Here is a 288,358-nt window from a genome sequence, read left to right as displayed (position 1 = left end):
TCTTCATTCTGAACTGCTTGAATGAGCACAGCCTTCAGCCTCAGCCCAAATACAGAGAAACATGCCATGGATTTAAATGTAAGCTGGAACATGCTACAAACCAACATATTATTGTGTTGAGCAGAATGCATCCCACAGCTCCTTCCTTTAATGCTCAGTGCCTACAGAATTCCAGGCAAAGCTGTAGAGCATCACCACAGTCAGCATCCCAGTCCAGAGAAATTTCTATTTTGCTGCTTACTGGAATGAGGATTTCAAAGTGAGAAATGGGGTCTACCCCAACACCAGGTATGAGCAGAGTTGGCCAAAATTATGGGATTTGCACTTCCTGAAAAAAAAAACCAGAACACCCCCACCCCTTCCAACTTCAAATGAAAGGCTTGGTGAATTCATGTCTCCTCATGTAATATTTTTTGTTTGTTTTTTAAGTTAAACTTCAACTTTTCAATTATTTATTGGTATTTTTGTTATGGACAGACATGGAAAATGAAGGCAACAACATGCAGAGAAAAAATGATGAGCCTGACAAATAGCTCAAATAGCTCCATATATTTGCCAGCCAAAACAAGGAACTCTTTTTTGATGACCCAGAACCCTTTCCCATCTATCAGCCAGAGATCAGACAAAGAAGAAAACTCAGGAAATTGCAGTGAGCAAATACCATATAGTTTTTCTTGCTGCATTCTATCAGAGGAAGGGATGGCAGGAGCAGTGATTCCTGCAGACTGAGCTGATCTACCACAAAAGCAATCTCTTTGTTTTGAAAACATTAAAGGAATGCATTCAAATGGCATCTGGAAATGACATCTGTTTGTATTTGCATATCCTTGCCATTTTTGCAGTGTAAATCATGCAGGATGTGACATAATTAAAACATTCTTGAATTATTCCATTTGTGCAATACTTTGCAGAGTTGCTTTAAACGGAAGTAAAGGCTTTACTCAAATTTGAGATGAAAACATGTTATAATAAAAGGATTGGCATTCTGGCACAAAGTAGCAAATAAAACAACCAGGGTGCTGATTCCTGTCCTCCTGAATTGCTGGGATCCCCTTCCTCCAGCAGAAGCCAAGGATAGCCATTCAATCCCATTCCTCCTGGGAGCAGGGATGCTGTCCAGGCTTAAAGCAGTGACAGCACAGTGATCCCATAAAGAAGGCCTTAAAGCAAATGGAGGGTGTTTTAAAGGAAACTATTAGGTAAATCCTTGGACCTCACCTCTCTTCAAGCACACAGTGATGAACCACCTTCCCTGGCAGCTCTAAGTTAACTCCAGGTCCAGGGTCACTGTTGGACACCGGTTCAGAGGTGGGTCCTTTGAACACTCAATGTCACGCACAACCAGCTTTGGGGAGGCCTCAGTTCTGTCCTCAGATCCCAGGCAGCAGCATCTGCCAGCTGCTCACCTTTGCCCCCTTCCACACTGGATGTGCCCAGGTTTATTTTTTGTGCATCTCCACATTTGGTCACAGTCAAGAGGCGCATTTGGAAATACAGCCTAGCTAAAAGTAGCTAGGCTAAGCCTTAAGCCAAGCAGGATGAAGTAAGTGCTCAGAAAGGGTTAGGAGAAGTCAGGCCCTGCCAGAGGAGGAAACAAGCCAGACATGGATGGTGTGAGATCTAAACATAGTGTCTTCAGACCCTGGGGGCTTCCTCAGCACCCACACTACAGCCACCTCCAGCCCGTCGCTTCCAGGGACCATCACCGCCAAGGAGAGCGAATTTTGGTCCCTTTTATCCATGCCTGCATCCTCTCAAGAGGAGTCAAATTCTATAGCTCATCCAAAAAAGGTTTCAGACCACTGAACCAAGTTGTCTCAGCAATGTCAGTCACCCACAGCCCATGGCAAACCTCACAGCAGAATGTGTTTATCCACATCTGCCGTGGAGGACCAGTGGAAGGTGTCCCTGCCCATGCCAGGGGGCCAAGATAACCTTCAACATTCCTTCCAACCCAAGCCATTCTATGATTCCATTACTTAATTAATTTTAGAAAGTGTCTGTTTATTTAAAGCAGAGTAACAATTATTTTAGGACTTTAAAATTTGATTATATCCTTCTGTTCAGTATGAATACTGATGCATCACCCAAGACTCTCCTACAATGTTTAAAGTAAAGGGATTAATATAGATTTGCTGCCATATAGCCTAATCTGGTGCTGTTAAATAGTTAAATGAATTGTGATTTGATTTTTTTTTAAGATACCTTGTTGGAACACATCAATAAATGAGGCTCTCACAAACTGATTCATAGTTGAGCTGTTCCATTGGGACAGCTAATGTTGCAACAGTCATTTAGCAAGTAAATCCAAATCTCTGACATCAGGGCAATCTGAAGAAACATGGTTTTTCTCTGATGTATGATACTCTCTGGGCTTGTATCTGAGCCTGATGCTCCCAAAGGGACAGGGAATTCTCTCATTTGCATTCACTTCTTATTCTTTAGCCCCAGAGAATCCATAATTAGAGCCCCATTTAGTGCTGAAGCCACAGCAAAAAAGCTTTTAGGTGTCAAAATCGTTAGAAAATGAATGATAGGAAAAAAAAAAAAAAAAAAAACAGATTTCATTACTTCTAATGCTCAGGGAATTCCTCTCCTTTCCCAAGCACAGCACACTGCTAGGGCTGCACCTCCATCCACTTCCCACATCTGCTACAGCCTTCACAGTGGAGTCAGGCTTGGGCTTAACCAAACATCACACCCTGCTCCAGGAACAAACGTGCAGAGAGGAGAAAACCCACCATGAGAACATCTCCAGTGTCTCTTGTCCTGACTCCTGCTGATCCCATGGCCACCTGCTGCCAACAGAAGGGGTCAGGACCTGGCTTATCTTACCACGTCAGCCCCAGGGGCAGCAGAGCTGGGGCTGCTCTGGGCTGCTGCAGAGGGTAACTAAAGCAGGAACACCATGCTCAGGCACCTCCGCTGAGCATATTTCCCATTCACCCTCAAAGTTGTCACAGGAACCCAAGGAACTGGGGCACTTTTCCCTCTCCTAGAGCTGCAGTTTCAGTGATAGTGTCATTCCTTGGGTTGGCAGGAGCCAACCAGCAGCTGGGCAATCAGAATGCTGCCCCTGGGCTCAGCTCCAAATCCCCTCCCTGGGAGGGGTAAATTGGCATTGGGATGCTGCTGTGCACACATGAAGTGGATGAAATGAATCAGAGGGGTTTACAACAAGGTCTTTTCCAACCAGATCATTCTGTTTCCTTTATTTTCCCATTTCCTTCTTTTCCTCTGCAACAAGCTCCTAATCTCTCCTCCTGCTTGTTACAACATGCTTTGCTGCTGATGCTCTTGCACTCAGAAGCCTCAAAGAATAATGTCAGATGGCTTTTCAGGAGGTGACACAACTATAGCCTGAGCACAGAGAAGGCTAAAATATTTATAATTAATTTTTGCTTAGAGTCATGGCAGTCCCTGTGAAGAAGTCTCAGAACCAACCAAGTGTGCACAGAGTTTCTACATTTGTGCTCCAGTTTTTACATAAATAAAAGCAAGTCCCTGGGAAAGGATTTGCTCTGCTGTTTATCTGAGCTGTGTCTTGGAGCAGGAGAGGGAACATGTGTGTTTTAAGCCATCAGCCCGCGCTTCAAACCATGACATTTATTTACATGCTCAGAGAAATGCATGTACATGTCTCAGCTGCTGCATAACTGCAACCCCAGCTTGCCTCTCTTGGGTTTAAAAAGGAATCATATTAATTCTAATTTTGTATAGTTTTACAAGCCACATGTAAAGATATTTACAAATTAGCTGATGAAAGCTCACCAATTATAATCACAAGTCAATCCCAGGATGCAAGGGAAAACATGAAACCTCTGGAATGACGTGAATGGTATGAAAGCTCTCTGCAGGAAAGGGATAAACTTTTCTGTGAGAGTGACTGAGCACTGAAACAGGCTGCCCAGAGAGGCTGTGCAGTCTCCTTCTCTGGAGATATTCAAACCCACCTGGGTAAGATCCATCTGCCCTAACAGAGGGCTGGACTGGATGATCTCCAGGTCCCTTCTAACCCCAGCCAGGACATGATTCTGGGATATAGGGGAGTTACAGACCTGATGTAAATACTCCAGACCTTTCAGTGGTCACACAATCCTGTCTGCTTTGGCTTCCATCTTCTGATTAATAAAGGTAATAAGAGGAATACATTCCTATTATCACTGACTTCATGCAATCATAGTTGCCACAGGGATGTCAGGATCATTGAGTGGGCACAATGTTAGTTCTGGTATTGGAAGCAAATGAGCAGCTGGTTGGAGCAGGACCTGGGCAACCATCATTTAATCAATTACATGGTAACTCCATTTTGTGGCAAATGGTCAAGTTTAAAAAAAAAAAAAAAAACCAAAACCACATCCAGCTGACCACAGCTTTACAGTTCAATAGAGGATTTTTTTTTTTTTTTTTCTTTTGGCTATACTGAACCCAACACCAGACTGGCAGCATCCTCCTGACAGCAACTCCACTACCTTTGACAAATACAGATAGACCACTTTTACCTCTGGATCTTCCCATCAAAGAGAAATGAGGAAATTATTCTGTCAGATATTCCAAGATGTGGACATGCACTCAGGATGCTTTAGCAGAAGAATAAAAAAGGGAATGGAGGAAGAGGAAGCAGCTGGCAGTCACAAGCCAGCACTACTGCTCAGCTCTGCCAGTCCTATAGGAAGAGTTCCAAGGAAGCAGGCTGGAAAACACAAGAAATTCTTGAGAGCACAAGCTGAATCACAGAATTTAGGTTGGGAAAGATCTCCGAGATCATTAAATCCAACCTTTTACCCAGCACTGCCAAGGCCAAAACATATCCCCAAGTGCCGTATCCAGGGGCAGCCACTATTGAATCCCTGCAGGGATGGGGTCTCCACTGCTTGACCACCCAAGGTCACCTGTCCTTTCCCTGCCATAGCAAGGTGACTCCTCTGCTGTGACTCACCTTACACCCAAATCAGCACCACAAGATGTGTAAATCTCATTCAACTGCCACAAGGTCAATAAATGTCCCTGGTCAAGGGTGTTCGCCCAGTGCCCAAAGCAGGAGAGGGTTCACTCTTCTCCCTTCACACAGGGACTGTCTCTGGAAGGAGGAGGCCCAGCTGCAGAGAGAGGCACTAATTCAGTGAGAGAGGGTCAGAATTACAAGATAATCTAAATTTTTAATGACGGGAAAGCAGCAAGATCCTCACACATCTCAGAGGATGGATGTTAATGCTCAGAAAAAGCCAGGAATAAACACATCAATATGAAAACTCTTGTGAAGAACTTCATTTTTTTAAAATTGCTTAGCTCTCAAGTTTGAGATAATGACTGTTTAGACCCTGCTTTAGAGGAAACCTGTTGGCTAAGCCAAGCCTGCTTTTTCCAAATGATGGTAACAAAGTGTAGCTATGGAAAAAGTAAAAGCAAGTATTCCTACTGATTTATATATGCAAATACACATTTAAAAAGAACATCAACCAGCTAAGGAGAAAAGAAAAAAAAAGGCTAGGAAAAAACCCCACCAGAAATAAATATTATCATTCCAAAAATATATTCTTAACTGTTTATTGTGGGCAATTTTTTGCATTTCTAGAGCCTTAGGAGGCATTCTTAGTCAAACCCATCCCAAAAGAGACAGTGGATGCTCTTCCAACTTCACAACTGTAGACCCCTCGCAGGCTTCTTCCAGTTTTTGGTGGAAAGGAGCAGTAAGAGTTGGTCAAAATCCTCAGAGTGCCCTTCTAGACCTTTAATTAATCTCACAACAAACTCAAGTTTCTTTCCCTTTTCCATAAAACACCAGCCATCAACCTCTCCAAGTGCCTGTCTCCAGTCACTGCACAGTTACAGCTCTGACACAAGAGATTTTTGAGAAATTTCAGGGATTATACACATTGCAAACATCTGTTCAGCTTGGGGAAAAAATATGCACAATCTCTCCCCTGGGCTTCTGCCATCCATCATGACTTTGCTAAACACAGCAACAAACGCCAACCAAGGCTCTCAAGGATGCGCCAACTTTAGCAAATGTGAATGTGGAGTTCAGAAAGAAACACACACTTAAATATCAACTGAAAGCTCTGCCCAGACTCCCAGAGCACTGTGGTGAACTGTCCAATCCATCTGACAAATCTGGCCAGGCATTGAGGTTAAACATGGATTGAGGTTCATGCCCTTAAATAATCTGCATTTGAAAACGTTGGCTGTTCCCTCTTGCTTCAAATAGGCATTTTCTCAGTATCCAGCCACCCTCCTCTTCCCCCCTGCTTGATACAGACAAGTTTGTTTAAAAAGAAGATAAATCAATAATAGGTTTCCTGGCAGAATAATTTTTCAAATAGGATTAATTCATCACAACAGTAACAATGATGAAGCTGCTCCAACAAATGTAACATGCCCCAAAATTTGAATCCCAAGTTTCAAAAGATATTCACCACTTCATATACAAAATTCAGCTTTTCCAAATAAAAATTTTTGGTTAGTGCTAAATGAAATTGGACATGGCAACTACTGGCAATACTAATACTATTGCCACAATAATGACAACTATAATTTTCCCTCAAAAAATAAAACAAGTCCTCTTTTAAGATATCTGCATTCTACCTTTCCAAAGAAAACTGTGGTGCTCTGGTAGAAGTGAATCATAGAACCACAAAACCACAGAATGCCTTGGTTTGGAAGGGACCTCAAAGCCCATCCAGTGCCACCCCCTGCCATGGGCAGGGACACCTTCCACTACCCCAGGCTGCTCCAAGCCTTGTCCAACCTTGCCTTGGACAATCCCAGGGATCCAGGGACAGCCACAGCTGCCCTGGGCACCCTGTGCCAGGGCTTCACCACCCTCACAGGGAAGAATTTCTCCCCAATATCCAATCTAAAGCTACTCTCTGGCCATTTGAAGCTATTCCCTCTTGTCCTGTCACTGATTGCTGTGAAGACATTGAGCTAATTTCCTGTTTTGGAGTGATATCCAGAAATAACTGTGCAATCCAGAAAAGATGAATAATTTCTGGTGCATAATTTCAAAAGACTAATACAAATAGCAAGAGAAAGGGATATTTATTTAATCCTATGATCTTGCAGCCCAACACAACATTGAAGACGGGGTAGTCACATAAAGCATTTCCTAATTGGCAGAGCCTTAAGGATAAATGAAACATTGGACTCATCTATTTAAAATGTTTCGACCTCACAAATAAAGAGCAGAACAACTCTGCTAAAGCGGATAGAGGCAATAATCCAATCCCATAACCCTCTCATCAGTCCCAGTGACGTGCTCCCTGCATCAGCCCAGCCTGCTTTATGTTTTATTCCCATCACGTGACCTCTTCCCTAGCAAATCAAGTCCTGGCCAGGTGTTTTGAAATTATGGTTTTTCCCAGCCACGGTGACCTGATCACTCCATGATGCATCATATTTTTTCCTTGAGGTGAGCCCAGGATGTTTCCATTTTGCCACACCATCAGCCTGTCTTTGCACCTTGGGATGACACAATTAGTCAAAGGAGGTTGGCTCTTAAGCCTGTCTTTAGCCCCTTTCCTGTAAGGGATCTGACTGCCCGTGATGCAAGGGGAGCTGCAGGTGCTCCACGCCTGCTGCTCCCTGGTGCAGATCATGGAAGGTGCTGCAGGGCCTTGGGCAAAGGGCTGGAACCCCAGCCTCAGCACTGATCTTGATTACATAATGCTGCTAATGCCTCCTGCAAACCTCAGTGTGTCCATGACCAAGGATTCTTGGAAACCTGTCCCTGCTGCAGGCACAGGGGGATGCTGGCCCTCCCAAGGGTAGATGAAGAGTGCAGGACTCGCTCCATTTCACTGCCTAGGCAGGGGGAATGATGCCTTCTCTAATTCCATGTTATTTTACCCAATTCCCCCAAATTTCAGGAGCCTGAACATTTAAATCCATGGCTGCTCCTTCTCTTGTCTTGCTTGCTTCAGAAGCTGCCCACGTGGCAGGTACGCCTGTGACTACTACTTGCCATTTGAGAGAGAGGACAGGAGCAGTCAGGGAGGGAAATTTGCAACTGGGAACCAGGAAAAAGGGGCAGAGAAGCACGATTCAAATTACCCTTGGGAGAGGGAAGGGCTGCTCGAGGTCAAACACTCCTGCCAAGAGCCAAGGGAACACTCAGAGCACATCCCAGCTGAGTGCCCATGCACAGGGAGCTCGGCACAGACCACGTGTGCAACCACACCTCACTGCCAAACACCCCTCAGTTCTCACTGTGCCCCTCAAGAGCCCCCAAAATGTCATGCTTCCCAGCAATATCCCACTGACCACTGGGGACCTGCAGCCTGCTGCTGATCTGCTTACCTAAACCCTGACACAAACAGCATTTTTAGCAGGATTTGCACAGATGGAAAGCAGCAAAGTTGTGCCTAGAACATGTATATATTTTAAGAAAAATATTACTCATGTTTACTTACTTGACTAGCAGCAAAGACTCTTATATTGGAAAGCAAGTTTTATTTATTGGCTTTGTCATTTGTAGACTGCATCTTGCCTTTTACAGTTTGTTTAGGGATATTTTTCTTTTAATTTCCTTCTCTTCTGTAACCATAACTCACAATTACAAGACACTATTTTTTGTATTTACAGCTGCAATCCTTTTACAAGGATTAAATAAGGCTTCATTACAAGGGCACAGCTACAGTGCTTTCTTCCTGAGCTACCTCAGAAGATAAGACCAGGAGAAAATAGTAAAATCGTAATTTTGGGTAAACAGGGATATCTCTGTGAAGGCCAAAGGCATAAAATTATGCCCCATCCTTGGAAGTGTTCAAGGCCAGGTTGGAATGAGGCTTGGAGGAACCTGGGATAGGGGAAGGTATCCCTGCCAGTGGCAGGGTGTGGCTGGATGGGCTTTCAGGTCCTGTCCATCCCAAATCATTCCACGATTCTGGGCTTTGTTACTAAGCAGTACTAAGCAGTTACTTCTTCCATATTGGATGAAAAGGAACCACTTCATTAAATGGTTATTTCTACCCTGCAGTGAGGCTGGCCCATCCAGTTTAATGAGACCAGAGGAAATGAGCAGCAGTAACAGGGATTCTGCTTCTGCATCTACAACACATCCAGAGCTCATAGAGGTTAAATGGCAGCATCAGGCCTGTACTTTGCAATTGGGTTTTTTCTTCCCAAAGAATTTTTGTGGACACAAAAACCTTCTCCATTTCTTCACTCAGAAAATCTGTCAGAAAGAGAGGAAAGTAAAGAACTTACAGAATGATCAGTCTCTTAAAATGCATATGAAAAGCCACCATACATGTGACAAAATAGGGCCTAGTGCATCAATGACCTACAGACCTGATAAGAAGTTGTAACACCCATTTGAACTTTGAGCCACTTTCAGTCATCAAAACCAATGAGAAAAGCTAATGAAAATACAGAATACTTTCTAAATCAGCAATTTCTCCCTTCACAGAGACTGCTGTTCATCTGGAATGTCAGAATGGTACAAAGGGAATGCTTGGGATCAGTACCAATGGCAGCTGATGGGCTGTGGATGTCAGTGGATGCTTCCTTAGAATTAGGAGACAATTAACTCCGGTGATGACATTAATCATCACGTCACCATCTTCCTGCTGGGTGAAGCAACACCCTCTCAGGGGACTCTGTGCTCCTACCCTGAGCCAGTTATGTATTGGGATTGAGAGACTGCACAGTTACGTGATTTTAAAAAAAAGAAAATAATCAGCTGTAAAGCAGTAAGAAATCTGTAAGAGGAGGTTGGGATGGCCAGGGATGGTCATTCTCCAGGACACAAGGCCTGCTGAATCAATTCATCCCCATGAAGTGAATTCCTGCCTCTGAGCCCTGGGCCTAAAAATGCTCTCAGGTGGATGACGTTATTCAGGTGACCTTAAAGGAACTGCCAAAAGACATCACTATCAGTCAACAAATGATGACCCACTTGCACCCACACAAGCCTCTCCGTGGGGCTGCTGCTCTTACAAGAGCTGCCATGTGATGCAGAGGAGGGTTCCAGCCATCCCCATGCCAGGCACACCAGGTCCCAGCACACCTGTAGAGGCAAGCAGGTGGCACCTTTTCATCTGAGACACTTGTGATGGGCCATCCTGACCTACTCTGTGACACTCTCTGCTGTGCTGACTCAGCCTTACACACAGATGTTTCCTCACAGAGGCACTTGCATAACAACAACCTCCACAGCTGGCAGCACCCACACTTCCCCATTTATTGGGAAGCTCATTTTTAACATCGGAAAATGCTGCTTGCCTGGCACATAAAAGAACACCTTTTCACCCCCCAGAAAAAACCCCCAGCCAGCCACAACAGCTTCACCGCAAGCCTTGATGAGGATGTGGGAGAGCTCCCTGCCCATTTTTGCCTGACTGATTGCCTGACTTTGACCACACATGACATGCAAGAGCTTCCGCTGCATTTTCCTCGAGGAGAGCCAGCTCAGCCTGGAGCACCCTCCCATGGACCACCCTGCCCCTGTGCCTTGTCCTCAGCTGCCTGCTTGGGAAACACCTGGCTCAGCCAGCCCCGACTCCCGGGGCTGAGATAAGAATGACAAGGATTTACAGCCCCACCAAGCTGAAAGGGAAGGGTTTGCACACCTGGCTCCCAGTCCCACTCAGTCACAGGGGCAGGACTGAGCTTTGGGAGTTCCCACTCCCAGCCCAGGGTCAGGCTCCCAGCCCATGCACCGTCAGGGTTGTTGCCTCGTGCCACACTGCAGAGGAATGGTGAAACACAGCCTTTATGCTGTTATGATTCATGTAATCTTCACAGATTTATGGGGCACAATAGATCAGTAACATAAATTTTACAGAGACCTTTCATTTGTTAAGCAATCTCTTCCCACCTCTGGGAAGAGAAATGTTTCACCAAAAGCACAGACAAGTTTTCTGGTTTGAGCATGCAAATGAGTTCCTTGAATTTCATATCCTGTGCTTTTCAGCTCAAAGCTCTGATACAGCAAAGCGCACAGAGAATCAAAACCTCTTGTTCCCCCCAGAACAAAGAAAATCCACCGCAGCAGCCAGAAGAGCTGATTGTAGATGTCTGTGTAAGCCAAGGGAATTACTTAAGGGTTTGACCCAGCATTTATATCTGTTCATCCCTGATATGGCAAAGGTTCTTAGTTTTGCCTAGTGAGAAGGGGTTAGTTCAGATTTCTATTTCAGAACTGAGGGAACAGCAAGTGATCTGGTAATCTGGATCTGTGCAGTGACAACAGCCTATCTATAGAGCAGCCTAGAGAATCTATACTAATGAACCTTAATTAGTTACCTGCTTTTCTTCCAAACTTACTTGCAATGTTTTCCACAAGCTTTGATTAATTGTCATGAGTACATACATGGAATAACTTATTTACACCTTTGCTAATCAGCTTTAATCCCAATACATACAAGAATCAGATACCTTGTGTCCTGCTCAGCTGTTATTCCACATTATCCCTTGATGGTGCTATGGAAAAATGAAGGCACACACACACCACTATTTGGCATTCCAGTCTAACACTCCAGCAGCTTTTAAATAAGGCAGTCGTGGCATGAGACCCTCTTTGCTACTGTGAAGGCAAACAAAGCTTAACTTAGCACCTGAACAGCTGAAACTAATCTAGACTTAATGGGAGCACTCAAATCACCTGTCTTTAGGCTTCTTGCTGCTTTGTAGTGCTCTGGCACCACTGGTCTGGGATCATGTCCTAGGTGGGAACACCCAAAATAAATGTGGTTCTCCATCAAAAACTCCACTCTAAGAGACAAAAAGGGTGCTGGTGAATCACAGTGCCCTGAGAGTGTCATCTGGCTCTTTGGGTTGCCTGGTTTATGGAAAGGGTGGAACAAGAAAGTGATTCTAACTTATAACCACCATCAGTTTGCTGTTTTGCAACAAATATGGCCCAACCAGCTCCAGGATGCTCAGAGGTCTCTTGCCCAACAGGTTCAAATATTTGGCTCCATTTTCTGTATGTGAAATGAACAATTTGGGCAACCCTTAAAAATAAATGCTTACAGCACTCAGAAAATTAATAGGGTCCAATTCCAAGAGGGATTAAAAAAAATAAAGAAAATACTCAGTACACATTTCCAAATGGGAAGTTTTACACCCACTATTTCCCATGACCATGTCCCTGATGTTCTCCAGTGACTGGGAAGGAACAGCACAATGAAGGAATCCTCACCTGAGAATCTGGCCAGGCACAGTTTTAAGGAGACTGACATATATCCCAATTGCTTTCTGTGGGTCAATGACAAGCTCCATAATTGCCATGTGTATTTTGATCTTCACTGATACTCACCAGCTACAGGAAATTACACACTGTACTGTACCTGCTGCAAGCTTATCTCTTTGCTATCCTGTTATTAACTGTTCTTCCTTTGGGACTTGCAGCATCTCCTACTCCAGACACTGAAATGGAAGAAAATGCAAACACCAGCTTGGAAGAAGACTTTGAAGGACAGGCAACACACACAGGCAAGGAAATTAATTGGGGTTTTTTCCCAAAAATAGGTTAAACTGTCAGTGTTCACTGGGGAAGCCCAGAATTCCAGTGGCCAAACCTCTTGTACAAAAACCCAGGTTCTAAAGGCAATGAGAAGGTGTTCTGGGACAGGTGACAGCCCCCATGGAGGGCAGGTAACACCACATTACAAAAATTGTAATTTACAAAATTGTGCTGCCCCTCCTCAAACCTGAAGCAAAGGGCAAACGCAGGGGACACTTGGCAAAGCCACCAAGAGCCATGGCCTGACATGGCTCCTGTTGGTTTATTGCCTCACTCCTGTGGTTTATTGCTTCACTCTGCTCTCCAGGGGAGGAGAGAAGACAACAAAAGAGCAACAAAACCCACATTAGAACTAGGTGATAACATTTCACTAGAAACTCAAAATTATATTTTCCTTCTTACAGAAGGAACACTCGGTGCTAAAAATGCCCCTTGTGGCAAACACAACACAGCATTTAGAAGCTTTAAAAAGAGACCTCACTCAAAACCATCATTCTTTTTAATCCAGTGCTCAATCACCAGGATTTTTACAAGTGCTGACATTGTGTTCAGCTCTACAGCTCCTCCACCCTGCTGCCAGGTATCAGGATGCCAATCATTGCCTCCCTCTGCTCCAAGGGCTTCTTTTCCTTGGAGCTATAATGAATGCAGCTCTTGTAATAACTCCAGGGTTCCTCCCCAACCAGCCTTGCTGCTGTTGGCCAAGATTATTATATATGCACAGGCTGGATGGGGCTCTGAGCAACAGAGATAGTGGAAAGTGTCCCTGCCCATGGCAGGAGGTGGAATGAGATGAGCTTTAAGGTCCCTTCTAATCCAAACCATTCTATGCAAAAAAAACCCCTACATATATATATACACACACACCACATCTCACTTTCATCACATCTTCCTTGAGAAAATGAGAGCTGCTTACCCAGCCTTTTCTAAATTTTCCATAGGAAACTTCACCTCTGAAAACACTGAAATATTCTTTGTTTTTGCTTTATAATCTAAGATTCAGATTAAATGTTTTCATTTTGAAAAACAGCACTGGAATTTTTAAATTTTTTTTTCACAATTTCAAAACTTAAGCAGTTTAATCAAGTAGCTCCAAAGATCAAGATCTGCATTACAATCAGAATTAGCATTTGCTTATGGGTTACTCTTCCAGGGCAACAAGTATTGTTTGGGGTCTTTAAAATAATATCAAATGTCCTGCATTCTTAGTTTTACTCCAAGTCCTCATACACATGTAATATTTAAATTTTATTAAATATTTAAATTAATATTAAAATAACCTGTTTATCAAGAAATCAAATATTTGTCTACAAAATGCCACCTTTGGCCAGCATGGCAGTTTTATCATGTTTCAACATCCTCATCCATGTTAACTGCTCATGTAGCTCACCAAAATCCTTCCAAAGTATCCTGATGGGAACCAGATGTCCTTCCTTCCTTCCTTCCTTCCTCCCTCCCTCCCTCCCTCCCTCCCTCCCTCCCTTCCTTCCTTCCTTCCTTCCTTCCTTCCTTCCTTCCTTCCTTCCTTCCTTCCTTCCTTCCTTCCTTCCTTCCTTCCTTCCTTCCTTCCTTCCTTCCTTCCTTCCTTCCTTCCTTCCTTCCTTCCTTCCTTCCTTCCTTCCTTCCTTCCTTCCTCCCTTCCTCCCTCCCTCCCTCCCTCCCTCCCTTCCTCCCTCCCTCCCTTCCTCCCTTCCTTTCCTTCCTTCCTTCCTTTCCTTCCTTCCCTTCCTTCCTTCCCTTCCTTTCCTTCCTTCCTTCCTTCCTTCTTCCCTTCCTTCCCTTCCTCTTTCTCTGTTTCTCTCCTTTCATTGATCCAAAAGCTCTGGTTCTCAGCACTCCTGGAGAGTGCTTCAGAAGGAGTAGGGACAGATAAACTGAGGCACAGAAGGACAAACCAGCACAGAGCACAAATTTCTCAGGAAACCTCTCGTTGCAGCCACTTTCTCACCCAACTCCATCTCTCTTAGGGCCCAAAGGTGTGATCAATGACTGGAGGAAGTTCAAATTAGAGAGTGAAGATGGAGACTCCTTACCCTTGAGTAAGAAAGAAATGCTTAGGCAAATGTCTTCACCACACAGATCTTTCAGCAGAGATGACAAAGACACCAGAGAGAGATTCTGCCGTAAGGTATGATAAGCAGAAGGAATTCACTTTGGCTCTATATGAAATATGCCTGTTACAAGGTAGAAAATCTTGAATTTTCCACTCAATGTAACTTAGCAGAGCTCTCACAATGCAGACAGAACACGTGCAAAACAATGGAGCTGGGGAGGGGGCTGGAGCACCAGGAGCAGCTGAGGGAGCTGGAAAGGGGCTCAGCCTGGAGAAGAGGAGGCTCAGGGGGCACCTTCTGGCTCTGCACAACTCCTGACAGGAGGGGACAGCCAGGGAACAGGGACAGGATGAGAGGAAATGGTCACAAGTTGTTCTGGAGAGGCTTAGATTGGATATCAGGAAAATTTCTTCCCCATGAGGGTGGTCAAACATTGGAAGGGGCTGCCCAGGCATTGATGGCATCACCATTCCTGAAAGAATCCAAAAGAATATAAATGTGTTGCTCAGAGACACGGGTTAGAGGTGGATTTGGCAGTGCTGGGTTAATGGTTGGACTTGATCTTTTCCAACTTTAATTAGTGGCTCTGTGATTCTCTTTATCCAGTCCTCTCTCAAGCAAAGGGTAACTTCAGTAAAACAAGCAATGTATTTCACATCTACCACAGCACAGCTTGACCTTTGCTCCTCCCTTCCCTGCCACAATACTCTATCCTTGGTTAATGCAATGGAAAACTTTTAGCAGGTTTAAAAACCTGTAAGTCAGGATAGAGCTCTGAGCCTGAACATCACTCATGACCATTTACTAATTCTGAAACAGAGGGGAACCAAACCCCCAATAACACAGGAATTAAGCCTGCCTCACTACTGGCAAAATTTCCACCAACTCTTGGTGGAAATTTTAATCAATTTTGATTTTAATCAAAAATTTAACCCATAAAATTTTGCCAGATGTGGCCCCTGCCTTCAGTACCATCATGCTGACAGGCAAGCACTGAGGCAGGATCTTCACCTGTCTCTCAACAAGACCCTCCAAGAGCCACTGCAGGGAGTGATGGCTCTTCCAGCTCAGCTCTTGGTGCTCTCCAGACAGCAGGGGGGGTCTGTCCCTGTCCCCATTCCATCTCCAAGGGGCCCCCAGTCCCTCACATCCCTCTCTGGATGCCCACAGATGAGCATGCAGGAGTATGAGCTGATCCACGCGGCGCAGGAGGACGAGAGCTGCCTCCAGCAGTACCGCAAGCGCTGCATGCAGGACATGCACCAGCGCCTCAGCTTCGGGCCCAAGTTCGGCTTCCTGTGCGAGCTGCAGAGCGGGGAACAGTTCCTGGAGGCCGTGGAGAAGGAGCACAAAACCACCACGGTCATCGTGCACATTTATGAGGACGGCGTCAAGGGCTGCGAGCACCTCAACAGCAGCCTGGCCTGCCTGGCGGCCGAGTACCCCACCGTCAAGTTCTGCAAGATCAAGGCCTCCAGCACGGGCGCTGGGGATCGCTTCTCCAGCGAGGTGCTCCCCTCCCTGCTGGTCTACAAAGCCGGGGAGCTCCTGAGCAATTTCATTAGTGTTTCTGAACAGTTCAGTGAGGAGTTTTTTGCTGTGGATGTGGAGGCTTTCCTAAATGAGTATGGGCTGCTACCTGAGAGGGAGCTCCCGGCGCTGGGAAATGGCACGGATGAGCCGGATGTTGAATAATTAGAGCCAGAGTCCTCACTGCCTCCCTTTCCTCTTCAGTCAGCTGTAAATCAATGTCAGTAACACCCACCCCACTTAGAGAAGGCTGTCTTTGCTGACTTACTTGTAACAAACAAAGATATAAAAACTGTTTAACTGTTAGCATGCGAGTTCTGCTTACAACACGTACAGCTGGCAGTCCTGCACATACTTCTACGCCAGCCACTTGTAATAGGAAGAACAGCAGTGATATTTAAGAAATATAGGAAAAACAAACTAAAAATTGAGGGCCCGTGCCTGTCTCCACAAAGCACAAGTCCTTCATCTCAATGGGGACAGGAGTGGTCCATCCCTCCGTGCACACAAAAAGCCATCTCCATCTTCTGGAGTTACAGCAAGTCCTGGCTCCTGATTCACTTCTACCAACTTTGGCAGGAACAAGCAATTTCAAGGGCAGACAAATAGGCCAAAATCCTTGAATTCCCAAATGGCTCAAGTATCTAGGTCATTATTTCATTCCACATTTAATACTTAATACTGATGCAAAGGGAGGAGTTAGCTCAATGCTCCTGTAAGTTTTTCACCCAAACAGCTGAAACAGACATAGCATCAGCTGATCTCAGTTCATCAGTGCCCCCTGTGCTGAGCAGCAGCATTTAAAATGCCTGTGATTTTTTTGAAAAGTATGTTATGCTTATGTAATAACTCTGAATAAAGCTTATCAGCTCTCAAAACCTGCCATTGGAAGTGTGGAATATATTGGTAGTACATAACCTTACCCTTAAAAATGTGAAATATTAGTAAGTATCACCAGATATTTACTAAGCTCAAAGTTTTAAGTTTTGTTAAAAGGAAGCTGCTGAGAACTACAATTTAATAATCTGATTGAGAGGAAGATATAGGAAAAACTCACTATAGACATTCTCTGATACAAAACAACAAAACATTAGAAACATTTCAGAGACTTCAGACACTGGCAAAGCTAAAGGCTGGATTTGACTGGGGATGGAAATACTTTTATCTTACTAAAGATCTTAACAGCACAGATTAGTTTATAATATTTGAGATTATCAAAATGTTAAAGACTAATTCTCTTTTGTTTGTTTGTTTTTCTTTTGTTCTATCAAAATGCTACTGAATTGCTACTTTTAACATTGTTTTCCCATGGACGACTATATTAACAGAGCTCCAGAAACCCCATGTCATGTACACTAATCAGTGCAAATGAAGTTCCTTACCATCTCTCATACAATCTTCTCTAACCTGTAAAACAATTCATGACTTTATTACACCAAGAATTCAAACAGCTTGTTCCCAAAATGTCATGATTTCCATGCTGTAAATTGCTGAGTGAGAGACTGTCCCAAGTCTTTCTGATGGAACTCCAGGGGGAATAAAGCTTTTCCCTCGGAGCAGTCCTCTCTCCCTTTAAGGAAGCATGAAGTTGACCCCTCAGGCAAAGCCACTTTCATCCTAACATTTCATTTGTCTCTTCAGAATATTTGCAGATCTACCATTTGCAGATACACCCAACAGCATGAAAGTCCAATGATTTTACAGGAGTTTAGGTAGAAAATACTGAATTAGCTTTGTCCATCACAAAAGTAACCAGTTACCTGAGCAGCAGAACAATATTTCTCCTGCATTTAATGACATGTTTTGAAGAAGAGACAAGAAACATTTCTATCCTTTGCACACCAAAAAAATCTCCACGTAAGCTGTGGGAACTCAGCTTCCGTGAGAACTTTCCCTCTTTATCCAACTCATTTTAAAAAGCTATGAGGGTGTACATCAGCAGCCTCATCACATAAGCTTCATTTTTTTGATAACAAGGCTGAAAGCACAAAACTCCAACAAAAACACCACAGAAGCTTCACCTGCAGCTACTGTATAAGTTGACTCTCCAATTTAAGAGACAGATTAAACGTGCTTAAGCAGGATTTTCTTCTACCTGTAATATAAAAAAACTCAAAGAGCAAACACAAATGTGGCACCAAGCCTCAACAGAAGCTCATGACTAATGAAGTTGGAAATAATACTCTGATCACAGCAGTTGTCAGTTTCTGCAGGAAAAAAACCCAACCTTAAAAACAAAAAGAAAGGTTCAATTCAAACATTTATTACTGTATGAAGGTTTTTGAGTAGCAAAGAGTAAAGGCTTCAATAGGCACATGGGAACAGCCTTCCTGCTACCCTGGGCTGTGGTCACTCTTCCTTTTGATTCAAGGTCATAGAGACCCCAAGTCCCCAGATCTTCTGCTGGAGCAGAGGGGAGAAGAAATTATCACTGTTGTCACTGCTGCTCAGGCTGAGAGCAAAGCCTCTGGTCAATGCCAGTGTCCTGCTGTCAGCTGGGACAGTTATTTTTCCTCACAGCAGCCTGGACAGGGCTGTGTTTTGGATTCAGCACAGAATCATTTGGATATCACACTGATGCTTCAGCTGCTGCTGAGCAGAGCTCCCCCCAAGTCAAGGACCTGCAGGGTCCCAGCTGTGCCAGTGAGGAGCTGCAGCAGGAGCTGGGATGGAACACGGCCAGGAGAGCTGATCCCCCTGGGCAGGGGATGTTCCACACCAGGGGATGCCAGGGTGGGAACTGGGGCATTCACCAGGAGGGGCTGAAGGCTGCTGAGGGAGGGGCTGGGCATCAGTGGGTGGGTGGTGAGGGATCACTCACTGCACTGGCATCACTCATCTGTCTGGACTGTACTCCCTTCTCTCTTCTTGTTATCTCCATTTTCATTATTATTATTATTATTATTGTTATTATTATTATTACTACTATTATTATATTGTACTTTATTTCAATTATTAAACTGTTCTTATTGCAACCCAAGAGTTTTATCTTTGTTCCAACCTTCCTGCCCCTTGCCCCAGGGAAGTGAACAAGCCCTGTGTGGTCCTCAGGTGCCAGCTGGGGTCAAACCATCACAACCTGTCACAACTTCCTACACCAAATGCTGCCCTCAGATGTGAGGAATTATAAACCTCCAAGACCAAGTGACCAAGACCACTGAGGCTTTTAGAACCCCATGGCACAGAAAAGAATGATTCTGTAAAACTATTTTGTACTATAAATTTTAGAACTATACGTAGAACAACCTGATTTTCAGATGTGGAAGTCCAAACCATTCCTCTGAACTCTTACATATAAAAATAAATATATATCTGCAATCATGGACATGAGTTAACAAAGCTCAGTATCAGTCACAGTGGAGTTTTCTCAGACTGAAAACTTTGGAGTAATATACAGGTAGGAAAAGGATAAACCTACAATGAAACCTGAGCTACAGTTATGCAGTAGTCAGGAAACAGATTTTTAAAAGGTTGTTTTCCTTTCCTCTCACACACACATTTTAATTTATACTAAACCCTCATTATCCTACACTGTCAACAGTACAAAATGGTACAAGAAAGGATGGGACAATAAAATCCCCTCTTGGTTAGTCCTGTAATTCTTAGACAAGTGAGAACCTGCTTTCTTCTACATCCACAATTTCCTCATGGCAGGATGACTGGAAGGCTCAGTCTGTAGGTACAAGTCAAATTACTCATTTCTTCTTTGACAGGGTTGATTAATTTATTATTGCACAGATGGTACTTTAACTGTCTCTTATATTATACCTGGAATCTCCACCAGAGCAACTTCTCTCTTTGCCTTCCTCCAAGCCCAAAATGGAAAATTAGATCCCTGATACCAAGTTGGTTCTAAATTGAAGGATTAATTTGACTATGACCACAAATAAAAGAATCATTTACCAAGCACTGAAAAAGCCTGCAGAGAGGAAGAAAAAAGAGGAAGAGTTCTCTGCAAGGGGATCCCTGGATTAATACATCCCAACAAGCTCTGGTTTTGACACCACAAGTACTGAACAAGCACAACTATAGAAAGAGTGTTTCAGGACAATTTTCTTCTCTGGTGTCAGAGATGCTGCACTTCACTTCTGTGGCTGCATTTTGTGTTATAGGCAACTAAAGAATAATTATTTTGTATTTTGCCTCCAAAAGCACACCTTGTTCTCCTTAAAAAAAAAAAAAAAGAGAAAAGAAAAAAAAGAGAGACTAAGACAGTGCCTTTCTTCTTATTACAGCCCTGTTCCTCCTTCTAACAGAGACTGCAGCAGAGCAATTTTTAAACCAACCATATTCTGAACAACATTACAAAATTACTCCCATTTTCTGGATAACCCTCAGCCTCCCCTGCATGTCACCCCACCTCCTGATTCCTGCCTATTGATTCCACTGACTGGCACAGAATAAAAAGCAATTCTAAAACCCACAGCAGCTGAACCCTGTGCCTCCATTACAACACTCACCACCTTCCTCCAGGAGGCCCCCCTTGAGCAATGCTGAGCACAGAAGATCAGCACTGTCTTTCAGAAAAGCAGCTCTTTTTTGCAAACACGTAAAAACAGAATACACAAGTGAGGCAACAGTAGTCTCAGAATTGCCTTTATTAAAGGTTTCCCAGTACATACTTGATTATGCTTTAAAATCAAAGGGTTTATTTTTTTTTCTTTGTGTTCCACTGCCTTCAAACAAAAAAAGAGATTTGCATTGGTATGAAAATGCTGTTAATTCTTTTCTGTTGTAGCTCAGGTCCAAGTAAACATCACATTTCATATACAAATTATATTCATTAGCCTTACTAGAGTTCATTCCCTCTGTGCATCTTCCTCATGTCAAGTAAACATGTAACTGGCCAACATCCCCAGGAGAATCTCTCATCATGGAAAGCTCTCTGTTTATAATCTAAAAATCCTAATTAGCAATAATTTTGATAATTTGTCTGCATCTACAAGATAACCCACAAGGCCTGCCTAGGTATAATTGTGGCTGAAATAGTTAAAATTCCAAGATAGCAATGATTGTATTGGAGCTGGACAGAGAAATCCTCATCAGGAGGCACCAAGTCAAAGCCAGCAGCATACACACAGCTCAGCAGTGCCATGCATTTCATTGATTTCTGAGTTCTCCAGTCTTGTACCAAGCTATTTAAAGGCTGCCTTGGTCTAGTCTTGAAACTTTTAGAAACTATTTGTATGCATTTTATGCTAGCTAGCCAGTATTACTTAAAACAATGCCGATGGTGAAATGCTGGATTTACTAAAACTAATTTTCCCCCAAATAACTGTAATAAAATAAGATTTCCCTTAGCAAAGGAACCCTTAAAGTAGGAATTGTCATACATCATGCACGTATTACCAATGCCCTGGGAAACACCAGGAGTAGCCTTTTACATTAAAGGAGCCAGGAGGAAGACAATAAAGGTTCTGTATTTGTCTAAGGGACCTCTCCAGAAAATAACATTATCATTCATTTATACAGAGAGTTAGTTAGGGTTAGTTTCTTGTAAACCTGATTCACCCTCTACTTGATTCTGTAAGTGCATAATTCTGTTTAATTTAGGAGGTGTATGATGGAACAAGGCAACTGAATTACACTTTACAGTATAACAGTTTACATTGCACATTTACCTGGTGAGATTTAGACAACAATTCTTAATTACTAATATATTAACCCCAGCTATTTCCATCTTCTGAATGGCCAACATTTCCCAGGAGCTGTGGTGGCTGGAGTTTAATCACTGCAGATCAATCACTGAAATAGTTGAAGGAGAAAATCGACGCCAGGACTGCGACAGCAGCTGCCACAACCAACCCTAAATCCAGAGAGAACACAGGCAGTGAGGGAAGGACAGAACAACCAGCCCTACATCCAGAGAGAACACAGGCAGTGAGGGAAGGGCAGAACAACCAGCCCTACAACCAGAGAGAACACAGGCAGTGAGGGAATGACAGAACAACCAACCCTAAATCCAGAGAACACAGGCAGTGAGGGAAGGACAGAACAACCAGCCCTACATCCAGAGAGAACACAGGCAGTGAGGGAAGGACAGAACAACCAGCCCTACATCCAGAGAGAACACAGGCAGTGAGGGAAGGACAGAACAACCAGCCCTAAATCCAGAGAACACAGGCAGTGAGGGAAGGGCAGAACAACCAGCCCTACATCCAGAGAGAACACAGGCAGTGAGGGAAGGGCAGAACAACCAGCCCTACATCCAGAGAACACAGGCAGTGAGGGAAGGACAGAACACCCAGCCCTACATCCAGAGAGAACACAGGCAGTGAGGGAAGGACAGAACACCCAGCCCTACATCCAGAGAGAAAACAGGCAGTGAGGGAAGGGCAGAACAACCAGCCCTACATCCAGAGAGAAAACAGGCAGTGAGGGAAGGACAGAACAACCAGCCCTAAATCCAGAGAACACAGGCAGTGAGGGAAGGACAGAACAACCAGCCCTACATCCAGAGAGAAAACAGGCAGTGAGGGAAGGACAGAACAACCAGCCCTAAATCCAGAGAACACAGGCAGTGAGGGAAGGACAGAACAACCAGCCCTAAATCCAGAGAACACAGGCAGTGAGGGAAGGACAGAACAACCAGCCCTAAATCCAGAGAACATAGGCAGTGAGGGAAGGACAGAACAACCAGCCCTAAATCCAGAGAACACAGGCAGTGAGGGAAGGGCAGCACAGGCAGCAGCAGGCAAGGAGGGGAGGGTGGATCAGGGGGAATGAGCACAAGGAGAAACAAAAACAGCTACCCCAAAAAGGGCTACCCCAAAACCTACTTTTATTAGCATGCTCATTACTGATTCAGCTGAGGAGACAGACAGAAAACCCCAAAACACCTCAGTGATGATGAAAGGGAAAACATTTTTATGTTCAAAGCAAACACATATTTACTGCTCCTATTTAATCTTCCAGGTACTGTATTCTATTTCTAATAATTAATAGAATCCAGAAGAAACTGCTTTGTTGACTAAAGTGTAACTATTTCAATACAAGCAGCCCCACAGCAAAGAGAGCTGCACTCTCAAGTGCAGACAGATATCTCAGAGCTGGACGAGGCAGCACCAGGGAGAAGCTGCAATGGAAAAGAGGGCTCTGTGGCTGGTGTTCCCTGAACTCCTGAGCTGACAATTAGGATGCTGTGGGAGCTACCAGCCTGAAAGGGACCACTGCAGCTTCTGGAGTGCCATAGCAAAAATCTGGGAAGGAACATACCCATATTTTGTTGGAGCTTCAACAGCAACGTTGCTTTAGTCAGCTGTGCCTGCTGTGTGTCACTCGGGCTGTCAGTCACCGGGCAAATATCAACTGCATGGAAATCAAGGGAAGAAGGGGAAAATTAACAGTTGTCTTTTACAGTGAATTAATACAAAAGGCCAAGAACTTCACATCAACTTTATAAAGTGTATTTATGGTAGAAAAAACCCAGTTTATTGCAGTAGAAGTGGTACAACAGCAATAGCATAGTGCTAAACTCTGCTGTATGGCTGGAAGGGTAAAACTAAAGAGATAAAATACATTTCAGGAGGAGCTCCTCTTCCAAAACTCATTTTCCACACCCTGCTTCCAGAGTAACTTCCCAACCCTCTTTGCATAGCCTGGGGACAATTTGACTCCTGAGAGGGAAACACCAAAATGTACCATTAAGCACCTTCCAAGATCAAAGGTCCCCTCCAGAGCCATCTGTCCCCAGTTCAGGGTACATGCAAATCCCACCCCAGAGAGGATGAGCCCGGCAGCACTTCCCTACCCAACAGCCAGAGATGCATTTTTTCCAGCCACAGAAATTTCTTTTTGAAGATCCCCTAAAAATACCCTTTCACAGCAGGCATTGAGGACTCATTCCTCCTTGGAAGAATTACTAAATCCTTAGTCTGCCCAGCCAGGATGTGAGAGAGCTTGAGTCTATTTCCAGGCAGATGGGACTCAAACCTGGATCTATTTCCTTGGCAAAGATCTCCCTAATCCCTTGGCTATATCCAGCTTGTTAGAGGGGCAGGAGAGAAAGAAGGGGATTAATCTCCACTCCTTCAGCCCAGCTTGCTTGAGCCAGCATGGAATACACCATACAGCCCCCAGTGAGAAGGCTGCTTGGTGGTCGTGGGCCAAAGGCCTTCAATTTGCAGCATTCCCGTTTTCAGGAATTGCTAAGACTTGCCAAAAATTTGAATTACAATTCAGAATATACAACCACAGGCACCTTCTGCACAAGCAAAGGGTAAGACAAAGTGTTTGTCACAGCAGTGGGAGCTGGATGTGTGGGAAGAACAAGACAAGCAGGCTCAGATAAGAGAAGGAGCCTAACAGACTGTTCTGGAGACAAGGGAACCCCCAGCAGAACCAGATATCAGGGTTTAGAAGGCCATGGGACACTGATCTGAATAAAAACAGATCTCCATTTCCACAGAAGGGTTGACCATCAGCAATAAATCACAAATTACATGCTTGAGTAATAAGGCACATCCTCTGTCTGATTCATATGCAAATGAAGTACTTTCTCTGTCATTAGCTACAGTGGAAATGGATAATCTAGATGATCAGAAAGGTTGTTTCTGTTGAGTCATGTGGATAATTGTCTTAAAAATATCGTTAAAGCAAGCTTGCACAAGACTTGTTAAACAAAAACACCTAAACTAGCTTTTAAAACTTGTCTTTAGGGTTTTTGTCCCTAAACCCACTGCATTGGTACAGGATGTACAGTAGCAGGGAAATCACTGCCTGATATGAAACTCAACAGGACAGTGAGACACACAGATATACAGACACTGCTTGGAGATCTCTCTGCAAGCAGCACATCCATGTAAAATCAAGATAATTTTTCAGTGCAAAGTGTGTTTTTTGAAGAGAAATTATCAAATATTCTTGAATCTCACTAGTCCTCAATGAGGCCATGGCTAGATCATTATTTTCTTTGTGCCAAGAAAAACACTCCCTCAGCTGCCTAAAATGAGCAGAAATCTTCAGCTAGAGAAGAGGAGATATTAATTGTTGAAATATAGGTTTTCAGTAAGAAACTTTAACTAGCACAGTAAGAGAACTTCTGCCCAGAGTTTTAAATTCTGTGAAACATCCCACTTTGGAACAATCTGAGTGCATTTTTTGGGCCACCTCTGGAGTCTAGTTCCAGCAGTTCCTTTCTGCTGTATATTTGATGAGCAGGTAGGATGGTCTGTGCCCTATAACTTGAGGTTTCTTTGTGCCTGCCTGTGCTGAGGGGACCTTTGGAAGCTGCACATCAAGGCAGCTGCACATTCCTTGCCTGTTCAGAGGGGAAAAAATAAGAAGACACAGGGAAAAAAAAAAAAGAACCACCCTTGAGCTATTTAGTTACCACAGACCTTTATGCCATCACATTCTGGAAGGTTTGCATGTAGAGCAGCAAAATCACACAAAACTGTTTTCATAGCAGATGTCTTCTAGTACCATGTAGATGAATCCTTAATTCTTTAGTTTCCTAACTAAGATGGGGAAGTGATTACCACTGCTGAAGTCTTGTTTCTGTCTATCCACTCAGGGTATTTACCAGCCCACCCCCTGCACCAAGGAGGAGCAGGGATTTAGTAAAGCCAATCAGAAATGCAGAGCTTTCAGTTGCCTGTATTAGAGCACTGAATACCTTGAAATTACAGTGTTAGAGCTATTTAAGGCTTTCACTTATAAATAGCTTGGGGTTTACTTTCTATTTTCCACACAGCAATTTTAAAGCATGACCCAGTGGTGTCCCCACTGGAGATCTGTACATGGAGTCAAGACACAAACTGCAGGAGACAGCAAGAGAGCCCCAAGTTCAGTAAACACATAAAACTGACCTCTAAACTTATGTTTTGACTAAAAGTTGCTTAAAAAATAAATCTTTTGCCTATACATATTAGATCCTTTTCTTCTAAAGTGCATATTTTAAAGAGGAACAAAACCCCAAATTATTTCAGAAGCTTGCTTGTGTTCTTGAGTTTTAGAGAATTCTTTTTATCAGCAAACTTTCCCCAGAACCTGAGTATGAGCAGCATATGAACAGTTAATTCGAGGTAGGTGCCTCAGACCACAGGAACTGTGACACAAACAGAAAGGCTGATGACAAAATTCCCTACAAACCAATTACTGAAGAGTGACTATTATTAACAAAGTTAGAGCTAAGCTTAGAGAAGCAACACATGCTTCCCAAGCCAAAATGATGCACTGGAAAAGCCTTTGCACAAGAGAAACCACAAACTCTCATTATAACACAAAACCATGTTCACAGCAATACTTAGACATTTCATACCAAAGCAACAATAAAAATCAAATCCCATAATTAATGTTTTTTTTTTTTTAAAGAATGCAGAACACTTTGTATGCATTTAACAGGACTCTTTCTAAAATGACCTTCCTGGTATGATAAAAGTGTATAACTAACTTGTGATTTTAATAAACCACAAGTGACTGATACCTCAACTTTAATTATCAGAATGAGCAGTGCTGTGCTGTCAGCATCATTGATACCACTGCAATTAACAGAGCCCATTCCATGGCCAAACTTTATGGTAGTCACCAGGACGAGGCCAAGCCTTCCCAAAATCCCCTTGTACGTTTTTTCCTCTCCTTTTCTATGCACTTATTTCAATTTGTGGCTTTGGGGTTTTTTTCTTAAAGAAAATACACACCTACTTTAATTTGCTTTTCTTTCAAAGAAAAGGAATACAAATCCCCCGCAGTTAACTCTACAAGCAGCAGACTACAAGAACACCCAAGCTCTTTTTTGGCCATCACTTCACAGCTATTGTTGGCATTAATCTTTGGGATGCCCTGGTGTGAGTGGAAAGGTGTTTCCTTCCTACCTGCAGGTCACACAGCCTTACATAAGCAACAAAGCTGAACTGAATCATCACCTCCCTCCTCCCACACCTCTCCACTGCCACAACAATACTCATTTGCTTCTCTAAGCTACACTGATTCCTTAAAGCTCAGTAGTAATTAGTTTTAGGAGTATTAAAGTTACTCTAATAATGCCAGAGAGATTTTTATTGGCTTTCCTGTTTTCCTTGAGGTTCCTGTGCACCTCTTACTCTTCAAAAGGATGAGTCAGTTCACAGCTAACAGGTCTAGTTAAAGCCTGGGGGGAGCTGACTCATTTAGGAAGACAAGAATTTATGGTTAACTCTGAAATGAGGAAACTCAAAACCTCCTCCAAGTTAACATGCAAGTCAAGGTGAATATCTAAACTCACAGTTCATCTTGCACAGCAAGTCATGCTTACATTGGCCAGTTTTTGTCCCTAAATACCAACATCAAAAAGTGTTCATAAAAAGTGTTCATAGTTTTAATGTGAGAATGAAAGTTGGATTTTTAATTTATTTAAATTATAAAACTGGGATCTGCAGCTCCCATGTTGATGGGAGGAAAAAATGCATGTTGGGGGGGGGGAAAGGGGAGCAAAATGTGTTCCATTAGACCACAGGAAATGTTCTTAGGTGCATTTCAATGTCATATTTGAATTCTGCATTGAAATCAACATTGCAAGGAAAAAAAACAGCCAACAGGGAATGATATAGACCAGAAATATTCAGAAAGATGAATCCAGTAACTAGATTATGTGAAAATATCTGTATTAAAGGGAATATAGCAGTCTCATAATCAGATCACAAACTTGTAAGACATTCAGTAAAAAATGAAAAGTGCTCTCAATTTTGTTTTCATTCTGGGTGAACCACAAATCTTCAGGTTTGGGCAGTGCATTTGGTACATAAATTAAAACACTCTGAATAAAGAAAGGTATTTTGCTTTTTTTAAAATATCAGGTTTAGCAGGAAAACTTCCTGAAACTGTAGTAGATTTGACTAAATCACTTAACTTATTCTAACTTGTCTCAAAACTACTTAGCACTAAAAAGATGAACTACTGAAAGTGTAAATATATATATTCATGTAAAAAATAAAGCTTTGCAGGGTGCTTTTTAAGAGTTTATTTATCAATAAAGGATCCCCTCTAATTCATGAGCACAGTGGCACATATAAACCTTGGTTAAGCATCTCTTCATGTTTCTACAGCAGCTCACGGGCTGCAGCCATGGCTGCACTGAAAAACCAAAATATTTGAGAGGAGAAAGAGAAGTCTGTTCCAAGAAACACAAACTGTAAGAAACTGGACCATTTTCCACAATATATTGAAGCTGCAATGAATTGTTATAAATCCTTAGAGTTGCACATGAAGTAAGTTGACTTTATCCATATCTGGATAAAACTGGCCTATGCCATTAATCAGCATTTTCCTAGCCCCTGAGCCAGCCTGCCCTGGCTCTCAGAGATTTACCTGTGCTAATGTCCTCAGCTATGTGCATATCTTCAGCTTGCACAGGCTGATCCAACATCTCCACAAAACGTTCCTGGATTTCTCCAGCAGCCTCATCACCAAACTTATAATCACTGAGCATCACACTGGATCCAGCAACTGGGACAAACAGTCTCTGAGGCAAGACATGATATTCCCTCCCAACATCTAAAAGGAAAGAGGGAGAAATACCATCCCAATAAAAGCCTTGACAGTTATGATAAGATCCATCCATAATCGCTGAGCATAAGATAAAGTCATTGCAAAAGAAGAGCTCAAGGTCTCTGTGTAGAAACCCTGCTTTCAGACATGCCTGGCTTAGTGGGCTGCTGTTCATATGGATTTATGTCCTTACATTATGAGTCTCCCCAGAAATCCCCACGGCAGCTCCAAAACAGACCATGAAACGCCAAACAGAGCTTTTCTCCTGTTCAGAATGACTTGCAGGAGGGCTCTGGGAGAGCCTGCAGGTAAGAGCTTCCCGAGGAGCAGGATTTCAGCGGCGCACAGGACTGCAGAAGCGTCACACTCAGAGCCACAAAGCTCGGCTGCCACCTAGAGAGGGGACTCAGAACTACGTGCAATGGAAAAGGCTCTCTCTGCCCAAGGCATTCCCATTGATTTGTCAATTAACTCCTTATTTGTTTAAGACAACGACACCACTGCACTGACTTAAAGAAATTTAAAAGAGTCCCAGCATGAGCTCAAAGATCTGGTCTCTATCAAGTTTTAACACACATCAATATTAATAGGAACATCATACATGGATTTAAAAAATAAAAATATATATAAAAATTGCAAGTGTGCAAGGTACAGTTGGAACTTCAGAGACAAAAGTTTCAACTACAGAAGTCTGACAAATCACAAAATTTCTGATTAGTGAGGAAGAAGGTGGGATTGCATTTTGTGGTCACAGGAACTGTGATGCCAAAGGACACTAACTTGACAAAAAATTTCCAGATTTAAGAAAAAGTTAAGGCTGACAAGCAGCAATTATACCTTTTCCTTTTTATTCTGCTCTAACCATAGTGGAACTTCACCATAACAGAATTTACAACCACTAAAATGCACTGCAAATATAAGCTGGTGGCTTTATTTTTTTTTTTAAATTATTTAATTTCTTACTTTTTTTCTGAGGTCCTTCATTTAAAATCAGATCTTCAAACAGTATTTCACACCGATCACTCAATGTGTTTATTATGTCTCTTTTCAAAGCCTGCAAGGACACAGTGAAATCATCAGGAATATCAAAACCATTTGCAAAATCAAAACTATTTGCAAAGCTTTTAACCAGGAAGAAGTGACCAAAGAAGCCCCATACGTTAAACCCATGATGAAAGAACAGTTTTTTCCCAGAAAATAAAAACTAGTGTGAATTTTCAAACTAATAAATAAGAATTTATTAATAAAGAAAAGCTAACATTAAAATAATTGGTAGCAAGAAGGAAAACCACACAAAAAAAAAAAAGAAAAGCTGAGGAAAGTTTTAGGATTGCTAGGATAAGAACTGACAACTTCTAGATATTTATCAGTAAAACCAAACAAAAAAAAATCACGAGGCAATGTCTCAGTGAGGAGAAAAAAATAAATAAATCAGCAAATAAATCTGAATTTTACCTTTACAAATATAAAACTATAGTCTGCAACCTTTCCTAAAGAGAATTCTTCAAAGCCTAATCCCTTTGACAATTTCTGCAAAGACTCCCCAGAGCCCAGTCTTACCCACAGCACACATCCTCTAGAAGAAAAAAACTAACTAACCTCACATGGACGATTTCTAAAATAACTTTGACCCCAGTTCTGGCAAAGAACAACCAGTATGCCAAGTCCCACGTGTTGCTGGAGAATGTTTCTGATGGACCAAGACCCTGCTCAGTACCTGAATGGCCTCTTTAACTTTGGGCTTGTTGCTGTGGATGTAGGCTCTGCATTTCACAGCTCCCCGCAGGTTGATGGAGCCACTGCACACCTGCACCGTCGCCGTGGACCTGGGGCTGGCACCCTGGCACTGAGGGACAAACACATCCACTTTTACCCCGGCAGCACAGTCACTAAAGCCAGAACCAGCAAACCAACAGCAGGTGCTCACACACAAGCTGTTTCCCTTACCACGTAGAACTAATTTCATTTTTATTGTATTTTTAGTTATTCATTTGGTTCTTCTTCTCTTTTCTATTATGGCAAATGTGTTTATCTCTCCAGGTGTTTCAAACACTTGTGTCTGTGAGATTTTAAAATTTTCCAGGCTTGAGGCAAATAACAGCATTGCAACTGTTAAGTCTTTTACAGACTTTTTTTAAACAATGACGTTTTCATGTTTGGTATAATCAGTGTAACCCAGGGTGTGCTGGGAGTCATCCCATCAGTCAGTACCAAATTATACACATGGTCACACTGAGAGCTGCATGGAACTGTTGCCTAGAAATGCTCTCCCTAATTACCACAACAATGAGTGTGAGCATGAAGCACTCCAGGACAACACCTGGAAACACTGGGATGCACAACTTCCTCACCAATTGTACAAACCACTTCTGCTAGAAAAAAGTTTTCCTCTCCCTGCAGCAATTAACCTCAATACAATAGACAGTAACAACAAAAGAAGCTGAGATACTCATGGAGACTTTAAAATGGCATTGGAAACACTTCTAGTTTTGCTGAACATAACCTTGAGAATCCAGGAACCACCTGAAAAAACACAGAGGGCTATGAAACAAGGCCTGGACACATTTGGACTTCAGGACCTAGACTGGGGCACTAAATTCATGGTTCTTCACAACTCAGGTAGGGAGGAAGCTCCTGACATAGATCCAGCAGTTCCAGATGATGATTCAGCTCACAGGATCTACGCCTTAATCCAGTGCTGGCAGCTGAGCTTCTGACAAAAGTATCCAAGTGAACATCCAAGCTAGCCAGGGCAAGCTGTGCATTGAAGTGTGGGGGTGACTGAACTTCAGATGAAAAGTCACTTGAAATCAACATACACAGGTACCTACAGGTATCCTACTACCAAAGGCATTAGTCACAGGACTTCTTTTCCATAACCTGTTTTCCAGTCTTTCAGCTATCCTATGCAAATCATGGACAACATGGTTATCTCACCACAAGAATTTCTAAAGGCACAAAATATGCAGATCTGTTGACAATTGGTTTCATATTCAATATCCGGGGGCAGGAGGGGAGAGAATCTTAGGAATAAGTGAGCAAGATTTCTAGATAATAATTCAGAACCTTGTTATTTTATTTTTTTCTCTATTTTATAATTGAAAGGCAAGCTTATATTTTGCAAACCACTAAAAACTCACCAGCTGTGTCAGAACCTTGACATCAGAAAACTGAGTGCTGGGCTGAGTATTTCCTCTGAACTTTTTCTGAGGGGAAAAAAAATTCTTTGTGTCATGAAACAGGAAAAAAAAGTGCCTGAAGCAGTCTCCTTACAATGGCATAGAGTGTTCCCTAGTTTATAGCCTTTGAGTGGGAAAAATAGCTCTTAGAAACCAACCAAAAGAATAGAACTACAAAACTAAAAGGAGAAATGAATGCATCAGCCAACGAGTTGACGAAGTAGGTCTTTGAAATGTCATCACCCACATTCACACCTCACTCTGTAATAGAAACATTTCAGTCATTTCACACTAATTACTGCATTCACACTGCCCAGGAGGGAGAGGCAATCTGCAGGGATGGCAGCTCTGTGTGTTGGTTGCCTGGCACAGCCAATCAGACGAACAAACACTGCACAGGACATGTCTCATTCAATGCTTGGTCACATAGAGGTTCCAACCATACATCTGTTAGAGCTCAATTCCTCCTTGTTTGGTACTCACCTGCCCTTCCAGCAGTTCTGTATCCTCATCTTTAACCTGGCCATTGATCAGAAAAACACTGTCTTCTATCTGCTTGGACCATCGGTTTAACCCATTCTTTAAAATAAGTGAAAACAAAAAAAAAAAAAAAAAAGAGGAAAGAATTCCACTGAAGGGTTGGACAGTTCCATGCTGAAACTTATAGACGTATGTGTTTTAATAGTTATTTTGACAGAGTTTTAAAGTCTGTGAAAAACCTATGTTTTCCCAAAGGTAAACCTTAAATGGACCACTTTCAGAACAAATGAAGAAACAAGCATTGCAAAATAGTGAAGTGCCACCCCAGGGATTGGGGGTTGCAGAGAGGGTTACAGCCCATTGAAAGCCAACTCATGGCAAAAGCACCCCATAGTCCTGCACAAATTGGGTGTAACTTTTCACCAGGTGAGGCACCAGAGAGGTTACCTGAGACATTCATGACAATTATTACATAATTGTGAACAAAGGAAACTTCTCATTGAGCACAGCAGAAGAGCTACATTTAAAAGAGGAATAATTGCTAAACATTCTCCACTGATTAGTCCTACTCCTCTCCTGCACTGTTCAACACTTTCTTATTTAATTTTCAGCAGAGAAATGAGTGTGGTCACTGGTGTTCAGGAATTGGTGCAGGCAGTGAGTTACCTTGGTGTTCTTCTCCAGGTCATGGTTGGGGGAAGTAGCAAGAAGTGGAATGTGGATGTTCACATTTACTGTGCAGCCCAAAGCCACCCAGGAGGCAGTCAGAGCACTCTGGTACTTCCAGTCTGCTGGTTTAGCTGAACTCTGAGAGCAGAGAAGAAAAGCCATAAAGCATCTACCCAAAGCACAGTATTGATGATTTTTTGGGGTTTAGCATTACAAGCTGGATGAGCCTACCTTTGGGTCCTGCACATCGTAGGTTCGGCAAACTACTCTGTGCTACTTAAAGAAAAAGACCCAGTGAAAAGCAAGGGAACAACTCAGAACAATCCACAATTAACTTAGTCCTCTACTAAACTTCTTTGTCGAGCTAATTTATGCTCTGGAGCAAGTTCTCACCTTTCATCAGTGTAAAAAGGTGGGAAAACACTTGCCTGTAATCTCCAACTACCACAGTGATGCCATCTCTTACAAACAAATGAAGATCAATATGTATTGAAAGGAAAAGCACCAAGGCATCAATTTTTAATTTGTCCTCATCTCTCTCTCTCTCCCCTCAGAGAAAAATCCCTGCTTTCTCTCCTTGTATTATGTCACTACTAACAGCTCCTGCATTCTGCTGCAGCTCTAATATTGATCCCACAGGCCTGCTGCTGCCCCAGTTCCATACAAGCACCACCGGCAACAGCAAAAGAAGCCAAACAGTAATTCAGATTTTTTTTTCACTTTATGCAAGTCAAGACTGATTGGGAAAGGTGTCAATTGATGTTGTCAAACAGACACACCTCTAAGAAATGATGGAAATTTTGCAAGGACAAGAAGGTCAATAATCTTAACCATGGCTAACCAGAAAACTTAATTATTTCAACTTATACATGTCTAGCTGAACTTAAACAGCCTCCTCCTCCCTAATTCTTATTTATTCAGCAGTAACTAGATAAAAGAGGTTGGGACAGCAGCCTCAATCAATAAACTTTCCTCATAAAGGATACTTTTTTGTAGCAGAACAGATTTGAAGTGCTGCTCTGTCTGAGACCTCCTCCTCAGCAGGTTTCCAGAGCCTTCTTTTACTTAAGGACTTTTCCACTGAGAAGATTAGCTAAAGACCAAAAATATATTGCAAAAATATGCAGTAAAATTCCTGGAAAAAAATATGCAGTATATTCCTGGAGTAGTCTTGTACTATAATGTTAGGTCCAAACAATATCGAAATTACATATAAGCAGGAAACACAGCTTACATGTCACCAAAATGTTACATTAAAAGAAAATTCAACAGGTTTTCAGAGGCACTTTTCCCCAAAGTGAAAGAGGCTTGTTAAATTTTAATTTAGCTCCCTTATAAACCAAAGCAAGCAGCACACATTCACATGTCCAACCTGTATGCTTTTGTCCTTACAGACATATTACAGTTTTGTGCCTATCAGCTGGGTCAGAAAAGCTGTGCAAAATAGCTACAAATTATAAAGCCCAATTTTTAATTCAGCAATCACTGGTCACCTGGACACAGCTCACCTCTTTTAGCCAGCTACCAGTTTCATTAAGCACAACTTAGATGCAATTACACTGAACTGCCAAAATTGACTCTTGGGTCTCAGGCTGCCAGACCTGCTCATGCTTAAATCACTCATGATTATGTTAGAAAAATGAAAAAATGAACATACATTTTCAGAACAGAAACCAATTATGGCAGTAGATGCCCCAATACTGTAACAAAAATGCATTTTAAGTCGATCAGAGAGTTCTGAGTATATTTTAAATTTAACCCCACACCCTTAAGTCAAGAGCACACATTCTAGACAAGCTGTTTCTCTTAAAGGAATCAGGATTATAGTTCTTTCACTACTGTAAACACCTCTAAATCGAGTGATTTCATTCAGACAAAGAAAGCTAATATGTTAACATCACTAGCACCTTTACGTGGCTTTATATTATGCAACAAAGATTCAGTTTAATAAAAACCTTGAGGACGTTTTCCCTAAGCCAGAATTTCCACATCCAGTAAATACAGACAAACCCAGTAAACAGAAACTCAGATTTGCTATTGCAGTAACAGGAGGTTAACAAATAATGTCCCACAGGACAGGGATATCTGAGGTTCCTATCTCAAACCCACACATCAAAGCACAACATTTGTAACATAAAGCAACAGGACTACTGTATTTTAGTCAAGCAATGAGAGGAAATTCCTCTCACACAGAGCCAAGGATGCTGCTGCCCTCCCAGCAGGAACTCTGCTTACCTTGCGCAGAGCATTTTGACCATCTTTAGCCAGCTCTGGAGTTGCAATCATAAACACACCAAGAACCAGCAACCCTCCAGGGAGCATTCTGGACACCTTGAAAATGAACATTTATGAAGAGAATTGGCAATCTAGAAACCCCATAACTTGAGATATCAAAAACTGCTAGTAAGACAAGTCTGCACCAAGAGCAGAAGTGAACTAAGGGAGACTGGTTTTCACTTACAGGACCCTCTCCATGCAGGAACACATCCTGCAAGTGTTTTTCCTTCAGTAATATCAAGTGTCCTTTCATCAAAAAAACTGAAAACATTAAGGGTATTTCTGGTTTGAAACACCTGTGCCCAGCATGGTTAGGAAGGCTCTGTCACTTTGAGGCGACATAAGTGCTGAGATCCTTTGTGTCCATCTTGTTTCCCTCTCGTTCCTCCCACCCTTTGCCACCTCCCAGGGTGAGTTCTCACCTGACTGGCGTGTGTGGTGATCCACTCCTCATCCAGGGATGCCAGCTTGGGAGGGCCCAGGCTCTCCTCCTGCTGCTGCTCCTTGGGAGGGGTTCGCACAGCCCGGATGACATAGTCCCGTTGAGGGGAGCACTTGCCAGAACATCAACAGAAGCAAACACACCTTGAGACTGCTGAACAGGGGTTTCCCTAGTTAACAGGAATGAATGGAAGGGCAATCCCACACTTACCTGCCCTATCAACAGGCCAGTGACATATGGCTTCACCTTCGTGCTGAGCTCTGTCAGGTACTGCCCAATACCTTCCTCGACAAGGTAAGTTCTACCCATGGCTCCAAGTTTAAGTGAGGTGCTGTAGTTCCAACCTACAAAACACACAATGCACTAAGTGAAAGAAGGTGCATACACTGCAATGGGTACAGGAGAACAAGTCCCACACAAAGATCCTTTACAACTGTTTGATTGAAAACTCCCTGCAAGGTCATCGAGTCCAACCATTCCCCAAGGTCACCACTGACCCGTGTCCCCAAATGCTACATCCACAAGCTTTAAAATCCTTCCAGGGATGGGGACTCTACCCCTGCCCTAGGCAGCTCTGCCAGGGCTGGACAGCCCCTTCAGTACAGAAACTTTCCTAAAGTCCAACCGAGCCTCCCATGGCCCAGCCTGAGGCCGTTCCCTCTCCTCCTGTCCTGGTTCCTGGGAGCAGAGCCTGACGCCCCCAGCTGTCCCCTCCTGTCAGGGAGTTGTGCAGAGCCACAGAGTCCCCCCTGAGCCTCTTTTTCTGCAGGCTGAGCCCCTTTCCCAGCTCCCTCAGCCACTCCTGGTGCTCCAGCTCCTTCCCATCTCCATTCCCTTCCCCAGACATGCTCCAGCCCCTCCGAATCTTTCTTGTCATGAGGGGCCCAAAACTGAACCCAGGATTTGAATTTTGAAATGCCTTCAAGAAAAAGTTTCTTGCTGCATGATACTTCTAAAGCATGCAGTGTTCCATTCACACAGTGACTTGCTGAATTCCATCCATGTCCTTCAACATGCCCTACACCACTTCCATTCCAATTCCCAAGCACTCAGAGCACACCATCTGTGCACATTCCAATGAACAGCCTCTGCAGAAGGCTGCAAGAACCCAGGACACAGGGGGTTCTGCATCCCCCCCAGAACCCAGGACACAGGGGCTGCCACAGACTCCCCTCCCTTCCCTGTAGGGCTGGTCTGAAAACCCTTCATGCCTGGAGAGCCCTCCCAAAGAACTAAGCATTAAAAAGCTGAAGCCCAAGAGCACAGGGTGAGGAAGCAAAGAGCATCCTGAACCTCCACAGGGTGGAGGTGCTCACACACCTCAACTCATGTTCCCACAGCCGGGCTCAGCACCTGCACATCCCCTGATCAGCACCTGCACAGCCCCATGGATCAGCACCTGCACAGCCCCATGGATCAGCACCTGCACAGCCCCAGGGCTCAGCACCTGCACAGCCCCAGGGCTCAGCACCTGCACAGCCCCAGGGCTCAGCACCTGCACAGCCCCAGGGCTCAGCACCTGCACAGCCCCATGGATCAGCACCTGCACATCCCAATGGATCAGCACCTGCACAGCCCCATGGATCAGCACCTGCACAGCCCCATGGATCAGCACCTGCACAGCCCCATGGATCAGCACCTGCACAGCCCCAGGGCTCAGCACCTGCACAGCCCCAGGGCTCAGCACCTGCACAGCCCCAGGGCTCAGCACCTGCACAGCCCCAGGGCTCAGCACCTGCACAGCCCCATGGATCAGCACCTGCACATCCCAATGGATCAGCACCTGCACAGCCCCATGGATCAGCACCTGCACAGCCCCATGGATCAGCACCTGCACAGCCCCATGGATCAGCACCTGCACAGCCCCATGGATCAGCACCTGCACAGCCCCAGGGCTCAGCACCTGCACAGCCCCAGGGCTCAGCACCTGCACAGCCCCAAGGCTCAGCACCTGCACAGCCCCAGGGCTCAGCACCTGCACATTCCCCGGATCAGCACCCCCACAAACCCGATGTCTGCACCCGCACATCCCCATGGATCAGCACCTGCACATCCCCTGGCTCAGCACCTCCACAAACTCAGTTTCTGCAGCCGCCCCTGTCTCAGCCGAGCACTGATGTGGCTGATTGTATCATAGCTGAGCGCCGCGGCGCAGGGAGATGACGCACACCAATGCCGAGCGGAGCGCGGGAAAAGGGAGCGCGAGGGGGCGCACAGCCCCCGCCCCGCCATGCTGGGAGTGGCGGAAGCGGCCGCCCTTCCCCGGTACCTCTCGGGCACACGGGGCGCCTCAGGAGCACAGATAGCTCCTGTCATGTAGCAGGAATGAAGCTCCTGTATCCGCCATGGCGCTGAGGCCGTGCGGTCTCCTGTCCCGGCCGTGGCGCTGCCGCGGCCCTGCCGCCACTCCCATGATGGCGCGGCCGTGGCGGAAGCGGAAGCGCGTTCAGCGGCGGGCGGCACTGTGCCGGAGCCATGGCGGCTGTGCTGCAGCAGCTCCTGGAGCGGGCCGAGCTCGCCAAGCTGCCCCGCGCCGTGCAGGGCAAGCTAGAGCGCTTCCTGGGCGACCAGCAGGGCGAGATCGACGGGCTGCGGGCCCGCCATGAGCGTTTCAAGGTGGACAGCGGTGAGCGCAGGCGGCGGGCCCGAGAGCGGCCGCGGTCCCTGTGCTGGGGGAGGCGGCGCGGGCAGAGCGCGGGACGCGGTGCTGTCTTCCAGAGGCTCTCTGGGGATACCCTGAGGGCTGTGAGGCCGGGAGGGGGCTGGGAACGGGCCTGCAGTGGGACCTGAGCAATGTTTGTCTTGCTTTGTCTCCTGGAGTATGTATATTTTTTTTTTTCCTCTTGCTGGTGATTGTTCTTTTTCCTCTCTCTAAGGGACGTTCAGGGTTGAAACTGCGTTTGAAATGGTCTTAAAGAACTGCTTTTCGTCAGGTTTTTAACGACCGTTGATACGCAGAGGTCTAATGAGGAGCAGCTGAGGGAGCTGGGAAAGGGGCTCAGCCTGCAGAAAAGGAGGCTCAGGGGAGACCTTTTGGCTCTGCACATCTCCTGACAGGAGGGGACAGCCGGGGGGATCGGGCTGTGCTCCCAGGGACAGGGACAGGAGGAGAGGGAACGGCCTCCAGTTGCATCAGGGAAGGTTCAGGTTTGATATTGGGAAAAAATCCTTCACTGAAGGGGCTGCCTAGCCGTGGCAGAGCTGCTCAGGGCGGGGGTGGAATCCCCACCCCTGGAGGGGTTTTAAAGCCGTGTGGATGCAGCATTTGGGGACACGGGTCAGCGGTGGCCTTGGCAGTGCTGGACCATGGTTGGACTCTGATCTTAGATGTCTCTTCCAACCCAAACAGGTCTATGCTTCAGTCTGCTTTGGTTCTCACTGTGGAGGAGAAATACAGCTTTGTTCACCCAGCTCTCAAACAGCCTTAGGTTTATACTTTGCTGTTCAATTCCATTCTGTAAAGTGGCCCTGATGGAATCAAAATTTTAATATTGATTTGGAGATGAGTTGATCACAGAGCAGTAACACCAGCAGAGAGCAGGAGACAAGAGTGTGATGTTGTGAATATGAGTTAACTTGTAGAGGATGTGACATACTTCTGTTGTAGACTTTATTTCTGCCTTTCAGTTTTTCAGTCTCTCTCATGGTAGAAATCTTGGTAAATGTTTTACTAAAGTGTGGGCTAAATTAAGGTAACCCACAGATTTTAGCAAGTTGCTCTCTTCCAGATCCATTCCTCTTGTGTGTGGCAGGAGGAGCAGCATTATTTGAAATTGTAATGTATGAGAGGAGGAAGATAAACAGTCATCCCTCAGTGCTTCCTTAGAAGCCCTTCCTGCCCAAGAGTGAGATTACTTCTGCTTTTACTGAGCATTTTACTCTGAAGCTCCATGACGCAGTTACTGTTTTAGATCACAAAAATTCACATCTATTTTTTTTTTTCTGCTGCTAAGGGAATAGAGCCCAGGAATTAATTTTAAGAAGTCTTCATTAAAAGTTTCCCCAGATCAAATCCCTTGATACCTGGGTAAATGTGAGTTTTATTGTGTATGTATAGAAATACCCCAGAAATAAAAGATGTTTTAAGTTGATGAGCCCACGCTGCATAACTGGGCTGATACAACATCTCTGGTTACATAAAAAATGTTAAAGAACTATTCAGATTAATCAGGCTCTTATTTGATGGACAATTTCACAGAATCATGGAATGATTTGGGTTGGAAGGGACCTTAAAGCTCATTTCATTCCAACCCCTGCCATCATCAGGGACATTTTCCACTGGAGCAGGCTGAAACATATCACAGTTTCTGGAAACATAGCACTTGTCATGCTAGCAAAGTGTTTTAAACAGCGTTCATTCAAGGTGGAAATTCAGGTTTTTACCTTCAAAAATGTTGTTTGGTTTGGGGGTATGGGGTTTTTTTCCTTCCTTCAAATTCTGTTACATTCTTAGTATTTTTATATATTCTTTTTAGAATTTTCCTTGGTAAAGGTGAGAAAGAAAAAAATGTTTATGATATGAAACTGAGGTGACTGTTATTTTGCAGAGCAACAGTACTTTGAAGTGGAAAAGCGACTGGCTCAGAGCCAGGAAAGACTTGTAAATGAGACCCAGGAATGTCAAACTCTGCGGGAGGAGCTTAAAAAGCTTCGTAAGTGTTACTGTGTAAGATCCTTGGGCATCCAGTAAGTGTTGGGCAGGACATTCACCCTCCAGCCTGTGTTGTGGGCACTGCTTCAGGGTTTACCCAGGAGATGAAAATCTCCCATCTGCTGCATTTGTAGAGATGTGATTTGGTAGTGTGTTCAAGTCAGCCTTTTTTAATGGAATATTTTGTTCTCATGGCAGAACAGCCCCTTGCTGGGTAGTAGCAGTGCAGTGGGCTGTGTATGGATCCTCACCAAAGCTGCTTCTGCTCTAAGCATTGCCTTAGTCTGCCTCAGTACGCCTGGTCCATCCAGGGCAGGGTCTGGCATTCTTCTCGTTTGCTAAAAATGTTTGTCAGGGAAATTGTGACTCTGTTGTGTTTGGAGGGTGAGTTCTGTCACATCCTAGTGGAGATCCCTCACTGCTGTTCCTTCCCCCCAGATGAGCAGCTGAAGGTGCTCAATGAGAAGAACAAGGAGCTCGAGGCTGCCCAGGACCGGAACGTGGCCGTGCAGGTACTGCTGGGCCTTGGCCAGGAGCTGACATCCTGGGGCTCCCCGGCCCTTTGCAGCGCAGAATGCACTCAGTTCCCACTGGAGAGGGTCAGGATCAGTGCCAGTATGAGCTCAGGGAGGTGTTTACGTGTTCACGGGGGCCTGTGTGCAGGAAAATTGCAGGAACTTTTAAAGTGAAAGGTGGTGATTTAGCAAACTGAATGACAGGTGAGCAGGTGCTTTTTTTTCAGTTTGGATGGATTGTTCCATTCCAGCTGAAACCTGTTGGGAAGTGACTTTAACCCAAACCCCCAAAATTCAGTCAAAGGTATAAACAAGAGTTCTGTTTTTCCCCATCCTTTCCCACATTCTGGCACAGTTTTTCTTGTGTTATGCCCAAAAGTCACTGGGTTGCAGGATGAGTCACTTGAGCTAACTGATCCAGCAGAGCAGTAATTTTGGAGCAGGAAGCTAAAACAAGTTTATTAGATTGATTTTTCCACAATGAGAGATGGATCTGACTGTTTCCCCAGAGGAGCTTTCCTGGGCCTGACTGAGGTGCTTTGTAATGATACCTTGAGGGTAGAGACAGTGTAGCCTGTAAATGATCCAGGATTGTTGGCTTTGTTTTGATTTTTATATTGGTGCATGTAAATTGCATTGTTTGGTTGTTTTTATGGGTGCATTGTTTATATTGGTGCATGTAAATTGCATTGTCATTCCTTGTTTACTCTCTTACCCCTTTTATTTAACCAAACAAAGCTGTTTCAGTAAATTCTTGACTATTACTGCTGTCTCTCCAAGATTATTAAATTGAAATGTAGTTTTGAACAGTTCCATTGTGATTTCCATGCCCACTCTAAGCCTCTTACCCCAGTGTTTAGTTGGCTGGGGTAACTCACTGAGGTTTAGCTCACTGCTGTGTGGTTCTAACTGTAATCAGAGGCTATAAACAGTTTCAGAGAGCTGATCCCATTTCTTTATTGCCCGTCTGCAATCTTTTTCAGAGCCAGTTAATTCGAGAGAAGGAAGAACTGGAAGCTGAGAAGAGAGACTTGGTCCGAACTACTGAAAGGCGATCTCAGGAAGTTGAACATTTAAATGGTACAGCCAGGAGCACAGTCCATAAATACCAGGAAATAACACAGTCATTGCACAAAGACACCACTTTGGTGCTTGTTTTTCTCCATTTAAAAATGTGCCTTATACAATATCTTAGTGCCAACATACAATTACATACAAAGCATCTTGCCTGTTGTCGTTCTTTACGATTTAGTAATTACAGCTGTTACACAACAGATTTTTCTAACACTGATTTCCCTCCTCCAGAGGATGTTAAACGTTTAAATGAAAAGCTCACAGAGGCCAACACAGAAAAGGCAAAACTTCAGCTGAAGTTGGATGAGCTTCAAACATCAGATGTTTCCATGAAGGTGAGTAGGGCTTTATAAGCACAGTGTTTGTTCTGCATTGTTTATGTGTGATCTAATCACTGTTTTGTTATGATTCCTGGAAAAGTAGGTCAAGTGAGTGCCTGTTATTTATAGTAAATTCTTTTATTATAAAATTGGTGGCTGTGACTACAAGTAAGATCTGTATTCCTGGAAGACAGGGGGTATCAGGCTGGGCAAGCATGTTCAGGCCTTCTTGGCAGTGGAAGGAAGGACTGCTTGGAAGGACTTCAGCTCCATGAAGGGAGGTAGAAAGGAGAAAAATAATGAGCTGTGAACCCATTACTCTGTGGACAGAATAACCTCCATAAAGAGAAGAGGAAAGGACAAAAGCCTCAATATCATAAAAATTTTCTCTAAAAGGCTACTAATCTTGTTCTTGTTCCCAACTAATTTAAACTTGGAGGAAACTAACTCAAATGGCAGGAATTTCTCATTGCTTGATAGTTGTACCTTACTACAAGTGTAATAAGGAGCACTGCCTGTATTTACCAAATTACAGTACATTTTTGCTGCTCCTTGTCTAATCAGAATAGTTTAGTTGGCGGCTTTATTTTCTGTGGAACCATTACAGTCACACTGCAATTCTCTTTTCAGTACCGGGAGAAGAGGCTGGAGCAAGAGAAGGAGCTGCTGCAGAACCAGAACACATGGCTGAATGCTGAGCTGAAAGCCAAAACAGATGAACTGCTCCATACTGCCAGGGAGAAAGGCAATGAAATCCTGGAGCTTAAATGCAGTCTGGAGAACAAAAAGGAGGAGGTAATGTAATTACTGTGTTGTCATTTCTTAGAAATTATACCACCTGATTAACTGTGTTAAACAAAGCCAATACTTTAATGACTGTATTTGAGTGGCCCTGAATGCTCTTTCAGCAACTTTTGTGTTTGTTTTTATTTTTAATTTAAAAACAACGAGACGAGTATTTTCCAAAATAATCTGGACTAGGAGCTAAAAATCTTATGTAGTGTCCTTATTTCTTCTCTGAATAGGTTTCCAGAATGGAGGAGCAGGTGAACACCTTGAAACAGTCCAATGAAAACCTCCAGAAGCATGTTGAAGAACTTTTGAATAAACTGAAGGAGGTGAGACAGCTTGAAATATGTTAAATGGCATTGTAGTTGCTCCTACAAATCAAACAATAAAATGAGTGAAATAGAAATAGTGGAATGCTCCCCTACCCTGTCTCCTCTTCTAATTGCCAGGCAAAAGAGCAGCAGACAAGCATGGAAGAGAGATTCCACAATGAACTGAATGCCCACATGAAATTATCCAACTTGTATAAGGTGAGTTTGTTAATTCCATTATAATTCTAGTAGGGTCTGAATCTTACATAATGCAGGCCAATTTGGAGGTTTTTTCCCCACAAAATTTGGATGTGGAATGGCTAACTTCCATTGCAGGACTTTGTGAAACATGCAAAACATTGTTTTCCTTGCTGCTGTCTTAGCATTTAGACTCTTTCATTGTTTGGAATATCTCGGAGAATATGCAACTGGGGTTGAAATAGTAATTTTATGCCAAGTATTTTGAGGCTTCATTTTGTAAAAATGTGGTTATCTCTTAGGATCTCTTGGAAGGTAAAAGTTTATGTGGAAGGTATGACTGTGGGAAAGATTTTTCTGAGTTAGAAGTTCATTTCTGAACACTGCAAGTATTGGTGACTTGGTTAGGACCCAGCTGAATGTCCTGTACTGTGTCAAAAGCACATCATCTGAACAAATAATATTTGTTCTGTTTGCTCAAAGAGTGAAAAATACCACATAACCTTCTAACTAAGCCAGCTGAAATGTACAACTGCCTGCTCTTTGGTTTTCACGTTTTAGTGCACAGGTTACTGAGCTCTGCTTTGTGAGCTGTCTTGCACAAACACCAAATAAACATTGTACAGCTTTGCACTTGGGGAGATCTCAAGCTGGAAGCAAAGAAACATAAACTGTTATATAATATGAGTCCCCAAAAATACTATTTTTTCAGACTGTTTGAAATAGAGTACTGAAAATTCCCAGTTTTCTTTAGTCAGAAGAAGGAAAAACCAGCAGCTGTAAACAGCTAAAGGCTATACATACATTGTATTGGGATTTGATGTGGGAATTGCCACATCAAATCAGTGTCTGATACTTCTTACTCTCAAGCAGTTTGCATCAAACTGAGACAATCCACATGGAAAGGACTGACCAGCTTGGGTGACTCTTTCAGAATTTTTTGCGGAAAACTGTTCATGATTTGTGGTCAGTTTAAGCTTTCTTGTAAACATGGAGCTGCTGTTGCTGTGTACTAAAGGTGAGCTAAAATGCTTTCTTCAGAGTGCTGCTGATGACTCAGAGGCAAAGAGCAATGAGCTGACAGGAGCAGTGGAAGAGCTGCACAAGCTCCTGAAGGAAGCAGGGGAAGGTAAGCTGGCAAAGGGAGGAGAGCAGCTGGGCTCCTTGGAGTACCTTGATGCTCTGAAAAATGAGGGGTTTGTGTTCTTGAAAGGAATTTCATTGGGGTTTTGGGGTGATGGAAGTGTCAGTCCCTTTGTAACAAAATCTGTACCTGACTAGTTGAATTTACTGATGGTTAGGGAACTGTTTTCAAATACACCTGGAATTTTACTATGGATTTTGATAATTTTGCAAGATATGTCTTCACTTTAGCTTTTTAGTTTAGGCTCCTTTTCACTGCTAAGGACATTTGATATTTTTGCTCTTTTCTAAGCAAAGGTGATAGACAGTGGTTCATGCTTTTCTCACACTGCTGAATTTTCTTATCAGCATATTTATATGCTGATAAGAAGTTCATATTTATATATGAGCAGAAGTTCATATTTAGCATATGAACTTCTGCAGACCATATAAAGTAAAATTTAAGGTACACAGCTCAATTCGTATACTTTTAAAATAAAAATCAATCACAACACATAACCTGCTTGTCTGATTGAATTGTAGCTAATAAAGCAGCCCAGGAGCATTTGGCTGAGGTGGAGGAGTCAAAAGCCACCATGGAGAAGGAGCTGAGAGAGAAGATCAGTAAGCTGGAGAAGGAGCTGGAGAACGCCAATGATTTACTGTCAGCTACGAAGCGCAAAGGTGGGATAAGCTGGCACCTGAAATACAGAAACTCTTGGGCTTTTATGATCTTTCAAGGATATTGTGCTGAATTTCTCTAAGAATCAGCTGCATTAATCTAATGTCATCTTTGGTAATTTCTAAGAATTCATTTTAGAAGCTTTTTCATATATATATACATATGCTTATATATATATAAATATGCTTCCCTCAGCAGAAAGTGCATTTCTGTCATAGATTTTTGAAGTTCTTTTGTTAATCTGTTACCTTTTCAAAGAAAACGGAGGGGAAACTTTTCTTAAAGGCTGAATAAGACTGCTTTTAGTGATTTTTCTGGAGAGGGAATTAGAGATAGTAAACTAGTCTTATTTTCCTCTTTAAAAAAAAGGCAACAGTGAACAAACCTCTTGTCTTTATATTTCTGTCTAACATTAAATTTTGCTCAGTATTCACTGTTTTAGCTCTGTCTTTTTTGTTGTTTGCTACATATGCATAGTTTCTAAAGGATAGAGAGCAGGAAGGAACAGAGGTATGGAGTACATTTGCTCTATCCCTGTGTTAACTTAATGAAAATATACCAGTGATCTGCTACTCCAAACTTCTGACAGTGTGATAAAAACCCCGAGGTTAAGCCTTGCTCCAGCTATTTCAACTGCTCATGTTCTGAAATTATTTACATGTTAGGAGTCCTAATAGTAACAGCTTTTCAGCAATTCAGATAAAGCCAGTCAGATATGATATTTAAGAGTATTCCTGGTGGAGATTATTGCAGCTTTTGGATGGTAATTGTTGGGTTGTGTCTCCAGGAGCCATCCTGTCTGAGGAGGAGCTGGCAGCCATGTCTCCCACTGCTGCAGCAGTGGCCAAAGTGGTCAAGCCTGGAATGAAGTTAACTGAGGTGAGTGAGCACAACCTCTCCAGCAGCAAAGCCCTTGGATGCCATCAGTGACACTGAGAACAGAAAGGTTCAGCCTTGGGGCAGTCTTTGGGTTTGGGGTCATGCCTGATGAAGGCAAGGAAGTCTTACTTGAGGCAGACTTCTCTTGCTGAGTTAATGAGATCTTTTTCAACATGCCTTACATGTTGAATCAAATGTAGATCAAATCAGATCATGTAGATCAAATTCAGAAATAGGTGGGTTTTGTTAATATAAACTTACTTTCTATATGCATTTTTTGGCAGGAGCAGCCTTTTTTTGCTTACTTACATAATCTTTTAGTCTGTACTCCTGTGCTTTTGGTCTATACTTGCAAACAATTAACATAACAATAGATCATGCAGGTTCTAGGGGGTTTTAACACTTCTGCTTATGCAATTTGTGTTGTTATTATTTGTTACTGACTGTTTTGTCCAGCCATTGAATTCCTTTATACTGTGTTACTGGTTTTGATATTTCTGTTGTCTTAAATTTGCTTTAAACTTTCATCTTTTATGTAGACTTCTTTTATTGCAGACAGTTGCACTACACAGTTTGCCATTTTAAAATTAGTATGTGTAACTTCTATGATATGAGTCCTGTAACCATTTTTTAAAGTCCACCTTGTTTTCCTGAATTAACTAGTTCAGTTGTATAAGATTGCAGTGCCTTAAGGTATGAACTGTATCATTACCAGTGGTTCTTTTTAAAGAGATCTGTACAAGCATATCAAAACCAAACCAAAACCTTTTTTGTTGCAGCTGTACAATGCCTATGTAGAAACTCAGGATCAGTTGCATATGGAGAAGCTGGAGAATAGGAGAATCAATAAATATTTGGATGAAATAGTGCAGGAAGTAGAAGCCAAAGCCCCAATCTTAAAACGTCAGCGTGAAGAATTTGAGCGTTCCCAAAAAGCTGTTGCAAGTCTGTCTGCAAAACTTGAACAAGCTATGAAGGTTGGTATAAAGTAAAAGAGCATGTATAATTTTGGAAAACAAAATAATTTAAAAATCTTTAAACCTAATTGCTGTTGTAAGTTATGAAGTGGATCTTTCAGTCAACTTTTATTATGGGAAAGGACGTGTTGGACTTTCTGGCTTGCGATTTCTGGAACTGTGCAAAGAATTTTACAGAACCAACGTATTTTGTAGTTTTTTATGGGGGTGATTTACAGTCTGATTTTTTGAGAGAGTAGATTCACTGTAAAAAAAGTTTAGTGTTTATTTGACATAAAATTGAGCTTCAGTGCTCCCTTCCCACTGGTTTTAAAGCATGCACCAGTACATTACAAAAGAACATGGCTTATGATTCTGGAACACCTGGAGTTTAAATTTAAGGAGAAGTTTGGTTCCCCAGGCATGTTTGCACTTGCTGTTATCTCTCTGGAAGGATATGTGTCCAATTGAGGTGTGATGTTTACTCCTGTTGGTGTGCTTGCAGGAGATCCATCGCCTGCAGGACAGCGCTGACCAGGCCCACAAACACGCCTCCTTCTTTGAGAGGGAGAGCCAGAGACTGGAGGTGCGAGTGAAGGATCTCTCCCAGCAGGTACAGGAAACGTTGCTGTGGTTAAATGTACTCTTTGAAGTTGAGTATTCATGTGCTGCTGCATTTCAGATGTTTACATGGAAGTTGCATTCAGCCACAGTCATGGAGACTTTGGTTGTCCTGAGTACCTTAGTGACATTAAAGCTTCTCCTCAGGACAGCTTTCAAAACTGGAATAAGTTTAGCTGGATAGAAGTGGTGCTGCATTAGGATAATATTGTTAAGCATCTGACATGGAAAATTCATCTATATAAATTTTTTTTTAGATTGGACTGTCCTGTGATCTGTTCACAGAACTGAACAGTTCATGTATTTTCGATTTGTTGCCTTTTGTCAAGCTATTTTTTCTGTCATATAATTATCTTACAAGGATTATTGATTATAATTGTTTGCACATTGTAGGGAAAACCCCTTAATTTCCAAGTCCTTTATTCCTAACATGTTGTTTTTCACAGCAAACTTTAGAGTCTGCAGGCCTTACATGAAGACTATTCTCTTTCAGATCTGTGTGCTGTTAATGGAACTGGAAGAAGCCAGAGGCAACCACGTGATCCGTGATGAAGCAGTGAGCTCTGCTGACATCAGCAGCTCTTCTGAAGTGATCACTCAACACCTGGTCTCCTACAGAAATATCCAAGAGCTTCAGCAGCAGAATCAGCGTCTCCTGGTGGCTCTTCGGGAGCTGGGGGAGGCAAGAGAAAAAGAGGAGCAAGAAACAACATCGTCCAAGTAGGTCACCCCTTCCTTTTCATTAACTTTGTACTAATTAGTAACAGGGATTTATTCAAGCATTTTTAATTTTTTTACTTCTGATTGTTATTGTGTGCAGCAGCTAAATAACTCATAAAAGCAAGTTCTTATTAAGCTATAGGACCTTCAGGTTTCTATTAAAATGGCTTGACAGCTTTATATCTTATAATAGGTCCTGTCATCAAAACCTGAAGTAAAAATAATTGTCAATCTTCTAGTGACTGATTTCACACAACAGAGCAGTTTTTCAAAAAGATATGTTTTTATTCCTGTTAGCTGAACAAAAAACTGCATGTATGCAAAATCTAAATCACTACTGTAAAGGCCACAGGTGTGAATTCTGCGTGAAAGGTTCTTAGCCTGACTCTCTGCTCATGCTACTGACAATTTTTTAAGTTATTCACATGAATAGAATTCTGCTGTTCAGGAAATAGACCTGCTTTCTTTTTCATCTGCAAATGGCAGCCCAAAGGCCTGTCTTCTGGAACTTTGCAGGATTCTGTCATAGGTTCACAGAATCATTAAGTTTGGGAAAGATGTCCAGGATCGAGTCCAAGCTATGCCTCAGATGTCACCAGCCCAGAGCACTGAGTGCCACATCCAGGCCTTCCTTGGACACCTCCAGGGACAGGGACTCTACCACCTCCCTGGGCAACCCCTTCCAATGCTTAACAACCCCTTCTGTGAAAGAATTCTTCTTGATGTCTAACTGGAGCCTCCCCTGGCGCAGCTTGAGGCTGTTCCCTCTTGTCCTATCCCTGTTCCCTGGGTGCAGAGCCCCATCCCCCAGATATTCCCTTCTATCAGGGAGTTGTGCAGAGCCAGAAGGTCCCCCCGAGCCTCCTTTTCTCCAGGCTGAGCCCCTTTCCCAGCTCCCTTAGCTGCTCCAGAGCCTTCTCCATCTCCATTCCCTTCCCTGGACACTCCAGCCCCTCACTGTCCTTGTAGAAGGAAGGGACCCAGAACACCTGGGGACGTGCCTGTGTGTCATGTTGAAGGCTGTTGTTGTTGTTTCAGGATCTCTGAGCTGCAGAGCCAGCTGGATGAGGCTCTCAGTGAGCTGCAGCAGCTGCGGGAGTCGCGGCAGCACCAGCTGCAGCTCGTGGAGTCCATCATACGCCAGCGGGACATGTTCCGCATCCTGCTCACCCAGACCACGGGGGCCATCATTCCTCTGCAAGGTACCTGGGCTGCAGGGGCTGTATGATCTGCTGTGGCAGGCAGAAGTGTTGCTTTAAAACTCTCTTTACCTTCCTGTAGCTTCAGGTATGTTACCAGAGGAGATCTGTCTTACATCTACTCCAAAGCGCCCAAATTTACCTCAGTCCATGGCAACTCCTGCTCCAGTGTCCATGAGTGAGTCTGTGGAGACTGTGGAGGCCAAGGCTGCTCTTAAGCAGGTACATTTTTCAGGAGACACTGCACAAAACTGTCCCTGTTTCTTTTTACTTGCTTTTGGTAAGCACTTTTGTCTGTTCTTTTCTGCAGTTGCAGGAAGTTTTTGAGAACTATAAAAAAGAAAAGGCAGAGAATGACAAGCTCCTGAATGAACAGAATGAAAAGCTTCAGGAGCAGGTCACAGACTTGAGGTCACAAAATGCCAAGATATCCACACAGCTGGAATTTGCCTCCAAACGGTAATTCAGCTACATAATGTCATTGCCTTACATGTTCTGTGGCTGCTTGATTTTTGCAGCCTAAACAGTTTGCTCACCTAAACATTGATCCTGTCTATTCTGTGTAAGAACATAAAGGAAATAGTGCAGGTGGGCTCAAAAGCAGAAGCTGTAGTTGAGTGAGGCACATTTGTGCAAACTGAAGCATAAAACCATGAAACACACAGCAGTGTGCATTCCCCTGTTGAGCTGGACAGTGCACTATGGCAGACTTGCTTTGCTGTGTTCCCTGGAAGGTATGAGATGCTGCAGGATAACGTGGAAGGCTATCGCCGAGAAATCACCTCCCTGCACGAGAGAACCCAGAAGCTCACAGCGACCACTCAGAAGCAGGAGCAGATCATTAACACCATGACTCAGGACCTGAGGGGAGCTAATGAAAAACTGGCAGTGGCAGAGGTCAGTAACAGTGTGTGGCACTGCAGGGTATTTCAAGGTAGCACGAGAGTTTTCCTTATGTCTCAAGTGGAGTGGAGATGTAAGAACGTTCCAAGGTGTTTCAGTTCGCAGGGAAAACAGAATGTTCAGTTGTTCTGTTCTTACTATTCTTGGCTTAATTCACACAGATTTTTAAATAATACTAAATTCAATGGATGGATTTGGGATTGACAACAAAGTTTTTATAATTTGTTGTCTTAAAGGTGAGAGCAGAAAACTTGAAAAAAGAGAAGGATATCCTGAAGATGTCAGATGTGCGCCTGACTCAGCAGCGTGACTCTCTGCTGGTTGAACAAAGAGGACAGAACTTGCTGCTCACTAATTTGAGAACAATTCAGGTATGTGGTGCTATTCTTATGCCCAGGTTGGGTCTGTCAGGCTTTTCAATAAATACCCATGAAAATCAAAGAAAAGACTCAAAGGATTGGGTCTTGATGTGGACTTTTTTGTGGTTACACAATATAAAATACTTCAGCAACTTGTTTCAGCAAGTTTGAGATTCCTATCCTACTTTATGATACTCTGTTATTTACCTGGGCAAAGTCCTGAAAATTCTGAGTTGATGTGAAGGATTTTCACAATCAAATGGAAAAAAAACATTTGAAACAAAGTTAAAGGATAAAATTTGTAATGGCAATACAAAGAATGTATTTAAGGGTGCACATTTTATCATGTGACTGAATTCTTTTTCTCTGGTAGATCTTTTGGAGGTGTTTTAGTCCATGGCATTAGACTGCATGGACAGTAGATAATTCTTCTAATAATATTTATTGTATTAACGTCATTAATGAAACCTTTCAAAGCTAAGTCAAACATTGTAAGCGCTACTTTTCAATATATTCTGTATCTACCTATTATTTAATTATTCTTGGGGTGGGAGAAGTGTTGTGACAACTTTGTATGAAGTGCTGCAGTAATTCAGAAGAAAATTATTGAGGTACGTTGTAAACAAAATGCATTGGTCTCTTTTTCCAGGGAATACTCGAAAGATCTGAGACAGAAACAAAGCAGAGACTCAATAATCAGATAGAAAAGCTTGAACGTGAGATATCTCAGCTGAAGAAGAAACTGGAAAGTGAGGTGGAACAAAGACATTCCCTTACCAAGAATCAGGAGGTGAGTGTAAATGTGCTGCTCTTGTTTGGAAGAAAATAAAGCCCCAGGTGCTTCTGCCAGAGCGCAGCGTGTTCCTCTCCATACCTGACATGTAGAGCCACACTTGGCCTCTGCCATTTGGGAATAATTGCAAACTGAAGAACCCTGTGCTTGCAGGTTCATATCCTGGACCTGAAGAGGCAGCTGGAGACGGAGACCAACCGTCACATCAACACAAAGGAGCTCCTGAAGAACGCCCAGAAGGAAAACTCCATGCTGAAACAGCAGCTGAACAACACTGAGGCCCAGCTCACATCCCAGTCCTCACAACGGCCTCCAGGGAAAGGTAAAATCCTCCTCTTCAGTTAATTTCTCTTTATGCTAAGCATTGCCATCTTCAGAATGGTAAAATCACAGTCCATAATAATTAGAATTGGGCCAACAGTACACTAAATAATAAATCACTGTGTTACTGCAATTCAGACAGATGATAACCAGCAAGATTTGTTAATGTAAAATTCACATCCAAGCAATCTTTGACAAAGGGGAAAAATAATGCAAAACTTCTTGTGGGATTCAGTTTATTATTTGAAGGAGCTTAAATGTATTAGGCTACATAGTTTTAAATAGTCAACAATGTTTATTATAAGCCTTTATTTTGGTGAGGGCTTACAGTTTTATTTAGGTGAAAGTAATTGTTTATTTAGGTGAAAGTAATTGTTTTTATTGTCTTATTATCCAAAAGTTACTTCAGTTTTCAAGAGAACAGTGATTTTAAGACTAAGGTAAACGTCAGTTAATGAATGTATTCTAACATGGCAGGTCAGCCTAGTGCAAATGAAGATGTGGATGATCTTGTAAGTCGTCTGAGACAAGCTGAGGAGCAAGTCAATGACTTGAGAGAGAGGCTCAAGACTAGTTCTAGTAATGTGGAGCAGTACAGGGCCATGGTTCTTAGCCTGGAGGAATCCCTCAATAAGGAAAAACAAGTAAGTGTTAATTACTTATTTTTATTTACTATAATTGCTTTTTAGAGCAAGGATTCATTGCTGTTTGTGATTTTCCACATTTTCAGTGTTGTTCTAAATTAGATACTGAGAATACCTATTCTGGCTTTAAATTGTTAGCAAAATTACAGTTTTGTATCAGAATAATGTATTTAACTGGATAAAAAATTGATCTCCTGATGGATTTTAATGAAGGTGACAGAGGAAGTTCGTACAACAGTTGAAGCTCGTCTGAAGGAGTCTTCAGAATATCAGGCACAGCTGGAAAAGAAGTTGATGGAGTCAGAAAAAGAAAAACAAGAACTGCAGGAGGAGAAGCGCAAAGCTGTGGAGAACATGGAGCAGCAGGTATGCACTGACCCTCCCTGAGAGTCCCCAGCAATGGGCTTTCACAAAGCTTCCTCAGCTTCTCATTTCAAAAGGAAACAAAATGACTGTAACTAGAATTACTGCAGGCCCAACTCTGAAAGTAAAGAATTATATTTTTGCTGGCAAAGAACTTTGTATATTAATAAGTCAAAATATAGAAAGTATTTGTCTATTTTAGTACTAATTTCATCTATAAGTAATAAAATAATCACCATTATGAATGACTGTGTTCAGTACTCTGCAAATACTTTGCCATTTAGTCCTGGGTTTGTTCTTACTTTGTGTCTGTTGTTCCCCTGTCACTGCAGCTTTCAGAACTGAAGAAGAGTCTGTCAGCTGTGCAGTCAGAAGTTCAGGAAGCTCTTCAGAGAGCCAGCACAGCTCTGAATAATGAACAACAGGCCAGGAGGGACTGCCAGGAACAAGTATGTTTGTGGTGTTTGCCTATTTTAGCCAGGGTCAGCAGAATTCCTGTTAGCTTTCAGTTGAGCTCAAAACTAAACTTATAACTCAGGGACTGCTGGAGGCAGGAAAAGTGCTGGGAGAGCACATTCTCTATTTTGGGAGCAGCTGCTTATTGAATGCAATAGATTTCTGTTTCTATGGTCTGTTTCATTATGTAAAAAGATTGGCTTGGGAATGTAATTAACTGATTTTAATGAATTGCTGCCTTCATACCCTGAGGAGGGGGCTGAAAATGCTCCCGACAAGACAATGGGGAAAGTATTTTTCTAACCCAAAAGATAATTGTCATCTTGTCCGACTGTGGGGCAGTGTGATATTTACCAGCAGCTGATAAGATTGTCTTGTTATCAACTAGTTTTTAAAGGGAATTTACTTTTCTGCAAATGAGAATTCCAGCAGCACTAATTGGTTTCAGGGATATCAAAAAACTTTTGGCTGTTTAATCCAACCCCAAATTTAGTAGATGGGCATTTCCATGTTTCCGGTGCTTGAGAATAGCAAAGATTTTGGGCAGTGGTTTTCTTCTTGCTTTGTGGTCACTTGATTTTGTCTCTTTGTACACATCAAACACACAAAATAAGGGTAGCAGAGTTCATTGATTCTGGTTTTGTGCAGGCAATGATGGCTTCTGAAGCTCAGAACAAATATGAGCGGGAGTTGATGCTTCATGCTGCTGATGTGGAGGCACTACAGGCTATCAAAGAGCAAGTCGCCAAGAACGCAGCTGTGAGGCAGCAGCTGGAGGAGGCTGCTCAGAAAGCAGAGTCTGAGCTCCTGGAATCCAAAGCCTCCTGGGAAGAGAGAGAGAGAATGATTAAGGTGTGATGGGCTTTGTTATGTCAGTGGGGTTTTTTTCAGTTAACAGAAATTCAGCCACAGAAATCATACTCAGTCAATGATTTTGTTGTAGGATGAAGCTTCAAAACTTGCATCCCGCTGTGAGGATCTGGAGAAACAAAATCGATTATTACATGAGCAGCTGGAGAGCATGAGCAATAAGATGGTGACTTCCATGAAAGAAGCCATCCCAACTGCAGCAAATGTTTCTCTCAGTGAGGAAGGCAAATCCCAGGAACAAATCTTAGAAATTCTTAGGTAACCTTAACTCTGGGTTCCTTCTGGGGGTTATAAATTAGATTTGAACTTAAATAATTCTGTATTACTTTATACTTGAAGGATAATGTTAAAAATCCAAGTGCTTTTTTGCTGATGGGAGGTAGTTGTACTAGCTGAGAACATTTCCCTGGTGTGATGTGGTGTTGAACACCTCCCTGCAGGTTTATCCGTCGGGAGAAGGAGATTTCAGAGACGAGGTTTGAGGTGGCGCAGGTGGAGAGTCTGCGATACCGCCAGAGAGTGGAGCACCTGGAGAGGGAGCTCCAGGAGCTGCAGGACAGCCTCAACGCTGAGAGGGAGAAGGTGCAGGTATGGCTGGGGTTTAATGCTTGTGACTTCAATGAGTAAAGGGCTGTTCTGGGGCTGCCTGTGCCCCAAAATGAATTTTTGAAAGCATTTAAACTTTTTTTTTTTTTTAACTGGGATTGCTTATAACTGAATGAAGTATCTTGTTTTGAGTCTTGTGAGAGAGTGTGACAATTCCAAAATCTCATAAATTATCTTTGTTTTACCCTAATTATCTTTTTTTTTTCCTCCTATCTCCTACTTCCCAATGTCTTGAATGTACATGTGAAATAATGAATGCCATGATAGCTTTCCAAGATGGTGGTGTTATACCAGATCCGAGTGGAGTATATGTGCATGTGCAGGCAACAAATGATTGACTCTTTCCACAGGTAACAGCAAAAACCATTGCACAACATGAAGAATTAATGAAGAAAACTGAGACCATGAACATACTCATAGAAACCAACAAGATGTTAAGGGAAGAGAAGGAAAGGCTGGAGCAAGAGCTACAGCAGATACAAGCAAAGGTTAGAACTGAGCTTCACATGCACCTTTCAGATGCTCAGTGTATGGGTTAAATGTCAGGATATACCATTGCTAATTACAGTAAACATGTGATTTACATTATAATTGTTCCTTGAAGTCATACACTAATGAGGAAATTTTCCATTTTCAATTTTAAAAGACATTGGTCCATCTATGGTATTGGAAAGCTTGAAGTTCAGTTCCATTTAGATGAGCCTGAAAGTCAGTGTTTATCCTTGGCTAGAGGTAGACCAGGAGCAAGGCTATTATCAGCAATCACATTAAAAATGGCACAAGAATACATATAAAACAGACCTCAGCTTTATTAAGAGTTTAGAAGTGAGATACCACCGCTTGTTTTAATGGTAACCAATGCATTGGATTTTAACATTAAAAATCTCTCCTGTACCAAAGTACAGAGTGAGCATCTAAGATTGGGATGCTGCACCAATATTTTTTTCTCTGTAGGATCATCCTCTGCTGTTGTCTTTGTCCTTTTCCTCCAGCTGGCCACTGGAAGGCAGAGAGTTAGGAAAGAAACTCTGTCATGACTTTTTCCTGAGGGATTCCTTCAGTCTCCTGAGGTGCAGAATGTAACCCCTCACTGTGCTTTCTCAGGTACGCAAGCTCGAGGCAGACATCCTGCCCCTGCAAGAGTCCAATGCTGAGCTCAGTGAGAAGAGTGGGATGCTGCAGGCTGAGAAGAAGCTCTTGGAAGAGGATGTTAAACGCTGGAAAGCCCGGACTCAGGTGGGGAATTGCCTCCTTTTGAAGAACATAATGTGGAAAAAAGGCCCACCAGTCAAACAACTAAAAAAAGTGCTACATTTTCTTCAGAAGAATAAAAACCTAAGAAATATGTTTGAATTATGAAGCATTGTTCACACAGCTTCAAAGTTGGCTATTCCATATCAAAATGCAAAAGCAGTGGCTCTAATCCAAAGAGATTTCTGGCTATAACTGTGTAATTATTTTACAAAAATGCCCATGTTTTCTTCCCCTTCCAGCACTTACTGAGTCAGCAGAAGGACACTGATCTCGAAGAGTATCGAAAGCTGCTCTCTGAGAAGGAGGCAAATGCCAAGCGTGTCCAACAGATGAGTGAAGAAACAGGCAGGCTTAAAGCAGAAGTTGCCAGGTGTGGTATTGGTCAATTTGTAAAAGGTTTGGTGCAAAGCAAAATATTCTAATTATAGCTGTATCTGGAAGTGTAATTTCCTAAGTGTCTCTGTGTAACTATGAAACTTTTGGTACTCTTTCTGTGGCTTGATAACAAGCAGGTAAGGTGAAGTGAGAGTTGTTTTGCAAGCTGTGTATTAGCTGAAATTATTCCAAAGTAATGTATTTTAGAATAATTTCTATTCTGTATTGCAAAATCCTAGGAAATATAATCCACTACAGATAATGCCTCTGATGTTACATAAATAAGGGATATTGAAATGTGTATATGTTTTCAAGCATCTTATTTGCATCTCCCTCTGATCTCTTGTCATTTAGAACTAATGCATCTTTGACTACAAGCCAGAATCTTGTTCAGAGCCTGAAGGATGAAGTAACTAAAATAAGAACAGAAAAGGACACTTTGCAGAAAGAACTGGATGCTAAAGTGGCTGACATACAGGAAAAAGTGAAAACTATAACACAGGTCAAGAAAATCGGTCGCAGGTACAAAACTCAGTATGAGGAACTGAAAGCACAGCATGATAAGGTAGGTAGAACTGAATGGAGCATTCCTTAGTGTTCCTGGGGTTTGTCCAGGACTTTTAAACCAATCACTTGGCACACAAAAGCATCTTGTGAAAGTAGTGACATTGTGATCAGATAGTCCCCTTCAGCCTTGTACCCCTTGATGCCTTTCAGATGGTTGCTGAATCATCAACTCTGCCTTTGGCAGAACCACAAGAAGACCAAGTTTCTCCCCAGGAAGTACAAGAACTAAAAGACACTCTCAGTCAGGCTGAAGTGAAGACAAAGAATTTGGAGACTCAGGTTGAAAGTTTACAAAAGGTAAGAACAGTGAGTAATTTCAGAGTACTGTTCTCCACTGTAATCCTAAGTGTGTAATAGTGAAGAGTGGGAGGGTGTTTTAATGTGTGTCACAGAAATATGGGAAGTGACCAATTGTGGCCTCTGCTTTCCTGGGAAGGAGAGATCTCAAGCCTGGTATAAATCCTGTGTCTAATGTGTCTTGCATTATTTCCTGGAATAAGTGGGAAAGAGAATGCTCTTCTCCAGCTTTTGCATTCAGAGAGGACTGAACTGTTGTTGATAAGAAGTCTTTTAACCTTAATCCAGTAGCCAGCTAATACCAGCTCCTTGGAACTTGGGCCCTATATTTGCCAAAGTAGTTGGTTGTGGCCAACAATTGCAATCTTTCTCCCTCCCTAGACAATAACAGAAAAGGAAACTGAAGTTAGAAATCTCCAGGAGCAGATAATGCAGCTACAGGCAGAACTGGCCCGTTTCCATCAAGATCTACAAGAGAAGACTACACAGGAAGAACAGCTCAGGCAACAGATCACAGAAAAGGAGGAGAAAACAAGGAAGACCTTGCTTGCAGCCAAGCAGAAAATTGCACAGTTAGCTGGTATTGTATTTCTTTTTTTTCTGTCCTTAGAGATTTTTGATTATTTCTATGGAGAAACCTTTCGACAGGATGCTTGAGAAATATGGCCTGCTTCATATTTTACTGAAAAGTGTTTTCTAGATGAAATGCTACAGGGATTGTTCTAAAGTTTAAAATTTAATTCCTCCAGGGGATGATAAAAGTACATAAGTAGCTGCATACTGGACATAGGAAAAGTTTTGCTTACTTTTGGCCAGCCAACATGATTACATTTTTGATCCTTCTGTTGATTAGAGCAGATTGGCCCTACTAACAGGTCAGGTAATTCTCCCCTTCTCTAAATACAGAGTTTCAAAACACATTGTCTCCTCTGTTTTTAAATGTCACTGAGAGGAGTGATGGTGTAAGAGCCTGCTGAAAACATCTTGTTCTTTTGGGACTACTTCTTTAAGTTTTTATTTATCTATATTTATTACATATTTTTCTATCTTTGGTTTATTTTTATTTAATTGCAATTGAAAAGAAAAGTGTCTATATTGCCTCCCAGATCTCCTTTTATAGCTTAACATTTTTAGGATTTCAGAATACTTCAGTGACCTGGTAAAACACCCAGGTGTTCAGTGTGCAGATTCAGCAAGGCTGGACCCTTTCCTGTTCCACCAGGTACAAAAGAGCAGCTCACAAAGGAGAATGAGGAGTGGAAGCAGAAGAGCAGCTCCCTGGAGGAGCAGAAGACGGAGCTGGAGGTGCGGATGAGCGCCCTGAAGTCCCAGTACGAGGGGCGGATCTGCCGCCTGGAGAGGGAGCTCCGGGAGCAGCAGGAGCGGCACCACGAGCAGCGCGATGAGCCCCCAGAGTCCACAAACAAGGTACAGCATGTACACACTGCCAGGCAGCCCTGGGACAGCAGCCAGGCCCCCACTGCCCAGCCTGGACTCAGGTGCCACTGTGCCCTGCTCTTGGAAATACACAGGTTGGCCGCAGTAAGGGTTCAGAACTTAATTTAAATTTCCTGCCCTAATCAGAGTTCCCAGAACTAACAAGCAGGCAGTTCTGCCATTCACTGTGAATCAACCAAGGAGCTGTTCATGCTAGGCCCTCTATTTTTGTATTTTACTCATGCATTCAGTATAATGGGTCCATGTCTCAAAGCTTCAGAAAATACCTGAGCAGTTACCAAATTGTTTTCCAGCCTTGGTATGGCTGGTATGATTTGGTTCAGGGAATTTGCCATAATTACAGAGTCTGCCCAGGTAAATACCCAACAAGCATTTCTTTCACAGACTTCTTAACAAACTGCTGAAGTGTTTTCCATGTTGCTTGCTCAGTTTCATGTGTACCTGACATAATATTTCTGTTTTTTACCTAATAGGTCCCAGAACAGCAGAGGCAAATCTCACTCAAGTCTACTCCAGCTTCAGGTGAAAGAGGAATGTGAGTTCAAGGGGTTTGCAGAGTTTCTGTGGTTGATACTTCTTGGGTTTATCATAATGTAGTTGCTCTTCTTTTTAGCAAATCACCAGCTTTTCATAATTTTTCTGAAACAGCTGCAAATACTGACAGACATAGTGCATTCCTCCTGTTTTCTCAGCTATGTCTGTCAATAGGGCTTGTAAGGTTCAAGCTGGCATATTAGCCACCAGGAACATGGTATCTGGGAAACATGGAAGGTTTTTAAAAAATGTTTTCCGACTTCAAGGTTCTTGAAGTTGTGTAATTTTGATTGTTAACTTTAACATTTTTGGTTTTGGGAAGGATCTTTCTTGTGCAAGAGTGAGAAATGGACCGAACAGATAACTCTAAAAGATAAAATAGTCATTTGCCTAAGCTCTGAAATGGGAAATATTGCTGTACTACTGAGCTGGGATAACAAACTCCCTCTCAGCTATTATGAAATACATCCTTTAGACAGCAAGACTTCAAAAAAATTTTTGAAATTTGGCTGCCCCTTGTCTCAGCCACGAGATGATGTCACTCTGTATTGAGTGAATCAGTTTTGATGTAAGATGTGTTACTCACTGTAATCAAGTCCCAGCACAGCCAACAGTACAAACATTTTGATTTGTTACTAGATTTCCCACTTGATTACCTTGGAAGAAACCTGTCAGTTCTCCAGGCTGGATAAAATACTATTGATGGCATAGTGTGTCTCTCTTTTTCAACTATAAAAAGTTTTGAAGACAATTCCTTAGACTGTTCTCAGGTTTTTGAATTTAAAAGCTTTTTTTAAAAAAAAAAAGTGTTTCTGGCTATGAAAATATACTTGTTTGTTATTTTTAAAATCTGCTTTCTGTATCATGATGAAACCAATCTCCTGTTTTTCAGTGCCAGCACTTCAGATCCCCCAACAGCAAATATTAAACCAACTCCTGTTGTGTCAACTCCCAGTAAAGTGACTGCTGCTGCAATGGCTGGGAATAAGTCTACTCCAAGAGCCAGCATCCGTCCCATGGTGACTCCTGCCACAGTCACCAATCCCACTACTACCCCCACAGCCACAGTGATGCCAACAACACAGGTGGAGACTCAGGAAGGTGAGCTTTTTAGTGTAGTATAAGGATCCTCAGTACTCAGAAGTGCTGCCTTTGCCTTGAAGTGTTGGTGGCAGTCAGTTTGGAAGGGCCACAGACAGTGTCACTGTCCCTGCATCTCTTGGCGTGTTGCACTTCCATGACCATTCTACTTGCAGCAAAGTTCATGGTTCCTCAGCTGGAGATGTGCATAACATGAATTCATCTGCAGAACACTGAATGTGCTTGTTCAGGGCATCCTGAGAGGGAGAATGTGAGCTGTGCTGGATGAATGAAGACTCTGACTGTGCTGCTGTTTGCCTTCCAGCCATGCAGTCGGAAGGACCCGTGGAGCACGTCCCGGTGTTCGGGAGTGCCAGCGGCTCCGTGCGCTCCACCAGCCCCAACGTGCAGACATCCCTGCCCCAGCCCATCCTGACTGTGCAGCAGCAGACTCAGGCCACTGCCTTCGTGCAGCCCACCCAGCAAAGCCACGCTCAGATCGAGCCTGCAGCTCAGGAGCCAGCCCCTCCCATCGTGGAGGTGGTGCAGAGCTCCCAGATAGAGAGACCCTCCACCTCCACAGCCGTGTTTGGCACAGGTTGGTGTCATTTTGTAGGGCTGCCTTGCTCAGTAGATCCTTGTAGGTAGCTCCAGTTGGACCCTCGGCCAACCAGGCCTCACTTCAGTTCGAGCCTTTTCCCCCCTCCCTTAGTTCACTGTACATTTTAAGAACTTCTAGAGTTAGGCTTCCTTCTTGAGCTGTCAGAAATGGTGCCTCTGAAATGCTGTTGGCACTGAATTCCTTAAAGCAGAAAGAAAATAAAAATTTCTGTTTGTCTTTTTCAGAGCAGCTTTGCTCTGAAGGTTTAATATATTCAACCTTGCTGGCTCTGTTTCCATGGCAGTATGAGCAAGGTTAATTTTAGGAGCCATGAGTAAGCTACTTAAGCTTGAATTTAAAATATAGGAAGTACTCTAAAGCTACTCACTGTAATACACTCTTGCACATCTGTTTTTCCTACACAGTGTAAATAGAAAATTTGTTCCCCAAAAAAACATTTCTGCAGACTGTTGGGGTTCTCTTTTTCCAGCTGATACTCTTAAAAGATTTTGGGTGTACTTGTCCAAAGCAAAGATGGTGGAAGAAATATTTGGGTTGTACCCTGGGGCTTATACTTAGGGTCAGTTAAGTGGTGAATAAAGGCTTGAGAGCTTAAGACTTGTAACTAAAGGGGTTGATGTTTTCCTGGCCTAGGAAACAGCTCAGTGCAATTCTGATTTGTTGTCGTTCAGTGCAGAAGCAGAGGTGATCTTCAGAGGAAAATAGCAAAGCTTTTGATTTCTGGTTTGTCCATGTGTTGCTCTGAAAATAACTGAGAGGTCTTTGCAGTTTCAGCTACCCCCACTTCCTCACTGTCCAAACGCTCCCGAGAGGAAGAGGAGGACAACACTGTGGAGAACTCAGACCAGATCTCTGAGGAAACAGTGGATGCACCTACTTCAAAGAAACTGAGAATCATGCAGAGAGTTGGGCCTGAGGTTTGCACAAACATAAAGTGCTGCTACTTAATCTTTGTAGGATTTGAATGGGAAGAAAAAATGTGTTACTTCAGAGCAAATCAGTGAATTCTTAATTGACTTTCTAATCTGTTGGGGAGGAAGCAATTATATTTTGGTATCTAAAAAGGCAGAGGTTAAACCAGTTAGAATGAATGATGTGAATCTTAACCTGTAGAGAGGTTAAGATTAGAGAGGAAGAGAGAGGGCCATATCCTAGGATTGAGGAGGAAGAAGTTCAAACTTCTTTCAGTGTGATTCAGAAGGTCTTTATCTACAGTAATTCTGGACAAAAATACGGGGTATTTAGGAGATGGGAAAAATAGATGAGTTGCTGGAAAAGCGTTCAGAAGATGCATGTGAGTGTTGGTGTGAGGGATTTGGGATGTGCTGTGGAAAAGGGATAAAATTGATGAGACAGAACCTCACAGTGTTAAGGAAGCCAAAGATATTTTATTAACCCTGTGCCAGAGGGATTTTCCTAAGAGAAAAGGAGCAGGATTGTGTAAGAACATTACCACTTAAGGATCTGGAAGGCTGGAGGTAGAATGGGAAACTTTGATTTGGTTTTGGTTCTGAAAAGATTGAGGTATGCTGAGGTCCAGTGGGTTGGGGAAGCTGTTTTTCTCAAGGGCAGGGAAGTGAGATTTTTGATAAAAGCATTGCTAAGGAAACAGGAGAAAATGTTGCCCATAATCTTTGTGGTAAAAGATAATTTTTATTAAAGTAAATAAATCTTAAACTTGTTTAGGGCTAATGATGTGTTTTAAATGAGAAAAATGTTTGTACTTCCAGGAGGAAGTGACAGCAGAAGAGAGCACTGATGGAGAGGTGGAGGCACAAACATACAATCAAGACTCACAAGACTCCATTGGAGAAGTAAGCATATTTGAAGAGCAAAACTCTTCAGCAGAAATAGCCATCTGCCCCAAAAACTCTCAGTATATTTTAGAATTGAAATCTCAAATGGAATCCTGCAGGTTTCCCATGGAAACCACTTAAAACGTTTTAAAGTTTAGACTTGAACTGTTCAGTCACTGACAGTCACCTGTCACATTCTCTTTTGTCCTCTCCTCTGGTCAGTTTTTAATGAACAGCAATAGCTGTCCTGTAAGCATCAGAGTCTGGGTCTCTTGCTGTTGATGGTGGTGCAGTGAATTTGGTTTGTTCTGGTGATTGCCTTTGCTCTTTGGCAGGGTGTGACACAGGGGGAGTACGCAGCCATGGAGGACAGCGAGGAGACTTCCCAGTCTATCCCAATAGATCTGGGGTCCCTTCAGTCAGACCAACAAAACACTTCTTCATCTCAGGATGGCCAGTCCAAGAGAGATGATGTGATTGTAATTGATAGTGATGATGAAGATGATGACGATGAAGAAAATGAAGGGGAGCAGGAAGTATGTATATCATGGAATTCCTTTATGATTTTGTCTTTCATCAGATGTAAAACTCTACAGGCAGGATTAATGTAATCAAAATATTTTTGAGTAAGTGGTCTGTATTTATATTGCCTGAACTTGTAGTGTTTTAAAGCTACCTGCTAATTCACCATGATTTTTTCTTTTACCTTCCTTTATCTGAACCCTCAGGCTTTTCCATCTTCTTTCCTACCCTTGACCTGTTGAAGAGGGAGAGAGGGAGTGTCTGGGTGGGTGTTGATCTGTGCACCACATCCAGCCTATTGCAGTCCCCTTTCTGCTTTTCCCTAAGGCTCTTTTATTGTTTCATCACAGGATTATGATGATGAGGAAGAGGAGGACGAGGATGATGATGAAGACACAGGGATGGGAGATGAAGGTGATGACAGCAATGAAGGAACTGGTAGTGCTGATGGCAATGATGGATATGAAGCAGATGATGCTGAGGTGAGATTTGTTCCTTTCTTTTGTAGCCTGGTAAATTTCTTGCAACAAATCAGTGCTGTAATGCACAAATGTGAACGCTTGGAAGAGAAAATCCTGGTATGAATTCATCCCCAGAAGCTGAAGGATGGTACTGGGTGATGGTAATTTCTTACGACTGGTGTGTTTTCACAAGAAAAATCAACTAGGAATGTTTAAGAGGGCTGAATGAAAATACAAAGTACAGGAGCCAGCAGCAAATACTGTAGTTGCAAAACTGGTGAGGCTTTTGGAGAGCTGGATATTTCTGTCTGTTGTTATTAAATGGTGGTGGCTACATTGTACAGGTTTGTATAAGCACAGATACTCAAAACTTCTGAAATCTCATACAGTTGAATATACTAACCTAATGCTGTAGATACAAAAATCTTTTAAGATTGTCATATATTTGACTTTTTTTACTTTCTGAAAACTTATGTACTGCTTTTATATTTTATTTACAACCTCTAATTTGTTTAGTCATAGTCTGTTTGTTTGGGATTTTAGGGTGCTGATGGTACAGATCCTGGAACAGAGACTGAAGAGAGCTTGGGAGGAGCTGAAAGTAACCAGAGGGCAGCAGATTCCCAAAACAGTGGTACAGTTATTCCATGTTTCTTCACAGTCTGTGTAGGTAGGGGGAGGGAAATGTGTTTTCCGTGTGTTAAAATCTGCACTTAAAAGTTAAATATCAGTGAAATACTAAAGGCCATTTCAACGTGCAGTGTGGATTCTTTTGAAATGATCTTTTCTGGATTTGTTCTAAATTCCTTTGAAAATCCTGCAAGCTCTGTTGCTGTGGAAACTTAATGGCTCACTGGATTAATCGGTCTCTAAATCAGCAACTGAACAATTAAGACTTTGTTTCAGTGCTGGAGTTGTAGCTGGCACAACTCCTCTTCAAGTGATTTTACATAACAATACCGGGCTGTCCCCAGGCTTGCAAGGGAAAAATGAGTTAATTTGTGGCAGAATTGGAAGATTTGCCTTCATGTATTCAACTTGGTTCCTAGGGTTTTCCCCCTGTGTATTTGTGTTGTAGGAGAAGGGAGCACAAGTGCTGCAGAGTCCACGTTTGCCCACGAGAGCCTGCCATCGGCATCGTCCGAGCGCCAGGGCCCGCGGCCCCCGCAGTCCCCGCGGAGGCCCCCGCACCCTCTGCCCCCACGGCTCACCATCCACGCCCCTCCCCAGGAGCTGGGGCCCCCAGTGCAGGTACAAACCAGCTCCAGTGCCTCCAGAGAGTTGGAAAAAAAATTGCTGTATGATTTCTTATCAATAAAATCCATTGGGAAAAATGTTGCCAGCTGTTCAGCATGATAGAAGTGGTAGCTGGGCAAAGGGGTTTAGTCATCCTGCAGATGATGGCTGGACAGAGAACATACAAATCCGTCCCCAGTGCCTTACTGCTTTTTATCTTGGAATTCATATTATATTATACCAGTACTATGTCAGTCAGTGGCTGATGATATTTCCACTCAAAAAGCTTTTCTTAGCCAGGTTGTAGCTCAGATTTGAAGGGTTTTTATGAGTTGCCCCAGTGTAGATGGGGCAAAGGAATGCTGCCATTTATTTTCCAAGTTAAACCTTTCACAGTCAGTGCCTGACCCACAATTACACTTATTGAAGACCTGTAGATTTTGTAAATTAAAACATCACAACAGGAGTTCTTCAAAAATACCGTGACTGAAATGATTCTTTACCATTAACTTGTGCTGAGGCTTAGGATCATCTATTTTTGTGTGAAAGTTTTCTGTATTCAGTAGAGACTTGAGTAAAAGATTACTGTCACTTGCCCATAATATACACGTTGTCCCCCCGAGAGTGCTGGGGCACTGAACAGATTCTCCAGGGAATGGGCACAGCCCCAAGGCTGTCAGAACTCCAAGAGTGTTTGGACAATGCTCTCAGGCTCTTCCTGGGTTTCTTGGGCCTGTCCTTCATGCAGGGGTTGGACTTGATGATCCTCGTGGGTCCCTTCCAGCTCAGGATGTTCTGTGATTCCATGATGATTGCCATGCTTACTCATCTAGCTGCTGTCCTTGGCTCTGACTGAACACTTGTAGATTGTTAGAATTCCAGGACCACATTCACGCAATTTCCCCCTTTTCTTTCCCATAAAGAGAATCCAGATGACTCGAAGACAGTCTGTGGGGCGAGGGCTTCAGCTGACCCCTGGGATAGGTGGAATGGTGAGTGTATCAGAATCTGCTACTAATGCCCTGCTTTCATGGAGCATTTCTAACTCCTGGGGTTACTTTGGTTTTTAAAGAAGCCTGGCTGCTGATTTCAGCGGGGGGATGGTCTCTGTAGTCTTGCAGAAAATATCCTACTCCTGTTAATTCTTGTATTAATGGAAGGCAAAGATTAGAAAACTCCCAGGAAACAAAAGGCTTCAAAAAATGCTCAATTGGTTTTGTCTAAGGTGATTTTATTTACCTATTTTTAGAGTCAGTCAAAGTGGCTGTGTTGCTGGAAAAAATAATACTAAGTTCAGCCTCATCCTGAAGGAACAAAGGCTAATTTATGTTGTCTCCATCAGCTAATTTTGAACCCTTTATTTACCTGTATTTGGCAGAACAGATGCAGGTTCAGTGAGAGAAAAAAGATTAAAGTACCTTCTGTGAGACCAAAGGCATCAGCTTTAGATGTCTGAAATTAAACAAGAATTTTGTTAGAGCTAAATCTGTCTTTGTTTTGCTGGACTATGTGGAAAAAATCAACCTCGAACTCAGCTGGTAAAAACTGGAAATACATTGTAGGCTCTCATATCAGTCTCTTTTTTTCCAGCAGCAGCATTTCTTTGATGATGAGGACAGAACAGTTCCAAGCACACCAACTCTTGTAGTTCCACATCGTACAGATGGATTTGCAGAAGCTATTCAGTAAGTAGATCTGAAAAGAAAAAGGGAAAAAAAAGGCTTTTCTCTATTCTTTATTCTATTTCTTTCTGTTTTTCGGTGAAATGAAAATAAATTTAAATTAAATGAACTTGTGATTGAAGTAACATGGTAGGTAGTAGGATAATTAAATGCATGTGCAGATAAGTAATTTTTTTTTTAACTGTGTGTCATATAACTGATCAGATTAGGTATTGAATATTCTCCCATGTATTGTAACCTGGTGATTTAAGAAGAGATTAAACAAACAAAAAAGTTCTATCCAATTTCCTTCCTTGTTCTTCCTCCCTCCCCATTAATATTGCCAATGAAGGTAGGAAAAGTTGCCTCTGTTTTGGCTTTTGGGATGTTCTGAACATGTCCAGCAATCCACTTAAAATTGTGAGACTTCATAGAATAGATAAGTAAAGAATATTCTCTTGAGGACTATTGTGTTGTACCGATTTTGAATTCATTCCTAATAATTTGAGAGCTAATTTCTGTTTATTTAGCAGTAGCTCAGCTGATTTTTATGGTCAGTATTAACTCATTTTGTCTCACGCTTGATTTGTTCTCTTGGTGAGAAAGTTCTCCCCCCTGCCCTGATCTTTGGGAAGTTGCAGAATTCCTTAAGTCTGTGTTTTCCAGTTCCCCCCAGGTAGCTGGAGTTCCTCGCTTCAGATTTGGGCCCCCTGAAGATATGCCACAAACCAGCTCCAGTCACTCTGATCTTGGGCAGCTGGCATCACAAGGAGGTAAAGCAGTTCTGGGCTTTTTTTTCTGTGAGTCTTTGAGTGAAAAAGAGAGAATTCAGTCAACAAAACACAATTCTTCACACAATGCTTCGGGAAATTGTTGAAGTGTGGAAAGCTGCAACTCTTATATAGTTGTCAGCAGTGAAAGAATAACAGAAATCGAGAAGGTGTTATCTTCAAGCTGCTACATTTATAGTTGTGTTAGGATTTTGAAATTGAATGAAATACTGAAGGAATGGTTTTTAACTTCAATTTTACTATTGTTTGTAGCTTCCCTTTAGTGAAACAATAGGAGAAAACATCAAATGCAAAGAAATCTTTGGGCTATATCCTTATCTGCTCAGAGATGCTCAGGCTGTTGTGTTTGTTGTTGGTCTGAATCTGTCCCTTTCCTGGCATCTCTGTTGGCATTAAATACAGGCTGTTCTCTGAAGAAATCTCATAGCAAAATAATGGCATCATGCAAGGATGAAAGTTAACAAAACAAGCAGTAATATTTTCATCAAGGTATTACCTTCCAATAAATTATGATCAGCTCTGGCAGTAAGTCAAAACAAAATAACAAAAATCTGCTTAAATACAAGTGACTGGATTTTATCAAGTGGCCAGAGGGAAGACATTGGTTAATCCTTTTTATAGGCGCTCATTTGGATGGATTGTCACTGGAACTTTGTGTTGCAGGTTTAGGGATGTATGAAACCCCACTGTTCCTTGCCCACGAGGAGGAATCGGGGGGTCGTAGTGTCCCCACGACACCGTTACAAGTGGCAGCACCGGGTAAGTGGCAGAGGTTTGGAGAGCGAAGCAGGGAATGATTCCCCGTGATGGGTGCAGTGCTGCCGCTCCTCAGGAGCGCTGGGCAGCCTGTCCCCGAGCTGCCTGTGCTGTCACAGGCTCTGTGGGCAGGGCCTGAGGGTGTCTGTGCTCCGCAGTGACGGTGTTCACAGAGAGCACCTCAGCCGACGCCTCGGAGCACGCGTCCCAGTCCGTGCCCATGGTCACCACCTCCACCGGCAGCCTGTCCACCACCACCGAGCCCGGTGCCGGCGACGATGCCGACGAGGTCTTCGCAGAGGCAGAGTCTGAGGGGTAAAGCACCACTGGTTTGGTTCACTAGCACTGCTGACATGTTCACTGTCACCCAGGGGCAGCTCAGACAGCGTTTCGTAGTGCTGTGAGGCAGGACAATCTGACTCTTCATCAAAACCAGTGGTTTTCTGCTGATCTTCTCCTTGGGGTTTAACAACGTTAATATAAAAGTCACCAAAAAAATATTTTTTTTTAAGAATGCAGATCACTCTGCAATAGTCAAATACTGATGTTAAAGGCAGAGGTTGGAGCATCAGTTAGTAAAATAAAGACTAAGTCGTTCCTGTGTAATACAGAAAATCACTCCTCGTGCAAAGCACACATATATGATTAAGCCACCCAGTGAAGACAGTGCATGAACAAAAGATGAAGCACGGGGCTGGAATAAGCAGTTCTTAGTGAATTTTGAAGACAAATAATTTTGTCTTTTGCTTTACAAGTGCAACTTTTAATATTTATAATAATTGCTATATTTTGTATTATGATGAAGTAAAGATCTAAAAGGGGACAGTTTATCATTTTATGCCATATTTTACTTTTGATTTTCATTGAATCCTTGTGTTCCAAGACAAGCTTTTTTCTGGGACCTTTTTGAAACTACACAAATACACTTACATGGTTCTCCTCCCCCTCCTTCCCTTCTAGCATTACTTCAGAAGCAGGTCTAGAAATTGATAGCCAGCAAGAAGAAGAATCTGTTCAAGCATCTGATGAGTCAGATCTTCCTTCAACTAGTCAGGATCCTCCTTCGAGTTCATCTGCAGGTACAGGATTATCACAATAATAGTTTGTACCTTTTCATTAAGAGTGGGAATTCCTTTGTCCAGCATCGTGGCTGGTAGCCAGGATACACAAAATAAGATAAAATCCTTAGAATCAAAGACTCTTAGAATGGTTTGGGGTGTAAGTGATCTTAAAGCCCATGCAGTGCCACCCCTGCCATAGGCAGGGACACCTTCCACTAGCCCAGGTTGTTTCGAGCTTTGTCCAGCCTGGCCTTGGACACTTCCAAAGATCCAGGAGCAGCTACAGCTTCTCTGAGCACCCTGTGCCAGGGCCTCTCCACCCTCACAGAGAATAATTCCTTCCCAATATCCCATCTAACCCTGCCCTCTGCCAGTGGGAAGCCATTCCCTCTCATCCTGTCCTTGCAGGCCATTGTCCCAAGTCCCTCTCCAGCTCTTCTGGAGCCCCTTTAGTCACTGGAAGGGGCTCTAAGGTCTGCCCAGATTCCGTAAGAGCAAGATCATATTTTGATGCCTATAGATTCTTTGGTACTTTGGTAAACCATTTTTCCTTGGACTGCAGTAACTGGAGTAGGCCAAGAAAGAATAACACTTCAAGGAGCAAACGTTACTGATACTTTGGTGATTTACCCACTAGCATATTTTATGTCAGTTTTAAAATATTTTTAATCAAATTGTGAAACAACAATAAGTTAATCTCTATTGAGTTATCAATTAACCCCTTGTATAGAGAGCAAGAGAAGTGCAGTTTGTTTGTTTTGAAGCTTTTATTTATCTTGGAGGAGAGGTCAATAAAATAAGGAAGGCATTTTTATCATTCTTAAGTAAAGAAAGCATAGCCCATATCAAAACATGTAAAGATGAGAAGCTGGCAGGCACGGCCACCCTTTCTTTCTGCACTGCCTCTCCCCACAGACACGAGCAGCACTCAGCCCAAGTCCCTGCGCCGTGTCCGGCTGCAGCCCCCAACACTGAGGACGGGCGTGCGTGGCCGGCAGTTCAACAGGCAGAGGGGTAAGTGCTCCTGGCTGCTTCCAGCTGGCCTTGCTGGCAGGCAGGGAGTGAGTGAGTGACACAGCAGCCCTGCCCTCCAGTGTGACCCTGAGCTCTAGTTTGGCTTTAGCGTGTTAGGCTGAGCAGGTTTCGGACAGGCAAACTTCCTTCTGCAGTGGCACCTGGCTCTTATCAGTAGAGAGAATGTAAAATGCATTAATCTTCAAAGTTTTAAAGGATGGTTCCAGAAGTCTGTTAGGACAGCAGTTTAGAAAATTCTGGTTTTAGCATTGGAGGAGTTTCCATTTGGTACATTAAGGATTCCAGTTATATCAATGTGTACTCATTGAAAAAAGCTTTATTGGAAGTATTACAGGTTTTTCAGTGTCATAGAGTTAAACCATGGCAAGAAATTATTTTTGCAACTTCTGTACTAAAAAAAAAAGGCTTTGATGGGTTTTTGTTCTGTTTTGCATTATTTTAACGTTGTAGAAGACTCAATATTAGCATTGAAATATAGATTAGCTGGTATTTTAAGGGGAAAAAAATAAGGAGATGGGACTAGGATAGAGTTTCTTCCATCTGTCACCATTTTTTTTAATAAGAAGGAGGAGGGACTAACTGATTTCAGATGTGGTAAGAATCCTCTGCTCATTGGTTTGGCTCAGGATCATAAGTCACCTCCAGCCTTTTGCATGACACAGGTGACATGTACATGTGTCATGAGGCTTAGGGGGAGAGAGGGGGAACTTGAACTGTATTGGAAAGGAACCACTCCACAGCCCTGACAATTCTTTAGGGAATGAAGAAGTATCACCTGTGCAATGGTTGATTAGAAGGGTTTATACTAATGCACTTGTTTTCTTTGCCTGCACAGGTGTAACTCATGCCATGGGAGGCAGAGGAGGCCTGAACAGAGGAAACATTAGTTAAATGAAATGTAAAGGACTTCCAGCTGTGTATACAAAATGCCAGTTTGCCTGTGATTGCTTAGTGTAATGAAGCCAGAGCTTGAAGCAGCATTTTAATACTTAGAGTTGTGTGCACATATTTCAATGTCTTTTATTAATAAAATTAGAAAAAACATTGACATCCAAATGGCATCTTGATTTAAACTCCTCTGCTGTGCATCACTTGCTGGGACAGTTGTACCAGTCTTTGGTTACAGTCTTTCCTGTGAGAGCAGTTACAGGCCGTGCTATTCTTTTGCCAATATCCAAACTGTAGTACCGATCTGAAAGGAAGAGAGGTCAGGATTAAATTCCAGAAACTACATTTAATTCATGGGAAGAATTCACAAATTCAAGCCTGCATTTTAATGTCACTTAGGCCTGGATAACAGATTTACTGTTCCATGTGCATACAGGGAGCTGAGAGGCTCCAACAATAAATTTCTGTCCTCAGCTTTATTTTTCAGGTGTCCTTGGTTGCAGTAAGTTTTATGGCATTGCTAATAATTAAATCTGTCCCAAGAGCAGGAGCAGGGAAGAATGTTCTTATGTTGCTAGAACACAGAAATAGTCTTAAGAATTTGGAAATCAAACTAACTGCATCCACAACAATCCTGTACCCCCTACAGAAGTGGGAAGTCTGTGGTCCCTGAGTGTGAATGAGCCTGTGACCTCCAAGATGAGGAATTGGATCTTACTGACAGGGACTTTAATAGCCTGGTTTTGGGTATGGCTTGTTCTTAGAGCTATTTAGTTTTTTGAAAACTGAGGAATGCTTATAAGGGATCCTGGCTGGGGGAATGAGTCTACCTAATGCAGGATCAAAATACTTTATTTGAGCTTAGTCAAGTGGTTCATCTCCCTCCTTTTTATGTTTTGTCAGAAACATAGTTCCATAGAAGCCATTGAAAAACTTGCTGTGTTGTGATCCAAAGACTTAGTCTATCATTAACATAATCCTTCATTTAAGGTTTGTCCCTTTACAAGGTTGAACTCCCTGGCAATGCGTTCCCCAATTGGTTGCTTTGAACCTCATTCATTGGTTCACATTGTCCTGATTTTTAATAGAAACATCTCTTGATTATGGGCAACATTTTAATTCTCAGGACTTTTTAGTAGTGCTGAAAGCAGTACCACAAGTACTTTCTTCCCCATCCCCATATCTTTTGAGGACTATAGTGATGTGCTTTAGTTTTACTTACTGTAAGAGAAGGCATAGTAGTCATAGCCATCGGGCTTGTTCTGGTTGGGCACAGAGAGAGTTGAGTGGACAACCTTGGGGAGCCCTCTCCAGTACGTTGTCATTTGGATTTCCTTGCGCAGAACTCCTGCAAGCAAAAGGAACCCTCCGTGAGAAGCTGTGTCCCTACAGCCATTAAAACCTTCCAAACACAATGTTGTGTCAGAGGTGAAAGCATCTGTGTAAGAGAGCCTTAGTGCCCCCTTACCTGAGGCATGGGGGTTGATCCTGACGGTGCGGATGACGGTCGGCATTCGCACAGCACGCTGGAAGCGCCGCCGGATGACAACTCTGGGGACAAAGGCTGGGTATCTGATGGTGACCCGGGCTCTTCTTTGACACTTCTTGGCTGGTTCTTGTCTGTACACGTACTGCTGCATGTTTCCATCTAAAATAAACGCTTGTTTTGTTAGTTTAAAAAATATAATCCCCCCCCAAAAACACCCAACTTGATCAGGTATGAAAATATCATTGTATTCTTATCACACACAGGGAATCAATAACAAATAACATTCTTGTGGCAGTACATAATTCATGTAAGATAAGGAAATTACTTTAAAATAGGAAATCAGAAATAGAGATGGAAATTTTCACACACAGTTATGAACTACCAAGACTAAAGTCTTCCCTTCTCTAATTAACTTGAGACTAAAATAGCTTTACCACCAGATAAAACTTATTTCAATGTTCAGCCAGTACAGTACTTGATTCCTGGATTCTCACCCTTACAGACCTGGTTTAAAATGCACTGAAAGACCTCCAAGTTCTAGTACAAAGTTTTTAAAGCTTCAGGCTATTTTTGAGTACCTGGAACACTGGCATCACTTGTGTTTCTGTGTTTGAAAGAAATAGGTCTTGGGTCAAGAGAAACAGTGAATTCCTGACTAAGGCAATTCAAGCCCCTTTTGATGTTCCCTGAACTCCAGGAATACCAGACATACCTCTTTTGATAAAATAAACAGATTCTGGTCTGCTGTTGTATCTTGCCACAGGGAGGGTTGCTACTATTCTCCCACTTAACCCTGCAAATCCAGTCGCGAGAGGTTTGGGATAGCCATTATCCATAACACCATTAGTGAAACGCCAGTACAGGGGACCCTGAGCATTTAAGGGGAAAAAAAAAAATACAAGAAAAAAAAAGAGCTTTAGAGGAAGTTAATTCCTGGTTATTCATCTGCAAAACAAACATGAAGAATAATCATAAACAAGCACTAGCACTTTGATAGCTACATTGTAAATCTGACTGGAATCACTCCTACATCCATACAAATGGGATAAAACTACAACTTCATTAGGCACCTCCTGCAGCTCTTTAACCTTTGAGTAGGGCAAGAGTATTTTAGAAGCTAATTTTAAGAGGAGTTACTGAACAAAGGGGTTTCTTTTCTAAATCTCTTAAATTTTCATAGATACAACAAGCAGCTTGAATTCCAGGACTGAGTGATTTATTGGGAAGTAACTGCATGACAGCTTTAATGAGGCCTGGGCATTTCATTAGCATTTTATTTCAAGCTGGGAAACATACTAGGAATAAGTTTAGGCAATCTTTTTCCCTAGTATTCAAAGGCCCTCTCCTCTCATCCTGCTGTTCCCTGGGAGCAGAGCCCGACTCCTCAGCTGTCCCATCCTCTCAGGGAGTTGTGCAGAGCCAGAAGGTTCCCCTGAGCCTCCTTTTCCCCCAGCTGCTCCTCATCAGCCTCGCCCCATCGTGCCGGCCGGGACCACTCCCACCTTGATGAAGAAGGTTTTCCCATCGCAGTTGCACCTGGAGAAGACGGAGTCGATGGGCGAGGGGATGCCCCAGCCGTCGCTGATCCGGCGGGGGTTGGTGGTCGGCGGGCTCCGGCCGTTCAGCAGCCAGTAATAGTGACCTGGAGGGGGGGACAGGCGTGAGGTGCGTCGGGGACATCGCCGTCCTGTCCCGGGAACAGCGAGGGGACAGGCCGTCCTGACCCGGGGGACGAGGCTGAGCCGGCCCCATGAGGGACCTGAGGGGACGGACTCTGGGCTCGGGAGAGTTTCGTGAGGGGTGAGGGGCGCCGGGGCGAGTGAGGGAGGAAAAAGAGGAGGAAGAGCGACGGGGCAGGTGAAGGAGGAGGAGGGGAATGTGACGGTGAAGGTGAAGGATTGGATTCAGGGAAGCTGAGGGAGGAGGAGGAGGCTGGGGCAGGTGAGGGAGGAGGGCCGGGGCCGGAGGAACCGGGCCCTGCCGGGGCAGGTGGAGGATGTTCGGAGCAGTCTCACCTCGGAAGACAGCCAGGGTGCCATTGGGCAGGGCCACCATGCCGTCCGCTGGCTTGCCGCTGCACAGGTCCTTCTCGTCGTTCTTCTCTGCAAACACAGCCAGATGGGTTTGTTTAAGGTTTCACGAGAACGGCCTTAGCTTTCCCCTCGGCCCCGCCGGTGGGCCAGGGATTAATTCCAAATCGGGGACGTGTTCTCGGGAATGTTGGCTCTGGTGCTGTGGCCCCGGCAGTGCCGAGTGACCAGGTGTGGGTGTCTTTGCTTATTGCCACCTAAGTACCTGTAATTCAGGAAAACACCTACAAGCACCTCATGTGCTACATGCTTTAGGATTTTATTATTCCTTTAAGCTGCTTTGGCGGCTTCTCCTCCCTCTCGTTATTTCTTTAAAAAATAAACCTTCATTTAAATATAAAGGATGAATCTCTTTTAGACTGAAATTCAAGTATTTTGCATCTAAACCCCTAGTTTTTTTCCCCAAAATATCTTTCAGTATCTGATACAAAAATTGCCCAAGAACCTGCAGGCTATGATCGTTTGATTAAAATAAACAAAGGGCATGAAAAAGGCTGTGGCAAAAAGCAAGGCAAGAGACTTCTTGTCTCTTTTATAGGACATTTTTAGTAGGTGGCTGCAAAACACCAGGTTAGGTACCATGAGGGAGGGTAGGATTTGCAGCCTGACTTCTAGCAGTTTTTTCATGGGATTTAGAAATTTCTCGTCTTTTTCCTTGACTTTTTGTCTGTTTTCACCTTCTACAATAGCAAGCAGGAGGAGGAGAAACTTAAACAATTTTCAGTAGGACAAATTACTGAAACCAATTAATTTAGATAGTGTTCTAAACTACCTGGAGAATTTAGTTAACTCCACAGCTGCTGCTGCTTTCATACCTGCTGGAATGCACTTACCTGGTGTTTCTCCAGGGAACATTGGCAGGTCCCCAACTTGTATTAAAGGCTTGATTATCTCAGGCTCTTTTGCTGGCAGAGTTTCAGGTTCAATTGGATGAGGCTCTTCTGTGGCCTCAGTGACCTCCTGGAAATGTATTGTTGGCTTGGATGTCCCATTAGACACAAGATACATTTCTTCTATTGTGTCCTTTTTATCCCTTGTTGTGGTTTCTTTGGTAACTGTAGTTACCTCTTCTTTGGCAGTACCAGGGGCCTTTTCAGTGACATCTTCCATTTCTTTTTCAGGTGTGGTGCCCATTTCTTTAATGGTTGTTTCCTCTTTTTTACCAGCTGTTGTCATCTCCACAATAATACAGGTAGCACCTGGGCTGTCTTTGTCTGCTGCTGGCCCAGCCTGCTCAGTGTCTGTAGTTGTCTCTTTTTCATTTGGTGTTACAGCCTCACTTGGCTGAGGAGTTGAATCTTCGTTGATGGTTGTTACCAACACAGTAGGACTGGGCAAGGGAGCTGTGGCTGCTGGTGTTGCAGTCTTGGTGTCTGTAGAAGTTGTTTCTGATTCAGCTGCTGCAGTGACAGGTTCCTTGGCTGTAGGAGCTGTGTTTGGAATGTCATCCATACCTTTAGGAGAATCTCCTGGTTTAGCTGTTGTCACTATAGCAACAGTAACTGTGTCTTTCCCAGTTGCAGCTGTGAAAATGTCTTTAAGCAGAGTAGTTCTGTCTTTCTTTGGTGTTGTTGTCTCCTTGTTCTCCACTGTGGTATCTGAAAGCATCATGCCTGCCGCAGTTGTGGGGGAGTCTTTCCCAACTGTTGTGGGTGCAGCACTGCTAGGAGGAACCGTGGCTTTACTGGTCTCAGGGGCTACAGGGATGGTTGGAGAGTCAGCATCCTCTGCTTTAGGGATGGTGGGAGAGTCTGCCTTGGTTGTTGGCTCTTCTGGGGTTGTTTCTTCAGGTTTGGAGGTGGTGGGAGAGTCTGCCAAGGTGGTTGGCTCCTCTGGGGTTCGCTCTTTGGGTTTGATCGTTGTCGGCTCCTCTGGGGTTGTCTCCTCTGGTTTGGGAGTTGTCGGCTCCTCTGGGGTTGTCTCCTCTGGTTTGGGAGTTGTTGGCTCCTCTGGGGTTGTCTCCTCTGGTTTGGGAGTTGTCGGCTCCTCAGGGCTTGTCTCCTCTTGTTTGGGAGTTGTCGGCTCCTCTGGTGCTGTCGGCTCCTCTGGGGTTGTTGGTTCCTCTGGGGTTGTCTCCTCTGGGGCTGGTGTTGTTGGTTCCTCTGGGGTTGTCTCCTCTGGTGGTGGTGTTGTGGGCTCCTCAGGGCTTGTCTCCTCTGGTGGGGGGGTTGTCTCCTCTGGTGGTGGTGTTGTGGGCTCCTCTGGGGTTGTCTCCTGTGGTGCTGGTGTTGTTGGCTCCTCTGGGGTTGTCTCCTCTGGTGCTGGTGTTGTTGATTCCTCTGGGGCTGGTGTTGTTGGTTCCTCTGGTGCTGGTGTTGTCGTCTCCTCTGGTGGGGGGGTTGTCTCCTCTGGTGGTGGTGTTGTTAGTTCTTCTGGGGTTGTCTCCTCTGGTGCTGGTGTTGTTGGCTCCTCTGGGGTTGTCTCCTCTGGTGGTGGTGTTGTAGGCTCCTCAGGGCTTGTCTCCTCTGGTGGGGGGGTTGTCTCCTCTGGTGTTGGTGTTGTGGGCTCCTCTGGGGTTGTCTCCTCTGGTGGGGGGGTTGTCTCCTCTGGTGCTGGTGTTGTTGACTCCTCTGGGGTTGTCTCTTCAGGTTTGGGAGTTGTTGGCTCCTCTGGGGTTGTCTCCTCTGGTGTTGGTGTTGTTGGCTCCTCTGGGGTTGTCTCCTCTGGTTTGGGAGTTGTCGGCTCCTCTGGGGTTGTCGGTTCCTCTGGGGTTGTCTCCTCTGGTGGTGTTGTTGTAGGCTCCTCAGGGCTTGTCTCCTCTGGTGGGGGGGTTGTCTCCTCTGGTGCTGGTGTTGTGGGCTCCTCTGGGGTTACCTCCTCTGGTGGTGGCGTTGTGGGCTCCTCTGGGGTTGTCTCCTCTGGTGCTGGTGTTGTTGGTTCCTCTGGTGCTGGTGTTGTTGGTTCCTCTGGTACTGGTGTTGTCGTCTCCTCTGGTGGGGGGGTTGTCTCCTCTGGTGCTGGTGTTGTTGGCTCCTCTGGGGTTGTCTCCTCTGGTGGTGGCATTGTAGGCTCCTCAGGGCTTGTCTCCTCTGGTGGGGGGGTTGTCTCCTCTGGTGTTGGTGTTGTGGGCTCCTCTGGGGTTGTCTCCTCTGGTGCTGGTGTTGTTGGCTCCTCTGGGGTTGTCTCCTCTGGTGCTGCTGTTGTTGGCTCCTCTGGGGTTGTCTCCTCTGGTGCTGGTGTTGTTGGCTCCTCAGGGGTTGTCTCCTCTGGTGCTGGTGTTGTGGGCTCCTCTGGGGTTACCTCCTCTGGTGGTGGCGTTGTAGGCTCCTCTGGGGTTGTCTCCTCTGGTGCTGCTGTTGTGGGCTCCTCTGGGGTTGTCTCCTCTGGTGCTGGTGTTGTTGGTTCCTCTGGTGCTGGTGTTGTCGTCTCCTCTGGTGGGGGGGTTGTCTCCTCTGGTGCTGGTGTTGTTGGCTCCTCTGGGGTTGTCTCCTCTGGTGGTGGCGTTGTAGGCTCCTCAGGGCTTGTCTCCTCTGGTGGGGGGGTTGTCTCCTCTGGTGTTGGTGTTGTGGGCTCCTCTGGGGTTGTCTCCTGTGGTGCTGGTGTTGTTGGCTCCTCTGGGGTTGTCTCCTCTGGTGCTGCTGTTGTTGGCTCCTCTGGGGTTGTCTCCTCTGGTGCTGGTGTTGTTGGCTCCTCTGGGGTTGTCTCCTCTGGTGCTGGTGTTGTTGGCTCCTCTGGGGTTGTCTCCTCTGGTGCTGCTGTTGTTGGCTCCTCTGGGGTTGTCTCCTCTGGTGGTGGCGTTGTAGGCTCCTCTGGGGTTGTCTCCTCTGGTGCTGGTGTTGTTGGCTCCTCTGGGGTTGTCTCCTCTGGTGCTGCTGTTGTTGGCTCCTCTGGGGTTGTCTCCTCTGGTGGTGGCGTTGTAGGCTCCTCTGGGCTTGTTTCCTCTGGTGTTGGTGTTGTGGGCTCCTCTGGGGTTGTCTCCTCTGGCAGGGGGGTTGTCTCCTCTGGTGCTGCTGTTGTTGGCTCCTCTGGGGTTGTCTCCTCTGGTGCTGGTGTTGTTGGCTCCTCTGGGGTTGTCTCCTCTGGTGCTGCTGTTGTTGGCTCCTCTGGGGTTGTCTCCTCTGGTGCTGGTGTTGTTGGCTCCTCTGGGGTTGTCTCCTCTGGTGCTGGTGTTGTTGGTTCCTCTGGGGTTGTCTCCTCTGGCAGGGGGGTTGTCTCCTCTGGTGCTGGTGTTGTTGACTCCTCTGGGGTTGTCTCCTCTGGTGCTGCTGTTGTTGGCTCCTCTGGGGTTGTCTCCTCTGGTGCTGGTGTTGTTGGCTCCTCTGGGGTTGTCTCCTCTGGTGCTGGTGTTGTTGGTTCCTCTGGGGTTGTCTCCTCTGGTGCTGGTGTTGTTGGCTCCTCTGGGGTTGTCTCCTCTGGTGCTGGTGTTGTTGGCTCCTCTGGGGTTGTCTCCTCTGGTGCTGCTGTTGTTGGCTCCTCTGGGGTTGTCTCCTCTGGTGCTGCTGTTGTTGGCTCCTCTGGGGTTGTCTCCTCTGGTGCTGCTGTTGTTGGCTCCTCTGGGGTTGTCTCCTCTGGTGCTGGTGTTGTTGGCTCCTCTGGGGTTGTCTCCTCTGGTGCTGGTGTTGTTGGCTCCTCTGGGGTTGTCTCCTCTGGTGTGGGGCTGGTGGGAGGCTCAGTGTCAGTTGCTGCTGCCTCAGTGGCATCAGGGGTTGGGTCTTGTGTTGGGGGCAGGTCGGTCGCGTCCATTTCAGTCAGTGGCTCCTCTGTGGCATCAGGGGTCACATCTGCTGTATCCGGAGTGGGAGGCTCGGCTTCAGTCGCTGGTTCCTCTGTGGCCTCAGGGGTTGTCTCTGCAGGTTCTGTGGTTGGGGCAGGAGTAGTCACTTGGATTTCAGGATCTACAGAACAAATACAATTTCAGTTCAGCCATTGGAATTCCTATGCAGGAGGTATTGCCTATAATTGTATTACGCCCATTAGCTATAGGTGCTTCCTTTGGAATAGCAAGTCCTTTTTTAACAGCCAGACTAACCTGGACCGGGTGAAATGGGAGTTCGTTTTGTCTGCATGGGACTTTGCAGCAGCTCAGCTCAGTTTTAGCTGATCCATCCCTTTTGGCCAGCCTGGTGCTGCCCCAGTTCAGGGTTTAGTTTGGTGCCTATTGGTGGAGCTGCCTGGGGTTTCCTGCTGTTTTCATGGAAAGGAAGCCACTTAAAAAATAGTCCTTCTAACAGACCACTTCCCTGTCGGTTATTTTGATTTATTCCACTGCCCTACATTATAACTTAGTCTGCGCCAACAACCTGGAATCAGTGGAGAGAGGTAGGGAAAGAGGATGAAAATCATTCCTGAACACAGAGCCCTGACTGCATCTCCTGCTGTATCTTTGTTCCTTGGGTTGTTTTCTTCATTGTAATGTATGGATTTAATGTTCTCCTTACTTGTATTTATAGTTACATTGATATGAGTCAAATTGTTATTCAGCAAGAAGAGTAAATGCTTCTGCATTTCAATCTCTCCCTAAGTATTCTCTCTCTGAGATTTTGCAGATTAGTTCTACGTTCACAAATGTTGTGTGTTTAGTATGAGCAGAATATTGCAGAATAGGTTTCACTCCCATCTCATGTATCTGAAATACCACAAGCCAGCTGGAATCCTGTTAACGGTTATTTGAATTTCCCTAATTTTCTTTCATTTAACCCACTATATGGATTTTAGGTTTTGGGGGGGATTTTTTGTTGGTTTTTGTTTTGGTTTTGTTCTTTTGGTTTTTTTTTTTTTTTTTTTTTTGTAGTAGGAAATTGGAACAGCAGAAAATAAATACTCCAAATCTAAAACAGAAAGAAGAAGAGGGTGGGAGAATTAAAATATTGACTGACTTCTAGGGTCTTTTCAATTGTGCTTCAGGTTCAAACTGGTCTCCTGAGTTATCACTTCAAATGCTGGAACACACTACCAAAGAACACAGGAAAGCAGCATATTTTCCAGTCAGAAAGAATAAATAAATAAATAAATGTGTTTTCCAAAGCAGCATAAGGCATGGCTTGATTGATGCTAGAGGAACCTGCTAGAACATTTTCCTGTGCTGCCAGTTCACCACTGTCCCACCCTTCCTGTTCCAGCCCTGGATGCTGTCCAAGACTGACAATGGTCAGTACCCTGTTTTTAGAGGATGTGTGTGACAATCCAATAGAGACACAGGAGACACCTCTCTGCACCATCTGTGCTAAGTGAACTCTCCAAAGTCTTGAGGACTCGGTGAGGTAATCAGTTTATAAACCAAGTGCTTCCAAGCTTGGTAACTGTCTGGTAATGTCTAGGATCAGCTTTCTATTTCCAGAGCAGGAAAATGGTCTTTAATTTTCCTTCAGGTAACACCCATCCTGGTGCATCCATATACTTGCTTACCTTCCCCAGTTTCCTCTGGTGACTCTTCCTCATCTATGGAGGACCTTTTAGATGTTGATTTGTTTTCTGGGGGAGTCTCCGGGGTTGGCTTTTCTGTGTGCGCTAAAAGAGAGAAGTGCTCCCATTAACAGATTATTTGATCTTTATAGATGCTTGGTGTCAACTGTATAAGAGTGATTACAACATTTCTGTGACCATCTCCCATTTAAAACTAAGTTTCTTCTCATTTATAGGATTCTTTACACAATTATTTGTGTGAAAAAGAGCAAAAAATACTCTTTTGATCCTAAAGTGTTTAATCACAGATGGGAGCAATATTTTTCCCAGAAGTTTGAGGTGAAGTATTATTAGCTAATGGCAATTTTGAGGTGGGAAAAGAGATTAATTCTGAGTGGAGCTCTATGTTCTGAAAATTTGTCTTATTTTTTTCACTACGGATGACTTGACTTTCTTGACTAAACTATTTGACTTTCACTACAGATAACTAACTCTAGTGGAAATAGGAGTTAGCCTCTTAGCTAAGAATTTACTTTGATAATCTCCTTGCAGTTCTTCAGATGTGATAATTTTACTTTGATAATCTCCTTGCAGTTCTTCAGATGTGATAATTGTTTTGGAGAGATATTTTAAAAGAAATGGTTTCCTTGAGGTAAACAGGAGCTAGAAAGCAGGCATGGACCAAGGAAACAACATGGGTCTTAAGCTAACTTCTAGCAGGCTGAGTTTTAGGAGAAATAAGAGGTTGTGTTCAGATTTTTCAGCTCTGAAGAGTAAATGGAAATTCAATTGCATCCAGTAAGAGCCAGATAATATTTTGTAATTAATTGTTGGCCAAATTGTACAATTGGAAATGAGCTACTAGCATAGCCTTGTAGAAGGAACTTGTTAATTTTGAAGGAAATGTGATGGAGCTCAGGGAACTGGCCAAGTTATTTTGATCCAACCAAGGGCCTGGTGACTGCCATAGGTGTGTGCAATCAGCTTTTTACAAAAGGAATGGTATTTTTGTCTCCAAGGGATGACCATGGTTTCAAAAGATTACTTTCACAGTGAGCTAGTGCTCAAAACAAGGTTGGGTATTGCACTATATCCTGAAACCTTTATTGAGGAAGAGAGAGAAATTGTTGTAGTTGAAGATGAATGACTCCTTTGAAAGCAAATTGCTGGGGAGGGGAATGTTTTGCTTATGTGTGTACATGTATTCAGGGATTAAAGAGCTTTTGGAGAACAGGGAAGATAACAGTGAGCTCTGGATATGCATTGTACACTTGGCTTTACTGTACAGAAGAAAATGTTCAGAGGATGCTAAAACAGCAAATTTATTCCAAGAGGTTTAACAGATTTCTCAGTTATTCACACACAGTTTAAATGGTAGAATACTGAATACAGTGGTTTGGGGGATTTCTGCTGGATCTTTTCGACAAAAATTGGTAGCAAAATTTAGTACAATACAGAAGAAAATCTTGAAGATTAGGAAGAGTTTATTAATTCTTCATTCTATTTTAACTGAAGAAGTGAAATGGTTTAGCAGTGTTTTGTGAGTGTTTGGGTATGATAAACTCAGCAGAAGGGGGGAAATATTAAGCAGCTTCATAAGCAGCAAATTCACCTCAATATGCTTCTAAGACCCTTCTCTAGACATTCAGCCAAAAATGCTCGATACAGACTCTATTTCAGCCTAAATTTCTGTGCAGTTGTGTGGCAAAGCCAAGCCACTATCCCAGCACTTGGGGACCACTTGGGTGAAGAGAACGAAATGATAATTGTGACCTGTGTTGTGTGTCATGCTTCAGGCTTTGGGAATTGGCTGCCTTGGAGGTGGGCTGCTCTGCGGATGCAGTGATCCTGTGCCAAGCCACATTTGCCAAGTGTGTTGACAGAAATTAATTAAGGTCTGTAGGTACCAGAAAGTTTAAGGACATGATGAAATTAAACATATTCTGTTGTTGTTTTTTTAGAGTTCATTTGCTGGTGTCCTTAAAGCTACATGAGGGCGGGACTGCACCTCCAGATCTGTGGCTTTGTGCTCAGCTGAAACCCCACCAGGCTCTGCAGCAAAGGACAGAACAAAAGAAGTGACTGCAGGTCAGTTTGATTTAGCCCTGGACTGAACTTGCCTAAAGGTAAAATGTGCGTTTCATTAAATTTTTTCTTGCTACACTGTGAACATGTGTGTGGTGGTACACATGTGACATCCAGTTCCTCCCTTGTGCCCCACAGGATGGGTTTCTGTGTTGGACTGCTCTTCCCATATTGGATTTTAGATGGGGAGAATGTAGGATGTGCATTTCTAATATGCTGCCAGTGACTGTGGTGACCCAAGCAAGTGGTCTGGAGCTCCAGGTAGTGCTATCCCAAGGCACAGAGTAGCCATTCCCCACTTTTGGATTTGGGAGGGGGGGGGGGGGGGAGATTTTAAGGGAGTTGAACTTTCCATAAAGTTGAACCTTTCACCTTGTTTTTATAGGATGAGCTCAGCTTTTTACTGCAATTAATTTATTCATCTTCCTAGTGGAAAAGGCCCTGGAGGGGTGCTGGGGACAGTGGCTAAATGTGAGCCAGGTATTGCCCAGGTAGACCAGAGGCAAGTGGCCCCTGGGCTGTTCCAGCCCTGGTGTGGGCACAGGCCCAGGGCTGTGGCTGTGCCATGTGCTGGCACTGCTGAGGGACCTCGAGTGCTGTGTCCTGTTCTGGCCCTCATGGCCAGAGAGACCTTGAGGGTCTGGAGCGTGTCCAGGGAAGGGAACGGGGCTGGGGAAGGGTCTGGAGCACCAGGAGGGGCTGAGGGAGCTGGGAAAGGGGCTCAGCCTGCAGAAAATGAGGCTCAGGAGGGACCTTGTGGCTCTGCACAACTCCTGACAGGAGGGGGCAGCTGGGGGGGTCAAGCTCTGCTCCCAGGAACATGGGATAGGACAAGAGAAAATGACCCCTAGGAGCACCAGGGGAAGTTTGGGTTCCCAGGCTACCCAGGGCAGGGGTAGAGTTCCCATCCCTGGAGGGATTTATAAGCTGTGTGAATGTGGCACTTGGAGGACATGTTTTAGTGGTGGCCTTGGCAGTGCTGGGGGAATGGTTGGATACAATGATCTCAAGAGGTCTTTTCCAAACAAATCCATTCTGATTCCCCAGTTCTCTCATTGAATTCTATTACTGATGGGCAGACCATATCCTTACACGTGGTATTCTGAGTAAGGCCTCTGACAGAGCATAGCTAGCGCCAAAAGAGCCTAATGTAAAATGCAACTTTAAACTCAGAATTCACAACTTTGTGATGGCTTCCAGGATATCTACCTGTATGTTTCCATAAAGTGTTCAGCTTTTGGAGAAGCTGGCCAATTTGTTTGTGAAATTAGGTTTTGTTATTTTTGTTCTGTTTTCTGTTTTTCAGTTGTCACCAAAGCCCACACAGTTTTGTTTATGGTAAAGCACCTCTACTTAAATATGTCTTGGAGAAACAGATGGAGAAATGTCTTACCCTCTTTACAGTGCTTGGCGTAGTCTGGGCAGCATTTTCCGTATCGCTCGCAGTCGGCATCGCAGTCACACTCCCTTCCCCTCTCGAAGGCTTCGAAGCAGCGTCCCTCGCAGGAGATGGCTGTAGAGGCAGAGAACACAGTCAGGCTTTGGGCCAGCTCACGTGCAACGCTGGGACCTCTCTACAGTGAAGTTGTTGGCTCGAGCTGGTGCCAAGAGCAGCTCCATAAAATCAGGTGCTTATCCTGGTTTGATCCAGGCTTTGTCTCTGATGTGGGGTTTGGATCAGGCAGTGCCACCAGAAGGGCACTGTGCCACGGCAGTGGCCATTGGATTGACAGTGCGATAGAACCTGACCGCCGCGTTCACTTTAGCCAGGTCCCACCGTAGGAGGCTTCTGCTTCCCCAGCCACAGAGCAGTGATCTCAAGTGATATTTAAATTCTGGGCGAGGTTTGCAGGAAGGTGTTCACCAGGGGATCCCTTTGCAACAAGAATGATGTGTCTACCAAAGCATTTCTGGAAAATAATTCACCTAATTAGGTGACAACGGAGTGTACCTGGTATGTCCAGGCAAACACTGCAACCTAATTGTGTGAACAGGTTAGCCAAGTTACCCCAAGACACCAGTTTGGAACTGTTTAATACAGTTCTTAAATTATTAGTACTAAAGGACTATATACCATGTTTTGACATGATTAATAACCACACAATTTTAATATTTCATGTTTGGTTAACTTCTGAAACTTCACTGACCAAACTGCTATTTCATATCAAATAATGACCATGTTGTGTTAGAGTGTGCACAGCTATTAGACTTCAGATAAAGCAATTTCTCCATATATGTCTCTATTGAAGTCATTGTCTCTGTGGCACACAAGGCATAAAATCATGTTTTACAGTTAAATGACTATCTAGAAAAATTAAGATTACTGTATAGGCAGATTCTGAGCATCTTTGGATTAGTGCAGTTGTGGAATCAGTGTTGATGCCAGTGGATCCATCCCACATGCACAGGTGAGAATTATTTTTATTATCTTAGGGAAAATTTTATTCATAAATAGTGTCTGGCATTTCTGTCATTTAGTCAGTGTAGATTCCACACTAGCTGGACAACAGTCCTTAGGCAGACTGCCTGCATCCTTTCAGGATGGCACCTCCTGTGCTTGCCTGGACTCACTGATTTAGAGTAGAACAGGGAAGACTTCCTCTAGCCTTAAATTTTGGGTAAATGTTGTGCAGAAGCCAGAATACTTTTAGAATCTGACCCACAATGAATAAATAGCCTCCATAATTAAAATGCCTCACTCTGCATTTTCAGCTGTGAGAAATGCTGATGTCCCCCCACAAAGCTAAATGAGGATGGGGAAGACTGAAGGGCAAAGTGTCCCCAGTGTGTGTCAGGGCAGCAGAACTGGAATTTTAGGGAATGCTAGGTCTGCATTTTGAACAACACTCAGTGGTGTTGCTGGTTCTGAGAAGTATTTGTTACTCCTGTAATCCTACTGGAACCACGGTGTAGTGTAACAAACTACTGTTATCCAAATCACTGATATTTCTGTCATTGGTGATTCCTAAGAATATGCTTTTAATGCTCAGTAAAGCAATAATCTGTTTTTATTTACATTGTGCAGTTTTGCCTATAAATAAAGCATAAATTAATACTCATCCAAACACCTTTTCCAGCAGACTCTGGACATGGTTCTGATCCAGAGTCAATTTCTGTCTATGGAAGGACACCCTGGCTTTGGATTAGACCCCACAGCATCCACACTTCTTAAATTTGAGTTGGAATGTGTCAGAATTTCTTTCTGCAAAACCCTGAATTGGCTTTTAACACTTTTTTTTCTTTGTCTAAGAGACAAACACATACAGTACAAATGCATTAAGGAGTAGAAAACAAACAGTAAACTGTTTTTGCCGATCTTGCCTAGTTCTGCTTTTGTAAAAAGCAAAATTCTTTGCTTGGCAATAACCTGTGGATACACAACTTTCTTTGGATTGCAAGAGGTTATCTTGAATATTTGAGGGGAACAGCAACACATGTATGAGAGGGAACAAGGACACAGCAAACCAACAGACATTTAAGCATTCAGAGGAGATGCTGGTGTGGTAGGGAGCTGGGAAGGGAATTTTGAGGAGAGGAACTGGCTGTGTTTGGGAACTTACCCACTGTGCAGACTTTCCTGAAGTCAGGGCAGCACTCCATGTAGTGGTGACAGTTAAAATCACACTGGCAGTCATGCTCTCTAGAGTACCCTGCCCCACATCTCCCTGTACAGCTCGATACATCTAAAATCACACAACACTGGCATAAGCATTGCCCAACCACAACGGTCCTTAAGGAAATGCTGAATGGAAAAGGACTAAAGTTTCTCTCTTTTTTTCCTACAGATTGTGGTTTCTTCACTCAGTACTGCAGAAGTTGAGGGCCTGGTGTGACCCCTCCTGAAGGTGTGGGGAGCAGAGGTTTGCTCTGAGCCAGCCTGAGGACCAGCAGCAGCATATTTTCAGGTTAGAGGGGTCTTCCACTGAGCTAACTTAACCCTTTTCTTTCGAAAACTAAGGAATCTTTGAGGATTGGTTCTGTAGTATGACCAGAGGCTTCCAAACTAGCCCCTTAGACAGTTTATCAGCTTTGCTAATTTACTTTCCAAATTAGTTCACCCTCTGTGTCATAATAGGTATGCATCTGCGCACCCATACCTGACAGACCCCCCTAGGTGTCTGATTTTTACTGCTGGTAATGCTGTTCCTAATAACCCATCTAATCAGGCTAGCTTGCAAACTGGAGAGCGCTGTCATAATAAATACAGGTCCCTGAAGCCATTTTTATTGGAAGTTTCAAAATCTGCTTACTCCCTACACTATATTTTTTTTTTCCCTGATGTCAGGGAGGAATTTGGTATCAGCTCTAAGGTTAAGAACAGTTGGAATTTAGCCCTGTAACTCCTATGAAGTACATTTTGTTAATTAGAAGATGATGTACTAGCAGACTAACAGAAAAGCTCATCCAATAATGGCTTTACTGTCTGACTGCTGGGAAATGCTGTCTAACAAGAAATGGTGCAGATAACAGGTGGTAAAACAAGACAGCAGGAGGTGTCTTGCTTTAACCTGTGAGCATTCCAGCTCGGCCTCGCTACCTTCGGCTGCCAAATCAGATATTCACCCTGCAACCCTCCCCTTCCTCTGAAATCTCTGAAAACATAACAGTTAACAGCTTCTTCTGGACATGAAACATGCAGGACCACAAGTGAAGCGTCCCTAAATACAAACAAAGAAGCTGAACAATCAGCAAGCCCAAACAGATAATCAGCTGAAACATTGAAGAACAACAAGGAAATAACATGTAACACAACACAACACCAAAGACAATTGCTAACAACAGACACTCCACGTGTGTGTGTCTGAAGGAAGAGCATGGGATAACAAATATTATATCTATTACATATACAGTGATTCTCAGCCAGTACTTGTAATGCTTGTTATCACTTTTCCACAAATAGAAAAGTGGAACTAAAGGATAACTGGAAACATTAATGGACTTGGGTTACTGGGCTATTAATACAGCAGTTGAAAAGACAAAATGGACATCTTCCTTTATGGATATATGCCCAATATATTGAACCCTTCTTCCTTTATGGAAAGAAAATAAGTCCAGTAGTTATATGGATATTATGTAGTAGTCCAGTAGTTGCACCTCTTCATTCATTTGCTTCTTTTCAGTTTATGACTTTTAAGTTATGGAGTTACTTATAAGGAAATTGCCTGAATGGTCCTGGTTGCTGTTGGCAAAAGTCTTTATTTTTGCTGAAACTGGTTGGAAGGCATCAACTATCAAGGGGTCAGTGTAAGGTCACATCTGGCATGGGGTGTGCCCTGAGGAACTTCTCGGATACATGGCATTGTGCCTTCTGCTATCAAGTAGTAATAAATCATTTTCTACCAGCAAGTAATACCTAGTGTCATCCCCCTGAAAATTTGAGAGCTATTAGAGAGCTGCAACAGTACAGATTTGCTAGGGGGCATGTTCTGCTTTTCCATAACAGTGTTAGTTTAGTAAGGAATCAATTACAAACCTTGAACTATCAAAGTCAAATAATTCCCCAAATTTGCCTCAGTGGTGTAATAATGGTGCATTTAATGGGAAAGCACTTAGCAAGGTAGAGACATTTCTTTCCCTGAGCTTATTGAAATATTTCTAGCCAACCTTTGTGGATATTCTCATGTTAGATTCTTTCTAAATCAAACTGCAAAGCACTAGTGCTAAATACATCAGTATGAGGGCAAGAGGCTCTGTAGGCTGTCTAAAGAATAAGCAATAGGTTCATATACATTTTACATTATATTTATATTTTTATGTTACTCCTCAAAAAAAGAGGACCATGCTACACCAGAATTTATTTATTAAAATATTCAGTGATGATAAAACTGAATCATATTTCCTATCTGAATAAAGTTCTAGAACTTAGTGTTTTTATAAAGATGCATTTGAAATATTCTTAATGTGTGTCAGGCACACACTCCTAGACACCCTCCCTTCAGCTTTGTGTGTTACAGTACCTTGAGAAGACACTTCTGGAATCAAGGACAGTGATAGGACCACCAGGGATATGCATAGTATGTTCCATGTGATCATAACTTTCAGGTACAACATCATTCCTAAAAAGAAATAATCTCACATCACTATCTACAATTGACTTAATTCATAATTTTTTAAAATGCTGTGCAAATCTTTATATATAAGACTAGCTTGATAAAAATGTAAAATAAATAATAAAACTGTTCAAGGAAAAATCGCTAATTTAGAATTGCTCCATAAATTCCCTCTTGATTATTAGTCAATTAGCCATTAAATTCTGCAGTATGACTATAGAAATTCATTATTAGCAATTAATGAAATAAATTTTTGCAGAAATCTATTACATGAAGACTGCAGTCACAGTCATTTTCTAACATGGGTGCACTTCAGCACAACAATGTTTAAAGTTATAACACTGATAAATGAAAATCTAAATGCTGAAAGAACATTAGTTATTCAGCAACATAATTTTATAAACCATAACCTAACATTGAAATATGTCAAATGGAAGCATAGGCTAAAAGTAAATCTTTCAAAAGGAAAACTTTGGATTTTCTGTCCCAGTTCCTTGTTCTCCTACTAGAGAAGAGCTCTAGGTAGAGACAGGTGTAGCACTTACCTAGCAGAGAGTGTGTCTGCTCCCAGGGCTGTTCCAGAGTCCTTATATATTGCTTTGGAACTATGCTGGGGTCAGGTAATTAGGCAGTTTGTTAAACACACCATCAATGACAGCTCATGACAGCAAACTTTCCACAGGGCTTGGAAGAGGGCCCGGATGACTAGACTAACAACACAACATCTGGAAAATACTCCCATTAAGAAAAACGATTACAGAAAAACTAAATAGGGACTTACTAGTCAAAACACATTTTGATTACTGAGAGAAATGAACAAATTGTCCTCAATGCAGCTGGAAGGCATTAGAGAGTATTGCAGAGCAATAAAAAATCATCACAGGCAAATGCTGAGCGTATTTTCTTTCCTGTCAAATGGAGCTTAGGTGACAGTAGCCTGAAATGATGCAGTTTTATCTGCTACTGATGGTGTATCTTCTCCAAAAAGCTGTGAGAGCTAATTCATACAGACATAAGTAATTCACCACTTGCACTGAATATTTTGTACTTTCCCCTGAACTGAAGGGAAACGCTGCCAAGGCATTGGCTAGAAATCAAAGAATTTAGTCAAATCACAAAGTTATTGAACATATGATATGTAAGACACCAAAAATGAATGAAAGAGGCCTTAATTGTTTTAATGGTCTTTGTGTTCATTGGTTCCAGATTCAGGATAGTGGAAATGTTCATTTGTAACTCTCAGAGACAAAGGAAGTTTTAACTGAAACTTTTACAGTTCTGACTTTGGTCTTTAGGAGGGATCTTTTATTCAGAAATTATCCTAAAGGCCAGAGAACTTTAATACTTCTCCTTTATTATATTACTTGAGTCACAAAGTAGTTCTGTTAGCCCCCAAAATAAATATAGTATAGTGAGCATTGATCCCAGTTGAGGAAAGCACTTCAAATGAGAATGAGTCTCTTAAGGAAAACAATACAGAACAGGAGTGGGTTTAAACATGTGTTTGAATGTTTCCCTCACTTGGTTCATTGACTGAACAGCTTTAGTAATTTTATGCTAGAATTTCTAATTTCTGTATTATTACAATAGAGAAATTTCCATTCAGTCTTCCTGCATTGTGTACAGATGGAATAACTATTTGCTTCAATTAAATGTAGTAAATATTTCTTTACTTTGTGGGAAAGGGGAGAATGAGTTTTTATGGAGTTTATTCAAGGTCATACAAAAAGAAATGTATATTACTTGTCTTATAATAAGTTTCAGGGCTGTCTTTAGTGGACTATGAGCTGGATAAAGAAACCCTGGCTTGGGTAGAATGGTGCCTGTCTGTGATTATTTGAAGCCTGGGGAAGTACTTGTTACAGTAGCCAAACAGGATCAACAAGATGAGGAGTTTCCTAGAAAAGTGCTAAAATCCTTATAACTTAATTAATTTATAATTTGATCAAGCAAAACATCTAAGACTGAATTAATGAATGTTTCCTTACTTTGAGATCCATGACATTGAGTGGATTTGTTGTCTTTTCCATCAATTCACAGCTGGTGCAGCTGTGAGCCCCAGTAAATACTGGCTGGCTACCTGAGGTAAATAAGTGTGTGTGTATGACTCAATAAAAAAAGCCAGAAAGTCAAAATTATTATCATTTTTCTGCTAACATGCCAGGGCTCAATTGAGTCATACAGTTGGGTACAGACACACTTGAAAAATGGGTAGTTGTGACTGGCTGCCACATTGTGTTATGGATGTTACTTTTGGTAGGATTGTGTTTTTAATTTCTCTTCTGAATTGAACTTTTGGGTTGTTAGAGGTCACATGGAGTTGCAAAGTTTGAGTGAAAAGAATTTCACAAGTGGATCAGCAGGCTGTGAAGAACACCTAAGACACCTTAAAACTGTAGTGTCACTGTGACATTGAGATGGGTGGGCAGATAACACTATGTGAGAGCTGCTCCTGACCAGCTTTTGCTGGTCTTCCCTTTGTTTTTAGGCATGGATTTTGAAATCCTGTTTTAAATTATTGTTATAGATTCTCATAGGTGGCAAGAAAAGCATTCAGGGCACATGTGCTGGGCAGGTTGGAGTGCCAGGAAGAAGGACCCAGAGAGGAGTGGGGAGCTGCATCCCAAACACAGATATAACATAGGGAAAGTACAAAATGTTCCATTTTCTTCTTTTGAGTTCAGCTGCCTTTAGGGAAACAAGACTCATTACATTTGCTCATCATTCATGATGACTAAATAAGGATACATGGCTTCACCAGCATTTTATTTTGTCCTAAAGAAGCACATGGGACCTAATATTGTGGTTAGTCACTCCAATCAAAAAGAGAGAACCTTATTTTTTATCTGATTTCTATTGCTTCACTTAAGATCCAACTGGCCAGTCATTTAGTTTGGCAAGGCTTTCAGGCAACATAAACCCTTCATCAAACCTTGGCATGTGTATCCAAAATCTTATCTGTACTTCCAACTTCCGTAGTAGGTTACATTTTGAAAAAAAAAGAAGAGGTTAAAAAAAATGCCCTTCCTTTGCCTATGTACTGCAATGATCCCAATTACAGCACAATTGTTGTTATTTTTTATTTCTGGATTAACAGATTCCTTATGCTGGTACCCGTGACCTGGCGGTGCCTTTTCAGGCCTTGGCTTGTCCACAAGCTCATCAATCAGTCACATTTATGATAGTGGTTTGTGGATGTGATCATATCCACTGGGATCACATGGAAAATATAAGTCAGTGAAATCCCAGACAACAATTGTTGGGATGATCTGAGCCTGATCTGACAGAAGCCTTAGTGCTTTTTCAGTTCCATCATTGGTCCCCTTTGTAAACCCATCAGGATCCTCAGAATACCCTCTGACTTTCAGATGGATATGAGGTTGGGTGCTCTGAATCCCTGGGAGGACTCAGGAAGAGCTGCTGGGCAATCCCAGCAGAAGTGATACAAACTGAGCTGAGCAAGAGGAAAGGGAAATGGTATCTGGAGTAGTGTTGCCCTGTTAAATATTCACTGATTGGTGAACCCTTATTCACATAAAAGGAATCATAGAAGGAATGTAATAGCAAGTTAAATGAGAATGCTGGATGTCTCACTGAAATTACTAAGAAAAATTATCAAGAATCACACAAAAATTTTGGTCTTGCAGGATGGACTGACAGACTTTCAGGGCTGGGGTCTTGGGAGAGCAAGGAAGGGGATGGTGTAGAGGAGGTAGAAGCCTCCATGTGGGAAACTCATGGGATTACAATTCTGGGACAACTGATAATTGATCAAAGGTGTTTCCTTGTCTTGCCTTCTACAGTCCGTCACTTTCTTCCGTGCACAACTGACTACCTTTCAATGGCATTTTATCTGATTGGGGGGGGGGAAGAGTTAATTTGAAAGAGCACCTCTGGCTTTTAAGAAAAAGGAATATTAACACCCTGGATTTTCTGTGGTTTATGGGTAGCAATAGTAGTGCAATGAATTCTGCTGCGCCAAGGCTCAAAATGCTCACATACATCATCCAGCTGATGTAAATACAGACTTATTGTATTTCCAATTCTGAGAAAGGTGAGAAACTTTTTTAAAAGTAAGTGGAGAGTCATATTTAAATGACTTAAATGTTATATTTGTTCTCAGAGAAATCTCAGGCCAGCCCATAATGATAGTTGGAAGACTGGTAGAATCCATAGGTCTGTGTTATTTTTATAGTACTACCAATATCAGTAGCAGAAATCTTTTTATTCCAGAAAAGCCTTTAAACTCAGCATAGCTGCAGACATTATGGAACATCTTGAAGAGCAGGAGGAGGAGAAGCAGGTTTGCTGGCTGTTTACATCTGTGGATGTAATGGACTTCTCTGGAGCCTTGGCTGTAAGTACATCACTTTATAGATGTCATGATATTTCTCACTGGGTCCTCACAAGTTTCTCTAAAATAATTTTAAAGGTTTTTATCCCAAAGCTCGAGCATGGATTTATCTGAGCTAGACTAGAATCTCATTTTATGTGGAATCTATGCTCTGATTCATACAACAGGGCAGACTTAGTGGCAGAAAATTACTGGGCGAAATCTTTTGGGGAATGTCTGGCAGAACAGGACCTCATTAAATAAGAAATGTTGAACTTCTCTTTCTTTTCCCCTACAGGAATTATTTCTCTCTGAACCTGGGCCTAGTGAAATAGTTATAGATTTGAATATAGATGGCTGATAAAAGTTAGTTCTGTTTCATAAAAATGTCTCACAAAATGAAATATATTTCATATTGTTTGGGTTTTTTTATTCATACAGTGTATGGACTAGTTCTGCTGACTGCAAGAAAACAAGAGATTTAACTATAGGAAGAAAAAAAGTCAAGCAGCATTTCAACGTGAATAATGGCCCAGGATGAGAAGAATGAAGAAAATTACCATGAGAGAGGTAAATCTAGGAGAGTAAGAAGTTCTATATGTCTGTCTGTAATGTAGGAAATTATGTTTAGCAGTTAAACCAGAATTCTCAGTTCAACAGTAGGAGCTGAATTAGCACTGGCTCCTGGAAATCTTGGGAATGAATGATGAAGACAATTCTTTCAGTTTAGTTATGTCATTACCCCTTCAGGACAGATGAGAGAGACTCCCAGAAACAGTCACCATTTTTCATATGGCTGACAAATACCACCCTCAGTTTGGCAAAAGAGCAGTGAAAAGGTGACAGACGGGTTTTTTCAGACTTGGTTTGAAGTAATTTTCTTGTAACATGAAGAATCATCTTTCTTAGACATCACACTCCACCTACCATAAATAATTCTTTCAACACATTTTCAAGTTTTCATTTCTTATGTACTCATGCAAAAAAACCCTGTTTGAATGTGTATATGCAAGGGGGGAAATCTTCCTGGATCAGCATAATTGTACGGAAGAGTTATGAGTAGATTTTTATGTATATGGCTCTGAGAAGAGGTTTTTTTTTTTTTCTTTTTTGGAACTTTTCTGCTGTTGCTTGACTTCATAGTGAGAACTGAATAGTAACTTCTGATGCACATTCAACAGGAAGCTCTCAAAGGTCAAATATCAAGCTCCTGTACAAAAAATTCTCCTGGCACTATTGAATACTGTATATTAATGGTAGCGGAGGAAGCTTTGGTTGAAGCTGCCAGAGGCTTGCGGAACCTGCTTTCTTTCTTACTGTAAACATTGTTTTACAGGAATCTGAATTATTTCTGTGAAACGTTCAGTACTTCTGTCTATTCAGATTCTGTTGTTTAAAAGACATGTACAGTGAACAAGGGTTGCCTGGGTGTTTGGCAGAGTGAATTGTCTCAGCTCTTTTCTTTGGCAGAGGTAAAGGTATTTAAAACACCAGAAAATGTTCATTTCCCTTTCAGTTTCAATGACCTTTGAAATTGTTGTATTCTCTTTTATATGCTTTCAACTTGAACTCTGCCTCTGAAAAATCAGTTTTCTTCTCAGACCTCCTGCAAGAGTTGCACAAGCACAGCATGATTGCAGCAGCTCCAAGCAGGGCACTGAGGCTCTGCAGCTCTGAAATTGTACTTCAAATATAACTGGAATTTTCTGTCTACAAATGAAACTATGGCAAATATGTAAATTATTCAGCAAGGCTATGTTATATCAGAGGTGCAGTGTTGATCTGAAGCAGGAATGATCTGCAGCAAAGGCAAAATTCTTGACCTTAACTGATGAGGGAAAATAAAATTCAAAAAACTCCCAAGCTGTAGTTGTTATCCAGATATCTTTCTCATATATCAGGAAATTTCTAGGCATTGGCTTCTGTTTGCCTCTAATTAAGTCTGGGGTTAGAGCTGAGTATTAGGTTTTATAAATCTAAAACTGAAAGTCTATGTAATTACCTGTTTCTCAAGGGCACCACCATGGGTGGTAGGAGCTCCCTTCTGGCAGGGAGTTCCTTACCTGTCCTAAACAGTTCTCCTTCACAGCATGGACTGCCAGCACTCACAGCTGTTGAGGCTGGGGATGTGAATTAGTCCCCATATCCTTCTTGAGGGGTGACTATGCTGGAGGCTGGGCTTAAGGTCAAGCTTTGGAAAGATGAGCCTCTGTGGATTTTAAAAGCCCAAGGAGTTAAGAGGGCTGGCAGCTTTTCTGTTTAAATGATTCATCCCTTCTAGACTTCAAATTAATTTTATGGCTTGAATTGAAGTTAGATTATAAGTCAGTGATTCAACTTTGTGGTGTTCAGTTTTAGGGAGGTGCCTTGTATGGCCCTGCTGCTCTCATTTACTGTAGGGATTGATCAATATGCTGATATTACTAAGCATTTATTTGGGCTCACAGCCAGGGCTTCTGGTGTCGGAGCTCTGGTTAAAAGGAGGGCTGAGAGCTGACAAAGGTCAGCCTTCTGGAATTGAGCTCCACAGAAAAACTCAGTTTGGGATTTTCATGATATTAAAATTTATGGCTAACATTCAGTTTATGCTTAGTAATAGCATTTCAGTGTATTTCATTAAAGCTCAATTTATATATTTCAGTCGTGGTTTAAATTTTCAGAGATTTGTGTGTTTCAGTTGCTTCACATGTTGGTGTAGGGATTGCCCTTATTGTTGAGGTTAGCCTAAGGAGGTGGGCTGTAGTCAATATTTAGGCTTCTAGTGCCCAAATGATGTCAGCAGACATGACCCACAGCCATGTATTTAATTTTATAGAGAGACTAATCTCTGCCTGTAAGGAAGATTGGATTTAACAGTTCAGCACATCAATATATACATTATCTGGGGATTGCAGAGATAGGATTAGAATTAGGAGAAATCTAATCTGGTACTTAAGATCAGGGTTAGAGGACTTCAAATTAGGATTATGAATTTGGAGCACTGTGTGGTATAGGTTTTTGGCCGTTGGCATGTCTGTGTTTTAATTGGGGGTTGCCTTTGTGTTTAGAGTCTGGAGTCCCAGAACTGCTTCCCTGGTGTACTTTACAGAGCTACAATTTGTACTGATGTCAACCTTTGGCTGTAAATATGTGATATTTAGACATGTAATAATATTTTTTACTGCATATATGGGTATGTTATAGTCTGGTTTACCATTTAGGAAACTACAGTGTCAGAAACCCATTTTATTGATTGCTGTTATTGGTATTACTTATCCTACCAGGGCTTAGACTAAACCCATCACAAACTGTAGCCTTAATACCAGCCAGGGAGCAAATCCTTGTCATGTTCCCAAAAAGAGAAAACAGAAGCATCTCCCCATGCCAGCTCACTCACCCCATATAGAGTATATGAAAATGATGCATGTCTAGAAGAATGTGGGTTATCAACAGAGCTGTGCTCGGGGACATGTTTAATCACCAGTCAGCAACAGGAAAAGATACCTTTCCCTTCCCCAAGGCCCAACATGGGAGTGCAGGTGCATCTGACAGGCTTTTGTACCTTGATTGGCACCACTGTCAAGGGAAAAGGAGCACCAAAGTCTGGCAAGAATTTTCTGTATTTTCTGTGACTGATGCCTGAGAATGGGTTGGTGTCACCAAACATGGTCTGCTCTGTTTCTGTCACAGTGTTCTCTGTGCTGATGGCTCTTTAACTCAACTTTTTGAGGGTCTCTGAGCTGTAATGAGGACTTAAAAGGAAATTAAAATCTCTGCAGCAGAGAATCGAGCAGTCTGCATCACTCTCTGATGGGCTGACAGGTTTATAGATAATACCTGCCTGCAATAAAAGCCTAGTTTGAAGAAAGACTCTTTCCCTTAGCTGGACTGTGAAGATTCCCTTTCTAGCATAGACAGTGGGAAGGACCCTCTTTTTATCTGTTTTTTTTTCCCTCTTATCCCAAAAGATTAGAACAGGATGTCAGATTCTGACGTGAGGAGGGAGGTGCATTTGTGAAGGACATCCTAGGAGAAAGTGTTTAAGGGAAGTAGAAGGTCATCCTTAAAATCTTCTCCCAAAGGAAAAGGAAAGTGCTTTGCAGACCAAACAAGAAAAAGTCCTTTCCCTCAGCACTTAACAATCTTGTTTCAGTACATCATCAGGGATGTATCTGGAGGATGAGACTTTTTACAGTCAGCCTTCTTTTATTCACTTTGGAATGAGTCATATGTTTTTGTGACCAAAGCAGTTGATTGGAAGATGAAAATTATAAATAATGCACCACCCTTAAGACAATTCTATTCCTGAAAGATTGAGCTCAGGGTATTGGCAACATTCTTTGCTCAAAGTTAGTTTTCAGAAAATAAGAGAAAATCTTAGGGATGCTGATAAAGAATATGGATTGACATAAGCATATTCTTACAAGAGAACATAATTTATTCTGTGTTTATGGGTGCTGTGCCTGAGAAACAAATATCATAAAGGCTCAATCAGACTGGAAAGAAAAGAATTTGCATAACTATGATAATATGCAATAACTGCTGCTTTAAAGCATGGCCTTTCAGAAATCCTGTCAGTAACAAAATGACATTGCTAATTGCTTCCTTTTCTGCTGAGGAGTGAAAACCTTGAGCATGGGGTGGAGGTGGAGGTGCATGTGCCAAAGTACTGACAATGGACATTAGAGCCCCTGCTCTGCCTGTGCTTTAGTAAAGGATTCGGGCCAATTCTTGCTGCTGTTCAATGCGGGACATTGTGAGAAATGAGCAGAATGGAGAGACACAATTTATGGGAAAGCTCAGTGTAACAGCATGCCAAAGCCAATCCCACAGGAGCTTAGTGACTACACTGTGACGTCAAATAGCAGTGAAAATGAACTCTCAGATGAATGTGGGGGCCACGTGAGGAAGAACAGCCCAAAGAAAGATCCTGCCATGGTCCTTTCCTGGTACCTCATCATGGGTTCTTGGTTGTCCTGAGTACACTGAAAGGAAGAGGAGCTGGAAAGGGAAGCATCTTGGTCAGCCTTTCATGCCAAGTTCAGTGGAAATTCAGATCTCTTGATGTTTTAAATTAATTTCTTTTCCCCTTGATTCTTTAAGAATATAGCATGCATTTCAACTAAGGATGTGCTCCAAACTCACCAGTGCGTTCAGGAGAACAGCAAGTTCTAAGTGTTTAGCATAACTCTTTATTAAAGTAATTTGATGTAACTGTGATATGAACACCACATTTTCAAAATGATCCTTAGAATCCATAAAGTGGACATCTACTAGAGGAAGAATTGCCAGAAAAGGTTTAAGGATGGAGAAGCTAAAGCAGTGGGACTGCAGGCTGTCTGTTAAATTCTAGGAAATTAATTTCAGAATGCCCCAAAAGATGCAACTTTTGTTTCCAGATAAAGAGTTCCTGTGAAGACACTGTATCTTAATTAAACAGTTCCCATGTGAAAGTATGAGATGAGTTTAAACTAGAAAGATCTAAATTATAAATAGAGATAAGGTGCTTCTCCTTGTGTTTTGGGCATATTTGATCTTTTTAGTTGGGTTAATGTGCTACATAGTCTCATCTGTTTCTATGAATATTTTTTAGCTCCATTAAGCCTAGAGAAGGATAGATAAATTAGTAATTTGACTTGAGTGAGATTAGTTTTATAGCCAAGTGTTCCAGAGATCTGACATAAGTATTTGAGGCTTGCTTCTAATTCATTACAGTGATTTTTATAGACAAATACTAGAGCTGTGAGCATAGGCTAGGTTAAAGGGTTTTATTTCTGAAACAGAACATAGGTAATATAGGATATTTTTCCAAGCTTATATCAAGCTCTGATGAAGCTTGAATATTAATTGTGCCTATTTTGCCCAGAGTGAAGACCAAACAGGAAAACTCAGTTATTTGCAGTACTTTATAAATGTGATGATAAATATTTCCTTTAGGCCCTTGCAACAAGTAGTTACTTAAATGATCCTAAAAAAGCATTATTTAACTAGGAAAATTTCATAAATTAATTATTTATGTCAGTAAAATATATACATAAAATAATAGATGTTATTGGAATGTATTCCAGCCTATTACCCCTAAGTAAAAAGCCAGAAAACATCCAAGTTTTTTTTTCCCATCTGTGTAAAATAAATTTGAAACCTTAGGATGCTTTTAAATTCCCAATTTACAGTTTCACAGTGGTTTCAGAATACGTACAAATCCTGAATATGGTCTTGAGGCTTTGCTGAGATGGTTGTGGTGCTCCTTTGCAGTATTCCTGATGTGGAAAACATGAAGGACAGACTATTATTGGGCTATCCTGGTTTGTAGGTAGTGTTCATATGGGATGAACCTTTTTGTTTCACCTCAAGTTTACTGAAATACAGGTGGCTAGAGGGTGCACTGTGCTGGGGGTGGCCTTGTGTTTTAATCAGCTGCATTATTAGATCCAGTGAGAAATGGAGCCAGTTCAGGAAAATTTTAAATATGGCATTAATGAGAACGTAGCAGGAGAAGGTTGAACCCAGGCAGTGAAGATCAAGGGGACTCTGGAAGGCGTAAGCAGAGACTGAGAGGCTCTGGGCACTCAATGAGTCCCTCAGTGTTGGTGGAGATGATGTGCTGGTTTGTTTGGCCAGCGGGGCGTTGATGGGAATGGGCTGGGCTGCAGACACAGGACATGAGAGCAGAAGGAGGATTTGGCGTCAGTGAGCAGCTACCAGGCCGTGGGCAGCCAGCATTGCCTGGAATACTCACTCATGGAGGGGCTGGGAATAGCCCTCCCTGACAGCAGATAGGCTTAAGTGTTTTTGTCTTTGGGAATCCTGAGGGATGGGGGAGATGGCTGTGGAATTTGCAAGGATTGCAGAAGTTTGGCACCATTTTCAGGTTGATGTTATATTCATAACATTCTGTTCCAGGGCTCTGGCTGGGGCTGATGACTCTGCCTTACCTCATGGCAACGCCCTGGTGCTCAGCTCCTTGGGGCTCAGGTTACTCAGTGAACTTCACTGTGTGGCCAGATAAAACTGCCCCATTATTGTGACACTCTGTTTGAACTCTTCTGGTGACATTTAGACCAGCAGAGTTTAGTAATTTAGGGGCCTGGATTCAGTGAAAGCAGACCGTGGGTCTTGGTTAATAGTTTTATACTGATATGGGATACTGTGAGCAGCTTTGGCTGCCTGAGCACAAGGTACTGAAAGTAAGACAAATGAGAAGAGGCTGCAGTAATAAATAAAGTAATGGAAAGATGCAAGAGGAAAGCACAGAGGAGTTCAGTTTGTTAATTCTAGCAAAGGAGAGCTTTATTTCTGTGTGTAAATACCTCCAGGCAATAAGGATATGGGGGACCAAGAGAAGAGGATTATTTGAACCTTTAGTTAAATAAAGCCTGTAGCAACAGCAGCCAAAGCCCAATCATTTTAAGCACTTTGTAAGTAAGATTGCAGGAAATTAGAACAATATTCTTAAGCATTGTATCACTGAGACTTGGCAACAGCCTGCTGACCAGATGAAATTTAAGATGGAGTTGGATGTACTTTTGGATGAGGTGGGAGAAGGATCTTGGTGGCAGGAGTTCCTTCCCAGTGTCCCTCCCTGGCTGCATTGCTGTAGGAGTGCAGTGAAGCTGAGCCTGTAGCAGGAACCTGAGGTGATTTTGGAAGGCTCTTGCTGTAGGACAGTAGAGCAGGGACAGTTATTTTGGAGACATTACTTCAGTGTAAACGGATCTGATATTTTTCCGTTTACTAAGTCGTCTATCACAGCCGTCTGTCAGAGTCTTCTTTGGGCAGCCAGTAAAACCTTGCCATTTCATCATTAATGGAGAGGCAACAACACTCATTTCCCAGCTTCCTGGTGCTGCAGAGCAACTGCCAATGGCCCCAAAATTTTACTTCAGTCCTTCCTCTGCTAGGGTAGTTTCTGGTTCCTCAGTGGCTTGGGGTGAGAGGAGAGAATGCCTCAGTCCCCCTTCTGAAATTTGTCCTTCCATATCTGTGAGCACTGTTATTCAATTATTGGTTTCTCTTGCTAACTGTGAAATTTAAGCAAATTTTGACGGGAATAAGAGTCAGAAAAACCACTCAGTATTTGTAAAAGACAAGGTGTGTAGCATCTGTAGCTTTCCATGCATAAAATTGTAAAAAATATTCATTCCTGCTGCTCAACAGTTTCCTAACCAGTGGTTTGTTTTGGGTATTTTCACTTTCAGAAGAAATGTTTAAGTAGATAATTGTAGTTGCTGTTAGAGTATTTTGATCACAGTACTAGTTTGCCTTTTAACCTGTTTTGAAGCCAAAGCTAAAATTTAAACTTGTATCTCAATGACAAAGATGATCTCTCTGAAACACTACTTCAGGTTAATCCAAGATAATTTAAAAGCAGCTCACCTAGTTTGTAGAAAAATCACATCATTAAATAGTGAAGAGTGAGAAACTGTAGATATTTGCCATTAGTTCCTCCTTATATACTAATGAAAGGTAATATTGGTATTGGCCGAATGATAAATAAGATTATGGTGATGTTCTTTGGAAGTCCATTCCAACTTTGCATTTGTTAATGAGAGCTGTTTAACTCAAAAGCATCACCCTTAATTGTCTCAGTTAATCTATGAACACTCCCTTGAACAATTGAGTTGTCCATAGAATGTGATAATCTGTAGGTTTTGCTCCATTTTTCTCTTTTCTTTTCTTTCCCCCATGAACATTGTGAATATTCCCCTTCTGGGACCTTTACTGTCCTGCCAAGACAGTAGTTTGCTTGTGATTCATATATGAACTTCAGAAAACATGGACTCTTGGTGATGATTTCAGGGATATGATGCTACTCCTATCCTTTTAGGCTTTTTACATTTTTATTGTCACTTTATCTGGCATAATATTAAAGAGCATTACAAATAACATTATTTGGAGTGATTACTCTTGCATAAGACTGTCTGGCAGATTGCAAGCATTTACAGATGTTCTGATTTACAAGTACTGTTGCTCATCTTATTAAAGTAAATGTATTTAATGCAGGATCAGAACAGATTAAAAATAAACAATGACAGCATAATAGGTAGATGAAAACAAAGATTATCTTTACTTACAAAATCTGTCTATGGAAAACTGAAATAGGAAATTGACTGAATAACTGACATCAGTTCTGCTACAGACACAGAAATGATAACTCTCAAAATGTTTGATTTTTTTGTTGTTGTTAAAATACAACAGATTTAATCTAAAATCTCAGTCTTCTGAGAACATCTATCAATAGAAGAGGGCTATCTAACCTGTGACCATTCAGGCAATAGCAATGGTTAGTTTTCATGTCAGTCTCTCTCAAAAGGGATCTACAGCTCACTTGGAACATGGGGACACAGAATATAGCACTCCAGGTGAAATTGTATAGTAACTAATAAAATATAAGTATGCATGGCATGTAGGCAGTGCTTTTTTCAGGTATGTGTAGGGAGTTTTTTCCCTCTCTGTGTGAGAACATTTACTCTCATTTTATTTATTAGTTAGATTAAGCTAATTAATATAACCTTATTTCTCCCAACAGTCTTATAAACCCTACAAGTACATATACCTTTTGTGCTGGAAACAATACTGAAAAAACCAGAATTTCATCCCAGAAGTTCAGAACTAAGCTCAAACCTGTAACTGCAGGCTTCTTTGCTAAAAAGTAGAGCTTTTTGATGCTCTGTGTTCTGCTATCTTAAGAAAAATCAAAACAAAATAAAGAAATCCCAATTATATTTACAAAAAATACCTTTTCACTGTTTCAGCAAATATGGACCTAAATTCTGGTTTCCGTTTTGAAGCTGTCCCAGTGTCCTGTGGGCTTGAGGGTCCTTAGATAAGTGCCCATGTACTCCAAGTAGCTGCTCAGGATGTTGTCAGGAGTTGGTGACAGCTCTCATTTGAACTAAATCCATACATCCATGGTGTTCAGTAAACATGACCTGGTGTTTGTGGATGCTCTTTCTGATTTAAATGTACCACATGGCTGTCTGTGACTCCTTGGGGTTTGGTACTGCTGAGTCCTTCCTGTTCATGGATGTCTCTGACCTAGGGAATTTTTGTCTCTGTGATCAGCATTTGAGACCTTCAAGTGCTGGTGGCAGTATCTGATATTCATGACAAGTCTCATTGGGCCACTTGCAGTCCAAGACTTCTGCTGCCACTGGGTCCTTCCTTTGGCACTACTCTGTCACTGTCCCCTCCCATGGAGCAACACAGGCTCCTCCAGTCAATCCTGCCAGCTAAAACCCTGGGGTTTTTTGTAGCAGTGTTCATATGTTCAAGAATACTTCTCCATCAAGGGTTTTGGTGTGGAACCAGTGCATTCCTTGTAAGATTAAATATAGGATTGTGAGCCAGAGGAACCCCCTGTTCTTCCCCCAGAAGCACATTGTGGAACAGGTCCTAAAATCCAAGCACACACACCTTTGTCTGTAATAGAACGGAGTTTTTCTGGACAGAGTTTGTAAAAGTGGAAAAAACAGCTCAATAACCAACCCTCTTGTAAGGGAAATAATTGTGAAAGTGCTGTTTACCAACATGATGTTATACTGGAAGGTGTTTAATAGCTTCCAAAACTAATTTTTTAGATAACTTGTACAGGAAATGGTGTTGGACTCCTTTCCTGTAGTTACGCATTTCACTATCTTTCTTGTATTTATCTCTAATGACAGCCCACAGAGGAGAACTCTGGAGAAAAAGTTGAAAGAGCAAAATGAAGTCGTTCTGTGCAAGGAGCTAACTCCTGCCAAGTGAAAAAAGGCCAATTTGAGAGGAAGAGCAAACAGATCTGGAAGTGTAGCAAGGCTGATTCCTGGCAGTAAAGACAGGCTGAAGAGGACTTGAAAGGAAAGGAGTAGCTGCTTGTGTTTGTAGACTAAGATCAAAGTCTTTGTAGCACTGCTAAGAGTTATTGTGAGTGGGGGGAAAGGATTTGCTGTAGTCAGAGGAGAGGTTATTGCTGTAATTGAGAGGTGGTTGAGAAGTTGATGCTCAGGTACATAAAGCTCAGACTTTGACTTCAGTGTAATTGGGACCTAATTTGAAGATGTTGTCTGAATGTGTATCTGAGTCAGAAGCATTTGTTGAAAGACACAAATGATGGCAGAAATGTGGGAGAGTTTGGGGTTTGCCAAGTGGAACAAGCATCCATTGTGTTTTTCTCAGTTCAGCTTTAGATGATCAAAGGACTTTGTCAAAATACTGAAAAAACTTGTGGAAATGGGAAATTGATTCATGCGGCTCTAAATCATGAAAATGTCTCAGACATGGCTGGTTTAAATTCTAGTTTCAGGCTGGAGATTTGTTGATTGTTATTTTCTATTGATTTCTTTCTAGTACACAAGGTGAGAGCAAAACCAGTGCTATGTGATTTATTTAGATAACCAGCAGGGCTTTGTAAACAAACAGGGGATAATCTGCTGGTGCTGAACTTCACTGCTGAACCTGACTGCCCCAAAAGCAGCTTTTCTTCTCCAAAAAGCTGATTCTCAGCTGGGTTCAGCCTCTTTCCATTAGCTGCTCTGCTGGTCTGTTTTTACATACTGTGATAATTCATTTTGCAATGGGCCCTTCTGTCCTGTTTATCAGTTTTAAATCTATATCAAGACCATTTGGGTTATATCAGCTCTAAGTAAAACCTAGCTTTGCTATTACTTGTAGTATCTGCTGAGACCTTTTCTATGATTAAGAGAGATTTTGATTAGCTGAGGTGCTAAATTTGAAGGCAGTTGGAGTTTTCTTAGCAAGGTAGTGACTGGCTTTCATTAGAAGTGGCTTTTTGGTAATTGCTGATGGCTCTTTGCTTGTCTGTAGTAGAGCTACTACAGGTGGTAAAAACACCATGATATTACCTTGCTGTGCATTTGGGCTGGTGAACACAAACCACTTCTGTCTTAGAGCCTGATCTTTTAAAGGACGACATTGTTTATGCATCCAAAAAATTTTCAAAACATGAGCTGTGAAATGTTAGCAGTAATATTTTGGCATGGGTTTGCAGGGTTACACCCAACTTGAGGTTCTCTATCAGTCTCTGCATCACTGAAAGCATTGCAGAGCAACCAGTAAGAAAACCACCAATATTTCCTTTTCAGCAAGGCCACAGCAGCTGAGAAAAGTAGGCTGGCCTGAAGGATTGGTAAATAGTGAATACTGGTGAGCTAATTCTTCTTGCAGACAGATGAGGAAGGATGAGACAGATGAGGAAGGATGAATAAATTTGATGCAATCAGAGTTATTTACAAGGTTTATATTTAAAGTCCACTTCTTTTAAGTATAAGAGAAATTGAAGAAGTGATGGTTTTGTTGTAGATTGTTTTAGCCCATCTCTTTCCCATAAGCTCTCAAGCATGGGACTTGCTAGGACATCTCAGCAGAAACCATCTGGTCCTGGTGCAAGGAAGTTTTGTCCTCCCCTGCTTATCAATGGGCCTCCTGTAGTCCCTTCAGTGTGTGTTTTAATGTTGTTTTCTCATGTTATTTTTGCTTCTGCCATTTCAGTCAGTCATGCAGTGGCACCAGAGACCTCTGCATTTTCCTGTCTGGACATGGGGAAGTCGTGTTCCTTTGCCTGCTTTATGTGAAGAGCTGGCACACTCCAGTTGTTCCTGTGGTATTTGGGAACTCATTCTTCTCCCAGATTTGCAAACCCCATTTTTTTACATCTACAGCAGCAGATTCCAGAGGCAGTGCAGCTAAATCCTGTGAGGGAACCTTGATGCTGTTTGGAACTGGGCTTTTTTTATGTGCCACTGTTTTTATCAGGGACAATGGTAATGGGATGCTGGTGGGCTTTGCCTCTGAAGCTGGAGACCTCAAATTAGATACATTCCTTTTTTGAAGCTTTTGTATACAACTTTGTGTTTGCCAGTTGTTCTGCTACAGTTTTGCATAGCAAGAGTTTTCCTTGCTTGAATTATGGGCTGTGCAGTGCAGATCTCTTGGTACCTCTCAGGTGCTCTCTATGAGTGGAGTCCTTGAGACAGTTCTTGTGATTGAGCAGAAGGGCAGGACTTGATTTGTGTGACTGCTGTGCAGTAAGCTGTTCAAAGATGTGGAGGGGAGCTTGTCTCAGTCCTTAGCAATGAGAAGTTATTAATAAGGAAGCCAGCTGCACCTTGCTGCATTGCAAGACTACTGAAGCTATCCAGAACCACAGGAGATGTGCAGTGCTTATATACAGTGAAAATTAACAGATCTTCTTCTCCTTGCACAGCATTACTTCAGAGCACTTCTTAACATTTGCTGTGTACTCTGAACAGCCCCTTGGCTTGGTGATGTTTGTGATGCTCCTATTATTTAGCTATTCATAAACTATAATTTGAATCTATGTTAGTGCTGAAGTGTGCCTTTTTTATCCATATGCCTTTATCTGTAAGCAAGTCTCCTTTGCTTCCCTTTCTATCACTAAACTTTATCAAAGAAGAATAATCTGGCACCAGTTGTGCACTAAAAATGTGAACATTGAACCCAATGATCTGAGAAGTGATTGGAGTTGTGCTAAGTGTGTCCAGACATGCAAATGTGTTTATAAAAATCTGCAGCCAGCTAGGGATCACATTTAACCTTATTGAGAGGGCATGGCTAGATGCACTGCTTGTATGTTGAGACGATTAACACAGTGCTGCTGAAGGTGTGATGCCTAAGGACCCATTTAGCTCTGGCCATCAGCTGGCACTCTCTGGTGTTTTCTTGCTGTCCCAGCTCACACCCAGAGGCCTGTGCCTCTCAGTTTGCCCAGGCTTACAAGGGGCAAATGAAGTAATTCACTAAGAGTTCTTGTAGTCCCTGTGGAGCAGCAGCTCTGCATGAATGGGGAGCTTCTGCATGAATGGGGAGCTTCTGCATGTGCAAGAGCTGAAAATGTCTCTGATTTCTCCTCAGGTGCTGCACTTCAGCCATTCAGACTCTCCAGCATTAATGGAAGTTGATGAAGAAGGTGCTTTAGGTTTCCAGACTTCATTGTGGTGCTGAGTGATAGCAAAGAGATCCATTTGTTTTTGGGTTGATTCAAAGCTCTCCGCTGGATCAGAGACTGAAGCCCACAAGGCCAGAGGAGCCTTATCTGCCTGCAGGATTCTCCACAGAAACAAAGCACAGCACTGCCCAGCAGCCCTCACCCATCCATGCGTTTGTACATCCCATACCCTGACAGGTAACTGGGAATGTGCCAGGTGTCTCCTCTGCACCCTGGCCGGGGGATCCCACAGCCAGTGCTGTGTGTGCTGCTCCCACTTGTGTGCGACAGCAGGGCAGGCACTGGGATTCCAGCCTCGTAAAATAATCTGTGGATTTCAACTGTTGCATTGTGCCAAGTTTTTCTTGGCAGCAGCCTTGGATTTGAGCTGCCAGAACTAGAAACGCCTCTGAAGGCAAAGGGCCCCAGAACTCCCCCCTGGACCCTGGGAGCAGGGTCCTGCCTGTAAGTGCCCCGCCGATGTGGGCAGTGACGGCTGCATTACTCAGCATCCGGCTGGGTTTCGCGCCCACTGTCTGGATCTGACTTGGAAGTGGACATTTCCCAGTCAGGCACAGCTGCTCTGGTCTTTGCTGAGCATCCATCTCACCTGATGACATTTTCTGTTTAGGCAATAGTGCTGTGCATCCAGCACAGGCTCATTATTGTACCCAGGCAGTAGCTTTTCACTTCAGCCAGTGTGTGAAGGAAAACAAAACCCCAATGCATTTGCTCTCTCCAGGGGCTGGCAAGCTGGATCCCTACAGAAGGTATGATGGGCATTCCTTACTTGCCTCTGGTTCCTGAACACCTGCCTTTATGGTGGATGTGAGATACCTGATGCTGTGGTGGGATTGGCATTAGGGCATCGGTCACCTTTAACAGACAGTGGTTGTGAATTTTCCATCCTTTCTGGCCCCAGTTGACCCTGGTTTTGTCCCTGAACTCCTTTTCCTGCCTTACTCCTCTCCTAGACCTTAGATTTGGAAGGAATCACATGGATTTTTCCAAAGGGCTGTATTTAACATGCAGTTTCCTTTAGGCTTTACCAAGAAAGGATTGTTTTTGGGAGGAAGAGTGAGTCTGGTTGGGTTCTGGCAAAGGCTGGCGTTTAGCAGATGTTTTACTGGAATATAGGCGTGGGCTGAGTGCTTGGGGCACTGCTGCAGCAAGCAGGTGGCTGGGATCCAAGGTGTGCCCACCAGGAGACTTGTGCCCAGCTGCTGGGATGCCATGAGATGTCACCCTGAAACCACTGCTATGTACAAATTCCTCACTATGGGAGATAACACCCTGTGGAAGATGGCAAAAGAGGATTTGTTTGATCCTGGTAGTGTAGCTAATGAAATATTGCTATGTTTGTGCAGAGGAGAGGGTCAGAAACAGAGGCAGGAGCCTGTGGCACAAGACAGTGTGTCAAAGATAAACGGGCCAGGAGCAAATGCTGCTCCAGGAAATCCAATCAGCAGGGGCAACAGTAGGCTTGTGCAGAAGGAAGGTAAGCACAGGTCTCAGGGAGCAGTGCAGCATTAACTATCTGTTCATTAATTGCTCTCCCTAAGACCTCCCTTTATTTTTGAAGTATTATTTTTCTGATGGTATTGCTCTTAGGATGGTGTTATTAGAGAGTAAGTTGTTTGTGATAGGAGGGCATTTGCAAATAGTTTTGTGACAAATTATGTGGTGACCATATGGAATGGTAGTGAACCTTTAGCTCTGCAAATATTACTGCAGCCTAATAGAGGGGCTTGGACAAAGTGACTGTACAGCTAAGGTTTGGGCAGCCTTCTCCAAAGTGGTAATAAACACTGTAGAATATTGGTTGTATTTAAAATTTGGATTTATGAAAGCTGGATTTTTAACCTTTAGCAAACACCCAAGTTCATGTAGGCACATAAACATGTACTAACCTGCCTCTCAAGTTAGACTAGGAAAACTAGTGATAAGCAGCGGCTTTTCCAACCTGTCAGGAACAGGCCTATGGAGGTAGAGCAGCAGCAGGTACCGTTACTCTGAGATCTAATTTAACATACTTGCAACCTTTTTAACAGAGCAGAAATGAAATTTGTAACACAGCTCAAGACATCCGAAGAAAGAAGGCCATGGCAGAAGTTCTCCTTTACTCAGCACTTCCCTTCCGAGTCCCTGAGTGAAAACCACATGCCCACAGTGACCCATATCTCACTGGTTCCTCAGTCCTGGCATCATCTCAGGGTAAGAACACCTTCCACATGGACAAGCAGCTCCTCCTTGAGCTGGCTCCTGGAGAGCCTGGATGAGAAGGAAAACTTGGAGCCATGGCTGTGATTAAGTGCCTTCCATCTGGTAAGTGGCTTACTTCTTTTAGAGTCAGATTGGTCAGAAAGGCTGTCAACTTTGTTGGGGTTTTTTCCTTTCTCACAAAATATGTCAGAGTAGAAATTTTTGTGTTCTGGGAGTGGAATTAGATTCCCTTAAGTTCATCACTTTCAGTCTGATTCTCATCCTTAAAAGACACTGAGGTAATGACCTGTTCCTATAATAAATTATTCTCATTTCTCCTTCCCTCATGTCTTTTTTATGGGATTTATCTTCTTTGAGCTGCTTTCATTTTTCAAGTCAAGTTTCCGAGAAGCAAGCCTGTTCATTTTAAAGTCCGTAACCCAGATAAATCTGTATTAAGTGCAAAGCAATTTTAAGTCATCCTGGTTTTGCAGGATTGTAGAATATAAGAAAATAATGATAGAAAGTGTAGAAAGTAATCTTACCCCTAAGGAGTTGCAGCTGGGCCAATTATCAGAGTAGGAACAAGCCTAACTTTAACAGGCCACAGCTGTAACCAATGAGAAGAAGAGTGCTAAAAAAGAGTGGGTTGGCTGTTAGAGAAAGGAACTGGAGTCAGTTGGCTACTTTGTGAAGGAGTCAGTGCTCTGAGGAGCTGCCCACGAGAAGGTATGAAACTTTTGTGATGACAACAGTATGGAACCCCTGCAATAAGATGACAACACAGGACTACTTCACTTGGTGCACTGGAAAGGGAAGAAAAAACAAGGGGACAACAAGTGGGGATGTCTAACATTAGTTAATAATATACAAGAATAGAGACAAAGTTCTACTGGGAGACAATTTGTTCTAGTGGCTGAAAATCTACTTTGAAGCTGGTGATAGCCTCTTACTACCCCAAAGTGCCAGGAAGAGGGAAAAGAGCTGCAGCCGCTCCCTGGTTTGCTGGGCATGCTCCCTTCTGCATTGTCCCCTGGCACTTAGGGCAAGAGCTTTAGAAATGGAAAATAAGTTTTTCAAAGATAAAACTCCCAGTAGTCTCAAAGTTGATGGGAACCTTTATTTTGATTATTTTCATTGTACTGATGTTGTCCTTTTATGCAAACTTAACTGTAAAACACTCTTTGAGATACTGCATAGAAAATATATAGGAAAAACCACATATATACACGTCCATAAAAATAGAATACATCTTGGCAAAATTACTTGTGTACAGTGTATTGACATTATTGAACCAAACTTACATCACCTTTGGAGAAAAATGTTCCATGTGCGTAAAGCCCCAGACCATTTACTGATCTGGGAGTATGGCAGTGGATATGGGTTTGGGTTAAATAAGTGGCTATACCAGAATGGCAGAGTAAAAACAAGTCATAAAATACCTGCTCTATAAAGTAGAAGAAGCCATTTTGGTTTTTTCTTCCCAAAAATAGCAACAACTCTACACTTGCATGGAAACCAAAGGTACCAGTTCCAAATTCTTCTGCAGATTCATTAGCTGCAAACAAACTTTAATGGCATTTGTTTCAGCATTTGCACCCTTGGGCACAGTGGCATTTGGGGGGTTGGAGCACACAACATAGTATAGCACAGCCCTAATTCTATTGGGTAATTGATAAGGAAAAAAAATCTAATAGATATAAAATTTAAAACACTTAGCAACCTTTAAAATATGTAGACCACTTGAAATTATGAGTTTATTTTCTTCAGTTACTTTCAGTGGAGGCTGTTCCTTGCTTACTGCTTTGCCTACATGGATTTCTCTGCTGCTTTTCAGAACATACTGTGGAAAGTGACTATTCCAGTGTAATAAATAAAGCAAGTAGTAACAGATCCTCACAGCCATGGATCTTCCTCTAGAATTGGAACAACTCAACTGGAGAGGCAGCCTCCGGGAAGCAGGGGAGGAGAAAAGAGCACAGCACCCTTCGAAGTGCGGTGGTTGCCCATGTGGGGCAGGCAGCAGAGCAGGCTGAAGCACCCCTGGCCCTGGGGAAGGAGGCTGAGCTCAGTAGGGGAAGGCAGACACGGCGATGTAGATGATGAAGGTGGTGCGGTACTCGACGCTGCCGTCGGCGCTGTAGGACAGGGCCCGCACGCCCATGCGGTACGTCCGGGGCTCCCGCAGCGCCCGCGTGGTGAACACCACCCCCTTCCAGTTCTCATCCCGCAGGGCAAATGGCACGGTGGGATCCTCCTCCGCCATCAGGAAGGTGGTCCTCGGGTGCATGACTTGGTCGTGAGTGTAGGCCACCAGCCGGATCAGATCCTGCCCCGCAGCAATGCCAAAGGGCAGCGACAGCAGCTTGTACTCCAGGGCATAGGTGCTCAGGTCACACTCCAGGTCATTGGCTGGGCAGCTTTTGAGACAGAACCTAGGAAGGAGCAGAACACTTTAGCCCAGAGAGAAGGCACATAAGTACTGGGATAGGTCTTAGAGGAGAATTCTACCCCTGTTTACCCTGTTGCAGATTAAAACTTCTCTAGAAGTGCTCATGCATTCTTCATCCACTGTTCCTTTAGAGCTGCAGCCCAGTTTAACATCCCTTTTTGCCTCAACAGCATCATTTCAGAAAGATGGTGGCTGCACTGATGTCACTGACATCCACAAGGTAAGTTTTAGTGACTGTGTTCTTAAACATTAGAAGAGTTTAAAATGTTCTGGGCAGCATTTGATGTATGTGTCTGTTAGGTCATAAAATAAAGAATTTGGAATGAAGGGCAGAATAAAATTTACTTTTATTAATCAAAAGTTAAAACATGAAATCTCTGCTAGTACAGTTTGCCAGTGCTAATGGGGGTTGAAGGACATGACCTCCATGTCAGCGAAGATGTCACTGCAATTGAGTTTGATCCCAAAAGATGGTTTCTGACTATGAAAAAAGCTCTTTTTCTTTGAGGATATTGAAAGATAAAAATAAATATGTTTTTTTTTTTCCCCCAGAACAGGGGAATAACAAAGCTTAACACAAACTTAGAGTAATTTTTTTGACTTTAAGAATTTATCTGATGCTTTGAAGCTGATAGCAAGTCAGGCCATTAGAGAGATTCAGATTAGATATTAGGAATTCTTCCCTGGCTGTTGAGGCAGTAGCACAGATTGTCCAGAGAAACTGTTGCAGCCCTCATCCCTTGGAAGTGCCCAAGGCCAGGCTGGACAGGGTTGGAGCACCCTGGCATAGTGGAAGGTGTCCCTGCCCACAGCAGAGGGTGGAACTGGATGTTCTGTTAAGGTCCCTTCCTACCCAAACCATCCCAGGACTCTCTGACTCTTATGATCTCCAATGTCAATGCCTTACCTTTAGCTACTGTGAGCTCTACTGGTGTCAGGCAAACCTTAATTTTCTCCTTTAACAAGCACAAGGTTAAGGAGCTGAGCTTGGGGCAGGTGAGAAGGGGGTGAGAATAAAACATACCCAGAATGTGGCTCTCGCTGGTAGTTGGGTGGACAAGGAGTGTCTATGCACTGGTAGCTTCCTCTCATGTTGAAACACATCTGATTTGATCCACAATTTATGTTCTCTTCAAAACACTCATCAATATCTGGATGGAAAAACATGCAAGGGATCAACTGCTGGTAGAAGTATTAAAGGGTGAAAATCAAAGTGGGTAAAGGCTGAACGGGGCTCAGAATGTGTCTCTATTTGACCCTAGAGCTTGGAGCTCAGTGTGGAATGAGGAAGTCACAGGGGAACTGCAGAGAATTAGAAGCTGCAATTGTCTAGTTTGCTAATGTTTTATGAAACAATAAAGTGTCAAATATAAAAACTTCTGAAACCTGAAATTTGGAATGCTGACTCTCACACAGCCAATTCAGAGAGGTGGCTCAGCCATATGTTGGGCCTGGCTGGTCTCAGGTTTCTTTGCAGAGCTCCCCCAGAGCCCTGCAGGGATGGCTCTCCTACCTTGGCAGGTTTTGCCGTTGGGCATGAGGCGGTATCCCACAGGACAGGCACACTGGAAGCTGCCCAGGCTGTTCCTACACTCGTGCTGACACGTGTCTCTGCTCTCACACTCATCAATGTCTGTGGAGAGAAGCACCAACACCTCAGCATTCCCTGAGCCTGCCACGAACACAGGTACTTTCCCCCCATTTATGTACTGCAAGCATACAGACAGAGCTGGTGGGAGTTGTCTGGATCTCCTTCTCTGATGGGGTTGAACATCTAAGACTAGAGTGTCCTCTTCCCTTACTTGTGCCATTCCTTGTAACTCTGCAGGCACTAAAGTCAGTTTTGAGGGGCTCCTCCTCTCAGTGAAGAGCAGCTGTGACAGATCCCAGCTGAGGAGACTAGTCCAGAGACAGAGCTCTGGGAGAAAGGGGGATGTGCCACCTGTGCCCACTGCCAGGGTAATACAAGCACAGTCCTGCCCCCAAAGCAATCTGAGCTGCCTGATAATCAATCAGGTGTTAACAACATGCTTAGGAAACACCCACACTCCTTATCTCACCAGAGGAAGCCTTGTTACTAGGGGAGTCTTCCTTACAGTCACTCCCTCCTCAGGCAAAGCTGTTTCCCTTTTAAACTGACCTGTGTCAGAGGGATGAATTAGGCTCAGTAGCTGGGAAAACTGTCACAAAATGCTCTTCTTTTCTTTCTTCTTTTTTTTTTTTTAAACTCTCCCTCTCAAATACAGAAGTACAAGCACTAGACCACATTATGTGAAGTTTTCAGAGCACATTAGCATGATTTAGACACAAATAACTTGTAATTAAAATGGCTTTTGAAACATCTGCCTAGTTCAGGACAGCAGTAATCTCAAACAGGAGTTCAGACTTGCATGGTTAAATCAGTGGAAGGAAGGTCTTTGCTTCCCCTCTGACTGACAGGTGTTGCATTAGATCAAAATGCAAACAGAGAAGAGAAACAGATGTGACTATAAACCTCTGTGCTGTTAGCAAATCCTGATGGTTGCCTATTGAAAAGATTTTCTTTATCAAAAGCATCACTTGGGAGTATTTTTCATATTAAACAATAATTTAAAAATTTAGATATTTATTCAATGAAACGAAAGTTTCACGGAATATTATTAATATTCATGGCATATTAACTAATAACAGCTGGAAGCTGGGATGAAGATCAAAATTGGAAACAAACCCTTCATTCCCTCAGAGTTGTATTGCGGGACTCTCAATTAAATTCCTATACCATAACAATCCATGTGGATGTGACTACTAAAATCTTTTTGTAGTTTAAATAGGTCTGATGTCATCTCCATGCTCACTGAATTACACTGCAACCCCTTTTCTTACATAAAATATTATTATTATTATTATTATTGATAATAATAATAATAGTAATAGTAATAATAATTTTAAAGCTTCTCTGCCTGTTGCCTGTGTAACAGTGGCAGTGCTGGCAGTGGCCCCAGTGTGGTCAATTCTAAAATGTTTATTCCAAACCTTTCTGACACAGGTTACTGCTGCCAATGGGAGTCTGACAGAAGCACTGTAACTAGGCTGGGTCTACTGGTGACTTCTGGAGTGTGAGAAGATTCACCAAGGTGAGCTACCGTGACCACAAGAAAGAGAATAACAGAGGGAAATACTTTGCAAACAGGTAATAAGCAGCACAATTAAAACAAGAGGTTATAAGGAGGTTTGAGAACATTTTTGCTACAATGTGAGCCAAGACAGCAGAGACCAAAACATGCAGAACCCTCTGAATATTGACCAGGGTAATAGAAAACACAACCCCAGCACCACAAACCCTTACCCCCTGGTATATATCACACAGTAACCTAAGAATAAGGCCCAAAATAGAGTTGTATAGTTAGGACTGACATTTACCTACACATCTGTCATTTCTTGCCTCATAGCCTTCAGGACAAGTTTCTCTAAGGTTCCTTCTAGTCCTGGAGAAAGGTATTCTGCTGTTCCTATACTCTGAGAAGGAGCTGTAGAGATTTGAGGAGTGCCTGTAATAGTGCTGCAGTTGCTGGTTGTCTCTCCCAGGGGAGAACTGAGCATAGTTATAGCTACTGTAATAGGCACCCGAATTTGGCACCCTCTCCAATCCGGCGCAAGATTTCCCATCACCCAGTAACTGTTGCCCAGGTGGACAGAAACACTTGAAGCTGCCAGGGGTGTTGGTGCAGTGAAGTGCACAGGGTTTAGGCACTTGTTCACATTCATTAATGTCTGCTCATGTGACATGATCCAGAGCCCCAAACCATGTGGAAAGGAGAAAAAACAAACAAACAACAACACATAACTATACGTATATATACACACAGATACTTATCTCAGTGTCAGGAACAAGCTGAAGACATAAAAGCGAGATTTGGAGGCAGTAAAACATGGAGAACACTAGGCCAAGCAGGCAGGATCCACTGTCCTGGACTGTAAGAGACCTTCCTTCTCCCATAGGCTGATGTGACTGTGCTCACCAGGACAGGAGCCCTGATGAAGCCTTGTTTCAGCCTCAACTGCTCAATACTCTCTTAGAAATTGGGTTTTTTTCTTTAAGTGCTCCACAGATGAGTGGAAGAAGCTGCTGGTCCCTTCTTTAAAAGATGATGCTTAACACAGAGCATTCCAGAGAAGTACAGTGCTAGAAATTCCTTACACCCCACACTAAGGGAAGCACAACAGGCTCTGATGTGGTTATTGTGCCTCGTGCTGGGGGATTCATAAAATCATGGAATGCTTTGGGCTGGAGGAGCTCAGCCAGTCCCACCCTCTGCCATGGGCAGGGATGCCTTCCACTAGCCCAGGTTGCCTCAAAACTTGCTCAGCCTAGCCTTGGACACTCCCAGGGATGGGGCATCAGGCTCAAGAACATGTTTCAAGGCTGCAGGGGCAAGAGGTTGGGTACCTTCTATCTTTTGATGCTGTTATTGGTCATTGCAGCTGTGACAGGTTGGAGACTCAAGAGTATATATTAATTCACTTTTGGACAATTAAAAATAGAATTATTTTTGCTTTCTTAAGCCATGTCTTTTTAGTTGTTTAAATTGCAGTCCAAAGTTATTTAGACCAGCAGTAAATATACATCCTTAAATCAAAACAGAGTGCTGGACATACAAAGTACAGTAAAGGCCTGGAGGGTACAACATGCTGAGTGTCCTTCCCTCCAAGTAACTGTAAGTGCTCTTGGGACTGCAGCACTTTCTCCCACAGTCTCTCTGACACTACCAGAAAGAAATTTTCTATTGTTTTTATCAAGTTACTTCAGGCTCAGCTGGAAATTTGACACATACTGTATTTCTTTTCAAATTTAGTATTTCTTCACCAGAAAAAGACAGAAGTCTCTTAATTCCAAACAACTCTGCAATGACCAGAAATAAAAAACCTGCTATTAACATACATCTCAACATATCAATAATTGACATATATTATAATCTCCTACTAGAAATTAAATATGTTTTTAATGGTGACTCAATAATAGTTTAATTATTCCACAGTAGTGTGTATTCTTTCAATTACCTCTGTAAAAAATGCCATTAAGCCAGTGTTGTTACAGTTTCATTTGGATCCCCTGTGAATAAAAGCTTTTGAGCACAGCTTGTAACTCCCCAAGCCACAAGTTCATGAGAATAATATTTAAAGATCAATACTGTCAGAAATATAGTAGAATATTAGGCTGCATTTTAATGAAGTGGTTAATATTCAATACATGTAAGGTTTTAAATGGATAGGGGGATATTAATAATTAAATGCTATAAGAGTTGGAAATACAGAAGTAGTAATTGCAGAGTGTTACAATATTTTCCAGTTGTTATCTGGCAAACACACAACTGAAACCTCACATATTTGTGGAATTATCCTTAGGGTAGAATTTTCAGGTGTTACGAATGAGAATTTCACTTTAAGTATGACAGTAACTGATCTGAATTTCAATTGTATTAATCTCAGTATGTGCTTAAGATGAAAAAACTATTATTCATATACATGTAAAAGGAAACAAATTCATCATTTCCTTAGCACTCAATTGCTGACTTTTACACTCTGTACCTGCCTAAAATAAATTAACACTGATGTCTTTATGACAACTAATATCCTTGGAACAAGTTGTGGATAAGCAATAGGAGATTTTCATTGAAATCATGAAAGACAACAGGTGAAAATTTGAGCAATTTCTTTTGCAAGAGCAGCCTGTGCAATACAAGCAGAACTGACTGCAGGGAGTCACCAGCACTGGCTCCAGGGCTGCCCCTGTGAGGAGAGGCTGCTGAGGCATGGGAACCTTAATACTTATAAGAACAAGGTAAAATTACTTTGAAATTGAAGTAGCTACGTTTTCAGGCTTTCTCTATTTGAAAAACAGTACCTGATTTTATATTCTAGATAGCCTCACATGTGTAATCTGCATTATAGCAGCTTTTAGCAGAGCCCTTCCACCTATGTGGAGAGGAGAGAAAACAACACAGTTCCCAGAAATGCTGTAATTCAGGTAAATGGGCAGCCACAGCTCTGTGGGGGTCACAAAGGAGCACCTTATCCCCATCCAACAAACAAAAAAGGGAATTGTGCACAAAGGGCTTTAGCCAGGGTAAAAATGGCACAGGCAGGAACAAAATTCACTTCTCCTGTTTCAGTTGGAGCCCTGCTTAGTTTTCAACTCCTCCCTGTGGTGTCAACAATGACAATAAAACTGGATTTTATTAAAAAACTAATACTTTGGATGAATCTATATTTTAAATATATTTTTAGGAACATAAAAATTCAAAGGATAAAAATACATTAGGAGGGAGCTTTCAGTGGCCCTTGTTCAGAAGGCAGCTTTAAGGCTGCTGGTGTTTTGTGAAAACCTACAGTCCTAGACTTTACCTGGCTTTTTCCTGTCAGAAGTTTAAATGGCTTATATTTAAGTTAAGAGTCTGGGATTGGTTTTATTTCAGTACAGAGGCAGATGGTGGAAGTAATATAATATCTTGGTATACAACCAAACACTTCTTAGGGCAACTTAATCTCTTTTAAAAAAATCTTTAACATTCCTGACTTTTGACAATCCAAAATCTGAGGCTGTTAAAAAAAATGAAATAAGAAAAAAACTATTTATCACTTAGGAAAGCTAATCTTGAAGTAGTCATCAGGGAAGAATGCTTTTCTGACACGATATGTAACAGCAACCAAAACCAGCCTCACTTGGTGTCACAAACTCACATTCAGAAATCCTCACTATCAGGGCAGGTCAGCCCTTACATTTTAAATATTTGACATAAATGCAGTAAAGGTGATTCTAGATGATCCTACTGCCTTCCTGAAGTCTCTTAAATGCCAGGGGAAGTGCTTATCCACTTGTCCTGGCCTCATACATTAAACTCCCCACGTCAGAGCTCTGGAGTCTTCCATGATGTGGGAGAAAACCCTGGGTGGCTTTATGCCAAGATGGCACAGGGAGTTACTGCATGGCTGGCATTCCAGTGAGTGCCAGGGATCCTATTCCTTCCCTGCTGGGAGCCACCCATACCAGGAGGGGAGCACTGAGGGAGAAATGCACATCAGGTCCCTGTGCTCTGCCTGCTGGGGAACACTGCTGGCAGTCCTGATTGGGGGGCATAGGTGTACTTGGGATGTTCAGGAGCCAAACTCAGTTCTGGGTCAGGCCTCTTGCAGCTCCTTGAGGTGTGCTCCCTAGGGGAACCCACATGACTCCCTGTGTGACTGCCTTCAGCAGTGAGCCAGGGCAGGCCAGGGCACAGTCAGCACATCAACAAACCCCACCTGATTTTTACAACTGAAGCCTCCTGTAGAATGGTCATTTGCCACATCCATCCACCAGTGCTCTGAGTCCCTCTTACACTTTCCTTTCAAAGCACAGCCCCAAACCAATCTCAGTTTGGAACCATTTAGCTCTGACTGTTTGTTTAGAACGGAACACTTTGTTTTAGACGGCCAATTTGGAAACAGAGCAAACTCTCTACAGCATGGTCTTGCCCAGGGACAGCACTGCTGGTGTGTTGCAGCAGAAAGCCAGGCAAAAGCAGAGCACAGGGCTGAGAGGAGCGAGTGGCAGCTTACCCACGCAGGGCCGGGCGGTGCCCTGGGCGCGGAATCCTCGCGGGCACACGCAGCGGTAGCTGCCGCGGGTGTTCTCGCACAGCTGGTTGTAGCGGCACTGGTGCGACCCCGACTGGCACTCGTCAACATCTGCAGCACACGGCAAGGCAACAGTCACAGCTCTGCAACAGCGCCACTGCGGGAGCAACCTGGGGCTGCTCCATCCCTGCAAGTGCCCGAGGACAGGCTGGAAGGGGCTTGGAGCAACCTGGGATGGTGGATGGTGTCCTTGCTCACAACAAGGGGTAAGAAATAGGTGATTTTTAAGGTCCCTTCCAGCCCAAATTATCCCATGATTCCACTGGAACAAAAGATTTGGTACCATCTACAAGATCAGCTGTGCTTAAACCCCTCCCTGATAAGCAGTAGGGACCTGTGATCTTGATTGAGAGCTCCTGAGCCAAACTCTTAAGAAATCATGCACACACAGAGCAAAACATTTCAGTCAATGAATAAATGATAGAAATCAAGGCTCCAACACAGAAAAGGCACCAAGGGAAATCTCACTGTTCTTGCCAAAGAACAGTAAAAAACTAGAGGTGGCAAGGATGCATCTGCTTTTTAATACCAACTACAAAAACGTTAAATACAGATGCTCCATAAGCAAAAACAAGTTGGTGCTTTAGTATGTACAAATATTAATAACTGGAGATGGACAATCGTCAGGATTATTTAAAAAAATAAATATCATTGTCCCTGTGTTTCCCATAGCCACAATGCATTAATGCTCCTACTCACCAATGCAAGTCCCGTTCTCTGCTTTGGTCATTCCACTGGGACACAGATCAATGCACTTATAGCCACCACGGGTGTTTTTGCAGAGCTGATCAGGCCTGCACACATTCTGCCTGCACTCATTGACATCTTATTCAAACAAAAGCAAAAAAAAAAGGCAAGATTGGACTCAATTATGTAATGAAATTACCCTGTGTCCACACATTAAATCATTTAATGCACATGGATCAGACAGCCCAATTCTTGCTGCTTCTGGCTTTTGTTATTGCTTGACAGATTCCAAAATGTACATCAAGTGTATCATCCATAGCAGCATTTTCTTTCATAAGACAATAGAGTAAAAATTAAATGTTGAACTTTGTCTGTTGGAAAGCGGGAATGGACATTCAGAACTTCATCCCTACCCACGCATTTTCTGCCCTTCAGCTGGAATCCTGGGTCACAGCCACAGTGGAAACTTCCTATGGTATTGAAGCAACGCTGATGGCAGGAGTTGGACTCTTGACACTCGTTAATGTCTGTGGAACAACACAAATCCTTGGCACCAGAGCTGGGAGTTACCCTGTGGGTACTACCTGAGCAGGGTTTGACTGAGTTCTGCTCAGGAGTGTTTGCTGCTCTCCCATCTTTGTACAAGAAAATGCACATGGGACACAAACCCAAGAATGCTAATTTCTTCCCTGACAGAATTTTAAATTTATATCTAAAGACAGAAGAAGCAAAAGATTAAACAACAAAACAAACCTATAGAAAAACCAAACCCCCCAAAATCCACAACCTTAAGAATGAAAATGTATAGACAGGTACTTGGAGGCACCCTCTAATATGAGTTTCAGCTGCATGAGAGCAGCATTTCCAGCTGCAGAGAGCCGTGACCCGAGGCGTACCTTGGCAGCTGAAGCCGTCAGGCGTCCTGCGGAAGCCGCTCCTGCAGCGCAGCATGCAGCGGAAGGAGCCGGGCACGTTCTCGCAGTCCTGCCCCGCATGGCAGCTTTGCCCCCCCAGAGCACACTCATCAATGTCTGCAATGGGAAACGAGCTGCAAACCCTGCCCGGCCAGCACAAGGACACACCAACCTGTGCCTTCAGCACCAGCAACCAGAAACACGTGACTGCAAGTACATTCAGGTATGAAATAGAATACCACCAAGAAATCGTGTTCTTCAGAAAACGGCCTGAAGGAAACCTTTCCTTAGCAATTTCAGTGCCTCTTAAAGCATTTTAAGGCCTTCAGTTGTCTAAAGGGCATTTGTATCCAAGCTGTCCCCAGCAGCACCTTTCTTACCCTGACACGTTCTGCCATCAGCAGAGATGGTGAAGCCTTTGGGACAAGAGCAGTAGTACGATCCCACAGCATTGTGACAGGTGTGGGAACAAGGATTTCCCACAGCACATTCGTCTTCATCTGAAACAAGAAAATGTTTGAAAAACCAGTGAGACTTCCCAAGAAACTACTCCAATCTGATCTTTCCTCAGAGGTGTGCAACTAGTAAAGCCCACAGGGCAAAACTAGATCCAGCAATTCCCTTCATCTGCAATCTTTCAAGAAGTAATGAAATAAGTCCACAAAATCATCTCAGATGATTTCTCCCTAAAACAACCCTGACTCTTAGAGACACAGAGAGACAGCACTCATGTGCTTCTCTCCACCTCCATCCCCCAAGCAGGGACACGTGGCCTCCCGTTTGACGTGCCAACACTCAGCCTTTCCTCCACACAGGTCACCCACAGGCCTTTCAATGCTCTTCAGGCTCAGCAGAGCCTGAGGCTCAGTGTCCTCCAGGTGAGCCTGAGGTACTGATTTAAAAGTAGTGCTCATATTGTAGGTGAGGACAGAAGTAACATCTTCAGCTGCCCTTGGATCCACACCCTTTTAGCAAGGATCAGTCACACTTTTTGAAGTGCATACTCTGAACTCTAAATAAAGGGGATGTAGGTTCTGGTGGTTTAATATAAAGTGTTGATCTCTGGAGCCCTCAGCACAAGGTGGACATGGACCTCTTAGAGCAGGTCCAGAGGACACCATGGAGATTTGCCAAGGGCTGGAGTCCCTCTGCTCTGGAGCCAGGCTGGGAGAGCTGGGGGTGTTCACCTGGAGAAGGGAAGGCTTCATGGAAACTTTAAAGCCCCTTCCAGTGCCTAAAGTGGCTCCAGGAGAGCTGAAAAGGGACTTGGGACAAGGACTGCAGGGACAGGACACAGGGAATGGCTTCCCACTGCCAGAGGGCAGGGACAGATGGGATACTGGGAAGGAATTTTTCCCTGGGAGGGTGGCGAGGCCCTGGCACAGGGTGCCCAGAGAAGCTGTCCAAGAAGTGTCCAAGGCTGGACAGGGCTTGGAGCACCCTGGGCTAGTGGAAGGTGTCCCTGGCCAGGGCAGGGGTGGAAATAGGGGATCTTTAAGGCCCCTTCCCACCCAAAGCACTCCAGGAGTCCATGGTCACACCCAGCCATGGCAGTCCTTACCTGAGCAGTAAGGCCCAGACAAGTCCAAAGCAAACCCCGCAGGGCACTGGTTGCTCTGATCCCCTGTATGATAAAGGAAGCACATGTCACTTGTACATAAAAATATGGACATTTTGTTACCTTAACAGTAAGAATTGCAGCCCAGCAATTTCACAGTATTTATTATATTTCAACACCAAACCAGAAACTTTTAAATCCAGCCTTTATTGGTTTTTCTACTTTGGCACTAGAAGTCAGTATTGCATGGCTTGTGCTGGCTTGAATAACATTGAACAAGTGTGTGGGGATTCCTTCAGAGTGAGCTGCAAGTCCCATCCCAGCCTAATGCATCCTGGAAAGTTCATTGTTGAAAGACTAAAGAGCATTCAAGTTTTACTTCACATAGAAGGTGGACAATAGACGCAAACCAAATAAATGTCACCATGTCAAAAATCTTAGGAGATCATTGTAGAAGAACACAACCCTGTACTACAAACTGCAATAAAAAACTCAGGGAGAGACTCCTCAAAGGACACAGGGCTTTGGCTGCTTGAAAACTGAAATTTAAAAAACAAAATTTTAAAAAATCCCAAACACCAGTATCTTAATTGTTGGAGGAAATAAATGTTAGTTCAGTAAAGGCTTAGCCAGATCTAATCACAGGCATATCTTGACCCAGAGACTCCCTTTTATCAGATCTCTTTTTAAATTAGAAAAAAAAATGTATTTGGTTTTCAAATTGTCCAATGAGTCCCTAGTCTGGCAAGTGGGAAAAATCTTATTATACTTAATTTAGAATCTTGTTACTGAAAAGAAAGACTGAGGCAATCCCTCTGTTTCATTTACTTCCAAACCAGAGTAATTTCCCTACCACATAAAAAAAAAAGCCTGAATAGCATTAAAAGAAGTAACAGGCCAGTTTGCTCATTAATTAGAGCTTCTCAAGGGAAAATCTGCTCACATAAATCCATGCCCATTCCCTTTGGTCACTCAGGTTCCTAAAAGCCAGCAGTTAGCAGTGCTAACTAAGAGTTAATTTAGGGGTACATCAACAAGACTGTTAGGTCCTGGGATCTACACTACAGCTACCCAAGTTTCACAGAATTTCCTTTTGAGACTACAGGTGACTCAACGAATTCTAGGCAGAGAGGACAGTCTTTCCCCATTGTCTCATTTCTGGGAAGGCCTAGAACAATACCTTTTACAATGGAAGCCTGGATTTTGAAAGCCACGGCCTCCTGCAGCGGGTGGTACTCTGTGGTGATGGAGGCAGCGTGCAGTGTCTGCACCAGGAAGGGCATCCTGCCCTTGGAGGGGTCATAGGTGATGGTGTGGTTCCAGGTGTAGGGAATGCTGACCCCGTCTGCCGTGAAGAGGCGCGTGGAGTGCGCGTGCAGCTGCCCAGGGCCCGTCTGGATGTAGTCTTCTGTGTAATCCTGCAACACAACCCTGGCCTTCAGCTGCTCCCACACCAGCACCACCCGGGCCTGTGCTTCAGCGCTGGGAGATGTGCTTAGAGAAAGGGGCTTATCTTAACTGCTGAACAAAGGGTATTGCATGCACACAGGTCCTTTTCACTCTTATTTTAACTGTTGAATCTTAACGCTGCCTGGTCGATTACTTTAAAAAAAGATACAGACTGACGTACTGAGGATCCTCATGATGGAAGCCACAGCAGAAGATTTCTAAAAATATCTTACTCCTCAATAACAATCTTTTGAGGTCTAAATATTTGTGTTTTATTTGAAATCAGATGCTGACAAATGTGCTAAATAAACAAGTGGAGAAAAAATCTGCCACTGAAGAGGGGTAAAAATATTGGACACACTACATATTGCAGTTTTCCAAAATATCAGCAACTTCAGCTATATGTATTGCATGGTGGGATTAATACAGTAAAATACTGGTGGGATTAATACAGTAAAATACTGTTACTAATTACTAAGAGAGGCTAAAGATGCACCTTTGTAGCTCTGCCCAAAGCAACCCTCACATGCCAGCCATCAGTAACTGCCCTGAAGACCCTCTTCAACACTACCTGCCAACATCTCAAACTCTTGAGAAACTAACACCACCATCCTTATGAGAACTTTCTGCTTTCAAAGGCAACATCAGCATCATCAATTCAACCAGGCACAAAAGAAGTCACATACAGTACAGCAGGTTGCAGGACGCAGTGTTTCCTGCTTTCCTCTGGGTGAGAGAAGTACAGATTCGCGAGAGCAGTGGTGACACCTGAAGCAGCTTTACCTTGACACTGACATCAGCCACCGACTGGAGCTGCAGCACGTGGCCACTCACAACAACATCCAGCAGCAGGGCCCCGTCCGTGTCCAGGCCCCGGGCAACGTGTGTCATGCGCAGGATCTCACCTGGCAGTTTAACAGCACACTCATTTGTCACACGTTCCCCAACAGCAACTCCCAACAGCCACATGGAATCAAAACTGGAGTTCCCCTGACCAGTTATTTATACTTACATACTGTAAGGTGTACTATGCCCATGAGAAAAGACATGACACATTTCAAACTGCAGCTCTAAAAGGTGGAATAAAGCTCAGAAGGCTACAGTCAGTCTGAAAATATTAGTGTAAGCACAAGACCCAAATTTCAGCAATGGTCCTCTGCTGTCTTTTCAGAAATGCAGCCTCTATCCGGCTTACTGGACATAGAAAGAGCTGATCTATCCCAGGCAACTCACCAGTTGCAAACTCCACTTGAGTTTCTCTCTTGAAGACAGCATCAGTGAGTGTAAACCCATTCATTGCTTCCCCGATTTCTTTGGCAGTTGTCCAATAAACCGGGCTGAGTATGGAAACGAGCTTTCTCATCGCTGGGCCTGAAGGAAACACCACAGAAAATCAGGGAGCTTTGATCTCATCACAGACCCACATGCACAGGAGCTGAATATGAAGATCTAGAACTAGTATAATCCTTCAGATTTAAACCAGAAGACCATAGGTATTGGTGTATTCAGAGAAAAAAATTGATCAAAGAGGCCTACCAAGGGTCTGAGGGACGTTTGTAATCTTTGCCTGTATCACTCTGGTGTCAGAATCTGGGCTGTCCATTACTGTGGCGTTCAGGAAAGCAATCCCAAATTCCACATCATTGATATTGCCAATGATGCTGCCCTTGGCACGTGCAGGCCCACCTGTGCAGAGGATGGGGGAGAGGCAAAACACAAGCCCATGAGATAAGTGCTGTTGGCTATTTTGGGGAAGAGAGAACTGGGTTTCAGTTGCAGGGCAGATTTAAGCCCAAAAAATTAAATTACCCAGTCAATTGGCCAAGATGAGAGATAGCACCAGTGAAATCAGGAATGCCACAGGCTTTCACCACACTGTCACCGCATGCAGGCTGTAAATACTAACCAGGACATGCTTGGGTGTTGCACCTGGATATCTGTGAGGAGTCCCCCGGGCAAGGACGGCCACGATTTAATGGGGCTGGGCTGCTGCACAGGCGCACCCGGGTCTGTTCTCCTCCTCCACATGAAGCAGAGCACTGGCTCCATGACTGCCACTGCCCCCAGTTTCCATCCACTGCAGAAGAAAGAATGAAGAAAGCAATTTTTCAATTTAAACGCTTCAGGCTGCATCGGTTATGCTGAAGTCAATTCCTTCCTGGAGGAACCAAGGTTCTAAAGGAATAGCTCAAAGGACAACAAAACCACTGTAACGGGCAGGTGTGAACACTCCTGCCATCAGAAGCACAGAATCTCAGACTGGTTTGGGTTAGAAGGGACCTTAAAGCTCATTCAGTCTCACCCCTACCACAGGCAGGGACACCTTCCATTGTCCCAGGTTGCTCCAAGCCCAGTCCAACCTGGCCTTGGACACTTCTACAGGTGGTCTACATTTCTCATGTGGCATATACCCTGATGCCTTCCAGGGAAAGCTGCACTGGCACTGCTGCTGTAAGCACTGACCTGGGCACAGGTCCGTTCTGCATCTCTGGATCTGCACGTCAGCCCCAGCACAGGCCCTGCCGCCGCTGGCCGGCCGTGGGTTGTCACAGCTCCGGTACCGCCTTGTCTGGCCCCCGTTGCATGTCCGACTGCAAGTTCCCCAACTGCTCCACGGGCCCCAGTTGCCGTGAACTGCAAGAATAAGTCAGATTTGATCTTCCTCAGGGATTTAAAACCAGACAGTCAAGGTAGGAAAGTACTTTTGTTGGAGAGTAACTTCTTAGGTTCTTTTCCCCCCAAAAGAAAACCACCAGACCCAGAGAGTGGGCAAACAGCCCAACCCAAAGCACTTACCTGGGCAAGGATCACTGTTGCAAAAATCCATTTGTATGTCACTTCCCTCACACTTGTGTCCCCCGAACTGCGGGGCTGGGTCGGAGCAGTGGCGTGTCCTCTGCCTGCTGCCTCCTCCGCAGGACACGCTGCAGGAGCTCCAGCTGCTCCATGGGGACCACTTCCCATCCACTGGGGACAGAGGCACAGCAGTTACAGCCCCTGACTCCAGTAGCAGCACAGCACAGCAGTGCTGCATCGGGGAAAACTGAATATGGATGGCACTGACTCTCTACAGCATCCCAGCTATTCAGGGATTTCTCCCCACAGACCTGGGGGTGGGTGAGAGCTGGACCAGCCCTGGCCATGTGAGGTGGAACCAAAACCCCCCATGCCCTGGGCTGATCCCCCAGTGTGGGCAGCAGGGGAGCGGGGATTCTGCCTGTCTGCCCTTTTCAGGTGAGACCCCACCTGCAGAGCTGCTCCACCCCTGGGGCCAGAAGCACAGGAAGAACATGGAACTGCTGGAGAGGGTCCAGAGGAGGTCCCAGAGCTGCTTCTAAGGCTGGAGACCTTCTCCTCTGGAGCCAGCTTAGGGCTGGAAGGGACCTTAAAGCTCACTCACTGGGAGAGCTTGGGGTGTTCATCTGGAGAAGAGGTGGGGTCCAATAGTAGGGTCTATAGCAGATGCTATGTAGTGACGGAGTCAGTGACAATAAAAAGTTTGAAAGGGAGTTTTTTCAGGGATTAGACTTTTAGAACCAGAAAGCGTCAACCACGAGCGTCAACCACGAGCGAAGCAGAACGGGGGGAAGGGAAGGAGAAGTTTGGTCTCACCTGGGCAGCGGTGGCGGAAGCAGAGCTGGAGCTGCATGTCGGGGCCCTGGCAGTGGGGGCCGCCGTGCGCTGGGGCCGGGCTGGTGCAGAGCCGCTGCCGCGTCTGGCTGCCCTTCCCGCACGTGGTGCTGCATGGCCCCCAGGGCCCCCAGGGGCTCCACTCGCCGGCCACTGCAAGGGCAGCACAGCTTAAACACTGCCCCAGAACAGACACACACCCAGGACATCCCTGATCCCACACACAGCCCTGGAACAGACACACACCCGGGACATCCCTGATCCCACACACAGACCCAGAACAGACACACACCCGGGACATCCCTGATCCCACACACAGACCCAGAACAGACACACACCCGGGACATCCCTGATCCCACACACAGACCCAGAACAGACACACGCCCAGGACATCCCTGATCCCACACACAGCCCTGGAACAGACACATACCCGGGACATCCCTGATCCCACACACAGCCCTGGAACAGACACACACCCGGGACATCCCTGATCCTACACACAGACCCAGAACAGACACATACCCGGGATATCCCTGATCCCACACACTGCCCCGGAACAGACACACACCCGGGATATCCCAAATTCCCCACAAAATGCAGTGGCCCAAACAATCAGCACTTTGTCTAGCAAAGATTGTCCCTTCCCTTTCTGTTTTTTAGCTATATCACCTCACCACCATCGTGGAACATCAGAACTAAATGCTTAATCAAATCTGGAGTTTCCCAATTCCCTGGGTAGGATGGAGGCCTGAGCAGGGCCAAGGCAGCCTGGCTAAAAGCTGCCAGAGAGCAGCAGCCAGGGCTGATTTTCCAGCCAAAGCCTAGAGAAATGAGTCTCAGGCCCCCGGATGAGAATTTGGCATCAGAGTGCAGCAGAGCCAGGGAAAAAAGGAAAAATCAAACATTTCAAATTGTACAGAAGGGAATATGTAAGAGGTGAAAGCTCTGAATAAACTACAACCTGTCAAATGTGGGAAATACTCCTGGGACAGGAAGGAAACTTGAACATCCAGGTAGTTGGGAGCAAAACGTGGCAAAAAATTATAACAGGAAAATACACAGATAAGGTCTTAAATTACTAACAATCATTTTTCCACAGCTTTAAATAGTTGGTGGCTTGGATTTGGTTATTTTCTTATTTTAACTGGCTTTGCAGGATAGGTTTAGAGGAGAGAATTTACATTGTGAGAATGTGGGTAACAAGTACTGGAAAACAGTAAAATATAAATTAATATTTTTACTGGTGTAAAAATAAAAAAAAAAAAAAGAAATTGCTGAGATTTCTTACACTTTTGTGATTCCTATTTCCAAGAACTTGTGCCATTCATTTTCAAAAAAAAAAGTAATTAACAACTAAAAATAAGCTGAGATAATTTGGGTTTGGAGAAACAAAGAGACCTGTATGTGAAGCCCCTCATGCAAATAAGGTTTAATTACTCTTCTCTTACCTGGGCAAGGCCTAAGGTTGCACATGACTGACTCCAGAGCACTGCCCTCACAGGGCTGCCCTCCGTGCTGAGCTGGGGGGTTACTGCAGGTCCTGCTCCTTGTCCTGTTCCCTTGGCCACAGCTCCTTGAACACTCTTCCCACAGCCCCCACTCCGACCAGCTCCCATCCACTAAGAATCAGAAAAAGCCCAGTTTTCATTAAAGATTATTTTTGCAGTATTTATTTATATTTTCTCTTTCTTTCCAAAATTAATTACAACTACTTAGAAAAATTAATCTGCCATGAAGATCCATGGTGATAAAAGTTCATTGTTTGAGCACTTAAAGCAAGGCACATTAAAAATCTCAATTCATTGTGGCTTTTCAGTACTTAAACAGGGTTTACAAAATAGAGGGAGGGAGACTTAGATGGGGAGACAGCAATAGGACACACGGGAAAGGTTTTAAATTAGAAAAGGAGATCTTTAGATTAGGTATTTGGAAGGAATTGTTCCCTGTGAGGGTGGGGAGGCCCTGGCACAGGGTGCCCAGAGAAGCTGTGGCTGCCCCTGGATCCCTGGCAGTGTCCAAGGCCAGGCTGGATGGGGCTTGGAGCAACCGGGGACAGTGGGAGGTGTCCCTGCCCATGGCAGGGGTGGCACTGGATGGGCTGTAAGGTCCCTCCATCCCAGACCCTTGTGGGACTGTGTGCTGGCAGCAGTACCTGGGCAGGGCTGGCGGTGGCAGCTGCGTAGGTCACTGTGGGGCCCCTGGCAGTCGCGGCCCCCGTTGGCCGGCACGGGGCTGTCGCATTGCCGGACGCGCTCCTGCACGCCCTGGCCACAGGTGACACTGCACGCCCGCCATTCCAGCCAGCTGGAGAACCCGCCGTGCACTGCAACGGGAGCAGAGATGCGGCTGGGCACTGCCGGTGCCTGCAGCTCCCTTAGGCCGACACAGAGAAGTAAAATCTGCACCTCCTGACCCTTGAAATCCACCTCACTTCATGTCATTATTGTGCACAAATCTCTTACCATAGTTCAAAAACAATTACTGCATATGTTCCTAAATGCTTTTCTTTAGAGACACAGTTCAGTTATGACATGTTCTGAGGATAGGATCTGATTTAAGATCCTTTCATTATAATTGTTGTCTCTCACCCTTCACAGCCTCTATCTTTCCCAGCTGGATGAGTATAATAGAATAAAATTTAATGAAAGAGACCCCCACTGACACTTCAGACTATGTTTACCCTAAACCTAATGTTATAAAGAAGATAAGATCAAACTTCTCATCCATAAAATGTGGGCAAGATGAATGTTGACCACATTTGATCCAGATTAATGCTGTCATCTACTAGCTTCAAAGTCACTCTGCTGTTTTGTGCACTTACCCTGCACAGTCAGGGGCACCGTGACGAGGACAGAGCCCAGGAGGTTCCTGGCCACACACTCGTACTGGGAGGTGTCCTCCCTCTGCAGCGCGGCGATGCGCAGGGAGCCGTTGGGCAGCAGGGTCACTCTGTCGTTGCCCAGCACGGGCTGTCCCTGGCGGGACCAGCTGATGGCAGGAGGTGGCTCTCCCCTGGCCTGGCAGTCCAGCACTGCTGTGGCACCGGCCTCCAGCACGGTCCCCACCGGCTCTACAGTGATCACTGGGGGGCCTGAAGAGAAAGGGCTCTTTGGGTGACACACAAGCACAGGCCTGATCGATTTAGTATTAAAGCAAGTGCAGAGAAATCCCAAGTCAGTTTACTTTGACTAAAATTATTATTGCTGATCCCCTGCTGGCTAAATAGAAATACAGACTCCTTAAGACTGGAAAACAGATCATCAAGTCCAGCCATCAACCCAGCACCACCACCAATGTTCACCACTAAACCACGTCCCCAAGTGCCACCAGACATGTCACAATGCCAACAATAAGCTGGTTTGAACATGCTGCAATCTGAGGACTAAAGCTGAGATTAAGGCCCAGCTATAAGAGCACATGCTCTTCTTTATTGCTAAAATGTGTTGTTTTTAATTAAACCCACAGGAAGATGTTATTATTCATGTCCAGAGACAACTGAAGGGTAAGGAACAGTCTCACAATGCTTGAGGCCACAGTAGGAAGGGCATGTTTAGAAATTACCCCACTGACAAAGAAAAACTCTAACATATTATTTTTGCCAAAACTAAAATATTGTCAAAGAGAATTAGGATCCACCTCATATAAGTTGAGAGTCTAGTTTATTCCAGTTGCATTAAATTAACTAAGAGAAACAGGCCCTTTTCAGAAGTGATTCAGTTCATTCCACACTGGTTTCTGCGATGAGATTTAACCACCTTTTACATCCCTCTCTTCTTTGACCAATCACAGCTTAGACCAGACTCTCATATATTCATGATGAAAGATGCCTAGAGAAGCTCTTGGCTGCCACATCCCTGGAAGCGTTCAAGAACCAACCAGCTCTAGTGGAAGGTATCCCTGCCCACAGCAGATGATCTTTAAAGTCCCTTCCAACCCAAGCCATTCTACAATTCTGTGGAAGAGGAGATGAGCCCAAACCTCCAGGGCAGTACCCAACCTGCAACAATCCCCCAGGAGCTGCCTGCACCTCCCCACAGGCAGGTCTGCACTCCCTTAAGGGGCAGGAAGCCTCCCTTTGAGCCTTACTCTGCAGGGTCAGTGTCAGGCTGCGCTCCACCACACCCACATCATTGGTCGCCACGCACGTGTAGTCACCAGCATCTTCGTTCTGAGGAACAAAACAGGGGCTCAGTCTTCAGGGTCCCTCCTGGCAGGGAATTTTAATCCCAATTCAAAATGCAGACATGAGTACATGGGGAAAAACAGGAGTCTTGCTGTTCAGATTAGGAATTTAGATTTGGAATAAGAGATTTGCACAAGGAGAATGCAATTGCTTTTCAGATGACCTGTAGAAGCCAGGCTCTCTTAAGGTCAGGAGCAAAGGTCCCATTAACTGGTCATGACCAGGACCTTCCACACCAACAATCAGTATGTAAATTCAGTCCTTCTGACAAGCAGGGAGAACTCTGACCCCATGGGGATTTTTGCCTCAATAATTTGAATCTAATCCCAGTCTGAATTAAAAGATTTGTTAAAGGTGAAAGCAAAAAAGGATAAATGTCTAGCTGGACTCTTTCAAACCAGTATGATCAGGAACGCCTTTATCAATCAAGTTCAAAGCAAACACTCACAGTATAGGGGCAGTACTCACCACAGTGCCATAGATAGCAAGGGAACCATTCACAAGCTGTCGGATCCTGTTACTAATCTGAACTCCCACTCCTTTTCTGCTCCACTGGATGGTTGGAGGGGGATCTCCCCTGACTTCACAATTCAACATGGCATTGCCACCCAAGGGCTCAATTCTGCTGGAGTGATAATCCCCTTTGAAGACTGGAGGCTCTTAAAAAACAAGAGAAATAGTAAAGCCAAAATAAAATGTTCCCAATTGAGAACAACTGGCAGGGATCACTCACCTCTGACTTTCTGAAGGGGGAATTTCAACCTGTTCAGATTTTTCCATTTAGCCATTGGCAAGGTATTATATACTAGGAGGAATGGCTTTAAACTGACAGCAAGCAGGTTCAAAGTGGATACCAGAGAGAAATTCTTCCCTGTGAGAGTGGGCAGGCCTTGGCACAGGGTGCCCAGAGAAGCTGTGGCTGCCCCTGTATCGCTGGAAGTGCCCAAGACCAGGCTGGATGGGCTTGGAGCAACCTGGGCTAGTGGAGGTGTCTCTGCCCATGGCAGGGGATGGCACTGGATGAGTTTTAAGGTCCCTTCCCACCCGTTCCATTCTGACTCCACTATCCAAACCCAGTGGTTACATGGAGCTGTCCAGAAACAAGCACAACTGCTGAATTACATGTACCTTTGACATACACAAAGCCAATGGCTTTGATGGAGCCCACAGTGTTCTCTGCAGAGCACACATAAGTCCCAGAGTCCTCCTTGGACACCCTCTCGATGAGCAGCTCACTGTGCCCATTGACATCGTCATACTGTGCTGGAGGGAGAGCAGGGAAAGGGTCATTCCAGGCATTGAAATGTACACAGCTCACAGTACACAGCTATGGGGTATTGTGCATCCCTGAGACACTCCAGGAATGGACAGAAAGTCATTGCTCTGACACTTGTCCACATGCACCTGTTCACTTCAGCTGCCCTGTGATTTTGAGAATCAGTTGCTGGATGCTGAGTAAATACCATCAAATAGGAATGTTTTTAATGTGCTACATTATTAGCTACAGAAGAGGGACCATGTTTTAATTACCTTCCTTACAGCTTTGTCTCAGAGGCAGTTTAATTACATGATTGCATAACACTAATGATATTCCTCACACAATCACCAGCAGTTTATTCCAGTTAGAGTTTTCTTCTTCCCTGCCCTAAATTTCAATGCTGCATGGGGGAAAATAATCTGCAGCCAAATGGCCATCAGGGACTCACCTGGAATGATGTTATTGTTAAAGGTCCACGTTATTCTGGGGACAGGTACCCCAGTTGCTTTGCAGGTTAACCTGAGCTGTTCTCCTTTGGTCAAGGCTACATCTCCAGGCAGTTCAGTGAAAGCTGGGAGCACATGAACTGTCAGGGTGACCATGTGTGTGTCCTCCCCTGCAGCGTTGGTGGCAATGCAGGTGTAACTGCCAGAGTCTTCGGGCTGGAAGGAAACATGGTGGGGAAATTTCAGCTGGGATATATCCTACAGCTGGGATATGTCCTACAGCACATGCCACTTGTATCAGTAAGATAATCTTGAAAGGCTTGGAACAAGCATTCAGCAGAAATGCTCAGTTGAGCTCTTCCACTTCCCTAAATTTGAAGGATGACTAACACTTCTTTTTACCCTTCCTGAGGATTTACCACTACAAATTCTTCATAGATTTTACTCCCCAGTGGAAAATGAAATTTTTGTGATTATTTTGGAACATTAAGAACAAAAAATCAAAATAAAATAATGACTAACTCAGAAGTGGATCTTATCACTGCCAAATATGTCCAGTAATAGCTTTGATGCAGGGAGCTTACCACAACACTGTCCAAAATGAGGTCTCCACCAGGCACAGTCTGGTATTTTCCCACTATGTCTCTTAACAGCATGTTGTCCTTCCTCCAGTTAATTGTTGGTGCTGGGATCCCCTCAGCCACACAGGACAGAACAGCCTGGGAGCGCTCAGTGACCGTGTACTGCGTATCCGTGCTGCGGATCCTGGGTGGAACTGTGGGGAGGTCATTAGAAACATTTCCTCTGGGCATTATCCAAGCACAACACTGGACTGAAGAAAACCCTTGCCTGGACCTCCTGGATTGTCCATTTCCATCAATGACTGTGTGCTGAAATTCAAGCAACTGGCTGATATTACAACTTAAAAATGCTCCCCTATATTAAGTAGCACAATTTTCCTGAACTCCTCCTTGTACAACCCTAGCTCCTTACTCTCTGTGGGGTCACACTGGTAACACACATAATTTCCCTACAGTCTCACTTATCATGGAATCCCAGGATGGTTTGGGCTGGAAGGGATCTTAGAGGCCATCTCATTCCAACTCCCTGCTGTGCATAGGGACACCTTCCCCTATCCCAGGTTGCTCCAAGCCCCACCCAACCTGGCCTTGGACACTTCCAGGGATGGGGAGTCCTCAGCCTGTCTGGAGCTGCTGCAGTGCCCCCCATCCTCCCAGGAAGAGTTCCTTACCGTGCACGGCCAGCTCTGTGCTGGAGGTGCTGGATCCCGCGGGATTGGTCGCTGTGCAGGTGTAGCGGCCGCTGTCCCCGGGCTGCACAAACAGGATCTGCAGAGCTCCTGTGCTCAGCATTCTCCTTCGGATGGACTCTGCTATCTGCTGCCCATCCTTGTGCCAGCTGATCTCTGGCCCAGGGTAGCCTTCAGCCTCACACTGCAGAGTAACAGACTGATCAATGGCAACAACATATTCCTCCATGTGGGACTTGATAACCGGAGGAACTGAAAGGAACAAAGACAATTATTGAAAGAATTAGATGCAATAAGAAGCAAGGAACTCTTTAGTTCTTTGCGAAAGTAATTGTAAAAGCATGCCCTTGAAAGTAATTGTAAAAGCATGCCCTAAAGCAGACACTGAACTAAAGGGAATAAACCTTCTGGGCTCTGTTCAGCATCACATCAAACAGGAAAGCACTAGGTCCCTTTCTATTGCTCAGAATTGTGTTTGAACCAAGAGAAGGAGTTTAAAGGTGATTTACCTTGAACTTTCAGCTTGATTTTCCCCAGAGCAGTGCCTGCAGGATTCTGAGCAACACACATGTAAGTGCCAGCATCTTCCACAGCTGCTCTGGCAATCTGCAAACTGCCACTTGGCTGGACCATGTAACTGTTCCCTAAAACAGATATAATTGAAGTATGATGCTTCTGGTTTGGTGAACCAGAGGAGAGGAGAAACCCAAATTCCAGAAAAGAAAATGGGTGTCTGTGTCACAAGCAGGGTCCCAGGCTTTGGGAGGATACCTGTGGTGATGATGTTGATGCCCTCCTTCTGCCACGTGATCACTGGCTGAGGAGTGCCTGTGGCCTCACAGGGCAGCACAATGGGATTGGTCACAATGACATCCAACACCCCTGGCTGAGCCTGGATAACAGGTGGCTCTGTGGAATGAAAGAAAAAGGGAAAAGCGTAACATGCAAGGCTAGGACAATACAGAAGAGCACTAAAACTGTACAACCTGAGCAGGCTGAAGTAGCAATGCCAGCTGCCAGAACAGCCTTGCTCATCTCCAGCTTACCCTGCACGTGCAGAGTGACGTGCCTGTGGGCAGAGCCCGCGGCGTTCCGGGCCACGCAGGTGTACCTGCCCCCATGGGCCAGCTGGGCAGAGGGGATCTCCACAGCTCCTGTGGCAGAGACAGCACCACAACATGCAGAGCATCCTCCAGGCACGGGTGCTCCCTTACAGCATCCCTCATTTCATTCCAAGCCATCAGAGAGGGGATCTCTGGGGGATTGCTTGCATTTCTGTAATTCATTATTCATGGATGTGCCTGATTGCACTGATTTCCTGCAGCACATTACCTGAAGAGAGAATTCTGTAGCCATCTCCTCTGGGAAGCAACTTGATGCCATTTTTGGTCCAATGAACTGAGGGGACAGGAACACCAGAGGCAGTGCAGGAAACCACAACTGGAGAAAGCTTTGTTACCAGGAGCTCTGTGGCTTCATCTGCTATGGATGGGGGCACTGAAAATCAAGAGCAGGGCAAAAGTTACTCACCCACAATAATTTGTTACAAATTCTTGGAAATACCAGAGACTTATGGCTAGCAGTATCAAAGAGGAATGAAACAGAAATCTCATGTCAACACCAGAACACCCCAAAGAAGTTCTGGGTGGCACACACATGTAGTAGCAATAGCCCCTCTACCTTGAACAGTGAGATCAATTGTCCTTTGATCTTCTCCAGCATCATTTGACACAGAGCACTCATAGACAGCAGTGTCATCCACAGTGGGAGAAATGATTACTAAGGAACCTGAAGACAGAAGTCTGAACAAAGAAAAAAGAAAGTAAAAGCCATTGAAATACTTGTTTCCTTCTCAGGTAATCGGCCCATTGAATTTGCTGGCTAGACAAGGTAGTGTTTAAGCACAGACAGATTTTTCAACTGCCAAAATCATCCCTGAAAACTCGAAATCTGCAATGAAAAAGAAAACACCTCTCACCTGTATGTATTCTGGTTCTGATCAACACCAAGCAGATGCCCATTCTTTTTCCAGCTAATTTCTGGTCTGGGAATGCCAGTGGCTTCACAAGGCAAAGTGGTTTGCACATTTACAGTAACTGTGATATTCGTCTGCCCAGGAGCAATAGTTGGAGGAACTAAGGACAAACAAAGCCTAATTATTTAGAATAATTATATGTATGTATATACACACATTTCTTGTGAGAAATGGATTTGTAAAGGATTCTCAAAACCTGTCTGAAAGCTTACATAGTCTTGTACATTTGTATGCAAACTCTGAGATAGGGTGTGCTGGCTTAGAAAGGCCATGGAATAGAGATGACATTGATGAGAGAGATTGAACTAGAAACAAGTTTCAAAAGATGGCCTTGCAAAAAGACCAGATGTTTTAGAGAATTAGAACTGTGAAAGAGGCATTGTAGCAAGACCACGTGGGGTAAAATAATAGGTGATTGGTGTTAGAAGTATTAGCAGCATTGTGTGGCAAAAGCTAATAGGCTGAATAACATTTATAAGGTATTGTAACAGGAAATAGGTTGGCTTCTGATAGAATGGTGTTAGATTTTACATCTCTTATGTCTCACCCTTCAACGAGACTGATAATGGGATAAAATCTTTTAAAACACCTCTCAGCTGCCCCATCTCTGTAAAGCTGGGATTTTACAACAATTTCTCCCCTTTTTTTTTAACCAGAGCAGCTAAGAAGGGGCTAAACTGAGACTGCCTGTGGCAGAAGAAGCCTGCAGCCAGTGGATTGAGCAGCCCTACCAAGGACGTGCAGGTCGAGGCGCTGGCGCTCGCTGCCCGCGGCGTTGGTGGCCATGCACACGTATCTGCCCGTGTCAGCCACCTGAGCCCAGGGGATGTGCAGGGAGCCATCCTCCAGCACTGAGTACCTGCAACAGAGCAAACGGGGCTGCCCACCAGCCATCCACAGGGCACCCTGGCAGAGCAGAGAAGAGATGACTCAGGGGACACAACCAACGGCCCAAATGAAGCATGCATTAATTGGGGCACAGAGTTTTTTCACTGATTTCATTCTTTCCCAGCACATCTATTTCCCAAAGAAATGATGAAATCTGGATGACATGGGGATGCCACATAAATGATACTGGATTTACAGAAAACAGACAACCCCCTTTATTTTTGGTTTCTCATTTAACCTTAAAAATCACAATAATACCTGTACTTTTTCTTTACAATATAACAGAATTCCTTAGCATTTGCTCAGTTCTAGAAAATGCCAAACTACTTCCTTCTAAAAAAGTCAGGAAAGAAACCATCAACCATAATAAAAGTTGGTACTAGAACACGTATAAAAAGTTTCCTGTATTAGAAAATACAGAATAGCTTTTGGTCTGCATTAAATTGCTTGGTTTCATCCCAAAACTCTGTGTATATATAAAAATCTAAAGATCTTCCACATTTACTCTTCAAAATCTCTAATGTCAGAATAATTATATTTGTTTGCCAAAGGAATTTTTTATCCTTCTTAACAACAAAAAGGTGAAACCTTTGGTGCTGCTACTTTTCTCTAGAACAATTTCATGTCTAATTAAGTTCCTATAATAAATACATTCTTAAGCAGCAATGAAGAATATTAATGCTAAAATTCTGGGCAATACCTGGAATTGTTTCCAGTAAAAACAGCCCCATCCTTCCTCCAGGTGATCCTGGGGGCTGGAACTCCTTCTGCAGCACACTCCAGCAGGGCAGAGGCGTTGACATGCACCATGACGGTCTGGGGGCTGCTCCGGATTGTGGGAGACACTGCAAGGGAGAAATGCTGATGACACAAAGGAAGTAACTCTACATTGCAGTGATTGAAACTGAACACATGAAAAGAGGTGCAGCAGTGGGTCTGGGTTCACTGCAAAGACAGGAACAAGTTTCTTACCATTCTGGGTGACGGTAATTGCCAAGGTGCAGCAGGAAAAGAGAAAGAAAGTTTGGCTGAAATGCATTGCAAAGGTCAGCTCTGCAAGTTACTGCAAAGGGTACCACTGAGCTAAAACAGCAGGAGTTCAGCACATGGAATTCAGCAAGCTAAGGCTGTGGGGATATCCTTACTTCCTGATTACACACTAAGGAGAAGAAAGGACTTTAGCTGGACCAGGTAAGGGCTGTCATTGGGGGCACAGGTTAAGGCAGGGCCCATGTGACTGGGCTGGAAACAGAATAGAAAAAGGGAGGAAGTTCCTTCCAGTCACCTGGAGAGTAGAATAACTACTCATCAGACTAGAGGTAAGAAAATAAAAAGGTTTAAAATGGAGCTCAGGGCTATGGTAGCACAGGACCAAGTGTAAGGCCCCTCAAGCCCTGTCTTCTCCAGGCACAGAGAAGCTGCCACAGCTCTCCAGTAACCTGTCAAGCCAGCTGTGAAACCTCGTCCCAAGGGTGCCAGTCAAATGCTTCAAAGAATTGCTCTGGGTTTGTTCAAGAGCATTTGTCAGTCCTGGATATGGTTGCTCTCTCTGGATGTATCATGACAGTGTCAGGATGATGGCTGGATGCAGCCTCTGCTTCCAGGAATCACAGAGAGATGGAGAGTGAGCCATGGCAAGGGGCCAGCTGTGGGCTCAGCAGTGGGACATAAGGCCATGCACATGGCCCCACAGTTTGGGCATGGCCTGAGAGGCCAACACATGGCTGGAAAGTGACCACAAACGCTCCGTTCCTGCTGCCTGAACTCCTGCAAAGCCCAAGCTGCCCGAGGCTGCTCCGTGAGGTTACCGTGCACTGCCAGCAGGAACTCCCTGGTGGTCTCCCCTGCCACGTTCCTGGCCACACAGGTGTATCTGGCACTGTCCCCCAGCTCGGCGTTGTTGATCTGCAGGTACCTCCCGCTGGACAGGATCCGCAGCCGGGGGCCTCCCTGCGGGCACACAGACACAGGCAGGGCTTTAGCCCTTCACTGCTGGCCTCTCTGCACAGAACATCTGCACTGCATAGCACTAAAGCCAGGAGAGAAGGGCACCAATGAACCAGGGACTGAACTCACTGCTCCTTTACATCCCTGAAGAGAAGAGGGTGAATAAAGCTTTTAAAACTTTGCATTGCTTACTGGTTCTTCACTGAAACCCCTACTGAGGCTTGTGCCTGAAGGAGGCAGCTGTTACAGAGAGAAAGGGCTTTGGAGCTTTTACAGAAAGGGGCACCTGATAGCACATGATCAATTTCATTTATCTTATTATCTACGCACACTAGAGGCAGAAGGAATCAAAGTTTCTCTACACTTCCAGCATCACAGTCTGGCTCAGCTGGGAGGCAGCACAGGCTTAGCCAGCTCAGTTTACCAGCCAGGAGTTCACCGGCCAGCAGTTCTGGGCACAGGCTGCCCCTCTTCCCAGCCCTGCAGTGACTCCACAGCCCCTGCCAGGAGCCAGTCCAGTGAGAGCTTTACCACACCCAGCCTGGGTTGTGTGTGCATCAGTCTCTGACAGCAACATCAGCTATGAGTGCTCAGAGACCTGACTGGATAAAAACCAGCAGGAAAAAGAGCACAAACTTAGCTTTTCCAGCATGTGCTACCTATCCTCTGGATGGAACTCAAAGCTGACATTCCCATCTACTCTTCTGGTTAGAGGGTCTGAGAAGGGCACCCCAGAGAGATGAAACTCCTCTGGCTCTGCACTAGCACCCTGGTACTCCGCTCTCACAACAGGCACCAGCTCCAAGGCTACAGTGCAGGGCTGGAGCTCTCAGGACACAATTCACCACCAGGGTGGGTTACTGACAGATTTTGGGCAATCACTGACATTTCCTCTTGAGAACACAACCTGTGTGATGGTTTCTAAACACAGAAACCCAGAGATAACAGAAGACAGGGGATGAAGCTATAACTTAATCCTTATGCTCTACTCAAAGTAAGCCAGAAAACTCATCTTGGGGAAAAAAAAAAAAACCAAACTCAGCAAGTCTTTTAGTGTTTGAAAAAAGCCAGGTTGGGCCAGGAGGCTCCTATTCTTTTCTTAACTCTCAATGCGCTTTTCCAAAATCCCCCAAGAGTGCCACAACTTCAAAGCTGCTGGAAGACAGATCTTTCCATAGTTCTGCTGCCAGAAAAGGTGGTGCTGCACAATTCCATCACTCAGCACACAGAGATGGACTAGGGCAGGCCTCAAAATCTGCCCACCAGAAGACAACAAAAGCAGGAGGAATGACCATCTCCACAAGGCTGCTTCACAAACTCAGTGACATTAAACTGAAATAACACTGCTGAAATAACAGGCTGAGAACCTGCCTTTCTCTAGCCCTCTCTTGTCACTGTGACACCTCCACTTTTCCAGGCAAGGATGATGATTTGCCAAGGAGCTCCTCACCTCTCCTCCCACACCCAAGGACACCCATTTCCAGCTGCTCAGGATTAGTCAGCTGTTACATTTCTTTGGGGTTGAGAAAGCAGCCAGAGACTGGGAAGGACACTGATTTCTCCTGATGTCTGCCATATGAGCTCACGGGTGGCAAGGCCCTGGCACTGGGTGCCCAGAGAAGCTGTGGCTGTCCCTGGATGCTGGAAGTGTCCAAGGCCAGGTTGGAGGGGGCTTGGAGCAACCTGGGATAGTGGAAGGTGTCCCTGCCCACGGCAGGGGGTGGCACTGGATGGGCTTAGAAGTATCAAGAAGCTTCAGCCCTCACATTCTGACATGAGTTCATGAGGCAGGAGGAGAACTAACAGTGCAAAGATAATTCCCAGGTTACCATCTGAGCACCTCTGGCTGTCACAATGTTCCTCTACTTTTGTTTTCTGGTGAATATTTTTAACAGGAGCTCCTTTTAATGTTTATGTTCCCTAAGCACTGCTTTCCAAACACAAGCTTTCATGAAGGCCAAGGCAATAAGCATTCATATATTTAATATCCAAACTTTGTTCAATCTTGTTTTCATTTAAAAACCTCACCACCCAATTAGAGAATTAACTATCCAGAAGTAGAATGGTCCTGTTAAATTTGTTTCCAGTTGGTTCCTGGGCTATATTAAGGTCATGGACCCAGCAGTTCACCCACCAGATCCTTCTTCCAGCAACATTTAATTCTTCTAAATCAACCACAGAGAAAGAGTGAGGAATGACATGTCAGAGAAAAGCAAACAAGCAAAAACTTGGGTGAAGATTTAGTGATGAATCACAGCTAAAGGAGAAAATTCATAATCTGTGTTTGTTTCTTCTTTGTTAATGAACAAAAATTGAGAGAAAATTTTTAATTAAGTTCATTTAATAACTGAACTTTAATTTTCAGTTTAAAAGGCCCTGTTCTGTGAGTGGTCGAAGGATAGGAAGGAAAAAATTCCTTCTTTATAAACCATCCTCATCTTGCTAATTGTCTCTCAACCAGAAAAGAGTCTCTGCCTTGCCATGGCACTGTGGAATTCTGAGTGGGAAAGATGCACTTGGTACAAAACCTGTGTGATTAGCAACCCATTTTCTTTTAAAGAACTCTGAATTCCTTTCTAAATGCTACTAGAGTAGGAGGATGATAATATAGCCAAAGGAAACATAGAGTGCAGTCTTGTCTCAGCTACCTTTCCTGGGAAGCCATTCAGGAGTTTACCGAAGGCTTCTAGCATTGCTCAGAGGATCCAGGAGGAGCAAGGGATCCCCCTAAAGGAAAAAAGAACAAGTAACAGCGGGATGGCCACTCCACCCACTGGCTCTGGGGGCTCATTGGGTCTGACTGCAGAGGCACTGGGGCTACCCAGCTGCTCTCAGTTGGGGGCACGAACTTGGGCTGAGGGGCAAGTGAGCAGAGCAGGAGACCTGGAGCACTGCTGTGACAACTGCAGCGAGCAGAAGGCCAGCACCAAGGCTGGCAGCTCAGTACCTCCAGCAGCTCTCCATTCTTCAGCCAGGAGATGGTGGGAGGGGGCACAGCATCCGACCTGCACTCCAGAATAGCCTGGCTGTTCTGCAGCACCGCCAGCTCCTGGGGCCCTCCGGTACCGGCGATGTTGGGGGGGACTGGGACAAAAAACAGAGAACAAAATCAACACCACACATATGAACTGTCAAGAAAACTAGTGACTGAAAATTTCCAGTTTATCTCAAGTTTAAAATAAATGCAAAGCTGTGGTATCATTAATTAGTTCTTCCTCTCAATACCTGTGTTAAATATAGCAGTATATTTCACATCTCTACAGAGTGAGCACAGCAAATGTGATCCAACCAAATACTGACATCACTGAGCTTCCTGGATATTCAAAATAAGACTTGGAATTGTAACAGAAATCAGGTGGAACTTCCCTTCTTATTGTGTATCACATTCAGAATAACCATCTTTAATGAGAAACACTATTATGATCATATGGTGTAATATCACAGAATATTTCATTTTTAGGAATATGTGTTTGCTAAATGAGATGCAGACATGTACCTTAGCAGTTTACAGTTTGAGGACATTTTTTTCCCCCAGATTAAACTTACCATGAACTCGTACTAAATATTCCTTGTCATCATCTCCTGCCAGGCTAGATGCTAAACATGTGTATCTTCCTGTGTCCTCCACCTGGAAACACAGGAACAATTACAGCAGAAACTCCAGATTATGGGAAAAATTCAGTAAAACCAAGAAATACAAACACAGTAACAACATACAACAGAGGCAGCATTTGAACACAAGCACAGGGGAAACAACGCCTGGAAAGAAAGTAATGAAGTTGTTGAATACTTCTTTATTTCACTTTGATGGGGTTATTCAGAGATGGCTCAGGAGTTGCAGGACTCCCTAAAATCTCTCTGGACAATGTGTCCAGCACAAAAGCTGGAACTGGCTGTAGTGATCCACATAAGGAAGGTTTAGGTTTGGTACTGAGGAAATCTTTTTGTGCACACAGTCATTAACATCTTTATGGTTTCCCCCTTCCTATAAACTCATCATTGTACAGCCCAGAAGTGATTTTTTTACAATCAAAACAAACACTAATCAAGCCTAAGTCCTATCCCACTTTTGTCTGGGGAACTTCACCTGGGCACCGACAGCTGGACCCAGCCTCAGTTTATTGATGCAGGTTTCTAAAGGTGGCTTGACCTGGACCTTTCTCTAACCACAAATGGAGCTGGGTGAATTTTAGGGACCTCTGAGGATGGTCCTAAGGCAGGAACCATTTTAGGGATTGCAGAACTGAGCCTATTTTGAAACAAACACTCTACCTGAGCACTGGTTATTCGGAGGGCTTCTCTTAGCATGTGAATATTGTCAGTCTGCAGCAGTGGGCGCCCATCCTTCATCCATGAGATTTTGGGCACTGGGATGCCAGAGGAGATGCAGAGAAGCTCAAGTGGGTTGTTAACAATGACAGAGAGCTCTTCTGGTTCATCTGAACCATTGATATGAGGTGGCTCTGTGGAAGGAAAAACATTCCAGTTCTGTATGGACTCAAATCACCTGTAAAAACTGACTGATCTTGTGGGTAGAGTCTGTAGAATTAGTCTACATTTAATTAGTTCTGACTGTATCATAAATTCACTAAGGAACTCAGGTAATTTCTAACTTTGCCTATTAATTTCTTATTTAGAATTATCAGTTAGAAAAAATGTTTTAAAAAATACAAACAAAAAAATTAAATAATTTCAGCAAATATATTTATCAGCCTTTTAACTGTTGTGCTTTCAGCTGTGCTTCTTCCTATGAAGCTGAATTTCTGCTAAGCAAAGTTACTAATTTATAGCATATAATTATATTAATTATAGCAGATTTCAGTACTTGGGAAATACACAGTGTATTGCACATTTACACATCTTTAGGTACCTTTCATTTTCTTATTCCTCTCATTTATCATTACTGAGATGACCAGACTGGATGGAGCTTGGAGCAACCTGGGATAGTGGAAGGTGTCCCTGCTCATGGCACGGGGTGGGACTGGATGGGCTTTAAGGCCCCTCCCAACCCAAACCACTCTGGGATTCTGTGAGCCTATGGACATACTCCTTATCCCTGGAGGTGTTTAAAGTGTCATGCTGACAGGTAAGCACTCACCCAGCACCTTCAGGATGAAGTGCTTGCTGCTCTGCCCAGCGGTGTTGGAGGCCATGCAGGTGTATCTGCCTGAGTCCGCAGGCTCTGCCCCCAGCACCTGCAGCACCATCCCGTGCCTGCCTGAGCTCAGGCGGGCCCCGAGGGGCAGGGCCAGGGCCAGGCCGTCCTTGAGCCATGACACGCTGGGGACAGGGGAGCCATCGCTCACACAGCCCAGGGCGGCCATGTCACCCCGCAGCACCAGCACCTCCTCCGTGCCCCCCGCGTTGTCCAGGCTGGGCGGGACTGCAGGGATAGAGCTCAGTCACACACAGCACAGGGACATGGGGACAGAGCTCAGTCACACACAGCACAGGGACATGGGGACAGAGCTCAGTCACACACAGCACAGGGACATGGGGACAGAGCTCTGTCACACACAGGAGAGAGGCACTATGGGGACAGATCTCAGTCACACATAGCACAGGGACACAGCTCTGTCACATACAGCACAGGGGTATTCCAGGCACAGAACAGCTGGAACAGCTGCCCTTCTGCACTTCCCCACTTACGTAGCTCTGCTAAACTTTGCTTACAAATTGAATATTATTCTTTCTAAAAAAACCTGTGACACATTATGGGAGTTGGAACTAGATGAGCTTTAAGGTCCCTTCCAATCCAAACCACTCTGTGATTTTATGGTTATGGGTGGCAATTCAAGTAAAGACTTTTCCAGGGTAAAAAACTTCTCATTTAAAAAAACCCCAACACTTTGAAAAGTTAGTATTTCCCCAGTGATCATCTCTAAGATGTACTTGTGGCTGTCTGTAATAAGGTGTTGGAGAGAAAGAAGACTAAAGAATAGGTTTAAGAAGTCAAGAAATAAGATTCTTTACATAAAACATTTCAGACACACTCACCCAAAACTTGCAGGTTGTAATGTTTGTTGTGCACTCCAGCCCTGTTAGATGCTACACAAGTGTACACTCCAGTATCAGATATCTGCACTCGGGTAAGCCTAAGGAAAAAGCAATTAAAGCAAGCTGTAAATGGAATACATGGAACACATTACCTTTATTATGGCATGGTTTGGATCAAATTTTACTCTTGCTTCCAAAAATACTGCAGGATTATGCTGATACTGCAAAAAAAGAACAGAAAGTCAGCTAGTTAAAAGAAAAGAAAACCAACCTGAGGATCTGCCCAGCTGAGAGGAGCTTAATCTGGGAGGAGACAGACAGAGGAAGGCCATTCTTCAGCCAGTGGAGCTGTGGTGGGGGGGTCCCAGCAGCAGCACATTCAATATTTAGGGAGGTGTCCAAAAGGGCAGTGAGTTCCTCAGCTTCATCTTTACTATCGGCTATTGTTGGAGGAACTGCATTTTGTAGATGATGGAAAGGAATGCATGAAAACAGGCTGTTGAAACCATTTCACCCTGCAGAAAATCCTGCTCCTAATGCCCCACTGGCAATTCAGTAAGAGGATCCCATTTTTGGTAGAGCAAATCCTCAGACAATAATATTGAGCACTAAAAATCACCCATTTATATATTTCAAATCAGAGGCACTGTACAATGACAGTAGACTTCTCTTTGATTTGCCAGCCTGCAGCAAGCAAGACAGAGCTTAGGGCCTGAAGTTCCTGGGGAGAGAAGGACAGTGCAGGAACAGATGGGCTGAACTCAGGGCCAGAAGGGACCACTCAAACTCATGGCCTTCAATAAATCTTAAATACAGTGAAATCACAGAGGAGGAAAGTTAATTTATTGATGTCTGGATGCATCTGCTTATTTCACGGAGAAAGTTCAAAATGCCTAGGTAAGTGTTCTGGATGAGGACACAAACTGCTGCTTTGGGGCTCTTTGGGGTTACAGGTTAGCTTGAAAGCCATGGCCTTCACTACATAAAGAAGCCCAGCCAGGTGCAGCTCCAGGCACTGGCTCAGTTAGGATCCCATCACTCACTGTGACAGTGACACCAATAAGACTTTTAAACTGGTTATTGCTTGAACTTCAGCCAATGCAAACTGAGCACAAACTCCCCGCTGTTGTGCAGAGCCATTCTGTGCCAAAAAGATGTGTTGTGGTCATTCAGCACTGTTTTTTTATGATATCAAAGGTCCTCTCTTACTGCTCTGCTCATGCCTGTGTTCCCACTGACTGAGAGTCTGTGTAAGTGGGACAGACACCTATCCTGCAGTGAAACCCTGCCTGGGCAGAACTCTCCTCTCCTCTCTCCACTGTATTTAATAACCACATTTCCCACAACTTAAAATATCCACTCTCTAGGCTGCTAAAGGATTACACTCACTAGCCACTGGATGTCAAACTGTGCAATTTCCTCCAACACTCCCTCATTTTTAAACTCTCGGGACCTTTAACAATCAGTTCCCTTCATACCACTCTGCTCCTAGCTGATGTGCTTTGATTGAACTAGGGAAAATAATACGACAAAACAGCAGGGTCACAGGAAATCAGCCCCAATATAATCTTCCCCACAAGAAATAAAAAATCACCACAAGCAGAAACCCTCTGTTATGAAATCCACCCAAGAATTAATTCCTGTTTATCCCAAAACACATTTACCAGCAATTTCAACCCTTTTGTCATTGACAGAGCATCCTGTGTTATATCTACAGCACAGGCAATTGGAAACATGTGCATGCAGGATTCCACTGCAGACAGGCATTCCTCTCTGGGCTCTCCCTTAGGAGCACTCCCAAGGATGGGATTATGGAGCAGACTTGGGTTTCACATCTGGCAGTACTCACCATACACATTCAAGTTGAAAATCCTGTCCTCCTCTCCTGCAGGGTTAGTAGCCACACAAGTGTATTTTCCCATGTCTGAGGTGAGAGCTCTGGAGATGCTTAATGTGCTGCCATCTGGAGTCACTCTACAAGGACCATCACAAAGCACAGTGAGCTTGTTTAGCGTTCCTCTAACCTAGCAAATAAACAATCTGGTCTGGACATTTCAGTAACTACCTCTATCCTCCTGGGAGCTTTGCATTGTGTTTTGCTAAATATTTCTGTTAGAGACAAGCTAAGAAGTTTTTCCTAGAGATGTCCTGTTTAGCTTGGTTTTAAGATTCAACTCCAGCCAGGCTTTTGAAGGACCCATAATGATAAGCATTAGGTAAAATATTTCCATGCTTCAGATCTTTCCCCTCCAAAGGAACTAAATGACCTTAATAAACTTTCATGAATCTGATAAACATTTATGGAATTTATTAACTGAGAAAGACATAAGTATCATAAACTTATCTCTGTGAAGAAAATGAAATTTTAAAAAATCAAAGGACTAACAAATTATACTTGATTTATAGAAGCTAAGGAGGGAGATGATGTTCTTAACCTGGCTAAGCTCCAGTTCAGACTCTCCTCACATTCCCCCCTTAGGGCCCTTAAAATTTTAGAAGAGAATGCAGTGTCTGCTAGTTTTTCTTGCCTTATCCTCTGTAAATCATCGCTGGCAACTGTTTTTCCATCCTTGAGCCACTGCACATCTGGGGTGGGCACTCCAGTGGCATTGCAGAGCAGCTGGACACTCTCTCCCAGGAGGACACTGACCTCGCTCGGCATCTCAGAGCCAGCAATACTGGGAGGAACTGGAAATGCACCAGGGAAGGATGAGATTCAGCAGCAAGAAATGTAACCTGAACTAGAAACAGCCCTACTGCAGTAGCTCACGAGCACCAGCACTTAGTACAGCACCTGGGGCAGGTTCTCAGCAGCTGTGGCTGCCCCTGGACCCCTGGAAGTGTCCAAGGCCAGGATGGAAGGGGCTTGGATAATGGAAGGTGTCCCTGCCCACGGCAGAGGTGGCACTGGATGGGCTTTAAGGTCCCTTCTAGCCCAAAGCAGTCTGGGATTCTGTGACCCACACCATCATAGCCCTGTGAACAGCCACCCTAATTCCATCCTAATCAAAGCCATTTCCAGCCTGCGTTCCCAAGGAACAAGGATGAAAGTCCTGCTATCCATGAAGTCAAGACTGTGAGTCCCATTAATAAGTTCTGAGCATTTCAAGCAACTTCAGACACATTTGATCAAACAACCAGCTTGACATTCCATTCCTAAACTTGGGGAAAAACTGGCAGGCAGGGGTACACCAGTGCAATTAGTGTGGATGAGTCATTAGGAACAGAGGAAAACTCAACAGTCCCAGACTAAGGGTGATTCACAGGAGGCAGGAGACAATTCCATAACAAATAAGGGTTTGTCATTTGAGGTGGGGGAAGTATTCCTAAGGAAATTCTGGCAGTAGGTCTTTGCTAACTCCTGCCATGGCTCAACAGGTACCACTGCTCCTGAATCCATCTCCATGTGCTGCTCCACAGCCAACCAAGGCAGCTCCAGTGCTTAGCAGGAGGAAGGATGTGACCAGCAGCGGACACACACAAGCTGCACAACTCTGTTCAAGTTCCACAGTCAAAACTTAAGGATATTCTTTTCCATGCAAATTTTAGACTAGAAGTACTGAATTCTCCAACCACCGTCCCCTCTGGTTACAGAAGTAACAGTCCAAATTCTCCACTTTTCTACATGGTTATGTGATCTCAGTGTCCCCAGCACAGACAGTGTCACATTTGCCCAATGTTCAACCAGCTGTGCTCCCTGCATCCTCCCCCATTCCTTACCTTGGATGGAAAGCACGTATGTTTTCTGAGCTTTCCCCTCTGGATTGGAGGCAATACACGTGTAGGTGCCACTGTCCAGGAGCTGAGAACGAGCGATCTGAAGCTTGCTTCCACCAGATAAAATATGAATTTCAAGAGGTTCCAAGTTTTCTGAAATACATAAACAAGTCATCATTCCAAACCAGGCTACAGGGAACAAACATGTCTTTTGGGAGAAATTGTTCCATCAAAGTTACAAAACAAAGATTCCAATCAGTTCTCATAAGAGTGTCTAGAGACAAATAAGGAAGAAACACAAACCAGACAGCAAACAGCAAAGTGGTGCCTCAAAGAGGGGAAGAAGAGGAGAGAAAAGCATGAGACAATGTTACCTATTGGTTTTCCATTCTTAAGCCACACTACTGTGGGTGGAGGAATTCCAGTAGCATCACATACAAAGGTGACAGGATTACTGATGGATTCACTGACCAGCTCTTGCTCAGGGCCCTCTATACTTGGAGGCACTGTGAATGGAATGGAAGCAGTAAGAATGTTATGTAAACTGATTTTGAAGTGCCTAATCTGCTAAGTTTATGTTATTACAATAACTATTGTAGATGATGCAGAGGGTGCTTACCATAAACATTGAGATGGAAATTTTTATCATCTCGTCCCGCAATATTTATGGCTTTACACACATACTGTCCTGTGTCAGAAACCTGAAATAAAAACAAGTTTTAAAAGAAATCATTATTGATTCTTATTTTAATGCTAGAGACGTTAACAACCTGTACCTCTGCCAACTCAAAGTGCTTCTCACAGGATGAAAAGCCTCCAGGAAACACATCTCCCACGTACATCAAGTAAAATACACCACAAAAGACTGAAATAATTGCTTGGCAGAGGCAGAGCAGTGGCAGATGCAGCCTCCCCCCAGCCTGGCCCACCTCTGCAGCCTTAATGCGCAGGGTCTGCCCGTCTGCCAGGACCTCCAGGGCAGCAGAGTCGGGGATGAGGCGGCTGTTCTTGTACCAGGTGATGACTGGGGCTGGGATGGCGTTGGATTCGCAGTCCAGGGTCACCGGGGTGCCCACCCGCACGTTCAGCGCTGTCACTGACGCTCCCCCCTGCGCTTTGATGCTTGGGGGCACTGGGGAAGGAGCCCAGAGTCAGTTCTGCATTGAAATAACCCCATAAAGCAGATAAACCTCCCCACACTTCCGAAGCAACAAATGCTATTTCACAGAACAGTACAACACAAACCAAGGACAGTTAGGAAGCTCTTCTTCTGACTTTCCCCAGCTTGGTTCCTGGCAGTACAAGTGTATTCTCCACCATCTGACAGCTTGGCTCGGGGAATCTGCAGCGTCCGAGCACCTGGAGTGAGGAGAGAAGGCTGGAGGTTTGCTCTGTGCTGACTATGTCAATCCCAAATGCTGGTTTAGAACTGCAGGTGCAACAGGTTCAGCACAGGCACTGCACCCCACAGAGTGGCCATGGGCCCTGTCAGGACAAATCAGACAGAAGCTGAGCCCAAAGGCTGCAGAATAGCTGAGATTCCTCACCAGGCACAATAAAAGTGTTGGAATTTGAACTGATAGGCTTCCCATTTTTGAGCCAGATGAGATCAGGAGGTGGAAAGCCTGTGACCTCACAAGTCAGAGAGATGAAATTATTCACCACCACAGTCAGATTCTCAGGGTTAGTCCCAGCAACACTTGGAGGAACTGTGGAGAGAGAAATAGATCATTAGCACCTATTACTGCATCAGCAAAGGATTTCCCACAAGATCATGATTTACTGTATTAAAGCTGAATTGCTGCATTTTGCCAAAGGACCAGGCTGCAAAAATCTTTCACATCCTATGAATGGATCCACTGCTTTTTGGAAGCACCTGCAAATGAGATTGAAACAATCTAAAGGTCACTCCTGCTCTTGTACTTCACAACAATGTCAAATATTCCATTTGCAGTCATTCTGCGCTGGAGGCTTGGGAGGGCTAGTGAACCTACACAAGATCCTGATGATGCTCATGGACAATTGCTATGTGAGAGCAAATTCCCATTGTCAGGATATGCAGGATGACTATCACTTCTTCCTGATTCCTTGCTGCTCCTGTTCTCTCTGGAACAGTCCATTTTCCACCTACAGAGACCTCAGACTTATTCCTCCCAACACAGTTCAGAGTGGTTCTGTCAACCAGACAAACCTGTTGCTTAGCAGTGAGCTAAGCACTGGAAAATCCTGGCATGCAGCATTGCTCCAAGGGGTGCATTCCTTAAGCTTTCAAGTCCCAGAATTTTTAAATCAAGAATACTTTGACATGTGACCTTTCTACAAGAACAATTTAGAATGAAAGAACTGTAAATCTCTTCCTTTTAATAACCCCCAAGCTCTAGTTGCCATGTTTTTGCAGTGGGGATATATAAAACACTTAAGAGGAAGGCAAAAGCATGTTCTTGGCTTTATTGGGTAGAAAAATCATTCCAAAGAACACATGGAATCCTCCTCTTCAAAGACAGAAACGCTGAAGTATTTTGGCCCATCTTCCCCTGAAATGCTCCAGCTGTTTGCTGCCATTTGAGTGACACAACCCAGTCATTAAGGCAACTTTATGGCTCCTCTGGGCACTGCACAAACAAGAGCAGTCCATGTAAATGGGGAATTCAGTCTGTATTTTTCAGCTTGGAATAACTGAAGAATATCTCCCTGATAAAGAGGATAAAATGGTTTACTAGAGCAAGCGGAGAATTCTGATCTGACGGCATTTAATAGTTATTTATATTTATTTACTTTTACAGTTCATCTTCCACAGATGTGATTATTGGCAGTGGGTAATTTAACATACAAGGCCAAATCTCAGCTGTCTTTAATGAAACTTCCTTAAATTGTGTCAATGGTTGATTTCAATTTCCGCAGCAAAAAACACCCACAAATGTACCACAGGTAATCTGCATATGCAAATGTATCTGTATGTGCATAAATACAGCACAGCACTGAGCATGAAAATTACCTATTATTTCCCTACTATTTTAAATCTGGGTGCTTATTTCCTATGTTTTAAAAGGTGTTATACTCGTTTTATTACTCAGATCATCTTCAGTATTAGATCATCTATAATATTTTATTTAAATTTATGGGAGCAGTTCTATTAGAAACACATAAAAATGCTGGGAAATAGCCTTTTTTTGTGACATTGACAAAAACCAGATCCTGCTACTTACTGATAATGCATTTTCCTTAGTGCTTCACCCTGTGTGGTCTTTTCCTGAACAGCTATATTCTAATTTTTCAAATTAAACTGCATTAAGAAAAATAGCCCTAAGTTGGTAATAGTGTTGAGTTAGAATTGAAACTTCATGCAAATATTTTTTTTAAGAGAATTGTATTCAGTCATAGTCACTAAAACCAGATGTTTTTAAGACAGAAGTTTAAATTTAAACACGAGTGTCAGGAAAAGTGAAATATTTTGATTTAAATGCAAAACTCACACATCAGGAAATCTGGGCAGACTCCACTGTCTGACCAGAAAATAATTTCTCAGAGAACAACTCTAGAGCAAATTCTTCCCACGACAACACTATTTTTGGCTAAGTGCATTACTGAGCAGCAAAAAGTGCTATAAATCTGTGCCATGTAGTAGGTAAATTTGCTGCACATGTGACAGAGGAAAAAATGCTATTATTCTGGGTGCAATAAGCTGACTCATCACTTCCTGGCATGCTGGTACTGTCATCAGGTGGGAGAAAGGACAGCCCTTGTTTTCCATGAGATAGAGCAGAAAAAAATGTAGCTGCCAGTATTCCTTGTCAGGTTGAAACATGGAATGGTGCAGAAGAATTAGTGGGAATGATACTTCTTTTCAGGATGGAAAGCTGAAAGTGGGCAGAAATAGAAGGGGAAGTCTGGGTTTTCTCTGAAATGTTAATTAGTGATGTCTTGATTTTCTGAAGTTATTGGGAGAGGGAAGGGGAGGTAGTGGAGATTTCCTCATGAAAAATGTCTTAATTGTATTTGTCTTAGACTTCTGATGCCTAAAGCCAACATTTACTTTAACCCTATTGTAATCCCACAAGAAAACCAAAAATAGAGAACAGAAAGGAACCTCAAAGGGCACATTTCTAAAAACCAAGCATTTACAAGTTATGTACCTTTGATGCTTTCTGTCACTAATCTCTTTGAAAAAAATGAATTTTCTGAATATATCAAAACAGGCTATAATCCAACCTACTTATAATTCATGATTCCAGGGCTCAGCAACCCCAACTGGGTGAACACAGCCACCACACAAGGCTCCCTCAGTTACAATTCCCACCTTTCTGGAACATATATGACGAGCCAAAACCAGGTGGTATCAAAAGCCCTAAGCTGTCAAGGTACTTTAAACTGATATTTGAGTTCTGGTCTGTCAGAATCTCCATCACACCCAGTAGGGCTCACATGAATGAAGCTGAGGGGGTCTGAGCAGTCTGCTAAAAATAACACACCCAAGCTGAACCAGCATTTGACAGAAGACAGAAGTTATGGATGACAGTACTTACCATGAACATTGAGGTTAAAATATTTCTTGGCACTTCCAGCTACGTTTTCTGCAATGCAGACAAACCTGCCAGTATCTGTTATTTGGGAATTCAAAACCTAAGGCAAAAAAAGACAAAATACGGCTTTGGAGCTAATATATAGACAATTCACTGCCAAAGAAGCAAGTGGAGAGGATTAAGCCCAGCTCTCTGCTTTCACAGTTTTATTCAATTTCGTTCAACAGGCAGGAAGTTCTTCAGAATACACTATTTTCACTATTTGCTCAAAAAAAGTCAATAATACTTAAAAGTAAGTGATTTCAACTGAAGTGATTCACAGCACGATCCCGCAAATGGTTGGATCTGAGGAATTACATGGGAGTGAGAAGCAGCAGGTAAGGGACAGGAACAAAGGACAAAAACTCCTAAGGTGCTATTTGCAGCACCTTGTAGGAGAAAGAAAACACTTCCTATTCAGCAAAGCCAGACAAGTTTTTTGTTGCCAACACCCAGTTTTTCCATTACAAAAAAGATGACACTACCTGTAACCTCCTTCCATTGGACACAAATGTATGTTTGTCATCCTCTTCCAGGAGCTGGCCATCCTTCTGCCAGGTGATCCTTGGGGAAGGGTTCCCGCTGGGAATGCATTCCATGGCTGCCTCCTTGCTCACCAGCACAGTCACCTCCTCAGGCAGGTCCCCATCGGCCCCTCTGATGGATGGGGGAGCTGCAGGGAGCAAAAGTGAGGAGAACACTCACTCAGCACCTCTCAGGTGGTTGTGAGATTAGACTGGGTTTGCAGGAGGAAAGAGTGAAACCTCCAGTGAATCCAGTGAAAGATAAAGCCATCCCATGAGAAGTTCATCTGGAACAACTCAGCCTAACTCCAAGGACTGCAGCAGAACTACACTTGTTCATGGCACACAGAGAGGAGGAGAGGTGAAAACCCATCTTCCAATTATTCCACTATGTTCTTTGCCATCAAAATAAGAGATGATTTCCAAGGCAGGAGCTCACTGTAACAATAAATCAGTATTTTCAGTGGTATAACACCACCATAAAAGCAAAGAAGTGTTTCCCAAGGCTAAAGCACTGACACATCAACCGACACAAAAGGCCATCCAAATGGTTGTGCAGGCATTCATTAATCTAAATCCTCAGTTCCCTTCAGGCTTTGGGAGTTCCGCAGGAATTGCAGAAAATGATGGGCAAAATAAAGAAAGAGAGAAAAGCCTCGGTCACAATTCTCAATGGGAAACTGGAGAGAGAACAAGACAAAACCTGGATTTTTACTTATGCTTTTCTTTCTGGTGAATGGTGAGAGCTGTAACACAACTGAGCTCCTGTAACAATAACCTTCATACAAGGAACTAAAAACATCAACACTGTTCACACAAATCTGTACAGCTCCAGCACCCTAAACACATTAACATCATTGCTTACAAATAAACATTAAAATCACTTGGAACTCCTGGACTGTAAAGGCTGGTTATTTTGCACAGAACCCTTTTTCTGGCACTCAGAGGAGAAGGGGAGCTCACAGAGCACTCGGACGTCGTAGTGGATAGAGTCCTGCCCCGCCTCGTTGACCGCCACACACGCGTATCTGCCGGCGTCCGCCGCGCGGGCCCGCGCGATCTGCAGCGCCCGGCCTCCTGCAAACCAAAGGCCAAGGCAGCATCAAGCACTCTCCATCATCTCCACACCACATCCCACCAGAGACCTGAGCAAGCAAATTTATGAATGGTCAGCATTTGGTCTGAATTATAAGTAGCTAAAGGTTTTTATTTCCCGGCTACTTTTTCTCCAGGCGGATAGTTGGAGTGCAGCCATGCTCATACTGAAATGTTAGAAAAGAGCAATTAATTCCACATACACAAAGATCATGCTGCAGCAATATGTAGCCAGGCATTACTCTTCCATCAAAAATAGAAATATTTCTCAGTAAGATGGCACAGAACTAACAGGCAAAAGGAAATATAAGCACAGAATATTCTGTTCCAAACTGAAGAGATTCACTTCTGAGGCTTAGAGGTACTTTTCACTCTATTCTTCATAAAAGCATAGCCATATACATACCTCCAGAAGGAGAGGAGGTCTTAGGAATACACTTTGGGAGTATTGGTCATTGCTCTCTCAAGAGATGAACAAGCAGGTGTCCCCCTTTTACCACCGCCCTTCCTTAAACACTCTATCCCAAACCATCTCTGCATAGCAACACTCATGACTGTAGGCGGTTCTTTTCCTTCCCCACAAGCTTAAGTAGGGGATTATGGCCATTTTTCTGCTGCAAACATGCTTTCTATACCTCACCCCTTGGTTAAGAGGCTTTTCTACTCCAATTATCTTTTTATCAAAGCAAATTTAATATGGAAATAAATCAGGAACACATGAGAGAGAAGGTATCATGGCTGCATTTTATCTTGCAACATAATGAAGTGTCCAAGACCAGGTTGGATGGGGCTTGGAGCAAGCTGGGATAGTGGAAGGTGTCCCTGCCTATGGGACAGGGGGGTGGAATGAGATGGGCCTTAAGATTCCTTCAAACCAAACTGTTCTGCAATTCCATGATTCACTCTGAGAGTTCAGTGGTTACATTCACACCATTTTAGGAACTACTTCTTAAATTTAAGGAAACAACTTAAGGCCAAGGACTGGAGAGAAGCATTTCCAGCTAATGAAGTCTGAAAAGAATATTAAAGAAGCATTCTGAAGGGGAGAAGAGTGTCATCACTACACAAATATCAGCACCAAGACCATTTCTTAATCACAGAATCATAGAACTGTTTGAGTTGGAAGGGACCTTAGAGATCATCCAATGCAACCCTCTGCCATGGGCAGATACACCTTCCACTGTCCCAGCTTGCTCCAACCCGACCTTGGACACTGCCAGGGATCCAGGGGCAATCACAGCTTCTCTGGGCACCCTGTGCCAGGGCCTGCCCACTCTTATAGCCAAGAATTGCTTCCCAATATCCATTCTCTTTTAATTTGAGTCCATACACTCTCCTTGAGTCCTGTCCCTCCATCCCTTGTAAAGAGTCTCTCTCCATCTTCCCTCTCAGCCCTTCAGGCACTGGAAGGCCACAACAAGGTCAACCTGAAGCTTCTCCTCTCCAGGAGAACAATCCCAGCTCTCCCAGCCTTTCCTCACAGGAAAGGGGTTCCATCCCTCTGATCACCTCAGTGCAGCGCTACAGAGTGCCAGCTGAACACCCACCTGGCAGGATGAGCACTCTGTCACTGGAGCTCAGGGGATGCCCATCCTTAAACCACGTGAGCACAGGGGGAGGAACAGCATTGGTCTCACAGTACAGTGAGAGCGGGTTGTTGACAATTACATCTTTACTTTCTCCACCTCTTTCTGCATCCACCATGTTCCCAGCTTCCCATTCCCTGTAAGACTTTTGGAAGCTAGGAGGAACTACAACAAAGAAGAGGAATAATGTTAGCATTTTGCAGCAGATGTTGCTCGTTTTAAAGTCAAGAAATAAGAGGGTATTGTAATGTTCAATAGCAGCAATTAAAATTAAGTGTATTAAATAAACCCCTCCCCCCACATTAAGTTACTCAGGAAAACTCTAGTTCTTCTAGAATGATCAATTGAGCAATTTACTGAGTATTTTTTGAAGGGCAATAAATAACAGTGAAAGATGACCTGGTAACAAACACAGAGGGAATTCATCAACAAAAATACCTAAAGAATGTGGTATCTGGTTTCACTCAAGCTGTCATTTTGTCTAAATTTTCAGAAATTATTCATGATTGTTTCCTTGTATTTACACACAGTAGGCCAATAGGATGCTTATGTCTGGGGCCTCTAAATACTACTTGAAACAGAAAAGTGAAGTATGTCTTAGTTCAAAACACATCAAAAACTTTAATGGCGTTTAGAGGAAGATCAGAGTTCCTATGTCCTTGCACTGATTTCACAAACACAACATTAAAAAGAATAATCAAATACTACATGTCAGCAATGAGCAAAATATCCCTGAAAACACAAAAGCATTGGATTTGACCATGCAAGGGTAAAGGACCTAAAATTATTAATTCCAACATGCCAGAACACTAAAAAAGCAGGCTACCTGGAGAATTTTATTACCCTTTTACCTTGTATATTTACATCAAATTCCAGCTCATCTTCTCCAGCAATGTTGGAGGCCAGACAAGTGTAGCGCCCCGTGTCTGACACCTGGGCCTCCTTGATATTAAGGGTGTGGCCACTGCCCTGGATCAGGACATGCTCATCTGCTTGTAGTGGCTGCAATGTCAATTCAAATGAACATTAATACTCAGCAAAGAACACACCAGAAATAGCCAAATTTGTGGTAGTGAAATTGAGTAAACTCAATCAAGCTCCAAGTTCCTGGAGACAATTTTCTTTTCATGGTTGTCAGAAACTCTGCATCTTCCATCTTTCCAATTGTGGTGGCTGGTCTCCTCAAGGATGTGATTTTCCATCACTCCTAGCCCCAGGATGCTGCTGAGAGGAGCAATGCCATCCCCATCAAGCCAATGCTCTTGTGGCATTGGATTCAATCAGGCTGATCCAACCCCTGAACTCACTGGCCAAGCTTCCAACACCTGGAAAATTCTCAGCTTTCTGTGAGGTGAACAAATGGATCTAACCCATCCTACAGATCTGCAGCCAGCAAGGACACGGTTCGAACATAGAATGGACCAAGCAGCAGCACAGAGAGACACAGGATTAGATATTCCTGTGCCCAAATGTGGCTCACACATAACAGCAGAGGCTGCAGTGACACAGCCTGTGTGTCCAGAATACATTACATGTGCTCATCTACATCAGCAGCCTGGTCTAGTGGGAGGTGTCCCTGCCCATGGCAGGGGTGGAACTGGATGGGCTTTGAGGTCCCTTCCAACCCACACTATGCCATGAGCCCATGCTTCTATGATTAGGGAGTCAGCACTGAACTCCAGTCCTGCAGGGGAGAATTCATTCAGTCCATGGACAGGAGTGAGAGCCTTTCACCCAGGGCAGCCTAGGGAGCAGCAGCTGCTGTGCCAGTGGCAGTCAGGTATGCACAGTCACTGCCTCTGGGGACCTCTTAACTCCCCAAATTGAGTTTTTCTTTGGCAATACAGCCAGGACTCCCAGAACAGCAGGGCACACCTGAAACAGCCAGTGGGCGATCATCCACGTTATTCCCACATGCTTGTTAAATCCAGGAGGAGCTGTTCCACAATGAGCACCCTACCAAAAACAGCTCAAGCAAAAGATTACAGCCTCCATTCTTACAGAAGAGCAGCAGAGTTCCATTTTTATTCATCCCCTGTGCTGTATTTCAATGTGTCCCCGTGGCCTTGCCCTTTCCAGCTCCCCAGACAGATTCATGGAGCGCTGTGTGTGGCAGGACTTGTGCCTCACCCCCCTTGGAGCAGCCAGATGCTCTTGTGGCTTTGTGAGCTCTGCCAGGACCAAGGGGGAGGTTCTGCAACTTCTGCAAGGGCAGCACTTGAGAGAACCATCTGTAAATAACAGGGCCTTTGGGGGCTTTACACAACAGCCACGGCCCTGTGGTCACACCATGGGATGCTCCTGCCAAGAAGGGCACTCCCTCTCCCAGCACAGGCCAGTGCCAGGCCTGGAAACTCCAGTCCCAGTGTCTCAGGCACTTCCAGGCACCCAGCAAAAGCCAGGATGTTGATTTGCAGAGGTCTGGGTGCCAGCAAACACCCTAAACTGCTGGGCAGTGCTTCTGCCAGCAGCAGGGAGTAAGAGTGACTCCTGCTCTCTGTATGGATGCTATTTCCAGGGACAGGGAACACACAGCTGTCCCTGTCCCACATCTCCTCAGAGAAAGGAATCAAGTTTGTAACTGGCCTGTCCATCCTTGTACCAGATGATGGCAGCAGCAGGAATGGCGTGAGCTTCACACTCCAGGGTCAGGCTGTGGTTCACTTTGATCTTCACCTCCTTGGGCGACAGCCCTGTCCCTGAGACATCCCCTTTGGCAATGGTGGGTGGAACTGCACACAGACAAAGGCAGAGAGGGGACAGACTGTCATGGCTTACTGGCTGCTGCAGCATTTCAACATTAACTAAGATGATAACCTCCTGGAAAGCAAGCATTCCCACAATAAACTGCCTCTTGCCCACAGCCAAATGCCAAATTATTACTTATATATATATATGTATTGTCAGCTATTTTTAGTACAGTTATTATGTTCAAAAATATACGAAATTGTGTTCAACACTTTTAAACATGCAGGTTTTTAAACATGCAAACCTGACTACAGCCCTACCTAAGTACAGCACTTCATTATTACATGCCTGGCTTCAATTCTATTACGTTCAGGGTATTGTAGTCATTAAAGAGCATTTTAATGAAAACTAATATTCCCAGAAACATATGCTTGATCACAAGTCCACACTCAGCATAGCTGGTCAAAACTCAGTATTTCCACTGAAATCCCAGAGTTGCAAAATCCTGTTTCTTTCTGAATCAGAAGGAAAATAGAATGTTTCAAAATTCTTCAGTTGACCCCCAGCTTGGTCTCATAATATTTTTGAAATTATGTAAAATGCTTTCAGAGAATTTTCTACTCCTCTTTTCCACTGGGAACTTTTATATTTTCCCCTAATACTTACAGTATCCTAATAACTGACAGTTGCAATGGCATTTGGGGGTGGAGGGCATTACATTCCCACACAGCCATGCATTAGTAATGAACTCATTTGTCATCTTCTCGTTATTCCAAATCCAGAGGGGCCTTATTAAGGACTTGGTGTAATTAAATAACAGTATGGGTACTGTAAGGGAGCAAACCAATTCCAAATCAGACTGGGAAATTTTAAAAAAAAGGTAAAAATCATGCTTGACTGAGCCCATAATGAAGAGTTTGAGCATAAAAATTGAGTAGGAAGAGATTCTCAAAGGAAAATGTGCTGACAGAAAGACTTGAACAGGAAAACTTTTGTGTATATGGGATCTTATGGAAGGATATAAAAATAGTATCCTTCTGTTTTGCCTTCCTCAATAAAGTGTCCCATCAGATGTTAGAGGCCCTCTCCTGTTTTTCTAAAATGGTTTCTGTGCTCAGGAGATTCTCTGCTCACATCTCTCATTTTGCTGCACTCATCTGACCTGAAAATCAGCTCCAAAAGAAGCATTTCAGAGGAAAATGGAGTTCAGTGTTTCTTAAATGTCCTCCCCTGACATAAAGGCTTTTAGCACAACTGCAGCATTGCAAAGGATGCAAAAATCAACTTTTCTGGTGTCTTTCCTCCAGCACTGCCAGAGCTAATACAGATGTTTGCTCAGCAAAGCCATTAATAGGAAATCTTGCATTCACCAGGACAGATATCACTGCAATGGGGAAAATGGAAGAATGCAAAACTAGAAGAAATTCCAAAAACTGAAAGCATTGCCATACTGTAGACTTTCACTTCATAGTGCCGCAGTGTCTCCCCAGCCTCGTTTGTGGCTATGCAGGTGTATCTTCCAGCGCTGTCCTGCTGGGCATTCAGGATCTGCAGGGTCCGCCCACCTGCCAAAGACACAACCTTTAACAGCACTTGCACCACACTCCTGCCTCCCAGTTATTTAAATACTTCCTTCAGCATATTTCCAACCCTTTGGACCAAAATCTGCCCTTTGAAAAGCAGAAAATCTGACTGCTTACTATGCTTACTACCATGTGTAACAAATGAGTGCATGATTCATGGCAGTGCCATGGATCACAACTCCAGCTGCTTATGGATTCTTGGGAAATTTGTTAAGAAATTTTGTCAAGAAATTTGTTCAGGGAATTTCGTGAAGATACTTAGCCAAGACTCATTCTTTCTCTGAACACTTGCAGTTAACAAGGTAAGGTACTCGTACATCTAGAGTACTCCAGTGTTCCCTCTGAAGCTTGTTCCCATTTTCCACCTCCACAGATACTAGGGAGAAATTATTCTACTAACTAAAAATGGCAAATTACTAATGACCTAGAAAAGTCCCACCTCATTCTCTTTATTAATTTATTTTCCATCTAATTTCCACCCTTAATTGCAGGTCATTTATATTCATCATTAACTCATATGAATTTCTCATCATTTAGCTTGATGTTACAAAACGATAAATACATATTAAAACACAAATAAACAATCAGTTAATGTGAAGTACTTAAAAATATTGGAATGGGAAGTACTAGAGAAGAACAAAGAATCCCAGAATGATTTGTGCTGGAAGGAACTTAAAGCCCATTCATGGGCAGGGGCACCTTCCACTAACCTTGGAGCTAGGTTGCTCCAAGCCCCATCCAGCCTGGCCTTGGACACTTCCAGGGATGGGGCAGCCACAGCTTCACTGGGCAACCTGCGCCAGTGCATTACACTTAACAGAAATACATTCTTTTGTTTTTTTTTAAAGAAGTCTGTAACAGAAAAACATGCAATAAAAGGATCAGGTGTTATTTCTCAATAAGAACAGAGTTTACCTGGCAGAATGCGGATGTTTCTGCTGGACTCTAAGGGATTCCCATCTTTCAGCCAGGTGATGGTGGCTGGGGGGTAGGAATAAGCTTCACAGACCAGTGAGGTGGGGCTGTTGAGGATAACTGTGATATCCTCTGCATTCCCTTGGCTGTCTGCACCCACAATGCTTGGAGCCACTGGGAACAACAAAATCAGTAACCACAGGGAGGAAAAGCCCCTCTCTGAAAAGCCTTTTCTTGTCCCTGTTCAGTCCAGGAATCTGGCTGCAGCCTCAGCCAGCTGGGGGGGGCGGTCCTACAAGAAGCACCAAAACCCAGACCCAGGTAAGACTCAGCTGGTTTTATGTTTTGTCCTGAAGTCAGCAGTGACCCCAAACCAGTGGAATTCCCTCCCACCCATGCCTTTGTCAAGCACAGCTCCCCAGGAAGCCAGCCACCACTCCTTGAGCAGAGCTGCTGCTTGATGATCCTGGAAGGAGGGATAAGGCTAGGAACAAGGGTGTGGAAAACAAATTCACCATTGTTTGCACTTCGTTGTGCAATAACCCTCATAGGGGGGAAAAAACACAACCAAAAAAAAATGAGGAGTGCAGATGGTTTCAGCTTTTCTGAAGAGATCACAATCTGAAATGCTCTTCAGATGCTCCTTGCTTGAATCACAATAAGCCAAAGTGCTGTCCTGCCCATTCCATAAGGGCAACACACTGTGAAGGTTCCCTGTGTTCCAGCTCTGCTGTCTAAAGCACAGCACTGGTGTTTATAAAACCACTATCACCTATCAATTACTAAGATGTAAAATTCTAATCACAGACAGGCAACTTGTGCACTGCTGCCAAAAAAAAGCCCTACAGAATTCCAACAGGACTCTTTCTTCCTGAGCTCCCTGTTCCTCCGGCAGAGGCAGCCCAGCTGCTCACCAAGCACGTTGAGGCTGTAGGTTTTGCTCCTGTCCCCAGCAGTGTTGGATGCCACGCAGGTGTAGCGCCCCGTGTCCAGGAGCTGCGCCTCGGAGATCTGCAGGGATCGCCCGCTGGACACGACCCTGGGATCTCCAGCCTCAGCCAGAGCCTGCCCATCCTTCAGCCATGTGACCTGTGGCACGGGGTTGCCTTGACGGAGTTGGGAAAATGGCAAACATGAGTTGGTGCATAACCTCTAGGATATACCAAGATTTCTGAGAAACAGGAAAATACAGTTTCAGGCGTGCTTTTCATGTATATTCAAAGAGGGAAGTCTTGGAAAATGCATTCTGAAGTCCCTGAACCCCCTGAAGTGATATATGCCTCCTCTGAAATTCCACAGGCCTTTGGAAAAAAAATACCACAGCAACATCCCTCTCGGTTCATCTCATCCAACCTTTACAAGGAGTGCTTAGTCCTGCTCTAAGCACCACAGTTAAATCCAAGATTTAAAAATCCCACTGAACTGAAATCCTGTTGAAAACAGGCAGTGCAGCACCAGTAGTGATCTCACCATGGCTTTGATAAGCAAAGGGAAATCATAACCTGTTCTTTTACCTGTCACCTCACATGTCAGAGTAACTCCGTGCTTCTCCTTCACTTTCACATCTTCCAGAGCATTTTCCCCCACAATCCCTGGAGGCACTGCAACAGGCAAGGACACAACATCAGCATGGTTTCCTTGCAACACTGAAATACAAGAAGCTGCTTGATGATGCTGCTAGGAGGGATGAGCCCAGGAACACAGGACTAGGAGAATAAACTCATCACTGTTTGTGTTTGGTTACACAGTAACTGCCAGAAAAAATCAAGAGCAATACAACAGATTCCCAACAAGTGGATGCTGTGCCACGGCTGAGCAGTGTTCTCTGCAAATACAGCTAGTTCCATATGGGAATGAACCACTACATAGATCTAAAGGCACCTTGCTGCGGTACAAATTACTTTTCTCTAGGGAAGTAGAAGAAAAAATCCCTAAAATACCTATCCCAGCCCCCCTCCGACAGCCAACCCAAGGCAAGGAAACTCCTACTGTATGGCTGATGTGGCTAACATGTTTCCAAATTATCCTGGTCAACTTGTGCTTTTGGATGTGGAGGGCAGATTATGAGCATGCTGGGGAGCAGTTGTGCTGGTTAAAAGCTGTGATCAATTATTTCTTCAAGGTAGAGGCATTTGTAGATCAGACCAAAAGAAATTGGCACTACAAGTAAAACCAGGCATGGAGTGTAACAGGCTGAAAAGGGGACCTGTAGTTATTAGAAAGTAGCTCCATCTCCAGGAGATATAGGAAATTTTGTAATAAAAATATCAGAGTAAGGAGCCTGATTTATATTTTAATAATCCTGCAACATGCAAACTTTCAGTCTAGATAGAAGACCTAAGAAGAAAGGAATTAAAATACATTTATTATTAATATATTTAATAGCTTATTTGTGACCTAGCTCGTTGCTGGAAGCAAACATTTTATAAAAGCAAGAATCATGGAAATATGCAGAATTCATTGTCAACAGAGACAAGAATGTTACACCAGATTTCTGATAACTAAGGAAGGGTTCAAGCTTGAGTGAAGGAAACAGATGAGGGAAAACAAAGCTTAAAATCATAAAGTTCAGGACTTAAGTTAGGCCAGAAGTTTCTACTATTCATAAACTAAGACAGCAACTCATTGCTTTGACTCCAAAATAATACAGCAAGTCGTCAACACAACTTAATTTTAAAAATATGGCAAAGCCACACCAAACCCTTTCCAAATATCTAAATATTGTGCTTATTACACCAAGCTCTGCCCGCAAACTGCTGCACCTCCGATGATAACCCAGAAAAACCCTGGCATGTCTGTGTACAGTTCCTACTGACAGCGACTGGTGAGGATTCTGTGCCACTGTCAGGACCCATTCCAGTAACTTTCCTCTAGAAAGACAAAGAAATTATTGGGGGGAGGGAAGAGAAGACTGAACAATGGAATTTTCCACTTGAAATCAGCTTCATTGAGCATTTTTCTTCAAGGAAAACAAAGCCTATGCAATAGAGATTCCCAGAACCCTCAAGAACACCCTGCTACTAAAACCCTCCAAAGAAAACAGTCGGACAATGAATGCTTTCCAGTGTTTATCCATCTCTTCCATTCTACCACACTTACACTTCCATGAGCTCATCAAATAAACATGAACTGACTTGAATGGGAGTTATCATTTACTGGCTGAATATGTCCAAGTCAGATGAAGGCAAGGGAAGATGAGGGCGCTCAGCACTTCAGAGAAAGGAAACTGAGAACAAAATTCTATACAGAAATGCTGAGAGAAAACTTTCACTGTGCCAGACCTAACAGTTATTGATAAAAATAAGAGTTACTAAACCAAAAAGTAGTGTTTTCTGGGGAATACACTGATTTGCAAAACTAAGCAATGTAATAGAATAATACATTAATGGTTCCAAATAGCATCTAAAGAGCCTGCAGGACAACTCCTGGTCTAAGTGCATCAGCAGGATCTCCCCCTACCACATTGGTTTATATACTCTATCATACTAAAGGCTCTGCTGACTAAAGGTTTCCACTGTACTGGAGTTGGGATTGCTGACCCTGGAGAAGGAAAAGGCTCTGGGGAGACTCTGGAGACCCTTCTAGGACCTCAATGGCTCCAGGAGAGATGGAGTGGGACTTTGGACAAGGACCTGGAGGGACAGGACAAGGGGGAATGGCTTCTTACTGCCAGAGGGCAGGGATAGATGGGGTATTGGGAAGGAATTTTTCCCTGTGAGGGTGGGGAGGTTGTGGCACAGGTTGCCATCCCTGAAAGTACCCAAGGCCAGGCTGGACAGGGCTTGGAACAATCTGGGGTAGTGGTGCTCATGGGGAGGGGGTGGGGCAGTTAGAAAGAGATGTGCTTTAAGGTCCCTTCCAACCTAAACCCTTCCAGGATTCTATGATTCTATGTAGAAGAAGCTTCTCTTTAAAACCTGATTTTCTGTCTGTGGTATCAAATTCACTGTTTTTCCCCATAAGGATGTGTGTTTTGGCATAATATTTTTTAAAATACCAGCAAAGCATACAGAATGCTCTCCCCCTTACAATACAAACCCCTCTCTTGTGCTGCCCCAAAACCAAAGCAGGTACTCACCCAGGACAGAGAGGTAGAAGTCCTTCCTGGCCTCTCCTGCAGCGTTGGTCACCACACAGGTGTAATGTCCCTCATCTGCCACACCCACGGGGCTGAGCCGCAGTGTCCGGCCCCCTGAGACAGCCAAAACAGCATCAGAGTCCTTCCCTGCCACCCAGCACCATCCCAGGGCTGGGCAAGGCACACACAGCCTGTCCTGCCACCCAGCACCATCCCAGGGCTGGGCAGGGCACACACACACTGCTCCGCCACCCAGCACGCTGGGCAGGGCACACACAGCCTGCTCTGCCATCAAGCACCATCCAAGGGCTGGCAGGGCACACACAGCCTGCTCTGCCACCCAGCACCATCCCAGGGCTGGGCAGGGCACACACAGCCTGCTCCACTGCATGGGATTCATGGATTGGCACTTAGGACACGGCAGGAATGCTGTGTTTGTAACACACACTGCTGGGCAGGAAATTGGGACAGCACACAGTGCTTCAGACAGCAGGGTTTTCACTCACAAGAGTGCTTTGCTGTACTGAGATTCTAGATGAAAAGTCATGAAAATTAATAATGCCTCATCAGTGTTTTTTATGTGGGTACACACAAAAATAAGCATATTTCTATAAATACCCTTAAGGTATTTTCATAGATAAGGAATAAAACTCCACCTCTCCCTTCTAGCATTTGCATTAATTGTGCCATCAATAATAATAGCAACAGCTGACAATTGCACTGGTTTACATGCAATGGTTTGAAAGAACAGATACTTCTTGACTTTGTAGTTGTCAAGTCATGTTTGAACAGACATCTTCATTTAAAAGGAAGATTTGCAAGTATGTTTGACCAAAGACGAGGAATACCTCTGCTTTGCCACCACAGAGAAACTTCTCTTTCCTTGCTTTTTGGCAGAGGAACAGCAGAACAGACATCAGGGAGCATTTGAGTGTGAAGCCAAAGGCAGGAGCCAGCCAGCAGCTTTTCCCAGTGTCTGGTTAGCAACATTCCCTAATCCACACCACACCTGCCCTGGGCAGCTCCTGCCTGTGGCTATAGTGGAGAAAGTGATGATCCTAGTCATGCACTTGGAGGAACAGACTGCTGAGCTGGTTACTGGATGTGCCTCTGCCCAAGGAATCCTGCCTGCTGGAGGGAGCACTGGGAGACTGAAGGAGGCTCAGGTCTGCCAGCCTCATGTCTCCCTGATCCCTTCTCCCATCCACCCCTGCATAAGGCCAAAGCAGAGGCAGAAACCTGCCTGCAGGAGGTTGACTGTGACCTTCCCTGGCATCACCCAGCCCTCCAGTGCTGAAGCAGGACAGATTTTCTACATTTGGCTATACAAAAGCTCTTCTCCTTCCTAAAGCCCATATGCAGGGCCAGGAGCTGGACTGGGTGGTCCTTGTGGGTCCCTTCTGGCTCAGGATATTCTGTGATTCCATGATCTGAATTAAATGACTAAAAGCTGCCAGCAGTGTGTCCACACACTGAAATTATATACAATGCCAAGTATGTTTTCAGTCATCAGAAAAAGAATCTTGCTTTGGCAAAGTATTTAAATCCAAAATTAGAGGAGGATTTTTTTGTTGTTGTTGTTGTTGTTGTTTTTTACAGCTTTACAAGCACAAATAAAGCTCCAAGTGCCATGCTGGCTACAGTTCATTACCACAACAGGCAGCTTTCTGAAGCACAAAGTTTGGAGGAAAACAAAGCCCTGAGCCCTGGCGTGCTTCCCCTCCCACACAGCCAACATCCAGAGACAATAAACATCTTTTTGTCTCTCTCTTCCTGACATTCAATCTGCGAGGTGAGATTAGTGTGGGTGTAGAAAGCAACAGAGAGGACAGAAACAATCAAGCCCAGAAGATGTTATTTTTGTTGATGGCAACTTGACACAGAAGGGAATGCAGAGCAGCTCCCAGAGCCAGGTTCATACTGGGAAATAATCACACACCCACTCCTTTTTCCACACACCATATGCAAAAATGGGAAAGCATAGGACAGGACTATCTGTAACATTAAAAGCTGCATTCATTAAAATATCCTGAAGCTTACCAGCTTCAAATGCAGTCTTAGCTGAGCTCTTAAACACCTTCCAGCTCTTTACCTGTCTGATAATTTTCTTAGGTTCATGATACAGGCTTTGCATGGCAGCTATCATAAAACTTCATAAAAAGTTATTGTCATGAGATTTCTACTTTCCAGTGGCAAATCCGAGGCCAAAGAAACAACACAGCCAGAAATGCTTTTACATGCCCTCATTTCTGAGGCTCTCTTTCTGAGACCCATAGAAATTAGAGATGGGCTTTGGTTTTTGTCATTTGTTCTTTCAAAGATTTTTCTTCTTTAAACAGTAAAACAACTGTGAAGAGGAAGAGGTGGAGAAAAATATGTAGGAGAGAAAATGAAGTGTATTTCTGGGCATGACAAAATGAGATGTTGCCATGTGCCCTCCAGCTTTTGTACCTGAGAGGATTTGCACTGAGCTGTTCAAGGTGATGGGCAATCCATTCTTGAGCCATGTGATTGCTGGCAAGGGGATTCCTGAGGCTTCACAAACCAGGGAAATGGGATTCTTCTCCACAGTGCTGATGTTTTCAGGCAGCTGCAGGTAACCACCAATACTTGGGGGAACTACAGCAAAGAGTAGGGAAAAGCCATACTTCAGAGCAAATACAAATTCATTTTGCTCACAAAATGTTGAGTCACCCAAATATTAGTTTACTGAGGCTGAGTAGCAGGATGGTCTTGGTTAAACCTTGATTTCTCTCTCCAACAACAGAATATTTCCCACCATGACATTCACCCCAGTATAATGTAAAATTGTATCATATCCTGGTTATCTTGGGAGATGAAGCAACCTGGGGTAGATTGATATTACCAGAAAGAGGGCTAAAATTTTCAAATATTCAGGAGTTATAAACCAGGATTTGGGCTCTTCCTAACACTGCAACTAGAGCTGCATCTCCTGCAGCAGATCCAGGAGGTGCACTGAGCTGCACACCATTGCTTGGCCACCCAGTGGTGAATTGCCAGTGCCCCAGGTGGCCCCCACTCACCGTGGACACTAAGATCGTATTTCTTGTCGGCCAGCCCGGCGGCGTTGGTGGCCACGCAGACGTAGCGGCCGGTGTCGGACACCCGGGCGTGCTGCAGCCGCAGGACACGGCCCCCGGCCAGCACTGTCACCTCCCTGCCACTGCCCAGTGCCCGCCCATCCTTCAGCCACATCACTGATGGCTCAGGAATGCCCTGAGCCTCGCACTCCAGGGATATTTCACTTCCCTGAGTGACAATGACCTCTGACGGGTGGGGACCGCTGTTGGATATAGTTGGTCGAGCTAAGGAAGAACAAGGGACACAGTCAGCGTAGGAGTCAGCTGGAAGCTGCAACTTCAGAATCTTCACCTGCTGCTGAGTCATTTTTTCAGAGCAGCAGGGCTAGTAAAAGGCAAATCAGCTGCTTTCCCCCGCTCCCACAACATAACGTAAAAATGTTTTTTAAAATGTTAACTTACAGGCAATTTTTAAAATACAAACAAGAGAAAAAAATTAAATTAAAAGAGACTGTCCCCGCACTATCAATCCCTACAGATTTGGGAAGATTTTCTTCTCTGTGGCATTGTTTAAAAATACCTCCTTTTATTCCCAACAAAAATATAGTAAAGTCTAAGGGAATTAAGGGAAATCTGAGTTCATTCAGTTGTCATCACTACTGCAGTTTGGGGACAAGACTAAAGGGGTTACATCAGTGGATTGTGCACTTTCAACAGGAATATGCAATGTCTTGGTCAAGCTACAGGTCCAAATTGCCAAAATTTTAATGACATAACACTCTCCTTGAACTGCCTCTAAACAGTCCTACAGGCAGCACTCCATCTCTGGAGACCCTGCAGCTCAACATCACTGCCCAGCTCACACTCCTGTAGCATTACTGCACAACTGGCAAACTGTGATCAGAGTTTTCCTGGCACTTACTGTACACTTGCAGGCTGTACTCTTTGGTGGCACTCCCAGCCACGTTTGAAGCAATACAGGTGTAAGATGCAGCATCAGACCTGTCAGCAACTGCAACCTGGAGCTGTCTGCCCCCAGACAGCACCCGCACCCTTCCCGATGGCTCCGGCACCACAGGAGAGCCTGCAAGACACCTTCTGTCACATAAAACTACACAAGTGGCCAGGAGTAAATGAAATTCATGTGGTGTGAAGTCCACTGGCTCATTCAAAAGGACTGAGTTGCACACATTTGCCCATTTTAGAAGTACTCTGTAAGAGTTTTTCTAGAGAGCAGGAACTTGGCACAAGCAGATCCTGAGGACTTTCTGTATTAACCACTGATTTCATGGCATACCCTGAGCTAAAGCACACTGACTCTCCCTCACATCCATCCAGAGTTTGGAACACCTCCACTGAGCAGAAAGCTCAGCACTTTCAGTAAAAGGTGACTCATTTTTCAGTGTATAATTGTCTCATTCAGCAGAGCCAGCGCTTAGAAATATAAAATTTAGTTTCACACTATCTGTGTGTTGTGTGTCACAGGCTTCTTCTCAGGAAATCCTCAGCAGAAACATAACAGCAAACTCCCACTTCATTCTCTGAGCAGATTCTTCCATCTTGGAGACCTCAGATTATCCATTTTCATCTTTCCAAACTGTATGGAGACTTCCTGACAGAAGGAATGCACCTGCCATGGATACTTCTAACAAGCTGAATCTTCATTTCCCTCTTGTGCTTTCAAATCTCTCTACAAAGTGTACCAAATGTCAAACATGCTGAAAAAAAATCACTCTTCCTTTCTAACTGCATTTTTAGACTTTCTAGCAGGTTTAAGTCTCCTTCCTTCCATTAAGTGTACACATTATCCTTGCAGTGCATTCACATGTCATACAAGGCCTTTCTGGCTTCCAAGAGACAGGGTTTTAAAAGAACTTCCTGTTCTCTGAAAACGTTATGCATTGGAAAAAGTGTTCTGTAATTAAAACCTGCTCTTTCCATAAGCCAAAACTAATTAAAACAAGTACATACCATATTGAATTGTTCTGCTTAGAAAAACACAAATAAAAGTAAGATTGATTAATAACACAAGAATTACTACACTGGAAAAGTTAATTATCTTATTTTGTCCTGTATTCTCTCTCCCGGAGTGCTAAAAGAAGGTGCTGAAAATAGCTGGCTTTGTCTGCCAACCCCTAAAGAGGTGTTTGGCAATGTAACTTTGACCCCTAAAGCAAAAGGTGTGCAGATTACTCTTGAATTAGATGGGAGGAGAGAAAGGGTTTGGTGAATCCCCAAAGCAATGACTACAACTACACACATCTTCACCACTTGGCAGGATGCCATGGCTGCAGATTTAAAACCAGCTCAGAGAATCTGTGTTATGCAGTGGATCTTAGGGCAGAAACTCAACTTCACACAAAGGAACACCCTGGCCCGCAAACAAGTCTTACAATCCCAGAATGGTCTGGGTTGGAAGGGACCTTAAAGATCATCTCATTCCAACTCTCTGCCATGGGCCCAGACACCTTCCACTTGCTCAAAAGACATCTACCCTGGTCTGGAACATTTCCAGGGATGGGGCACCATGCTGCTGCTGTTGCCGCACAGTAAATGAACATTTTAAGTGCTCCACACTTCATTTTTGCCAGGTGATCAATCTCAGCACTGCACTTCTCTTGCACCTTTAGAAACACCTAATCCAAGCAGAAGGGAATAATCTACTCCTGGAGCCCACATTACTCAATGCCAGGATTATGCAGATATATCTGCACATTTGAACTCCTCAGAACACACCATCCAAAATGTACACAAGATGAAAAGAAAACTCAGTAGATCAGAATTATCCCATTTGCTTTATAAAACAGACAACTGGCAGTTACCCACCATTCTTTTTCCAGGTGAGACTGGGTGGTGGGATGCCACTGGACTCACAGATGAGGCTAATCAAGCTCCCTTCAGTGACTGTCAGCTGAGAGCTGTCATCCGAGCCAGAAATACTTGGTGACACTGCAAAGAAAAGCCAAATAAGTGCAGCCTTTGAAACAGCACATTATCAGCCAGCAGCAAACCCCAAATGACCCTCATGCAAATCTCTCCCATTCAGCTCTGAAGCAATGACAAGAATTGTCTCCTCAATGCTAACCAGGCCCTGGGTAGGGAACAATACACTTGAGAATGACTGCATCCATCCTTCTGGGCTCTAAGGGCTGCTGCATGCACAGGCTTTAATTTGGGCTGTCTTTAATGGACTTCACTGAACAAAGCTGGTTTGGGGAACTTTGTCAAGTGACTCCAACTCTAAGAGCCTGCCTCATTCATGGCCTCAGCTAATAAACCCACAGAGATCATCATCATCATCATCATCAGTGACTTTTAAAATTCCTCCTACATTTTTCCTTTGAATGTTTCCAGCATGCTGGCTGCCACATCCAAGGCTATGGATCCCACCCCTCTGATCACCCTCCAGCAACAGAAGGATCACTTTGTTTACAGCTCTGTGACTCTAAATCAGCTGCAGACAAAAGGGACCAGTGTTTTACTCTGATTCTCAAAGTCTTAAAAAACTTTGGTTCAATTGCTGGGGAAGGGCTAATTGCCTCTTAGGAATCAGGGAATGATTTTCATCAGATGAAAATTGAGTAGGTAGAGATCAAGAAAAAGCAGAGGAGAATGTAGGTTGAACTTGGCAAATAAAATCTCCCAGGTGAACAACTTACATGGCACTTTTTTAATGCATGTGACAATAGCCAGCTTCTCCTTCTGATACCTCCAGCTCTCCAGCAGCAACCAGATGTGTGGGGTTTGAAACAACACTGCCAAGGGCCTTATGGTACTGTCTGCTTTACCCTTTATTTGTCCTGCTTCCAGCCAGGACAAGCCTGTGCTGTTCTCTTCATTTAACTCATAGGCTGGCTCCTGGATCCACACTTAGCTCTCACAAATCCTCAGAAGGATACATTTCCTGGATTTAAAATCTCAAAATATGTCAAGGAGGACTTTGGATGCTGGGGCATAAATGAAAACTATAATTCTTTACCCACAGACGGCTTTCACAGGCAGCCTGTGGTTTCCATCAAGCTTATCCCATCAAAGCTGCTAACAAGCAAAGAATTATCCCTCCATTCAAATCCTACTGGAATGGTCATACTGCACAAAGGAACAAATCTAAGTCCCTCCAGCAAAGGTCCTGTGTAATAGTCTGGGAGAGGAAGAGGAGAGCAGAGGCTGACCTGCACAGTAAATGGCATTTGCTTCAGCATGGGAAAATGGCACAGTACTACAACACCCACCTCTAACTCAAATGCCGTGAATGAGTCTTTTAATAATGACAGACTTGAAATCTGATTTGAAAAATGTCATTTTAGTGTTACAAACCCTCGTATGTAATTCTAGTCTTGTGACTCCAAATAAGAAATTCATTTATAATAGTAAAACAGGGACATGTCAGTTTGAACATGAGAAGAAAATGATGGTGCAGAAAACCCCCTCAAAAGCAATTATTACAATAATGTCCTAGACCACATTCATCATAGAACAATAGAAAAAATTATTAAAGCTGTTTTCATGATTCAGCACTAATAAGTGTTACAAACAAAAAAAGTTACCGTTTTTTTTAAGAGAAGGGGCTGCAGAGGAGTTTTCAGTTGAGCTAGGAATTGATCGCTGGCCAAGAGTTCTTTGTTAGTGAAATGTTGGATTCACCCCTTGAGTATCCTTAAGTACCGCCGTTTAACTCTCTATTGTAGAGAATTCTTGTTTTTCAGAACCACCCTAGCCTGTTGCCAGGAGGATGACAACCTCCCCTCGGACGGTGGGGAGAGGGAGAAATTTGCATCTCAGGAGACATGCAAATTTATCTCAAACCCAAACTGCACTGGGACGGGACCTTCACCAAATCCTGGAAAATACCCCAAAAAAGACGAGCCAAAGCAGAATTGAGAAGTCAGGGTGGTGTCTGGACATCAAGGCCGAGGTCCGAAGCCGGCAGAGATGCTTGAAAACCTCGGTCACTCCTCGCCCCAACTACAAATGATGCCAGTCGGACCCAGGACCCCCTGGACTAATGATTCAAACTGAGAAACCAGGGTATACCCCCACCGCCTTTGTGAGGACAGGACCCCCGGCCTTGGCTCTTCGGGGACAGAGTTGCATAATCCTCCTATTCTGAGTTGCTGCTGGGAATGGTGGTAGAACCCTGCAGATCTGCCAAAACTCTTTGAACTAATAACTTTAATAAAGGCATTCAATGGAGGAAAAATCTCCTGCCCTGTTTATCTCATAAGTTTGTAAGGCAGCTTTTATTAATCTCAATTTCCAGTACTTCAGCATTTCAGTAACTGGAAAGCTGGTATGTTACTTTAAATGGCATTAAAGTTATGGATCCAAATCTAGGCATATATTATAGAATCATGATCACAGAATGGTGTGGGCTGGAAGGGTCCTTAAACATCATCTTGTTCCAACCCCCTACCATGAGAAGGGATGCCACTCACTAGTTATAGTTCTAACTACTCTCATTCCTGCAAGCTCAACAAAGGCCTGTAACTGGTGTTAATTAGGAACTAAATTAAAGCAATTTGAAAAATGTGGGCACTGTCTTGGGCCCGTTCAACTACAGCAAACACAACAATATATCCCTGTATGAGCCTCACCAACTGAGTGTTGATGAACTACAGAGGATTTCAGTGCCTCACATCATAATTCAGCTCTGAGGCTTGTTCCCATTTCTGGAATAAGCTTAACAAATCTTACCCCAAATATTGACATTATAGTTCTTCTCAGTTTTCCCAGCAACATTTGTCGCTTTGCAAGTATAGCGTCCAGTGTCCTGCACTTGAGCTCCTTCAATCTGGGGACAAAAGGAAAACCTGGGTTTCTTCTTCCTACGTAATTATTCATGAAACGTGTAGGGAGAGGGGGCTCAGGTTTCAATTTCATTTTTATATATGTTTCCCAGAACGTTAATAATAGAGCATGAATCCAGCAAGCTCAGTACCCAGACAGCCAGGGTCTCTGCCATCCCTCCCTCCTCACACACTGCTCTGCTGCCCCAGAGAGCCCAATGCTGTCCCACCTCCACGGAGGGTGCAGCTCCCTGGGGTGAGCCTCAGCACGCCCTGCCTGCCCAGCTTACCTTCAGCACGCTGCCATCTGCAGAGATGCTCAGGCCTGGCTTCTCCAGCAAGGGCCACCCGTCCCTGAGCCAGGCGAGGCGGGGCGGGGGCACAGCGCTGCCCTGGCACCGCAGCTCCAGGGCCTGGCCCAGCAGCACTGACACGTTCTGCTCCTCGCCCACGATGTCAGGAGGGACTGCACCAACACAATCACACACTCGGTTACCTTGGGAAAGCCCTCTGAGACCATCCAGACCAACCACTCCCCAGCACTGTCCCCAGGGGCGACATCCACAGGTCTTAAATCCCTCCAGGGATGGCAACTCCACCCCTGCCCTGGGCAGATGTGCAGGTGCCTGACCATCCTTCCTGTGAAGAATTTTTCCTAATATCCAACCTGAACCGCCCCTAGCACAACCTGAAGCTGTTTCCTCTATTGCTCAAACCAAGGGACCTTTGGGCACTGAAGATTTCACAGAGCAACCATAACGCAGGGTTAAGGGACTTCACAGAGCAAAGATAAAATGACACCTTCAGTTACACATAACTTCAGTCTCCTTTATGCCACAAAAACCACAAGAATCATTTTTGTTATTTACAGAATGTCTTCTACACAAAATACACACTAGTGAGGCATCAGCTACAGAGAAATCATAAGGAGAACCAAAGACTAGCAAAAAAACCCCTTTAAACATAGCTAGAAAGGAAAATCCCCAGTATATAAAAATGGGGGAATGCATTCCTGCAAGAAAGAAAAAGAGCTGCTGAGTGAAAAAGCTCATGAGATAACAATCAGCCCCAGAAGCTGAAAATGTCTTAAACTGTTCCAAACAGTGCCAAGAAGGATATCTGACTTTAGGAAAACTGTGACCTATAGATAATTTGTCCAGAGATGGCCAAATACAGCTGACAGTATAAGAACTTACATGGCTGGCAAGCAAGTCAATGGGTTAATGACTTAATCAACAAATAATAATCCACAATTAGCTCATGTATCAGATTTGTGGGATCTACTAAGTAATGCAGTTTTTGGCACTGAGTGCTGTATTTGCATTTGTCCTGCAGTTCAGTGATAACCTCATTATAACACTATTATTTCCAAATTAGACAGTAGAAAAATCTCCTTTTGAAAGGACAGTTTTCTGTGTAGAAATAAAAAACCCCAGAACACTGAACACTTCAATTGAAACCCATTCGTTTTTCTTGAACAGTGTCAGGATTTAAGAAAACACTTTTTTTCCCCCTCATTTTTTAATTTTGCGTTTCCACAATCAGAAAAACAAAAGTAACTGAGAACGCAACTGAGAACTAAACCTTGAACACAGCAAATCAGAAATTTTCCACAGGGAAAGTGTTTGTGGCTGCAGTCAAAAAGAACACAGACAAAATACTGCCCCTCAAGAAGTTGACCAGGACCAAATATAAGAACCTTTATTGTCACATTTCCTTTGCCCTTTAGTTTTGGGATCCATGACCCCAGACACTGAGGGTCTGAGTGCACAGAACTTTGGGGTGAGAAGGGAGGCAGTGGGACCATCTGTGAGAACAAGCACAGCAGGTTAATCACACATGGGAGACCAGAACGTGTTCCAAAGTGGCACTCAGGGGACAGCAAGACAGCTCTGGAGGTGGCCTGAAAGACCAGGAACAATCAAGCTTTGTGTTTCATGCCCAGGAAGTACAGAGCAGAGCTGCTGATTTCACAGTTTGGAAATAATTTAGGGAAAAGCCTGGTCCCTGTGGATAAGAAATATAGTAAGTGAAAAAAAAATCTGTTTATCTTTTTATCTTTCTAGAACTCACAAAGGTCCAGATTCTTCATGAGTATTGTGGAACTGAGACTTGGAAGCTGATCCATTCCTGCAGAAGGCAAATTTATTTCCAAAGACTTTTCAACCATTTACTTTTCTTCTCAGCTCAATGAACTGAAATGTGCTCAAAAGGAAACTGAGTTTATGACACAGACACTACAGCACTTATTTCTGAAGGAATGGGGTTTATAATTAATCTAATTATGCTCATAGTAACTGTAAGTAACTGAGCTTGTTCCAACTCCTGGCTCAGAGCATATTTCCAACCAATCCAGCTCCAACTCTACTCCAAATAGTTTTCCTCCTGTGGCTTCTTAATTAGATTGCCCTTGTGAGGCAAGTCTGAAGAGCAATATTACTTTTTGGTGACAGCCTCACTCAAGCTGGTCCTGCAGCTGAGCTCAATCCTGGCCAGCTTCTAATACAACACTAATTTTAAACATGCACAACTCCTAACTCTTTTCATTTCCTCCAGCTAAAATGGACAGAGGTTCCAGAAAATAAAAGAGGAATATTAAATATACCTATGTCACATTACACACACATACACACCTGTCCTCAAACTCCAAAAGAGACCCTGATACTCCTTGCTCTAGACATGAAGTGTTCCAGCCTATATTAACTTTGGCTCACTTGCCACAGCAGAATCCTGGGTTTCTAACTGCCCCTTTCCAGATGTAAAAGTCACCAGGACTTCAGTCAGGGGTACCCTAACCAAGGGAGACAATTCTGAAAGCCAAACTCAGGAACAAATAACTTGGCCAGCTGCCCCTTCTTAGAACTCATCCAAACTCCTAACTTTTCTTGCAAGGTTTTCCACAGGGGATTGCCATAATGCTGGAGACTGGCAGAGTGAACTGACCTACTGAAAGCAAAAGCAAAACCACAAAGGTTCCTCAATTCCAAATGCCTCTCTACACATCTGGAATTGTAACATTTCTAAAATAAATGTCAGATTATTGTTCATCCTCATTTTGCTGCTGGACAAATCCTCTTAGATGTCCAAGGAACTCAAAACCTGCTACAGTCAGTCCCTGTGGCATCCCTGCTGGCACAGCACCCATGGGCTCTGAGAACACAACATGGGGTGACCTCAGAGACCCTTCCAGTGCCTGAAGAGGCTCCAAGAGAGCTGGAGACAGACTGGGTACAAGGGCCTGGAGGGACAGGACACTTAGGAGTGCCTTCCAGAGGGCAGGGTTAGATGGGATATTAGGAAGAATCCTTCCCTGTGAGGGTGGGGAGGCCCTGGCACAGGGTGCCCGGAGAAGCTGTGGCTGCCCCTAGATCCCTGGAAGCATCCAAGACCAGAGTGGATGCTGCTTGGAGCAACATAGGATAGTGGAAGGTGTCCCTGCCCATGGCACGGGGTGGAACTGGGTGAGATTTAAGCTCCCTTCCAACCCAAACCATTCTATGAATATGAAAAGGCATCTGATGCATGTTACAAAAAATACAGGATGAAATTCATACAAGAAAACACAGAATCACAGAATATCCTGAGTTGGAAGGGACCTACAGGGATCACCAAAATCCTGCATAGGACAGTCCCAACAATCCCACCAGGTATCCGAGAGCATGGCCCAGATCAGAAGGGAGGATGAAATTACACAAGTTCAGGCAAAAAAAAAAAAAATCAGAATTAAGTCACTGACAATCTGGAAAACTGACAAACTAAAAAAACACTTCTTTCCTGCTCCTTGAAGGAGACAGAACTGAATGGCTGGACTCAACACAGCATCACTATTTAGCTCTAAAAGAGTCCCCTCCATTTAGGCAGGCAGAGCAAGGCTTGGGAATGGCGTGGGAACTGCAGAGCTGGATGGGGAACTCCCAGTACCTCCTTCTGGTGCAATAAGGACAACAGAGCTCTGGGCCTAAGAATATCTCTCACCTGGCAGATTGATCTGCTTTTACACAAACACGTATTTTCTTTTATCATTCATAAATAACCTTTTATGCATAAAACTTGTAAATTCACCGCTGTAAATTCAATGTAGTTACATTGATACACAGAAGGACACACCTACACACTTTAGTAAATGAAGGTAGATGTGCATATATGTTTTAACTTCCATACACAAACCACCCCTCCTCACTTGGCCTTCCATTCCAGGTTGGGACTATTTTTATTCAGCACTGCTTAGGGTCTGGGCCCACTGTGCTGCTTTAAAGCTTCAAGAACAGCTCTCAGAGCCAAAAGAAAGATGCTTGTCACTCACCATACACGCGGAGGTCGACGTCCCTCTGGCTCTCCCCTGCAGCGTTGACTGCCACACACGTGTACATCCCCGTGTCACTGAGCTGGGCACTGGGCAGTGCCAGCACCCGGCCCCCCGACAGGACCTGCAATGAGAGCGCAGCACCTTCAGGGACACCCCAGTGCCAATCACAGGTAGGGGAACTCCTAGGGCTCATTTAAAATGGAACACTTGTTTTGCCACTGCTTCCCACTATCTCCCTGCACTCTGGTGTTCTCTTCTAATCCAGACTTGCAAAAGCAGAACTCTAACTTCCTTCCAGTCCCTAGGGAATTCCTGGCATTCTCAAGACTTTGCAGGATCTGGACACCTCTCCCTCCCTCCCACCAGCTTCAAACATGCTGCCAACACCTTTTGTCTGTGCCCTGAGCTGTTCCTACAGAACACAAATTCTTCCTCTTCCCTTTCAGATTATAAAATCAACTTCCAAAAACCAACCACGGCCTCTCATTTTACCTCTGAAATATCTCCTTATTTCAGAGGTTGGTTTTCTTTTCTGAATTACTAGTGTATGTAATAAACTTTTCAGATCTCTTCAGCAGAGGAATCTGGTCCAATTTCCTCTTCTTCCCAGTAAGTGAAAAATTTGTTGATGCAAATTTACTCAGTATGACATCAGCTGAAAGGACTACTTTATTTCAATATATCTCTATCTTCTACTTCACACAGTACTGGAACTAAACTCACACAAACAACCCAGAGCAAAGGCTCTTATATTATTATTCCAAATCCTCCATCTTATTCTCTTCCATTAAGCTGCACTGACTTAAAAGCCTCCTCCCATAAGAGGGAACACCACAGAGCAGGATCTGTCCCTGGTACCTGGAGGCCGTTGCTGACGCTGGACACAGGGCTCCCATCCTTCAGCCATGTCAGGATAGGGGCAGGAATGCCCCTGGCTTCACACTCCAGTCTCACTGCATTATTGACCACTACTGTCACCATGTCACTGCTGCCAGAGATGGATGGGGGGACTGAAAAAAAAATCCACAGAAAAAGGGCTGTAACAGTTACATAAGAGTATTAATCACAATGAAATGAAATAGGCTGCATAGTTTTGGATGTTATTTCTCTTTTCTCATGTTATTCCTGCTGAACTCTTGTAATGTCTTTGCTCTGTGCCAGATCCTGCTCTTCCCTAGCATGAGCAGGCAGATAACTGCAGTGAAACTACTGTGAGCAAGGTATGTGGGACTGGGCCCACAGCCCAGAGGACAGCTGTGAAACCCAGGAACCAAACCATAAAGCCAGAAAATATTCCCTAAAACTCTTCTACTATTCCATTTAGACCTTGTGAAAGACTTTAGGAATGGCAGGGATTAAAGAAAGGAGTTTACCATATAAACCACATAAAGCAAATCCATACACAGAGTGATAAATTGCCCTGGCAGAGCATATGGAAACGTTTATCAGATTAGACTGGAAAACATCTGCCCCTCTGATGACACAAAACATTGCAATGGAACATCTAAAGCACTTACTCTAGGCACACAGTCTAGCAAATGTTGTAGGGCTCTGGTAGAAAGGGAAACAAGAAAAATTTAAAAAGGAAGATGTTTCATGCACTAGGAGAATCAAAACTATTCTATTTGCTCCTACCATTAATAACTTAGTGATAAAGTTCAAAAGTCAGTATCAGATAAAAACTTAATGTTTAAAGTCACTCCTGCAAAGAGATGAGAATGGCGTGAGCTACTCATACACATTGCCCTATATGACTGGAGAAAATGTGTAAAATTCTGCACTGAAAATAAGATTCATTATTAATGAATTTAGCAGCTTCTAAGAACCTGTATCTCAGGCTGTGGCTGCCCCATCTCTGAAAGTGTCCAAGGCCAGGCTGGACAGGGCTTGGACCAACTCGGGATAGTGGAAGGTGTCCCTGCCCACAGCAGGGGGTGGAACTGGATGGGCTTAAAGGTCCCTTCCAACCCAAACCATGCCATGATTCTGTGATTCTCCTCGTACACGTATTTCAGCAATAGCAGTAAGGGCAGAAAAAAGGCACAGGATTCTATAATTTTTTCATATTTTCCCCACACATAGAGCTCCTCCTGTTGCAGCATTCATTGTTCTCAAATGCCCGAGAAAGCTATAGTGGGGAGAAAGAAGTGAAAAAAAAATAATACAATGAAATCCTATGAATTCTAACTAAACTGGAATTTCACCTGATTCCTTCAGTTGGCCTGCCTGGCTCCATTCAGTGTTAAGCCTGAGGTATCAAGCATTGTTTTTTAATGTCAAAAAGATCTGATAACACTATTAGCAACAAAAATTGTAGAATAAGACCAGTAGTTGATGGAGGCAGGTGCTCATGGAAATCCAGAGCAGCATTTCCATAAATGCAGCACAACTTTCAGTACTTGGCATTTGAGCCTGGTCTCCATTAAGGAGCCATTGCTTCCCACAGTAAAGAGGGCAAAACCTTTAAGTGTCTCAAGCTCATAAACTCTAAAGACAGTGGATGATAGACCTGTGGACAGTGAATTCCAGCACCTCTCTGCTGTCAGCCTGGCAGGACACCAGCTAAATGAAGCAGGTGTATGGACAGGAGTTTGATGCAATTAGCTCCTTTGATGCCATTACTTGTGGCTGCAACTGCATATACTCTGTTCTAGAAGGGGAAGCTCTGTGTCTTAGAAAATTTTAGTTCCCTAAAAAACTCTGGGCATGTTTGCTGAAATTCTGCCATCCCTAAAAGGGTGCACATGTACTGCGGGGTTATTTTCCATTTAACTAGAATAATGACCTTAGCTCTAAGGATTTCTGGGAATTCATCACTGGGTGGGGTTAATTGCCTTTGACTACGTCTTGTGCCATCAGTTTTTCCCATGATGGTCATTAAATCCATGGAAATGCACTGCCCAAGTCATTAATTAACATTAATAGGAACTATATACTTTGTGTGCATCTCAGCTGAGTACATTGTGCCAAATTTGGGCCACATTTTGCATGGAAGACTCCCACAGAAAACCAGCTACATGCACATGAATGTATCAAAGATAAGAATTTGGATTATGGCCACATCCAAAAGCCACTGAAATCAGTGGAAAAGCTCCAGGTGGGCTTTTGCTTAGGTGTCTCATGTCAGCCAACACCCACACACTTCCACTTCATCTTCTTGGACACTTGGACACAGCACATTTTTCTTTAAAACTCTTGGATTACGAAAGAGCGTTTGATCTGTGTCCTTTGTCTATTGTGAGCTTTAAAGTCACCTAAAACAAATCCTAGCAACTGCCTGGGCCTCCAAATTGCTCAAGTGATCCCTTAAACAAAATACCTCTTCCATAAATTCATTCTTCCCAGGCATGCTTTCCCTTGGCACATCTTCCACATTCAAAACACTTATTCCAATATCAGTGAGAAAACAGAAGAGTGAAGAGCATGGAGTGCCAGGACAAGGGGGAATGGCTCTCTACTACCAGAGGGATGAGATAGATGAGATATTGGGAAGGAAATCTTGGCTGTGAGGGTGGAGAGGGCCCTGGAATGGAATTCCCAGAGAGGCTATGGCTGCCCCCAGATCCCTGGATGTGTCCCATGCCAGGTTGGACAGGGCTTGGAGCAACCTGGGCTAGTGGAACGTGTCTCTGCCTATGGCAGGAAGTGGCACTGGATGGGCTGTAAGGTCCCTTTCAACCCAAACCATCCTGGAATTCTGTAATCACGTGATGAGTGACACAAGTCTGTTAAGCAGACTGGAAAAGGAGGAAAGCAAGGGTGGAGCTTGCATGTATTCTTCCTAAGTGTCACAATACGGGGCAAGAGAAAGCAACCTCAAGTTTGTGCTGGGGGTAGGGAGGTTAATTTGGATATTAGGACAAGTTTCTTCATGGATAGGATAGGCAGACTGGCACAGCTGACCAGGGCAGTGGTGGGGTCCCCATTCCTGGAGGGATTTAAAAGCCATGTGGATGTAGCACATGGGGACATGGGTCACTGGGGGAACAGCTGGACTCAATGCTCTCAGAAGTGTTCCCCCAGCTCCAAGAGTGAGAGTTCCGTGGTCGTGCACTCACCATGGACCTGGAGGCTGTAGACCAGCTCAGCCGTGCCCGCGGCGTTGGCAGCCAGGCACCTGTAGAGGCCGGAGTCGGCCACCTGCGCGCCCTCGATGCGCAGCACCTGTCCCCTGTCACCCAGCGCACGCCCGTCCTTGGACCACGACACGGCTGCGGGGCAGGAACGGGAACAAATCACTGCCAGCCCCAACAAACGTGGCACCACAGAGCTGTCACACTGGCCACCTCAGCTTTCCCACACACACCAATGTTTAACAGCCAACGGCAGTGTTAGTCAGGATTAAGAATAATAAAATGGAACAGAAAATCAGGAAATAGGTAGATTTTCTGACTGTGCCCCACAATTCAACAGCAAATTTGACACCATCATCCACATCCCCCATATATTTATGGAAAAGTGTTCTGAAATTGAGAAATTATCACACAAAGTAAATTATAGGAAATTTACTTATCTTATACCAAGGTAAAGAGCAGCTGTTTAAAACCACACAAAAATATGAAGGTGTCTCTGCCCATGGCAGGGGGATGGAAAGAGATGAGCTTTCAGGTTCCTTCCAACCCAAACCATCCAGGGATACTATAATAGCCCTAGATATTATAGATATATATAAGAAGGGATAGATAGAGGATCTATCCAGGGATTCTATAACATCTATATTTTTTTTTTTACCTTTTGCCTTAAATTATCACTACATTAAACTGAACTACCTGGGACAAAGAATCAAAACATAAGCAACCAAATCAAAGTGCAACTGACAGATCAAAAATCTAAAATACAGAGCAGAAAACTTGGTGTTACTGCAGAAGAAAATTTTATAGGAAGTTGACACCCAAGAAAATCTGCAGATTTTGCATCTCAGCCAAAAGATGGCACCATCCATCAGGAGAAAGGGTCATTGAGGCTTTCCTGGCACCACTTCACTACTCAGATGAAATTACTGCTCATGGAAGGATTATCTGAAACACACAAGGGGTTTTGGGGAAAGACTCACACCCACTAAGTGCTCTGGCCTGACTGATAGATAAGACTTGCACACAGCTTCTCTCTTTTCCAGTGGGATGCTGTGCTCCTCACTTTCCTGACTTATGTTATATCTTGACAACAGGATGTGCCATTGCATCACACTGGGGTGACCAAACTGTTCTTATTGCATAAATTATCTGAAATCCATCATTTTAATTGCCAATAACTAAAATAACTGAAAATTTGGAAGATAAAGGAGAAAAAGTTTAAGAGCATAAAATAGACATAAAATTCTTATGCTTTTATAACATTTTACTTCTTCAATAGTTTAACTTTTTTAATATAAGTATAAATTAGACTTCAAAGTATTATTTTGTAGAAAATTCTAAAAAAGGCAGAAAAGGAGAAGCTGGATGCACATCTGAAATGTTGCACACCTTTCATCTGAAAATGTTGTTATAATCAGCATGAGAATAATTTGCTGTGTTAGATATAAGCTCTTATTAACAATTCCCCCTGTTTTGCTCTACAATAATTAATACAGCAAATTGCTCTCAATATGTCTTTTTATATCTTACCAGGCAACAAAAGCCACACATTAAAGAAGTCCTAGACATGAGCACACTTGAGAGGCACACTCAATCCATGAAGTATTTCAGGTCTGCCTTACACTAACAAATACTGAACTGACAGGAGATAAAAGTGGATGTGTTTAAAGCTCGTTCAGTAGAAATCTAATAGTGCTCTTGCCTGTGGACAGGGCATCACAAGGGAATAGATTATCCTTGTGATGTGTTTTCACTCATTTATCAGTGGGGATCACTGAATTCCTAAATCCTTCCTCCATGTCAGCCCATACATTGACATTTCCCATCACACAGTTTCTAGCTGGTTTAAGATCACACAATTAGCTCCACATTCAGCATATCCATTACTTTCCAAAGATACATGAAAGTGAGACCCTTGAGGAAATGCTCCCCAAGATGCACATAGATACCTGGCAGAGGGTTCCCAGATGCTCTGCATTCAAGATGGATTGGATTATTCACCACCACTGTTTCATTTAATATTTTTCCTGCATCTTCCAGACTGGGTGGTTCTGGGAAGAGACAAAAGCAGCAGGTTTGCATTAATTCAGCCACCCAGATAGCAGAGTATATGATCACAAAGTCATCTACCCTTGGAGAAACTTTGGGCAATGAGTTGCAGAAGCTTCAGCTGCTGGGTGACCAAGGAATTTCTCCAGAAATTCCAACTCTGAAATGGGAATACTCTCTAATTATATAATCTCATTAGTGGTAAGAGGACTAAAACATTATTTTTGCTAATTTTAATTTTTTCCAGGAAAAATGGAACTTAAAGATTTGCAAGTAATGGGTACACAACACAGAACAGCCATTCTTTTTTGTGGCAAGCTCCTCTCACTTCAGCTGCTGATAGTAAACTGAGCAGTGTAGACTGTTTTACCTTCCTGAAGTTCCAAAATCTGAAACATGACAGAAACACCAGATAATAGCAATTTGAACATGAAGACTGACAGCAAAGGAGAGCTTTATGAGCATGGGACTGACACTGAAGTTGGTTGGGATGCAATTATCACAGTCTGAATGTGGCTCCTCTTTCTAAGTCCCACCCACATAGACTCTGCAACCTCTCCTCGCTTCAGTTTAACGCCTCCCAGTTACTGGCTTGGTTCAGCAATAAAAGACAACGTAGCCATACTCTGTGAAAATATTGCCACAGTCTATTCCTACACCTCCTGAGGATTCCCACCCCTCCTTTGAGGACTGGGTCACATCAGCAATGCACAACACTTTGTGACCACTTCTAAGCCAAATATACGTAAATCATAGTGAGAGCATTTATTAAATTCACATGCAAACTACAGCTTTTCGAGTTTCCCTGAGTCTTTTTCTATCATTTTTAGCTGCAAAAGAAAATTCCTTTTAAACAGGCTGAAAAATCCCTTCACAAGAAAATGTTCCTTTCTCAGAAAAGTTACTCCTGTAAAAATTTCCCATTTCCCAAGGTCACGGGTAATACCAATACACACAAAAACCTTGGATGAAATTAGTAATGACAGTGGTGGTATATCACACCTTGATTCAGAAGCACAGAGTGCCCTTCTGAGGGGTGGGTCAGTAGGAATGTGTTTGACTTTTAGGGATACCTCTGAGCAGCAGAGGTACCTGGAAAGACATTAATTCATTTCTGCATCCTTTGGCATTATAGGAGAGAGGCCAAACTCCACAAAAGCCAGTTTTTGCCCTCACCCCTTACTAATGGAGTGGGACAGAGAAAGAGAACTGAGAGGTGGATGTGCAGAGCCAGGAGAAAAGCCAGAGCAAGGTGAGCCCAGGCGGAAGAGCTGCGTGGACAGCCCCGTTTGGGTGCATTACCGTGCACGTGGAGCCGGGTGTGCTGCTGGGCCTCCCCCGCAGCGTTGGTGGCCACGCAGGTGTAGCGGGCGGCATCTCCGGGCAGGGCCTTGCCAAGCTGCAGGACACGGCCCGAGGCTTCCAGCTGTTCCCAAACACAGAGAGGAGCTGTGTGACACCAGTGTCCCCAGCACAGCCGCTCGGAGTGAGCGGACACGGCCGGGCTCATCCCCTCCCAACCCCAGCTCATGGAACGAGCAAACTGCTAGGTCAGAGATTTCTGTGTCCCTGGGGCAGCAGCATCGGGAGCTGTACAGGTGTGAGGAGACCTGGCTGGTGAGGGGCAGGCAGGCACAGGAGACTGCAGGCAAGGTACCAAAAACTGCTCCAGCCACGGGAAATCAAAGCCACTGCAAGCACTCACCCCCGGAACATGAGAACACTGGGGAGGGCTCTTCATGGAAAGGCAGGATCTCACCAGGAGAAGGAAATTACAGGTAGCTGCTGCAGTGATCACAAAACAGCTCAAGCTAATCACCCCTCACAATCAGCAGATAAGCATTTGACCTTGAAGGGCTAAGTACAACTGCAAGGAGACAGATTCTGAATTTCCAGTCATGAACTCTCCTGATATGAGGTGTCTAGTGGGATTCAGTCTACTGAACTCTGCTATTACCTGAGACACCACCCTAATCAGGCAGAAAGGCCCTCACTCTGCAGAATGGCCCTTAAGCACTTTGGTATTACAGTGTGAGAGAAGCGTAAGGAAAAGAAGCGCTAACGTGTGTAACTTACAGCAACTATCTTCCATGGTTTGGATCCCATAAAAGAATCATGCTTACTCTGATATTTCCCCTGGCTGTGTTTACTGGCTGTCCATCTTTTAACCAGGTTATGGAAGGGCTGGGGATGCCACTGGCTATGCACTGCAGTGTCACAGGCTTGTGGAGCACAACTGCTCTCTCCGAAGGCCCAGCTGATTTAATGGTCGGAGGAACTGCAAAAAGCACCAGAAAAAAAATGTTGCCTCATTTAAACATGTACATTTAAATATACAGAAGCAGTATCCCAGAGGTAAGTGCAGCTTTACTTCTACTTCCAGATCTAGTGGAAGTGGCTGGTGTTCAACTCAAACCATTCTATGATTCGATTTCATCTAATCTCCTCTCCAGTTTTACAACCTGCTAATGCAAATAAACATTTATAAAAAGTTTGAGCACCTTCTTGCCAGCAATTTGAAATAAAAGCAGTCTGCTGTCTGCTGCTTCCCGCCCACCTTGAGTAACCTACCGTGCACTGTAACATCAAATTCCTTCTCATGTTTTCCCGCCTTGTTTGCAGCCACACATTTATAGCGGCCGCTGTCTGACACTTGAGCTTGAGAGATGACAAGTTTCTGTCCATTTAATAAGACCTTGTGTCCAGCCTCCTCTCCAACTGGCTGACCATCTTTGAACCACCTACCAAAAAGGAAGCTCCATTTCACTTGTCAGTGAAAGTAAGATCAACAACAATCTCAAAATACGCACAATTCTATTAAACAGAATGCCTCAGTAACTCAGTCTGCATTCCTAGGGAAGTCTGGAAGTGTCAGGTGGTATTCCCCTTGTCTGAGTGCCATAAATTGAAGGGTTTATCAGAAGAGAGTATTGGGGAATAGCCACTAAAGACCGTGTCAGAAAGGTGACAGCAGATACCACCAGAGGCAGAGAGGAACCTCCAAAGCAAAAGCAATCATGGGTGGCAGAAGAAAGGGCACATTAAGTTGCATTAGCAAAGGACTTAAAGTTTTGTCTGCTCTTGTTTTCTATCCTTATCTCCAGGACATGGATATTGGCACAACAAATCAAACTACTTTAAAATGAAATCCTTATGTTGCCAAGTGAGTGCCTGATGGTGCTATCAGTGGAGCCAGGAGTTCGTCCTCTACTCATTAACCACCACTGATTAACACAGGTGGCTCATTAACCTCACCTAACCAACCAGCAGATTTATTTATATTTTTCTACTGTCATACCAGTGCCCTTACGTGATAGTTGGTGAGGGTGTCCCTCTTGCTGAACAATCCAGCTCCAAAGGGCTATGGAGAATCACAATGTAGCCCAAGAGCTCATCCCCACCTTCCACAAATGGTGGCACTATAAGAGAGAAAAATCCACCAAGAGAAACATTTACACATCAGAAATATCAAACAAGTCTCTCTCAAACAGCACTGTTAAACACCACTGATTCATTATGAACCACTGCTCCTTTCTGAGGGGAAACATCTGCACAGTGACATTTAGTGGCTTCAAATCACTGCGCATTTTTTTACTGTTTCTTGGTTGGTTGTGTTGTCCAGATTCTGTCAGAAGAACCTTGTGAAAGGATGGGAAGGGGGGGTGCTTTTGGCACCCTTTGTCAGCAAAACAAAGGTGCAGAGGATCCTCTTCCAGGTCCTCTTCACCCTGTCTCATCCTCTCTGGGAAGGAAGCACGGCCACACAGCTCCTTCACTATCAAGACCAGTGACATTAACCTGCAGAAGCAGAAGGGATGTTCTACATCTGCATTCAGTATTATGTTCAAGTGAGCGAAACCTAAAAATCAGTCTTTACAGTTCTCTCCCTTGTCAGAAGGCCCCAAGACATTCAGAAGGGACTGCTGAAATACAGGCTGTGTAATGGATTCAAGGGATATAGAATAAAAAGTCTGGTTTTTTTCAGTATGAACTTGCACAACACAAATTCAGAGAAAAATGTCCTCTCCCAGAGGCAGCTGCTAGGTGATATTTCTAATGTATTTCTGCAATTTTCTTCTCTGAAGACAAGTAAGAAGAATTTTAGAGGTTGCTGAGAATATTTACCTACCACATGCACAAAAATCCTTCAAGAACTAACCTGAAAGTACAAATCTTCAACTGTCCTGTAGCCCTGGACAGAAAAGTTGTGCAGTGCTAGTTCAGCTAGATACAGAGCATGACTTACTCATCTTAATATATTAATACCAACAGAAATAAAACCATAGGTTTTATGGAACTTCTCCATCTTAGGTTTATGGGAACCTGATAAATCTGCAGCTCACACACCTAAGATTTCAACGTCATACTTGATTTCTTGTTCTCCAGCTATGCTTGTGGCCACACACCAGTACTGGCCCTGGTCAGTTTCCACGGCGTTCAGGATCTCCAGCTGTTTGCCCCCAGCCAGGACACGGAGCTTGTCACTTGCTTTCACAGGAACTCTATCTTTTAACCAGGTCAGGAGAGGGGGAGGGTTGCCAGCAGCCTTACACTCCAACGTCAGAGAATTCCCAGCAACCACCTGCCTGCTCTGGGCTGTGTCAGCATCGCCCTCAATTACTGGAGGAACTGCAGAAAGGAAGAAATATATTGCAAGCCATTAATTCTGTAGCCAGAAAATGTATTAGGAGAAAATGGCTTTGTTCCACCCACTCTGGCTCCATCTGCCATCACGTCACGCACAATTTCATGTGAGAATTTGCTGCTGGGGCAAGGCAGAGAGGTCAAATGATGTAGCTCAAAATTGACCAGCTGTATAAAACAGAGGATATGCAGTACTTTTGAGAGGGAAGAACTAGACAAGAAGGACTTAAAGGAGTACAGTAAAGATCCCATCCAGAGTGGTTCTTTCAAGTATTGCTTAGCATGCAGATGTGAGACAGAGAATGGATATACATGGAAGAGAAATAGCTGAGTAGAAGAAAGCATGGTACCAAGGCCAGTGAAGGGAGGGCAGGGTTAGATGGGATGTGGGGAAAGAATTGTTCCCTGTGAGGGTAGGCAGGCCCTGCCACAGGGTGCCCAGAGAAGCTGTGGCTGCCCCTGGATCCCTGGAAGCATCCAAGGCCGAGCTGAATGGGGCTTGGAGCAAATATGGGCTAGTGAAAGCTGTCCCTACCCATGGCAGGGGTGGGACTGGATGGGCTTTAAGATCCCTTTCAACCCACACCATTTTATGATTCCATGAAGTCAAGAGCTGTTGGAGAGTCCCATAAAGCAGAGGGTCTAAATCTCCCTCTACATAGCCCTGCCAACAGAGGCCAGAATTTAATCACAGCCACTTCCAGGCAGCAGAGGCTGAAGATCTCTTCCACAGCTGTTCTGCAGGAGCAGTAAGGCAGCCCAGGAGCTGTCCCTCACCATAGACATCCACGTGGAAGAGCTTCTCTGCGGCCCCCGCAGTGCTGCTCGCGCGACACGAGTACTGAGCAGAGTCTGACACCTGTGCCCGTGGGATCTGCAGGAACTGTCCTCTGTCCGCATACAGAGCCTGGGGGCTGGAAATCACACGCTGCCCATCCTTGTACCAGGTGATGGTGGGCACAGGGATTCCCTTGGTTTCACATTCCAGATTTATCAGGTTGTTGAGGAGCACTGATACCTCTGTGCTAATGTTTCCTCCCTTAATACTGGGGGGGACTAGTTCAAAAGAAAAAACAACAACATTAAAGCCTTAGACTATAAAGTATGTGCAGATTTAAACAAAACATTAGAATGCTGTAAGAATAAAATATCTTCATCAGCCTTCCAACCCCTCCTGCTGTGTTTTGTTTGGTTCTTTGCCCAGCAGAGCTCATCTATCACCTGTACAGTCCTTCAAGGCACACAGGGTGGAAAACATGAACACAACAAAAAGGCCACCAGGCTCCAACATGTAGCTGATTAGGATAGCTGGGCCTCCATGCCTCCTGCAATGCACTTGAGTAGCCCTCTTCCCTGTCTCCAAAGAAAGAGCAATCCTTGGATGCCTTGGGAGGTGCATCCTCCCAACAAGGATCCTGCTATTGAAAATACCAAACACACCCAAGAGCCTCCACAACAGCAGTGGGAACTGCTCCACGCTCCAAACTTTTGAGGATGAAGTCAGTTACTTCGAGACTAAGTATGAGCTTAATAGTCTTGTTTTATGTTCCTATTTTTGAAGCTTTTTGGCCCATAGTCATTTCCCTTGCTCTCTAGGCAGCAGGACTCGGATTTTTCTAGCAAACAAGCTCTTGTGTAAATCAGCCAATATAAAGAGTCCGTAAATCTCTATAGAAGCAATAAAAACACAGCGCAATTGGCAACGACTAAATTTATTGCTGCTGAAAGGACCAGACACATCTGGCAGACACATTGACTCCTCTGCTGCCAAACATGCTCAGTACATCCACAGATTCCTCTGACTTCCACAGTGGTCATTGAGAACACCACTGCAGAAATGCTAAGTGTCTGTGAACAGATGGATCCCCACCTGAGACAGGTCCTGCAGTTATCAAAACACAACGAAATATTTACTAATTAAACATTTTTTGTATCAAAAACCTCAAATCCACGGAATATGCTGAACCAGTTCAAAGGCGACTGCATTTCTCTATCAGAAATGAGGAATGATTTTAATATGGTGTTTTAGGAAAATATCAAAGCCAAAAGCAGGGCTAAACAGCTAAAACAAACTAAGAACTAGCAAGAATTAGCACTGAGTTTCCTCATTCTGTGGGCTTCTGTTTGTCTAGCCAGGACTAATGAGAAATACAAAAGTAAAGAGAAGTTCCATTCTGCTGTCACAAATTCATCTTTCCTGAAGAACATGAAATAAATCTACTCATGATTTTATCTGTGGGGAAGTGGGGAAGCTGTTTTACTCCTCTCATCTCAGAACAGCCACAATCCCCTGCAAGTCCTCCCAGAATTCTCTTTGTTCCTGATAGAAAAGGGTCTCACCAAGACTGGTGTGCAGCCTCATTCCTCTGCCTGTGGGTGCTCTGTGCTTCACAAATGTCCCAGATGAGGGAAATAATGCACATTAAGTTCACAGAATCACACACTATGTTCAGGAGCAAATCCATAGCAAGGGAGGACTCAAGAGCTAACAGACTCAAATCCCTACCCTTCACACTCCAGGCACAAGAATTTGTGAGTCCCATGAAGTACAGATTGTATCCTGGCATCAGGTTAAGAAAAAAAAGACTAAATGTGTATCAAAATCAAAAGTTTAATAATTTTCTCCTCCCTAAGACAGATCAAAACAATGAAGACAATGTGATAATAAAAATTCAGTTGAAACTAACAGCAGAATTTGAGAACATGATTATTAAAATAAAATTACACACAAATTTTGTAGCATCAATTGCATTTGTCTGAGTATCTCCAGTCAAAAAGAAACTGTAAGAGTAAAACAAGAGGATCTTCTGGGATCAGGCATCCCATAAACTTACCGTGGACAACGAGCCTGACCTCCTTCACTTGTTTGCCAGCAGTGTTGGTGGCACTGCACTGATAGCGACCCTTGTCAACCCTGCGAGCACTCTTGATGTGGAGAACTTGGTCCCTGTCCAGGAGCTCAACATTGGGATCACCCAAAAACAAGGGCCTGAAACAGAGACCACTTTGCTTCACAGAATTCTGCCCCCACCCCTTCAGCACTGATTTAAACTGACAGTAAGAAGAAGAGGTCCTTTGGTGGCAATAAATGTACCATTGCAGAGTGCCATTTAGCACTAAATTAATAGGTTTAATCACAAGAACCAACATGGATAGCTGGGACAAGCTATTATGATTAACTCTACTCCTCACTTCTAAAAGAAATCAAACCACAGAAAGTACTTTTCTCCAGGATGCCAGCACCAGAGCTGGAGTCACACAACTGACCTCAGCTCCTAATTTATTTAGTCATGCCAGGCCTTTGCTGATAACAAAATGTCAACTACTACACAGGAACAACATATCCATAGCAAAGGGTAAGGAATTGTCGCAGCAGAGTATCTGTGAGTCCTGACCAATGCCTATACTGAACCACATTGTTAAACACCAAAAACACCCAGCCCAGCTGGGTTTTCTGCTAATATTTAAAAATTCTTCTGGTGTGCTTTCCTGGAAGATGAGATGAGGAATGGAAAACATGCAAGTTATAAATGTTTTCAAACATATATATGTACATATAACCTTTCAGACCTTTAATGTATATATGCAGAACTGCACAAGGCACTAGCCAGCAAAACATCTGATACAAGTTCTATCTACCAGTGAAAAAAATCATCTCAGCTAAATAACAGCATTTTAACTACTAATGTGTGAAAAATAATTCAGGTAGAATAACTCACAGAAAAAACTCAAAGAAATGGTTCTGCTAATCTTGCTTCAACCATCATCTCTCTCCAAAAACTCAAAATCTGCTCCGCAAGTGCCAATAATGGGTGAGTTCAGAAAGGAAAGTGGGATGTTAAGTTTTGATTACTGAGTTTACCACCTCACACCACCCCAAAATCTGTGACACTAATTTAACACGAAGTAGTTAAACATTGCACACCTCCTTCCTCTCTGCTCTAGGGAAGGAAGAGCCTGACACAAACCACAAAAGCTGCAATATACTCACTTGCCATCCTTGAACCAGTGAATGTCAGGAACAGGGAAGCCTTTGGCTCTGCATTCCAGACGGATTTCCTGGTTGAGGATGACTGCCACTTCACCAGGGCTATCGGCACCTATTATGCTCGGCGGAACTTTAAAAAGACAAACATTAAGGAAGGACTGGTATTTAGCCTGGGAACCCGTGCCCTGTGACTGAAGGGAATGCAGCTGGATCTTACTATTCCCTTGAAACACCTTTAGTGTTCACTGCAGAGGGAATTCTGCAGATCACAACAGTGTGTCTATCATGACAAGCACTTCCACACCCGTACTGGTGAACTGCCACACTGCACACCCCAATTACAAAATAAAACACCAAAGCCCAGAAATCAAAAGCAATATTTTGTCTGTGTTGCTAGAATAATGGCAAAGTTTAAGTACTCAGTGCTTCAGCAGCCAATAATTCATGGGCAGTGAGCAGAAGAATCTATTAATAATGAGTTGAAATGTATTGGCTTCTTAAATATCAGCTGTTTTTCCAATCACCAACTAAAACCCAAACCAAACAAAAACCAACCCCAAAGCCATGGAACTAACCAAGTATATGGAGGTTAAACAGCTTCTCAGAACTTCCTGCTATGTTTATGGCTTTGCATGAATACTGTCCTGCGTCCTCAGTAGTAGCTTTCAGGAGCTTCAGTATCTTCCCATTGTGCAAAATCTGGAGAGCACTGCTTTCCACAACCTTAGAGGAACCCCAGACATTAGCCTTATGTGATCCAATCTACAGCAGACAAGTATCACAGCTGGATTTTTATAAGAAAATGGTAGTTTTAGTGGAAGGATACTCTGTTTCCCCTTTCAGTTTCAGCACTAATCTCCTGCCCTGCTGCAATGTATTCAATATGGTTTGTAGCTCAGCCTAGGGCAGGGAGTGGGGAAACTCCAACCAGCAGCAATGAGCAGTCCCAGGAGTGCATAAAGGGACCTCTCCTCATCTTAAGCTATGACTTATCAGCTACAAGTGGAAACAGAGGACTCAAGGATAATCCTGAAGAATTCAATTCACTTCCAAAAGTTCTTATTTCTCCATCTACAGAATGAAAAAAATGGCAATATTGGTCCCCTCTGCATGGACTAGAATCTACAATACTGGGGGATTGCCAAGGTCAATGCCTAAGGGAATATTGAAAATAAAGAGTTTACATTTGACTTACAGAATTAATGGATGAGCCATATTTAGCTGCCTTTTCATGGGGGTGTTCTTAGAGCACTTAAATTTACATAAAGGCATTTACCTGTATTTATTTTTAATGAATTCTCATACAAAGCCCTCCAAAGTCCACAGTGAGATTAATCAAACATACCTGGATATCATCCTTATACCAGGAGATGACTGGAGAGGGGTTACCAGTTACTTCACAGAAGAGACTTACAGGGTGATGAACAACTACAGATGTATTTGTCACCTTATCCTGATCTCTAATTTCAGGAGGAACTGCAAGAAAACTCAACATTAGGACTTCGTACTCCAGTGCTTTCCCCTTTCCTCCTTTCCATCCCAGTCAAGGACCACTACAAATCAAAATTTCTAAAACCCTTCTCATTCCCTTCCCAACATTTCCATTTGTCTTTAGGCTCTGGACACATCTCCCTGCATCCTTTCTTCTCTTTGCCAAAAACAGTCTTCTTGTGCTCAGTAACAGACTCCCAGGAAAATTCTCTCTAACACAAGCACCATCAACATTTTAAGAGAATAATCTTAAAATTAATTTGAAATTTAATCTTGAAATGTAGTGTTAATTGTTTAGCATATGAAGGAAGCCTATTCCAGAGTCATCCTTCCCCTTCACTGGTCCAGTCATGCCCAAGAACCCCATCTATCATTTGCCCCACTATGAAAGCAGAGAGAATGGCCTTAAATTGTGGATTAGAAAGTTCCAACCCCACTGAGGAGATGGAATTCCTACTCTTCTCAAAACAAGGATATAATTCTTCTCAGGCATTAGAACTTACTGTTACAGGAAGTGAACAAGTAAATGTAGTTTGTACGGTTTATATTTACTAACTAGGATTCTGGAAGAGGAAGAATATCAGCAAATAGAAAATCTCCCAGTCTGTGTTCACTCTGATAATTCTTCTCTCATTTGAAATGCAGATCTAGCCCCCAACTGTAACTTCTACAGTACAAAGCTTCATTTGTTATTCGCATTAAAAATTTCAAGTAAAACTGGAGTTTCTATCAGTAAGATCCTTGAGCAAAACAAGGATGGTTTGTGCATAAAGCTACAGAGAACAGAAAAAACAGGGGAAAAGAAAAACTATAAAGAGTGTCAGAAAAATAGGAAGTACTCAGATTTCATAATTTAACAGCACAAGGGCAGATTTGGGCCATGCAATTTACAAGGAGAAAACAGAAGACACTTTCCCAAGGCAGCTCCCCAAGAGCTGTATGTATTATTTACCATGGACTTTCAGGCTGTATCTCCTCTGTGTGCTCCCAGCCTCGTTGGCTGCCACGCAGACATAGTCCCCACTGTCTGAGGGTGTGAGGGCAGCTATGACCAGCAGGGTCCCATCCTCCAGCACCGAGAGCCCCGGCTCAGCCCCGCTCAGCTCCCGCCCGTTCCGCAGCCATTTGATGGCAGGCTTGGGAATACCTGCAAGGAAAAGGGGAAACGGCCACAATTGCTTCCCTCAGCTCAGAACAAGACTGATTCAAACAACTCCTGCTGCTTGCTGGAAGAACAACACACAGGGAGGCCAGGAGCTTCGAAGAGGAAGCTCCAGCTGTTACAGGATGATTTTAACATTAAAAATCTTCATCCTAAACACTGTAAAATCCTTGTTGGCTAGCAATGGCTTTCCACAGGACTTCCACACACAGTGGTGATTTAAATCACTGTTAGTTTGAATTTTTCCATATAAAACATACACGGAAAATACTGTGTGGATTGGACATTTTTACAGCAGCGTTATAATGTGCAGTGGCCAGCAGATAAAGATCCCTTTGTCACCAAGACACTCACCTTTTGCAGGGCATGGGAATGCAATGTACTGGTTGGCCACTCTTTCTTGGAAAGGGCTGTTGAATGGAGGGTCCAGGTCCTCAATAGTGGGAGGCTCTGAAAGAAAATTAGACCCCAAAAAACTGCTTGATCTCTGCTCCAAATATAAAAATACAGTTTGACAATACATAACACTAAATCTCTCTCATTCACATGAGGTCACATTCCAATAACCCTCTTTACATTGACTGGAATGGGTACTGCACAAGTAGTTTCCATTTCAGTGGGAATATTTAGGAAGCAAGCAGTACAAAGAGGCTTTCAAACTTGACAGAAAACAGTTCTCTTTAAATCTTACTAAATTTATTTTGAAGGCAATGCTTCTGTATAATCTAAAAAATATTACTTTAACTGTTGTTTCCCACATCACATATTTTAATGCTACTGCCATCCTTTGTTCTCAAGTCTCATTTTAAACTCCTGTGCAGACTGAGACTATATGAAGCATATTCTTTATAATTAAAGTTACTGAGAGTTCTTTGTTGTCTGTAGGAAGCATTTCTCAGCATCTCTAATCCAAAGGGATCAGAATGTTGCCTTTAGACTTTTGCAAAGAAAAAACAATTCCTGCTTAGCTTAAGTCAGTCATGCTCCATTGACATCTGTCAGCCCTTAGGTGAGGAGCTGCACTACGTATTTAAATTGGCACACTGACCACTTACCCTTTTACCATTTCAACATCATTTTTTAATTTAAACATAGAGAGAGAAAGTGTGCCCACACTTCTTTTTTTCATTTCTGCAACCTCTCCAAAGACTAGCTGCTCATTCTAACTCTCCTCAATTACCATCAGAACATAACATCTAAACCAGATGTGTCTTTTGCATCACGTAACAGTGGGTGAGAGAAAGGCCTGCCCTGCAAGGCCCCAACCCCACACCACTGGCAGAGAGTCCCTGCCAGCCCGGGCCAGGGCAGGAGCGTGGCCCCAAATGAGTACCTTGCACTTGTACTGTGACCTCTGCCGTGTCACTGCCAGCACTGTTGGTGGCCACACAGGTGTAGATGCCAGCATCAGGGAGCTGGACCCTGCTGATGCCCAGAGCTCCATCCCGGCTCTGCAGGAACTTCTCCCCATCTGTGGGCACGGGACTTGTGCCTCGGAACCAAGAGACCAACGGGGCAGGGATGCCCTGGGCACTGCAGGGAAGCTCCACTCGCTGCCCAGCCTGCACTTTCAGAACTCGAGGCCCACGCTGGATCCTTGGAGGAACTGAGGAAGATAAGTTTAGCCCACAGAAATGTAAAAGAAAACGTACAGGATCCTTCTTCAGGCTGGGAGAGCTGGGGGTGTTCAGCCTGGTGAAGAGAAGATTCCAGGGAGACCATAGAGCACCTTCCAGTGCCTAAGGGGGTTCCAGGAGAGCTGGAGGGGGACTGGGGACAAGGGATGGAGGGACAGGACAAGGGGGAACTATTTTAAACTAAGAGAGGGGAGATTCACACCAGGTATAAGAAAGAAATTTTTTATACTGAGGGTGGCGAGGCATTGGCATAGGATGCCCAGAGAAGCTGCGGCTGCCCCTGGATCCCTGGAAGGGTCCAAGGCCGGGCTGGACAGGGCTTGGGGCACTTTGGGATAGTGGGAGGTGTCCCTGCCCATGGCAGGGGTGGTACTGGATGGCCTTTTAAAAGTCTCTTTCAACTCATTTTATGATCCTATGAAATTCATTTCTATTTTTATCATTTTACAAAATGTTTCCTCTTTACTGAAATCAAATGCCCTCAGGTGACTACAAGAGCAGCGCTGCATGTTCTCTGCACAGAAAAGGATGGGAGATACCCTAGTGCTGAATTTATTTGAACAAGCCACACTGCATGACTCCCATGAGCACTGCCATATTCTGAGCACACTGGAAGAGCTGTGGGTATTGGGTCTTCATAACACAAAACAATTCAAAAGCTTTTATGATAGAGTTAAGCACATTTTCCTTTTGGAATTTTAATTTCCTTTCCCTAATCCCTGATCTCTGTATGTTTCCAAACACAAGTTCAGACAAGGGAGACAAAATACAACTGGAAATGATTTCGCTGGTCCTACAGAATAATATCAATTCACCGTAAGTCTTTTGCCACAATATTTTTTTTTCCTAATTATCATTGGCAATAAAAAGATTTTTAAAAAATGCCTGAAATAATAACAAGTGACATTTTTCCAGCCTTGACATTGTGTGAGTGTTTAAGAGACAGTGGTTGGGCCCCAGTGTGGGAAGAGCAGGAGAGAGACAAAGGAGCAATACGAGATAAAGGTAAGGAAAGAGAGAGGGACACAGGTCCTGGCTGGAGCCACTGGACACCTTTACACATATCTGTGTATTTGTGGATGTTTATACAATATTTACTTTCCACAAAATCAGTAACTCACATGTTATAGATGAAGAAGATAATACAACAACCGAGAGGATTTAATATCAATTAGGAAAAAAACTATGGAAAACTCTTAAAGATGCTCAGTTCCATGTGGAAACTTGCAGATGATGAACCCTAGAGCTCCAACTCACCATGTACACTGAGCTTCACTGACTGAGTCACGTTCCCAGCAATGTTTGTGGCGACACAGACATACATTCCACTGTCTGAGACTTGGGTGTCTCTGATCTTCATCGACCCTGAGGGGAGGAAAGTGTGTCTGAAAAAAGAAGAAGCAGATAAACCATATAAACATGTGTGGAAAGGTGAATGACCTCTCCTTGCACACTGCTAATGTTTGCTGTGAGCTAAAAGAACACCACTGACCATATTATACAACTATGACTTATATTTACTCCTTTTTTTTCTAACTCTTTATGGAGCCCCTATATTCAGAATACACAGCAAATATTGAAAATTTAAGAGTCAAATTACAAAATTTGGTTCTAGCTATTTGTAGGACTTAATAAAATGTGATAGAGGCAGAAAACTTGAGCTCTTCACCCCCTTGTTAAAATTTTTTGTTCAGCTCAGGTCAGCAGGGCCAGAAAGTTAAAACTTTTATTACTGCTTCATCCTGGCAAAAAAGGGATGTTACATTGATTCAAGATGGAACACAGGATTTTGATTCAAAACTGCTAGTTCTGGTGTTCTATTCCCCAGTAAATAATTAACTACACAGCATTAAGTTCTCCCACAGTTCTGGTCACAGATCTGTAACACCAGGAGCTACTTTGGCCAGCTAAGCCAAAATCTTCTGTAAGAGTCAAACATAATAGAGACGGGGAAAATAAGTGAGGAGAAAAGAAAAATGACAGCTAAGGATTGATGAGAAGAAATCCAAGCCTACCACTCCAGAACTGGCAGATCATCTGTTTTCCTTTCTTGGCACTAATTAGGACAACATTATCACAAGGACATAAACGGTGAATTTGGGGATTACAAGGCTGGAGAGATGAATGAAAGTGAAATGTATTTTCTCCAGTGTAAAATCTGTCTGATACTACAATTCCTCCTCTGCTGGCTGTATCTTTCCAAACTTTTTGGTACTTTTTTTACAAGCCCAAAAGACAAATTTCTGAGGCAACTTCTCCTCCTTGATTTCGTCCAGTAATTACATTTACTCTCTGATAAAAGTTCCTTCATATCTGATTTCCCCCTCCCTTTGTTTACTGTTCACATTTCTAACAAGATCTTTGGGTGGTCTCAATCAGTTCTGTTTGGACTAATCTGTAACTTTTGCTGACATCTGTAAACAATTTTATGGAATGGGCTGAGCTGGACTTCTGTTCCTCTGGACAACTTGGATCTCACCACAACAGCCATAAGCAAGTACCCTAATTTATCAGTGTCTCCTGAGGTAAAACGAGGACAAGTAAGAGACGAAGAGTGCAGATTTGTTAGCGCATGCAACACGCTCACAGGACACAGCAGAAAATCCCTCATGGATTACTGACAACAGTAATCTGGTACCTTTATTTTAAAAGCCAAATCCCTGCACACGAGCCTCCTTCAGCAGACACGGTGGCAAAAGATCTGCTGAGACTGTCACAGGCTCCCTGGAATGTCTCCAAGATGCAGGTTTGGCCACAAGGCAAAAAGGATCTCCAGTACAACTCCTTCGCTCAGACACTGGCTGATTCCACCCATGGGATCACTGGGAGACACCAGCACACACAGTGTGCCTGTGCCCAGCCTTGCCATTCCCTGTTTTATGGACATAGCTGGTGCCTGGCCCTTCTGAGAGACCCTGAGGAGCAGAAAGCAGCAGCACAGCTGGTGACACTACCCGGCACTCCAATAGCAAGTGTCCAGGGAATAGCCACCAGCTCATCTCCCTCTTGTTCTGTGCAACAGTAAATAATAAGGGAGAACTCCAACACTGTCCAACACAGTCCCCAGCTCTTCACTCTCTGTCAGCTCAACATTTTACAAGTATTTAATGTTCAAAAGTCTCTGGTGAGTTTTTGAATCCAAAACACAGCACACAACATGCCCTTGTCAGCACACCCAAACATTTATCATCATCATCTGTACCCCACTGGCAGCCCAGGCTTCATATAAATCACAGACAGTGATGCCCTGACATAAATGTGAAGTACATAAGAAAAGAAACACAGTTTTTAAACAATTATAATCATGCACAGACAATGTTAGTCTCTGGGCACCACCACAGTACAAATAACCAGGATCTCTTTCCTCCTGGCCCCCTGAGATTGGATATAAGCACATGCTGGAATGGGAGCTGTGCAACCATGCACAGGCTTAGCAGGCTAAGAGAGTTTCAAGACCCAGTACAACACGTCAGGCAGGACAAAGTAACACAGTAACACCTTCTGAGCAATCCTGCGGCAGTCAGAAATCACACACCCTTCCAAAACCCGGACATTTTACAGGCAATTTCAGTTTTCTTTAGTTTTTCATCAAACATTGTTACCTTGGAGAGAATGGAGATATGAGCTGCATTTCTTTGGCCCAGGTAATTATAGGGGGTGGCAAGCTCCTCACTTCACATGGAAGTGTGACATCTTCCCCTGCAATTACTGAGACCTCTATGGGTTTATCATGTGCACTTCCTTGCTGGTCTCCAGGCCTGGACACTCTAGGTTTCACTATAACATGGAACACGTTAAGAAGCTGCAATGAATATACATATTTGTACAAATGTAACACCATACAACATCTATTTTTTTTATCAGGTATAAAACACTACAATCCTGTTTTAATGACCTGTCTGCAACAGAGATAAATCACTGCCATGCACATGGAACACCACAAATACCAGAAAGCCTGGACTATCTATTAAAAAAAGATGAACACAACAAATGGCTGTAATTCCTGTGTGCGCTGAGCTCTGTATTGCATATGTAGTTAGCAACCACTCCCTGAACTGTTACACAACAGCCCCAGTAACACCAAGCCATAAAAGCCTTGCAAAGCATACCTACACCTGAACCAAATTTTAATAACATTGGATTTATGATGACAGGAAGGCTTGGGACTGGTGGGATTAAGGGATCTTCATTCCTCTCCCAGCAGGAAATTCTACTCCTGTACAGATGCCTCCTATCCACTTCCATAAAGCTGAAATTATGCTCAGCCCAAGGTCTGTGAACTTGAGGTAAGAGGGATAAGGAGGCTTTAAAGGAATTACAATGGCTGAGGCACAGGCATTTTGGGATCCGCCATGTATAGAACTGCCTGGTTTGGGGATCCAAAAGCAGTAACTAGAGAAGAGTTCCCATCCCATGTGTTCTGAGTGTGTCTTTCTCCCAATACACTGGATGGGTGGCAGGGATGATGCAGCTGAGCTGAGGTGACACCCACCATAGACAGTCAGCTGCACCTTCCTGGTGGCATAGCCAGCAGCATTGGTGGCAGTGCACACGTATTCCCCGCTCTCTTCTCCCCCTGGGGACACCACATACAGGCTTCCATCCGACCCTGCCGAGAACCTCACGTTGCTGGGAAGGATTACCTCTCCTTTCTGTGGAAAGAAAAATGATCAAAGTCCACAGTGCCTGGATTTTCCAAAATAAAGTAAATTACGATTATTTAATTCAATAAAAGCTGCTTTTATTTTTTTGGAGGCTGAGATGGACAAAATATCTTATATTAGCTAAGAAACTTGGCCCTAAAATTCCACTTACACAAACTAATTAACTACAATTAACTTTTCCCAGTCCTTGAGTATCACTTTCTTAGCAGTAATAAGAACAAAAGCACAGGGATTCTTATGCAGAGAACTTAGTACATTTTACAGACCCAAAGTCTTAAAAGAAAATTTAAAAAATAATAGTCAAGAATAATAAAGATTTCAACTGAGTTAATTATGACAATAATTTCTGATAACAAAATGAATCTTGTATACATTGCACAAACTTCTTCTTGATCAGCTGCCTCCTCCTTGTCTGTAGTTGAGTAAGTGATAAAATAAAGAAAAAGAAATCCTCCCATATTCTTCTCCCTACCAAACCAATAGTTAACCATGTTCTATTCCTCCTCTGAAACAAAGCTGTTCCCAAGGTCCCAATCAGTTACATCTGCACAACTTCTGAGACCCAAAAGTGCCTTCACACCTTATTACGTGAGCTGTAATGCACCCCAAATAACTGTTACTACCAGAAATTATCATGTTCAAGGAGGGAAAAAACCCTTAAAACCGGCTTTAAGACAAATTCCCTCAAAGGCTGAGGTCCTCCTCAGGGCACATCTTGTCAAGGCCGTGACTGAAAAGTCATGGGTTAGCCCCATAATGCCATTATTAAATATACTTTTCTCAGAGAAAAAAATCAGAGCTCCACAAGAAAAATGAACTCTCAGTCTGTGGCAGGCTGCCTAAAATCAAATTATCAACTCACAACAGGAACAGGAACAATTTCTAAAGTGTAAAACCCATAAAGATACAGCGATAACCTAAGCCCTGCCAAAGAATGGAACATTGAGCTGTGGCAGGACCACAGCCAAAAGCTCTGCTCTAAGAAACAAAAGCAGCTCTGAACAAACAGAGATTTCCAGGTCCCTCACAAGTGCAGTTTTGGGCCGTGTTCTTTGAATATAGTTCATATGTTCAGCCCGTTTTTTAGCATGAACAGCTCAAAGGTGAGGGGTTACCTTGGACCAGACAATGGATGGCTTGGGAACTCCACTTGCTTTGCAGGGCAGTGTCACTGGGATTCCTTCAATGGTGCTGAATATCTGCTGTCCGTGCTGAATGACAGGCACGACTACAAACACATGCAAATATTAAAGACATGCAGAACCCATTTCAACATGGAACAACTATTATGATAAAATCTTTATATTCAATTACTACTTCCTACAGGCAAGCAGTGTTTGGGACCTTCCGGCCTCCTCTCCAACCATAACATGAACAAGGAACCACTTTCCAACTTTTCAGGACAGAATAAATCCCTATTCACTACAGAGCCTGCCAGCCATAGGCTCATCACTGCATTATGGACATGCAGTTTTAAACTATCTGCAGGTATTTCACTGACTGAAATTACTTCAGAAAGGCTTTGTCACATTATCCTCTGATAACATTTTAGGCTTTGCTTCTCAAAATCAGTAAGAGGAAGACAACAAAAACCTGAATTCCCTTAGTCAGTTGAGCTGCCTTTGAATTAACAGAAAAATAAGGTAAGATTTAAGGGTACAATACCAAAACCTAGATATTTCTAAACACATAAAAGATATTCCTTTTTGTTCTCAAGCTCTGAAACATTTAAAAAAACTAGTGCTGACATGGAAGATCTTATGAGTACTTGCTTGCACTAAAAATTTATAGTAATTCTTTATATAAAAAGAGGTTTCGGCATCTTCAGTGAAGCTCAAAATAAATCTCCCATGATTAATTTAACATGTGAGAAACCATGAAGTGATTGTGGCCTCACAGAGTTAACACACATATGTTCAGCTGAAATACAGATGGGTTACCAAAATGCTAACACTTTGTCTTGCTTTCAGTGCAGTTTTTGGTATGTTTTAATTAAAGAGAAAAAATAAGGGGGAGGAGAATGGGGATGACACCAAAACCAACAAACAAATTATGACTTTTACCAAACTCATAATTCTTTTTTTTTCATTGTAATTCTCCCATGAGCCATGCTTCCCTACACCAGTTATGAAACATTCAGACAGCACTTCTCATGGTTTTCCAACAAATTACCACTTGGAACTGTTTGTTTATTAAATCAGATGAACATTGCACAGCCCAGCCTCCGAATGAGGATCTTTTGTGAACACAAAATAGTTTTATTTGATATTACTTGAAAAAGAGTCTTGATCACTCAGCTCCTCCCTGGGCAGTGGACCCAATCTCCCCTGAGTTACTTTACAAAGCAGCATCATGACAGAAGAGGAAACGTGGGAAGCTGTAAGTGCAGCAAAGCAGTGAAAGCTGCTGTGCTGCCCCTCCTGCCCCAAGCTGGAAGGGCAGGCCCGTTGCTCACCGAAGACGTGGACAGTGGTGGTGCTGTTGCTGGTGCCCGCCACGCTGCTGGCCATGCAGGTGTAATCCCCCCCGTCCTGCAGCCGAACCCGCTCCAGGTGCAGGCTGCCGTCGCTGCGCACACTCACGTAGGGATTGGGAACCAGCTGCCAAAGGAGAGATGGAACCTTTCACTGGGAAATACTCCCTGACAATGTGCACTTGGGGATGCAGTGTGGCTCTGTTTGGCTATGTCACATTGTTAAAAATTATGTGATCCTGCAGAATTTTACTAGAGCTTTTCCTACTTTCCGTCTTTCATACAAAGCTAATTTTACTTAAGAGTTTCAGTAGCACCTTGTATTTACTGCTGGAGTGAGAGTAAGATCTGCAAGAGAAACTCTGCCATAGCATATCCTGTGCTGCCACTCCTGCTTTTAATGAAGCAAACCCAAATTTAGCTCAATTACTTCACTGTATTTTTATTGGTTATTCCAGTAATTGATAAGTGCAATGACTTGTTCTTCTTCCACAAGCAGACTATTTTCCTTTACGGTTATCAAAAGCTTCTAACTTCCATATCCATCAAATAGATTGGCTCTGAAGCAAACCATCGTGCAAGAGAATTGTAACTTTCACCAAGGAGTAACCCTTGAAGAGTTATATATCCTACAGCAACATCAAACACCCTGAGCTTGGCAGCACAGCCCTCCCTCATAAAGAGTTGTTAGAAAGCAAATCTGTTCCAGTCACACTCAGAAGCAGCTGAATTCTTCTCTAAATATAACTTACTCCAACACTTTCCTTGGAGCACAGCATTTCCCAGCAGTTTACAATGACAGGAAACCAGCACTACTAGAGAGAGGAATTAGCAACTCAACAAGGAGGATCCTGCCAGTATTTCTCACAGAGCTTTACAGCCTGTGCTCTTTGCACAGCCTAAGGAAAAGCCAGTGATTCCCAGAGACACGTAAACTGAGCAGGAAACCTGAACGGGGTCAGTAGTACCAGGATCTGCTTTGTGACAATACATTAGGCATTTTGCTATAATATTTTAATTCCAGTTGTGCAGAAAGGATTTTAGGGAGAAATTAGGAAAAAGATAAAAAGCGGCTTCATAGGATTAAGTCAGAAATTTTAGTATTAAAGAACTGAAGTTTCATTCACACAGCCAGCCCAGGTGTGGTGTCTACAGCAACTTTCTAGAATCTCTGAGTGGTTTGGGTGGGAAGGGACCATAAAGATCACCTATCTGTGTCTGCAGGAGGTATAAACTGGCAATGGTATATTCCCAAGGGGGAAAGAAAACACACTCATTCATGCTCTGAGTACAGCATCACCAGGAAAGGAGAATATGGAACAGGGATACTGGAATTTAATTGAGCCCACCAGCAACAGGAAAAGGCAAGATGTTAAAACATACTAAATCTACTGAAATTTTCTGGTACCTTTATTTTAAGAAACCCACTTTTGTCATTCTAGTAGGTATATTCCACTAGCATTCCTATATTCAGAGTCCAAGGTTGAAGTACATGAGCTACAAAAATGTATAAAACTCCTTTGAAAGCAAGCAAAATAGAAGATAAAAGGAGAACTCACAAATACTTTGGAACCAAGTTCCTTTCTAGACCTCCACAGCCCCCACTGCCATCTCCTATTCCCTCATCTGTACATCTGGGTCAGAAATTTTCTGGCATGGGCAGCAATCACAATAACTTTTGTAAATTAAACCAAGCTGTTATCATGCCTTGAGATGTCAGTTATAGCTTTCCTCTGCCAATAAATCTCACAGGAAACAAAGTAGTCCTTACCACCACATTGTTTTTAATCCACCTCCTCTCTGGAATGGGGTTCCCAGCAAGCAAAACACAAGGCAAAGTGAGCTGCTGGCCCTCAATGACATTGGCTGTGGCCGGGCTTGCTCCAATCAGAGGAGTGACTTGAACAAAAAGGAAGAATAAGAAGAAATTACTAGGAATCATTACATATTCATGTAAAATAATAAATTAAATTAGTATTATATTGAAGACATGAAAAAAAGAGAAACAAATGTAGGGGTGGGGGTAGCACAGGAGAGATGGGAAGCTGGGGAAATATATCAACACTGATCCTTGGTCTAAGGAATGGAAGCAAATGGAAGATGCTGTTCAGCTGAAACTGGATCCAATCAAGGGTTTCCCTGTGAACTCATGTTCCCCTGGCACCAAGTTGATTTATCATTTTTCCTTACTTGGGCAAAATACCGAAGAACAGATGTAGAGGGTTTGGAGAGGACAAAAAGTAAGTCGTAATTTCCATCGGGCACAAAATTGTGAAGGATCAGAAGAGAGGTCACAGCCCAGCAGAAAACCTGCACAGTCTGTGAAAAGCCAACAGCAAACAAGACTGGGCACATGGCTGAGAAATTAAATTAAGTACTGGGCATTAAATAATACTTCTAAACAGGTAAAAACATGTCTATCAAACCCTACCAGTATTACTGGCTCTTGCAATAAGTCTGAAGCTAACAAATGGCTTCTTCAATGGCAGAGAGACTCTGTTCTTAGCCTCAAGCAAATGTACACATTCCATTGCATAATTTTTTATTTTTATTGCCAGATGTCAGAGATAACAACCAAGCATGGATATTTGCAAGAGAGTAGGGTTAGATGGGATATTGGGAAGGAACTGTTCCTGTGAGGGTGGGGAGGCCCTGGCACAGGGTGTCCAGAGAAGCTGTGGCTGCCCCTGGATCCCTGGCAGTGTCCAAGGCCAGGCTGGATGGGGCTTGGTGCAACCTGGGATAGTGTAAGGTGTCCCTGCCCATGGCAGGGGGTGGCACTGGATGGGCTGTAAGGTCCCTTCCAACTCAAACCACATTGTGGGATTCTGTGGTCAAGGCCAGACATTTATTGTCTTCTTGGATCACCAAGACTCCTTCCCACCTATCTCAACACTGACACAACCACATTCATTGCTGTCTTTTTTGTTTAAGATTAATTAAATGACAGGAACCCCATCATTAGCATCCATCATTACAGTGATTTTTCATTCCTCAGTAAATTTACTTCAGAATAAGAAAAAATACACAGGATAAAGCACTCCTCTAAGGTCCAAGCTAAAAGCACAGGTGGAATTAATTCCAGTTAGTGTAGCCAGTCAAAAAAATGTTCTAACAAGAAAAATCCACTGAAATAAATTACAATATTCCACGTAAATGCTTCCTAATTCAGTTTGCATGGATGACACACAAATACAGCACACAGACAGGTCAGCATGTATGGACATAATCCCCAGGCATCCTGCCTGCTGCCCAAACACCAACAATTCCCACTCCAACGCACTGCTCTTACCCAGTCCTGTCACTGTGATTGTGGCTGGCCGGGACTGAATCCTTCCAAACTGGTTCTCAGCTTCACACACATAAGTCCCTTCATCACTGACCCACAGATCTACAGGGGAAAAAAAGAGCTGACTGCAGTATCTGAAATAATACTGCCCGTTCCTCTCCACATGGACACCATGTCCCTGTTTCTCCCACCTTCAAACACTCAGTTTGAAACAGAGCACTCCTTTCCATCAGTCACCAAGTACAGAAGCAATGAAAATATGGAAAGGAATTAAAGGGTAATTAAGAAAACAGAATAATATTGCTTAATATAAGAGTGACTGAAATGCTGCAAAATAATCAAAATCACAAAGCCACTTGCAAAGTTTTTGATGATTACCCAAATTAGGACAGATCTAAAACACTGAGTTTGGAACCAATTCTCTACACAAAAATAAAACAAAAAACAAACAAACAAAAAAAACCCCACACCACAACCAAAAAAACCCACAAAACCAAAAAAAAAAAACAACTGCACCAAAACAAAAGAAAACCCACCAAAAATGAAAATTTGTGGCTCCTCAGGATCAGAGACTATAGGCCATGTGTATTTCAACAAAGATTAATAATAACTTGCATGAAGAGTGAAGCCAATGACCAAAAACAACTCATAGCAAAATGAACTGCATGTCAACAGCACTGATGCCACTATCACAAACAATCTGTGATAAAAATTCAGTCTGTTTACATAGTTAACTTAAAGGAGTCACTTGCAAATGTCTTAGTTTCTCATGGAGTCTGTACTTTTAACGCTGAGTCCACCTACTCTGGATAGCCAGTGCACCTGTCCTGAGCTGGCTGCTGGAGCTGAGCGCAAAGGGCCGGGAGAAGAGGGGAGCCCCATCCAGCCTCCTCCATGAGACCCTGGGCTCAGGGTAGCCCTGCACATAGCACGGCAGCGTCACGTTGGAGCCCAGATCTGCGGATTCGTCACCCGGCTGCTGCGTGAAAACGGGGGGAGCTGGGGAGAGAGCACACACAGAAAGTGAGCACTGTAACACAGCAATCCCATTCTCTAGCACCACTGATGACCTCAATTTATGTCCCACTGTACACAGGTTTTCTTCTTACATTCCCAACTCTAGAAACACTTTAAGTATCAGTGTTGCTGAATTCCCTGTCTTCTGCAAGCAGTGCCATGCGTTCAGAAAGCAGATGTGCCTGACGGGAACGTTTAACAGGATGCAATGTGTCAGGCCACAGGCAGATGGAAAGAATTAGGAAAAGAGGAGAGGAAGGGCTAAATTACAATAACCTCACATAGTAACTCAAGTTTCTTTAATTAATTCTCTGCTTGAGAATTTTGTTAGGTCGAGGTTTTAACAGCTTTCTCCTCCTGTGCCTCTCTTCCTCCCTATAACTTTTATACTTTGCAAAAGAAGTAAGACTGGGCTGGAAACAGATGGGCTTTAAGGTCCCTTCCAACCCAAACCATTCAGTGATTCCAAGCTGGAGTCCAAATGGGACAAGGAAACTGCTTAACCAAAACCACCAAAAGGTGTTCCCAGCACACACACACAGATCTGTTAGGTTCAGGGAGCCAAGACACCACTCCCTGACCAGTACAGCAACTCAGCAATCTGAGCGTGCCCCATGCAGGTTTTAACTACTTACAGCCAACATCCAGAGTTATCTTGCCAACAGCTCTCCCTGCCTCATTGGTGGCCACACAGGTGTAGTCACCAGCATCCAGGTCTTGTGTTTCCTGGATCTTCAGAAGACCCCGGTGAATATCAATAAAGAGAAATGCTGATGCCCTCAATTCTAAGTCACCTAAGTCCAGATAGAAAAAAGACAATATAACTGTTTATATCAAATATACACCTATATTTATTAAAATTATCCCCACAAAACAGTGTCCAAGTTTGAGTTAGTTCACAACACAGCTGTATGAACTCAGCAGATGAGTACTCTGACTCCCACTCAACTGAGAGGAAAAGCTCATTACTACATTAAATACATCTTTTTTTATTTATTGGTTCCACAAGGCAAAGACAAATGCAAGTATCTCTGGGCAGAGATCAGCATTAGGACAGTGTGTCAGGCTGTATTTCTCCTTTCCTAATTGGAGGCTACATGAAAACAGACCAATAAAGGCTACAGAAAAATGTTTTGTGATTTTTGTAGTGTAAAGCTAAACATTTTCTGAAAGAATGAACCTTATGTAAGCAGGCAGGAGGCTCAGCTTTGTTTTACTATTATTACTGCTTGTGCTACAGTGTGCTAATTCACCATATTTAAATAGAAGCAGGACTTTATGCCCTAGAGGTCAATGCCATTTCTTCTAGATTTAGAGAATTTCACAGGTCTGTCACAGGTTGAATACAACATAATGCTCTTGAGAGAAATGAAGTAACTTCCTGATCATTGTTCAAAATATTGCTGCTAAATAAATGACTCCATCACCAAGCAATGAGCACACCTTTAAACCATTTCACTTGAGGGGGTGGGATTCCAGTTGTTTTACACTCCATAACAGTTGTGTCTCCAAGACCAACCAGAATTTCACTCTGAACTACGGTCAATGTTGGGCCCTCTAAAAAGAAACAAGACAGAAAAAAATGAGCTCTTCACCCAAAGTACAGGTAACTTTTAAGATACAAATCGTGAAAGACTCTAGTTTTCTCTTGTTATATGGAAGAATGTTTGCATTAAAAGTCAAACAGACCTTAAAGTGGAAGATAAACATTGGGAAACAAGGGAAAGTAAAGTCTGGTCCAGAGCACCTGAATCATATGCAAAATGTACACGAAATACAAAGACAAAATCAGAAAAGTTTCACCATGCAGAAAGTACAAACATGAAATCATTCTCCTCCTCCAGCCAGATGTTGGTCATAAAACAGTTTAATACTCTGCTATCAATATTTTAACACAGTATTTTGATATAAAAACACAATTTCTTTTCAAAAGCACTCACTCAGGTTTCCCAGTCTATCCCATAGTAAGACCCTATTTTAGGGGTTTTTTTAACCTACAAAGGTTTTTTAACCTAAAAAGCTTTCTTTTTAGAAAGAGCATCAAGCTCCAAATACCGCCTAACAATACTACTCAGGTTTGAACCAAAAACAAAAGGGACATGTGTGAGCTGTTCAACATATCTTCTGAGGTTTTGGAAAATTCGACTAGTATGTTCTGCAGGGTTCTACTCATTTTAACAGCTCCTCCTCCCTGATGATGAATTTGTTTATTTTTTAAATTTTAATACATAGTTTTTCTTACTTACCAATGTATGTGAGGATGGATGTCTGTTTCTCTGTCCCAGCTGAGTTACTTGCCAAACAACCATAAATTCCTGCATCTCTGGCAATTGCCTCTCTTACGATTAAGGTGCCTTCTGGAGTCATTCTGTACCTGGGAACACATAATGGACCAAGAAAAATTATTAGAAAGAACAATGGTTATATCCACACTCCAAGCAGCCACAGCACCATGAGTAGATGGTTTATAAACAGGTGTTTCTGGGGTTTTTTTCCTCATGATAAACACTCTATTATATCTAGCACTACATTTTGTGGAAAGTACATAAATTAATCTTGTAAAAAAACCTGGAGAAGAGAACTAAAGTGTTTCTCTGCAAGAGATGAGGTAATTGCAATTAAAGAGTTATCGAAGGAAAGACTGAGGTACTATTCCCAAAACTCAAAGACTCCTGTTGAAGTAGTAGAATATTTTGGCACTATTCAAGCCTTGTTTCTCACATATAAGTGTAAAATAAATGAAGACAACTTCAAGTCCCACCTGCTGGAGCCAATGATAAACATATCGTTGAGTGTCCACACAACTGTTGGCTTTGGGTAACCCGTGGCAGAACACCTGATGGACACTTCAGAACCTTCTGTAAAAGTCTGGTTCTTGGGTGAAATTACAAGCCTCGGAGGTTCTACCAAAAGAAATTAAAAACAGCATTTAAAAATGTCTTGTTAGAAAGCACAGGTTATGGTAAGACCTTCATTCCCACTTTCAAATAGCTACGTGGTGAGAAAGCAACCACTTGTTTCCACTGGCACAGTCAAAGTCTCAGACTAAACCACCTTTATAAGAGGCATTAGGTCAGAATTCAGGTATTGGTCTTCTTGAGATGGGGTTTAAAAAAGCAGCAAAAGAGTCAATTTTGACAAACACCAGACAATGAGCAACATGGAAGGTGTCCCTGCCCATAGCAGGGGTCAGAACAAAATGAGCTTTAAGGTCCCTTCCAACACACACCATTCTTTGCTTCTGTGAAACTTATTCAGACTACTGGACACTAAAGCCCACAAACCTTCAGGTGGGTCAATTGTCAGAATGCAACCTGAGGGATAAGAATGAAAGTCACAACATATGTGCAGACATAAAAGTGGAAGAGAATTTAATCTGCAGTGTTGACAATTGTAAAGGATGTTATGGATTTCAGGGGTGTTTTCACTAGAAAATCAATTGGTGAATTCAACAGAACTCATTCATTTTTAACCCAGACAGGTTGTAGACTCCCCACCCCTGGAAGTGTCCAAGACCAGCTTAGACAGGGCTTAGAGCAACCTAGGGTAGTGGAAAGTATCCCTGCCCATGGCAGAGGGTGACACTGAATGGGCTTTAAGGTGTCTCCAACACAAACCATTCTGTGATTCCATAATTCTTAGGCAGATTTCCTCAGTAAAAAATGACCACCAAAGCAGTTCACTTGGGCAACAGACACTTTCTATGATACGCATGACTTTGTCTTACAGTGGCAAGAAGATCCACACCCGTGGATAAAGTTAGCTGAGACCAGTGAAACTGGCTGCTACAAAAAAAAATAGTACCAATCTTCATCTTTGGAGCTTTGTCTTCTGCTCACCACTCTATTTATGAACTCCTGGACAAACCACAGGACAAAAACCTAAGTCCAACTCCCATTTGTGAGAGTCCAAGAGGCTGAACACATTGAACGCAGAGGTACCTCACATCTTGGGCTGCTCTGCACAGCCCTTCTTTCTTTGTTCCAGTGGGAATTACTCCATCCCACTGGCCCAGGGGACACTTGACACCTTTCAGTGGCTGCTAAGGAGTGTGTGCAAGAGCCAGCACACAGCACGAGTGGGTAGGAAGGGGCCAGAAATGGCTCCATGTTACAGAACTGTCCCCAAGTGATTCATGATGTGCACAGCTGGCTCAGCTATTTTTATTTGGTGTGAAATGCTGCCAAGAGACGCTGGGGGTATTCTGCATGCTCTGGTCACAGGAAGGTCTCCTCTCCTGTTGAGATTAGGAAACTGGCTCTGACGGCAATTACACATCAGGCTTTGGCAACACACTACTGTCCATGCCAGTATTTTCACATGGTATTAACAGGTAAGCAGAAGATGAACGAAATTTTAACCTGTATTATATATTTGTAATAACATTATTAGAAAAAAGTCAATATACATAGCTGTAATAATCAAGATATTGACTAAAATCAGTGAGGCCCCATTTGCCACCATTTAACCACCTTGTCTTCTTGCCCAAATGCCAGGGACTAGGCAAGCACACAGAGGGGCTTTCTTGTATGTCAGGTCCATTTAATTACCTTTGCTTTGTTCTCTGTATCTCAGAGATGAAGATTTGTAGATGAAAGGAGAAGCAGAAGCTCATTACAGTGCCCATCTCATTCAAGGCTGCACAATGAAACCTTTTAAACAACACAGATCACGTGTAAAGCTTCTTAAAAGACCCCCACCTACAGAGCTGCCTCCAGCTCTGGGCCTCCAGCATCAGAAGGACATGGAGCTGATGGAGCAAGTCCAGAGGAGGCCATGGAGATGCTCCCACAGCTGGAGCCCTCTGCTCTGAAGCCAGCCTGGGAGAGCTGGGGGTGTTTTCCTGGAGAAGGCAAGCCTCCCAGAGAGACCTCGAGCCCCATGCTGTGCCTAAAGAGGCTCTAGGAGAGCTGGAGAGGGACTTGGGACAAGGGCCTGGAGGGACAGGAAAAAGGGGGAATGGCCAGAGAGCAGGGTCAGATGGGATACTGGGAATGAATTGTGCCCTGTGAGGGTGGGGAGGCCCATTTTCACAGTGTTTAAAGATCTCAGAGCAGTATAACCAGTTCCTCTCTGCCCATTATAACAGAGTGCATCCACAGACCTAAGTGAGCAATATTCACACCATCAGTTAGAGAGAGATCTGAAAGACCAGACTATTTATTTCTGTATTGTATCTTTTCAGAGAGAAGAGCTGAAAAGCTTCAGAGTTATGCCAAGAAGGTAATTCTTTTATCCATCTGGGCAGTCTCTTCCCTGGAATTCTTCCAGATATTAGCACATTCATTCTGCAAGTCCCACTGTGTTCATCCAGACCTGGTTTCTGCTCCTGCCTGGGATATATAAGAGTATCAGTGTTGCTTTGTTGAGCCAAGTCACACTTGCTGACTCCTGGGCAATTTTTTTTTATTTTCAGCTGTATTCAAGTTCTGGGCACTGGGAAGTACCCCTAGCAGTCCCCCAGCTGAATGCCCCCCAGGCAGCAGAGGGGGACTTTCCCCCACTGCACATCTCAAGCAGCTGTTCAGAGAGTAGGACAGCACTCCTGTCACCCCTTGGCTTGGCCAAACGGCACTTGCACACCTCTTACTACAGCAATGACAATTCTTCATTGCCCAAAGGCAAACAAGACATTTGATTTCTCATGTGGGCAGGTGGAACACATAATAAATCTGCTTATTTCCTGTAGGTGTGGCTGAACGCTGCATTGTTTAACAGTGCTCCCTGCAAGCAGGTGGTGAACGTACCTTTCAGTGATGGTGATACCAGACAGGCAATAGAACATTTTAAATAATAAGGTGAAGGAAACCCACCATGGTGTGGACAGAACAGTAACTACTGCATGTCTGATTTTATTCCATCTATACATTCAGATAAAAAGATGCACCTGAGCAGAACACTGCTTTCCCTGCTTGTTAACCCCATGCTGGAATTCATCACGTGCCCAGATTACTAACCCAAAACATCTCTACTAATACCAACCTAAACACAAGCCAAAGTCTCTCCCCATTACACACTCGTGCTGTAGAGGGAAAAGAAAGTTGCAATAATCATCCTTGTCTGCTCTTACACCAGAACACATGAAAAACCAAGATTACCATAAAATCATATTTAGCATCACCCAAACTTCTGGGGATTAACGGTTTAGTTGAAATTCTTCAAGGGGAAGGAAACAAAAAAACCACCCCAAATCAATCTCTTCACCATGCACACTGTTACGATTTTAAAAAAGCACCCAAATTCCTACATTTCCACCCCAAAATCAATATTAATGAAATATATTTATGAAAAACACCACAAACAAAACATCAAGCTTCCACCATATGTTATATTAATTGAGCCAAAAAAAAAATGCAAATAGCAATCTCTTATTTCACCTATCAGGCTGTAACAAAACCAGAAAGAAAAGGTTTAAGTGTTTCTGGAAATTCAGTCATCAGTGAGAAACACATTGAAAAATACATAGGATCACCAATGTTTCACACTCCTGGCCAATCTCCAGCCTCACACAGCTACAACATAGTCCTCTAGGACTATGAAAAAGGAATCCTCTCATAGATTCACTTACGTTTCCATACAAGACCAATCTGATGGGAGGACTTGAGCAACTCACACTACATAGCCACTCTTGCACAATTCTGAATTTGACCACATACTTTTTAGTCCTAGCACTCAATGGGCATTATCACACTGCATTCCAGGACCTTCCAGAGTGCTCTGTGCAGTACCCCCAGACTACAGAGAGGCCCAAGTTTCACACAGGGCTGTCTCTACCTGTGTCCTGGTCGTGGGGAGCAGTGAGAGGCTGGGGACAGAGTGTTCTCCTGAGCACAGAGCACACAACTGGGGCACAAAGTCAGCCCATGAAGGCTCCAGGCTGTATTTGCACAGATGCTGGCACAGGAGTCACATCAATGCTCCATTTCAGAAACAGCAACATCAAACCCAACACTTTTAAAACAAGGATTTACTACAATCTCCTTCAGCAGGAAAAGCACATGCTGGGTTATTTTTAGAGCCACCAGCATTTGTTCTCTGCCTTAACTCACCCCCAGAGAGAAAATGGAGATGAAAGCAGTGTTTATTCTCTTATGATCTGAAATTCAGAGATCTACATGGAGCTGGTCCAGAAATAATAAAGGGCTCCAGGATGAATTTAATTTGACATTCTGAATTACTTACAACTACACAAAGCATGGACCCATCTCCATCAATTAACAAGACTTCAAATTTCCCTCTTTGGCATGCTAACAATGACAAGCCCACAAAGCTGTAGCTCTTACATCTGGCCACCCTTTACTCTTTACTGCCAAATAAAAACTGTTTTCTGAAAACTACTCCAGGCCCTAACAAGCACTGCAAGCTGTACATGACAATCATACACTGAGTACCCCCAGAAATCTGATGGAAATAATTTTTTCCAGGCAAATTAAAATGATCACAAGTAGCAGTACTTGCAAACCCTTCAGATACCATTCAGCTTCTGCATTGCAGCCATTGGGAAAAGCTGGCAGTAGATTACTTTTTCCAAACAAAAGAGGCAGGCACTACTGCAGAAAGCTGAATTTAGCTGCAGCTTAGTGTTTCCTATGTATTTATTCAGTTCTAAGCATCCTTTACAAAAAATAAAGAAAACTAAACTCCGACTCTCAGCTAAGGCTTATATGAGCGGCCCAAGAGGGTTCTCTCAAACATGTTTGAAAGCTGTAAATACTACCAGGACCAGCCAAAATATAGTCCCCAACCATTTGATACAATCATTCCACATATATAAAGGATCTGAAACTTAATATTCTGTTGTGGCAGAAGTAAAACTGTTAGATTTACTAGAAAAAAACACCAGAAGCATTTTGGTTGGTGTATTAAAGCTCCCAGCTGAGCTACAGGAAGGAAAACCTAAATTCCAGGAAGAGATGAACGAGGGAGAGGTACTTGATGCCTTCGACATGCTTGAATGAGTGACTTGATGGAAAAATTCCTTACAATTCAAAACTAGGTTTTTCAAATGCATGGGGGTTGAGGTTTTTTCATTACTTTTTTCCTTTCAGCTTTGCTGAAAATTTAGGTTAGAGAAAGTTAGTTAGAAATTAAGTTTTAACTCTGCTGCAGCAATCTAAGGGTAACTCAAACAGATATTGAAAAAACACACTTCATTCTGCTGTATTTTGTACTAGGCCCCACACAAGTGGTTCCACACCTACTAGCTCTACCTAGGTAACCCATATAGGAAAAACAACATCCCCTTAATAACTTTTACAACTCCACCTTCAACCTCTGTTTTGGAGCACCTCAGGTCAAGCTATTCCATTCAAAATTAATTTTTTCCATAATTCTAAGTTTTCCATTAGCTAACAAATTACTACAATTAGAGCAGAAAAGTTAATTAATGATGGTACTCCCTCTGCACAGAACATGGCCCAGCAGCATTGCAAGCAGAAATCTGTTGGAATTAACTACAAGTGACAATAATTTTCTTTCTGTAAGATTTTGAGTCTTGTCTCTCCTCACCCATAGACAGACACCAAAGAACCAAGGTTCAAACCTCCACACAATCAAGACAAATAGAAAAAATCCTGCAGTACTTCAAAATTTTAAAAACATTTGCTCGAATACCAAATACTGCATTTATACGTATTTGTTCCTAGTATACAGCAAAAGCTGTTTGTCTCGCTCATGCTGCCTTTTTTAGTTCTGACTGATTTTTTTATGAAATCACACAATGGTTTGGGTTGGAAGCGATATTAAAGCCCCTCTGGTTCCACCTCCTGCCATGGACTGGGATACGTTCCACCATCCCAGGTTGCTCTGAGCTCCATCCAGCCTTGGACACTTCCGGGGATGGGCGTGTCCAAGACTGTGGGCAGCCTGTTCCAAAGGGAGCCCTGCCAAGGGAGCCATGGGTGCGGTATCCTGTCATTACCTTGCACGGTGAGGAAGACAGAAGCCGTGGCAGATCCGCCCTCGTTGGCAGCAGTGCAGCTGTAGCTGCCCGCGTCCGAGAGCCAGGCTGGCCTCAGCTCCAGGGACAGGTTGGCCAGGACGCGGAGGCGCAGCGGGTCCTGCAGGCGCGCGTCGCGTCCGTGCCGCTGCCAGCTCAGGTTGTAGCGGCCCGCGCTCAGCACCAGGCAGCTCAGCACCGCCCCGGCCCCGGGCACCACCGTCACGTTAGCGGGCACCTGCAGCACGGGCGGGGGCTCTGCAGGAACGGAGAGCAACGGAGTCAGAGACACGTTCCAGCAACTGTGGCATTCACATTTTCTGAAAAAATTCCTTCACCCAGGATTTTTCTCCTGGGAAGCTGAGAGGCCTCAGAGAAAAGGAAAACAATTCTTATCTCATTTGCTGTGCCTGTGTTGTTCACAAGTGGAATGCATTGTGGAAGATGGTCTACCTGAAGGGAATCGATAATTGGATTCTGGTGTGAGTTGTTTTGACTCATTGGCCAATTATGGCCAAGCTGTGTCGAGACTCTGGAAAGAGTCACGAGTTTTCATTATTATCGTTTTAGCATTAAGTATCCTTTCTGTATTCTTTAGTATAGTATAGTATTCTTTACTATAATATTGTATTATAAAGTAATAAATACATGGAGCCAGATTCATCATTCCTGCCTTTGTCGGGGCATTCCCAGCAAATACAATAAGCAACCTTTCAGCATTTGCACATTCCTGATAAACAACTCTAGGCACACTACAGAACAAAAAAAAAAAGTAAAATTTATATTTAAAAACATTTTTCCAATACATTAGGTGTTAAATAATTTAATTAATTGAGTTCTTTATTAATTTTGGTTTAATATTTCATTTTGTCTCCCATTCTGAAGCCACGAATAGAACCCAGGGCAGCAGCCTCGTTCTCTGATGCTGAGCTACCTGCCAGGAGCTGACATCACAAGGACACACTTGGTCTAGGATCCAAACTACCGCTTCCTTTAGGATGAAAAATCACATCCTGTATGAGAAGAGGCAGCTCTGTGTTTTTTGAGCACAGCCAACAAGGGATCATTGTCACAGCAACAGGAGGGAGGGAGACAGGACCACCACAGGCCTCCAAGTCTGATCTCTGCCCCAGGTGTGCCTCACCTGCTGGCATCTGAGCTGTGCAGTAGATTTTTACAGGTTGTATATGGGAAAAAACATATGTTAGAAGGAAATTCTTCCAGCAGCAACAATGGAACCAAGTTAACGCCATTAGTGTTAGCACCATTAGTGAGCTCTTTTCATGATAGATTCTATACAAAAACATGGAAGGAGAAAGCATCCATACTCTTATTTGATTAAGGACCTCATGAAACAGGATAAGAAAAAGGGAGGTAATAAACAGTACACACACAGACAGACAGCAGACACAATGCCAACAGCCACTCCTCCTCATGCTGACTTAAAGGCACCAAGAGTTACCAGCATCATTGCACAGAGGGGCCAGCCCAGGCTGTGCAGCTGGTAAGGACACAAACCCAAGGTCCCTGCTATGGTGGGGGTGAGGGGCAGTGGGCAAACTCATGAAGGAATATGCAGGGAAGTGAATCAGAGAGGAGAAAAGAGAGGAATAGGCAGGAAGGGGCATAAAAGGGCCCTGTACCCTGTAAAGCACTACCAGCCAGTGCCCTGTCTGCCCCAGCCCTTGTCCTCTCTCACTAGTAAATCCCTTCTTTAAGTCTCCCAGGGTAACCTCAGTCCCTGTCCCTTCTCTGTATCCCTGCATATACTAAGTGCCAGCTACTGGAAGACCAGTGTGAGTAGACTGGGTGCAGGTTGCTGGAGTCAGACCAGGGGTTTAGGACCCCATGTCAGTAGCACCAGCTCCTGGGGGCCTCGAGTCCCAGCCCCAGCTCTTAGAGCCCAAAGTGACCTTGGGTAGTGCTCTGCTGCTGCACACCCGGTGTCTCTGGGTACATGGGATAAGCTCTGGCAGCCAGGCAGGAGGAATTCCTGCAGCTATGTACTACATCCTTCAACTCTCACTTCCACTCAAATCTCTGGGAATTTCATTATCTTCTCCTGTACATATTTTATGCTGTAACTCCCAGTATTTGTTATCTGCTTTCTACCTGACCCATCTGTGCAGTTCTATCATGCTCCCAGAAAAAAAAAACAGATGCAGTAACATTCAGCTGAAATTAAACTTTGAAACCACAGATGGTTAAAATAGCAGCATTCTGCTCCTCCTTGAGATATTACTGATCAAGGAGGCAACATTTCAAGAAGGCAACATTTCAAGAAAGAAAATGAATTATTTATGACTTTATGCATTCCCATTAAAAATATCACATGTATTTCATTTGGTTTTCCCCAGACTGGTTCTTGAACAAAGAAAACTCTGCAATAAATAATACTGTGAGAGGGATGCTTATGCAGAAATGAGACAGCTGTAAGAGCAAGACCAAATCTTTATCAGTACGCACTAAAACACAACTATCCTAAAAAAGCAAGGATAACAGGAAATTTGAAAAAAAAAATCAGTATCTATTAAGGGTTAAAGTTACTCCTAAGCCCAGAACTAGCCATAAATCCTCCTTCTCAAAGTCTCCTGGAGGGGGTCTCAGATGAGGTTCACAAGCCTAATGCTGGATCCCCGCACAGCACTGTTTGCTGGGTGTGTGCTCTGTCTCCCTATAAACACAGTCCTGACAGCAATCACCCCACTGCCAAATCCACAGACTTTAACCCATGCAGAGGAGAGTCAGGGGAAGCTACACTTGCTTATTGAATGGAGTTTCTCCTCTGTACTTGTACGTTTGGGAGAAACAATAAATCTTCAGCTGCTTTCCACAGGCTTATCATCAAATATGTTACCTAAACTCAGGAGAGGGAGATGAGGCCAGTACAGGACTGGAATCCCCACCTTTTGACTGTCAGTCTAGAGGGACAACACAAGTTTTGGACTACCCCAGCCACTGCCCACAGCAGTGCTCACACTCATCCACCCCCCAGCACTCCACTGGCCCTTCAGGTAGGGTGCTGCACAAGCTAACGAGCCGTTTGACATTTTAAAGATTTAACAGGACTAAGAGTCAAACTCAAGTGCTTGCTTTCTGTGAAATGAGAAAACGTTGGCACAGCTCCAATACCTTTCACACAACAGCTGCCAGAATGGATTATCTGTGCTATACTGTCTGTCAGCTGGGTAAACCAAGAACACTTGAAAAGATTGTTTACTTTGCTTCAAGAAGAAATTTCAAGTAATTTTCTTGCAAATATTTGTACACAAGGATTTCAAAGCATCTCCCTCCCATTAATCCTCTGCAGGGCTCTGAACAGAACAAATTGTCATGTTTACACAGTGACTCAATTCCAGGCCATCTCCTGTGCTTTGTAAACGAGGGGATATGGGATTTTCCCCCTTATTACCCTTGGCTTTCAAGTGCTACCAACATCACAAGAAAAAGGTCAGGATTCTCCTTCATGTTTGTCTTTGATAGGAGAATGGTTGCAACTTCCAGACTGACAATCTTTATGCCCACAATTGCTTGCCCTCTAAGCCATGGTTTGAAACAAGCATCTGGGAACATCTTTTCTGATTGAAGGATTTTTGTGGCTAAAATATAAACTAGACTTCTAGAACCAGGACTTGGGTTAGGACAGATGTTACTGTTCCACTCTACTCACTGCTTCTTGTGAATAAAAGGATGTTCCTCTCCTCAAATTCATCCCTTGGTCCAAGAGGACTCTTTCTCTACAAACTTTGCCTTGCATAAATCAATGCTATCACACTGGTTTCTTAGAATTTGCTCATAGTACAATGAAAGGAACATATTTGCCTGGAAAAGGCGAGGTGAAGGGTTATGGAGCCACTCTCTTCAGCTACTGAGAGGGTTGTTTTAGGGAATACACAATTAGAGTGTTCTCAGGGCACAGGAGAGGGGGGAAAAAAAAAAAGATGAGAGTCTTCGCTCATAACATGCAGCAGGGGAAATTCCAACCAGACATACAAAATATTTTCCTAGTGGGGGTAGTTAAGCACTGAAGGCTGCCCACAAACTTGTGAAATCTCCACCCTTGGGGACATTCAAAGACTGATTGGACAAGTTCCTGACAAACATAATCAAGCCCGGAAGCGAATTCTCTTTGAGCTGAGAATTGGGACTAGGTGCCTTCCAAAGGTGCCTCCAGCCTGAATTGTTTCATGATTCTGTGATTCCTAATCTACCTGGAGTGGCTACCTGGAGTAGCTACTGCAAGAGATAAGAGGCAAGACAACTTTAATTTCAAGACATTAAATGAAACTCTGAGTTGAAAATGTTGTTCTGAGTTCTCCCATTCCTCCCTGTCACAGATTAACTGTTCCAGTGTTTTTCCAGCTCACCAGCAACAGCTTTCACTTGCTCCAAGACTCATATCTGATCAACACCAACACAAGGCTGTATAGAATAGATCATTACTACAAACCAGAAATTATTTTTCTCTCTCACTGTCTGCACTGCAACTGTGAAAAATTAGGTGACCAAATTTGCTACAGTATGGGCAGAGGTTTCATCCATCCACCCACAGACAAAAAATAAGCCTACTGTTTATTCAAAATTGTGATAAGCCCTATTTTTTACCTCATTCATTTTACTCCCTCATCTTTATTACCACTTTTAAGAAATTCAAGGTAATAGATGAGATTTCCAACAATTTACCGAATTTTGTATTGTAAAAAAGCAGAAATTTGAACACAATTTTCTTACTTCCTTGTCTATCAGATAACACATATATACAATCAAGCCAACATATAATTGCTACAAAGCAAAATAAAATTGAGAACAGTTGAAATCTGAGATTTAGGTTTTGGATTCTATAGGTCAGATCTATTCTGCAAGTCCAACTGATAGCAGGAACTGAAACCAAATCAAATTTGATATTTAAAACAGGTTTGTTGAATAAACATCAGCTCACTTGTGGGCACGGGTGAGGAAAAAACACAGTAATTAAAAATACATTTAAAACTGGCAATGCATTTTATCGGCCCCATGTGCCTTTCTTAAGTGTTGTAGCCCAAGTAACCCACCCCAGAAGGCGGCTGGGACGCACCTGACACGTCGAGGAATGTCTGCGCGCGTCCTGTCCCCGCAGTGCTGCTGGCCACGCACTCATAGAAGCCCTCGTCAGACACAGACACCTGGGCAATGTCCCAGCTCATGCTGGAAGATTCTCTGCAGGAGAAAAGGGCACCTGCTGAGTCCCTCAAGGAACCAAGAGCTACACCAGCTTGGTTTCCTGACTGCAGGCACAGGAGAGTTTCACAATCATTAAGAGGCAAGACAGACCCTCTAAAGAATCAAATTGGATGTCACTTTATGAATGTTCAAAATTTCAGGAGAAAATAACCAATGTCCCACTTGCACATCAAAAAATAAACCTTTAACAAGTCAGCAGCTGTCACACAATACCCAAAGGCAGTGTATTTCCTGTCATTCCCTCAGCAGCTTGTACTCTGCTATATTTACCACCTGAGAAGATACACTGTCTCTGCACAGAAACTTGCTGGCTTCAAGGAATGTGAGGTACGAAGCCCATGCCTCTTCCCAGCAAAGGCAACAAGGTCTCATCCTCCCCCCTGAGCTTCCCAAACTCACAGGTATAGCAATCCAGAGAACCACTGCAGGTGGTCTCTAGATCCCAGCAAGGCCAATGCTGCTGGGCAGTAACACCAGGTTGGTATCACACACAATGTGAAAACAAGAACGGAATAAAATTGTAGCTACATAGGCTGCTTACATGTGCTTCAAAATAAACATTCTCAGTCTCTCATGATACGAAACCACGTTTTATAAACTTCTGGTGCTACAGACACACAGAGGACAACATAAATGGGCAAACTAGTGGTTCTGCAGTATCCCAGTGCTCACCATGGCCTGTTGCTATGGCACATAAACAAAACTGATAAGCACCAAAATATCTGAGAGAGCTTTGGCAAGTAATTGCCACATTACAGGAAAACACTACATTAATGACTCCTTTGTTTGTCTGAATAGATTGATTTATCAGCCCTTAAAGGATACAGAAGGAACAAGAGACTTGGAATATGCACCGAAGGTCAATGCTGTAGCACCATGAGACAGACAATCCAACCACACCACAAATGAAAACAGTATACAGTGACCTTAAATGGCTTTCTACTTGTTCCCTCTTACTTCATACTTACTCTAGATAACCTAATATATCATACTTCAAATCTATGACATTTCCCACTTCAATGCTGGCACATGGACATGGCAGCAACTGCCAGCACTAAAGAATAAGGTGGTGTTTCTTCCAAATAACGAGTGAGAAACTCCTTTATTTCATGGAAAGTACATTAAAAGTGAGGTTAGGCAATCCTGTTCTGCTTCCTTCCTGACTCGTGCTACATGCCAGCTGTCAAACATGGAAGCCTTGGGAACAGAAGCACAAAGGGAAATGTGCCCAGGGGCATGGAACAGCTTGGTAAAACAAAGACCTGTGGTGGACTATTAAAGAAAAATTTAGAAATCAAACCAACACTGGCAGCAAGGACTAACACACAGCTCAGGGCATCTGCTCCACACATGGGCACTGGGTGAGGAGCTGTAACTGCACACAAACCACAGCACATATCATGGGATAATTCAGCACCTTGCAGCATCACCATTATCTACCAAATTCATTTTACTGTACATGCAATCTGCTGATTGAGCTGTTTGTGTGGGCAGCTGGGCAACTCCAAACATTCAAACCCCACAACTCAGACGACCCCCGTGGCTTTCAGTCACACAAAGAGCACGGTAGTGCTTGGTTGTATCACACCTCACCTCCTGGACGCCCCCACCATGCTGCTCCAGACCCATCTGGGAGCTCACCAGCAGAAGGCAATGGTTCACGGGGAGAAATGAAATCTATAATTTCACTTCCTAGCATATGGTTTGGAGGGATATATTCTGCATAGTTTACTAGACTTGAATAGCAACCATAGACAGCAGTTTATTATCAGTACATTTTTAAATTATCATGGTTGTTGTTTTGATTAACTACATGAATTGCCTTTCTTGTCTTACTTTCTTACTTACTAAGAATTTAATGTCTTACTTTTGCTGATTGTAAATCCTGTCTCAGCAGGATTGGTGGGATCTGTTATTTTCAATACAGATTGTATAGAGACTTTAGTGCTCAGTTGCCACTTCCAACTGGAATGAGGTGCTCAACTACTGCTCTTGATCTCCTTTATGAGGCTGGTAAAAAAATGCACTGGGATATTAAGCAAAACCCAAATTTTCTTACTACACTACAAAAGGATGCAGAAATGTAGAAAGACAAAGCTGTTACAATTTGACAAAAATTTCTTCTTCCTAACATATGTTACTAATTTAAAGTTAGGAATTACTACTGCAGCTGATAGTACCTCTGGAACCAAAGGAAAAAAAAAAAATCAAATTTCAAAGTCTGTTCTCCTCATGAACCCTGAGCCTGTAGTCATTCTAAGCATATTTTCACATAGACAACTGTCACAATAGAAACACAATATTCAACTCATAAATCATTTAGGTTTTAAAATAAATATTAAAACAGTTGAGTGAAGACATCTCAACACCAAAACAAAACTCATTCAATGCAGAGGAACACTACCGTTCAAATCTGCACTGAACTACTAAGCTAGACAAACCCTGCCTGGAACGTCACTACAAATAAGAGACAAACAAGCCAAGCTGAATTAGATTCTATTTAACTGTGACCAACAATATTTGGCTTGAGATATGTTTTGTTAAATTAACTTGGATGATATGTTCATTCATCTGCTCTGTAACAGAAAAAAGAAAAACGCGGCTGAATCAGCGGTGCTGGATGTGTGAAGAACAAGGAGAAGTGTGGGGTTCGATACCTAAGGAATGGAAAACATTACACAGCAGCCCAAGTATGTGCTGTGCTGGGGCTGACTATGTGTCAGTGGCACCTCATTAAAACCCAAACCACACCAAGCTCCAGCATTTCCCACTGCCAGCAGTGCACAAGGAGCTGCAGGATGTGTTTACTTGGGTATGCTGTACCTGCTGGAGAATGCAGAATTTAGTCTACAGTCTGCTCCTGAGGTGCTTTGAGCCGAACAGGAGGCTGCTGACACTGTTTGCTAGGGCACATTTCCCTTTTGGTTTTAACAAACAGAATTAAAAGCAGCACTTCATGAGTATTTTAACTAATTAACTTTTTTTTATTATTATTCTCTCACCCTACAGAGAAAGGGCACACAATTCTTTTTCTATACAGAAATCTGAAGAGCCTTCTGGTATATCCCACGTAAATTTTGCTATTTTGAGAGATTTTCTGAAGATGAAGGTTTCTAGGGCAGGAATATCATAGGACATACTTCTAGGGCATCCATGAAAGGCATTAAAAATCAAACAAATTAATGTATGCCCCATCATCTACATATCACTGGGGCCAGAGTGAGGGGTGTGTTTAATAAACAAAGCTAGTTACCAATTTTGCATAACATTTAAAAATATAAATTAAAACCATTTGCCTTCTAGACTTTTAGACCCAGTTTATCATAACTTCAGAACACATATTTGAGGGGAATTTAGGCCAGAACCTTATAAATCCCATCACATGCAGAGTTTACACCCTCCTCTGTACATTATATATAGATATATCTCTCTATATATAAATATTATCAGTATCTCCATAAAACACAACTTTCCTGATGAAGAGCGCCAAAAATAACAGAGTGGAAGTAGCAGGATGTAGACAGCACATAGCAGTAAATAATAACAGAAATAATTTTCTATACATAGGATTTATAAACATATAAAACAAGGAGTATTGTGCGAAAAGGTAACTACTTACTTGAAGAACTGATCCACTCCCAGTTTTACCCCATTTTTAGTAAAACGCTGAGTAAAAGGTATAAGGCTCTCAACATGGCAGGGAACAGAGCCTGGCTGTAAATAATAACCTGGAGTCTTCATGGGCATTGTAACTTTGGGGGCATCTGAAGGAAGAAAACATTCCCCAGAAAGTATATTAACAGCTACTCACACACATCCAATCCTTTCCTTTTATTAAAAGGAAGCTCAATTTCTTGTAAAGCTCTACATAGTGGGTATTGACCATTATGAACTAGAGACAGAACTTTGGAGGGAAACAGCACATAAAGAACTTGCATAAGTTATAAAAGCATACAAGACCTCAATTTTAACTGATTCAGATGAGACAAATGAACAGTCAATTCAAGTTAAAGTCACTTACCAGGAATAATACTAGAAAACAAAACACTTGAAACTCTCTGAAAAAGATAACCATCCTTGTCATAGCCTGTTATTTTAACAAAAAAAGCTTCATCTGGTGGAATGAAGTCAGAAATATTCCATAGTCCATAGGGCTTTCTGTCAGGATAGTATTTCACAGGCAAGGTCTTAAGGAGTTCCCCTGTAATACTCAGAAGTTCCAGTCGGTCTACTCTAGCTGGAAGCAGGATCCCTGTGGTATTCAGCAGCATGAAGGTAGGAATTCCTAGGAAAACAGAAACACACTATTTTAAGTGCTAAAGAAAACAGATAATTAAAACATGAAAGATTAAATTCCATCTGCATGGCTCACTACCCCATGAATACAGCATTCAGCTCCAGCCCTTACCTACTGAGTAGGGAAAGACTAAATTGTGCTCAGCTGAGCTCTGCTTATTAGCCGTGAGGAGACCCAGCTGGGGAGAGTTTAAAGTGCTGATGTCCAACAGGTGTTTCTGAAAAAGCAGCTTCTTTATTAACTCCTCACCATGCCTCTAGGTCAAAGCCTTTTTCTTAAGCTCCAAAAATAACAGAAACTGCACTGCAATTTTGAGGCATAGTTAAGAATATCTGTATTTATGTCACACAGATACAAAGCCCCTTCCAGGAACCAACCCACAGCATTCCCAGAGTTATCACAAAGCTCATCATAGAGCTGTACTTGATTTTGGGGGCCTGAAGGTATTTAACATAGACTGAAGTGGAAACAAACCTTGCACTGGCCTGCTGGATGTTTTTTTGAAGTCCAAGGTGGGCTTTCTGGAGAAGCCAGCCCGGAAGTCAATGGTGCTGAGCCCCGTGATGCGCACAGAGTGCCTCCCGCTGCTCGAGGTCTGCAAAACAGCCAGCACATGGAATCAGCACTGCAGGCACTGCACAGAGGTGAGCCAGCCCGGAGCTCAGGGCCTGACTCCAGCATGGCTAACAGCAGCACAGACAGGAGCCTTATGGCTAAAGTGGTAAGGAAAAGCACCTTGAATAAAGCTTTGCTTTCACACCCAGCCCTACAATTGTGGTGTCAGCAAAGACAACCAGTTTGTCTTGGAAGTAAACCATACCAACAAATCACCAAGTCCTTGCCACATGCTAGTGCCTGCTGCAATGGCAGTGGTCTGGGAGTTAGGACCTGACCATTACAAACTCCACTAGGAAATGGTCAGTGAATCAGAAGTCAACAGAAAAAGCTATGCATTAAAGGTGCTTCTCTTCCCTGGCCAAGGGAGAACAGAGGGTGCACAGGTACCTCTCCCATCTGGTCTGTACCCTTATACCCTCACCTTGTCATTCTGCTTTAACCAGCAAAAAAGAAATCAGAACAACCCCCACCCATCCATCACCCATGGACAGCCTGAGCTTCATGTTCTGGAGAGCACAGCTGCTTTGATGCACATCTTTCATCTTAAAGAAGACAAATCAAAGTAATTCTAAGTTACTTGTATGATTCTATGCAGAGAAAGAAAGGTCAAGTGCTACTTGCCAAAGGTGCACAGGAACCCATGGCTTTTCCTCCTCACCTATTTCTATACCCTTCAGATGTCTGGAAGCTTCCATTGAGCTTCCCTGGAGTTTTACCTAATCCATTCTCAAATTCCTGCAGGTCTCTGGGAGAGGTTGCTCCAGAGTAACCCCCACTGTCACCACTGCATGTGAGTATCACATTAAACAGTTGTTTCTTCTAACTAACAGCCTTTGCACAGGCATTAGACATCATGACAAATCAATGTCTGTCTGATTAAAACAACATATTTCCTTCTATTTAGTTAGCCTTTCACCTCAGAAATAGAACCACTAAAGCCTTTTTTATATAAGCCAGCTGTTAACAATATAAAGAAATATTTAATTGTGCCAAATAACTCAAGGTATCAAGCGTTAATTACCAGTAAAAATTTCATTAGATAAACTCAGTGATAAAGTTCTGGTTTTATACCTTGGTGCATCTATATAAGGGGTTTATAGTGTGAATAAAATTTTCACAAAGCTTAAGTCTTAAAATCTTTGTGTAAATAAACCAAGCCAGTGACTAAAGCCGAGTAAACAATCCACAGAAAAATATACTGGGAAATCATCTCTCTTTATGAATTCCTCAGACCTTTGGTTATTTGCAACTTTTAAGGCCGAAATAACCTTACAAAATGTTACCATTTCCTAATAACAATTAACACATCTCTCACTGTCATGGTCTAGGAGCTGGAGGTGCTTAGGCAAACACAATTTGTTTCATCACACAGGACTGCTTTCCAATTATTATCTTTAGGTCTCTTCTCATTATTTGCAGTTGAACATGGATTACAGAGACTGTACATTAGTGTTTGCCATCCCAGGTTGGATGAGTATAAGCAAAAGAGCAAATACATATTTGTGAAAGATGCTTTCCTGTCTTGCAAACAACATCAAAAAATTGCCCAAAATACAGGTATCTATGAAGAAATGCATGACCTGGCTTGCTCATAAAATTTAATTTAAATATTTCAACTACATATTCAAGAGATTTTTTTCAGTTCTTTTTTAACTCAAAACACATAAATTTGAAAGTTTTATCCATGCTCTCCATACAGCTGGAGACAGCATTATGCGGAGCTTAGGAAAAAAACTAAAAAAAACCTCCCAACCCCCAAAAAACTCGCAGGCCCTGCCTGCAGGAGCCACCTGATGGCTTGGCAGGCTGCTCTCCTGCTGCCAGGAGTGCATGCACCAGCAGCAGCCTGGGCACGAGGGGACTGTTGGCTCTGCAGGTGTCCCACCCTGAGCCCAGGATGCCTCCCCAGCAGCCAACACTTGGTGCTGGCACACACCAGTGGCTCAGCTCACATCACACAGCCAGGAGCACACAGGGCTCTTCCTGAACTGCCCCTCTGGGCTGCAGGGCACTGGATATTTGCTGCACTGATCCCTCACCCTAGAAGCCTCTAGCAAGTGACAGAAGTGAATCCTAAAGCACTGACTTGTAGGAAAAGGTCTCAGGACCCAATGTGGATCATGTTACCATGACCAGCAGGACCCAAACCTTTTGATTTTTCACTTTTAATAGCCCACCAGATTGTCTCTGTACCATTTTTTCAGCACAGAATCATGGAATTGGAAATGACCTTAAAAAGTCACCCAGTGCCACCCCCTGCCATGGGTAGGGACACCTTACACTATCCCAGGTTGCACCAAGCCCTGTCCAGCCTGGCCTTGGACACTGCCAGGGATCCAGGGGCAGCCACAGCTTCTCTGGGCACCCTGTGCCAGGGTCTGCCCACCCTCACAGGGAAGGATTCCTTTCCAATAGCCCATCCAGCCCTCCCCTCTGGCAGTTTAAAACCTTTCCCTCTTGTCCCATATATCTGCCCATATCAAAAGTCCCTGTCCCTCATTTGATAAGCCCCCAGTCCTAGACAGACATTCAAACAATTCTCCCCAGAGCTGCTGAGCTCAACATGCTTTTGTAGCTGCAGTTCTGCAGCAGGATCAACAGCTTCCCCCAGGGCTGTGTGTGAATTAGTGATCCTTTTCAAAGCACCTCTGTGCTTAGGGCAGGGACAATGCACAGCAGGATCCATTCAGCACTGCCTATAAAGTGCCTCACCCGGGTGCCTTCCCCTCCAAAAATGACTATACAGTATTTACACTGCTACAATAAAATAGTTCAGTCAGAAAGGACCTACACCAGTAGGATTGTTTCCACATCTATTTAGGAAAGCTGGGATCATGCAGCTTTACCTACATAAAGAGGTACAACAATACAAGATCACAGGACATTTACTGTAACACAGACTCAGCTGTAAGTATGTATGATAAATAACATAGCAAATCATTATACAACCCACTTATATGCTACAGAACAATCACACAGAAGTTCTGCAATAACTTTACCTTAATTGTCCATGTTCCAGGTTCTGGATCTTTGACATTTACTACCTTTGCAGAGTTTTGGATATTTAGCAATTCATTCAGTCCTGATCCCTTACTGAGCTGCTTGCCTGAAAAAACAGAAACAGAAACTAAATACAGGATGGAGTAAATGCAGTATTGCTTTTAAAAAAACAGAGTAAATACAATATTTTTGTTTTGGACCAATGTATTTCTGATACTTGACTTACCCACTACTTAGGAGTCAGTGAAATTTACAACAGTCAACATTCCCTATAATTCTCTGACAGAATACTGAAAATGTTCATTTATATGTGGGTGATTGTGTGCAGGAACTGGCCCTCTAGAGGGGGATTTTGCTCCCTCAAGGCTGACCCTGAAGAATCATCAGCCCTAAAACTCATCTGGCTCTTTCACAGCACTAAAGGGAAAGAAGTGGAGAGTGGGATGTCCTAGTGCCCATTTTCAAAACCTACTAGATTTGCCTTGGGTAATTTCAGTGAAACCCTGTGGATTTAGATACAGGGAGCTGATCTATGAGAAAGGCCAAAAAGAGGTGGGGTCACAGCTTCAGGGAAGCCTGACACTTGCACCCAGGACTGTGTGTTGTCATGGCTTGAACACAGACATTGAGCAAACCTCTTTCCTGTAAACAAGAATGCCTCAGTGCAGGACAGACCAGACCACACTGCAGGGATCCCATCCTGGGCATAAAATATTTCCCAGCTACAAAGGCAATATCCTTAGGCAAAAGTCATTCAGAGAATACAAAATATGATCTGAATTTATTTCTGGAGTGCTGTTCCAAGTTCCTAGGGCATCAGCTTAATAATAAACAACAGATTTGTTCAAAATAGCTTCAATTATAAATTAGCTCCAAATCTGTCATTGCATTCCCCATCACACACTGCTCAGCTGGAGATGGGCAGGGGAGGCAGGTTTGGTTCTGAATGTTCTCAGTTCAAGAAAACTAGACCATGGCTGAACTTTCCTCACATAAAACCCTTAAATGATGGTTCAGGGAATACAAGAACAGATGAAAGACAAAAGTGTCCAACAATCTGGAATGCAAGGACAAATAGTAACAAAGAAGATGGAGGTGAGATGAAGTGGAGGGAATAAAGAAGTTTTACAGTTTCCTCCAAGTGAAAAAAACCCATGAAATATTGGGAAAAAAATAAAATATCAAAAGGGATTTTTCCTTCTCTTTTTTCACCATCACAAAAGAAAGAATAAAGTACTTCACCTAGAGGATTATGAATCTCCATTGCTGGTGAAGGACCACTCAAGGACACTGTAACTTCCTTCAGACTGGGATCAAAAGGGATCTGCCAAGTATTTACAGCCATAGACAGATGGTCTGTAGATAAGAGATGCACTTTGGAGGCTTGAACTGCTTCTTCAACCCACTTTAACACCTAGAAGAAAAAAGAACAGTTGTTACTATACTATCAGCAATACTGGCTGCTGAAATATATTCTGTTGAAATGCCTGTCTCTACTGTCTTGTAGAGATTCCATATTGATTTATTTTTAAAAATGTGAATACTTAAAGGAAATGCAACTTTAATAGAAGATACTAGCAAAGCCATGGTCAGCATGGTGTTTAAAGGAGTTCACTAGCACACCTGGATACATATCTACACAACAACCACAGGTAAATTTTAAAAGTAATTAGGGATACAAACCTGTGGGCATTTCTGCTCATCAATTATTAGTTGCATGAAGCAACAAGGAAAATTTTCTCATCCAGATGTACTGATTAATTCCTATCTCTGGACTTCTCCAGGGTTTTTTCCCCTAAAATGCCTAATACAAATTATTGTTAGGCACAGCACAGAGGTGGGTCTGGAAGGGAACATAGTTTTGGAAAGCATGTCCCTGCAGGGCACAGAGGCTCCCACACCAAGGACAGGACAGCAGCCCATGGGAGAGCCCACAGTGAAGGAAAGGAAGGGTGTGAGGAGGCAGAGCAGCCAAGAGAAACCCATATGTACTGACCACAGCCCCATTCCTGATGGCACTAGGGAAGGGAGAAGGAATCAGGGAAGAAGCTGAGTAGGGCAAGTGGAGGCAAAGGTGTTCCTACTTGTCTTTGCTTCCCACCACCTGAAGGAATAATTGAATATCTATTTTAATTGGCAACAAATTAATTTTCCTTAAGCCAACTTTGTCTTGCCCTCAACAACAACTGGTGACTTCCCTGCCTTTATCTCAACCCATTCCTCCTTTGCAAGGGATGAGTGGCTGAGAGAGAGCTTGACAATCAGCTAAGGGAAACCCACCACAACCAACCCAACCTCCCCAGAAACACAGCTGGTTTGTCAAACTATATGATTTTGCATCACTTCTGTACATCACAGAGCTGCAGCATATTTTTAAAATCCCACTGAAGTAATATTGGGTTTGTGTAGCAATGTGAATGTCACTCACAGTAACACTGAACCATGGTTTGAAGCTGCAGTTGACCATAGTAGCATTGAGAAACATCTTGTAAAGGAGAGCAGTATTTTGGTTATGTCAGTTGAAGGCTTGGAAACAAGCAATAAACTAACCTGATGTGTTTACCCCTCACTACTGGGAGTCTCCTCATTCCCCTGGCTTATTGTGCATTACTTGCCTACTTTATCATTTAAAAAGTGGAAATGTGCCATAGGTTTGTGTGTGAGATGACTTTGTGATAGAAACTAGATTCCAGCCTCCTACAGAATTGTACTTGTTCTCATATGTTACAGTATTAATGCCCAGCAACCTTTGTGCAAAGATGAAATAAGTCTAAATAAGTGAAGGGTGTCATTCAAAACACATTTGAAAAGGTGGGGGCAGGTTTTCATCAATCATTCCCCCTCCACTCTTAGGAATGTCCCACCTGAGCTGTACTGAGTGCTCCCAGCACAGGGTGAGACAGCACTGACCAGGTGTCCCCTCACCAAGGGTGTGCACAAGAGAGCTGCTTGGGCATGTTTGCAAAACAACATACACAAAAAATCACAGTAAAACTGCCTGTGCTGCTCAAAGCCCTGCAGTAATGTGGCCCAAGAGAGAACTGGGGTTTGTGCAACAGCTGGTAACACCAGCTAGGGAGCAACTTGTGTTTGCTTTAGACAAGCCTGGAACAGGAATCACAAGGCTTCAAAAAGATCCAACTCATTTAAGTTCTACTTTAGAAATTATACATCTGGGCCCAAAAATGCTTCCAAAGAAATTTCAATGTTCTACTCCCAGTGAGATGAACATGACACTTTTTTAAATGAGGTATATAGAAAAGTTCCCATTTAATTCCAAGATCTTACCTCCACAGGTAAGTTTTTAAATGGATTGTTAAATTCAATGAACCCATAGGAACTTCAGTTTCTGAGAGTTTTTCAAGATCAAAACTGAAAATGGAAGGAAACAGAACAACCCAGCTGTCTGCACTCTGGCAGCAGCTTGCTTATGTAAGTTCAATAGGCAATTCTGGGAGATCCATTTCCCAACCCTGTCATTCCAAAGAGCTTTGCAATAATGCTGTAACACTGGTTTAGAAGAAGGTTTTTTCTCCTCTGGGACCTTTATAGAAAGCCCCCAAAAGAACAGCAGCTTTTGTTGTTCTGCCAAAATGCAATGTGATGAATTTTATTAGAGGGGGAAGGGCAAATAGAGCAATGATTTATAACTTTCCCCCAGAAAATTTGCTCTTGCAACCTGCCCTGCTGTCAGGTCATTTCTTGGAATGCATACTGAAACCTGGAAAATCTGTGGAGCATGGCCTCTATTCCCATTTGTTTATTCTGGGACTCAAGAATATTTCTCAAGCAGTCAAAGCAACAGGATTTCAGATTAACTGTTTCATTGCTTAAGTAAATTTAGGTTCAAAATTGTACCCAAAGAGGAAAAATATTCTAATAATGTTTTAAAATGCACATCAAAAAATATAACTGAGACAGTGCATGAGAAAACAATACTGTAAAAATAAAACATGAATTATATATGTAACATGTATGAAAACCACACAACTGAAAAGTTTTAGTGTTGGATCTGAAGCTCTTCAAATTTAGGGACCACAAGCACTAAGCCTGTCTGCTTTCAAAAGCCCTTCTGCAGTTGCTTTATGACAAAAAGCCTTAGGTACATGATCATGGTTTATTTTTTCCACAGACTCCAAATTCCATAGAAAACAGAGAAAGACCAGCTGCAACTATTTGTTTTTCCTTTCTTTGTTTGGCATTCACTGTAGATTATGTATCTTCAGAATCGAAGCATTCAGCTGCTTCTCCCATTAAACCATTCCTTCTTTTTCTATGAAAATGGATAATGCCTGTCTGGGACCAGGGAGAAGAAAAGGCACGAAACAGAGGTATGCAAGAAACCTTCATTCTGTAATGTAATTTTTTAACTTTTGACTTTGTCACCTGCATTGTATCCTTGAAAAGCAGTGGAGGGGCCTTTTACACCTTTAACTGAGTGAAACAAGATTTCAAATTGCTTCCCCTGCAGCATCATCCAAACACACTCTGGTGGTCATACACTGCAGGGACCTACACCAACCACAGCTGGGTTGCTGTAAGCCTTTTGTTGTGATCCCCTGGGAGGAGTAAGAGCCAGCAGAAAAGGGATGTTTTCCAGTGGGTTTAGGGACCTCTACCTACAGCAGAGAACTCATGAGTGAACACCGCCAGACCCCATTCCCTTTGATCTTACAGATGATACCTTCCCCACAACAACAACCTCTTTTGCACCATCCTAAATGTTCCATCACCAGTCTTGTCTTCCTTCAGTCCCCCCTCAGTCTCGTCTCATCCACAGCATCCCTTTCATTCACAGGCTTCTCATCCAATTCCAAACTCTGTTGTTTTTCCCATATAGGTTCATCCAGCATTCAAGTCACCCAAGAACACCCCTTTCTTCCATCAAAGTCCAGGCTGTGCCCCCATGTCATTCTCAGTTCTCCTCCCATCAATATTCTGTATACAGAAGATCCATTTCTACTTATTTTAAAAGTGAGGAAGAAAAATGTATCATTAGGCAGTCTAAGGACAGGAATTCTTCCCTTTTTACAGAAAGGTTAGAAGTAAAAAAATGAAGTGTTTCAACACTAAAAGAAATGGAAAAAGACCACTCACCAGCTCAGTACTTGTGAACTCCTAGCTCTACACTGATCAATCCAGTTCATCAGACATAGGAATGACTCATTTTTGCCACACACAATCAAAACTACCTGGAGACATGACCTAAACTGCCAATGACTAATAAATCTCCACTATTTTCCACAGCACCATATTCACACTCTGCTGATCATCACAGTTCATCTCAACACCCCCTCTGGCATCAGTACAAACCTTTGGGCATCACAACGATTTACAGGAATTTCCTTACAGAAGAATAATTAGTTGTGGTGGAATGTAACTTCAGTTCAAGTCAAAATTAGTACCTTTTGGAAACTGGACACGATTATGAAAATAAGGAATCTGCTCCTAACAGGAAATTTAACCCATGCTTGATGAATATTCTCAATGCCATGAGAACAGAACCTGAGGGAAGGGCTGGAACTGTGCCAGGGAGGGTCAGGCTGGAGCTCAGGGAAAGGTTCTTCCCCAGAGGGTGCTGGGCACTGCCCAGGCTCCCCAGGGAATGGGCACAGCCCCAAGGCTGCCAGAGCTCCAGGAGGGTTTGGACAGCGCTCCCAGGGATGCACAGGGTGGGATTGCAGGGGTGTCTGTGAAAGGCCAGGGTTTGGACTCAATCCTTGCAGATGTCAAAGATCCCCTCCAGCTCAGGATATTCTGTGATTCATTTAAATTTCAAGCATTATTGTAAATTAAGCCTTGAGTCTACAAAAGCAACCAGAGAAATCTCACCTAAAGAAAAACTTTTCAAAACCAGGACTTCATGCTTTGATAAAGCATTTTGATAAATGCTTTCCAAGACACCGGGGACAACATTTCAGAATATTACAATCCTATAATGGTTTGTGTTGGAAGGGACCTTGTCTCACTCCCCTGCCATAGGCAGAGACACCTTCCAATAGGCCAGGATTTTCAGATCCCCAACATGGGCCTTGAATACTCCAGGGATGGGGCCTTGATACTCTAACTAGATAAATATTCTCATTTATCTAATGCACAGAAATCACAGTAAGTTTGTAAAAATAGGACCTTCATCCCAGACTCTTAGATGAGCTACCTTCAGCAGGTAAGTGGAGATACATATGTATTTCATGCTTTGCTCGACTGAACTCAACACAACTTTGTCAATCACTAATAATTTTGCCCCAGTTCATTGTAGTATTTTAAATCAGAACATGTTTCTCAGAAGTAAAAAAAAGGCACTAAGTCTTCTCAGTACACAAGCACTGGATGTGTATCAAGTACTGTTTTGCTGTGTTTCCTTGTATCTAGCTTAGAATATTGCTTCATTCTGCACTTAATGCTCAAAGGGCAAGAACAAGAGGAATGGTTGAAACTTTATATACTAAAAATAGCTTTGTTTGAGTTTTTGGGGGGTAGAATAATCAAAATGTTTTAACAAAACAAGTCGTTGGTTTGGCAGGGTACTCGGCAGGGACTTTGTAGCTATTCCCTAATCCCCAGTCCAGCACTGGCTGTCTCTAGGCCCACAACGGTGAGTGTGCTTCAGCATTTATAAACTGCATTCTTCACACATCATCGACTCCTCAGAGAAAAAGGAGGGCAAGCTTGATTGCTTGATTGCAGCTGAATCCTGCCTGAGGGCTATTCCATAAACAGCTGATCAGATCTCTGTGAGATGTCTTGTTTGTTTGCATCCACCCACTGGTGGATGTGCCTCTTGGAACCAGTGCTGATCCAGAACTGAAACCACAAAGAAGGTTTTACTGGGGATAGCAGCAATTTGGTCAGCTCATTTTCACAGTCACTTGGCCCAGACACAGATTTATGTAAGGTCAACAATCACTAAAATTGCAGAGTCTTTTGGGTTTGGCTTTAACACAAATTGTTCAACAGTTATTGTGGAAGACTTCTGAAAGTTATTTAGGGTTTGCTTTTTTCCACCTTAGGCAATCTCTTACACTGTTTAAGCACCTCTTTCCAGTGGTTATAGGCCATATTTTTCCCTCTCTCTCAAAAAATGCTGCAAAAATATCACCTACTAATTTCACCCTCTGCTCTTGTGCAGAGGTGGTGAGGCTCTGCCACAGGGTACCCACAGAAGCTGTGGCTGTCCCTGGATCCCTGGAAGTATCCAAGGCCGGGAAGGATGGGGCTTGGAGCAGCCTGGGCTAGTTGAAGGTGTCCCTGCCCATGGCAGGGGGTAGAATAAGATGATCTTCAAGGTATCTTGCAACGCAGGACATCTTATGACTTTACAATTCTATGATTATTTCCTCAGAAGAAATGTTGAAATGAAGCTGGAAGGGGGTGAAAGCAGACACTGAAATCCCCTGCTTAAAACTTTTCCCAAAACTCCAAGATAGTCTAACCTTTCAGGCAGAAGCTGGTGTTCTTAGAAACAGGGAAGTGCCAAGTTCAGAAAGCAGCAGCAAGCAGCCAGGAAAGCAGCTCATGCCAGCTTCACTCCAGAACATGGTGCTGTCTAGCACCTACAAATGGCTTTATCTGCTCACTTCTACCTCTCAAAAGCAGAAGAAAACAAAACCTCAACAATCCAACCTAAGCTTTACCCTAAAACTACAGTCCTGGTAAAGAGCTTTCCCCACTGGCAGTATCAGAGGGTCGCAGAATTGGTTGGGTTCAAAGGGCCCTTAAAGACCATCTCATTCTATGATGATCCCTTCTGTATAAAGAGATTTCATGGAGTGTCAAAGAGAAGTTTTACCCTTTACAGATAATAGCAAACTGCAGGCCAGGAACAGACTGAACAGGTAATTTCTTTTCTTCCAAATTCTAACCTAATTTTTGGAGGATAAATCTGCTGGGAAGTTTCTCCTTTTGATCACCTTCACATCACTGCCAATAGCTTCTATCATTCCCAATGAGAACTTCTGTTTTTCTAGACAACAGCTGTAGAAAAATGCACTTTACCTCTAACATTTATCATTGTCAGAATTTTAGGACAGAAAGAAAAAAAGAACAAACCAGGGTAAATTTTTATTAAAAAACTTCAGCTAGTTATTGCCTACACTGGGAATTCAAAGGGGAATGTTTACATCATTTATAAACAATTCCAGCTCTCCAGATAAATACCATGTAATTTCACCTCTCTCCAAACTGTTTTCTCACGCACTTCTGAAGTTTCATTCCTGCCTGAGACTCACCGAAGTTCCCAAAGCAAATAGTCATTCATGGCTGTGGGTCAGGAACCACAGTTATCGGGAGGGCAGCAGAGGTGGCAAAATATTGCAGTGATAATTAAAAAGTTATTTCCAAGACTCTGAGCAGTGAGAGTTCACACTATCTAGCCTATGTGGGGAACATTTTTGCCCAGACTAAATAGCAGTCCTTTGCTTTTCACAAAATGCTCATTTAAAGCTAAATGTGTGCTATTGTTTTGAGCAGAAAAGCCACTACGCTACAGAGCCCAGAACTGCTCCTTTTTTAAAGGATCTTCTCCTGGAAGCCTTCTGGCACAGACAGAGGGAGGCTGGGGAGGTTCTAATACAATATGTCACTTCACACTTCCCTGTTGTCAACAAAAATCACAGACTTGCATCCTGATACAGAAGTTGGAGAAAGGAAGAAAAGGTGGAATAGACCCCACATAGTAAGACCAGAACACTTAGAAGTTGCCCTTCTGCTCGCTAACCCACCACCACGTCTCTTAAAGATTTACAGTGTAACTCTTGCCTCATTTTCTTTACCAATTGCAAAACTCAAGCAAAGTTACCTCATTAACTTGTTTTTTGTCCAAGTGAAAAATTTGACCAGAACTTGTTGAAGCAATTTCTTCATAGACCTTGTAACCAATATGATCCCTGTCATCACAGTCTCCAGTCAGCACAAACACCACCTGGATTCAAGAAAAAGCAGTGAATCATTGGACACATGGTGCATGGGTGAGGAAAACACTGCCATGGCAGAATTAAGGCAAGACAACGGAAGGATATGTCAGTCGAGATGGGTTTGTTCCTCTGCATGGACAGAGGCATTGCACTCAGTAATGATGGAAAAAGCAGTGCAGAAGAAAAGGAATCGACAAAAATCCCTTTAAAAATCAATCAGCCCTGTCATTGACATAACACCTCTTTTAGAACAACAAGAACAAAAAAAAAAAAACATGTAAGTGATAAGCTGCCAAAAAACACATATACTGGTAAAAGATTCAGTTGCATTATTTAATTCAGAATAATAAAAGAATATTCCACTAAGTTTCTCCTTACCCAGATCAGTTAACTCTATTAAAAAAAAAAATACTTAGAATGCAGTATTATGGTCCCTTCTGTAAAAAGATTTCACCAAGTTTCACACAGGAGAATTCTACCCTTAGTCATTGAGAAAACACAGCATTAAACACACAACCCAGCTGGGAATGCAAATCCCCTCAGTACCTGTGACTGTTTCTGTTGGATGAGTTGAAGCACTTCATGGGTCAGTCTGTAATCCTTGGATCGGGCATCAGTAAAGACATAGATGAAAGAGCCAGGCAGGGAAATTTCTAGAGCAATCTTTATTGCCCCAATGCTCATCTCTGGACAGTCTCCACCACCCTGTTCACGAGTAGAAATAAAACATAACTTTTTCTTTTAAGAAAAAAAACCATATCAAATAAGTTACTTTTTTTGGGACATTCAAGGCAGATACTTCCTCAGCCTCTAATCATTTATTCACCTTTTCTACCCTAAGGATTTTATTGTTTTTGCAGAGTGCTGTAACACACTCACAAGCAGCAACTGCAACAATTCCAAAGGGGAAATAAAAGAAGAGCCCTGATGTTGGCTGGTGTCACAGTCACTCCTACCCATGTCCTGCTCAGCTCCAGCTTTTGTGAAAGCCCCATTTCCCACACTCACATGCTCCCTTCCTGGCTGACAACTCCCCTCCCCTGGTAGCACAGAGCAGTCACAGAAGGTCAGGAGCACAGACAGATGGGAAATGGTCCCAGGCAGGCAGGGCTGAGCTCCAGGAGCACCTCTGGACACCACAGCAGCCAGAACCTGCCCTGGACTCCACCCTGGGAGAGGGAGCTCAGCAGAGGGCACAGGTGCTGTGCTCCCACAGCTCTGCACTGCAGCAGCTGCAGAGCTGGAGGTTTTTCAGACCATGTGTTCAATCAAAATGCTTCCAAGTATGACTTTATCTTTATAGGAAAGGATTCATTTTTCTCACTGAATTAAGAATTTGGGAAAAATACTGTTTAAATAAAAGTTAGCTTACATAAAAATTACCTTGGCATATTGAAGACAGAACTTTCCAAAGAGCTGATACAAACTGTAAAACTTGCCCTGTCATCTACAATAGATCTCTGCACATTCAGTATTAAATATAAAATTGATTTCTTTTATTTTTACAATCAACAATCAACATGCCTTCACACATACATATATATAAATCTACACATGCTGGGAAAGAAGAAGGCAAAAAGAGAGCAGTCCTCCATACTTAAGAATTTTGTTTGTCCTCAGTGAAATATTCATGCTGGGAACAAGTTTAATCTATCAGTATCCTTAATCCAATTTCAAAGTAAGAACATTAATAAGTTTCTCATCTATGCAAAAGAATAAGCATGCGGTCACTGTTTTGCTCTAAGTCATTTAAGAACCACTGTTCTTTTTCAAAGTCAGTTCTCCTAAATGTAGCCTTAGTTTTATGGGAAAAGCAAGTGGTAGACTCCAGACAGCCTGAAATTCAAGAGAGAACACTCCAAGAAGATTTTTGACACTTGTCAGAACTTTATCTTGGCAATGCCTATACAGTCCAATGGGACACATCAGTATATCCAAATTCTTTCAGCAGAAGACTCTTCCACATAAAGCTTTAATTTGTGGGCAAAGTCAAAAAAATAGCTAATTCATACAGACATCTATTTGGAACAGGAAAATTTCTATTCCCACTTCAAGTCTACTTGATTATCGTCTTATAATATTCTATCTGGCAGCATCTGTTTTCTACATAGAACACGAAAAGCACTACTGAGCTAAATGGTTGCTCTGAGAACAAGCATGGACTTTTTTATTCCTGTAATGTAGAATCATATTTTTAAAACTCAGCTGGTAGAACAACAAAACATCATCATCATGGAATGGTTTGGATTGGAAGGACCCTAAAGCCCATCCAGTTTCACCCCTGCCATGGGCAGGGACACCTTCCACTATCCCATCCAACCTTGGGACACTTGCAGGGATCCAGGGGCAGCCACAGCATCGCTGAGCACCCTGTGCCAGGGCCTCCCCCCCTTCACAGGCAGAATTACTTCCTAACATTTAACATTAGTATTGTCTTTACTTAAATTTTTAAAAAGTAGAAAATTTTCCATTCAGTACATTCAGTATGTCCTGCCTTTCTCTCCAAATTGAAATTAAATACAACTACCTCATGAAACTTTCTGGAAAATCTGAGGTGAGTGAAGCTCAGGAAGCTTCATTTTCGCTTCAGTTTGAAAAGGCCCACAGAAATTCACAAAAAATCTGCTTAACAAAAAAAACCAAAACCACACTACCAAAAAAAATTTACAAAACAACACTAACACTAAGGAGACATTGCTGCCCAAGTCCACGTTCTTATCATACTGTCTATAAGAATGATTCAAAGATAATTACAGATGAAATATAGGTGAACCCCCTAAGCTGATCCTGTATCCATGAAACACATCTTTTATCACACTGAATGTAAAATGAACAGGGCCAAATTTCTGCAGTGAAAGGTACACAGCCCAATTTTTAACTGATGTCAAATGTCAGCCAAAACACCTTCCAACTATTCTGTGACAGATGAATGGAAAACAAGAGCTGGGCTTACCCTGATGTTCAGGGAGGACAAGTTGAACATGTTTTGATATAGTATGTTTCATACACAAGATACCTTGAAATATTTATCTTCACCTTAATTTTAGCTTTGTTCATTAATGAGAATATTTGTTCCATGCCCTTTCTCAAAATGAACCCAGCTCAAAACTTCCTCTACCTCCACAACATTCACTCTTGCATCTTTTATCAGTGGTTTTGGAAAAATACTGGTAACAAACCTGTAGAAAGTGTTTATATTTTCTCCACTGCAATATGACCTATCAGTCCTGTTCTAAACATTTTCTGGTTTCTGTTTTGGCCCTTCACCAATACAGAGGATGAATACAAGTCAGTGACAGCCTTCATATAGCTGAATTAGAATATCTGAAAGTAATTATGAAATATGCAATCTACCAGCATTAAAAAATGAAATTTAAAATTAATTAGACAGAAACTTTTAAACAACTTGATTAGAAACTAAGAGTTTGAAATTCCCAAAAGCTTCTCCTAAATCATCCACCTTTTAGAAACAGCGGCAATTACTGTCCAGTACAACTACTGAGGAAACAAAACATGACAACTGGATGGAGTTTTAAAGCCTAAATTTCCCCATGAAGGAGAAAACTGCAATAGCTATTGTTTTCTCTGGATTTCAAACCTCCTGCCAACTTTTAAAGTAATCTTCTAGCAATCTGCTCTTACATGGATTATATCATGTGCCAGTTTCTGAGGGAGAGCCTGTCTGGCACTACTGATTCCAGCAAGGTTCACCACAGGTCAAAAGCATTTTCCTTGGTTAAAGACAGGACAACAGGAGCATATATTCTGTCAGTAAGGATAACTCAACTCCAGTACTTCCTCCTTTCTTTCTATCAGCTGAAGGAACAGCTGGAGCGATGTCAGGGCAGAGTCGGTTTGGATCTCAGGGAAAGGTTCTTCCCCAGAGGGTGCTGGGCACTGCCCAGGCTCCCCAGGGAATGGGCACAGCCCCAAGGCTGCCAGAGCTCCAGGAGGGTTTGGACAACACTCTCAGGGGTATCTGTGCAGGGGCAGTGGTTGGTCCTGTGAGTCCCTTCCCACTCAGGATATTCTGTGATTCTAAGAAGCCTTTGAATCATTAAGTGCCAAGTAATGCATGGCAGGGAGCAGCACCTATGGAAAACCTGATGGATCTTACAGACCTCTTGTTTGAATGGTGTTCATGGAATGTAATATCCATAATACAGTTAAAGTACATAAATGTGTCTGTGGACAAGTGGCAGGACTAATGAAAATGCCAACTAAATGTTAGCATTACATAACTATTCCTTCTTGGGTTATTGAACTGAGTCTCCACACAATGATGTAAACTAAGACAAAGGAATGAATTGTAACCCTAAATTAGGATGAGCAGGAAGTTGGCAGTTTGTGCAGGCAAAAGGATGTAGAGGATGTAGATCACTTACAGAGGTAAGTGATCTACATCCTCATGAATGCTTCCAGTAGGAATATCAGCACAAGAGGAAAGATGGCATGAGGAAACAGTCTTTGCTAGAACCACCTAGGAAACAAGCTACTCACCTGAACATAAAGTTCTCTAAGTTCATATTGAAATTTCTTGGGATCTGTGGTTATTGTCACTGGACCAATTTCTAGAATGAAATACAAAAAAACAGTTATCCAGAGACATATGGCAGTGAAAAAAATTGAAACTAAAAGCATTCAAAAAACGTAGAGAATGATATCCCCAGTACTGAAACCTGTGATTTCACATCTCGTAAGTTAAATATTCCAGTCTTACCAACCTCTATGTGCCTTAAACATTCATAGGCACACAAAGCCTTTCACCTTTGATTTTGATCAAAGATTTCATTGTTCTTAGAAATAGAAAGGGAACAAAAATTCCCAGAACAAATGTTGCAGGACCAAGAAATAATGTATTTTTCCATTAAGAGCCTCTTCAGACTGGAGAAAACAAGGCTTTGGGAAAACGTTATAGCAGCCTTCCAGGGCCTAAATGTGCTCAAGGAGAGCTGGAGAGGGACTTTGAACAATGGCCTGGAGGAACAGGACAAGGGGAAATGGCTTCAGACTTAGAAGATATTAGATATTGAGGAAGCAGCTCTTCCCTGTGAGGGTGGGGAGGCCCTGCCACAGAGTGCTCAGAGAGGCTGTGGCTGCCCCTGGATCCCTGGAAGTGTCCAAGACCAGGCTGGATGGGGCATGGAGTAACCTGGGATAGTGGAAGGTATCCCTGCCCACGGCAGAGGGTGAAACAAGATGAATTTAAGGTCTCTTCCAACCCAAACCATTCCACAACTATGTGATTATAGGTAAACATGAAGAGACCTCTTTGGACAGAACACACATACTTGGCTCTGCAATTTTACTCCTGTTTTAAAAAAAAAAAAAAAAAAAAAAAAGAAGAAGAAAAAAAATACATGTGCTACATCTCTTCCCTGAAAAAAAAAAAATCTACTCCTGGAAATATCCCAGTGTGAGCCCTATCCCCAATTCAGCACATCTAGCATGAGCTGTCAGAAAGAACCAAAGCAGAAACAAAACTTTATTCATGGCATTTGCCGTGTCTGGCTACTGAGGAAAGGCAGAACATCCAAGTGAAGTTGCCTGGGGTGTGTAACAGCAGCACACATGAGCATTTCCCAATCCCATGGAGCTGTCCCTCTGCCCCTCACACAGCTGCCTTCCTGACTGGTATCAAATGTGATTCTAGCCAGCTGGTTCCTGTGCCGTGATTTCCTGCCTGTTCACCTCAATCTGCCTTGGCACCAGTGCCCTCCATTCTTTGCCTGGCCCGGGTAGGCACTGCTGCCCTGGCCATGGGCACTCAACCAGCTCAGCAAGCGCAGTCAGGATGCTATGCCAAAAATCAATAAATAAACACACACACACACAAAAATGAAGAGATTTCTGGCAACTGAGTGCTCCAAAGCACTCAAAGAGATCAGCTGAGTCCCGACAGACCAAATGGGGCACAATTCTGCTGTCAGGGTAAAAGCCAAGCATGAAACTGCAACAGTGCCAATTTAATACAGCTGTAGCTTACAGGGAACTGCTGCTTCAGCAGACCTCACAACACTTTCCAAGCTCTGTAAAAGTTAATACGCACTTATCTTCCATATAATACAGACATTTTTCTTTTTTAAACAATCCAAAGTTTTATTTCACTGGAGTTACAACAACTGCCATCACTAAGGTCTACTCTAATCACACCAGTATCTGCTGGGCAAGCTCAATTTATGGATGTCTTCTGGTTTAATTTCTCTGAAAGTCACCTACGAGATCACACAAAACGTTTCCTAGAATATTAAACTGTCCTTGGGGATTTTTTGTATGGCTGTGAGTCATTTATCTGTGAATGCCATGTACTAAAATGCTGCACTACCATTAAAAGAGCCATTATAAGGACTCACTGTTCCTTCACATACCTCATCCGCTCCCGCTCCCCCTGGCACTATTCTCCTTTGGGTATCCTTTACAGCAAACACCTGCAATAAAGCTACCTCCAAATTGTTTTGCTTCCAATCTCCCCCTTGCTAAGCACTGTTCTAAAGCACATCACTGACTGGAGTTTATCCATACAGTAACCCCACTAGCTTCATTATTCCCATCCATTGAGGGATTCAGTGTTTCAGTCTAGAGCAGTAAATCCTTTGGAAAGGCTTTCTTACCCTATAAAATAAAGATCTGAAAGGCAAGAGTCCTTCAGATAGGCTAAAACAGCCCATCAGATCAGCTGGGCTGAGAACTTGGCCTTATTCTCTCATAGGCAGCACGGGCTGGCTCCGGCAGTGCCGATGCCAAGCAGAGCCTGGCCAGCTTCCTGTGCAGGATCAGGGCTCCAGCTGCCCTCTGCTGAGAGCTCAGCAAAGAGCTCAGCTCGGAAATGGCACCCAGGCCACAAGAGCCAGGCATGATCAGTCAGCATCGAGTGCTGTGGGCAGGACAGAGCAGAGAGCCCCACATGAGGCATGCAGGGCAGATGTCCTCACCTGATTCCACAGCCAAGGCCACGTCTGAATGGTGATGGTGCTCCTCCTCACCACCTGAACACTCACCAGCTCATCCCAAAAGACCCAGAAGCTGTCCTTCACATACTGCTGTGCCACCAGCTTATGTGACCTGCCTGCTGGAAAAGCTTTAATAGCCTTCACCAGCTTCAGTTTCTTTCATCCTCATTTGGTGACCTCCAAGTACAGCCCAAATAAGGCTTTTTCACACAGGTCTTCAAAGTGTCCGGAATATAAAAAATGAAAGGGCATTATGAGAAGCGATTTAAATTTACATAACAAGCATAGTTTAAACAGAATATTCACTCAGAAGCTACACCTGTAAACACACCAAGCAGAAGAAAATAAGCTTTTTAACTTCATTAGCTCTTTAGGTGAAGCTTGACACATGGAATACTCTAACAGAATACAGAATCACAGAATGGTTTGGGTTGGAAAGGACTTAAAGCCCATCCAGTCCCACCTTCTGCCATGGGCAGGGACACATTCTACTAGCCCAGCTTGCTCCAAGCTCTGTTCAATCTGGCCTTGGACACTTCCAGTGATGGGGAAGTGTGGTTTTCCATTCTTATGCTGCAATCTGAATCCATTTTTAGGGACTGATATGGGAATAATTGGAACTGGTTTGTTGTGGGGGTCTCTCCATTTCTCACTACTCCAAAACTTTCATGGTCACCCAGATGGAGCTGTGCAAAGGTAAAAAAGCTGATACAGCCCCAGAACAGTAGCACATCTTTCTGAGGCACCAACGCAATCCTCTGGCCTCACAAGTACAGTGTTAATGTCAGCTCTTCCAGACTTGGGAATCAACAGTCAGACTTGCACACACACAAACTGCTACCAGCCAAAAGGAAACATTTTAAAGGAATGGCTGCACATCCCTGAGCAAAGCTTGGACTCTCGAAACTGAAATCACAAAAGTCAACATAGCCACTGTGGCATCTAAACTTATACCTAAGCAATTAAACTATGACAACACGCAACTGAGTAACACAGAAATCAAGGATTTTGATGCTTCATTTCTGGGGAAAGTCTTGTAAAAACCATCTCATTGGGAAATGAGAAAAGCTCACAGCAACCTGGCAAACTGGCCATTCCAAAAGGCCCTGCTGTTTTTCCATGGCTTTCTGCCACACCTCAAATGGCCAGATGTTTTATGGACAAGCTGAGCAGCAAGCATGTTGGGAAAACCACAGATCTCCCCATGACACACAATCACACATAATTACCACTGACGGTGATTGCAAATTTGGCACTCCCCTAGTCCTGACCACAGAACACATCTGCACCAAATGTCTGCTTTGGACAGCTGGGTGCTTTAGGAGATCTAGCAAAGGAATATGGAAGTCCTTTGCCTACCTCTCATCAACTCAGAACACTGGATTTGTTTATTCCAGAAGGAATAAGAAAGCTCTAAGTGACACATGGTAGCTGAAGGAATTTTGGCAGAGATGCTAAACCTTATGGAGTGCTCTCACCCACAGAATTCCTTCTTCTAATTCACAGCAAGGATGTTTTCCTGATGCAAAGCCATATCCAGAATTAAGACTAACTAAATAAATAAAGCAAAGATATGCCCCCCAAAAGCCTCCACACCTTTGAATACTTGCAAACAAGTATAAATTTCAAAACTATGACACTACAAAGGAAAAAGTAAAATAGAAAAAACCAAAACCCCAAAGCATACCAAAGAATAGCAACAAATCTCTGATATTCCAATAACAACATTATTATATGTAATAGTACAAAAATAATTACACTGTTCCATTATATAACTACATTAATTCTATACTAATAAAAAATAATATTATAGTTAGCATATTTATTTTTTGCTATAGTTATTCTATATTTTATAAGTTATCTCTTCATAACACAGTAGGCACAGAAAAAACCTATGTGACAATTATCTTCCACATTCTTTTTTATTTTTGAGTGGACTCACAAGTCTAGCACTGGGCAATTCTGACAGTTTTTGAGATCAGAGAATTAATATGGGTTTCACATACCCACATATATAAATCCTCACCTGCCCACTGATAAATGTGTGTATATATGTGTGTGTATGAGTACACATATATCACATAATTTTCACCACAAATGAAGCAATGCTCAAGGATTTGGAGTAATCAGATTAGACAGCTGAAATGCCTAAAACCAAGATCCCCTGCCAAAAGAAGCTGGTGTACAATTATTCCCTAAGAGCCATTTACTAAGGGTGCTGAGCACCAAGGTTTATCTGATTTAATGTTCTTCTCTGAGAAAGAAGAGAACTGTATCCAATCCATTGCAAAGCTCTGCTTATAATGCCTCTGAAGACCTTTAGAGGCAGCCACTGCCAAGAATTCAGAGAATATGAACAATGGTAGAGCTGCTCCAGCCAGGCTCCAGCCAGCTGTCCATCCTGAGGGCACAGAAGCAGAAACCTGCAATTTTCCATCAGCAAATTGAGTCCTGCAGGCTCTTCCCTCTAGAGATCCCTCATGAGCTGCCACTGGAAGTGCTTCACAGGGCTCTCCTTCCCCTTAAAGAGTCATCACACAGGTGAAACTACATAGCAGAAAACCACTTGTCACTGACATCTCAAATAATATTGAGTAGTTTTGTTCCTCACACAGCTGATGAGTACAAGCACACAGGATCAGAAGCTGTTTCATAGCATTCTGTTTTAATGCACCAAAAAATGCTGCTCCATTTGAACTGATTGCAAATTTCTGTTGTAGACTACCAAACCAAGATGCTGACTCCACCACAGAGTAAAGAAAGACCAAACTTAAAGCCTTGTGCTTTGTGCTCTGAAGTGAAGGACACCCTCAACTCCCATTCAGATGATGGGAGCTGTGCGGATAGAAACCTTGATGAATTTTTCCAGGAGCATAAGGCAGCACTGGAGATGCTGCCTACAGTCATGAGCCCTCCATGGCTAACACACATCCCACTAGAAAGACCATCCCAATGGATTCAGGGAGCACTAAGTAAGCCAAGATGCTTAGCACTAGAACCTGTAATAGGGTATTTAAAGTTTCCTCCTAAATGATATTTCCTCATGACTCAGCTGCTTTCAGATTCTAATCTTGCTATAAGGAATTTTTTGAAGAGCCCAGAAACTGCAGTGAGCAACTTTTACCAGATTCTTAACCAGAGAGAAATGAGCCAAACCAGTCCAGCAAGTTCACGTTTCCTTAACACACTCACTTTTTTATTTCTTAAATCATTTTTCAGCTTCATGACTTATGACTATTAAGTGTAACAGGAGACAGGAAGGAGTCAGACTGCTCACAGTTTTTCACCCAGTTTTTCATAAGTTGGTTGTTCACAGACAAACCAGATAGATTATCCTGGGAACTGCAGAGCCCTGCTAAGCAGTCCAACCCAGCACCACTGGAGATGACAAAATTCCATCCTCATGGATGGCAAGGGCCATCATCCTCAGGCATCAAACTCTTCACCTCAGGACAGTGGCCAGGGCCTGGATGAAACTCAATGACCAAATATCTAACACAAGCTTTACTAGCAATGTGCCTTAGCAAGTGCCACGTTTGTGATGTTATTTCCCATTGTTTTAATAGTTATGAGCTCACAACTTTTTTTTTTTTTAAGAAAAATAACAATGACCAAAAAAAAAGCATAATACATGCTTCATTTCTTGGAAAAGAAAGCTCACTTGGAGACCCAGAGTGGATAAAATCTATTATTCTCATCTTTTGTCTATTGCAACAAGCACTAACTTTAGCTTACGAGCCTGAAGTGCAGTTGTCTAGAAGTTATTAACAAATGCAGTAAGAAACAATAAAAATCAGGAACAGATTTGCCCAGCACACTGTTAACTCCACCTTCTGAGAACTACAGCCACAAACCATAGGATGTGGAGAGTAACCTCCTCTACCCAGAGATGGTTAAAATAAATCCAGATTTGCTACAAGGCTCTCTTAAATGGGTGATGCACTAAATAGTCTTGGAACTTCTCAAATCCTTTGCATGTGCATGAGTGGCACATCACATTAACCAAGGAATCCTAATTAAAAAAATTACTTCCTTAGGCTGGAAATGAGAAAAGGATAGCTTCAATGCAATAGAAACACAGGTTGTTTATTTTTCTTAGGAAGTAATCCATCCGAACATCTCCTCTAGCTCCCCTGCAAGGCCAGAAGTTTTTGTCTATTGCTCGTGCACAACTATGGGCAAAGAGACCAGAAAAACTTGTGTTCACGTGGTTCAGATTTAAAGTATTGACTTTAGTGGCTAATAAATGTCCCAGAAAAAAAAAGGACACAAAGCAAGGTTTTTTCCTTTCTGGAGACAAGCAAACATACTGAATGATGAAATCTGGAGCAGCCCCACCTCCCTCCTCCCTGCCTCAGCCTTTTGCACATCCAGGACGTCCATTCCCAGTGGGCTCACAGTGCCGTGTCTGAGGTGGCTCTGCTGCCTCTGGCCAGCCCTCCGTGGATGGCTGCCCAACTCCCAACACAGCCACGGCTGGCAATTTGGCTGACAGGCCCTGAGAGAGGCCAAGGGCTGAGCGAGCCACGGAGATTATGGGAAGCTCTTACAACTAGGTGGTCCCTGACATCCAAGCCTTGAGATTGAGTTCTATTCCAGCACTGTGTCCAGGACTGCAGCCTGTGCTCTCCCGCATGTCCTGCATGCCCAGAGCTTTGGGGTTTGTGCTTGCCTGTCCAGCACAGCCACTACTGCAGGCATTCATGGGGCTGCTTCACTTTTCCAACAAAAGGCACAAGCAGACACAAGGGGAAAAAGCTTTGAGCAATTTGCTTTACTCAGCCTACAGTAAAGGACAAACAGCTGATAAGGACTGCAGACACAGCTTCCTTACTGTCCAGCCTGGGAGCAGGGCTGGATCCCAGGGCTGGCCCACGCTCCCCACTCCCACTGAACATCTGAGAAGGTCATCAGCTCACTTTCTGTTTGTGTTTATTTCCCCTTGTTAACAACAGGCTGAACCGAGAAAACTCAGTTCATAATGCTCTTTAAATTCTTTCTCCAGACTGAACTCCAGTTCAGTCCAGGTCTATTTCTGTCTCATCTCTGGGTCTGTGTATTTTGGCACTGCTCCTTCTACACTTGTAACGGCACTGGATAAAGAACGTGCACTGAGGAATCGGGCAGGAACAAATGCAACTACCCATTTCACAGTGCTGCTTTGTGATTAATTACCTTTCCATGCTGAAGTCAAATTAAGAAGGATTTAAAACACAACTTTTAATTCACAATTTATACTTAATATTGCATGAACTTATTTACTGTGACATCTAGCATGATTGATTTTGAGCCGCTGTCGGCTAGGAATATCGGAGCTCCACCGTCGGGAGCCTCCTGGCACTGCAGGGTACCACAGCCTCATCCATAAAGCTCCTTCTCCTTCTTCATGGAACTCAGGCTCCCATCATGTCCCCAAATGTACCCTCACCATAAGAGGGGTCCAGCGGCTGACTGGCAAAAAAAGTGACAGCTTCTTTTATTTGCAGGATAAATTCAATTACAATGGCTAATGAAAAGCTTTTTCTGCTTGGAAGATTATATTCCCAGATTACTTCTTTTAAAGAGATTTGGAAGATCCTTGGAGAGAGCTACCTTACTTAAGCCAAGTCAGCTTTTTGATCTTGAGACATGAGCAAACTGAAAAGCAACTGGCTCTTTCCTGCTGAAACTGCAGCTGCATTGCTTTCCCAAAGGATAAGGAACTATTAATGCAAGTAGGAACCCACAGCTACAGAAAAGCAGACCCTGTAAGCAAATAAAGTCACCATCAGCAACCCGAGCATCCTGGGAGCAGGACAACCCAGTCCTGCTCAGTCTGGGATGAGGGGAAGCACATCCCCATCATGTAGCGCAAACCAAAGTCCCAAGTCAGGAATGGTACTTAACAAGGTTAATTACCCCACAGTTATTAATAAAGCAGCAGTCAGTGTTTTCTTCAAGAAGCCATTCTCCTAACAAGCTTTTTGGAGACCATGGCACTAATCCATCAGTTCTTAAAAGTGCCAAAAGATCATGGGAACACAAGGACCTCCCAGAGTATGTTCCCATATTAACCCTATCTTGCTCTTTAACAAGCTTATGTTGGGGTTTGCTTTCACATGGTAAAAGTTCATTTTATTTTAAATCAACATAGAATCATAGGCTTAGGTAGGAAGGGATCTTAAAGTCATCTAGTTCCATCCATTGGGCAGGGACAATACAGTATCCCAGGTTGCTCCAAGCCCTGTCCAATCTGGCCTTGGACACTCCGAGGGATGGGGCAGCTACAGCTTCTCTGGACACCCTTGTGCCAGAGCCTCCCCACCCTCACAGGGAACGATTCCTTCCTAACATTGAATCAATGCTGCCCTTTGGCAGTGGGAAGCCATTCCCCCTTGTCCGGTCCCTCCATCCCTTGTAAAAAGTCTCTCTCCATCTTTCCTGTAGGCTCCCCTCAGGCACTGGAAGGCCTCAGTGAGGTCACCACAGAGCTTCTCATCTCCAGGCTGACCAATCCCTATGCTCTCAGCCTTCCCCATAGGAGAGGGACTCCATCCCCCCGATCCCCTTGGTGGCTCTCCATCTGACCATGGATGCAGTATGGTCTATTAGGTTTAAATGGGTCTCGGGAGGTTTCTTTGGCTGGAGGGAGTTACATGGCCTGGGACAAAAACACCACTGTTGGATATGAAGCTCAAACACAGTGTGGTAAGTTTTAGGCATTTTTCTCTAAAAGAAACATAAGAAAGTAAAGACTGAGCTGAATTCCTTCAGATGCCAGACACAATCCTTGAAACACTAATTAAACTTTGCTCAGCAAAGTATCAGCAAACCACATAATTACTCAATTAGCCCTAAACAAAGGGAAAAGATAGACACTTAACACAGACCTACCTACTTGAATAATTCAAGCACTACTACATAGGGTCCCCTCAGTTTTCAAACCAAGCTACCTGTCTCTCAATAGAACACAAGGAAGAAAGCAAAAAGTTCAATTTTGAAAATTCTAGGAGAATAAAACCAAGGTTCTAGGAGATGACCTATGTCTGCCTGCACACACATACACACATGAACATCATTCAGATACTCAGAAAGGCTTTTAGATATATCCAGCTGCCATCCTTTGAGAATGCAGATTTCCAAACAAAACAAAAATCACGTAATCTGATGCCAGCTGCTGGGAGAAGGAAGTGTCACATTCAGTACAAAATTGAGATATTCTGCATGAGGTTACTCTGTACCTAAAATATTCTTTTTTTCCTTTTTACTACTAGAAACGCATCTGCCTTCTTTCCAAGTAACTGACAGAGTTTTTATTGATTTTAGTCAGAACAGACCCCAGCTCCCATCCAAGTATTCCACTATAAAGTGAATTGCTAAAGGACTACCAGTGTAAAACCATTAGAAACCTCAACCCTGTCCTTTCAGGCATTAGTACTGTAAATTCAAATTATGTATAATGTGTAAATTCAAACAATCCCCCAATCCATGTCTAATGTACTGTATCATTCCAGATAAGTCTCCACTTCACAGAACTAATCCATGTGCAGCTGACAGAACACAGAATGTTACAGCAGATAACACGGTGTACACCAGTTATTCACTCTGACAATATCCAGTTGGGAATATTATCCCTAGGGCTCTAACAAGGGTCCAATGATGCCTCAAACACTACTGTGAATAAAGAGGCATCAATTAGTTGAAATTAAAACACCCATTTAAGGATGTTCAAAGAAGGGCTGTTACTGGTGTTCCAGGTTAATATGAACTTTCTGGTCTTTTTAAAAATCTATTACCAACTTAAACAGTGAAGACTCTAAATAATTCATTTTCTATTTCTACCTATCAGACATAATTCTTACTCCTGCTAAGGCTCTGTTTGAGAAGTTGGATCAGATTATTTTTTCAAGGTGCCTTCTAACCTGGGCTGTTGCAGGACTCTATTGTACAAGAAAGCAGTGGGAAAAAGAAGCAGAAAATAAGACTGCAAAATAGCTTATCTGACAGAGCCAACCCAGGAAAAAGAGGATACTGAAACACTTTCATTCTATTTTTAAAAATATGTGGTTTGGATTGAAAGGCTGATTTAAAAAGAAAGATATAGCAAGTTTTTCATGGCCAGATGAGCTCTCAAAAGCTTCATTACAGCACTGTTTACTTTGGTAACTGGCGAGTCAGCTGGAAGCAGCTCTCTCCCATCCCTTCACTTTTGCCTGTATCATTTGTAATTGTGTCATTTTCTAAATGGCACCAAGAAAAACATTTTTAAGCAGAAACCATTCAAGTAAGGGATAAACTTCTTGCGGAAGTCTAGAGAATCAAGGCTGAGAAACTGGAACGCTCACCACAACCCAGGGGAAGGGGAAAGGAGTCGGGCCAGGCTGAGCAGTGTCTCCACACTGCCAGAATAGCTCAGTGGTGACAGTGGTCTCATGTGTCTCCTTGCTCTCCATGGGCCACAGCAGTCAGAATGCCTTGCCTCTGGTTCTTCCCAGCTCTGAGTCTGGCCCAGCAGTGCACACAGGGCTCCCTGGCAGCTCTCCTCCCTGAGACAGGCTGCAACCCCTGGAGCTGGGCTGCTGGGAGCCATCTACACAGAGACACAGAGGCTCTTCTCCCCCCTCTGCATCACTGCACTCATTTCATGGTTTTAATCTGCCAGGATTAAAAACCAGAACCTCTCCCCACAGCAGTCACACAACCCCTGACAATGACTATTTGGTAAATGAATCCTGTTGCACAGAAGTCTCACACTCAGTGCTGCTGAGGGTCTGGCTGCAAGACACACATCTTTAGTTGTCACTTTGGAAAGGGAATCTGCACATTCACTGACTTATGTAAACTGCATGGTATGTAAACAATCCCCCAATCCATGTCTAAGCATCATTTCTGCCCACAGTCATTAGTCATATAATATTGACATCTCAGTCAGAGAGCAAAACATCTTATAATAGAGAATCATGGAAACATTTAGGATGGAAAAGCCCTCTAAGATCATCGAGTCAAGCCATTGATCCAGCACTGCCAAGGCCACCACCAGCCATGTCCACAAGTGACACATCTACACAGCTTTTAAATCCCTCCAAGGATGGTGACACTTCCCTGGGCAACCTGTTCCAATGCTTGTCAACCCTTTGAGGCAAGAAATTTTCTTAATATCAATTTAAAGCTCCCCTGAAGCAACTTGAAGCTGTTTCCTCCTGCCTTATATAACAATATAGCTTTAAATGTCAACTGAGAAAAGACCAGAAAGAAGCCCAAAGCAAGAAGAGCCATGCACTTCTTCAGGAAGAATTTCAGGTTGCTTCTCTAGCTCTGAAAGAGCAGCTCTGAGGGTTCATCACCAGCAGCTCAGCCAAGAACTCAGAGCATGTCACTGTCTCAGTGTGACCTGGATCCATGCAGGACACAGAACCGTAAAAGCTCATCAGGTCCTTTCTTCATCATCCTTCAGAAGAGGAAAACTTCTCAAGGGTATGAGAAGTTTTCAAAGGAGACAAGCTGCCCTAGCAAGCTGTAGGACTTGCCCTGAGAGGCTGTGGCTGCCCCATTCCTGGAAGCATCCAAGGCCAGGCTGTGCCCCTTGCATGGAACAGATGGGGACGGGGGACACTTGTCCCTGGGGGAACTCAGCATGATAACCCCTCACCTCTAATCAAGTTGTGAGAAGGACTCCACCAATGGATGATGGAGCAGGGTCAACTGGAAGACTTTGGGAGGGGCTAAGTACATATAAGAAAAATATTTAAATATGTATGACCATTCATAAATATTCATGTTGCTAATGCAATTCCCAGGTGTCTAAAAGGTGGAGCCGCCATTTTGTGAATGAGCCCCTGGCATCGAGCCACACTCCCAGTGCTGTTCCTTTTGCTTTGTGTATTTTTATTAGTTCTCAATAAAACTTTTCATAACTCATCCCCACTCAGGGTCTGAGTCATTTAGAACAAGCTCCCTCACAACCATGCTGCCTTTTGCCAGCTCCTCTACACAAGCAAGAACTCCGCGCAGCTCTTTACAGCAGGATCCACGAGAGCTTAACTGGGGAGCTGCTAATCCGGGCAGCTTTGCCCAGCCTTGTCTGCCCAGCAGCAGAATCCCAGCTGTGCAGATCTCTATCACCTCCCCACATGGGCCCAGTGCCCCTGCACTGACCCACAGACACAGCACAGCCCACGGGAGCACTGGGACACCTCACTAGCAGAAAGTTGTTTCAGGGCTTTGGAAGAGTTAAAAAAAAAAGGCATCAGAATATTTCTGCTCTTGATGCAGGTTTCAGTGCTCAGGAAGTTTTTAGGAAGCTGTGGAAGAGAGGACGAGAGGGAAAAATTAAATATTATCTGTGGGTTGTAAAATTCCACGGAGTTTTACTGGTGTAAAAATGCAAGCATGCTCCAAACTAACTCAAAAAGCAGATGTGAACAGAGAGGGAGGAGGGAAAGAGGATGAGAACATTAACTTTTTTGCCCTAATCAGCTCAACAGGAATACATTAGGCAAAACCTTGTTTTCTGTTCACTCATCTTGTAAAATTTATTTGAAACAATGCCACTATCTATGTTTAGATAGAAATTATTTTAGACTACTCATTTGTCTTGAACCTTGTATTTCCCAGTTTTACTCTCCATCTGGCCTAGCCCAAACAGACTGGAATGTACTCAGCTGACTTCTGGAAAAGCATGGCACTCTCACAGGGCAATGAAATAATCAATTGTTAAATAATTACCAAATTTACTCTAAAAGAATGATTACAGTTTAAAAACGGAAGCATTTACCATGATGATTGTTTTCACTAAACTAGTTCAGCCTGTTTATACAACACAGAGCACAAAGATATCTTCTCTGGGGAATTTGGATCTGTGACCATAAAGCCATCAAGCTCCAAAAATCAATGTTACCACCTGACTTGCACTGTTTGTGTAGGTCAATCTAAAGCATATTTTCTCAGGGTCAGCATTGTGTGTGGAAGAAAACCCACTCTCCAAACTGGCAGGTCCTTTCAAATACAGTCTGACAGCTCACACTGGATATTTGAAGTGTTTGAGGGGAGTTGACTCCCCTCATGAGTCAACACAAGTGAAGGATGAGTGCTAATTCCTGAGCTGCTGCAGCAAGTATAGTCACTGAGGATGCCCCCAGTGAATGGCATGGAATCATGGAATGGCTTGGGTTTGGAAGAGACCTTTAAGCTCATCTCATCCCACCCCTTGCCATGGGCAGGGACACCTTCCACTAGCCCCTCTAGCCTGGCCTTGGACACTTCCAGGGAGCCAGGGGCAACCACAGCTTCTCTGGGCACCCTGTGCTAGGACCTCCTCACCTTCACATGGAGTAACTTCTCCCCAGTATACCACCTAACCCTGCCTTCTGGCAGTGGGAAGCCATTCCCCTTCCTGTCCCTTCAGGCGCTTGTCCCAAGTCCCTCTCCAGTTCTCTTGGAACCCCCTTTAGGCACTGGAAAGGGCTCTCAGGTCTCCCCAAAAAACTTTCTTCTCTAGGTGAACTCCCACAGCTCTCCCAGCCTGTCTTCAATCCTTTCCTTAGAAAGGAAAGGAGACCCCTTAGAGACTGGTACTGTCTTTGCCCTGCTGTGCTGCTCAGTGCTTGAGCTGCAAACTCTCTCTGGCCCCTCCGTCCAGTGTCTTAAAGACATTCACAGACCAACATGGAATTCCTGCATACATTGAGAGTGAAGGCAGTTTTCCTGAACAAGAAGGCCAAGGAACAAAGATGGCAAGGGCATCACTAATTCTTTAAACAACAGTCTGTTGAGCAGGCTCAAGGCACCATTTTTTTGTACCAACTGCCCACTGAAATGGTCACAGTGAAGACTGCCATTCCATGGAATTCAGAAGCTATTCAGGTACAGACATGGATAGTCATCCAGTCTCTCTTGAAGATCCTGTTCAGGTGTCTGCAGTACAAAATAGTATCCAAATGATTACAGCAGGATGGCTCAGGTTTAAATCATCACTTCTGCCAAACATCCCCTTTGCTGCCAGAGGGAAATTTTTAGGCCTCACTCAGGACAACACTTAAGGATATGTGAAAAGGGTATCAAAATCGACAGAATATATATAAAAACATTCCAAAGTATTTTGCTTAACTTTGTGCCTGAGGTCTCCAAACTAAATGAGGTGGCGTTTCCCATCTCCTATCCCTTCATTATCCCTAGAGCTGGGGCTGGATATCCTGGGCAGGATTATTTATCATCACATGAATGTAGCAATACTATACCAGCATAAGCCCAACTGTAAAAATGTTAAGACAAATGTTATGGATTAATTCTGGAATGATTATGAGGCCCGAGACCCCAGTGTCCAGCTAAACTACATAAACACAGATAAAACTGTCCGAAGTGCAAACCTGAATAATAAACCCTATTTAACTAACAGAATAGCCTAGATGAAATTCCAGCTGTTCTTCACACATGATAAATTAAAATACTCCGTAAGAAAGTTCAGTGTACACTTCTACAAAGGAAATATCAACAAAACCAGGAAAAATTTAATTCATTTCATTCTCCGAAGTCACATCTCACATATACTGAGCCCTTCCAAACATGTTATGTTGCTAATTAGCAGTAATGCCTTAAGGTACTCTTTTTTCCTTTTTTCTGATCTTTGGAGTTAAAAACTGCTTTAAAGCATCACTGAGGCACATAATTCTTACTGAACGATAATGTTGGGGAGCACCCTGTAATTTAAAACACTGCACTTCTAATGGACAAAATTGAGTCAAGTAGGAAAAGCAGGATGGATCCAGATCCCAGCCTGAGCACAATCAGACTTCAAACAGGGCTGAAAAAATGAAAACCAGCTGAGCTAATAAAAACCAGACCCTGCTCAAACAATCTTTCATCAAGTAAACTTCACCTATGTTGTTACTCTTGGAATTTGGTAAAGTAGGAGGAGCCAGCAAGGTCTGAAGACAAGATGAGAAAGAATATTTGGGAAGGATGTAATATTTAGCAAAATAAGATGGCAGACAACCAAAGCCAGACTCTGAGCTGAGTTGTACTGGTGTAAATCCAAACTAGCATCACTGACTGTAATGGAATTGCTCTGGATTTACTCCATGTTAACTGAGATCAAAACCTGATCAGAGACAGAATATCAAACTGGGGGAAAAAAGGCTTTTATATTTACACAATGGGACATTTCATTGCAAGTAACTAAGCAAGTGTTTAATGCTTAACATTAAATAACACAAGGTGAGATGGACTTGAGTTATCCCATAAATACCCACAGCCAAAATTCTCTACAGAATGAAAAGTTTTATGTACTTCAAATCTACCTCTAAGCAAGATTTATACAAATTAATGAGTAAATTCAAAATATGCTTCACTTATTCAGGGCTTTTCTTATTTGCTTGTTTAGTAAAAAGGACAGTTTGAAATGAATCAAGACTCATCCCCACAAAGCAGGAATGCAACAGCATCTCTTCAGTTGCCTCCCTTGTGTCCTTTCCAGAAAGGAATACAAACTCTTACCATCTGCTAAGCTGCAGCTCCAGCTCCAGACCATACCATATACCTCTAGATTGGGGAGTATTTCTGTACCTTCCCTCTAAACAAAGTCCCAGCCACAGGTACACACCGTATCAGTGGCTCTGACAAACCACCAAGGCATTAAAAGTTTTGCTTGATGTGGTAAAATTGCCAATTCTTCAAAAATGCTATTTAGCCAATAGTTATTATTTTCACCTCCCTATACCATGGCTCATTTGGGTAACAGAATGACATTCAAATCTACTTTGGAAAGTAGAGAAAGGCCCAACATTTTACAGCAATGACATGATCCCCACTTTTCACACCCTAAGCATAAGCCACAGCAGAATATTGAGAACAAAGCTTGACACACAAAGCAGCCTCATTTTTCCCCCACTGTCAGCATTCACAGACACTGTCCAGATTCTCCCTCATACACAGATCCCATGAAACTCAATCCTTCCAGTACACTAGCACTAGGGATGCTCCTTCCCTCCCTGCTGCAGTTCTGCCAGCTAAGCCCACTGCCAGTCCTGCTGGCCAGAACCACCACAACACAAGCCATCACCTCCTCTGCTCATGAGCCCCAGGGCAGCTCATGCACTCCAATCAAGCTCCCAAACTAAAGAGCTTCTTCAGCCTCTGCTAACCTGGACCGTTTGGGAATGAATCTGGGATTGCCAAGCAGCACTCATGGCTGGGGATCAGAAAAAGCCAAGACCTTAAAGAAGAGGGAAGCAGGAAGCCGTGCACAACAATAATTATTTTGCCCACTACAGTTACAACTTTAGGAAAGTGTAACTTAACAGAGTCAGCACAATTTCAGAAAACAAAATATCAGGGTCAGTTGGTCCAATTTTGACCCAGAACAAAATCTACAAAAGTACTCACTCCCATGGCCAACATGTGAAGTGGGAATGAGATGTGTCCTAGCTACCAGCCTCATTGAGGATGAGGTAAACACCCCCTGGCAGGTCGAGAGAGGAGATTCTTCCCTTCGACTCTGCTCTGGTGAGACTCCACCCTCAGCACAAGAAAGACATGGAGACATGGCCCTGCTGGACAGAGTCCAGAGGAGGCCATGGAGGTGTTCCTGAGGCTGGAGTGCCTCTGCTCTGGCACCAGCCTGGGAGAGCTGGGGGTGATCACCTGGAGAAGAGAAGGCTCCAGGGAGACATCACAGCCCTTTCGAGTGCCTAAAGGGGCCAGGAGAGCTGGAGACAGACTTGGGACAAGGGCTTGGAGTGACAGAAGAATGGATTGCTTTGAGCAATCTGAACTAGTGCAGGATGTCCCTGCTCACAGCAGGGAGATGGAACTAGATGGTCTTTGAAGTCCCTTCTAACCCAACCCGTTCGATGATTCCGTGTTCTCCTGCACAAACTTTTTTGTGGATAACACAGCACCTCTTTCAGAGCAAGAATATATTCTCTTTAGCACCAGCACACTTCACCACCAGGATCCAGTGTGTATATGCAAAAGATACTCCAGACTGCCAAGAAATCTTCAGATATGGAGGGGAGTGCTGAGAAGGGACACTAAACCTCTGAGGGAAAAGGGTCAGTGGAAATTTTGAGGAAGTGATGGGCTGAATACAGAGACAAAGAAGATAAAAAGATGAGGAGTCAGACACACTAAGAAAGAAATGAAAAGAAAGAATAAACATTTCATGGAGAAAAAAGTGATTTGTGGTTTTGTGGTTAACACAGAGAACTGTGACTCAGGGGTAGGTCACATGAATTTCCTGTGATTTGATTCAGCTTATGTAAAATTTAAAAACGGAAAGACATGACCAAAACAAAACAAACAAAAAACCCAAGACTCAAAAACCAAAAAAACTCAAACCAGCAAAACAAAGCCAACCACACAGATATCTGAAATATCCTAAGACACTGAGATGCAGGGGTTTAAGTGGTATGCTGTTAAATCAGGAGTAAACAATCCTGGCCGAGCACTACTGCCTAAGCACCGGACATCAGCAAACCTTATTTCAACAAGGGCATCAGCAGGGACATCACCCTGGGTTCTTGTTGTGTTTCTGATACTCAGAAACTGGTACATGACAGCAATTAGTGTGCACAGGGATGCTAAAGATCTCTAATTAAAAATCACACCACTATTGTATTGGTGTAAATAACAACAAATGAGAAGAGATCTGCCCAAAGATGGGCAGAATCACAGGTTCTCTGCCTGGGTGCTCCAGCTATTGCTCTTTTACCTGAATTGTGAGCTTGTCCCAACATTTCCCCTATTCGCAGCCTAAAAACCCAGCTCTGACACAGTAGCTTGGAGTCACAATCTCATGAAGACCTTAATAAACAGAAATACAAATTAATATGGGGGCATAAAAGAAATTACAGTACTATTAGCTGTCCTAAGACAGAGCCCATCATTTTTCCTGCACAGTTTTCCTCTTCTTCTGTTCCTCACTAAGTTCCAACAGCAAAAGCATACTACTCAAGTGAACTAAGACCTCACTAACTAAACAAAAAGCTCCATCCTTTGGAAAACAGACTCGGACATACCATTGCAGAACTTAAGAGAACTCAGGAAATGTTTCAGAGATATTCAGCATCCCCAGAGACACTTCACTCCAGCTCATGAAAATACACTCGTGTCCAAGGCATGAAAATTACAATGGCTTCCTGCTGACCACCCCAGCCCCCGGGCTAGGAATCTAATTTAAACAAGCTGGCAGGAGTCCAGCAGTAACCTACAGTCACAGCTCAGAGCTGCTATCCTGAGCAAACAGCCCAGACATTTAGCAGGGACTACAGCAACACAAGACATTCCTTCATTTTCATTCCATGCTGCAAACCCGCCCCCACTCGCTCCATTTCAGCAGCATTTTTCCAGGCTGAGAACTGGGGTACTGTTCTGCTTTGGTTACCTCACATTGCTGAGCAAGCTTTGCTGGTTGTAATTTATCCTGTAAAGTTGATATTTGGCTCCACTGTACATCAGGATACATGAAATTGGCTTTTAATGCTGCATAATATTCATTCATTGTACCTATATCACACACTTACTGGCCTATTCCCAAGAGCAAATGATAAGGAAGCCACTATTCCAGCAAGAATGGATGAGCCTGCTAACAGGGACACATCACTGCGAGTAAATTCAACCCTTTCTGGTTGTTTGCAATGTTTGCTGCATGCTGGCTCACTGTCTGGGAATATGTCATTTCCAAAAATGCATCTATCTTACCAGTAATGCCTTGTAGACTGAAATCTAGGCTAGGAATGTTTTAGGAGAAGGGCTACAAGTTGGCAAAGCGGTCAGAGTGAAGAGGAGTACCCAGGGTGACAAAGCAAATCAAGATGGAGGAGCACAGGGACACAGAACATTAGGTTAACATTGCTGCATGAACACACACAGCCTGTTTACATCGGCAGCACACTGCACCAGGTGCATCCCAGCCCCCGACTGGGAATTGTCCCATGGAACTATCAGCCTTGGAGCTGCCAGTGTCACTCCTTTAGCTGACACAGACGGGGTCTCCGAACACCCAAGGTTCAAACCCTGCCAGTAATCTGTGGAGGGGGCAGAGGAGGTGCACAAACTCCTGAGTAGCCCCATGATCAGTCACGCACTGAGGTCCTTGGCAGAGCAGGCTGGCAGGAGCCCTCAGGGTGTGCTGGGCTGCCCAGCCAGGGGCCTTATTCAGCTGCTGATGGGAGCCAGGGAATCACCATGTGGGAATAACCTATTCCAAGAGCCCTCAGTATCTATGCGGTAGGATGAAAACCTAGGTGTGAAACAAACCTCAGGGACTATTATGTGGACAGTCAGCCCAGTGCAGAATGTTAGAAAGCAGAAAACCTGTCAATTAACTTCCTATGTTCTAAATTCAGGGCTCTGGCTGAACTAACCTTTGCTTCCCCTACAGTGGGAAGCAAACGAGTGAAAGAAATGAGATCTCATTGGAGATGAGTACTGAAAAATTCACAGGGGATTAATTGCTCCTTAAGGTACCAGTTTCATTTTGTGATTTATAGAAAGAGCCTCTGGGTCACCAGCCCCTCAGCTGAGAGTCTCAGTGAAGAGCCTGAAGTGAAATGGGATTAATTCTGTCCTCAGTGTCGTGGCTTCATGTATCTTGACATAACATGATCCCAACCAAGTGCTTCAGAAACATGAAGTCATTGTGCTTATCCTCTGGCAAAACCAGTTACCAAAGAGTAAGTTGCTCTTGTTCCTCAAACAGCAACAAAAGAAGGTTAACCACAGATTACAAGGGGATATGCCTGACCTAAACCATTCTGATCCCCCTTAAAAATGCAGCACTGCAAACAATCCCTTTGCAAAATGCAAATCTTGGACCCAGAGTTCACCCAACAACAACTGCACAACATGAATTCACTGCCAGCATCACTGAAGGATCTTGTAAATCTGATCTCAGAGCAGCACACATCAAACAGGAAATCCTAAACACCAGCAACAGTTATAAAAAACACATTATGTTCAGCAATGTAAGTGAGGGGTAAAACATTCTCCCTGGCTGGAGTAATGAAGCACAAAAAGCAGCCAGCCCAGAGCGTATTTCATTGAATCCATCCTATTCCTTCTAACAAAACTGCTGATTACCAAGGCATGGTGAGCTGATCAAGTAACACCATCACTCTCTTTCAACAGAGAAACTGTTTCACCATTTGCAAACTGAACAACATATGTTCTCAATATTTCCTCTGATGCATGTGTCTCCTTCAAAACCAAAGCCACAGCATATGCCAACAATTAAATCATTGACTGGAAAATGTATACCAACTGGCATCTGAGGGCTGTCTGTCTAAAGGGTTCCTCCTGCCAGGCTTTAGGCCACATTCAAAGTACATTAACTAAATGAAATATCTGCTCCTTTTCCATAGTCCTTAATCTGGTTTAGCCAGATCCTCCACTGAGCAGAATCCACTCTAGTATGTATTCCAAGCAGCCTCTGATACACACATAAAGGATAAAGGACAAGTAAGAAAAAAGAAGACAGGGACCTCAAGTCATAGAATCACAAAGTACCCTGAGTTCATAGGGATCCACAAGGATCATCCAGTCCAATCCCTGGCCCCACACAAGACACCCCAACAATCCCATCCTGTGCCTGAGAGCATTGTCCAAAAGTTCCTGGAGCTCTGGCAGCCTTTGGGTTCTGACCATTCCCTGTTTTCACAGTACAGGGGAAACAGCTCTAAGGTTTCTAACAAGTTGGTCCAGCAGGATGCAGAATGAACATTGCATGATTCATTGAAACAAATCATCAACCCAACAGAAACTCCTTTTGCTCCTCATTGGTTAAGAAAAGCTCAAACACAACTTGTACCAGCACAGGGAGTCCCATTACTCCATGCCCCCTCTTCAGGACAGGTACTGTTCACTCTCTGCAGCTAACACAGAGCACACCTCTGCATCACCCAGCAGTGAGCTTTCAAAAGGCACCTGGGCATGGCCTCAGGCCTGCTCCTTATCAAGTCAGTACTGCTGGATGGCAGTGCAGCACACAGAGCAAGGATTAAGGATCACAGTGTCAGTTTCACCAATTTTCAGGTCTTGGGTGGTTCTTCTCTTTTGTTCTTCCCTGAGAACTCAACTTCATTCTCTTCCCTAGAGGCATTCATTCACTATTAATTCATGTCCAGAGAAGGGAACAGAGCTGGGGAAGGGGCTGGAGCTGCAGGAACAGCTGAGGGAGCTGAGAGAGGGACTCGGCCTGGAAAAGAGGAGGCCCAGGGGGGACCTTCTAGCTCTGCACAGCTCCCTGACAGGAGGTGGCAGCCAGGGGGGTTGAGCTCTGAACCCAGGGAACAAGGGACAGGATGAGAGGAAAAAGCCTCAAATTGCTTCCGGGGAGGTTAAGATTGAATATTGGGAAAAATTTCTTCATCAGGCACTGGAACAGGCTGCCCAGGGCAGTGGAGGAGTCACCATCCCACCAGGTACCCAAAAGACATGTCAATATGGCACTTGGGGACATGCTTCAGTGGTGAACATGGCAGCATTGGATTAGTGGCTGGACTCAATGATCTTAAGAGGTCTCATCCAACCTCTCAACAATTCACCTCCCTTAACAATTCTATGATTCTAATTCCCCACCACAAAGACATATTTTTTCTTAGTTTTCCTCTAGGACTGGCACTTGAAAAGAGGAAGCTCAGCATTTCAAAAAGGAAATACTCCAACTGGCCTCCTTCTCAACTTTCCTGTCATATTTCTGTGACAATTCTCTTTACAATCAACACTACTGCCTCAGTTAAAGTGAGATAAAGATGTATACAATATTCATGGCTCCTTATTCACTTCATTACCATGCATTCTCAGAAAATAATTGTTTTCTACAGATGAAAATGGGACACTTATCAGCCTCAGGGAGGGACAGCTTATTCATAGCTTAAAAGTACTTGAGGATCTGCATCAAATATCTGCTTTCCATACAGCAGTAGGAATTTGATTTGTGTGCATTTAAACCAATCCAGGAGATGCATGCAGCAGCAGAAATTGCTCTTTGCTTCCCATACCACAGAGCTCCCATCAAGACCCGTGGCCAGTGTTAAACAATTACTGCCATGAATAGGATTAATTGGGCTTCTCTGTGTGATTGTGTGAAATACAAGCTGCTGTAACCCCTGGGAAATAAATTCAGAGTGCAGGAGAGAAGAGAGGAAGGTGAATGAGGAAGCTTCTTTGTTTAAAAAGTGGTTAAGAAACTGGGAGGAGATCTCTCCATGAACTGTCACATACCTAAAAGTTGAGTTAACAAGGGTACTGTGACTTTTACGTGGGACACAACAGGTGAAGGATCCTCTGTGCAAATTCCAGCTCTAGGCAAAAGGTGCACACTGCTAACAAACAGCAAGACTCACCTGATAAATGATGCCAGTAGTAATTAAGACAGAACAGTACTGGAATACATTGTTAATGAGCTGCAGAGCTTCCCTTGGAATTATAACCACTTGGAAATGAGGAGAGCAAAGCAAAATAGAACAAGTAGTTTCCAAGTTCTGTAGGCAACAATTTCAAATGTAACATGAAAAATAATTTGTAATTCAAAGCAGAAAAGAATTATGTATTTGAGGCATTATCATTTTTTTCCCAAGGAAAGAATCTCTACTGTATCTTCAAATAAAAACATGGAGAATAATCCTTCCCCTTGACAGAAGGATTCAAGAATCATAGGGGAAATTCACCCTTGTGCATACCTTCTGGGCTGGACATACAGAGTTAAGACAGCAGAAAAATAAGTTGTAAGTGATGCTCTAACAGGCTTTTGGATCATGTCACAACTTTTTGACTGCCTCACAGATTTCGGAGCTTCTGGCACTGGCAATACTTACTGTCATCTCTGACCTATATAAGCAGCTACTTTTAGAGGGACCCCAGATAAATCCCTCTAGAGGAACAAGAAAACATCCATGCAATCACAGGGAATTCATTTTATAGATATCACAATGTCTCCGTTAAGGGTGACAATAAGGTTTCAAACACTCATTTCCCACACAGTTATCCCAGAAGCCTGAGAGATGGAAAATGTCTTTAAGTGCTTTAGACTTCATCCTTATCAGCCCAGAGCTTTTCACTTCCACAGCACTGGTGACAGCCTGACAGCCACTCACCTGATGACAGCAACAATAACACTTGGTAGTGGTAACAACACTCAGCAGTTTTTGAGCTTTAGGGAAGCAGTATTTCCCACTGAAATTGTGAAAGTGTGTGTCACTTGTGAAATATTAATAGCAATACTCCATCCGTTTTAGCAAAAAAGAGCAGAATTCCCATTTAATATTCCCAGGTCTGCTTATCATTCACCCTCAGACATACCAAGGCAGCACTGAACAGTTGTACCTTTACACTGCATCTCCTGAAACACCAAGGAAAAAACCCAGAATTTGGATGTACACTTATTATTTCTGTCACTGTGTATCTAAGTCCAAGATAAACCAGCTTCCAAAAAACCCCAAATCCTTACACATCCTTGAGTTTTCAGATGGGATGTTCACAAATTTGAGGCCACCAAAACACAGAGCTCTGACAGATTGGCTGTCACCAGCTTTAATCTGGTATTCTGTGATCCATCAGAAGAAGAGGGAGATGAGACTTCCTAAATTAGCACCTTTTTTTCCCACTTTCAATATTGGTAGCAATATAAAAGCCACTCAACTCTCAAATAAGACAACTACTTGAATTAAGTGGAGAGCATAATTTTCTTAGCCTCTGACCTTACTCTTTTCAAGGACAATTGAGGCAATTCTTCTCTATCTATCTGTTGTGGTTTGGCACTGGCCCAATGCCAAGCACCCACAAGAGTCCCTTGCTCATCCTCCCCTGCCACAGCTGGGCAAAGGAGAGGAAAAAAAGTTTAAAAAGTCTTTGTGAATTGAGATAAGGACTGCGAGAAAACACTTCAAGGGCAAACTTAAGGTTGCAAAGTGAATTTTATTGCTAATAGAACCAGAGGGGGATAATGAGAAGTAAAATAACCCTGAAAACACCTTTTCCCCCCAGCCCCTCCCTCCTTCCCACTGACAGCACAGGGAGACAGGGCAGGGGGGTTTTGGTCAGCTCATCACTGAGATTTTCTCCTGCTGCTAAGGAGAGGAGCCCTTTCCCTGTGAGACCATGGGGTCCCTCCCACAGGAGACAGTTCCCTGTGAACTTCTCCAGCTGCTTGAGTAGCAGCCAAACCACACCTGCCACAAGGTGAGTCCCTCCCATGGGCACATAGCCCTCCCAAAATTGCTGCGGCGTGGGGCTCTCTTTCCATGGGGTGCAGTCCTCCAGGGACAGGCTGCCCTTGAGAGGGCCCCCTCTCTTCACCTGGCCAGAGGGCCTCCTCCAGGTATCTACCTGCTCTGGCATGGGCACGTCCTCCACGGGCTCTGGATGGATCTCTGCATCCCCTGTAGATCCCCACAGGCTGCAGGGGCGCAGCTGCTTCACCCTGGTCTCACCACAGCCTGTGGAGGAATCTTGGCTCTGGTGCCTGGAGCACCTCCTGCCCCTCGTTCTCCACTGACCTTGTGGAGAAGTTGGTGTTGCCATGTTGTTTCCCTCACATGTTCTTACCTCCTCCTCCTCTCTGACTAGGAGCAAAAATCCATGACTTTGTTTCAATTTTCTTCTTAAATACATCATCACAGAGGCGTTACCAGCCTCTCTCATAGGCCCAGTTTTGGCCAGCAGCATGTCCAGCTTCAAAGCCATCAGAGATTGGCTCTGCTGGACAGGGTGGAAGCTTCCAGGAGCTTTTCACAAGAGCCATCTTTCTGACACCCCTGCTACCAAAAACCAGGTCATGCAAAACCAATACATTATCCTATAAAAACTATGGGATTTTGAGAAGTACCCAGTTTTCACAAAATATTTGCCCACAGAAACTTCACTGGTAAACAGTTTATTTCTTCAGGCAACTTAATAATTTGTATATTTCAAACAGAAGACAGTTTTCTAACAGTTTTAAGCAGTTTTACCTACTCAGGAAGGTAAGGAGGCCTCCGGAATGTGGACAGGAACACAGGGTCATATTCCTCTCCCTCTTTCAGCTGTCTCCCTTCTCATTATAATTATAAAATCTCAGGCTGGCTTCGGTCAGCAGGGATCTTTAAGCCCACTAAGATCTTCCTTCCACTCTCCCAGGTTGCTCCAAGTGACATCCAACCTGGTCTTGGACACTTCCAGGGATCCAGGGGCAGCCACAGCTGCTGTGACATCAATCTTTTCTCATGCTGCCCCCATCTCACTTCAGTGGTGTGGGCAAACTCAGATACCAGTACAGAATATCACTTTTCCCTTAAACTTCTTCTCCCTGCTTTGAAAACCACTGCTGCAGTAGTGCTTCTCCACAGCCATGTTCCTGTTCTTTATGAAACTAATAACAAGTCTTGAAGCACTTCTACCCCGCAAAGGAAGCAGAGGAATGCTGAAGACAATGCCCCTTTTCTTCAGGCTATACCAGAAGGGTCATTCTTCATCTGCTCCAACTGATTTACACACATTCAGCCTCTGCCTGAGAAGTTTAGACATCTATAAATCTGAGAGTAAAGCCCAAGATCAAAGACCTCAAGTGACAGAAGAATGCAAAAGTGCAGGGCAACACATGGGAGAAAGGCTATCAGGAGAGCTGGATGTGAGAGGCAGAGGCTGTGACATCATCTGTGATACCATCCAGCTGAGGGTACAGCAAGGACACAGAAGTGCCTTCCCCTCTCCATTATCCATCTGCACACCCACAGTACTTTTTCTGTCAGGAAGTATGAAAAACTTTAACTCCATTAATAGCCTAATTTTAATTTCACAGAATTCCTCCCCTGGAAAAAACATTACTTCTTCATTATAACTTCTAAAAAAAAAAAAAAAACTATCAAACCTGCAAAGCCCAAAGTTCCCAGACTTTTCATATGACCTCCTGAACTTGATCCAAGCTAGTATGTGGCTCAGCAGCCTAACCATGTTCCAGACACAGCCCTGCCAGTCTGTTAAAGGAGACTCCAGTTAAACATAACTACTTGCTTCACTATGTGCATAACTTCACTTCAAGATAGGAAAGAGCTTTAGTCTCTCAAAAGAGAGGAGTGGGATCAAGGAAAAAAAAAATTATTCCTTGTTCTCCTACACACTTTCTATGTGACTTAAGTTCAATACTGTTTTCCCATCTAAACTAAGCATTATTAATGTTTCCCTTTTCTCACACAGTGTTTTCCATTTGATTTGTAAGCAAAGGGTCAGGAGATGCTCAGAGTTCTGTAGATACTGCAGAGTATGAACAGGCAAACACCATTCTCTACCCTAGGAAGTCCAAAGGTTACATATTCCCTTAATTTTTGTCTTAATTAATTACTGGAGTTTGGTCTATAGAATAGCCATTCACACTAAAGGAATGCTTGATTAAATCACACAGAGTGAGTTATGACTGGTATAATTCCATTAGCTTTACAGAAAAATAATAGGGATGAATTAGTCCTCTCAGGCTTATTTTCCATTCCAAAATTCCTTAATGGCATAAAGAAAAAATAGCAAAGCTGGCCACAGATGTTAAATAAAGACATTCCAAGTCCAATCCCATTTCCACAGGATACAATGGGAGTTAGGAGTTAGTAGGACATCAGGACCCACAACACGCAACTACAAAAGCATTTGCTGATCTCCAGCTTTAGCTCTAGTTCAAAATTTTCCTGTGCCAACTCTTCTTAAATCTGGGACAATTTTCCACCCCCCACGCCAGTTTTTCCATTGAACACAAGTCTGGCAAGAGCTTTCTTAGTCAACAGCCCTTTTCACTATCTAGAAAAGTTCTGTGATCACATTTAGGCATTGAAAGCCCACAATAAAAAAATTCCCTGTAATCTGTTAAAGCCCTGGACATAGTTATTCACAAAGTAGAATCCAAAGCAAAAGGTTTTTCCAGAGTTGAACTCTCTGCATCCCACCAGATGGTACACAGTATAGGAATATGAAACCCATGACAAATTTTTCCATAAGCCATAATTCTGTGCCAAAAGCCTCAGGTTTGATACTAAAATTATACTTGTATTCCTGTTCCACCAAAATCCCACTGCAGTAGGGAAAACACTACATTTAAATCTACCATCCCACTCCAGTGCATTGGCACATCACAATCATGGAATCACAGAACCATTCAGATTGGAAAAGACCTTTCACATCACCAAATCCAACCATCAACCCAATACCACCACCACTAAACTTGGTCCCCAAGTGCCACACGCACTTGGTTTTTGAACACCTCCAGAGATGGGGATTCCACCACCACCCGGGGCAGTCTTTGCCAATGCTTTACAGCCCTCTCTGTGAAAAGGTTTTCCCTAATCTCCAACCTGAACCAGCCCTGGCCCAGCCTGAGGCTGTTCCCTCTCCTCCTGTCCCTGTCCCTGGGAGCAGAGCCCTACCCCCCCGGCTGCCCCCCCTGTCAGGGAGTTGTGCAGAGCCAGAAGGTCCCCCCTGAGCCTCCTTTTCTCCAGGCTGAGCCCCTTTCGCAGCTCCCTCAGTTGCTCCTGGTGCTCCAGCCCTGTCCCCAGCTCCACTCCCTTCCTTGGACAAGCTCCAGTGCCTCAATACAGCACTAATAATGCCACACTTTGAGTTATTTAAAAATCCTCCCATATTCTGCTAGACTACATTTATACAAAATAATTTACAATCCAGCTGTATCCTATGGGATGCCAAGTTCACTCTGCAATACAAACTAGGAAAACAATAGAGTTCAAAACCAAATCCACACCCAATTTAAACTGCAATTACCTATCAATAGTGAATCTGCATCAGGGCACCTTTATACAAAGAGAAGCTCCTTGGACCTGAGCCCCAACTGTATTTGTACCCCTTGTAGAGTCCCATCTGCCCCACGGATCACAGCACCTCACCAAAACATCCAGAAAATTTGCCTGTGAGGCAGCTACATATAAAGCTCGTTTTTTAGAAGAAGATTTAAGTGAATAACAACACAACTTGTAAAAAAATAATTTCATGCTCATTCATTCAGTTGAGCAACCTTCAGAAAGAACAACACTAGGTAAACGAATTGGATACTGTGAAATAGTTGCCAAGAAATATTTTTATGAGGTTTCTGAGTAAAGTTACTTCTCTATAGATTAAAATAAAGAGGCTGAAGTGGTCACAACTGCATTTCTTACATTTTCGTTTCAAGTGCCTCAGCATGGTCATTATCAGGTGTACACTACAGATGACCAGCAGTCATCTGGACCTTACACATAGATAAAATTCAAGACATTGGCCTGTGGTGTGTCTTTAACTCTGAGAAAGACCAAATAAATAGTTTTCAGAAAACAGTACAAAATTAAGTTGAAAACTGTCCATCCTCCACTTTGAGAGAGCTCTCTGCCCTCACAAGTTATCCAAGAAGCAAGGCCCCCTCAGGGAAGTTGGACTTCCACACAGAGAGGTGTAACAGGATACTCTGAGGCACATTTGCCAGCAGCTCTGGGCTGTGCAGGTCAGTTCTCTGCAGGTTTAAGTTTCAGTCACTCCACTGAATGAAGTGTAACAGTTGCCAAGGAAAGGGATCTCCTGGGCAAAGAGAGGGAATGGGGGAGGAGGCAAGGAAGCAAGGAGTAAGTGAGTGGGAAAATGTGACTCAAGCAGGGGAAGGTGGCAGTGGATCTGTTGCTGGTGAGGTTTGTACAGAGCAAGGAGGAGTGGTACAGCAAAGCATAGTCAAAGGAGCCAGTCTGAAACACAAGCAAAGGACCAGGAGAGGTAGTGGGAGCAAAGACAGTGAGGAGGACACAAAAAAGGACTGAAAAGGTGAAAATGTGCAGAAGGAAAATTGAATGAAAACATATGAGATGAAAAAGAAAACAGGAGCTATTGAAATAGACAAAGTGAAAGTGATCTGTGATGAAAACTAAGCACAGGACTACCCACGAGAGAAAGCTGAGACTTCTTTCTACTGAGCATGCACAAGAACAAAAGACCACCACACAAACCTGCAAATTAAAAGTGCACCACACAAGATCTTCTGGCTCTTGTGGATGGAATAGTTACCCTGTCACTCTGAAAAAGAGAACTATCAACTCCTACCCTGAATCCCTTTCTGCTCACTAAAGTGAAGATAGACTAGCATAGAGAGAAAATCAAACCAAAACACTCCTAATGCATCCTCCTTGATTTTCGGGCCATTCCATGGAAAAAGAGCTCCAAAGAGATGAACTTGATTTTCCAGAAGGGTATAAAAGAATTCTAGGTGCTACACTTGACCCAAATCTTTCCCTTCTTGTTTATTTCTGTGGCATGATGCTTTTTAAGTCCCAGTAAGTTTGTTCCATAAAATATCAAAAAACAGGGGGAACAGAGGGAAAACAAAAAGAAAATGTGGAAACAGTAAGGACCCTTTTGTGGTAGAACACTCTGATACTACAATGAAGAGCTCTGTAAGAAAAAAAAAGAGAACCTATACAAGCTATTCCCTCTAATTTTCAAAGCACTTGGTTTAAGGTATTTACACCAATAGCAAACATATATCTTGTAAGCAGAAGTATCTGTGACTGGGAGGAATAGAGTGGATGTCCATTTTTTTTTTTTCTGACATTCCTGCAAAAATTGAACTCTTAAGCATTAAGCATATTCTGAGATACTCCATGGGAACTAAAACCAAAAGATAATTTTCAAGGGCTTTTTCCCACTTTCTGATTATTTTTTCTTTTTTTTTTCTTCTTTTTTTTTTTTTTTTAAGAGAGTTTTTACTGCACAGTACAGCACACATCACCAGCCTGGGGCATCCTGTTCCTATTTCCTCTTCAAGTCAACAGAAGAATTTGACAAGCAAAGAAGCAAAGAGGAAGAAAGCCAGAGAAAAAGGAAAGGAAGGGAACAAAAAACAGATGCTGTAAGAGAGGAGCACATGATGTACAGCAGAAGGGGGGGGGGAAAAATAGAAAGAAGACCCCAAACAAAAAAAAAACCCCACACCATGTTCATTTCACTGCCAGTTTCTGAATATAAACGTGGTATAATAAGACAAGAGGAAGAGTGCAACTGCATTATTCATGTTCTTAAGTGCGCTCTCTGGAAGGGCATTGGAAAATAACTCAGTAGCACCGTTACCACTACACGTGCAGTTCACTGACACTACTTCAGCTCGTATCTGGACAATTAAGAGGAGTATTTGATCCCTTAAGCTACTCCTTGGTGCACAAAGCGCACTTAGAGCCCACTCCAGTCTATCCTGAAGACTTTGGGAAGCTTTGTAGAGAGATAGGGAGGTGATGGTCACAAAATGTTACTCGCCCTCGGCAGTGAAACGCGTGCGGCAAGAACTACTACGATGGGATAGGAATACTTGGACTCCAGTCTCTGCAAGCGCAGGAAACCCAATCTTTTGCCAGCCCTCGGGAGCTCTCTGCTGCCCTTCCCGCCTCCTGCCCACCTCAGCCAGGTCCCGCTCGGCCCACCGGGGGGAATGCCCTACCTGGGTCGTGGAACGGCACCAGCGCAAAGTTGTACAGCGGCCGCTTGGGTCTCTTCAGCGATGTCTCCAGGATCTTGGATGCGCCCTCGATAACTTGCACCAAGTCGTCGTACATGGAGCCGGTCACATCGAAGACGAATGCCAGGGTGGAGGCTCCCTCAGGCACCGCCTCGGGCTCGGGCACGGCGCGGGCGCTCAGGGCGAGCAGCAGCAGCACCGTGCCCAGCGCCCCGGGGCTCCCACCGACAGCCATCGCGCCGGCCGGGAAAGGCACCGGGGGCAGTCGGGCCAGGGGAACGGAGACAGACCGCGAAGAGCGCGGGGACAGACCGGGACGAACCGTGGAGAGAGTGGGGATGGATCTGGGACGGACCCGGGAGAATACAGGGATAAACCGGGACGGACCCGGGAGAGCGCTGGGACCGACACGGGACGGAGCGGGGAGAGCGCGGGGATGAACCAGGAAAGCGGGGACAGACCGAGGGGAGCAAAGACCGAGCGGAGCAAAGACCGAGGGGAGACAGCGGACCCCGTCGCCCACCGCCCGCTCCCCTCAGGCGCGGCGCAGGAAGCACCGCCGCTTTTGTCTGCGCGCGGCTGCGGCCCCGCTCCGCCTTCCCTACCGGGCAGGGCTGGGGCAGCGCCGCCCCGAGGGACAGGGCTGAGCCCCGGCCGTGCGGCGGGGCTGCTGCTGCCAGCCGGGCTGGGAATGGAGCTGCGGCTGCCGCCCCGGGGAGCACCGGCTGCGCATTGAGGCGGCGCCCGACCCGGTCCCGCCTCCCGTGGCCCGCTGCGGCCCCTGTCCTCACCTGGGGTCTCCCCCTCACTTCGGGGTCGGCGACCTTACGCCGGGGTGTCGCCCTTACCTGGGGTCACTCCCTCACCTCGGGTCCCTCCCGCATCTCGGAATCGCCGTTCTCACGCCGGGATCCCGCCCTCACTTGGGGGTCCCTCCATCACCCTTGGGGCCTCTCCCTCACCTTGGGGTTCCCCCCTCACTCCGGGCTTCCATCCCTCATCTGGGGTCCTGCCCTCACTCCGGGCTTCCATCCCTCATCTGGGGTCCTGCCCTCACTCCGGGCTTCCATCCCTCACCTGGGGTCCCTCCCTCACTTTGGGGTCCCGCCCTCACTCCGGGCTTCCATCTCTCACCTGGGATCCCGCCCTCACTCCGGGGTCCTTCCCTCACCTGGGGTCCTCCCGCCGCCCGCCCCGGGCAGCCCCAGCAGGACCTGTCCCTCACAAGCCGGGGTCTGTGTCCGCACCTGCCGCCGGTGAGGGTGGCGGTGCCAGCTCGTCCCAGAAGAGCAGGGCTAGATGGGATATTGGGAAGGAATCGTTCTCTGTGAGGGTGGGGAAGCCCTGGCACAGATTACCCTGAGAAGCTGTGGCTGCCCCTGAATCCCTGCAAGTGTCCAAGGCCAGGCTGGACAGAGCTTGGAGCGACCTGGGGTAGTGGGAGGTGTCCCTGCCCATGGCAGGGGGTGACACTGGATGAGATCTATGGTCTCTTCTAACCCAAACCATCCTGGGATTCTGTGATTTTTAGTGTTTTATTATTGGAAACGTGATACAAGACTGAAATCACTCTGACATGCGCTACTGCCCTGGCTGTCCCTTGGCTTCAGTTACACATCCACAACTACTACTGAAGCCCTCCTCAGTGTCCAGGAGCATACCCCTAAATTTAATAGTTTAAAGGGAGTAGAAAAGACTCCAGACTGTGACCACGACAATGGCACCAGCCACTGTCAGTTTTCTGGTGCAAGAAAAAGCCTGGAAAACAAAGTAAGGGAAGTGACCAGAGTGGAGTTTTAACTCCGCTCAGGCGATGGAAGAGATTAGAGGTTTTATATTTCAGGCCTCAGTTGTTAGGGATGCAGCAATGTCCCAGCAGGCATCATTGGAAAACTCAGTCCTGACCCAATGCCACACAGAAGGGCTCTGCAGAGAGTCATGAGCCAAATTCCCTTTGCTCCAGCTCACCTCGGTGCTGCTGTGTAAGCTTCCTTTCCATGGGCTGCCTCCTGTACTGTGGGGAGTAATGGGACATCATTTTAAAAACCAAGTGGGAGGGAAATCCCTATCCTTTGCACAATGTTCAGTGCAGCTCAGAAAGGTAGACCGTGAAGTAGGATTTACCTCATTAGTTTCCATCCTTATTTTACTAATCTTCAAACTGCTGCTAAAACTGTGCATTGTTGTGACTGGAAAATAAATCATGTAGAAACATTGCTTATCCTAATCAAGTTATAAGCCTAGAATTGAATTATAAAAAGCAGATGTTTACATTCTTTCTCCCCTTCAGCACTGATGTCATGAGAAGGGAGCACATAACCAGAGCTGTGCGAAGCATTCACAATAAAACCCCAAACCATGGAAAACTTGTCTCATCTGTAACTCGGCTAGCAGAAAACTAGGACCAGGTTTGTCAAAAATACTCACAAATTGTGTAAGGGGAGATGCACTCACGCCATTAAATAGGAATATGTATTTCGAACATCCCAAGGACTGGCAGCATTTGGATTTAAGGATTGCCTTCAGTCCTTTAGGAGGACAAATTCCTGTTATGTTTTGTATCATAAAGAAAGCCATCATGTTCTTTCTGTCTCAAATTATTTCCCAATTTGCTGTGAACAAGAAAGAACAAACCCAATGGCTGTATGAAAAAATAACCCTGTGGGGTACTTACTTCTGTGTCCCAAAACACACACCCCTGAACATGGCTTTTAAGGTACCACATAAAGCAAAACCTTTATTTTGTAACAGTGGAAACTGATTCTTATTTTGGTTGCCTCACACTTTCCACTATAAAATAGCCTTGCAGCTTGGAAGCTCTGACACTATTATTCACAGCAGGCCTTTGAAATTTGCAGAAAGTCCTGTAGCAAGAGGAACAACTTTTTTTCTTCTTCTCCAATGAAATGGTTTTCATAGTTTGCCAAAGATTCATCTATTGAAAAAAAAAAAATTCTTGTTTTCCTTCTGACATGCTCTCCAGTAAGGTTTTGACCTGATGCCAGAATGAGAGCGAAGCACAGGCACTCTGAGGTCAGGCCAGGCACTGTGGGAGTGCTCTGTGGCAGGAACACCTGGGGATTGTCAGGGTGGGGGCTGTGGGCAGGGCATGCAGGGGAGCAGGGTCAGGGTACCCAGAGGGAGCAGCCCTGCCTCTGCCACAGCGGGTGTCACCCTCACGAGGTCCACTGGAGTCTCCTTCAATGCACAGATATTTCAGTTGTATTCACACTTTCTAATTCTGAGTGTTTTAACTTCACCTTGATCATCTTTCTGGGGGCTGGAATTTAACATTTTCTTTTTGCAATTTGGTAGCATGGAAGAATCCAACAGATGTGGTCTTAATAGTGTAAATCCCTGCCACTGCCACTGTACTGTCACACAGAGTGTGGGCAAGATGTGGGCCAGCTGACCTTTAGAGGTCCCTTCCAACTCAAACAGTCCTTGAGTCTTTCCTTATGTATTTATCCTGAACTGTTGTAAAGTATTAGCTGAGGTGGAGTAAAGAATTAAGTTGTTTAGTTCCTTTTTCTAGTTCATCTCAGTTAAAATGAATAAAATTTGTATACTAGCTGAGAAGATTGGCAAGGAAATACTTTTCACCCTTTGTGTTTCTGTCTGAATCTGCTCCGTTTTGTAATTTGCAGCTAAAAATAGTTACTGTCCAGTGGCTGCTAATGAGGAAAGAGCTGACTGTTTCATCCTCGTTTATAATAAACAAGACTCCTCTTCAAAAACCCAAGTTTCCATCTGAAGGAGAACATCAAAATGATTGTTTTTAAAGCTGATACTGCTCTCTAATTACAGAGCAACTGCTGGTCCCAAAACAGATGCTCCTCCTGGGATCCCATGGACCACTCGCAGCAGGCTGCATCCACCAGAGCTCTTTCTCACGACACCTCTCTCCTGGCCAGCAAGTTCTGCACGTATCCCAGATACTCTGGGCTGCCTTATCACAGACACTTGACAATATTTTGTTTCCTCTGGAACTCCATTATGCTTTTTATGCATTTATGCATTTAAAGCTTTTATTCCTACTCCTCCTAAAAGTCCCATCCCTCCTTTTCTTCTTTATTTTTTTGTTTGAACTTGATTAATTGTGGAAAAGGAGGGAATGGCTGCTGTTCGTTTTGGGTATGTGGCTTTGGCTCTCCCTATGAGAAGTGTGTGTATTGTAGAGTGAGATCTCTCCAGTTCACTGACTGTATTTTCTTAGCCAATCTTTAGTCCTGTCTTTCTATTTTATGTATGCAGGCACTCTGGTCCTGCATATGAGAGTTGCAAATTCACTGCTCTAAAACTAAAAATAACCTTTTTTGTCTCAAATTCTTGCATGCAGGCAGAACCTATGCTCCTTCTGGCAAGGGCAGGGTTAAAGTGCCATCCCAGGACAGGAATGCTACAACAGGAATTAGCAGGTAGGTCAGGAGCCTGGAAGCAAGTAATGAAGCTCACTGGAGCTGCTGCTTAGAGATCTGCAAGGAAAGATAAGCAAGGTGCAGAAAAGAGAAAGGGCTGAGAGATTTATCTGTGGTTATATTGTTATAATCTTCATCTTCATCTACAGAGACCATGAAAAGACCTGCACAGCTTCTGGGGGAGATTTTGAAATGTGAATGCCATTATATGATGAGGGTTCAAACTCTGAAGGGATCAAATAACCCCTGACCCTTTTCCAGCCTGTGCCCTATGGTTTCAGCTGTGCAGCTGCTCTCACACGTGGACAGTGTGTTTTTAGTACTCATCTCTCTGCTCTGTGACCAAGGCATCTCACTGGAGGTGGTTAAAAGCTGTGCTGCAGACATAAGGAGAGAGCTTCTATACTGAACAATCTCAAGGCCTTTCAGTCACAGAGGATCCACAGCTTCCTGTGAGGTACCTTACCTTTGCCAACCATATAAAAACTGTGATTTAATATAAAAATGGGATGTATGTGACTTTTGTTCTACTTCTGCCTTCTGACTCCTCAGTAGGGTAATACATTGTGAGTTTTCTCCAGAATCCACATGACTAGAAACAACCTGCTCTAGTTAAGGAAACAAACCCGTGGATTCTAGCTTCTGTGTAGGAATCAAAGTTTTTATTACATAATCCAGGTGCTGAAGAACTGCAAGTTTCTGATCTCCACTTTCCCAAAAGGTTTGAATCTGAAACTACGCTACAGGCTATGTTCCCTGCTCCTATCCTACAGCTATAAAGAGATAAGCTGGGAACTGAAATCTGTTTGAAATGTTCACACCTATAGTGTCTGGCTGAATTCTGGCCTTCCTGTGTTTTATGGCTCCTGCTTCCTTTTTAAACTCAGTCTGCTCTAATATTTCATGGCTTTGCCAATTAATGCTTTCCAGCAGAATCAGAGCAGACAGGTGAATGGTAGCAATTCCCTGTGTTCTACAAACATTTCTGATGGCAGGCAGTTTTTCATGTAAAAGTTGTAGAAATGGGATATTGTAACATGCTGTGTACTCTAGATTGTGAAGAATCTGGAAGTCCTGCAGAAATACTTCTGCCATGTTGAATCTTCTTTCTGTTCCACAGAGGTTTGCTTAAATACAAGTTTCAGTTTGATTTACAGTTCAACACATTTCAAACTCTCATATCCCAGTGAAAAAGAGTGAGACACAGGCCTAAGTAGCTGTAGCAACTGGAGTAGTTTGTTTAACAAACCCTATGCCTGAGCCAAGAGACCATTTCACCCCGCTGTAGCACTGAATCATCTCTCATCTGCAAGATGAAATCACTTTGCTTTTGGTTATAAAACATTTGTTTTATAAAACAGGCCATCCTGTGATCATGACATAGAAGTCAGGGGTCAAAAGTTTTGTTTCTGGCTCAGAAGCAGATTGCTGCGTTCATTAATACAATTATGGAGCAAGACCAGGACCAAGTTAGGACCTGCTCTGCTGCTTACTTGGAAAAACAAAAGAGAAGATAAACTGACAGATGAAGATTTCAATATATTAAATATTTAATGAATAAAATAATGTATTTCTTTATTAAAACACTGGGAACATTATCACACACTGAAAGCAAATGAAGAACCATGCCATAAAGGTCATTTTTCAAAATCAGCTCCATGAAGATCAATAAATCACGTACTTAATTTCTTTAATTCTGCACATGGGGAATTCATACTAATTATTTGTTATTCCAAGCTATTTTTAACCCAAAGTCATGTCATCATGCAAACCTTACTTGTGGTTGTGTATTAAATACAGTGCATGAGGCAGTGCGGGGTTCATTGCCCCTAAAATATCAAAAATATCAGTATCTCCACTGACCATGGGTCTCCACATCCACCCTAAACACCAGGAGCTCCTTTTCCAGTCCATGGTGGTCTCCCATTTGATTTCTCCAAGAAATCCCCATGTGTATACATTACATTGCACACATGAACTTTACATCAAATTATATTTTAGAGAACTAAATGTATAGATGCAAAAAAACAAGGATGAGCGGAAATGGCCTCAAGATGCACCAGGGGAGATTTAGAATGGAGATTTCTGGGAAAATTTCTTCATGGAAAGAGTGTTCAGGCATTGGAACAGATTGCCTAGGGCAGTGGTGGAGTCCCCATCCCTGGAGGTGTTCAAATAATGTGAGGATGTGGCACTTGGGTCAGTGGGGAATGGCTGGACTCAGTGGTCTTGGATGGCTTTTTTCCAACCTAAACAATTCCATGATTCTATGAAAACAGATACAACAATTACTACACAGTTACTGCTTTCACCACTGGAGTAATTGTCTATTGCATTTAGGAATTTTTTTTAAAAAATAATTTTTAAAGTTGTGTTAAAATTTTTTCCTTGGCAAGGATCGTATTCTGGAGAATCTCAACATATTGTATTGGTCATGTCAGGGTTATCAATACATTTACAATTAGGCAACCAGGCTGTGGTAGGAAAGCAAGAGGAAGAACAAGAACATGATCTCCCTCTGCTGGTACATCACAATGAAATGTTGTGAGAAGGGATTAGAGAAAGGATGGATTTTTAGCCTAATTTTTAATAAAGTTAGAGAATATAAAATGAAATTACTTTTCACCCGTGAGATTGAAAGCAACCTTAAAATAGCAGTAAACACCACAGATACACACAGACCCATCCCTATGCCCAAATGTTTTGTACTTAATATTTACACAATTCTTTTCTACAGGAAGGTTTTCTGGAAAGTAAATTAAGTTGCACAGAGAGATTCTAGTGATAGGAGAATTTGTTTAATAATTTGACCAGAGAAAATCTAGCATTTAATACCTTTCTGTTGTCTCTTTCATAGTTCTGGCTTGCTTAAAATGAACTTTGATATTCAGAAAAATCTACAAAAGTTCCACCACATGATAGTCTATAACATGTAACAGCAACTTCGGATATGCAGAACTATTCTCAATTATTTTATTACTAAAGCAAGTCACATACACTGCAGAGGGACCTGAGGTTAGATGTTTGATGCAGTGCTAACAGAATTGGTCCAGAACATAGCTCTGCAATCCCTTATCTGTCAGGCAAGCAGCAATATTTCTTGGCTAACACCCAGAATAGGTTCTGAAAGAAGAGGAAATTACTTCAAGTATCATAATCCTGTTACAAAGGGCAGCTGCTTTGCCACTTTGGCTCTACAGACAAAAACTTGTTTTGGAGTCAATGACAGACACTCAAACCATAGATAAAATCACAAAGCATCCCATTCCTCTCATGCCCGGAGCAATCCTCTGGAATGCAGTTGACAGATGAGCTTAATTACTGCTCCTCATGCCTTGGAATGAACTCTTCTAGTTTTAACTTCTCAGGAGGAGTGAGTTAGGGTTCACTATCAAATCAACACCCCATGACAGAGATTAGATAGAGCTTTTCTGTGGGTGTGATCTGATAAAAATGAAGTGAAAGAGATCCAGGCATCCTTGATCATGAAATAAAACTACTTCATGGAACAACAAACCATAGAATCCTAGAAAGGTTTGGGTTGGAAGGGAGCTTAAAGCTCCTCCCATTTCACCCCCTGCCATGGGCAGGGACACCTTCCACTAGCCCAGCTTGCTCCAAGCCCTGTCCAACCTGGCCTTGAATCCTGCCAGGAATGGGAATGAGTTTGGTGTTTGTGCCATTTGCATAGTAAAGAAGAAAATAAATATTTAGTTCTCCAGAGTTGTAGTTTTGCTTCTTTTAAGCCTGTCAGAAAAGTATTTTGTTTTAAACCAAACATAAGTCCAGGTTCCAGGCACCTGTCTGTACAGGCTGAGACTCTGATGAAAACTGCTTGGCACTTCCCACCTATCCTCATTGGCATAAAAATGTTAGCTCACAGTTCCAATCTCAATATTATATTTTCATGTGTGTGTCAACCTGGCTAATTTAAATATTTCTCACATTATTAAAAATCCTGCTTTAGATTTCTTCAGCCACAGAGCACTAAATATCTTCAGGCATGTGAGATGTGTTTTTTCCCAGCATTTGAAGAAACCAAGTTCACCCAATTTATGAGTTCATAATTTTTGAGTCTCTTTTTTTTTGTCTGCAATTTCAGTTTTTACATTTAAGCCCATAAAGACCAAAGCATCCTTTAAAATCCTGCCAGACTGTAAGTTAGCACCTCCCCAGTAGTTAACAAGGATAACTTTCCAAGACCTCTAGGTAGTGGAGATCTAGTTTTACTACCAATATGGACTGTATTCTCCACAGTCACACTCTTCTTGGCATAACAGAGGTATTCTTAAAACTTGGAATGTTTTGCATATAAATTCTTTCATTATGGTCTGTTTCTCTTTCTGCTGTGAAATGTGAGCCTTCTGTCAGGCATAGCATTTTCTAGGATTAAAGGGATGAGTCAAATAAGAGTGGACTTGAGCCTTTATTCATAATAAGAATAAAAAGCCTTTCATAGGAAAGGGTGAAAAAAAAGATTTCCTCTTACAAACCATAGTTGCTAATGCACATACACATGACAGACAGAAATGGCTAATTCATCATTTTTGGCATCAGGTTGCCTGGCAGTTTGTATTCCAAACCTGCTTTCAGGGCCTTATTGTTTTGTTAGATTCATGGTCTGGTTTGAAATTTTCCAGATAAAAGTCTGCTCTGAGGTGATCTTGTTGGCTTTTCCTTGAAAGAACTCAGGCATTTCCAAGAGCTCTCACTGCCCCAGACAAGACCATCTGTGCCCTTCTCTGCACTGATTTTGCAAAGCACAGTGCAGGGAGCCAAATGGTGCCCAAAGTAGGAACCAGCAGTATCAGGAGCTCTGCATCAAAGATGGAAGGAATCACAGAATCATGAAGGTTGGAAAAGACATCTAAGACCATCAAGTCCAACTTTTGACCAAATCCCAACAAAGCATATCATGAAGTGCTATGGATGCTCAGTTTTTGAACACCTGCAGGAATGGTGACTCCAGCACTGCCCTGGGCAGCCTGTGACAGTGCTTCACCACTCTTTACAAATTTTTTCCTAATATCCAATCTGAATGTCCCCTGGCACTACTTGGGACCAGGCTCCTGAGTCAGCACGGGTGAACCAACACCATTTCGATTATGCTGGCTCTTTGGTCACAGGTAGTGAATCCAACACAAAGCAGGGCTCTGAGATAGGGCTGGGTGAGGTGCTGATGCTCTGAGCCTGGTGCTGGTGGCAACACCCAGGCTTGCAGCTATGCAAACTGGAGACCAGAAGCCACAGGTCTATGCTGCCAGGATTTCAAGCTCATTTTCTGAGACTTGAGAACATCTAATTGTTTGCACAAATACCCACAGCTACGGCTGCAGCTGGTCTGCACAGCCCTAGCAGGCTGTTCAGCTTTACCTTACAATGTACTAAAGCCAACCCGCTGGTCTGCAGCTCTAGTGGGTGTCAAATGAGGTCCTGAATGGACCTCAGGAGGTTGATGCAGCAGCAGTGTGGGGCTAAAGCCAGCTGTAAGCGCCAGAGGTCATTCACCTGTGGTCATCAAATCCCTCAGTCACAGTCTGAGCACAGCAATGGTTCCTGTCACTAGTCTAAGACCTCAGTCTTGAGTGAGCTTTGCCAGTGCCCTGTGACAGGCTGAACTTCTCTTACAGAGCCTGACTTGCAAGAGAGAAATTTGGTTTGGAGCCAAGCAGCATGTGAGACAAGCAAGCCCATTCTGCAGTAGAGCATCAAGTGATGCTCTGGTCACTGCCTGTGGTTTGTCTCTGCTCCAAAAGAGTCAGCAGCAGATTCACTTCATGTAAATCAATGCCAAGCACCACAGTGAATCTTGGTTAATTCACATCAGGAGTAAATGACATAAGCTGAGCTGGGAAAACAAATTGTTTCTGCAGCTGCAGCATCTGGCCTATGCATAGGGACAGCTCCTGTAAGGAATGACCATAGCTATGCTTAAAAAGACAAATTACTATTTCAATGCTCCAGTCCTGGCTAGATTTACCTCCTGCCTTTAGGCTCCTGGGTCTGAGAGTCTGGAAGAAAAAGGTTATCTGTTATGCTAAAAGGTGTCAGAAATAATGTTGATTCCAGTTAAATACAAACAATAACACATTCCTGGCCTGAAGAGGTGAACAGGCTCCTTCACTTCTTTTCCAGCCATCTCTGGATCAGACCATCCCTGTTTGACCAGGCAATGTGTTCAGACCCAGAATAAGCTGCTCCTTCAGTATGAGAGGCCACACTCCAGACAGAGGAAGCCTGATCAAATTTCCCATTTCACCTACCTGTGTACTTCATTTCCATGGGGAGATTTTCTGAATCCACTGATTAGGGTGCCATGTATATTGGCATGTATAATAATTCCAAAAATACAGGGTCTAGATTAGCAGGACCGCTGCTGAAGCCCATGGGTCTGCTGGCAAAGTTCTGCATGACTCCTTTCTACCCCTGTCTGTGCCCAGTAATTAACATGTAACAACAGTAATAAACTAATTTTCCTGAGTTTTAGAATCCAGTCAGTATAATACAGAGAGACCTCTTCTTTCCATGGCTTGTACATGAGCAGAAGGCAAGGGGAAGTGCACTTTCCATGTACGTCAGCCACAGAACATCTCAAAAACACATACTGTCTTTGCCCAGCCTTCCTGAGCTGCTGTGAAGATTAAGAGACTCACACTTTAATAACTTAAAATATAAACTTCTGTGTGTACAATGAAATAATTTACAGGAAAGTAATGCATCATACTTTTTCTGTTACACTTCTTGAATGCCAAGATAAAATGTATTCTTGCTTAAAAACACCAGTGCCAGTATTGCAGGGATTGGGTATGTTCTTGTGATCAAAGCATTTCTGCAGACTTCTTGGAATGCCTGTTACAGTCATTTAGTTCCTGTTGCTTGCAGTTACAGAGTTTTTATTGTTGTATTTTTTTGTTCTGGTTAAAGAACTTCTAAATCCACTCCTCAAAACCAGAATAAACAGAGAGAACACACTACTAAACTGCAATATTCAGCATCCAAATAACCTTTTCTGGTAGTGCCACTCTATGATGCTCAG

General features: G+C 43.5%; 5 protein-coding genes across 15 annotated transcripts; 2 read left to right on the top strand and 3 right to left on the bottom strand.

Annotated features, from left to right (window-relative positions):
* Positions 1-12,357: 12,357 nt before the first annotated feature.
* PDC (phosducin) lies at positions 12,358-16,970 on the top strand. The gene is made up of 3 exons (XM_059853501.1): positions 12,358-12,438; positions 14,437-14,597; positions 15,694-16,970. The coding sequence occupies exons 1-3, from the start codon at positions 12,378-12,380 to the stop codon at positions 16,216-16,218; spliced, it is 747 nt and encodes a 248-aa protein (XP_059709484.1). The 5' UTR covers positions 12,358-12,377; the 3' UTR covers positions 16,219-16,970.
* A 3,663-nt stretch (positions 16,971-20,633) lies between these two features.
* Positions 20,634-37,759, bottom strand: ODR4 (odr-4 GPCR localization factor homolog). 4 transcript variants are annotated; one of them, XM_059854561.1, is made up of 14 exons: positions 37,611-37,759; positions 35,776-35,909; positions 35,546-35,677; positions 35,082-35,177; positions 33,833-33,939; positions 33,078-33,114; positions 32,844-32,984; positions 32,181-32,276; positions 31,659-31,724; positions 30,236-30,364; positions 29,482-29,572; positions 28,339-28,524; positions 23,269-23,361; positions 20,634-21,859 (listed from the first exon to the last, which is right to left on the bottom strand). In XM_059854561.1, the coding sequence occupies exons 2-14, from the start codon at positions 35,872-35,874 to the stop codon at positions 21,792-21,794; spliced, it is 1,341 nt and encodes a 446-aa protein (XP_059710544.1). In that variant the 5' UTR covers positions 35,875-35,909; positions 37,611-37,759; the 3' UTR covers positions 20,634-21,791. The 4 variants fall into 4 exon arrangements, with proteins under 4 accessions (XP_059710544.1, XP_059710545.1, XP_059710548.1 ...); XM_059854562.1 differs by lacking the exon at positions 37,611-37,759 and adding an exon at positions 36,919-36,926; XM_059854565.1 differs by lacking the exon at positions 28,339-28,524.
* Positions 37,760-38,007: 248 nt separating this feature from the next.
* TPR (translocated promoter region, nuclear basket protein) lies at positions 38,008-71,479 on the top strand. Of its 5 annotated transcripts, none has more exons than XM_059854558.1 (51): positions 38,008-38,191; positions 40,113-40,217; positions 40,655-40,728; positions 41,715-41,811; positions 42,037-42,140; positions 42,756-42,920; positions 43,151-43,243; positions 43,364-43,444; positions 44,465-44,552; positions 45,089-45,229; positions 46,015-46,106; positions 46,886-47,083; positions 47,568-47,675; positions 48,177-48,403; positions 49,442-49,605; positions 49,685-49,824; positions 49,913-50,061; positions 50,337-50,499; positions 50,742-50,876; positions 51,514-51,654; positions 51,811-51,979; positions 52,456-52,622; positions 52,836-52,988; positions 53,318-53,434; positions 54,090-54,293; positions 54,385-54,569; positions 54,752-54,899; positions 55,268-55,405; positions 56,022-56,153; positions 56,411-56,541; positions 56,901-57,111; positions 57,264-57,410; positions 57,792-57,990; positions 58,633-58,838; positions 59,342-59,403; positions 60,295-60,503; positions 60,808-61,080; positions 61,873-62,021; positions 62,835-62,918; positions 63,350-63,436; positions 63,773-63,904; positions 64,427-64,517; positions 64,962-65,134; positions 66,043-66,111; positions 66,695-66,804; positions 67,447-67,553; positions 68,235-68,330; positions 68,486-68,642; positions 69,288-69,406; positions 70,304-70,402; positions 71,259-71,479. In XM_059854558.1, the coding sequence occupies exons 1-51, from the start codon at positions 38,041-38,043 to the stop codon at positions 71,312-71,314; spliced, it is 6,996 nt and encodes a 2,331-aa protein (XP_059710541.1). In that variant the 5' UTR covers positions 38,008-38,040; the 3' UTR covers positions 71,315-71,479. The 5 variants fall into 5 exon arrangements, with proteins under 5 accessions (XP_059710541.1, XP_059710538.1, XP_059710540.1 ...); XM_059854555.1 differs by having other exon boundaries at positions 63,236-63,436; positions 64,427-64,514; XM_059854557.1 differs by having other exon boundaries at positions 63,236-63,436; positions 66,713-66,804.
* PRG4 (proteoglycan 4) lies at positions 71,419-90,022 on the bottom strand. Of its 2 annotated transcripts, XM_059854559.1 has the most exons (12): positions 89,913-90,022; positions 89,275-89,373; positions 86,878-87,000; positions 84,711-84,830; positions 81,236-81,337; positions 75,724-79,725; positions 74,816-74,902; positions 74,303-74,442; positions 73,513-73,669; positions 72,780-72,959; positions 72,534-72,659; positions 71,419-71,615 (listed from the first exon to the last, which is right to left on the bottom strand). In XM_059854559.1, exons 2-12 carry the CDS (start codon positions 89,369-89,371, stop codon positions 71,512-71,514), a joined length of 5,238 nt encoding a protein of 1,745 aa, XP_059710542.1. In that variant the 5' UTR covers positions 89,372-89,373; positions 89,913-90,022; the 3' UTR covers positions 71,419-71,511. The 2 variants fall into 2 exon arrangements, with proteins under 2 accessions (XP_059710542.1, XP_059710543.1); XM_059854560.1 differs by lacking the exon at positions 86,878-87,000 and having other exon boundaries at positions 89,913-90,020.
* Positions 90,023-110,926: 20,904 nt separating this feature from the next.
* Positions 110,927-277,493, bottom strand: HMCN1 (hemicentin 1). 3 transcript variants are annotated; one of them, XM_059854550.1, is made up of 107 exons: positions 276,887-277,493; positions 246,044-246,114; positions 242,090-242,248; positions 241,429-241,551; positions 233,874-234,045; positions 232,631-232,737; positions 229,488-229,608; positions 228,738-229,001; positions 228,336-228,480; positions 224,571-224,692; positions 219,479-219,754; positions 213,320-213,461; positions 212,805-212,932; positions 212,002-212,115; positions 211,194-211,352; positions 210,346-210,540; positions 209,545-209,643; positions 208,024-208,151; positions 206,235-206,379; positions 204,895-205,007; positions 203,608-203,767; positions 202,718-202,892; positions 200,373-200,500; positions 198,812-199,084; positions 197,833-197,928; positions 197,269-197,463; positions 196,171-196,301; positions 195,401-195,548; positions 194,829-194,955; positions 193,672-193,826; positions 191,615-191,893; positions 190,541-190,822; positions 189,504-189,612; positions 188,765-188,934; positions 188,317-188,471; positions 187,496-187,619; positions 186,094-186,195; positions 184,130-184,282; positions 180,930-181,081; positions 180,069-180,192; positions 176,056-176,231; positions 175,674-175,770; positions 172,806-172,928; positions 170,902-171,063; positions 169,983-170,264; positions 169,390-169,557; positions 166,939-167,052; positions 164,375-164,461; positions 163,775-163,966; positions 162,861-163,034; positions 161,814-161,927; positions 160,261-160,406; positions 158,526-158,676; positions 157,636-157,839; positions 155,957-156,070; positions 154,955-155,142; positions 154,434-154,530; positions 151,458-151,619; positions 151,156-151,269; positions 150,840-151,042; positions 150,530-150,611; positions 150,285-150,416; positions 149,914-150,063; positions 148,722-148,881; positions 148,043-148,167; positions 146,465-146,648; positions 146,194-146,291; positions 145,295-145,579; positions 144,469-144,659; positions 143,743-143,824; positions 143,144-143,280; positions 140,058-140,199; positions 138,950-139,094; positions 138,093-138,220; positions 137,305-137,461; positions 137,007-137,128; positions 136,659-136,823; positions 136,373-136,480; positions 136,098-136,235; positions 135,836-135,970; positions 135,309-135,578; positions 134,641-134,831; positions 134,059-134,272; positions 133,481-133,615; positions 132,821-133,011; positions 132,256-132,337; positions 130,991-131,260; positions 130,322-130,492; positions 129,618-129,788; positions 128,152-128,322; positions 127,336-127,506; positions 127,003-127,173; positions 126,446-126,616; positions 126,076-126,225; positions 125,773-125,910; positions 125,323-125,444; positions 124,271-124,508; positions 123,094-123,156; positions 121,913-122,032; positions 121,515-121,649; positions 121,032-121,145; positions 120,631-120,756; positions 119,854-119,982; positions 115,678-116,028; positions 113,792-113,911; positions 113,303-113,429; positions 110,927-112,261 (listed from the first exon to the last, which is right to left on the bottom strand). In XM_059854550.1, exons 1-107 carry the CDS (start codon positions 277,137-277,139, stop codon positions 111,895-111,897), a joined length of 16,887 nt encoding a protein of 5,628 aa, XP_059710533.1. In that variant the 5' UTR covers positions 277,140-277,493; the 3' UTR covers positions 110,927-111,894. The 3 variants fall into 3 exon arrangements, with proteins under 3 accessions (XP_059710533.1, XP_059710535.1, XP_059710534.1); XM_059854552.1 differs by lacking the exon at positions 115,678-116,028; XM_059854551.1 differs by lacking the exon at positions 130,322-130,492.
* Positions 277,494-288,358: the final 10,865 nt, after the last annotated feature.

The sequence above is a fragment of the Haemorhous mexicanus genome, chromosome 9 (genome assembly GCF_027477595.1).
Source record: "Haemorhous mexicanus isolate bHaeMex1 chromosome 9, bHaeMex1.pri, whole genome shotgun sequence".
Lineage (NCBI taxonomy): Eukaryota > Metazoa > Chordata > Aves > Passeriformes > Fringillidae > Haemorhous > Haemorhous mexicanus.
Note: the sequence above shows the minus strand (reverse complement) of the source record. Positions and strands in the feature narration are given on the sequence as shown.

Coding starts and splice junctions, on each gene's coding strand:
- TPR (XM_059854553.1), top strand. CDS start 38,041: ATGGCGGCTGTGCTGCAGCAGCTCCTGGAGCGGGCCGAGCTCGCCAAG. Junction 38,192..40,112: donor GCGTTTCAAGGTGGACAGCG/GTGAGCGCAGGC, acceptor GTTATTTTGCAG/AGCAACAGTACTTTGAAGTG. Junction 55,406..56,021: donor TACAGCAGATACAAGCAAAG/GTTAGAACTGAG, acceptor GTGCTTTCTCAG/GTACGCAAGCTCGAGGCAGA.
- ODR4 (XM_059854561.1), bottom strand. CDS start 35,874: ATGGGTAGAACTTACCTTGTCGAGGAAGGTATTGGGCAGTACCTGACA. Junction 32,277..32,843: donor ACCTGGAGAAGAACACCAAG/GTAACTCACTGC, acceptor CTTATTTTAAAG/AATGGGTTAAACCGATGGTC. Junction 23,362..28,338: donor AGCTGAGGACATTAGCACAG/GTAAATCTCTGA, acceptor ATTTCCATGCAG/TTGATATTTGCCCGGTGACT.
- PDC (XM_059853501.1), top strand. CDS start 12,378: ATGGAAGAAAATGCAAACACCAGCTTGGAAGAAGACTTTGAAGGACAG. Junction 12,439..14,436: donor AGGACAGGCAACACACACAG/GCAAGGAAATTA, acceptor CATCTCTCTTAG/GGCCCAAAGGTGTGATCAAT. Junction 14,598..15,693: donor GAGAGAGATTCTGCCGTAAG/GTATGATAAGCA, acceptor GGATGCCCACAG/ATGAGCATGCAGGAGTATGA.
- PRG4 (XM_059854559.1), bottom strand. CDS start 89,371: ATGATGTTGTACCTGAAAGTTATGATCACATGGAACATACTATGCATA. Junction 72,960..73,512: donor TGTTTATTTTATCAAAAGAG/GTATGTCTGGTA, acceptor CGTTTATTTTAG/ATGGAAACATGCAGCAGTAC. Junction 71,616..72,533: donor CTACTATGCCTTCTCTTACA/GTAAGTAAAACT, acceptor TCTTCCTTTCAG/ATCGGTACTACAGTTTGGAT.
- HMCN1 (XM_059854550.1), bottom strand. CDS start 277,139: ATGGCTGTCGGTGGGAGCCCCGGGGCGCTGGGCACGGTGCTGCTGCTG. Junction 134,832..135,308: donor CACAGAGCTGGCCGTGCACG/GTAAGGAACTCT, acceptor ACCTCCCCACAG/TTCCACCCAGGATCCGCAGC. Junction 128,323..129,617: donor CAACCTTAGGCCTTGCCCAG/GTAAGAGAAGAG, acceptor CTGCCCTTGCAG/TGGCCGGCGAGTGGAGCCCC.